The sequence below is a fragment of the Podarcis pityusensis genome, assembly GCF_964106645.2.
Source record: "Podarcis pityusensis genome assembly, chromosome: 14".
Classification (NCBI taxonomy): Eukaryota; Metazoa; Chordata; class Lepidosauria; order Squamata; family Lacertidae; genus Podarcis; species Podarcis pityusensis.
This window is the reverse complement of record NC_138039.1, coordinates 24,334,703-24,576,434: the sequence shown is the minus strand read 5'-3', so window position 1 is coordinate 24,576,434 and position 241,732 is coordinate 24,334,703. Positions and strand designations below refer to the sequence as shown.

At 47.3% G+C, this 241,732-nt stretch overlaps 2 protein-coding genes across 3 annotated transcripts; both read right to left on the bottom strand.

Moving 5' to 3' along the window:
* Positions 1–10,113: 10,113 nt before the first annotated feature.
* On the bottom strand, positions 10,114–190,004 carry PRKCB (protein kinase C beta). Of its 2 annotated transcripts, none has more exons than XM_080981702.1 (17): positions 189,617–190,004; positions 185,916–185,947; positions 121,628–121,710; positions 101,390–101,501; positions 97,333–97,461; positions 83,504–83,660; positions 81,960–82,094; positions 77,017–77,113; positions 73,547–73,693; positions 66,335–66,508; positions 63,455–63,546; positions 63,168–63,230; positions 56,015–56,153; positions 48,392–48,472; positions 47,511–47,618; positions 33,552–33,692; positions 10,114–10,809 (listed from the first exon to the last, which is right to left on the bottom strand). In XM_080981702.1, exons 1-17 carry the CDS (start codon positions 189,805–189,807, stop codon positions 10,657–10,659), a joined length of 2,034 nt encoding a protein of 677 aa, XP_080837828.1. In that variant the 5' UTR covers positions 189,808–190,004; the 3' UTR covers positions 10,114–10,656. The 2 variants fall into 2 exon arrangements, with proteins under 2 accessions (XP_080837828.1, XP_080837827.1); XM_080981701.1 differs by lacking the exon at positions 10,114–10,809 and adding an exon at positions 16,987–20,426 and having other exon boundaries at positions 189,617–189,960.
* A 34,118-nt stretch (positions 190,005–224,122) lies between these two features.
* On the bottom strand, positions 224,123–240,653 carry AQP8 (aquaporin 8). The gene is made up of 6 exons (XM_080981738.1): positions 240,362–240,653; positions 237,154–237,416; positions 229,619–229,745; positions 228,172–228,386; positions 226,521–226,655; positions 224,123–224,975 (listed from the first exon to the last, which is right to left on the bottom strand). Exons 2-6 carry the CDS (start codon positions 237,402–237,404, stop codon positions 224,933–224,935), a joined length of 771 nt encoding a protein of 256 aa, XP_080837864.1. The 5' UTR covers positions 237,405–237,416; positions 240,362–240,653; the 3' UTR covers positions 224,123–224,932.
* Positions 240,654–241,732: the final 1,079 nt, after the last annotated feature.

Sequence of the window (241,732 nt, the reverse complement as noted above, 5' to 3'; positions counted from 1 at the left end):
AAAGTCACTCTGCACATGTTCATTCCTTACTTCACATTTTCCAGGAGGAGTTCTTGACCCTGAAAAGCAATTCTAGGAGCTTGAGCCCCAGTAAGCCCCAGCTCAAATATATTAAGACATTAATTTCTATTTGCAGCTGTTTATTTAATTTAAAAATAATAATCACAATACTGCAATATCAACAAAAGCATTTAAAACGTGCCTACATGCCTGCCAGTACTCATAAGCCCCTTTGCAAGAACATTGTGGGTGTACGTGATTTGTATGGAAGTTAAGTTTTGTTGTTTAATATTGACCTGCAATAGTCAATCAAGCCAGAAATGTGTGATTCAGCCAGGAGAAATCTGTTTGCCTTGCCAAAACTTGGTTTTCCTCAGAAAAATCCTCAGCTGCTTCACCTCAGCTGAAGCTTCTGAGTTTCAGTTTAGGAAGTTGAAAAATACAACTAGGGAGTTGAAAAGTGCTACAAAATGTTTATATTTATATACCTCTTTGCATCCCACCATTCTGAACCAACTTCTCATCACCTGAGCAATTTGTCCCAGACCCCAACATATCCTTGCTTGCTTGACCTTCAGAATTCCCAAATTGTCTCTCCTAAGACTGTGGTTGCTCTGAGATTGCCCTGCTGCTCCAGAGGGTAGGACCCAAACCAATGGACCCAAATTACAAAAAAGAACAAAGAAAAAAGATATTCTGACTAACACTATTAGGAAGAACTTTCTGATAGGAAGAGCTATTCAGTAGTGGAATAGCTTACCATGGAAGGTGGTCGACTCTCTTTCATTCACGGTTTTGCAACAGAGGTTGGATGGGCATCTGTCAGGGATTCTTTAGCTGTGATTCATGCATTGCAGGGGTGTTGTAATAGATGACCCTTGGGGCTACTTTCCAACTCTACAATTCTATGCTTCTACGAAAGTAGAGGTTGGCAAGGACAGAGGCATGAAGGAACAACACCTGTGTCTTTTAGCTTTGCACAGAGGACTTTGCTCTAGCCATGAAGACATGTGCCTATCCCCACATGTCCCCATCCAGACGAACAAGAGGCATTGTTACATATCCAGGACACTTTCCAGTTAGGGAAAATAACTCAAAAGTAGCATGGAGCAATGTGAAGGTCACCAAGGAAGAGTTGAAAGTGGCATTTATTTTCCCAACCATCTATAGATGCTTTAGAGGCTCAGATGGGGGAAAATGGTTCTCATTGCTGGCTTGGGATGATGTATTGTATCAGCAGCCCCTTCTGGACAGAGGTAGCCTGACTGTGGCCATAAGTGGCCTAGCTATGCTACTGCAATGCATTGTATGTGAGGTTTCTTTGAAGATGGCTTGGGAACTTCTCCTGGTGCAAACTTTGTTGTTGTTGTTTAGTCGTTTAGTCATTTAGTTGTATTTGACTCTTCGTGACCTCATGGACCAGAGCACGCCAGGCACTCCTGTCTTCCACTGCCTCCCGCAGTTTGGTCAGACTCATGTTGGTAGCTTCGAGAACACTGTCCAACCATCTCGTCCTCTGTCGTCCCCTTCTCCTTGTGCCTTCCATCTTTCCCAACATCAGGGTCTTTTCCAGGGAGTCTTCTCTTCTCATGAGGTGGCCAAAGTATTGGAGCCTCAGCTTCATGATCTGTCCTTCCAGTGAGCACTCAGGGCTGATTTCCTTAAGAATGGAGAGGTTTGATCTTCTTGCAGTCCATGGGACTCTCAAAAGTCTCCTCCAGCACCATAATTCAAAAGCATCAATTCTTCGGTGAGCAGCCTTCTTTATGGTCCAGCTCTCACTTCCATACATCACTACTGCAAACTAAGGTTGCAGAACTGCTAACTAGAAGAGGTTGGATGGACCATCTCTCACCACTTTTGGAAAAGCTCTGCAGTGTCACTGGGCAGAATGTGAAGTACTACAAAGCCCTGCACTTCTTGGGATCTGAAGGCCTGCCTCTTCCTCTGTAAACCTGCTTTGCCATTGAGATTTCCTTCTGAGTTCAGACTGCTTTTGCTGAGCCAGGTGAGGAAGGGGGCAAGATGGGAATGCTCCCAGAGTTACCCACCTGGTACCTACCTCGCCCCCCTGTGCACATTGCTTTGAGGCAATGACTGCCCAAAGTCACCCCATATGGCTTCCTAGCCAAACTGGGATTTGAACCCATATCATTCTGATTCCTCCTAGCCCTGTGAGTTAAATCCCAGTTGTATCTGCTGAAGGAACCGACTTGCTGCAGTCTCAGCCAGTCCCGTTCTTTAATTGATTTGCTATACATCCTCTCAGGCCTAATGAAGAGAATTGTAATGCAAATGAGATGAATGAAAGGCAGCCTGAGGAGAAGGTTTGGGAAGGTCATTCTGTTGCCTCTCCTGGTCACTCTTCCCAAACATGAAGGAGGCGGCCACATCTTCTCTCTGATGAGCAAGACCAAAGTGACAGGGAAGGCTGAGCAATCATTCTGTTGGATGCTTCCCATCTCAGCCCAGCCTGGCCGATGGCATAGAGCCGCTCACTGCCCGTGTCGTGCCCACGCAAGCAGATATACCTTAGGAAGCAGAGGAAGCCGGCTTCAGGCTTCCTTTGCTGCACCCTCGAAAAAGAGCTGAGTCATTTGTCACGATGGTTTTGTCATCAGTTGCCATAATTAAGGGAAGTGTCACAAAAGCCAAACGTGTCACTAGAGGAAGCTGCAGCAAACGAAATGAAGGGAAATTACTCCCCCTCCCCCATTCTTAAGGGCTGGAAATGGCTTTCAGGGTTTCAGAATTTGACATGCAAAAAGGGAACCTGTTCCCCCACCTCTCCCATGGGTCTTGGATGCTGTTGTGGCAATGTTTCAGGATGACACAAAATCCTGGCAATTCCCTAGCTCTGAGCACTACGTTGGCCAACATGGATACCGCTGTCTGGTCACATCAGTGCTTGTTGTGCCTTATTAGAATTGTAGCAAAGGTGGAGGATGTTGTGGGTGGGGATGTGGACTTCCAGATGCTGAGCATTGGCCTTAGTCAGTATGGCCAATGGTCAGCAATGATGAGAGCTGGAGTTGCCCCCCCCCCAGGTTCTCCTCCCTAGTAGATGCCAATAACTGCATCTGAAAAGGTCTTTTAAGCTAGCCAGGTGCAGCACTGAGGGGGTGGAACTTTTAGACTGACCAGATAATGAAATATTGTAGTTGTTTCAGGCCTATGCTGTCTTTTTGCCTCAGCTTCGAGGTCGCTAGCCTTGGTCCTGAAACCAGCAACTCCAGGGCTGTCCTGACTGTGCCCCTGATTCAGGTTTGCTCCAAGACACACCAGGCCTCCTTCCTTATCACCTTGGTCTTTGCATCCCCGTGATGACAAAATCCAAGATGGATCAGAACACCCTTAGATGCCATGGTTGTTCAATGTTGCTTTACGCACAATGAATTTCCTATGAAGTAGGGACTCTATTTAGGAATCTGGACACTTGGTATGTGGACTGTCACATTTCTGCAGCAAAGCCAGCATTGGCCATGATTTCCAAGGTTTGCACAAGCTGTGCATTTGCACCCATGGTTCTCTACATGCCAGTGTCCCAGTATCTCTTATACTGACATGGCATCCTCTTGATTGTTGTATTGGCACCAAAGACCACAGACAGTTGGCCACATTCCAAAGCAGCCTTCTCCAACCTTGTGTCCTCCAGATGTGTTGGTAGGCAGATTCTATCAGGCCCAGCCAGCACAGTGGGAGCTATAACCAAAACTAAAAGTTGGGGTTAGTTTGGAGGCTGCATCTGGAGAACACAGTGGCTAGGTTGCTTGTGGGGGAAACTACTGCCAACATATAACACATTGTTCCCAGGATTTGCACTGGCTGCCAATTTGCTACAGGGGCAAGTTCAAGGTGTTGGTACTAGCATAGAAGTTTCTGTACAGGACCAGGCCTTATCCCTTCTACACCCAGTAGATCACTGTAGTCTGTAGGCGTCTCACTCCTGCACAATTGAAAGAGGCCCGTTCCACCATAATTCAGAGCAGGGCTTTTAGTGTGACTGCCCCATTCTCTGGAGTAGCATTCCTACTGAGTACTACCTGCACTTCTGGAAACAACTGAAAACATTATTGCTCCAACAGCTTTTCTCAGAAGGATAAATGGATCTTTATCCCAAGTGTCCACTTGTTAGTGTTAGTGTTTTGTTTTAAATGCATTTGTTGTTTCTGTGTTTTTAATTCTTTACTTGACTCATGTGCAAATTGCCTTGAGATGACGGTTTGGAAGGTAATTAATAAATAAATTATAATAATAATCTGGATAGCAGAATGTTGTGGATAGCTATTCTAAATTGCCCCGTCACCTTGCATAAAAAATGGACAAGAGACAAAGCTTTGTGTCTTTTGAGATTATGCTAATCTGGTGGCTATGTAGACAATTTATGCCCAAATCTTTCAAACATTCCAAGAGTTGTGATTCTGTAAGTGGCACGTTGTTTCATCACAGTCCCACTGGCGATGCAGTCCTGCTTTGGAAAGAACAATACAGTGGTACCTCAGGTTAATAACTTAATTCATTCCGGAGGTCCGTTCTTAATCTGAAACTGTTCTTAACCTGAAGCACCACTTTAGCTAATTGGGCTTCCTGTTGCCGCCATGCCGCTGGCGTGCGATTTCTGTTCTCATCCTGAGGTAAAGTTCTTAACCCGAGGTACTATTTCTGTGTTAGCAGAGTCTGTAACCTGAAGCGTCTGTAACCTGAAGCGTCTGGAACCCAAAGGTACCACAGCAGTTATTGTTAATTTATCTTGAGTCTGAAATTGTGGTATATAAGGGAGCAGGATTAAGGGTGAGGGTGTGGAGGCTAGTTTCTTATACCATCTGTTTCACAACCTATAGTACAACATGTGAAAGCGCTGGATAAAGACTTCCAAAAGAGCTCTTTTGATGCAAGAAGGGGATCACAGCAGCCATAGCTCTTGATCTTTTAAGTTATGGTAGCCAGAAGGAAAGTGAGGTGCTGCTGCTGTGCCTATAAGAGTTGTGTAGGGAAAGGATTTGGGTTGGGTATGGCTTGCCACTGCAGGAATGGATAAAGGGGCAGAGCTGCAGCTCAGTGCTTAGAGCAGCTGCTTTGCATGCAGAAGGTCTCAGGTTCTGTCCCCAGCAGCATCTCCAGGTAGGGCAGGGACAGACTTCTGCCTGAAACCCCAGAGAGCTGCTGCCAGTTAGTGTTGACAATACTGAGCTTAGATGACCAAGAGGTCTGACTCAGTAAAAGGCAGTTTTTTATATGGCAAATGTTGAAAAATCCAGTTTTGCACAACTAGGAATGGCCTGGAGCCCTGCTGGTCACCCTATTTTATGGTCCAGAGAGATCCCTTAAAAACCTCTTCTGTTTGAGGAGGGGGAAGGCTATGTCCTGGAAGTCAGTCAGTTCCTGGCAAAAACAGGTATGCTCTTCCCATGCAGAGCTGGAGATTTATTTAGCTGCTTTGCTTGCAGCATGGCAGCTTAATCTTTCTTTGGGGGGGGGGGTTGTGTCACTGGATGCAAGGGGATAAGTGAGAGCATATTTTGAGCAGCTTTGACACTTGATGGACAAGCGGGGGCTCCATGTGCCTCTCTTTTCTCCCCCTTTTTCAACTGGCTGTGAGGAGGTGGAGTCCCTCCCAAATTCCTCTACAATTGGCTCCTTTCCCTGCATCATGTGACCTCAACCAGCTATGGCAAGAACTCCAGGGAGATTTCCTTGCATAATGTGCTGGAGGCTCAATCAAGCATTCGCCCTGAAGTGTGTCTGTGTGCACAAGGTCAGAGGGGGCAACACCTCCTTATCTTCAGAATGAGCTCCATTGTTCAGTGGTTGAAGCTGTAGTTTCAGGTTTCATCCTTGCACCTATTTCTATATGTATTATGGGGTAAGGACAATACCTCAGTTCTCTTAGGAAAGTAAGAGCCTGCTGGATCAGGCCACTGGCCCATCTTGTAAAGCATCCTGTTCTCACAGTTGCCCATCAGATGCCTGTGGGAAAGCAGCAAGCAGAGCATGAGCACAAGAGCCCTCTCCCTTCCTGTGGTTTCCAGCAATTGGTAGTTGGAAGTGTTGCTGCCTCTAGCTGTGGAGGCAGAGCAGAGCCATCATGGCTAGTAGCCATTGACTGCCAACTCCTCCATGAATTTGTCCAATCCTCATTTAAAGCCATCCAAGTTGATGGCCATCACTGCCTTTGGTGGGACAGTGAGAGTGAGTTCCACAGTTTAACTGTGCGCTGCATGGAAGACTTCCTTTTTTCCACTTGGAATCTTCCAACATTCAGCTGCATTGAATGTCCATGAATTGTAGCATTATGAGAAAGGGAGGAATTTTTTCTTCTATCCACAGGAATAGAAAAGGTTGGTGGTAACTGGATGTCTGGGGCAAAGATAACTTGTGGGGGAATTGTTTTTTCTCTTCCAGTCCGTTGTCCTTCTTCACATGATGAGAGCAGGAGAAGGAAGCTTTTCAGAATACCTTGCAATAACTTTATAGAGCCTGCAGTGTTGGCAGCCCCCAAAACACAGACACTTAATCAAAGGGATTTATATGTTTAGCATGCAGGGGATCATTTGAGTGTTTTAATTGTACTCACCAAGAGTGTATGACCAGTGAATTGGCAGAGAGAGAGAGTGTGTTCTGAAAAATGTTGGCAAGGATCTCCTTCCATATGGAAGCTGTGTCTGAGCTTTATTTTTTGCCCCAAGCTTTCCCCATGAAAACCTGCTCTTTAAAGATGAATTGGAGCAACTGTCAGTTTGGGTTTTCTGTGGATTGACGTTTGCTCCAAGTGAGCTTTAAAGAATGGGTTTTCATGGGGAAAGCTCTAGAGCAAAAACACACACAAAAGGGCACTGAGACATGGAGCTCTAAATCATGGACCATGCCTGGAAAGAGCAGAGGAAAGGTAAGAGTGGGTAAATCCCAGGTTAGGGAAGGCTGCCATAGATGAAAAAAAAAAATCACTTTTGGGGAAGAAGAACAGCGTTTTCTACCTAAGCAGCAATTGCACACCCTCTAAGTGTCCCTATTTTCCAGAGACAGTCCTGAATTTACAGAAGCCGTCCCAGTTTCAGATTTGTTCCCAGAATGTTCCACTTTTCCTTAAGACGTCCCTATTTTCATTGGAGAAATGTTGGAAGGTTTGGAGTTATGTGACCCCCCCCCCCCAAGTCAAGGACATAAGTAACCATACAACCTTTAGAAGACATCTGAAGACAGCCCTGTATAGGGAAGTTTTTTAATGCTTAATGTTTTATTATGTTTTGATATATGCTGAAAGCCATCCAGAGTGGCTAGGGCAACCCAGTCAGATGGACGGGATATGTCGGAGAAATGTTGGAGGATATGCAATTGCTTTCTGTTGCTGATTAGCAAGAGATTAGCAAGAGAAAGGAGACCCCTGGGTAGATTGGTTTTCCTGAAAAGGAGTGGAAGTGCTTTGAACAGATGTTGATGCTCTTGTGTGGGCCAAGGTCTTGTATTCAAATGTCTCCTTTCCACCACACTGTGCTGATCAGTGGTTGCTTTGCTATCACTTGTTTCTAGCTTGTCTGGTGTAGAGGCAAGTGTTGTAATCCTGTGCACACTTACCTGAGAGGAAGCTCCTTGGACTACCACTGAGTGGCCATGCACAGAGTTGCACCATTAGTGTGCGAACTCTGAAATCCCAATTTCAAGACTCACAAATCCACTAGGTGGGCCTGATGCAAGTGGTTCAACTTTCAAACCCTGCCTTAGCTTTGCAATATGGGCTGCCTTACACGGCTGTTGTTAGGATCATTGAGACGATGTCTGTGAAGTGCCTTGAACTTTTGGAATATGCTGGCTAGGGCTGTTGGGAGTTGGAGTCCAGCAACACCCAGAAGGCTGGAGCTTCCCCATCCTTATTCACACCAAGTCTTCATATGACTTACAGTGCTTCAGCAGCTCTGTGTGTGACTTCTCATCACCAGGTACTGTTGCAGCAGGTTTGTCATGGTCTTTGGCTAGACCAATAAACTTACACTGATTGTTTGATTAAGCCCCACTCATTCCCAGGCATAGGAGCCAGCTCCTAGGGGCTGAGGTCCCTTCGTGCCCCCCCAATAAAATATTTGAGGGGTCTGCCCCCCCCAGTTGGTGGAAATTGCCGTTCAAATGGTGTGTGCTCACCACATCTTCTGATTGCTTATGTGGGGTGGGGCTTATCTGCCCCTGCCATATTTAATTCACATTGGCACCCCAGTTCTCAAGTAAGCGTGTAGAACAGAACTTTCCAAACTGAGTATCATGAAACATTACATACCCTCCAACATTTCTACGATGAAAATAGGGACTTTCCATTCCATAATGATAATTTTACTGTTTATACCCCACACATCGTACAGGGTTGCCACAGCTTCTCTGGGCGGCTTCCAAAATATATAGAAACATAATAAAACATTAAACATTAAAAAAAAACCCTTCCCTATACAGGATTGCCTTCAGACAGTTTTGGGGGTTAACTCCATACTCTCCAATTTTCTCCAATGAAAACAGGGGCATCATAAGGAAAAGTGGGACATTCTGGGATCAAAGCTTCTCTAAATCAGGGACGTGCCTGGAAAATAGAGACACTTGGAGGGTCTGCATGTTAGTGTGTCGGCTGCAATGTGCAGGTGTGTCGTGCAAATGCTCCCCACGTTCCTCCTGAGGCTAGAAAGGGGTTAGTTTAACCTCTGGTTTGCTAGTAAAACTGAAATACTGTGTCGTAAAAAGTGTGCCACCAGCATGAAAAGTTTGGAAAGCTCTGGTGTAGAGGATGGCAATTGCTGAGTCACTGAGATGCAGATGGCCTTCAAGGCCACCTAGTCCCCAAAAGATAATCCACAGGTTGAGGCTCTGTGGTTCTGTGCACACTTACCTGGGAACAAGGCCAGCTAGCACACAGTAGGATTTTATGCAAATCCTGATACAGAACTCCATACACCAATATGGAGCTCCCTGGTGGCCCAGGAAAAGGGGTTAGATCAAAGGGATGTGTGCTTTGATCTCCATCATCAATTCACTGCTGTCCTGAATGTCTTTGTACTCCTCCAGGAAGGGGGATATCTCAACAGGAAGGGCCTTTTAGGTGGCAGGAGAGCTTCATGTCTGGAGGGAGCCTTTGTTTTCCCAAAGGACTTCTGGGACGGGGATAGAGAATGAGGTTTTGCACAGAGGATCCACAATATATCTCCTGTCTTTACACTCACACACATGCATGGTGCCTTACTTTTAAAATTGGAAAAGAAACAAATGTTTATGTTTGTGTGTATGAAAACCACTTTGAATTCTAATTTGGGCACAAGCTCAATTTTTACCCCCAGATGAAGGTCCACCTCATTCTTCTGGCTAGACTTTGCCATATGGTGCCATCTTCTTTGCATCTCCACCATAAGGATTCTCAAACTGATTATTAAAAATACCAGAAGGATTTTTTAAAAATAACATTCTAATTTTCCTTTTAAAAAATGCATAATGTTTTGTATTACTAAAAGAGCAAGCCCTGAAAAAGGGAAAATTCGAACCTATAATGGTTGCAGGGCCAGTGTGGTGTAGTGGTTAGAGTGTTGGACTAGGACCTGAGAGACCATGGTTCAAATCCCCACTTGGCCATGAAGCTCATTTGGTGACCTTGGGCTACTCTCTCACTCACAGCCTAAGCTACTTTGCAGGGTTGTTTTGAAGGTAAAATGGGTGAGGAGAAATATGTGTGCCACCTTCAGCTCCTGGGAGGAATGGTGGAAGAAAAAATTAATAGAATTAATTTTAAAAATTAAAACTAATTAATTTAGCCAACATTTGATCCAGGCAAGCCACCAGAATAAGCTCTCCTTCCTCTTGTGGAGACAGCGTCAATCACTTGGTCAAATTCTGAAAATTCTTCCATAACTATTGACTTGCAAAAATTTGTCTTAAATTAAAACACAATTCATCATAGGGCACTGTTAAAACTGCCAGTGGTTCCAATGATTTGAAAAGGCCATCTCCATTTTTTTCCTTACAAAAATGAAGAAGCAGAAGCAACATTTACAAGAATATAGACAGAAATTCCATTTTTGGAAGTTTCCTGCCTGGATATTTGATGGGCAATTCCCAAATGTGTTGACAGAAACTAACGTGGAAGACAGATAGATTTCAAAAGATAAGCAAGTTTATGAAGCAGACGTCTTCACATCAACAGGGTTGACTCGGTTCAGTTCTGGCTTAAACAGAAACAAACGAACAGAAAGAATCTTGGGAAACAAGGTCACAGTCATTGCAAAACGCTGTGGCACGACGGCTGAGGATATTGACCATGCTTAGCATTCAAATAAGACAAGAAAACACTGGCATTTCAGTTTCATTTGAAAATACAAAGACAGTAGTAAAGTTGATATTTCGAGACAATACTCTTTGACATGTTTCAAAACTCTATTGGTAGTTTAGCCAACTAGCTAGAGATTCTAGAAACGCTATTCCTTTTGCAGACCAGTCAAAGAACAAACCATATATTGCACACACAGAGGAGAAGTGGCCAAAGACAGACGTCCCTCTCTTCTCCAACGAGGGCATGTGGATGTCGGAACGGATGCACCATTAACCCCGGAAGACTCGTGTCCATATATACAAGGCAATCTGGAATTCAGGACTGTGATTACAAAAGCAGAGGACCAGAAGGATTTGCCACGTCGCCTAAACATGAATGACAAACTCAGGGTTAGTGTAGGAGAATCCTGCAAACTCGTTCTGGTCCAAGTTCATGATGAAGAGTTTGTCGGTGGGCGTGAGTTCCACAGGCTGCCTCGTGAACTCCTTATCGAAGTTGGAAGTGTCGTGTTTGTCTTTCTGTTGGATGAAAAGCACAGGGTTAAAAAGGAAGGCCGAGGGAATGGAGCGGGGGAGCTGGGCAGAGAACTCCCCCCCCCCAACAAACCAGCCACCAGACCCATCAGGCAGCTCAGAAGAGGAGAGGGAAGGAATAGCCATTCCGATTTCGAAGGAGATATATCGATATGCCATCGTCGTGGACCTGCAGCAGTCACTGGGAGACAGTGGGCTCTGTGTCTCCGCAGGGATAAATATCCCCTTGTTTTGGACCGAACTTTCTACTTCCAAAAATGTGAGCAATGGTTACAATCCAAATGTGTGCACACAACAATCTAGGAAGAGCAGATTTCTACTGCTGCTTCTGCAGCCTGAGTTCTCAAAGCATTTTTTAAGGCAGGGATAGGGAACCTCAGGTCTGGGAGCCAAAGCACTGCCCCCCCCAGGTCAATCTGGCCCTCAGGACTCCCCCCAAACTATGCTCTTCTTGCTGGCCCTGTTCTACATGCTCCTCGAGTACTTTTGCCGGGCTGGAATTTGTCCAAATTGTGATAATGCCTCTTGCTCGTCTGGAGTCGATGGGTGCCAAAAACTTGTGTGCGCCTGGAATGTAGCCTAAGTGTACACAGGTAATGGTCATACCCATTGCCCCTCCCACTTTTGACTCTGGCCACGGCCACCACTGACATGTGGCCTGCGGAAAGCTGCCCACAAGTAAAGTGGCCTCACTAATTTTAAAGCTTTCTAAGCTGGTGAGGCTTGTGGTCTGATCCCAAGCATACGCTCATTTACTCAGAATGGATATGATCTTCAGTGGCAAGCAGGTACGAAGCATGAGCTGGGAGTTCCCGCAGCCTCAGTCGCCCCTTCTGTAATTTGGGGGCAATAATCTGCTGGAGTGGATCATTATGAGAGTTACAGAGACAATATATGTGCAGCACTTTGAGCAAGCTAGAAATTTATAGCAATAATCGCATATAAGAGTGCTACTTATTTTCTATTCGTATTAACAATACTATTCATGTAATGCATTTTTAATAGGAAAAAGTGGGCTAGGAGTTTGGTGACGAGAATTTCTGCTCAGTTAAGTGTCAGACTCACTCCCATCCCCTCGAGAGTGTGTGCACTCAACCCATTTCTCCAGCACAGCCTACGAGTTTTATGTTTTATATATCAATTTTCAAACATTCTTGGGAAAGGCCATGCATTAATTTGGACATCTTACATTCCAGGTAGTGACATATTTATGCAGGGAGTGTATTTGCAGGAGGAAACAGTGAACAACAGCAACACAGAGAGAAACATTTTTTTCCATCTTGCATTGTATTGAATATCCCTAGAACGATGCTACTGCCCTTACAGAGGGGACATGAAGTCATTCTCCTGTATGTGGAGATGAAGATGAAAATGATAGTAGTAGTAGTAGGAATAATAATAATTATAATAATAGCAGCAGTCACAGTAGTTTCTTATCATGCAAACGTTTCATTGAAACACAGATTTGCAATACAGAGTTAGGAAATGACTTGGTGAAGGAAGCATCCCTGTAAAACACAGTAAACTAGAGCCAGAAAATAATGCATCAATGCTTCTGTTGCAGCAAGGGGAGCATTTTGCATGCTGAGGGCAGAGCTCTCTTCTTCTGCAGTACCAAGGACAGGGAACCTGTAGCCCTTTGGGCATGGCTGGGATTCCACAGATGGTTGGTCAACATTCAGGGATAATAATAGGAACTGTAGGCCAATGACATCTGGATGTCTACAGATTCCCAGTTCTTGCGCTTGTGTACAGAGGCACTCTTGTGAAACTCCCTTTCATATCAATGGCGCTGGTGCTAAAGGACATCCTAGTTAATGGTGCTCATCGCTTGTTTTGTTATGTATATACAGTCTACGAGGAAGCCAATCCAGGGATTCCTTGCCCAAATTCTAGTTATGCAATTAATAATGGTGCTGCAGTGAAAGGGGAACCCTAGATGGCATCCAACCTTGTGCCCACCAGATGTTTTGGGGAACATGCTTGCTGGCTTCCCACAGGCACTGGTTGGCCTCTATGAGAACAGGACTAGAAGCTCTTCTGATGTTCTTAGGAAAGTCTCATAGTCCATATGGCTTCCCTTCCATTAGAGATTGGGTGGAAGACAGGATGGTGAGTGCATGCATACACACATAGCTCAGTGGCAGAGCATCTGCCTTGCATGCAGAAGGCCTCAAGTTCAATCCCTGGCAGCTCCAGGTAGAGCTTGGAGGGAACCCTGCCTGAAATCCTGGAGAGCCACTGCCTATCTGTGTAGACCAGGCTTCCTCAAACTTGGCCCTCCAGATGTTTTGAGACTACAATTCCCATCATCCCTGACCACTGGTCCTGCTAGCTAGGGATCATGGGAGTTGTAGGCCAAGAACATCTGGAGGGCTGAGTTTGAGGAAGCCTGGTGTAAACAATACTGAGCTAAATGGACCAGGGGTCTGATTCAGTATAAAGCAGCTTCCTATATTCCTATGCAGGAGAACCCTTGAGTGTACATTCTCGGGATCAGAGCTAGTTTTTTTAAACAAACAAACAAATAAATATTTGCCAAACAATAATCACTTTCTATAATTTCTCTTGGATTTTTATAGCCATTAAGGTTGTCAGAATTTGGAAGCACGCCAGAGGTTCTGGCCCTCCCAGAGAGGCCTCTGCTAGATGATTGCATCATAGTAGGTCTGTCACCTGCCCACATCTAAACTATGGGGGCTGGAGCAGCTGAACCAGCATTCACAGCCTCCGGCATTACTCCTGCCTGGCTGCTGATTAAATGCCAACATGGCTGAAGTCATTAGGACCATATGAATGAGCAAGCTTTTGTGGGATGAACTTCTTCACCAGCCTACTAAAGTGTGGTACAGCATGTAGCAAAATGGCCACCTATTAAGGACCCTGAGATGGGTGAAACATCCAATCACATATTTAATGTAGGTGTTTTCTGACACACAGCTGAGATGATGACAGACTCAAGACACAGCTGAGATGATGACAACTCAACTGATGTTGCAAAGGTCTGACTTTTCAATGAGAAGTTTTGCAAGCCACAACTCATCACGTAAGTTTCTTTTTGTGATGTGGTCCAGGAAGTCCGAAGCTGTGATCTCGCCACTTGCCTGTGATTGACATGAGAGCATTCCATGCAAATGGATTGGGAAGGGCCATAGCTCAAAGGAAGAACAGCTGCTTGGCATGATGAAGGCCCCAGGTTCAATCCCTGCCACCCTCAGGTCAAATAACCTTTGATAAAAACTAAGTGAGCATAGCAGGATGATGTTGTAGTCCAAAACATCTGGAGGGCACCAGGTTGGAGAAGCTGGTTGAAAATGACTGGCTTCCCCATGAAATTATTTCAGTCATAAAGGAGTCTTGTAACAGGGCTCTGTCCCTTGACCACATAACTTACCCCTATGAGCTCCATCCCTTTAGTAGCCAAGAGTAGTTTTCTCTTGCAGCAGGGTCCTCTTACACCCTCCAAAGCATCATTCATTCAGTAGGAGCTGAAATACCTTGGAGGAATGTCATCAACCCCAGTAGGCAGGATGTGGTCAGATGGGCCAATGACTTGAGTTGATTGACGGCCAAACCCATTTCTTGGTGGTTTCATCACTCTCTGGTTGACCTCAGCTATTTGTCCCAAGCCATCCCCATTACCACTAGCACTTAAACAAGGAATTAGCTCATCTCTTTGCACATTATCTTATAAAGGTTGGATCTGGGCTGAAGCAGGCTATATTCTGAGCCCCGATGAGATTCTAACCATTTTAAGGGATCCCCACCTTAGGTATAATAATCCTGTCTGACAGACACTTAAAGAAATAAATAAGTTTCAGGTTGGCTCTATATCTTCCCAGACTCAGAGAATGAGTTAACATATACCTTACAGATTTACCAAATGCTTGTTTAAGATAATAAGGGAGACCAAGATAAAAAGAGAAGTTTGTTTCAAAAGTGATGACAGGCATGTTTAGGTCTTCAGTGGGTTGGCTACACCAGGGATACTGAGGTTACTGAGGGCTATTGCCCAATAACTTTTTTTTTGGCAGCACCATCTGTTTCATGTTTACTTGGAGCTGCCTTCTGCCAAGTTGGATCAATGGTCCATCTATCTCTGCAATGTCTACACTGACTGGCAGCAGTTCCCCAGTGTTTCAGGCAGGGGAGGCTCCTAGCCCTACCTAAAGGTGCCAAGAATTGAGCCTGGGGACCTTCTGCAGTGAAAGCAGATGGTCTACCACTAAGCTAAGATTCTAGTCCTCATGATTTTGAATAGAAGGCTGATTTAAATAGGAACACAGGAAGCTACCTTATCCTAACTACCAGTCTACCCAGCTCAGTATTGTTTACACGGGCTGGCAGTGGCTCTCCAGGGTTTCAGGAAGGAGACATTCCCAGTCATACTTAGAGATGCTTCCAGGGATTGAACCTGGGCCCTTCTGCACGCAGAGCAAGTGCTCTGCCACCAATCCATGGCCCTTACTCAAATGCAATGAGACCGACTTCCAGCCCCAAACTGCAATCCAAGTCAGACCCATTGACCTACTCCTAGGTAAGTGAGTGTAAGATTGCAGCAACGGTCAGCTCATTGTATTCCGTGGGAAAACCCAGGTAGCCATTTGTTCAGCTTTAAATAGCAGGTTTCATGGGGAAAGCTCTGGAGTGTGTGCGCTCAGACATGGAGCTTTAAAGTGAGGACTTGAACCCGGAAAGAGTGGGGCAAAAGGTAAGTGGAAATAAGTCCATCACCAGATACATCCCAAGGCTGCTATTTGCTCACAAGGACATCTGCCTCCAGAGCAAAACCACAGGCTGCTGATGTCTCATGCAATGACCAGGTGGGCCTGATGGGGCAAACACTTTGGGGGTGCCCCCCATCAAAAACATCATCAACAGTTTTGAAATACCTAGCAGAGAAAGGCTGCTTCCTTTGTGGAGAACGAGAGAGCAAAGGTATGATCTTCCACTCTTCGGCTTGAGTGAAGTTAGGCCGTATGGCAGGCATAGGCAAACTCAGCCCTCCAGATGTTTTTGGCCTACAACTCCCATGATCCCTAGCTAACAGGACCAGTGGTCAGGGATGACGGGAATTGTAGTCTCAAAATAGTTGAGCATGAGACAAAGTCACAGCACCTTCCCTTTCTAGCAGGGAGCCGATTCAATTTTTGCATACATTTACAGGGCAGGGAACATGGAATTCAGCTCAGCAAAGGAGCAGGCTAATTGGACCACCCAGATCTTTCCACCTTGCTCAAGAAGGGTTGACTAGTGACACACCTATTGTGCAAACCTGGTCCACTTGATTGCCGGCCTCAGAGTTGCTGCACTGGGTCAATGTTAATGGTAGGGATGGGGAATGGAGGCGAGAGTGTTCATCTGGATCCATCCAAAAGCATATTAAGTCCAAGTGGCTTAAATGTTATTGAACGATGTGAATTCGTGGCTCCCAGACCAAGCTGCTCCAGGTATGTAGATGCTACAGATAGCTTGTATCCTGTCCTGATGGGTTACATTCTCTCAGAAGGTCCTAATGAACCCAGAAGCTCAAAGGGTTCACCACTGTGATGAGTTTCCTAGAGGAAGGTTTTTTAAGATTGGGCTGCTCATCAGTACCTGTTAGGCTCTTCCACCCAGATTTTCTAGTGTATAAAACTGCTTAGATAGAATTTCTCACAAACTGAAATGCAGACCTGAAATTTCAGTCTGGAGAGGGGAGCACTTTCCTTTCTTTTTCCTTTAAAAACAAACAAACTGATCTCATCAAACAATTTTATAAAAGCAGTAATAAGGCCTTGTTGAAAGAACACTTTCAAGCTCACAACATTAAGGACTTCACATGCTAAGTTGAATAGTTTAGTTCAGGCTTCCCCAACCTTGTGCCCTCCCAATGTTTTGGACTACAATTCACATTGAACCCAGCATCATATGGCCATGCTAGCTGGGGCTGATGGGAGTTGTAGTCCAAAACATCTGGAAGGCACCAGGTTGCATTGGAAAGCTGGTTGAGACCCTGGAGTATAATTCTGAGCACCCACACCTGGAAATGCTTTCAAATTTGAACTCTGTAAATCGTTTGCAAACAGATTCTGCTTGCAATTTTCTTCTGCAGTAACCCCCATGCTTATCACCATACTGTCATTTAGTCTCATTTACAAATAAATTGAGTTTTCCTCCAACCAAGATTTCTGACTCTTTATTTTATAATTGTATCTGGAAAAAAAAATTGGCACATGAACAACTCAAAGCAAACGGTAAGTGAAGAACCCCTCCCCACCCCCAAAGAGAGAATAAAAGGTGTCCGAGCAGCATCAGAGTCTTAAAAGAACCCATTTCATTTTCCTTTAAGGTTGCCAGCCCTACTGGCAAAGGAGAATTCCAGTGGCAAGTCTTTGTTACTTTCAGAAGATTAGTTGAGACAATAAAATAAAATAAAATAAAATAAAATACAGCTTCAGTCAAGTTACACAAATACTGTTTGGACTTTTAAATATCAGCTTCATTTTAGTAAAAATACTCAGGTTTTTGACACACGTAAAGCGCAGTGGAACAGACAGGAGTTTGTCGATTTGGCAACTGGACAGACAGCACCCCACCCCACCCCAAATACTTTTAAGGAAAGAAACCCACAAAGGTTGGATAGGGTAACGTCGACACCGTGACATGAGTGGTAGATACTAGGGTGACCATTGGTTCCAAAGCATTCACAGGAAATCCTGCCATCTTGTTCAGCTTTGCCAGACCAGATTGTAGCCGACTGATGGGTTATGAGCAGGGAATCAACTGACGCAGCCCTGCCTGCGTGTGATACTGTTCTTTCTTCCCAGGAGCTCAGGCATCAGTTTGTGTGTGGTTAGAAATTAGCCTGAAACTCTGGGAGCCCACGCTGAGCCTCAGCCTCTGCTTGGGAAGAAGCCCCTGGTCAACCTGCTTGCCACCAGCTCAGCATCAACCTGGGCTGAGAAGCAGGAGGTTGCTGGCCCCTTTGGGCTGCAAACCACAGAAAATGGACAGCGAGAAGTTCTCTCTCTCTCTCTTGCAACCCAGAGCTTTGCAACTTAAGGAGGAGCATATGGGGCTGCCTGGCAAAGAGTCAGACCCACCGGGACCAGCTAGCTCAGAATTGTCTACACTGATCGGCAGCAGTGGTTCTCTGGGGTTTCAGACAAGGGAGTGTTTCCAGCCCTTGCTGCAGATGCCATTAGCAACTGACCTTCTGCATGCCAAGCAGATGCTCTACCACTAAGCTACAGCATGGCAAATCTGCCAGTTTCAGTTCTCCTCAAGTTCTCATTTATCCAATTTTAAGACGACTTCTCCACATTTCCAAATCGGTTTGCAATTTTTATTTTTAAAAGCCCTCAAGAAAATTCACCACCATTTAAAGCCTCATCCACACTTATTTTTTACCCTGCTCTTTCCAGGCACAGCTCTGCACTTTTAAGTTACGTGTCCGAGCGTCCTTGTTTGGCCATGAAGACTTCCCTACCCAAAAACCCCTGCTCTTTAAAGCTGAAGTGCAACAAATGGCAATTAGGGTTTTCCATGGATTGTGGGTTTTCATGAGGAAAGCTCTGGAAGAGACAAAAGGACACTCAGATATGTAGCTTTAAAGTATGGACCGTGTCTGGAAAGCACAGAGGAAAGAAAGGTGAGTGTGGATATGCCTTGAGTGCTAGTATCTCCTAATATGCACATTTTTTTGTATGCAATTTTCCCACAGGGTGGGAAGCAGGATATTGAACTTGAGGGACCTCTGGTCTGATCCAGTTTCAGGGCACTCTTTAATTTCTTATGGGCAAAATGAACAACACAGTGTCTCCAGCCATGTGTTAAAATGCAGGCCCTCTCAGATGCCTGTCAAGTTATCTCTGGGAATGCATGTGCACAATTTAAAGTGAAGCATGGGGTGGAAGCGGGGAGGTTGGACCTAAGAATGGCCTCCTGGATCAGGCCAGTGGCCCATCTAGTCCAGCATCCTGTTCTCACAGCAGCCAACTGGATGCCGCTATGGGAAACCCTGAAGCAGGACCCAAGCACAAGGGTGGCTCTCCTGTCCTGTGGTTTCCAGCAACTGGTATTCAGAAGCATTGCTGTCTCTGATCATGAAGGCAGAGCATAGCCATCCTGGCTAGTAGCCATCAATAGCCCTCTCCTGCATGTATTTGTCTAATCCCCTTTTAAAACCATCCAAGTTGGTGACAATCACTGTCTCCTGTAAAAGTAGAGTTTGCCTATGTGCTGTGTAAATAAGTACTTAATGCTGACTCTTTACCTTGCTCTCCCTTTCCCCAAAGCATCCTGGGAACTGTAGTTTGATGAGGAGGCTGAAAATGCTCTGTAAGAGATTATCCCCTCCCCAGCAATTCTCAAGGGTCCTTAGGGGTAATGCTCATAAGAACGCAAGAAAATGCTGCTGGATCAGGCCAGTGGCTTATCTAGTCCAACATCCTAGTGGCTCATCTACTCGATTTCCCATAGGCCAACCAGATGCCTGTGGGAAACCAGCAAGCAGGATTCGAGCACAAGACCCCTCTCCCCTCCTGTGGCCTCCAGAAACTGCTATTCAGTTTGTGTTTGTGTAGATCCAGGCATGCCCCACCCCCAAATCTCCTTCACTTCATGGAGATTTATGGGGTCCTACATCCTGGCTGTGCTTCCCGCACCCCCACATGCAAGACCACAGGGAGAAAACTCAGCACCGTCAATTTGCAATGCAAAGGCAATCTGCAGCCGTTCCTGTGCAGCTGCAGTAAAAAATGGCTGTGGGCTGCATCTGCATTCAGGCTGGATTCGGTCGGGTTGCAAGGACTCGAAAGGAAACTGGTTCACGTGTGCTGAATGATCCCTCCCCCAAAGGTCCCCCAACTTCTTCTGGAGATAGCACCCTTTGAAAAAATGCGGGAGGGATTCCGCAATGAATTTTGCAAAAGTGAAAAGGCAGTAACAGCCGGTCCTTTTGCAAAGCACGTAATAGAGGCAGAGAAGGATGGCAGCATCTGCAGGATTTTTACAAGTTATTAAATTAATCCACTGCTTGTCCCCTAATCTAAGGGTGGGGAACCTGTGACTCTTCAGATGTTGTTGGACTGCAACTCCCAGCAGTCCCAGCCAGCATGGGCCAAGGTCAGAGATGATGGGATGTGGAGTCCAGCCACATATGGAGGACCACAGCCCCCCTGCTCTAAATCAAGGACTAGGTGGGTTTTCTCAGGCTGATTTTGAAGCAAATTGGCTTTCTTCCCAAGCCTTGTGTCCCATCCCAAGTGTTATTAAGCCTACAGAAACGAGGATCTTTCTTTTCCCCACAGTCTTTGAAACATGGTCATTCTAGTATCACCACAAAATAAATTCAGATCATGACGGCTAATGGTTTGCAACAGAGGATGTCACCACAACAGCTGCCGGGAGCAGATGGTAATGGATGCGGGAGGGTGATGCTTATGGTCTACAATGGCTACTTAGCTCTTGACTTCAGCTTTAAAAAACTCAGAGTTACAAAAGGAAAATCCTTCGAATTCTGATTGGTCAATGTTCCTGATGACTTCCTGGTCGGGTGGTGTTAAGACAGGTGGGTGGCGAGTGAAAAACCGGTCGAAGTTTTCGGCGTTTCGTCCGCACTATGAAAGGGGAAAAAAAGAACTCATGGTAGGTGGCGAAAAGGGGGAAAGAAAAGCGGGAGGAGGAGAAAAAAAAACCAACCCAAATGCAAAAGTCGGAGGTGGTTTTTGCCACATCCCCACCCCGTCCCAAGGTCCAGACCCCCACCCCCACCCCTGGTGGTCAGGCAAAGTATCTCCAAATGAGCAAAACGAGGTGAACGAAAAAAGAAACAATGCAAAATACTTATGACTCCTTTGGCAGGAGGGTGGATCTGATTGCAACCGCGGAGTATTTTGTCATGGAGGTGCTGGGGAACTGATAAGCTGTCAGCCAGCCACCCGGCAAGTAATTGTAGGAGAAGGATGAGATGACAGGGCAATTACTTGCAGAACTCCACCAGCCGCATGCAATACCATACCTGTCCCAGAATGTGCCACATGCATGGGAAGGTGTGTGTGTGCGGGGTGGCATCTCTCTTTTGGAAAAACAAACACATTATACTTGTATATCCTGCTCCTGCACAGAGTTCTCCATCGTCTCCCATCCAAGGGACAGATCAGGTTCACACCCGCTTAGCTTCAGCCAGGCTGCAGCCTCAGGTGTCCCCAGACCGCACCCTCTTGCAAAAAAAGAGAGACTGGCATTTCAGCAACATGCTTCCTGGGACCTGGGCCCCCTGCTCCATTTTAAGCCCAATGTAAAAACCGGCCGCTCAATCTGATAAGGCACCAAGGGGACACCATTACTGAGAACCACTACCCACTTCCGGGCACATAGGTTCACCCCAATCTCCCTTCAGCAAGGCCAGGAAATCTGCTGTGTGAACAACAGTATTTCAATTACCAAGGAGTCCAAACTAGGCATTATGACACATCTGTCTGTTTACTCCTCTTCTCTTCCAGCTGTAACATTGAGTCATAAGCCCTCATTTTGCATATTTTCCAGGCCCTTCCCCCACCCCACCTCACATGAATGGCTGCTTCTGGAAGGTAAGGAAACTGAGGAAAGGACGATGTCACACATGGCAGGGAGGACCAAACTGGTCAATATAGCAAGCCAGGTGTGACTGCAGTTGTGCGATCCCCTCACCCCCACAGCAGATCACAAGTGCAGACGCTATAATGTCTACTTTGAGGCTGGGTTCCTTGGAGGAAGAGTTTGATCAACTAGTCATTACAGTGATAGCTTGGTGCATCTGCTGAGTCATTTCGTTGAGCAGCACCACTTATGCAAGTTCTCAAGATTTCATTTCATGAAAACACTTACGGCACACCCATTTTGAGACAAATCAAGTTCTGGCGGCTGAGGGCCATTGTTTGTAAGAACCAATGATTAAAGCAGAATTCCAGCATAGTTTCAGTTTCCCTCTGTTTCCCAAGTTTTTCCCATTAATTTGTGATTTCCTCCATCCCCCCAAAAGAAGTCTGCATGAAAATTTGTTTGCATTTCCCCGAGAGTGCGCATTTTTGCACGTGATTCTGTCTAATGCAAGCATATTTTTTTTGCAACCAGTTTTCCCAACACAAGGTAGTTTTGAACATTATTGTCACCAGGATATGCATTTTTAGAGAACTGCACCATAAAATTCAGAGCAGTGTGGATTTCCAAGGCTAGCCATGTGCTTCAGTTCATTCACTGGCTGGCAATTGCAAATTGAGTACATCCAAAGTAACAAGGAAAAAATTATCTCCCTGCCCCCCACCCAAATCCCTATAATCCAAGCCTTTGCCTGCGCCTACTGGGCTGTTTGGGTTGCGATCTATCAGCTCTGAAAAGAGGACCTTTAAGTGTCTAGCTCATACATTGCAAGCTCAGAGAGGATGCTTTTAAGGGAACACAAGAACATCTTCTATGGGATTCGACTCTGCCAATCAAAGGGCCTGTCAGCGTCAGCATTAATGGCTTCCCTTTAATGGTGACTGAACTGTTGTTCATATCAAACGGACCATCTAAGCCTTGCTCTCTTGGCGTGATGCCCTCAGAGGAAATGGAGGCGCTTAGAAGTACCGTACATCCCTCCTTCACGCACACACACAGTTTTTAAAAAGTAGCCACTCATCCCAGGCAGTAGCTTTTTTCACCGCTGTTTTTTTACCCCCTGCATGGTATTTAACTTTCATTTGCTAAGAAAAACAATTTGCATTTTTAATAAACGTAACAGCAGGCTCTTAAAAAAAATTAATTATTCAAGGCAAACACTTGCAAACTGTCAAGCCTCTTCAGCTTCTCACAACTGGGAGCTTGTAGCGAGGAAAGGAGGCTACTCTGGGGTCCACGTATTCCTTCCCCAAATCCCACGACCACCGCATGATCTTTCAGCAAAAGGTGCCCCACCACCAACCTTCCTTTCCAGAGATCCAAGCAGAAAGCTGTTCCCATCATGCTGAGTCCACTGGAACCCAGAAAGTGGCCTCATACCAGGTTCCAATATTTGCCCATCAAACAGATTAATGCCATCTCTGAGGGGTATTGGCCCTCCAGTGTCATGGGCAAAAAAGGTCTTCTCATTCTCTCTCTCTCTCTCTCTCTCTCTCTCTCTCTCTCTCTCTAACTGGCCATAACCAGAGATTGAACTCACAACCTTTCCCATGAAAAGCATAATCATTTTGTCCACCAGTGAAATACAGTCCCTCCCCATAACCATTGGAGATAGTGTTGACTGAGGTCTGATTTCAGCAGAGACATTTACCATGGGCTACAGCTGGAAGGTACCCAAGGGTCATCTAATCCAACCCCCTGCCATGCAGGAATTGCAGCTAAATAATTCCTGACAGATGACCACCCAACTTCTGCTTAAAAACCTCCAATGAAGGAGAGTCCAACACCTTCCAAGGAAGTCCCTTAGATTCTTTTGGAATCTTAGGAAAGGTTGGATTCTTTTAGAACCTGCAGCTGTATCCAATCTAGTGCTAGGTTAAAGTCACTTAGCGGTATACTTGTTCCACTGGTTTTGCACCAGTGAAATGTTGTTGCACGAGATAACGCATAAGCAGGTTGCTGGCAACTTTGTGGCACAACGGATTGCGAAATCCATGGTGCAATCAGTTTCTGTTAGCGCAGGTATGGCGTCGGATTCATCTGTTGTGCAACATTAAAACTCACTTTGCACTAGAGGACAGAGAGTGTTGGATAGAGCCCTATGCCTGGAAAATCCAAGAGCTAATTCGCATCCCCAAAGAAGCCTACTGAAAATATGAGAAGAGCAGATATGCTGTGTTTTGGCTTGCGGTCTCTGGAAGCACAGATCGCCTGAGACCAGGATATGCCCCCTGCCACAAGGAGAACCTAATTTCCTAAGGCCAGTGGGGGCTGCTAACTTCTAGACATCTGGTCCTGCTGAAATAAATAAAAGGAGAGGGGCCTTTTCAGGGGTGGTCTCTCCTTAGATAGGCTCCTAGGCAAGCCCTGGTTCAAATCTCAATCATGCCCCAACTAGGAACACGGGAAGATACCATATACCAAGTCAAACCAATGGTCCATCTAGCCTAGTGTTGCCTACACTGGCTGGCAGTGGGCTTCCAGGGTTTATGGCAGGGACTCTTTCCAAGCCCTTCCTGTAGATGCCATTGGGGGTTGAACCTGGGACTTTCTGCACACAAAGCAGGTTGTGCTGTATCAAAGGTGAACTGCTCCAGAAGCTGTGCTTACGCCATGTTGGCACTCAAGATAACCCTTTCATTAATCAAAAGCTGCTGTGGTTCTGGGCTCATACACGTTTAGATATGCCTGCTTTGATATACTAATTGGCTTGCTTTGATGGTACCCTTATCCGTGGGAACTGGGATGTTGGGCTCTGAGCCCAGAAGAGGAACTATCTGTAATGTTTTGGGTACCGGCCACCTGCATCCCAGCCATCTCCTTGCTGTGGAGCCTGTCCCATGGAAGGCTTTGAGCTGGGCCAAGGGGAACTAACAGGCTGCTGTGCTGTAAGCCTATGCCTTTCTTCAATAAAAGCATTAGAACTGGCCATTCTGATGTCTTTTGGATCCTTCCTCAGAACTCCCGCATCTCACCAACTCCCACAAGCTTTCCTCCAGCTCTGCGACTGTGGTTTGGGTTTACAACACAGGTGCTCTGCCAATGGCCCTTCCCCAGGCTGGGCAAGCTTTCAGCCTGCACTTCTTCTCTCTTCAATAATGATCTACCAGAGCGTTATCGGGAAAATCTCTAAAGCCATGTCAGGGAAGCGCTTTGGAGATTCTGCAGCGTTCTATACTGTGACAAGCGTCACTCTTACTCAGGGGAAGGTGGGAAAGCAAAGCATGTTTGGGGAAGGAGCAAGAGCCCCTCTTTATCCCCCCCCTCTTTGAATGCAGGAGCCAAACAGCAATCCTGTAACGAAGGTGCAAGGTTGCTCTTGCCATTTTCATTTTGGATAGCGGAGTCTGCAGCTCACAGCTGCAAGAGGAGGAGTTTTATCAGCACGTGCACTGAAGCCTATCTTCCCAAGAAATATTCACAGGGTCTCTAAGAGCTGGATGTGCAGAACGGCTGTAAAAGGTCGCTGCCTGCCTGGATGTCTGTATTTTTCTTTAAGCAGCTATTTTTTTTGGGGGGGGGTGGTTATTAAGCCTTGGACATTTTTGGAAGCTGCTTCAAGCGCCTTCTCCACAAGCCACAAGTCTGCAACTGCGGAGAACTTCTTTCCCACATGATTCACGTCCCAGAAGACAGCTTCAAAGACATTCGTCTCCTCTAACCCGACCTGACAGCGGCAAGTCTCACGGAGAATGACATTCGGAAATCAAAATGATTGAACAGCTCATGTGCCCCCGCGCTGTTCCCAGGAGCCCTTGCTTCCATGCAGGCATGTGTGTGTGTGTGTGTGTGTGTGTGTGTGTGTGTGTGATGCCTCATCATAATCATAGAATCACAGAACTGTAGAGTTGGAAGGGACCCCAAGGGTCATCTAGCTCAGTTGCCTACATTGTAGGAATCAATCCCCTTAAGACAGATGGAAAGCACCTACTTAGCAGCACCATTCATGGATCAAATCTGAACATGGGGAGTAACTGTCGAGAGGCATTCATGGTGGCTCTTTATGTTTGCTTACTGCCTTGGAGGTTCACCAAACAGCTGACCTGAAAAAGGTTTACCTAGCAGCAAAATGGGCAAGTGTTTCTTTGGACAAGCATTTGTAGGTCAGGCTTGGGGAGTGGGAATGGTTATTTACTGGCCATAATAAATTATCATCCTATAAGATTCTTTAGGCCAATCCCCTCCAACCTATTGTCCATATTGTTTTTTCAGTAGGACAGCATCTACACTTTGGAAATCCCTGCCTATTGACATCAGGCAAGCACTTTCACTGTGCTCGTTCTGGTGCCTGCTACAAACATTCTTGTTTAGACAAGCCTACTCAGATGTTTCAAAAGTTGAGGTGAGTTTTAATCTGTTCTCAGTCTATTGTTATGTTGACTTCCTGCAAGTTTTACCTTATTGTTAATTATGGTTTTGTCTTTTTTTGTAAACCATCTTGAGGTTTTTCTACATTCTAGTGGCGTATAAAATTTAAGAATTGTGCCAGCCAGGCTCCTCGCTGCATGGGCAGGTAGTCAGTGCAGTGCAGTGCAGTGCAGTGCAGTGCAGTCTCGTGAACCCTTCATGCCTCGTCTCCGCTCTCACCCAGTGTGCTGGCAAAGGACACAGCACCACTGGATGGACCAATGGTCTGATTCCGTATAAGGCAGCTTCCTATGGTCCTATGCTCCAAAAACAGAGCCATCCTCAGTCATGTCTTGAAACTGGTTTTAGCATCCGAAACAGAAGAGGAAAAAGGCAGGTCTAGGCCAGGCAGCAGTGTGGCAGGAAGCTCTACCTGCTTCTGTAAGCCTCACACGCCTGCCAGCTCAGCCTGCTCCTGGACGTGCAGCTAAACCTTTGAAAATACACTTGTCACTGCCTATTAGCTTCAGAAGCACCTGGTGCAGCAGAGACATCAGGCAGGGCGCCTGACAACACTGGCGGTAAAGGCTGTGTCTCTCCTCCTCCTCCCTGTTTCAGAATGAGGACTGTACTAGGAAAGGCTTTCTGCACTTGCAACACAGCCTTCACCAACCTGGTGTTGCCCAGATGTTCTGGGAAGTACAGCTCCCAGGTGTTTTGGATTACTACAGTGCCATCATCCTGGCTGGGGCTGATGGGAGTTGTCGTTCAAGACATCTCAACAGCATGAGGCTGGGGGAGGCTGGCATGATGGTTAGGTATTCCAACAAGATCCACCATCAGTGGTTCTCAGTGTGGGAGGCAGGATTACTTAGGGGGCAGGTAAGAGGCAAGGGGGTGGCCGGGGGAGCTGTAAAGGACTATCAGACTTTGAAAAGTTGGCATCACTGGATCAAGTACATGAGTCTTGTTGAATTAGTTAAATTAAATGGTTTTAGCAGTATTTTGAATAAGTGTACAATTAATTGTCACTTTTGAATTTTATTGGGTTATTATCTTCTTTAGTGGGTCATGCAAACCACTGTTCTGAAGAATGTTGGGAATGAGTTTATGGAACCGGGGTGTGTGTGAAAGAGTTTGGGAACTACTGTGATACACCCCCCCCCCAACAGCACCTGGTATTCAGAGATGGAGTGAAGCATTTAGCTACCAGGACTTCAGCTGTTGATCCTTAACCAAACTCCTGGAAACGGCTGAGATTTCTAGGAGCATCTGAGATGCAGAATGTGAGGGCTGCAAGCTCACAATGACGGCTGCAGCTCCAGCGCCATTGCCTGAAATGACCTAGATGGGGTGCTGTAGTGCATATTTAAAAGAACCGGACCCCTGGGGTGTGCGCGAGCATGTTTCTGCTTTCCCACAGAATGTAATTCAGCTTTTGCCCTTTGTATGGATGAGATGTGAGCACTGACCCTTGTTCCTCAAAGCGTTATGCAGCTCCATCCAGAAATAAACACTTTCACTTGCCAGCTGCACCCCACACAAGCTGCAAACTCTTAATTGTATTGATTGATCCGGCAAGCAGCGAGTCTGTCATGGACTGGTTGGTTGGGAGGAACCTGCTGCGGAAGCCCCGAGGGAAGAAGGCTCAGAGCCTGGGGAGCAGTGGTGGGACAACTATGAGTGGTCTGAGGGAGAAGAGAGGGCAGACTGGAAGAAGAAGGTGTTGGAAGCTGAAGAGGTAACAGTAGTGAGTGGGGAGAGTCTGTGGCAGAGGGCAGTCCAGAGATAGAAGCAGAAGCAGAAGGGGAGGAAGACCAAGAGGCAGAGATGGGCTGTGCATTGTGAAGAGGGACGCATAGCTCTTCCTCCTGCTGCGACAAGCTCCCCACCCCACTTGTCTCCCAGGACCAGAAGAGGCATGGCATTTGGTGATTATAACAAGCTTAATCCCATGGGCTTCAATAGGTTTACTCTGAGTATGATTTCAAAGAGCCCCCCCCCTCCCACATTCCTTCTGGAATTTTGGCCAAGATGTGGCTGTCCTTAGTTGATGGATTTCCCTCCCAGATTTCATTATTTTAGCACTGTTGCCTCCGTGATTGATGCTTTCTTGTCGGAATTTGGTTTCTTTAGTCATGTTATATTGGATTTCTTTTGAATGCATTGCATTCCATTTTATAACGGGAGCCACTTTGGAATCGTTTCATAAAGGAAAGAGGGATCTAGGCCACTTCAAATAAATCAATAAGTCTGCATATCGCTGCCTTTGGGGAGATAATTTACAAATTAATAAGAAGCCATCACTCAGTACTATCAGGTCAGGACTGTTGGGCTTTTTCTTTCTTTCTGGTGGCTTTGTAATTAGAAGTGTGCCTTTGACATTCAGCCCCCACTAATAAGAGTTTGCCCTTACCCATTAAAATTGGCCCCTTCTGATTAAACAACTAACACATGAGTTGATTAATCTGCCCATTAAAATGATTACAGCTTGCAGCCCCACTAATTATATAGCTGAGCAATTAAAAAAACACCAACCCCTTGCAAAGACAGAAGAAAATCTAGGGATATCTCCAACTAAGCTCTACTCAGAGTAAACCCACTGAAATTAATGAGAGGGCTTCGGAAACTTCTGCCTTCAAGATCCACCTCTAACCTTCAGGCGTTTGACCAGCATTTGTTGTGGAAATGGGGGTGGGGGTGGGAGAAGCATTTTCCTATTTGCAACTTTAGATGAGGTCAAAGATACCTCTTGGGATGCAACTACATGAAACTTCCTACAAGAGGATTCCCCAACCTGGTGCCCTCCTGATGCTTTGGACTACAATTCCCATCAGCCCCTGCCAGCACAGCCAGAAAGCATCTGTAGTCCAAAGCTCTTAGATGGGTCTCCATGCCTTCTGCCTTATGTGGGTGGGTGGGGTGGGGTGGAGATTATAGTGTAAAAGTGTAAACAAAATCAGGAGGGCACCAGGTTGGCTGGCACCTAGGGGTTTTTCTTGATTAAGAGGCATTTAAATATTGTGACATCAAGGAATGGTGCCAAAAGTTAGCATCCCTGGGCTGAGTCACTTTCCCCCATAACACCTAGGGTTACTCACCTTGCACCCTGACATGACCAAATCCTCCCTTTCCTCACCAGCTGCTGCCAAGGATGTAGCAGAGAAAGGAAGGGCACAAAGTAATGGAGAATGGGATGTCAGAGCACACATGATCAGTGGCCCCAAATGTTATGGGGCAGAGTGGGGCAGGAGTCAACACAGGGGAGGCCCCGTTGGCTGGGGGCTGCCTCTGGCTGCTGCCTGGTTGGCGTTCAGTATGGTAGGGTCTTCTCAGTGGTGCTTCCCATTTGCAGGACATCTTCTCAGAGAAGGCTCATCTGTCTCCCTCACTACTGGCTTTGAGGAGTAGTGGAAAAGCATTCCTGCTTCCGTGGGCACGGCAGCCGTGAAATTAAATAAAAAGAACTGAGGGGATGTGATTGCTTTTAATTTTCCCTACAGATGCTCTAAACATTTTGAGATGGTTTTATATTGTTATAAAATATGTTTTATTTTGTTTCTGTTGTACTGTACCCTGTACACCTTTAGGGAGGAAGGCTGGGGGGATAGAAATTTAATAAATCAATAAATCAATAAAAACACAGGCCTGCCACTTTCAGTGGGAGCAATTTAACATCCCACCCTTTGAAACATCTAAGCCCTACATCCAAAGAGGCTATCGCTCTGTCATGAAGAACTGCAATCCCATGTTTACTTACTGGGGAGTAAGCCCCACTGAACTCAATGGCGCTTACTTCTGCGTAGACACCTCTAGGATTGCACTATATATTTTGCAACTATTTGTAAGAAAGTGCTGCGTCCCCCTTGCCTGAGCTTTGCCTTCAGATCACACAAGCTCTCCAAGCCCTGGCTTCTATGTAAAGAAGTAATTTGATTTTTAAAAAAACCAACCACCACCACCAGCCCATAATTATCTCAAGGAGAGCTGGCGTCAGGTTTGCTCCAAGCCACTTGGTATGCAGGGATGGCCGCGAAAGATCAGCCATGCACGACCCTGTCAGAACAGCCACTTCTACACAAACACAACCAATCTGTCAGATTATTGGGCAGAGGAGGGGTTGGGGGTGCTTCAAGGAACAGCGCTGGCCGCTCTCAGGTGCAGAACAAGGAACCAGGCACTCAAAGTGAAAAGACTGCAGGAGCGAGAGATGCAGGGAGTGCTTGACTTGGGAACAGGAAATGGAAAAGTCAGAAAGAGGAAAGGAAGAGTCCAGCAATAACCAAACCAGCTCATGAAAAAAGAGAGAAACATAGGAAGTTGCCTTATACCGAGTCGCTGATCCAGCCAGCTCAATACTGTCCACACTGACTGGCAGCAGATCCCCAGAGGACCTTCCCAGCCCTAACTGGAAATATCCGGGTTGTGAACCTGGGACCTCCTGCATATAATGCAGATGTCCTCCACCTCTGAGACATGGCTTTTCTATGTAGGAACACAGGAAGCTGTCTCATACAGAGGAGAGCCAGGGTGGTGTAGTGGTTAAGAGCAGTAGACTCGTAATCTGGTGAACCGGGTTCGCTTCTCCGCTCTTCCACATACAGCTGCTCGGTGACCTTGGGCCAGTCACACTTCTTTGAAGTCTCTCAGCCCTACTCACCTCACAGAGTGTTTGTTGTGGGGGAGGAAGGGAAAGGAGAATGTTAGCCGCTTTGAGACTCCTTCAGGTAGTGATAAAGCGGGATATCAAATCCAAACTCTTCTTCTACATCTAACTTAGTGATTGGCAGTGATTTTCAGTTGCGAGTCACTTAAAGCCTGACCTACAGAATGAACTTGGGACCTTCTGAATGCACAGCAAGTACTTTGCTACTGAGCTACAGCTAGATGACTGGAAGTTGACAATAAGGACATAAGAAGAACCTGCTGGATCAGGCCAATGGCCCATCTAGTCTAGCATCTTTTTCTCACCACAGCCAGGCAGATGCCTGCAAGAAACCCACAAGCAGGATTTAAGCACAAGAGCAACATTTGCCCCTGCTGTGGTTGTCAGCAACTGGCATACAGAAGCATTCTTGCCTCTGACCATAAAGGCAGAGCATAGCTATCCTGGCTAGTAGCCATCAACAGCTTTTTTTGTCCAAGAGTTTGTCTAGTCTTCATTTAAAGCCATCTAGGTTGGTGGCCAGGGATGCGGGTGGCGCTGTGGGTTAAACCACAGAGCCTAGGACTTGCCTATCAGAAGGTCGGCAGTTCGAATCCCCGTGACAGGAAGAGCTCCCGTTGCTCGGTCCCTGCTCCTGCCAACCTAGCAGTTCGAAAGCACGTCAAAGTGCAAGTAGATAAATAGGTACCGCTCCGGCGGGAAGATAAATGGTGTTTCTGTGCGCTGCTCTGGTTCGCCAGAAGCGGCTTAGTCATGCTGGCCACATGACCCGGGAGCTGTACGCCAGCTCCCTTGGCCAATAAAGCGAGATGAGCGCTGCAACCCCAGAGTCGGTCACGACTGGACCTAATGGTCAGGGGTCCCTTTACCTTTACCTTAGGTTGGTGACCATCACTGCCTCATGTGGCAGCAAGTTCCATAGTTCAGCTATGCGCTGCATTAAGAATTACTTCTTTTTATGTGTCCCAAATCTCCCAACATTCAGCTTCAGTAAGTTCTAGTATTAGGAGAGAGGGAGAAAAACTTCTTTCTATCCACTATCTCCAAACCATGCATAATTCTACAAACTTCCATCAAGTCTCCTCTTACTTCCCTTCTCTCTAAACTAAAAAGTCCCATCAGCTGCAACCTTTCTTCCTCAGGGAGAGGCTCCATCCTCTTCATCATTTCAACTGCCCCTTTCTCCATCCTCTTCATCATTTCAACTGCCCCTTTCATCATTTCAACTGCCCCTAACCTTTCCCAACTCTTCAGTACCCGTTTTTGAGCGAGGCAACCAGAACTGTACACTAGGTTTCCAAGTGTGGTTGTACAAAGTTGGGGAGTGCACTCCCTTTCCTTTTATGAGTTTGCAGAAAGTGCCATTATCCGGGGATCGGGCGCAGAAACGCTGGCCGAACACCAGGTCCTCTTTGGGATAAGAATTCTCCACGGCTTTTGGCGCCTGCTCATAAACTATTCAAGCTGCTGCCTGCCTGCCTTTTACCTGCTGAGTGAATTACCACGTCATGAATGATTCAGGCGTACAGTGCAGTTGCTGAGCTAGAGGTTCCGAGAGAGCAAAAAGGACCTTTTTCTCAGCCCCTTCTCCAAGAGAAAGAGAGAGGCTCCAACTCAGGGGCTGGTGGCAGAGATGGGACCCAGGATAGGAGACCCCAACAGACAAGCCAGTGAGAAAAGCCAATGGTGGTTTGAACATTCAGAAGTCTAACAGTCTCAGTTGGGTACCAGTTGCAAAACTCTTAAGAAAAGGAAGGACCTTTTGTCCCTGTCCTTTCTCCCCATCCCCCCCCCCCCCCGGTGAGCAGAGCATGGATTAAGGCTCCTATGTAGCCTGAGTTAATGAAACCCCACTTCTGGTACCAGGGCTGCTCCTGCCTCTCTGCAGGCTTGTGATTTAAGAGTGGCATTTTGGCCAGACGGAAACCAGCAGAGTGTTTTCCATAGACCGGGTAAAGGTTATGTTGTCTATGCCTCCCATGGGCGACTTTCAGGAGACCTTGGCATCGCCACGTGGCCTTCTCGAGCCGAACGCACTTAGAGCTAATGCAAGAAAGTGATCACAGGCGCATCTTTCTCAGAGAACAGGCACGTATCAGGCAAGCTTTTCGGAGCGGGTACAGGGACATCCCATGCCTTGCCTTGGAAAAGAGAGCCAGGAACTCTGCTTCCCACATTGCAGCCGTTTTGTGGAGTTGCAGAGAACTATAAATCAACCCAGGCCCAGTTCTTGCAAACAGCAGCAGCTGAGGCCACCAACCTGCATCTCAGCTGCAGGTGGGAAGTGAATGAATCAAAGCTCATAGGATGCTGCCAGCATCTCTGACTGAATGCCTCCCTCAAAAAGACTCCTTCATTAGGATGTCAAGGAGAAAACTAGGGTAGACCTTTTCTACCCAATATGTACTGGGGATTTATTGTGTTTTATTTTTGTATGGAGGACATAGGAGCCAACTCCTAGGCGACGAGGTCCCTTCGCCCCCCCATAAAATATTTGAGCCCCCCCTTGATGTGCACTGCCATTCAAATGGTGTGTATGTGCCATGTCTTGTGATTGATTATGTGGGGCGGGGCTTACCTGCCCCCCTCCAATATTTTATTCAAGTTTGCACCCCTGATGGAGGATATTCCCATCATGTGAGCCCCCATCCTGCAGTCTGCGCACCCACAGGATGACCACCTCACATCCTGCATGTGTGAATCAGTCAACAGAAAGCATCCCTTAATGCACCGACATAGTCACAGCTATAAGACAGGGGACATGTTGTTGTACGGGTCAAGGAGGGGCTGTGATAACTGGCCTCATCCACACCCAGCATTCCAAGCACCCCGATGCCCCTTTAAATAGCCACGGCTTCCCTTAAAGAATCCCGGGAACTCTAGTTTGTTAAAGGGTGCAGGGAGTTGTTAGGAAAATCCTTTGCACAGGTGCAATTCCCAGCGCCCTTGACAAACTGCAGTTCCCAGGTGTCTTTGGGGGAAGCGTCGAAAGTGGCACAAGAGTGCTTGAAATGTACGCTGCAAATGCGAAGCGAGTGTCTCTGCTGGAAGAAGAGAAATGTGGCAGTGAGACGGGAGGGGAGGAACTTACAGCTTTGGGCTTGAAAGGAGGCTGGATCTCTTTCCGTTCAAGTTTGTCCCAATCGATGTAGCGGAAAAAGGCATGCTCCCTGATATCGCGCTCTCCTTCAGGGCCGCACCCCAAACGCTTTGCTGGATGCTTGGTCATGAGCTAGGAGAGACAGAAACAGGGGGGGGGGGGACACATTTATTTGTTAAATAGCGAACCATTTGAGTTAGGTAGGCGACATTCATTCCGCTTCACCTGACACTGCAATGTCTTAACTGGATATATAGAACAGTCAGGGATGCCTGCAAAGCTGCAAATACTGGAATATGGCATGTATTCTGGGCATGTCCCAAAAGCAGAAAATTCTGGGGAGATATAGCAATGGCAATGGAAGTAACAACTGGCTATGCTTTGCCCACGGAGTCTCTAGTTTTCCTATTTGGCTATGTTATAGGAACTGAATTAATAGAGGACAGGGAATTAATGCAACATTTCTTAGCTACTGCCAGAATTATTATTTGTCTGAAATGGGAAAAAATGAAAACATAATCAATGGGAGAATGGATAACAACAATTTGGGACATAGGATGCATGGTTAAGTGAGAAACAGAGAGGGCAGGCAACAACAGAATGTTTTTATCAAAAAATGGAGTAGTTTCACAATGCACTGGAATAATGTAAACCCATTTGTGTTACTTGGAACCTTGTAATATTAATTTATTATGTTCAATTTCAGTATGGAAATTTGTTCCTCTATGTTGAGTTCTAGTCATCCTTTCCTACTCTTATTTTCTGTGGTATCTGCTATTCTACATTGGGGTGTGTGTGTGTGTGTGTGTGTGTGTATGTAAGTAAGTAAGTAAGTAAGTAAACGAAGCAACAACAACCCTGTTCTGGTTCATGAATGCTTTTAGAGAAGGCACAAGTGATAAAAATGGATGCAAACGACTCCCATTCTACAGCTGAAAGTGGATCAGAGGTTAGGGAAGATGTGGGGCTGCTTTTACCCGGCACCATGAAGAGGTAAGAAAGGCAGCTTTGTACTTTGAGGGCAATCTCTGCAAACCTGACGCTGTAAAAGCAATTAAGTGCAAAGACTGGCCACCCGGTTTAGCACGGAGCCATCTCCATTCAGAATCTCTTTTTCATTAACACCAAGAACAGGGAGGGAATTGGCAGCGTCCGGCTCCGAAGGCTTCAGTTAATGAAACGGCACGTTCCGTGAGAAAGGGACGAGGCATGAATTATTGCTCTTTATCGCTGGGATGTGCCTTCCAAGCAGCCAAGCAACATCTCTTCCCGCCCCCAACTCTCCAGCGAGCGGGGCAGGAAAAATAAAAAGTGAACCCAGAGACTCGGAAGAAACATTAATATCCTGGTGATGGTGGTACACGGCTCTGGCCCCAAGATAAGAGACAGATAGCAAGGGATGCAAAAGGCTAGATAAACCAAGGGGATATGAAAGAGAGTTCTGGTTTAAAGGCTGAGTGGGTAAAGCAAGGCTCTTTCTGGGTCCAGTGACACTTATAGGAACTTAAGTGCAGTTAAGTGGCTAAAACGACAGAGACACAAGCGAGGAGGTCTCCAGTGCAAATCTCACCTCTGCCAAAAGTGCTATCAGTAATACATAGCCCTTGATAAGTAACACTGGAAATTTTCGACTTCCGGGGTGGCGCCATCGGCAATGGCAGACTCCCTCTGAACTGGAGGGACCAGCTCCACGGGAAACGGGTCTTTTCCGCTACGGCGAAGCGGGGACCCATTTAAAAATCACAGGCGGATGAAGCCTGTGACCATGGGACTCAGCGGGCACCTTTAGCGCCCCCCAACCCGCAAAGGAACCCACTAACGGGCTCCGGAGCGAAGAGGGGGAAGTGGCGCGGTGCTGAGAGTCAACTGCTTCTTCCGTGGAGTGAAGCCGCACAGCCGTTGCCGGAGAGCGCTGCCTTTTTCCTGGGACAATTTGGCTTTTAAAACAACCACCTGTGAGTACTTAAGTTTTGGACAATTGGACTCTAAATAAGGATTTGCGAGCAGAAAGGAAAACTGGACTTAAAAGTTTAATTTAATTTGGCACTGAAACGGGAAGGTCTAAACAGGAAGTCAGCCTTCCGTTTCTTTGTAGATAGATTAAAGCAAAGACACGGCAAACTAGAGTTCTGAAAATCGTTTCTAAAGGATTAACTTTCATCATTTAAAATTGTTGAACCCCCTTCGGAAGCAGGAGAAGAGGGGGGATTTTTTCCGGACTGTTTAAACCTGCAGAAGTGAGTGTAAAGTAAAGTAACTTTCCACCGTCTTGATCCTGGAGCGGGGTGTTAGGACTGACGTTTTTTGAAGCTCATTGACCAGAGGCAAACGTTTCTGACAGATAGCTAAAGGAAGAGATACATAGTGATTCCATTGTTCCCCTTCGCATTTTAAAGGAACAAATATTGACAAAATATCTGAAAAAGGAAACTTTGTTGTTAGATCTGTTTTTAAAAGAAAAGAACAAACAGAAGTTCTTCCCCTAGAGGGAGCCTGTGAAACTGTAACCAATTTTGAATCGGGGAGCCCGCAGCTGTTACAGATTACGATCGTGGGAATAGACTTCTGACCTTGCAGGACAATGTATTCAGAAGCTCTGTTGAGTGCTTTCTGTGCCCTATTGGAACAGCTACATGAGAAGACGGATTTTATGACTGATGCGATTAGAAATTTTGGACAGGCAGTGGGAAATTATATAGAGCCCACCCAGGAATCAGATCAGGAGTGTGCCCTGACAGAACAGATGAGGGAAGAGGATGTTGCTGAATCTTGGGCGCCAGAGATGGAGGGAGTTGCGGCCCAGCAGGAACATGAATTCTTGGACTTGACAAATGAACTTGGAAAAAGCCAGATTTGGAAAGATAAAGTTTGGTTTGGCTTGGAAATGGGGGGTTGGATAGACCCCCCCTATGCAGGGAGGTTTGGACTTTTCGAGTCTGGCAATGGGCCGTGAGATGTTTGGGGTTGTGGGGGCTCTCAATTTTGGAGGGACTTTGAAACATGTTCTTAAATACCACATGGAGCTTAGTGTGGACTATGGAAAAGGGGCTGATTTGTCGAGAAGGGTCAAAAGCATTCTCAAGCTGGAGTTCCCAAGAGTGAAAGAACTAGGAGACAAAGGAAAATACAGCTATAAATATGAAGAAGAGCTGCGGAAGGGACATGGAAGGGACTTAAGGGCCTCGGACATAAGGTTACCAGGTTAATGCGCCAGATTGATGGGATAGAAAGGACTGACAAAACCCGGGTCCAGGAGGAAGAGACGCTGGCTGAAGATTGGATTGTTTTATTTTATTTTATTATGATTGTTTTATAAAATTGATGAATGTTAGAAAGATGTTGAAACGAAATTATTTGGCTCTAGTAAAAATGTTTAAAGAATTATGTAAGAATATTATGGTTATGAGAAATTGGTAAAAATAAGATTTAAGTTTTAAGTTTTAAGGTTTTCATAGTAAGATAAGATTAAAATAGATTAAGGTAAAGTAATGACAGAATATTATGAAATATGGAAAGGATTTGCTGCGACAATTAACAACTAGGATACAAAAAAGGGAGGAGGAGGAGGTCAAAGAAAGAAGGTAATGACAGTTAAAGAGTTGAGAATATTGGATTTGTTTTTAAATGTTTGTGACATATTTTTGTTTTTTAATTGTGTTGTGTTATTTTTTGATCTTGATTTTTATTAATCTGTATTGTTTGATTGTGGTTTGTCTTTTCTCTGTTTTTCTTTCTTTTTTTTCTTCTTTGTTTTCTTTTGTAATTCTAAAATTTTCAATAAATATCATTTTTAAAAAAAAACTGGAAATTTTCTACAGCAAGAAACTACAGCTGCCTCCCTTGCACTCCCAATCTGCTGCCCTCCAGATGTTTTGGACTACAACTCCTATCAGCCTCAGCAAACACAGCTGTGCTCCCATCAGCTTCAAAATTGCTGGTGTGGCCTGATGGGAGTTGTAGTTGAAAATACTGACACAAGAACAGGTGGACGTCCAATGAGGCTGAATGCTGGAAGATTCAGGACCGAGAAAAGAAAAGTACTTATTCACGCAGCACATAGTTAAACTATGGGACTCACTTCCACAGGAGGCAGTGGCAGCTGTTAACTTGGATTGCTTTTAAAGAGGATTGAACAAATTTATGGATGATTAGGCTATCAATGGCTTCTAGCTACAATGGCTATGCTTCTGCCTCTATCATTGGAGGCAGCAATGCTTCTGAATACCAGTTGCTGGAAACCATAGAAGGGAGGGGGAAGTGCTCTTCTGCTTGGGTCCCACTTGTGGTTGTCTGTTGTTGTTATTGTTGCTTGGTCGTTTAGTCGTGTCTGACTTTTCGTGACCCCATGGACCAGAGCACACCAGCCACTCCGGTATTTCACTGCCTCCTGCAGTTTGATCAGACTCATGTTGGTAGCTTCGAGAACATTGTCCAACCACCTTGTCCTCTGTTGTCCCCTTCTCCTTGTGCCCTCCATCTTTCCCAACATCAGGGTTTTTCCCAGGGAGTCTTCTCTTCTCATGAGGTGGCCAAAGTATTGGAGCCACAGCTTCAGGATCTGTCCTTCCAGTGAGCACTCATGGCTGATTTCCTTAAGAATGGAGAGGTTTGATCTTCTTGCAGTCCATGGGACTCTCAAGAGTCTCCTCCAGCACCATAATTCAAAAGCATCAATTCTTCGGCGATCAGCCTTCTTTATGGTCCAGTTCTCACTTCCATACATCACTACTGGGAAAACCATGGCTTTAACTATACGGACCTTTGTTGGCAAGGTGATGTCTCTGCTAATTGGGGCATTTGGTTGGCCACTGGGAGAACAGGATGTTGGATCAAGTGGGCCATTGGCCTAATCCAGCAGTCTCTTCTCATATTCTTATGCTCTTAACACCTGGAAGGCTGAACTGCAACCTACATTTCAACAAATGCCGATGATGCCTTGAAGCAGCTGATTACCAGCACTCAATTGCTCAGGACTATTTTATGCTGTGTTGCAATAGGGACAGAAATTATATTTTCCAGGCTAGTTATAGATGCCTTACCATTACTATTGTATATACACTATAGTATGTTTGTGAGGACAGCAAAGCACCATTTTATATGCACTGGGGTCTTGAGTTTGTGCTGCTTCATAGAATAAAATATCCTCATTGTGTATAGATTTGTAGCACTGGCACACCTAACTCAGTATTGTCAGCACTGGCTGGCAGCAGCCCTCCAGGGTTTCAGGCGGGGGCATGCCAGGGATTGAAACAGGGATCTTCCATGTGCAAAACTGTTGCTGTGGCCCGTTCTTCAGCTGAAGATGAGGGCTGAGGGCATGAACCGGCAGCCTCATGCCAAACATGGGGACCTGAGGAGGGGTTTGGAGTCAGGTGGCCTCCTGCATGTGTTTGGGCTTCAGATCCCAGGGCAGCAAGAGGGAATGGGCAAAACCATGGCGGATGATGCATTTGGAGCCCGTGTGCTTGCAATGCATAGAACAGACACCGCATTTCGAAGGTTCTGGATGCCAGCTCCCTCTTGGTTGAGGAGGATGCCCTGGAGTGCCTCTAGGCTGCTCTGCTTTGTCCCCTACAGCTAACAATTTATTCACAGTGCTTTAATTCAGACTCTAGCTCAGAGGCATCATTTGCCCCCTGCAAGATAGAACCCATCCATGCTTCTGCACCACTTTGCACAGCGTCAGGAAACCAGCCCTGCTTCACCTGACAGCTGGAGCTGCAAGTCTCCAGTGCATCCCTGACTGAGTGGTGCTTGACACAGAATTCAGCATCCTCAGAGTCTTTTGTTAGAGCTCTTATGGCTCAGGAAAAAAAAGCTTGCACATATGTGGGCAGAGAGAGAGAGAGAGAGCGGTCAGTGTGTGTGTATTCCATTATTTTATTTAAAAGCAATTATTTATAGGCTGCAAATGCTCCCATAAGACATTCCTCATTCTCAACCGTAGCTCAGGGATGTTATGTGAGAGACTCTTCATGCAGTGCACAGTTAACCTACGGAACTCTCTCCCACAGGAGGCAGTGAAAGACACCAACTTGGAGGGCTTTAAAAGGGGATTAGGCAAATTCATTGAGGAGGGGGCTGTCAATGGCTACTAGCCATGATGGCTACAATCTCCCTCCATAGTTGAAGGTAACAGTCCTTGTGGCTTTCGCGCTTTATGGGCTCTTGGCCTGATCCAGCAGGCTCTTCTTATGTTCTTACTCCTTGCCTGAACTCTGAGAGACACTGCCCATCAGGGTAGACAAGCGTGAGTTGGGTGGACCAATGGGATTGATGCAGCATAAGTCAGTTTCTTATGACGTTTCACATGACATTAAAACAGTGCTACAGATCAAAACGGCAAAGCACAAATACATGGCATCAGTCTTCATTAAGACAGCAGCCAGCCAAATGTAGTGGCAATATGAGGCCAGCACCACACCACTCTGAACTGTGTATAGCTCTGAATTTGTGTCTATGAGAAGTAGGATACATTGCACACAACTGACAAGTAGATACAAACCAAATTAACTTGCACAATTCACAGCCGGGCCCAGGAGCTGTTTATTGGAAGTATCTGCTGCTAATTCAGTTATTCCTAGGCTAACGTAGGAGTGCAGCCTTGTGCTGATTTTGACACATGTCGCAGAATGAGGCGGTAAGAATATAAGGTTTCCACTGCTGGATCAGGCCAAAGGGGCCCCATCTTAGGCCAGCCATCTTGTTCTCACAGTGGCAACCAGGTGGGAAGAGGTCTTCAAGCAAGCTGGCAGAGTCTTGAGACAGTAGAATGGACTGGAGTACCTGAGGAGAGATTGTAGGGTCACAGTTTTGATGTTCCCCTATACCACTTTATAAAAAGATAATTTCAAGTAGAAAACTAGTATAGCCACGAGAGGCTGTACAGGAACCTGTCTCCTTGAGGTGCTAGCCCCCTTTTCCTCACATGGATGATCCTGCTGGGAGTCCCCGTTCCACTGTCGGACAGCTCTTAACTGTCAGAAATTTATTCCCATGTTTAGTCAAAATCTCCTTTCTTGTCATTTGAATCTATTGTTTCTGGACTGGTCCTCCCCTCTGGAGCAGCAGAAAACGAGCTTCCATCACTTTTTATGTGACAGCCTTTCAGATATTTGAAGATGGCTATCATATCAACTCTCAGTCTCCTCTTTTCCAGGCTAAACATACCCAGCTCCCTCAGCAGTTCCTCAAAAGGCTTAGTTTCCAGATAATCTTGGTCCCTCCTCGGCACAGCTCCCAACTTGTCAACATCCTTCTCAAATGGTGGTGCCCAGAAGTGGACACAGTCCTCCGGGTGGGGTCTTACCAAGGCAGAATAGAGCGGCACTATTACTTCTCTTGATCCAGACACTAGACTTCTTTTTGATGCAACCTAGAATTGTATGAGGGATGCGGGTGGCGCTGTGGGTTAAACCACAGAGCCTAGGACTTGCTGATCAGAAGGTTGGCGGTTCGAATCCCCGTGACGGGGTGAGCTCCCATTGCTTGGTCCCAGCTCCTGCCAACCTAGCAGTTTGAATGCACATCAAAGTGCAAGTAGATAAATAGGTACCGCTCCGGCAGGAAGGTAAACGGCGTTTCCGTGCACTGCCCTGGTTCACCAGAAGCGGCTTAGTCATGCTGGCCACATGACTTGGAAGCTGTACGCCGGTTCCCTCGGCCAATAAAGCGAGATGAGAGCCGCAACCCCAGAGTCGTCCATGATGCAGGTCCCTTTACCTTTAGAATTGTATGAACTCCACCCCCACCACACCCCCTGCACCACACTGTTGACTCATGCTTGTGGTCCGTTAAGACCCCTCGATCCTTTTCACATGTCACTGCAAGCAACTCTCCCTTCCTCTTCTTCCCTCTTCGTACCCCAAAGGAAGGTCAGAACTTTTGCACCTCCTGTCTCCCCTACCTAAGTAGGGCTGTGCAATCCATCACAGGAGATGAGTAGAAACAGGAAGCTGGGGATAGTCACGTTTGCTGCGCCTGCTCCAAGAGGGAATGAAGAAAAGAGTGTTTGTGTTCTCATCCAAATGTATTTGCCGACATTTCTGAGAAGCTGAAATTAAAACATCATGGGGTGGGGCTGTGATCAGCAGCTTTAGAATATCGCAGATGGTCCACAGTGGCCTTGCCAGAATTAGGAAGCCGTTTCCAGCTAGTTTTGACGTAGTTCTAGAAAGGCAGGCTGCACATTGGTTCAAAGGTTGGTGCCACCCAAAGGTCAGAGGCAGCCTTCAGCATCTCCTTGCCCGCTGAGATTTCCATCCCACAGCCTGCCTGATAACCGGACATCATTCCCTTTTCCTGGGCATTGTATGTATTGCAGAACACATTGAGGAAGCCAGCAATTTCGTGCCTCCTGCGCAGAGAGGGGCATGCTATGTGCCAGCAATCTGTGCACCTGGAAACAGCACATTGTTCAAAGCTCATTCTAAAATCCTCACATCAAGATGAAAGAAAGTGTTTCTATTTATGTGGCGCCACCAGCTCTGCTGAAAGCAGGCTTTGGAGATCTTCACAAAGGCTTCTTCCAGCAAGCAACATCCTCCGCGTGATCATAAATAATGTGGGCTCGCCTTTCTGGGCACATTCCCAATATAACTGAAAGGACGTGGGAGCTCCTTCCACATGGCAGGTAGCGCCTGGAGGGAGGAGTCATGCGGGACCCAGTTCAGATGCTTCCCAATGCTGCTGGCACTCAATAGCCTTCCATGAAGCTGGATATCTTGCCTGGAGCACCCCAGCAGCCACACCCATCATTTCTGAGTTTGGGTAAATTTTACTTGTGATTCCTGCATTGCAAAGGGTTGGACTACACTCATGCACTCACATGCACACACACAACACACACACAAATGGTATCTGGATATGTTTGTAGGTTTTTCATTTTCTTTGGGTTTTTCAATACTTGGTTTTCATGTTTGTATGTTTTTGTAAATTGCTTTGGGTCACATTTCATTTTTTAAAAAGGGACTGTCAAATGCAGATCATGATACAAGACTTGCTGGGCTTCCAGAGCCAGTGTGGTATAGTGGTTAGAGGGTTGGACAAAGACCTGGGGGAGACCAGGGTTCAAATCCCCCGACTTGGCCATGAAATTCACTGGGTGACCTTGGGCCAGTAGCTGCCTCTCAGCCTCATCAGCCTCTCCAACCTCACAGGGATTAAATGAGGAGTGGGGAACCATGTACATGCCACTTTGAGCTCCTGGGAGAAAAAGGGTGGGAGATAAATGAAACAGACAGACAGACAGACAGACAGACAGACAAACTCTTGCAGCACCTAACACATAGGATGCAAAGGCATCCAGGGATTTCAAGGTAAGCACCACCACCACCTTTGATACCACTTACTTTGAATCAAAAAATTGTAGAGGTAAATTGTAGAGGGAAGTGGGAGGAAGGGGAAAAGAATAATATGATGGATTGAGGAAATATAAATGTAAATGTTGGGGGGGGGTGGGGAGGAAATGGTGTTGGCTTTGGTACATTTGTATTGTAATGTAATATGTGAAAACCAATAAACAAACAAACAAACAAACAAACAAACAAACAAACAAACAGGAGAGAGTAGTTTAATTTTAAAAAAAAAAAAAAAAAATTGTAGAGTTGGAAGGGATCTCAAGGGCCATCCAGTCCAACCCCTTGCAATGCAGGAGGATTTCTTCCCTATGTCCCTGCAGCCCACAGTTTCTGATATCTCAGCACAACCAGCAATGAAGGAGGATTAGATTTGCTGTGCAGGGCTGCCTTGAACCCAGGGCCAGTGGCATTCTGGTAGAAGTCTTTGCACCTTGGCCTGCACTGCCCACAGTTTTCATCTCCTGCTAGGAGTCCTGACAGGGCAGGAAGCTGGGGGCTGGCTGTGCCACTGCTCTCTGCACACACTGCCTGAGACTCCATGCTCATGTGGCACCTGTGGTTTCTGCATTGCAGGGGGTTGGACTAGATGACCCTTTGGTTCCCTTTCCAACTCCGCAACTCTGTGATTCTATAAAACCCCTCCTGACCACACACAGGCACAATGGCTCTCTTTGGAACCCAAACACCAGCTTCCTTGCCTGGGTCCTTTTAAGACAAACACAGATCTCAAGAGCCAACACAGGCAGCTTGTCCTTTGCTGTCTAAACCTGCCTTAAATGACACCTGACTTTGGCATTCACAAGGCAAATTGGGTTGAGAGAAGCAAATCCCTTTCCAATTGTTCCTGGAACAAGGGGCTGCAGAATAAACAGGCCATTCTGTGTTCATATACAAAGCCCTGTCCAAAGACGCAGTTTTCATCGCCCCCTCCCTTTCTACGGTCCGATTCCCTTTCAAAGCCTGACAAACGCCAATGAGGCAGTTGGGAAGCTCATTAGCAGAAAGATCTCTGCCCTTTCCCCATCCTGAATATACACACTGTGGCTGACACTGTTCATAACATCACAGCAAAAGCTTTCAGGAGCAAGAAAATGTCACCATCTCTGCGTGTTTGTGTGCATGCACATATAAATTTCTACCTGCGTGATTCTAAAGTACGTTGTGTATGCGACTCTAGGCTGCATCAACAGAAGTCGGCTGTCTAGATCAAGGGGTGTAATAGTCCTGCTCTAGTCTGTCTTGGGTAGACTCCACTAGAGGACTGTGCCCAGTTCCGGGCATTGCAGTTTTAGGATATTGACAAGCTGGAAGGTGTGCAGAGGAGGGAGACCAAGATGACGAAGGGTCTGAAAACCAAGCCTGATGAGGAACAGTTGATGCTGTTTGGGATGTTTAACGGAGAAGAGAAGACTGAGAGGTGGCAGGAGAGCCATTTTCAAATATCTGAAGAGGTGTCACAGGGAAGATGGAGCAAGCTTGTTTTCTACTGATCTAGGGGAAAGGACCCAAACCAGTGGATTCAAATAACAAGAAAGGAGATTCTGACTAAACATTGGGGAGGGGGAGATTCTGACAGTTGAGAACTGTTCCACAGCCTTTGGTCATCTCCCCGCATTCCCCACTGGACAATTGCTTGGTTGGCTTATCAATTGGCCATTACTGAAAGAAAGAGAGGAAAAACCCAGCAGATGTTTTAATCAGTCCTGTCTCTTACCAATTGGTAGCCTTCAGTCCAGGACTGATGGGAAAGGAAATAAAACTGACTGTAAGTTTTATCGCTATGCCAATCTCCAAACCCGCCTCCCTCCTCTTCCCAGACACAATGGGCAAAGTAATGACTCTTGGGTATAGCTGACTTCAACGCTAACAGCTGCCGCGAGGGGGAAAAGGTCATTCTACCCCACTCCCCACACTAAAGCATCACAGCTTAACCTCTTTTAATGGACACGGAGCAGCACTGGCATCAATATTTTGGGGGTTGACTTGTGCAACCGTAGCCTGGAAGAGAGGAGCGGGTGAGTAGGCAAAATGATCTCAGGCTGCCCCCTCTGACTTTCTTGGCTACTCTGCATACAAAGTCACCTGTCTCCTGGGGGCAGCCATTCTGGCAGACTGCCTCAGTGCAAGAGAGATGGGGAGCAAAGCCCATTGCATCAGCTTTGCTAAATGCCCAGCTCCATGAGGAACCTCCTGTCCCTGAACTCTTGCCCCAGTTGGCTATGACAGGAGCAACTGTTTAGAAATCAGTGCCTGAGTTTAGATTTGGATTTTCTCCTTCCCACCCAGTCCTTCTCCCCTTGTGTCTCCACCCCCATCGTTCTACCCTGACACTGAGGTCCAGCACTGAGGGCCTTCTGGCAGTTCCCTCACTGCGAGAAGCCAAGTTACAGGGAACCAGGCAGAGGGCCTTCTCAGTAGTGGCACCCACCCTGTGGAACGCCCTCCCACCAGATGTCAAAGAGAACAACTACCAGACTTTTAGAAGACATCTGAAGGCAGCCCTGTTTAGGGAAGCTTTTAATGTTTGACGTATTACAGTATTTTAATTTTTTTTGGGAAGCCGCCCAGAGTGGCTGGGGAAGTCCAGCCAGATGGGTGGGGTACAAATTATTTATTATTATTATTATTATTATTATTATTATTATTATTATTATTATTTTGTTGTTTTTGTTTCTGTTTTAGCTTGCTCCATCCTCCATGTGACAGCCCCTCTGATATTTGAAGATGGCTCTCACATCACCTCTCAGACTTAGAATCATAGAACTGCAGAGCTGGAAGGGACCACAAGGGTCATCTAGTCAGGAGTCTTTTTGCCCAATGTGGGGCTTGAACCCGTGTCTTCTCTTATCCAGGCTAAACAGTCTCAGCTCCCTCTGCCATTCCTCATAAGGCTTGGTTTCCAGACCCTTGATCCTCTTGGTCGCCCTCCTCTGCTCACCTTCCAGCTTGTTGGGTTATGGATATGCTGGTGCTGGTGCTGACAGGAAGGAGGTTAAAGACCATTTTGAGCAGATCCAGCACCTTCTCTGCCTTGGCTTTTAAGAAAGAGGGTCAAATCAGACAAGAGTCAGAACACCACTGATGTTTAAGTGTGAGGGTTAGAGGAATTAATGCCTCAGAGGTGGAGAAGGAGGCTGAAGTAACAGGAACACGGAGACACACTTTCAGAGCAAAGTCAACTCCCAGGTGACCTGGAAAAGTACCTTCCTCCCCCTCCCACCATCCGTGGCCCATTAAACCTGGAGCAGCTGAGCAACTTTTCCTCCAATCTAACACGCAGCACTTTGGCCAAATGGCAAGACAAGCAAAGAGGACATCAGAGATGGAAAGCGGCAAATTGACAAGGAAGCCTCAGCCCCCAGCAATGCTCCCGGGGCCCCAGAGAATAATCCCAGTTGTTAGCCTGGAGCCCTCTCCTCCACGCATCCCAAACGGTACATTCATTTCATGATGATGCATGCAATGCAAATGATCAATCCTGAGGTTAAATTGACATTCAGGGCCCTGTGCAGCCCGAGATTAATTTTTTCAAGAGGGAGAATCACATTCTGCTTGCAAAAATTGCCTTTACACTGTGTGCGGAAGTCTCCAAAGCCAGAGGAGAGCTCAGCACTTTTCCGGCAGTGAAAAGCCAAGGTCAGGTTCCCCTTTGTATCTCTGATTGCTAGCAGAAGGAGAATAAATTATGCCAAACATGTGCCCCATTTGGCCTGACTTAGATAGGCTGCAGAACTACAGCCATCCTTTGCACAGGGAGGAAGTTTGGGCAGAAGACCCATAGCCCTGATTTAAGTCAATGGGCTCAGCCCAACACAAGTAAACTTGGTTCTCAAATCAGAAAGCCTTAGAGATGTTGAGAAGGCAGCAATTTCTGTCCTGTCCTGGGTTCATTGCAGTCAGTACTGTTTCTGTTCAACTACAGTTCAGCTTTGAATCAAACCTCTTGCAACTCTCTCACTCTTCACTACAGGTGAAACTAATGTAATTACTGAAGGAATTAGCTTCAGTGCATCTCAGTGGAAGGCAAACATCAAAAACAATGCAGAAAATAATGTAATCATTTATGTAACATCTTTGGACTACAGAAACAATATATTAATAGAACCATAGAGTTGGAAAGGACCCCAAGGGTCATCTAGCCCAACCTGCTGCAATGTAGGAGTCATGGCTAATACTGGAAATATTGCTGGCTTTCCCTTGTGTGGTTTCTGTTCAGACCTCAGATGAACATGCACACTGCAGCAATCTCAGTAGCCTGAAAAGGAAACTGCAGGCAAATTAGGATAACCTCTCTACAGCTCAGAATCTTCCTGACCCTGTGAATTAGATGATGGCAGACATCCGAAGCCAAGTTGCTACCTTGTATGAAGAACACAAGCAAAGCCCTTCTGGATCAGGCCAAAGGATCAGACCCAACTAGCCAAGGATCCTGTTCTCACAGTGACCAACCAGATGCTTCAGTAGGAAGTCCTCAAACCTGACTCAAGTGCAACAGCAGCACTCTCCCCTTCTGTGCTTCCCAGCAACTGGTATTATTACTCAGAGGTAAACCGCCTCTTTGTGCATCCAACACACCCAGAGTAGCTCTTACCCCTTTGCAGATGGCCACTGCTTCCTTGGACATAGATTTTGGATAGGCTACATTGTGCTCCATGATGGACTGGAAGAGTTCGTCTTCATCTTCACCTTCAAACGGTGCCTACAGCATTGGGGGAACAGAAGGAGGAAAAGTTTTAGGGCTACTCAGTTCTGGTGCGCTGCAATCCATTTCTGTATCATGGAGATAGGCAGCTGTCTTTAGGCCATAGAACTGACTTTGCCAACCTGATGCCTTCCAACTGTTTTGGATGGCGGCTCCCATCAGCCCCAGCCAGTGATGGGAGTTGTAGTTGAAAACATCTGGAACTCACCAAATTGGTGAAAGAAGGGCAGGTGATATAACGGGCAAAGTAGATTGTAGTAAGCAGACCAGGTGGCATGTACATGCTTCCCCCTTCTCTTTTGCCCAGACTTTCTCCAACTGATGCACCCTGATCCTCCTTAACCTTTCCTTTTAATTTCTCCTTCATCTCTTTCCCCCCTTTCCCTTTCAGAATTCAAGTCTACAGGTGGCTGCATAGTTTGCAAAGCTCCTAATGACAGTCCTAAGCACTTACCCAATGATGCTGCTGGGATTCTACCCAGAAGCCAGGCAATCAGCACACAACTCCCATTTATCGTGATGCTGTGTACGGCTTCGATCCCATCTAGACTTGGAGACAGGCTGGGGGTTTGGCTGGGACAAGATATTGACCACCAGCCCTCAATCCCCAGCTTGGAATGCTGTTAGTCTTTGCTTCATACACATACCCCCTTCCACAAGCTCAACCAAACAGGCCATTCCAGAATCTGGGTTGTGCTCAATCCCTTGGACCTCAATGAAAACCCCACAACCTCTGCCCCCCCAAAAAACCCCTAGTCCGATTTCCTTACCTGCCCAGCCAGCATTTCATAGAGAAGGACACCAAAAGCCCACCAGTCCACTGATTTCCCATAGGGCTGGTAAGCGATTATCTGCAAGACATTGATAACAACATCAGAGCTACAGGATTACACACACACACACACACGTGCGGTTTTTGACTCACTGTCTGTCACAAGGCAAAAATTATTCCAACTGATGCAGCGACAACAAGTAGATTTCCTGCTGATTTCCCAGGGATTGCAAACAAACAATAGGATTAGACACTTAGTAAGAAAGATCTGAGCCATTCCTGAACCTCCAGCCTCCTTTCTTGTGGAAGATCAACGGGCAATTCACATACACCGCCACTGCAGCCACACAGCCCACCAAGCTGCCTCTGCTATCAGCATCAGTGCAGATTTCCGGCAACATCCCATGAAATCTCACGAGATCCATCACACTCCATAAGATCTTGTGAGATTTTGGTGAGCTCTCACTAGAAATCGGTGCTGCTTCTGGTGCTGCTTCTCTGCCAGTGGTGGAGCTGGAATGGGTGCGTCACCCATGGGGGCACCACCTCGGGGGCTTCCACTGCCTGAAGCCACTGCTTCAGCCTTCTTCATGGCCAGCCCTGTCATTTGCCCACCTGCCCACAGAACTGAGTGCTTCCAGACTGCCGCTACTTCTCAGTGTGATTCAACCACATACTAGCAAATCCAGGTTCTGCAAGTATTGTTGATTGGGAGGTGTTGTGCAAAAACCCCACTTTCCCCAAAGAGTGGACTTTTTCCAATGAGAAAAGTGACAGTGAAATGCATTGAAAGTGTGGGATGAGTACACTGGCTTTGATGCAAAATCGTCTAACCTCCCTGCAAGCAAATCAGAACAAATGCCCAATAAGCAGGTCATCTGGGACCATGCAGTATGGCAGGCGTTTCTATTTTCTGTTTAATTTCATCTCTCTCTTTTCTGTTGCAATGTGTCTGTGGCCTGGTGCTGCCTGCCACATAAATTGCAATATGGGTGTTCATGTAGGAAATGTTAATGCATCACAATATGATTTTGAAAGGGTGAAGGTAGGAGCAGGAGGTGGGCGAATGTGAAAATCCACTGTTTAACTCATTTGCCCAGAGTGGACAAATGGTTGAGTTTGGGGAGGTCACTTCAAGTGCCCACAGAGGATCCCCATTTCCTTGCCATTGTGCAAGGAAGTTCTCATTGGTAGAAATATTGCCTCTTTTCGAGAGAGAACTGGGGTACTCCATGCAGCTGTCAAACTCTTGTGCCCGGATCAGAGCTTTTGGGCCACAATGAATGGTCTGGGAGAAGCTTCTCTTGGTGATGAAGACGATCGAGGCTGTGTATATTTTTCAGCAATTACCGTGCGATTTGCATTTATGTTTGAATATATGAATCTTTTAGGAATAGAAATCTGTAATTAGGATGAATAAACGACGAAACGGTTTTGCATTAAGTAACAGATGGCAGTGCCTCGGGCTTGTCAAACCCCATACGCTTAAACGAGGGAAACAAATGGGGGGGGGGAGGCAGAGTCCTTCAAAATGCAGGCTCTTCCTCCTCCTTTTGCGTGCTTTGGGGCATTCTGTGTTGGCCCTTAATATGTTTTCCTGGCAAAACTTTGTCTGATTTCTTGCTGCTTATTTGCGATTTCTTCTCCACTTACATAACTCTCTTTTTCTGCCCTGCAGTTCCTTGGGCGATTTGTAGCAGAGACTCAGGTCAACTGCTTTGGACATCTCAAACCTTTATTTTCCATTATTTATTTATCACATTTACCTCCCATCTCCTTCAAGGAGCTCAAGGTGGTGTACGTGGTCCTCTGCCTCCCCTCACAATAACCCTGTGAGGTAGGTCAGGCTGAGAGATACTGACTGTCCCAAGGTAACAGCTGAGTGGGGATTTGAATCCTGCAGGTGTTGGCAGGGGAAGGCATCAATGAAGCTCGGAAGAAGGTACTGGTTTCCGTTCCGTCCTCTGTTCATTGCATGCTGCTTTGTTTCTGTTCTGCTGCAGTCCGCCTTCTGATAAAAACAACCTTATTCATCTCCCTTCAGCATTCCCTCCATCGATGCTGAGCTGGACAAGTGTATTGGCAAGGCAACTATGGTAATGGCTCACCAGGCCTGTGTGCTGATCACACTGCTTTATGGAAATGAATCGTGGGCAGCTTACAGCTGTCAGGAGGGACACCTCAAAGCCTTCCACATGCACTGCATCAGGAGGATTTTGGGTAACACATATCAGTACAGAAGTCCAAACAAAGATGTGCTCTCCCAAGACCACATTCCCATCACGTTCGCACTCCTGTCTCAGCAACATCTTGGTCATGTCTACAGAATGGAAGATCCCCAAGGATATACTTTATGGGGAACTGGCTTCAAGCACCAGGCCCATTGGCAGACCAACTCTGCACCACAAAGATGTCTGCAAATATGACATGAAGGCTGGCCACATCAACCCTGCCATGTGAGGATCTCTTGCAGACAACCACAGTCCCTGGAGAGACAAATTGTGTATCCATAGCAGTGACCAGAGGAGAAACGGCTGTTGGGAGGAGTGCAGAGAGAAGGAAGCCATGGTGCATCTTCAGTCACAAAACTGGGCATCTTCATCTGCCCTAGCTGCAACAAAACATGTCTCTCCTGCAGCAATCTCTATGGCCACAGCAGGCTCTGCAACCTTCCAACAGCTTGACCTCACCCCCAAAGGTGCACTCCTTCATTGTCTCCCGAGACAGACGGATGCCAACCAACCAATGGGGCAATTCTATGTAATTCTGTAATTAATTGCATCCTCCAACACCATTCATTTCAATGCAAAGGAAACACAATGTAAATAGGTTGGGGAATAACCAATTATGTGTCATTCGCGGACTGTAAACAACAGCAGCAAATACCGATTGTATTCGCCAGATTGATGTCCATTCTGAAGATGGGATGAATAAGTGAACATCAGCAATCTCTGCTCCTGTTCCCATTGGGATTCTCCAGCTTCTCTACTCAGAAGGCAGCAGAGCTGTTTGACACTGGACTCTGATCTCAGAGGGCACCATACAACCTCTGGACTGGCCAGCTGCAAAGTTTTTCTGTTGGAGTAGTAGCATTGGCGTAGCCAGGATTATTGGGGGGGGCATATCTTTTCTTAGGAGGAGCAGGCCTTTTTTAGGGTGGGGCAGAATCTCAATTGCTATGTATTTTATTGATCTGGGGGGCAGTTGCCCCCTGCCCCCCGGGCTATGTCCATGACTAGCAGAACAGCAGTGTGGTCCCCATCCATTCATGCCTCCTGTTCTAGCTGTTTTAAAGAAGCAGCTGTACTAAGTTGGACCTTCATAGAATCCACCCAACTTAGATTGGACTGAGGGAACTCCATTGTCCAGGCCACATGGAGATGCCAAGCAAGGATGGAGGGGGAGACGTGTGAAGCATCATCACCTCTGCATTTCCTCGCTTGGAAGAGTTCCTGCCTCTTTTCTAGCTTTGGGGGGAAACCAGGTGCAGATCTGCCCACCCCAGAGAAAAATGCATTAGAAGCACTTGTAGGAAATGGAGGACTGTTTGTACACCAGTGGGGTGTGAAGCTTTAATCCCTCCAAACAGCCCAGATAAAAGTTTATGGAGCTTGCTGCACTCCTGGCTGTCATTAGCACTCAATATAGTCATTTTGGCACCAAGGAGAAATCCCCAGAATCAATGAGATCAAGGGAAGGGGAAGCATGAGATGCACTCATGCTCGGAAGTGCAAAACCTGTTCATTTGCTGCAAAGTGTTATTCCTGGCTGCCTTCATCTCGGGAGCACATCTGTGATGTTGGAGGAACAATGGGCCACTCTTTTGTGTGTATCAGAACAATTATTCTCCAATGAAATGAATGAAGAGAACTGAAGGATGTGCAGTTTGGAAAACCTTTGATGGGGAGTTATAATTGCCTCTGTCTCTAGTCCCTACACCTCCAATCTACAGCAGGGTTTGGAGTAGTTGCCTACTTGCCCACCACCACAAACCCTCTCGTCCCAAACACATTTAAAGTGTTGGTCCAATGTTGGCAGAGATCCCATCATTTGACAACCTTTCAGATCCCCAGGGTTGTCACCAACCATGTTCTCCTCAAGAGCAGACCCCTTGAAATGGATGGCTCCAAGTTACCCCTCTGCATTGATTTCAGTGGGCCTCCTCTGAATAGGACTAACATGAGATCAATGAGTCACAGAATTGTATAGTTGGAAGGAACAAAGAGGATCCTCTAGCCCAGCGGTTCTCAACCTGTGGGTCCCCAGATGTTGTTGGACTACAACTCCTGTCATCCCTGAGCTCTGGCCTTGCTAGCTAGGGGTGATGGGAGTTGTAGTTCAACAACATCTGGGGACCCACAGGTTGACAAAGGCTGCTCTAGCCCAACCCCCTGCAAGGCAGGGATCACAGCTAAGTGTCCTTTTGAACTTGATGTTTGTCTGCAATGGTTTGGGAGATCTGAGTCCGCGCCCATCAAGAGCGTTCTGCTTGAGCCTCACAGCACTGGACTGGAGAGAGCGTAAGTATGGCATTATTCCAGAAGCTAGGCCAAAGTTTGTAATTTAGTTAGTTCCTTTAAATATTCCTAGGTCCCTTTTGCACATTGCTCCAGGTGGCTTATATACCAATTTCGCATCTACTTTCACAAACACTGCTGTCTGTGGTTTTGTTCTCTGTTCGTTCCAAAGTAAAAACAATGAATTAAAAGCCAAGAAAACAAGCACTTTGGAGATGATGCCCAGTTGCCGACCAAAGGTGGGGGGGGAGGGGGAGTGAATGATGGTTTGTTCTACTCTGAAAGCGCATTAATCATGTGCAGAGATCCAGCCACATGCTGGCCAGGCTCCCATATTAATCTTGGCAGAACAAGGGGAAAATAACGCACATTAGCCTAGTAATTAAACGTCTCCCTGGGAAGGAGGAACACACAAAGTGGTTTAGCATTCACAGGCACTCCTCAGAGAGACAGGAAGAGAGGAGCGATGTCCTGATATGCTACCAGCCACAGATATCAATATAACATGCCGCAGCACTCCATATCTTTAGAGCCATGGCTCCCAAATCTTTTTGAGCCCTGCCACTTTCGTTCCATAAATTCATCAGTGGTGGACTTTGGGCTCTCATGTAGAAGGTCCCAGGTTCAAACACCTCCAGGTACGGCAGGGAAAGTCCCTGGTCTGAAACCATGAAGAGCTGCTTCCAGTCCATGTAGACAATATTGAGCAAGCTGGACTCATGGTCTGACTGGGTATGAGGCAGCTTCCTAAAACAGAGACCCAATGACAAATAGGAGAGATCCGGTACAGAGCAGCATCAGGCAGCTTCCTTTGTCTTCCCATCACAGAACTGTAGAATTGGAAGCAACCCAAAGCATCATCTGGTCCAACCGCCTGCAGTGCAGGAATCACAGCTCTCTTCCATAGCTCAGGGGATGGGGCACCTGCTCTGCATGTAGAAGGTCCCAGGTTCAATCTTGCCAGGGACTGGCTGGATGAGGAAGAGTGCTGGGAGCTGCCTGCCAAGAACCCCCCAGAGAGGGCACAGGAGAAGAAGACTTAGATCCCAGATCCTGGTGGTGGGATACCGGCCACACCTCAGAGGAGGGGACAAGCTGGGAGGTACTAGAAGCAGGAAGCATGAGGGATCACGGGGAGACAGAAGCAGGCAGGTGACTCAACACAGAGCAGGGTGATGAGGTTTCCAGTTTGGATGCAGGCTCCAACAGAGATGGCAGAGGGGAGCTAGACCCTGCATCTTTCCCATAGCACCAATAGAACAGCCTCTCAGCTGAAGGCTCTCTGGCCCCATTGACTCCCAGAACGCAAAGGATGTTACATGTTGCTGAGCAACGGGCCAGACAGGCACAGAGAGAGGCTCCTGGGGTTTGCTGCAGCAGAAGATTACAAGAGAGGAGCCCTGACTCAGAGGGGTAGAGAGAGAAGGAGAGGCTGCACACCAATTCGAGCAAGTTCTTAATGGGGGTGTGTGTGTTACCCTTATGAGATTTCTTGTATTTTTTCCCTTTTCTTAATAAAGAAGCTGAACTGCATGTTAGCCTCGCGTCTCCCTCTCTGACCTGTGAATGACCTGATCGTCCTGTCAGCCCCTTGACAAATCTCTAGCATCTTCAGGTGGGGCTGGGAAAGATTCCCTGCCTGAATTGCTGGAGAGTTGCCAGCCCGTGTAGACAATATAGTGCAGGCCAGAGTCAGGCCAACAGTCCATCCAGAACAGTGCTGTCTACACTGACTGGCAGTGGCCCTCTAGGGTTTCAGGTGGGAGTCTTTTCCCAGCACTACCTGGAGACACCTGGGATTGAACCTGTGACCTTCTGCATGCAAAGCATGTGCTCTGCCCCTGAGCCACAGCCCCAGTTACACAGAGCAACTTGTGATTCTGCAGCCAAAATCTTGGCGCTTCTAACTCATTTAAAAATGAACTTTGTTGTTCATCAAGCACACATGCTTTGATAAGGAGACCATGGGCTGTAACTTCTAACAATTTAAGCATCCACTAAATTGTTGCAGAGGATCAATTGTCTTTATTCCCTTGGTAACGGCTTGTTAAGGTGCTAAAAATAAAGCAAGCCTGCTCCTTTCCTTCAGAGCACTTATGGAAATTTAACTGATGCATTGATTAAGATTTCTTCAAGCCCAAGCCTTTAAAACAAACAGCATTTGCCTAAACTATATATTTAAAAAACTGAAAGTTACAGAATCGTATTATTAATACTAAGGGTGATATCCAACACATGTCATACTCAAGAGTAGACCCACTGAGATTGTAGTAGAAAAATTAGGGGTTGGCTTCTGCAGCCCAACTCCCCAAGGGACTCTGAGTCCCCTAAGTCCATGATCGGTCAGAGAAGAATGGACAGAGGCACGAACCAGTAGAAGGGAAAGCAAGGAAGATCTTTATTTTCATGTTGCAACAGAGACCCCTGTATCCTTTTAAAGACTTTAGAAATTGCCCAACCCCTTAGCCAAAGACCACCCAAAAGCATCACACTCACATCACAGAAAGAGGCAGTCTACAACAGAAATTTGAGAGTGTGACCTGTCTCCTGCTTGTCAAGATACCTGATAATGTTTGCCCATGGGCATAGCCAGGATTCTTGTGGGGAGGGGCAGGCCTTTTGTTGTGGGGGGCAGAACTGACATGATCGATCAGTTAAGTATTTTTATTATTTTACTTGATCGGGGGGGGGGTAGCTGCCCCCCTGCTCCCGCCCCCCGGCTATGCCCATGCAATCGCCCCACCTTGGCCGGTCTGGATCATTCTTTTTGAAATTGTAAATACCCCAAGTATTGAAACCATCGTCACAGATCTCCCCTATTCATATACAAAATGTGCTCTTCTGGTCAGATTTGAAGCGTAAGTGAAAAGAACTATTGGGAAAAGTTTCTCCAAGATGGCTTTTGGGATGTTCTGTGCGCTAAGTGTATTTTTCTCAGGGAATATTTCCTAAGTTTTGAAAGGTGGAGGATTGGCTTTCTGTGGAGTGTGTGTCCGCTATGTGTGTGCACCCTTAAAATTTAAAACAAGTTCAATGGATGTAAGCAAGGGGACCTGGCTCTCTCTCTCTCTCTCTCTCTCTCTCTATCTCTCTCTGTTACTCACCTCGGGCGCAATGTAGTCTGGAGTGCCACAGAAGGTCTTGGTGGTGACGCCATCCCAGATATTCTCTTTGCACATGCCAAAATCAGCAATCTTGATATGCCCCTCAGAATCCAGCATCACGTTGTCGAGTTTCAGGTCGCTGCAGCATTGAAAACAGACTGGTTATGAAAGCCTAATGGAAGGTAGAGAAGGCTGGCAGGTAGTTTAAGGGGGGACAGAGCAGAGAAGGCGACCCCCAGCAATGAAAGTACCAATCCCCTCGAGCTGAGCAAGCTTTTTATTTTACTATTATTGTTGTTTATTTATTTGCTAACAACAGCAAAAGTGCAAGCATGGCAAAAGGAAACGAAAACTCCAAAACGTAAACCATAAAACGCCACAACCTGGAAGGACAAATGTGCAAAGATACAGTGTGGTTCCAAAAGGATAATAAAGTATTAACTCATACAAAGATTCCCTTTACAAAATAATAAAAGCAGGGATCAGCAAACTTTTTCCACTGTCCCTCAGACCTTGTGGAGGGCCGGACTATATTTTGAAAAAATAATAATGAATGAATTCCTATGCCCCACAAATAACCCAGAGATGCATTTTAAATAAAAGGACACATTCTACTCATGTAAAAACACGCTGATTCCAGGACCATCCGCGGGCCGAATTTAGAAGGCGATTGGGCCAGATCCAGCCCCCGGGCCTTAGTTTGCCTACCCATAAATAAAAGATTTATACAGTGAGTGGAGAATAAAGGTTCTAGATAGGCTTAAATGAGCCAGACATTTGCATGTACTGGAGGCACTGAGTGACCAGGTGCCTTAATATTTGTATAAGAAATAAAACCATGCCATTTATTTTTTTATACATGGTCATTCGAGCTCTGCCCTTTGGATACTTTTAAGTTCAGGAGCTATCTTTTCAAGAAGGGCAATTTGCTGAGCAAACAAAACGCACCCAGCTACCCTTTGAAAGCTGCACATCAATGAACTTTGCAAAGCACGTAGAATCAAAGAGCTAGGAGGGGCTCCCCAGAGTCATTTAGTTCAACCCCCTGCAATGCAGGAACCCCTTCTCTGAAAAAAAAAGCGTGCACCAAAAATAAAACCTCCGAAAACATAATGCCGCGGCGGAACCGCACTTGTAATGCTGTGCACAGTTCTGGCTGCTGCACACATCGAAAAGAATGTTGTAGAGCTGGTTCGGAAATAGGCAACCGAAACTGTTATTATTATTATTATCAATTAAATCTCTATTCTGCACTTCCTCCGAAAGGAGCCCAGGGAGGCAAACCCCAAAGTGATAAAACAAAACAATTAAAAATAAAAATATATTTAAAGCAATAGAAAACATTTTTAAGCAATCTAAGCACATTTTCGATAAATTAAAATCATGTTTAAAATGATCAAGGGGTTAGAAGGAAAGGAAAGGAAAGACTTCAGTGTTTGGGGCTTTTAATTTAGATTAATGATTGCTAAGAGGAAAGCGAAGGAAGTGGGGGAAATTATGCACGAGTTGAGCTAAAACCCCAAAAGAGAAAAGTTTTCTCCATGTCTCAAAAGACCAGAAGATGTGGGTGTATGTTTTTAGGACCCACCTTGATTGGAAATGGTTTTAAATTGCTTTCAATGCTGTAATCTACCCTGGCACCTTATGGTAACAGGCAGGAAATCAATGAAAGAAGGAGTCATCCATTGAGTATTGGGCAACTCAGAGCAGACAGAAGAAGGAACTTCTTTGCACAGCACATAGCTAAGTTCCAAAATTCAAAACAAGAAGATGCAGTGACTGGCCCAAACTAGACTCATTCATGAAGAAGGCTATCAACAGTAGGGTTGCTATATTTTGAAGAGCTAAAAAAAAAAAGAGGACACATTTGCCGACATCTACTTTTAACTATGGATCTCTAAGACGACTCTCATCATGAAAAAGAGGACGTGTCCTAGAAAAAGAGGGCATATGGCAACCCTAACAACGGCTATGTGCCTCTGGATATCAGTTGCTAGGAATGACAGGAGGGAAGAGGACTGCAGTGCTCAGATCCAGTCCTCTGTTAGAAGGGATCTCACAGGGAAGCCATCTAGGTGAGGGTGTCCTCTACTTAAGGAGAAATAAGCCTATACAGGGAGAGCAGGAAAGGGGGTCTTGCTCCCCACTGTGGCAGTCCCTAGTGTATTTCTGTTTAAATGTAATTTACATCTAGATTAGCACATTTCACATTTAGATTAGCAAGCACATGCAAATTGTATGCAAATTGGTGCCCTTTTCCCGTCTTGGCTTTTTTTTCGAGTGACGCATTTCCGCATTTCCTCTTTTTCAGGGTTGGCCACACTGTCACCCTCCCATCCTTCAGCTTTCTCCTTCACTGATGTGGCTGTCTGCTTTGCATAAGTGAATTGATAGTTCTCCAAACTCCCTGCTGGGTTGTGGAGGCAGCACAGAGGTTCCCTGGCTGTCGGACAGCTGGATTTCATACCCCTAAAGCTACACCCCCAAATTTGGGGGTGGGGCAGGGAGGAGGTCTCCCAGATGGCTTAGGGGAGACAGGCGGGTGTTTGGAGAGGGAGGGGGACTGCTGGAGCCTTGGAATGATCTGCTGAGCCAGTGTGGTGTAGTGGTTAAGAGTGGTAGTCTCGTAATCTGGGGAATCGGGTTCGCGTCTCCACTCCTCCACATGCAGCTGCTGGGTGACCTTGGGCTAGTCACACTTCCCTGAAGTCTCTCAGCCCCACTCACCTCACAGAGTGTTTGTTGTGGGGGAGGAAGGGAAAGGAGAATGTTAGCCGCTTTGAGACTCCTTAAAGGGAGTGAAAGGCAGGATATCAAATCCAAACTCTTCTTCTGCTGCTGCTGCTGCTGCCAGGAGGCAAGTTTAAAGGGGGAGATCATTCCCTCCTTGTTGAGAGCTCTCACTCACTCTCTCACTCACCCATCAGCTGCTGCAAATGCAAGGCAGCAGTTATGGGCAGAGACAGCCCTTTTTAGGGGAAGGAGGAAGCGGTCCTTTTCTGCATCCAAGGAAAGTGGCAGTGAGCTTGCTTGGCTCTGGCACGAGAGCAGCAACCATTGCTTCCCACCCATGATCAGCTACAGGGCACACCTAAATGTGTCCTGAGTAGATCCACTTGATGAACAGTCTGAAGGACCCTGTGTGAAAGACAGGGAAGGAGAGATCTCTCAGTGTGAGAGGCTGGGAGAAGGTAGGGATGCTCCCAGGTGAGAGCTGGGGACACACATCTTTTTCCATCTGGGAAAAAAAGTTAAGATACGTTTCTGAGAGAAGATCTTGTATTCGTCTATCTCTTTCCCTTTCTTTTTATTATTCTTTGTGTAGATTAGGTAAAGATAAAGGTACCCCTGACCGTTAGGTCCAGTCGCAGATGACTCTGGGGTTGTGGTGCTCATCTCGTTCTATAGGCCGAGGGAGCCGGTGTTTGTCCGCAGACAGCTTCCGGGTCATGTGGCCAGCATGACTAAGCCGCTTCTGATGAACCAGAGCAGTGCATGAAAACACTGTTTACCTTCCCGCTGGAGCGGTACCTATTTATCTACTTGCACTTTGACGTACTTTCGAACTGCTAGGTGGGCAGGAGCTGGGACTGAACAACGGGAGCTCACCCCGTCGCGGGGATTTGAACCGCCGACCTTCTGATCGGCAAGCCCTAGGCTCTGTGGTTTAGACCACAGCGCCACCCGCATTCCTTTGTGTAGATTACCTTGTCTTTTATCATCATCATCAATCTTTATTACGGTCCAGAGACCCAACAAAACATTACAAATTAATACAGAGTTCATACAGCCAGGTTCCTTGTCTTTTATTGCATTCTGAAAAGTGTCAATAAAACACTATAAAAAGAAGAAGAATGACCCACTGAGTTCCATGACTTAGAAACCTAGAACTATAAAGTTGGATAGGACCCCAAGGGTCATTTAATCCAAACTGCAATGAAGGAATCACTGCTAAAGAATACTTGACAGATGGCCATCCAACTTCTGGTTAAAGCCCCAATGAAGTAAGGTCCACCACCTTCCGAGGGAGTCTGCTCCACTGTTGAACAGCTCTTACCCTCCTGGTGTTTAGTCAGAATCTCCTTTCTTGCCTTCTGAATCCATTGATTCAGGTCCTACCCTCTGGAGCAACAGAAAGCAAGCTGACCAGTGAGGTTGGGGCCTGTTTGGTCTGTTCTCCAGGCCTCAACTGTTGATGGGCAACATCAGCTCCATCTACCCACCACTTTCCCATCTTTGAGCTGAATTTCGACCAGGCAGTCTTCTGCAAAAGTTGTGGTTGTGGTTTCTGGCTCATGCAAGGCCAGTTCATTGTGATAGCTTAGTGCTGCTGGTGTGTTTGATTGCTACATCACTGGCCGAAATCCAACACAGAGTCAGGCAACAACTAAACATAAATCTGTGCTGGATTTAGACCACTAGTTCCAATTTATAACTGTTTTCGTGTGGATGTCTTGTGATGTTTGGTTTTTAGAATCTAAACACTTGTTTTGGGTCTCACTCATAATGCAACATGGAAAAGTTAAAAAATAATAGAAACTAAAAACAAAATGCAGAATTTGCAGGCATACTGCAGATTTATCTGGCATTTCTACAACAGTTCCACGGGTTTAAAACATGACTTAATTTGTCTACAGTTATTTCCTTGATTCATTGGCTACTTTGCCCTGTTATTGCTTCAAAACCCAAAGGATATTGTCCAGTTCAGTAATGAAAGCCAAACAAATGCTATGCATATTTTAAGCATTCTGCAATTTTGTTTTTCTCAGGGAAAATAAATGAAAACAAGCATGAGTTATTTCTATGCACCACCAAATAAGATTAAACCCTATATTGGCAATCAGTCATATGGACTAGAAACTTGATTTTTAAAAAAACAAACAACAACAACCCGCAATTTTGCACCCAGTATTTTTAGCTTGTACATGGAATAATGGCATGCAGACAAGGCTGGGTATCCCACTTCTTCCCAGCCCAAACCACCCCTGGAATGACTCCTGCAATTCCATAATGGTCCTTTTTTAGGGGGATGGAATAAGAAGGGACTTATTTGCTGCCCCCCCCCATGCAGCCGTCGCCTTCTTTATGAGGCATGAATTCCTTCAGGATCAGTCCTTTGGTCCTTTGATGTTGCAGAAACACCCTCACCACCACCACCAAACAATGGGGGCAAAAATTGCAGTGGGAATGCAAGTCTCAAGGTTGTCTGTTCTGCTCCGCTAATAGAGAAAAATGCTCTTAATTTTCATCAAGCAACAGCAATTGCAAAACAGAAGAGGAGACTCCCCTCCCCACATACACACCCAAGGGCTGCCAGAGCTGTCAGTCTTTAGGGTGACAGCTTCCTCCCTGCTGGGCATCACTAGAAGTAAAATCTCTGAGTGATGGATGGGTGGTTAGTCCTTGTCTCCAAGGCCCCTGCATGCACAGCAGCAGGCAAATTAACTAAGAACTCCTACAATTTGGAATCTCCACCAAACCTGTGCCAAAGTTTTGCAGTTTTTGTGCAGCGTTGTGCAGTGAAACCCCACATTTTGCAGTGCCCCACATACTGAGTAATTAATACATCAAACACAGGGTGACGCTGTGGTCTAAACCTCTGAGCCTCTTGGGCTTGCTGATTGGAGGGTCGGCGGTTCGAATCCCTGCAACGGGGTGAGCTCCCATTGCTCTGTCCCAGCTCCTGCCAACCTAGCAGTTTGAAAGCACACCAGTGCAAGTAGATAAATAGGTACCACTGTGGCAGGAAGGTAAACGGTGTTTCCATGCACTCTGGCTTCCAGCATGGTGTTCCGATGAGACAGAAGCAGTTTAGTCATGCTGGCCACATGACCCGGAAAGCTGTCTGTGGACAAACGTCAACTCCCTCGGCCCAAAAGCGAGATGAGTGCTGCACCCCATAGTCGCCTTTGACTGGACTTAACCATCTAGGGGTACTTTACCTTTACTGTACTTAACATTAACTACAAACCCCAAAATTTGGGATCATCTGCATTCCTGTGCCAAAGTTTTGCAGTTGTTTAGCAGCATTTTGTAGCGATAACTCCGCATTTTGAAGCACCCCACAAACTGAGCAACTGATACATCAAACATGGACAGGAACAGCTGGCCATTGCACTCATGCAGTAGCCAACGACATGGATTTTGAATTCTTGGCGCCGTTTTCTGGGACAACAACATCATTCCATTGTACCTTTAAGAAGAAAGCTTTGCCTTCAATGGGGTACAGGCCAGGGGGAAATAAATGGAGACAACAGCATACAGAAGGCAGAGCAGAGCTTTCAGCAATGTGCCTTAGGCAGCAATCTTTTTTAAAAAAATGATAAATACAGGTGATACCAAAGCGTCTTTATTTTTTATCTGTCAAATGTTGGGGTGGTGGTGCGATATGCTATAATGTCAAACACTTGTCTCTCCCTCCCCACAATTCCTGGTGGCTTTCCCTAGAGCCAGTCAGCTGTTTACAGGAGGGAGCTAGATGTTCTCCAAGGCTGCTGAGCATTTTTTTGGGGGGGGGGGAGAACGCTACTCAAAGAGAAGAGGAAGTGGGGAACGAAGTCAGGGGTGGGTGGGATAATGCCTTCTGCATAGATTACTGCTCTGGGCACCCTAGCAGCCGAGAGCCTTCCAAAGCCACGTCCTGGAATGTTTAGCAGCCAAACAGCAAATGGCAGGTTTTTACAGCAAGACTCCAGACAAATCACTTCTGAAGTGCCAGCTTTATGTGTCAATGATGAGGCAGCGCCGGGCCCTCCCCGCACTGCGAGCTGCCAGCCGTGGCTTGTCAAGCAAACAAAGATTTAAGACCACGAGCAAAGGGAAGCCTCAAAGATGCTCGATCAGCCGGCTTTCCTACAGAATCCAGGAGGGGAGGAAACACACACACACAAAACACCACACTTGTTCGCAAGGCACTGGCATTCGGAAGTCTTTGGCTCTGCTTGCTGGAAATGCACTCCATGGACGATGGCCAAATGGCCACCCGAAAGGCAAGCTGGTGGCTTTTTTAGAGCACCAGGAACCACGTCCCCATGTGGAAAGCCTTGAATGCACACCCTCAATGCCAATCGCCTGTCGAACAGGAGGGGAGGTGCTGCTGCTGCTGCTGCTGCTGCCTTTCTAGAAGCCCGAGAGAGAAAGCATGCCCACCTACCGATAAATGATTCCTTTGTTATGTAAGAAGAACAGGCCAATGGCTATCTCAGCTGCGTAGAACCTGCAAGTAAAGATTAGAGGAGAAGAAGAGTGATAAGGAAGGGAGGCATCTGGAAATGGAAAGCTTTGCTATCTAATTACAGCACAGGGCATCCAGTGTGGAGGGAGAAAGTCCATCTGCCTGCCCCCCCCCCATAACCCAAGGGAGACTCTTTGCCCCATGGGGCCCCCAAGCCATGTTTGACCTCTTAGCCTGAGCTTTATATTAGGGAGTATCCAACTTACACAGCGTGGGGCTCCTTAAACCTTCCAACCTGTTGAATCTGGTACATGAGATCTCCGCCGTTCACATACTCCATGACGAAATACAAGCGGTCCTAGGGAAGGAGAGAAGAGGAGAGAGAGGCGTGAAATGTAACAAAAGCCCGGAGGCGGCTAGTGCCCATTGGGACTGGTAGGGCAGGAGGTAAGGAGGCCAGCAGCAGGTGGCACCAGAGCGAATGACAAGCAGACGCTGAGTGCTACAAGCAGCTACACTGAGACTGAGGAGGAGGAAGCTGGCAGCCAGGGACGCCCTCTAAATGGATCGTAAGAAAGACAGCAGGCAGGTGGGTGTTGTCTGGGTGCAGAGTAGGGTTGTTGGGGCAGTGCCCCATTGGCCCTAATGTCCTGCAAATCACCCAGAGAGCAGTCAGCAGATCCCTGTAAAGGTAAAGGGGCCACTGACCATTAGGTCCAGTTGTGACCGACTCTGGGGTTGCGGCGCTCATCTCGCTTTATTGGCCAAGGGAGCCGGTGTACAGCTTCCAGGTCATGTGGCCAGCATGACTAAGCCACTCCTGGTGAACCAGAGCAGCGCACAGAAATGCCGTTTTACCTTCCTGCCGGAGCGGTACCTATTTATCTGCTTGCACTTTGACGTGCTTTCGAACTGCTAGGTTGGCAGGAGCAGGGACCGAGCAACAGGAGCTCACCCCGTTGCGGGGATTCGAACCGCCGACCTTCTGATCAGCAAGTCCTAGGCTCTGTGGTTTAACCCACAGCGCCACCCGCGTCTACCTGTATTAATGAAAAACTCTCTCTCTCTCTCTCTCTCTCTCTATATATATTAGAGAATGGTGAGAATGAGTAATTTGGATTGAGGCAGAAGTGTATGAATGAGTAAGGTGGGGGTAGGGGGGGTTAAGTCTGTTTTCTTGATCTAAATTGCCCATTCTGGAACTGCTGTACGTCCCATGGGGCTAAACACACAGGTGCCTCTATATGTTTAGTTGCACATACACAGCAACACAGATCTGACTTTCCTTTTAGCAGCTCAAGCTTTTTGTATTTTTTAAAGTATTCACCTTCCCCCGCAAATTTATTGCTTCACCTTTTTGTAAATTGCGTCGAGGGTTTGTTTTTTAACAATCAAGCAGTGTATGAATTTTTATGAAATAAACAAACAAATAAGTCAGCACACATGCCCCCTGCCCCCCATTTTATCATTCACAACAGCCCTGCAAGGGAGGCTATGTTGAGAGATAGTGACCGGTCACTCAGCGAGCTTCAGAGCTGAGTGGGGATTTGAGGCGATTCCTCCTCCATCTCCACACTAGAGGGCTGTTGCTGCCAGTCAGTGTGGACAATACTGAGCTAGATGAATCAAGGTCTCAGGGGAAGCCAGCTCCCTGCAGTCTTTGTTTTGACTGTGGAGGCTCTGATCTCCTTTTGGGGGGAAAAAGAAGGTGCGCACATTTAATCCACTCTCATTTTATCCAGGATCAGGAGGGTCACTCGGGAGCAGGTGGAAGGCAAATCCAGAGGCCCCAAAACACCTGGGCAAAAAAGTTAATTCTCTCTCCCTTTGAGATGAAGATTTGAGATTTTCATCCTTGCCAGCAAATGGGAAGAGCAGCTCTGGCTGAGACTGCTCTCCTCCAAATCAAAGCGCTTTGTACTCAGCACCTGATAATACCCTCTGCTACAAATTTTGATTACGTTACCAATATGATTACCGCTAAGCTACAGGCAGGTCTCCGGGAACTAATCCTCTGCCGACACACTTCAGATGTCAGAAAGAGAGACGTGCAAAAGGAAAAGCTTCGCTGCATGCAGGAGTTTCATTAGCGAGCGCAGAGAAGGGCCCAGCCCCACTTGCCTGCCGCTGCAGCAAAACGCCTTTCGCAAAGCCAAATGGCTGGCTGACATTTCAGTGTAATCCTCCGTGCTCATTGCAGGAAGCCTGAAAGGACGGGCCTTGCACTGTGCCTATCGCTGCCTCCTCTCCTCTTCCTTATCTGCAGCCAGCCCCAAACAGTTGTGGAAGCAATGACTGCTCCCTTTGCAAGCGGTCCCCCCAATGCCTCCGTTTATTTTGGACCGGATGTTCCTGATGATTCATTGCTTTAGGGCAGATGGCCACAATTTGGTGCCCTTCAGCTGTTTTTGGAGTTCAGCTCCCACCAACCCCAGGCAGTAGAACCATGTGGTCCCTTCTTCATCTCTTTCCCTTCTTTAGTCCTCCTTATGGCCACAGCCTCTGTCCTTGCCTTCCACCCACTCTGCCCTGGGCTCCCTTAGCCCCCACCATCTACTGAGCACCCCAACATATCATCTCCAGCTCCTCTTCCTGCCAACAAGACACAGTTCCTCCCATCTCTCCTAAGCTTCCCCATGTTGTCCAGTATCGCTTGGCGGCATTGCCTGGGATCAAGGCAAGGATGCTCTCTGTTCAGCTGAGATCAGGGGCTCCCAAACTGTGGTCCATGGACCACATGGTGCTTGTGGGAAGATGAGTGATTGCAGTGGCTACTCTGTGGTTCTTAGAACCTGGTGTTCCGCCCAGAAGGTGAGTTAGATGGATGGGGTGGAGGGGAGTTTGTTGGCGATATGGCAGGAGTAAGGGAGGAGGTCCTTGAAAGGAGTGGAGGGGATTAGCAGCACAGTTAATGGGAGGCTAGGACGGAGGCATTTAATCTTGATTCAATTACAAATCACCTAGCATCCAGCACAGCTCACTGCAATTTCTTCAACAGACAGAAAAACCATTAAGTGGTCTGCCAAGACCCTCAGCAATTTTCAAGTAGCCCATGTGGGGAGGGGGGGGCTGGAGTGTGAGAACTGCTGGCTTGGAAACTGTGCAGGATCTAGGGCAGAAGTGTGTGAGCGTGTAGGGATCCTTACCATGGTTTGGAAGCAAGAATGAAGCTGTGTTAGGAACGGGGGCTTCCCAGCCAGAGCGAGCACCCGCTTCTCCACCATGGTGCATTCCACATCGTCGTCTTGGATGACCACATCCTTCTTGAGGATCTTCACAGCGTAGAGCTCATCGGTCCCTTTCCTTTCAGAGAGCATCACCTGGAGGAAGACAAAGGTGGTCACAAGGGAGATGGAGAATGAGCAGACCTCCTAGGCTGGTGCTTTGGCTGCTACTCTGCATGCCAAAGTAACAACATCACGGGAGGGGTGAGGAGGTCTTTGGAAGCCTTGCAGGAGAAGGACTGTGAGCAACATCATGAGAGGGGTGTTCCTAGGACCAAGGTGGAACTGTCAAGCAGCCTTGTCATTTTTGCGGTCGGGTTTATTAATGTAATCTTGTTCTTTCTAGAGTCCTGAAACGTTGTTGTTTTGCCTGTTGTTATGTTTGCTATTGTGTTGCTGTTTTATTGTGTTATTACAAAATTGTTTTGCAGCGTTTGATTCGGAATGCATTCCTGTCGTCTTGGTTGTAAGTCCCTTTGAACGTGACTTTGTGTCTGGAAAAGCAGCGTACAAATAAAACGATGAATTTATTTTATATTTATTAACGCACAGCAGGTGCTTTACCACAGAGCTACTGCTTCCCACTAAAAGTATTGCAAGACGCTAGTCCTCATGGTTCGGATGCCATCTGGCACAGGGCTGGCATTCAGCAGCTCTGTGTGATGTTTTGAATTACTATGACATTATTGAATTGCATTCATTCCTTCGTTGTTTGCTTTACTTATACGCTGCTATGCTTGATGTTATAGTGATTGTATTGCTTGCTGTTTTTTTAACGCTATGGTGAATATTGTGAGCTGCAACAACATTTGTTGTTGCAAAAGCAGAATACAAATATAAAATCAACTCAAAATCCAATAAAGCAGCTCTCAGCTATAGTCCTTTCCAAAAGACACAGGAACAGAAAAAGGTAAAGGTAAAGGGACCCCTGACCATTAGGTCCAGTCGTGACCAGCTCTGGGGTTGCAGCGCTCATCTCGCTTTATTGGCCGAGGGAGCCGGCATACAGCTTCCGGGTCATATGGCCAGCATGACTAAGCCGCTTCTGGCGAACCAGAGCAGCGCACAGAAACACCGTTTACCTTCCCGCTGGAGTGGTACCTATTTATCTACTTGTACTTTGACGTGCTTTTGAACTGCTAGGTTGGCAGGAAGCTGCTTTATACTGAGTCAGAGCCTTTGTTCATCCACACCATTGGTCCGTCTACACTGACTGGCAGTGGCTCTCCGTGGTTTCGGGCAGGTTCCCTCCCACATCTCCCTGGAGATGCCACTGGGGATTGAACCCAATAACTTCTGCATGCAAAGCAGGTGCTCTACTGCTCCAGCCCGTCCTTCTGTGAGTGAGATTGAAGAAGTTCACCCATGCCCATTTGGCAACCCCTCACCTGCCCATTTGGCTGCCCCGCAAGCCAGCCCACGCCTCTTCCCCTGTGTGGAATAACTTGTCCCCCTAATATTTTAAACCAGTTGTGGCAAGCTGCAGATTTATTTATTACAATAAACCCGAGCCGCAGAGCTTCCTGCCAACATAATTTTCCGTCGTTAATCAAATCAAGCCGAAGGAAGGCTCCCGAAAAATGCCAACAACACCCTGCCAGTTATTAAGATACATTGCTTCAATTTGTTGTGGTATTGCTTTGGAAATCAACACGGCCACCTCCCCCCACCCCCCAACCTGCTCACTGGCCTGTGGTGTTCAAAATGGACGTCATATTCCCTGGAAATGGCTTGTTTTGCCACACAGTCGATCGCCACCTTGGTAGGGGGGATTTCCGGACCACCTCGCCTGACTTTGATCTACTCTGCCCCAGGATCCTTCCGATCTGCAACATCACATCCAGCCCGCCCCTATGACCTCTGAGCCTGCTCATCTGCTTCTCTGGACCGGTAGCTCTAGAGCAGATTCCTGGTCTTGCCTTTGACCTGGGCAACTCTCATGCTTCATGTGGTCTGACTGGCTACTAGGCCTGGTACCCCCTTCTTGCATTCTACTTACTTTGCAGTCATATTTATTTTAAGGCAATTCATACGCAGTCACGGAAATTGCATATTCATTTGGTAACACAAGTACTCCCATATTCAACACCACAAGTTAATAAAAGTTAAAGACAAATGCTGAAAGAAAAATAAAACTCTAAAGCTGCAAAATAACCCCACTTGCCTGGGAGTCAGCCCTCTTGAGTTTAATACTTCGGAGGAGGCCTGGTTAGGAGTATCCCATACAGTGGGGACTGGGGGACTTGTGGCCCTGCAGGGGTTCACAGAAGCATAGAACTGTAGGGTTGGAAGGGATCCCAAGGGTCATCTAGCCCAACCCTCTGCAAGGCAGGGATCACAGTTGAAGAATCCATCACACGATTCATTGTTGGACTCCAGCTCAGTTGGTAAAGCATGATTCTCTTAATCACAGTCATGGGTTCAAGCTCCAGGTTGGGCAAAAGATTGCTGCACTGCATGGGTTGGGCTAGATGACCCTCAGGGTCCCTTCCAACTCTATGGTTCTGTGATTCTGTGAACTCCTGCCAGCCCCTGCAGCCACCAGGGTCAATAATGAGGCATGATGGGAGTTGGAGTCTGACAAGATATGGAGGGTCATAGAGGTTCTGCATCTTTGCTTTAAAGCTACAAAAATCTAATACAGTGGTACCTTGGGTTAAATACTGTACTTAATTTGTTCCGGATGTCTGTTCTTAACCTGAAACTGTTCTTAACCTGAAGCACCACTTTAGCTAATGGGGCCTCCTGCTGCTGCTGCGCTGTCGGAGCATGGTTTCTGTTCTCATCCTGAAGCAAAGTTCTTAACCTGAAGCACTATTTCTGGGTTAGCGGAGTCTGTAACCTGAAGCGTATGTAACCCGAGGTACCACTGTACTGTGTCAGATGAAATCAATATGCCAAAGTCCAGGCAAATTTCTGAAAACTACAGAAGACAATATTCAGTGATCTTTGAAGTGGTACAATGGGACAGTACACCAGGCTGTTAAGCAGAAGGTTGGTGGTTCGAGCCCACCCAGGGACAGCTGTGGGCAGGATTCATTCATTACATGGGGTTGGACTAGATGACCCTCAGGGTCCCTTCCAACTTTGCAATTCTATGATTACATGATCTACAAAAATCATTTAAAAGATTTTTAAGATTGAAAAGACGAGCCAATCTTTTAGTGCATTGCATTATGGGAAAACAAAGATGGCTGTGCAGCTGTGGGAACTACCCATCCAGATAGGAGAAACCCCAGTACAGCAACCTACCAAGGGCCCCCGAAAGCTCTGGAGCTGTCTGTGGGCCCCTAAATAATTTGTTCAAAGTACAGCTTGGGAATTGCAGACAGTGGTTCACAGCTCTATAGTGGCACCTAGTGACCAAAAACAAGCATTACAGCACATACAAAAAAGAGGGCAAAACGCTGTCATTGGTTATCATTCAGAAATTCAGCATTCTGCCCCCCCCCGCCCTAAAACACGCACATACACTGCCAGAGGTCCACTCCAAACCAACACAACAACCCACAGAACAAAAACTTCATGTATCACCTTATAAGTCTTTTGCCCTGTGGACTGGATGGCAGCTTCGGTGTGTGGGGAGGTGATTTTAATAGGGGGAAATAACCTGGGGGGAGGGGGGAATTATATAACCCCCTCCTTGCAGCCCTAATCTAAATCAGCACTTTTCGATGTCCCACCCTAAAGCTGGTACCAACAGCCATGCAGGTTCCTAACTCATCACGTCCAGTTTGGTCTTTGGACTGTCTGGCAATGAGATACATTCAAAAAAGAAATTGGATGTGTTGGGAGAACATTCCCCGGAGTGTAAAACACAAAAATTAAAATCGATTATATTTCAAGATGAAAGCAGTCCCCGGAGAGCAGGCTCCAGTCACTGTAAATAATTCTCTAATGGTTCCCCAACGCTGCTCAGGCAATCGAATTTGGCTCCTGAAGGGTGAACATCTCCCAACAGATGGGGAGACAGTGCCCAGGGCTGATGTTCGCTCCTTGCAACCTTTGCAAGAGAGGAAGAGGCAGCCATTTCCTGGAGTGCAGAATTAAATGGGGGTGGGGTGGGGTGGGAGAGGCTCCCGAGGGCTTGCTACAGCAGCCCATGTTTCATGCAGTAGCCTTTGCACAGCTTGCAAATGTGCGACACCATGCAGGCGGAAAGCCAAACCATTTCACACAACTGCAAAAGATAGGGGGGAAACAAAACCCCATGCTTTGGCACCCAAAGAGAGATACTGGCGTACAGCACAGTTTACTCACGAGAAGTAACTTGCACGAGGGAAGAAGGAGGAGGCTTTGGACAAAGCTCAGTCGGTGGAGCAGGAGACTCTTAATCTCAGGGTTGTGGGTTCAAGCCCCAAATTGAGCAAAAGAGTCCTGCATTGCAGGGGATTGGACTAGATGACCCTCGTGGTCCCTCCCAAGTCTACAATTCTATGATTCTATGTCTGGACAGAAAGCCCTGCCAGGCAGCTGCATTCAACTTGGGGTACAAAAGTAAGAATGCAGGAGCCTCAGAAGAGCCCAAAGGGGGCCGACTAGTGTTGCACCCTGGTCTGGCATATCCCAAAACTGCACCCCCCCCCAAAAAAAGTGTACATTAGGGGGGAAAGTGGTTTAAAATGATCATTTTTTTCCCTGAGGTCCTTTTTTTAAAAAATTGCAAATTCCCACAGAAGTGCAATGAACTGAAATTTACCAGAAGATAGGGGAAAAGAGGCCATTGCAAGAGTGCAATTGGCGGAGCTGCCTTGAAAACGGTTGTAAGCTGATGCTGCAGCCTCTCTCAGCCCTTAGTCCTGTTGCAGAGAGAAACAGCGCTGCCCCCCTGAAGGGGCAATGGAAAGAGAAGAGTCTTCCTGGACCCACTGTCCTCATCATCACTGTCGCCCCAGAAGACACTCTCAAAGCAGCTGTTGTTTCTCCTTCCTTGCACAAGACGGGAACCTCTAATTTGATTGATCCTCTCCATCCCCTCTCTGGGCCTGCGAGGCTTTCCAGTGCAATAAAATCAGTGGCCAGGTTTGCGCCATCTCCACCGAGACTCCTATCTAGCTTTGCCTGACTCTCTCCGGCTAAGTGAGGGGAATGCTAATCTTGCAGATGCAGCCTCTGGTGCCAGAGTGTTAACTGCTTGGCTCCCAAGTCAGGCTGTTCTCTGAAATATGCTCTACCAGCAGCGGGAAACAGGGGTGGGGGTGGGGGAATCAGTGAATGGAGGAGAGTTAAGAATGGGAACCTGACAGGCTTCTGTCAAATAGCTGCCAAAGAGCTTGCAAGGTGCAGCGAATTCTCAGCGACACTTTACATCATGGGTAGGCAAACTAAGGCCCGGGGGCCAGATCCGGCCCAATCACCTTCTAAATCCGGCCCACGGACGGTCCAGGAATCAGTGTGTTTTTACATGAGCAGAATGTGTCCTTTTATTTAAAATGCATCTCTGGGTTATTTGTGGGGCCTGCCTGGTGTTTTTACATGAGCAGAATGTGTGCTTTTATTTAAAATGCATCTCTGGGTTATTTGTGGGGCATAGGAATTCGTTCATTTTTTTCCCCCTTCAAAATATAGTCCGACCCCCCACAAGGTCTGAGGGACAGTGGACCGGCCCCCTGCTGAAAAAGTTTGCTGACCCCTGATTTACATCATCTTGGAAGCTCCTCCACCGCCCCCTGCAAAATGGCCGTGGTCCTCTGATCTGTGCTGCCTGGCCTCAGGATAGAAGGGCAGTTCATACAAGCTTGCTTCCTTGTTCTCCTCCTTCTCCTCCTCTCTGCCTAGCCCCCAGGACACTTTCAAACCAGGATCGTGACTTTCCCTTCACATTCCTATCCTGACCTTTGAACTGGGGGTTGCGTACACCAAGATAGCTCAGTTGGTGGACTCCTAATCTTAGGGTTATGGGTTCGAGTCTCGCGTGGGGCAAAAGGATTCCTGCATTGCAGGGAGCTGGGCTAGATGACCCTTGCTATAAGATCCACTATCCTGTAATATTACATAGGAGGCCAGTTCTACTGATGAAGCCTAGGATGGCGAAACAAGGCTAATATTCCGGAAATCCTTGTCTTAGACTCTGTGAAAGGATTCTGTGGAACTGTAACAACCCTTCATGTGGATTATTGGACTCTATGAACAGACAGGTGGAATAGATACTTATACCTGTATGGACCTTATGCATGAACTGACTAGAGAATGAACTGATCCACTGGGTCTTCTGCTTTTTTCATTGAACTTTATGAGACTTCTGTTGAAATCTAAAATTTGACACAATGAATATTATACCTTATTTATTCAAAAGTACAGCTGTTTATGTCTCGTGTGTTTAATGCGGGAAACCCACAAGGAGGAGTCAAGCACAAGAACCCTCTCCCATGCTGCAGTTCCCAGCAACTGGGATTAAAAAGCATTGCCACCTCTGACTGCAAAGGCAGAGTATAGCCATTGTGGCTAGTAGTCACTGATAGCCCTCTTAACCTCCAGTCCTCTTTTAAAACCATTACGTTGGTGGCCATCCCTGAACATGGCTTCCCCCAAAGAATCCTGGGAATTGCTGTTTGCTAAGGGTGCTGGGAACTGTAGTTCTGTGAGGGGGTGAACTACAGTTCCCAAGATTCTTTGAGGGAAGTCATGTGCTTTAAATGTGTGGTGCGGACTTGTGGCTGGTGCCTCCACAAAAAATGTCTATGCCGTGTAGCTGCAGCGCTAGGATTCTCACCAGACTTTATTCGTGAAAGGATCCATCAGATCTTAAAGCTTTGTGGCATGACTGCAGTTTATACGAACACAGGAAGCCACGTTACACTGAGTCAGGTCATTGATCCATGCATCTACATATTCATTCATTTGCTCTAAAATTTATATTCTCCTTGTTAGGCTCCACCGGGCTCTCAAAGCCACTCGTATGAAAATTCATAATCAAGCATCAAATCACCATTAAAACCCAAAGCACCATCAGTTAAAACAGTCACTCAACAATGATTACAGTACAGCAGAAAGAATATTTAATTGCCTCACTCCTCTCCCCAAGCACCAAAAGCCTTCCTAAGCAGCAAAGGGCTTTTGAACCTTTTAAACCAGCTTTCTTGAAGCAGGAGACATCCGACCAGGCAGAGGTCCTGGGAACATCCAGCCACGCACCTTTCCAAAGCTGCCTTTGCCCAGCACCATAAGGAAATTGAAGTCCGACAGTTTCATCCGATCGCGGCTGCCGTTGTTGTCAAATTTGGAGATGGCATTGGTTGCTTTCTCCTCTGCCGCCTTTGCTCCTGGGCCGATTCTGGCTCTCTTAAGGGGAAAAAAAAAAGGAATTTATTGATTTACTTCCCCTCCCCAAAAGGGCAGTGAAAATACGAGATAACCTTGGCTTCCTGAATATTTTGGACTAAGCCGTCACAGCCATCTTGGAGGAGATTGGCAGTCTCACTGCAGCTTCAGTGAATTAAATTAAAAAGGACCATTCAAGTGATCTATACAAGCTAATCTCATGGATGCAAAGTCAAATGATTTCACAGGCAGCCTTTGACTGCACCTAGCTGTGCCTGCTCTCCTGGGTGGATTTTTCATTCATACACCGTACAAATTTTCACCTCGAAACATTCTTGTTCCATCCCTGCTCAGTCAGACTTTGACGATCGCTGACAACCCGCATCCGAGAGAGCTGAACAGACAAGCAAATCACTACTTTTCAGTCAACCTGGCAGATTCTCATTGCACATGCAACATCGAGAGAACATGGCTAAAGGCCTCTGAGAACACATGACAACTTGTGAAATGATACTTTTGTTTAAAAACTGCAATGACTTAAAAGCTGAACGTAATTAAAGAGACGTTTGGTGCTTCTGTGGTGAGGATGGTTGAATACTGATATTTGCTTCTTGTATAAATAAGTGACAACAATAAAATATTTGGGGGAGAAATACTATGATGATTGCAGCTTGTGTACACATGATCCTAGCCAGTGCTTTTTTCCTGGGGGGACACAGGGGTACGCACACCCCTAAACATTTTGTGGATCTAAGTTTGGCCTCATTGAGGGGCAGTATTACCCCTAAACATTTTTTTAAAGGAAAAAAGCACTGATCCTAGCTCTTTGCATTATCCTGCACTGATCCTCAGCTGCAAGTTCTTCTTTTCTTTTTTTAAAGAAAAGCAACACTTCCTTGGACATAAAGGCTTGTCCCACAATAGCAAAAAGGTGGTGTTTCCTCCTTTGAAAGAAGTTTGAATGAAAATGTGCATGTCTGATATGGATGGCGGTAGATTAAGCCTGCTTTGCAAAAGGGACAAACAATGCTTATTCTGTTTGCAATTTCCAATCCCTGCTGACTGTTTAAAAGGAGCTTTGCCGGAAGAATGGTGAACAATCACATCCCTCGTGCAAAGCCTTCCCTTCCCCACCGCAGTCTAGTGGCTAACTAATTCACCGGAGCACAATTTGTTAAACAACACACGCGCACAGAGACAGAGCTATCTCACAATTTATTCGTTTTAATGTCTGAAAAAATATGTCACATTGGAGGAGCCTGCCCAGAGCTCAGCCTAGCATGAAATTCCATTAAGCCGATTCCAGTGGTTTAATTGGGGCAGCTGCTCCGAGCGCGAGAGAGAAGGTTTGCACGGCAGCCACAAAAGAGGCTTCCTGGTGTCACCTGGTGGGGGGGGGGGCAAGGCTCCCTCTGCTACCAAAAACACCGTTGGAGAGCTGGAACGCAGAGTAAAATTGGCAGATGCAATGCTCCTTTCCTGCAAAGAGCCAGTAGCAGGGTCCAATTCATTCCAGAATCCCCTTGCCCTGGGGTGTTTTCACCTGGAGCTAACAACCTGGGACTAGTTTACCTGTGAGATCAGATTACCGCACCTGTGCTCCCTTGACCACTTCAATCTGCAGACCTGGCACTGTCCACAGGTGCCACATAATACCCATTCCACATTTGTAAGAACTCCATCTTTGAACGTGGAAGCACCTGAACTTTGGAACTCCCTGCTGATTGATAGCAGGCAGGTACCTTTGTTGTACTCTTTTTGGTGCCTGCTAAAATTATCTTTGCTTAGACAAGCCTACCCAGTTTTTTAGAAAGTTGATTCATGTTTTAATCTGTTTTGGTCTACAGTTGTACCTTGGAAGTCGAACGGAATCCGTTCCGGAAGTCAGTTAGTCTTCCATAATGTTTGGAAACTAAAGCTCCTGCAGCCAACTGGAAGCCACGGAAGCAGCATCGGACGTTTGGCTTCCAAAAACCATTTGAAAACTGGAACACACACTTCTGGGTTTCGATCACTCAGGAGCCGATTTGTTCGACAACTAAGGTGTTCGACAACCAAGGTACGGCTGTATTGTTATTTTAACTTTTGGAAAGTCTTAAATTGTTATTAATTCTTCTTATTGATAATCTTATTGTTGTATCTTTTCATTTTTCTTGTAGACCACGTTTTTCTTCCCAATCAGGCAGAGTATAATTTTTTTGAAATAAATAAATTCTTGGATACTGGATGAAGGAACAGATCTATCCCAAGCATCACACATAAGCTTCCTGTTCCTCTAAGCATGGTGCTAAGAGCCAAGGTCTTGTGCTGCAAGTCCACAGTTCCTTACTTTACAGGAATGTGGCCCTGAGTCACATCTCTTGTCCACCACCTTCCGAGGGAGTCCGTTCCCCTGGCAAACAGCTCTTACCATCAGAAGGTTCTTCCTAAGGTTTAGTGGGAATCTTCTTTCTTGTCATTTGAATCCGTTGGTTCAGATCCTCCCCTCTGGAGCAGCAGAAAACAAGCTCGCTCCGTCTTCAACGTAACATCCCTTCAGATATTTGAAAATGGCTATCCTGTTGCCTCTCAGTCTTCTCTTCTCCAGGCTAACAGACCCAACTCCCTCAACTGTTCCTCATCAGGCTTGGTTTTCAGACCCTTGGCTATGCTCCTCTGAAAACCTTGCAACTTGTGAATCTCCTGTGGGATGTAATCCACTGAGAGCAGTCAAATACAACATTCCTTGTTTTGCTAGAGTTGACATGTTTGTCCAGCCAGTCGAAACTTCCTGTTCCTCCTGGCCTGGAGCATCCTTCCTTGCATGTGACTAGTGGGTGGGCGTGACCTTTCCAGACCTGGTAAAAGGCCAAGGCATGCTGCCACTCTCTCTCTTTTCCATCTTCCTTTCGTCCTGCAAACTTCTTGGACTGCTAGCTTGCAGTCTCCCCAGCTCATCTCCCATATGGGGTAAACCCATTTGTATATGCTTGTAACTTTAAGCCTAAAGCTCTGCCTGATAATGAGTAAACATTCTTCTTATTGCTTATGAATAAGACTGTGGTGTCTTTATTCTTTTAGGAGGGATTTAAAAGGGGATATTACCAGGATCATACAATTCAATCTGAGGCAGATTGAATGGCATAATAGTAAGAGGTTCTAACGAGCCTGCAACCAGCTTTCTCCTGTGCGTGAGAAGGGGAATGTAAACTCTGCTAAGTAAAGGGCAATTTAGGAAGGATATTAATAAACAATATAACCTCTCCTGCCACCCTGAACATCCCCACACCTCCTTCTCTCCCCCCTGGAATGCCTCATTCAGGGGAAGGATGTTGGGGGGTTGGTCCTTCGGAAGGGCTGCTCACCTCAAACTTCTGCCTGAGCTCTTCATTCCCCTCTTCACCTTCAGGGGGCACGGGGACGTTGAAGTACTCCCCCTCCTCCTGGCTCAGCAGCTTAAACCTAGGCAGGGGGAAATTGGGTAAGCAAAGCAGAACCAGAGTCAGAAGCTGCAACCCAAGCAAGGTGAAGTGGGAAAACAATGGAAGCGGCTGAAGGGCCCAAATGAGCTCTAGGAAAACAAGCTCTGGTCTAGAGCCTCTAGTCTAGTTGGAGGCAGACTCAGTTCCAAGGTAATGGGAGGGGGAAGCACCCTGCCTCCATGAAACTATTTATGGAGTCCTCCACTGCACAGGTAATTGCTTTACTTTTGTTATTTATATTCCACATTTTAAAAAATGGTCTAAGCATCCATGTACACTCAAGGGGGCATAGACGGTTCTATCTCTCCACATGTAATCCCCACAACAACCCTGTGAGGTAGGTTAGGCTGAGAGGCAGTGACTGGCCCAAGGTCACCCAGTGTCAAGGAGCTATCAAGCGATACCAGGTCATCTACAAGGCAGGAAAGCAGGGGAGGGGAGGGGCTTAATCTCTGGGCTTGCAGGGCTCATTGCTCGACAACGTACAGGACTTTCCTCAAGCGGGGTGTGGGGGGGGGGAGAAGAGCCAGCAGGACTGGGACTGTCCTGCTGCTGTGTAGCAGGGCCAACCTCTGACTCCTCTCTGTCTGAGTCTGCACTCACACTGTGACTCTCAGCCTCCAACCCTGTCTTGGAACACCCTCCTTCTCCTGACTTCCCTTGATCGCTCAAAACCCCTGCTTCTACCTCCCAGCTCGGTCCCTTCCCCAGACTGCTCTTCAGTGTCCCACCACCAGGATCTGGATCTAAGTCGTCTTCTTCTGTGTCCTTCCTGCAAGGCTCTTGGGCAGCTGGCTCCCACCACTTTCCCTCACCCAGCCAGTCCCTGACACCCAGAGAGCTTTATGGCTGAGTGGGGATTTTGAACCCTCGTCTCCCAGGTCCTAGTCCAACACTCTAACCGCTACACCATACTGGCTCCGTAATTTTCTAATCTCCAAATCTCCAATCCCAGAAAAGTAGCTCCATCACCCCTTCAGGAAGAGCCTTCTACAAAGCAAAGACACCCCCCCCCCAGAAGAAGGGAGGGGAGCAAACAAACAAACAAACAAACAAATAAAATCTAATAAGCAATTACGGGGAATCATGGAATTGTCATTCAGCTGTGAGTCAGTTTCTGCCGCTGGAGGCGAAGCTCCAGTTCTGTCAATGAGATCTTTTCAGCGGAGAGGAAGAGTTTATCAGGGGGCCATTATCGGCTGAGCGCGGCGGTGCGCCTGACTGGCAGGGAAGGAACAAAGCAGGATTTGCATAATGCAAGGACGGACCCTTCCCTTCAACTCCGCGCCTCCATTTGCTGCGGCTCTTTAGAGATGAAAAATGCACTGGAGACTCCCACCTCCCGGAGTTTACTTTAGCCAAACACTGTGACAAGGAAAATTACTTAGATCTCCACTTAACGGTTTTTAAAAATGCAGCAAGGAGCTGTTTACCATATTTTACATGCTCTTTAATGTGCGCCCATCTCCCCGCTGGAGACGGCTCCACAGGTGGCAGCGAGGGCTTGGAGGAAATTTGCAATTTGTTTTCCTTCGGAGAGCTTGCGGCAAATTCAGAGGAGGAGTGGCCCCTCGCGCTTGCCTTGAACCAACGCCCCTCCGGCTCATCGCTACTAACCCTGAAGATCTTAAGCTCAGCTCCTCAGACTGCAGGGACGGGTCCTCAGCACTGAAGCAGACTCAGATGTGACATGGATCTGCTCCTGGGGCTTGAGCACTGTCTAGTTGGCAGTGGTGGCGGTTGGTGCCAACCAGAAGCGGCGCCCAGACTCATTTGCAACCCTGCTCCACTCATGCCAGATCCAACTGCCCCATCCCTGCTTCGCCTTGACAGCCCGCAGCAGAAAACATATGAAGATAAGAAGGATCTGCTGGATCAGGCTAATGGCCCATCTAGTCCAGCATCCTGTTCTCAAAGTGGCCAACCAGATGCCCCAATGGGAAGTCATTGTAAGCAGAACTCAACCACAAGAGTATTCTCTCCTCCTGTGCCTTCCAGCAACAGGCATGACTGCCTCTGATCATGGGGGCAGAACACAGCTATTGTGGCTAGCAGCCACTGATAGCCTCCCCCTCCTCCATGAATTGGTCTGATCCTCTTTTAAAGTCATCTCAATAGATGGCCATCACCGTCTCCCTGGGAGTGCATTCCAAATTGGTCCATGATTGACTTACTGCTAATGTCCTTCTAGCATTTTGGGAAAACCATTTGGTCAATGGAATGGTTCTCTGTCTGTCTGTCGTGCAGATGGACAAACATCCTGCTGTTTGCCTATGCTTTGGTCGGGTTTCCATGGGTAGTTCCTTTGAAAACTTAGAAAACCCAGACCTCCACACCCCTAAGCAAGCCCACTGCCCTCAGGTGCTGTGGAGAAGGCTGCTCCATCATCAGAATCAAAGGAAGGCTCAAGTGGGCAGAAAGGGGCATGTGTGATTGGGGAAACTGAGGTGTGTGTACCCCATCTGCACCTCAGGTGGCACAATGTCTTGGTCCAGTAAGCACAACTACTAGTGGATTTACAACTGTGCGTGTGAATCCATCAGGAGACTAAGATGGTAACACAGATAGTGAAGACAACCTATCTCTGTATCGTTCACACTATCTGGCAGCTGGGCTTCAGCTGGGGTGTCTTCCCAAGGCTTAGCTGGAGATGCCACTAGGGCAAATTTAACCTGGGACCTTCTGCATGCAAAGCAGGTGCTCTACTGGTGAGCCATGTCCCTTTCCTAAAAATAAAGTCCTCATGGTTCTGATTTAAATGGGAACATAGGAAGGTGCCTGATATCGAACCAGACAATTGGTCCGCCCAGTTCAGTATTGTCTACACTGACCGGCAGCAGCTCTTCAGGGTTGCAGACAGAATGCCTCTCCCAGTCCCACCTGGGGATGCCATCAGGGGGATTGAACCTGGGACCTTCTGTATGCACAAAATGTGCTCTACCACTGAGCTATTACAGCCCTTCCCCATTTGGTATCCTGGAACAGAGCAATCCATGGGATTTCAGGACCTGTTGCCATTAGCCCAGGATGTCAATGGACCTAGAAATCACCCTTTTGACTTCCACAAATATATTTCACAAGTGCTGACTTGGTCAGGATGGCATTAACTTTCTCCCTTGGCTATGCTCTGCCCTCACAGTTGGGGTCAGTGAAGCTTCATAATACTAGTTGCTGGAAACCACAGGAGGGGAGAGGGCTCTTGTGCTTGAATCTTGATGGCGGGCTTCCTACAGGCATCTGTTCGGCCACTGTGAGATGTGCCATTGGCCTTATCCAACAGACTCTTCTTCGGTTCTTCTGTTCCCCTTTGTTTCAAAACAGCACCTTCCAGGATGAATCCTCAAATCCAGGTGTTGAGTTTGACAAGGAAAGAGTCTCCCCTCCAGCTCACAGAAGGACCAGCTAGATCTGCTACCTGCCGCACGCACAGAAGTTTTATAGGCATTCTGGTCTGCTCGCTAAGGTCACCCAACTCTTCAGCACCAGGAGCGGGAAGGAAGAAAATTAAAATCCTGTTTCCTGCTGAGGGAGATAAAACAGAAACAAACAGGCCCTACTCCTCTGGGAGTTGATAGGCCCACGCTGCCCGCCTCGACTGACAGTAATTAACTGCTTTGGACAGTGTTTCATTTGAGGAAACAGGGAAGCCTCAGCAAGCAATCCCATTCTTCACATCCACAGATTAAACTTTCATCCTGGGGAGGGGCAGGAAGGCTCTTTGCTGGGTTCTCTGCAACCAACTCTGCCTGGTGCCGATGCAAACTGGGCTCCTAAGGATCAGATCCCTACCTGGCTATACACTCCCATTGTTTTGTTTCAGCAAGACCTCCTGCCACCATGGCCTCCAGATGTTTTCAACCACCTCTCCCATGAGCCCCAGCAAGGAAAGCCAGTCTGGTGTAGTGCTTGGAGTGTTGGACCAAGCAAGACCTGGGAGACCAGGTGTCATGAACCGACTGGATGTAGAAGAGTGGTGGGAGGCACCATCTGGAGAACCCCCAAAGGAACCCTCAGGGGAAGAAGGCTCAGAGCCAGGGGGATGTTGGTGGGAGGACGACAAATGGTCAGAGGGAGAAGAAGGAACAGACTGGGGGAAGGAGGCGTTAGAAGCTGAAGAGGCAACAGGGTTTAGGGAGCAGGAAGAGGCTGTGACAAAGGGCAGTTCAGACTCAGAGGCAGGAGAGGAGGCTGGAGGGGAGTGGGCCCAGGAGACAGTGATGAGGCAAGCTGCTGATGAAGCCAGGGAGTCTCCCCCTCCTGCTGTGACCAGCTCCCCTTCCCCCTGGTCTCCTAGAACCTGCAGAGGAATGAAGAAGGAAGAGCAAAGAGAGACAAGATGACAGAGATTTAGGTTGCTAGGGAAGGAACTGGGGAAAAAACTTACAGAGTGGTGGGAAGGCAGGGACCTTCAGTCCTCACAACTGCTTCACTGGGGCAAGACCTACTGGGAAGAGTTGCTGTGACCACTAGGACTGAGCTGTTTGGGTTTCTTTGAATCAAGAGTTAACTTCACTGACATCGGGTGCTTTATGGTTTCCTTGATGATGTACGCCTGACTCCAGCTCCTGACACCAGGGTTCAAATACCCACATGGCCACAAAGCTCTCTGGGTGTGACCTGGGGTGCCAGTCACTGCTTCTCAGCCTAACCCACCTTGCAGGGTTGTGTGAGGATAAAATGGGGAGAACCATGTATGCCACCTGAGCTCTTTGGAGGAAAGGTGGGACAGAAATGTAATGAAATAAACACATAGCAAATATCTGGAGGGCACCAGCTGGCTAGTGATTGCCCTGATCCAAGCCCCTTCAGAGGCAAGTCCACCTTACCAGCCATCCACTCCAGCTTTCAGCAGCTCTGAGATCCCAAAGGACAGCGACCCCATGAAATCATTCCGACTGGTCAGGTCCCAGTCCCAGATCTCCACAGATAGCCTCCTGTCCTTGTCAGACTCTTTCAGTTGGCTGGCAGAAACAAAAGGGAGGAGGAAAGAGATTTTAAAAGGCATCTTCTTTTTGGAGGGAGCTATATCTGCAAGCTGCTTCCACGCCTTCCAGGTGGGCACTCAATCAATCAGCAGCTATGAAATGAAGCCACGGTTTTCGGCGGACGTGCCTCCTCTAATGCCTCATTTCCTGACAGGGTCCCCTTCAAATGGAGGACCTCAGAGCGCCTGGCGATTGAAATGCAAGGCTTTGATCAGCGCCAACCCGGAGCGTGAGATGGCATTCTCAGCAGTGCTGACAGGATGGGTGCGAGGGAAGAGAGGAGCTGAAGAAAGGAGCCTGCCGCTTCGCTCTGAAATCCGCTTAGCGTTTCTCAGCAATTAAAGCACAGCATCATTTGCAACCCATTCATTCCAGGGAAGCACCAGCCCTGCAAGGAGGGACAGGTGGGAGGAAACTGGGCTCAGCAGGGGTGTTGCTGTGGGTGGGTGGGGAATTGAATTGGAGGGATGTGCTGTAGTTTACTGGGGTAGTGAACAGGGTAACTGAAGACAAATTGAATTGCTTTGGAGCAGGATAATAATAATAATAATAATAATAATAATTTTATTTATTTATTTATTTATTTATTTATACCCCGCCCATCTGGCTGGGTCTCCCCAGCCACTCTGGGTGGCTTCCAACAAAGATTAAAAATACATTAAAATGCCACACATTAAAAACTTCCCTGAACATGCCTTCAGATGTCTGTTGGGAAAATAATCTGGGGTAAATGAATTAGAGAAGGACTGATGTGGAGTTGAGCACAAGCAAATCAAAGCATTTATCTGAGGTGGCCTGCGTGGGAAATTTGTCACTTTGCCTTTTGAGACATTTAATTTCTAAATCTGCATCTATACATAAGAATCAGCACATGCCTGTTTTGTGCAAACTGGTGCGCACAGACTCTTCGCAATGGTTTCAAGGCTTAGTCCCAGCCACAGTAGGGTCTCAGCTGGGGTGCAGGGTCTGAAAAAGCACCCATGACTCATGAGAGGTCCCCATTCCATGCTTAGGGAATAGCTGTCATGTGACACCTTCCTATATGCCAAAGGTAACAATCAGAAGCTCTGCTGCCATGCAGTAGGAGCCCACAAGGTGGCTCCCCCCACACACCACTGTGGCACCTGCATCCAGGTGAGGCAACACCACAGTATGGGCATCTCTCACCTGGTTGGGGCTCCTCCTTTATGGTGTGAAGAAGGAGTCATTGTGGCCACTCCCTGACCCTTTGAGTCAAAAATCTGGAGCAGCAGCGAAGGAGAGGGTCACCAGCCAGCCAGCCAGCTAGCCAGCCCCACTCCACCCCACACTTTCTGTTTCAAGTTGAAACCGAGTCCCAGGAACCCGTCAGAAGATGTCAAAGGCTGCCACAGAGCCATACTCACAATTTAAAGGTCTCATTCCACTCAGGGTTCAGAGAACATTTGATGGTTTTAGTCTTCTGTTTGCTTTCACTTTTTGGGTCAGGGATGAGCTTGAGTTTCACATACGGGTCTGACAAGCCGTTTGGATCCATTGGAACCAGATTTCTGGCATCTCGTACTGGAAAGGGAAGAGAGAAAAGACTCAGTGGGAAAGGGCCAAGGCATCCTGTAAGCCACCCAGAGTGCTGTAAGCTGCCCAGAGTGGCTGGGGAAACCCAGCCAGATGGGTGGGGTAGAAATAAGAAAAGTATTATTATTATTATTATTATTATTATTCACTCTCTATCTTTCATTCGCATACTGGAAACACCAAGGATAAAGAAAAGTTTTTCTCCCTCTCTCATAACACCAGAATTCATGTGAGAACAGGATGCTGGACTAGATGGGCCCTTTTTGGCCTGATCCAGCAAGCTCTTATTATGTTCATATGTTAATGTCATGCCTTGTTTATCCCTGAAAGGCAGGATGGACTCTTGGACTCCCTTGCTTGCCCCTTGCTTGCTTCCAAAGGCCCCTTGGGAAGTTTCACTGCAACCGGGGCTTCCAAAATGGAAGCCACTCAGCGTAGTTTTTTGAAATTATGTTCAGGCCAACCCTGAAGATGCAGCCACTAGAGATTCTGCACAAGAAGATACAGGGAAAAGAAGAAATCATCTACCTGACGCCAAGCTGACCCGCAGAATTGCCCACGATTTGGTTGTCAAAAGCCTCAATTAAGGTAATTGCCGCCTAACTGGATTGACAGCTGAGGCATGTTTGGCATCATTAAAATATAAAGACAGGCAGGAGAGCTTGAAATTTCCAGGAGCAACCGTGATGGTGCTGCAGTACCTGGGAAAGGTCCCTGCACTCCATGTTATCCGTGGGCTGCCTTGTGAACAAACTCTAAGGACATCCTGCTGTAACATAAGGCCAGGCATAGGCAAACTCGGCCCTCCAGATGTTTTGGACTACAACTCCCATCATCCCTAGCTAACAGGACCAGTGGTCAGGGATGATGGGAACTGTAGTCCCAAAACATCTGGAGGGCTGAGTTTGCCTATGCCTGCATAAGGCCAATGGCACATCTGGTCCGACATCCTTTTCTCACAGAAGCTGACTAGATGCCTGAGGGAATACAAACACAATAGCGTATTCCTCTCATGCAGTATCCAGCAACTGGTCTTCAGAAGCATTACTGCTGTGGAGGCAGAGTATATTCACCAGGGCTAATAGCCATTGAGAGACCTCTTCTGCCTCCTCTTTTAAAGGCATCCAAGTTGGTGGCCATCACTGCTTCTCATGGGAGCAAGTTCCATCCTTTAACTATGCGCTGCCTGAATAAGTCCTTCCTTTGAACTGCCTTCCTGGACCTTCTAGCTTTCAGCTTCATTGGATGTCTGCTAAGTTCTAGCGTTAGGAGAGAGGGAGAAAAGTTTTTTTCTCAATCCACTTTCTTCATGCCATCCACAATTTTATAAATGTCTATTGTGTCACCTCATCATAGGGGAGTCACTCCACCCCCTTGACCACTTGGATTGCCCTTTCTTGGACCTTTCCCAACTCTGCGATATCCTTTTGGAGGTGAGGCGACCAGAACGATATGCAGTATTCCAAATGCAGTCACACCACAGAATTGCATAATGGCGTTATGATAGCGACAGTCTCATTTTTCAATTGCTCTCTCAATGATCCACAGAGTGGAATTTGCCTTCTTCACAGCCACTGCACACAGGGTCAGGGTCTTCGTTAAGCTATCAACTTATGACCCCAAGGTCTCATTCCTCGACAGTCACCTCCAGTTCAGACCCCAGGAGTGTAGATGTGAAATCTGGATATTTTGCACTGACATGCCTGTTTGCAGAGGATCAATATCTCCTCCATTCAAACATACACAGTCCAGACACATGGATGGAAAATCGGACACAGAGTGGGGATGCAAACCCCAGCTTAGCAGGTCCTCTCTGACTGGCTCACAGCTGTCAGCCTCAGTTTCCATTATGGAAATAGAGACTAGTTGGCATTTTAACAAGAGCCATATTTCCTCTTCTCTTCCTGACCACCGCCAGATGAATTGAGGCTGCCTTATTCTGCATCATTGCTCTTTCTTCCAAAAAACAGAGGAGCCAGTGCTTTCCAAATCTACAACTTCTAACTCCCCAGGGTCAACTTCTGCTTAGTGCATCATGAAGTCAATCACATGTACCCAATATGACAGCCTCCATCAACAGGCGAGGAAAAGCACATCACAGCACACCTTCATTACGGTACTTGGGGCAGTTATTCCCAAACTGCCTCCGACTGCCACCTTGGGGCAACTGAAGGTGATGATGCAAAGTCCCAGGGAGGGATAAGATCCTGAAATGGATCCAGAAAAAAAACAGGAGGTAGAACCCAGCCAATGTAGTCCATTGCCTTCCCTTACTTCCTAGCAGTGGTATTATGTGAGGGTGGCCCCATCTGGGCATTGAAGATTGAGTCAGTTCCATGAAGCAAGTGGAAGAAAGATTAGTGCCACCATTCCTTATAACATGTAATTAATACACTGAAGAAGAATAAATTTGCACATATATTTATAATGGAAAATGCACCGCCCTTCTTACAGCAGCATCTTCCTGGGCCGGTGCACATTAATTAATGCATTTCTAGCTTGTTTATCTAATTGCTGCATAATTTGTTCCAGTTTGGGCCAACGACTCACTTCATCAACTCATTCAATTAGCAAGTATCAGGTCTGTGCAGGAAGAACCAATCCCACGTGAGAAAGGGACAGATTAACCTTGAACTGCCAAATGGATTTGCCCTTCAGAATGATGCCGGGTGGCAAAATGGCCAGCCACCTAGGGACACGGGACAAAAACAAAGAGCGATGCATTTCTTCCATGTGTTGCTTCAAGCAAGCTACAGTTTCATGGGATCAACCTTGGGATTTGTGAAGTAATAAGGAGCGACTCCGGGCTGTGTTGGTGACATTTTGGTGGAGCTAGAATGGACTGGATGTTCTGCAGTTGGATTCCCTTCCCCTGAAACATGGGAATGTGTGGATTTTGAACTGTGTGGCTCAGCAGTCAAGGAGCATTTCCCAAGATGGTTTCTGGATTTGTGTATCAATATTTTAACCCTGACCTCCTTTTCATATACAGTGGTACCTCAGGTTACATACGCTTCAGGTTACATATGCTTCAGGTTATGGACTTTGCTAACCCAGAAATATTACCTCGGGTTAAGAACTTTGCTTCAGGATGAGAACAGAAATCGTGCTCCGGCAGTGGAAGGCCCCATTAGCTAAAGTGGTGCTTCAGGTTAAGTACAGTTTCAGGTTAAGAACGGACCTCCAGAACGAATTAAGTACTTAACCCGAGGTACCACTGTATAGAGCACTCAAAGTGGCTTGCAATAACTACAATTCACAAAAGACATCAAAATACTAACCGTTTGTAACAGAGCAACAGAGCAAATCCAAATCTAATACAATTAGGGATAAGTGAGAACGACCAGCTGATCCTCCATTTCCACTGGAAATGAGCCAATTCCTCTCCCCACACGTCAAAGTGAAATCAACTCATCACTTGAACCAATCTTAGGAACTTGGAAAGTGAGACACAGCGGACTCTCGCCCATCCCCAAAGCCCCCATCCAATCTTCTGCTTCTGCTTGCATTTAACTCTGGAGGATATGCTGGCAATGGCACCAATGAGAGTCTAGAGAAGGAGAAGACTTCTCTCTCTCCATCACCACAAAATGCTCCACAACACATAAGAGCACCCACTGCAGCATCCCTTGGGATTTGTACATCTTCAAAGTGAAAGAGGGTCCATCTCTAACCTAGACCATGATCCAAACTGGAGAAAGGTTGGAAGGAATCCTTAAAACCACACTTCTCCTTTGAGAAGAACCTTAAGGGTTCATTTCCATGATTGTTTCCACACACCTAAATAAAATTAAATGGAAAGGGAGCCAAATGCTTGCATAAACTAGGCTATCCTCTCCTGACCATGAATGGGGGCGAGAGAAATGGCTTAGGCAGGTGTCAGGAAGGAGACAGGGTCAGGCTGAAGTTGCAGGAAGTTGGACAGCTCCAAGCAGATAACTTGCTCCAGCAGCTGACTTTGGGATCACATTCAAAGCACATCCCCCCTCGAAAAGAATCCTGTGAATTGTAGTTTAGAAATTAGGCATAATCTGCACAAACACACATAAAGGGAAAAATAGAATTCTGAACCTTTCAAAACAAGCACACTTGGTTCTGTCAGTCTCAGGTTTATTTTGGGGGCCAGCAATAGCTATAACTGCCTTGCTCTGACAAGCATGATAGCAGAGATCTCAGGGAAACTGGGAATGAGTCAAGAAGGGAACAAGGCGCAGATCACAGTTACTGTCCAGGGTCCTGAAGAATGTGCAAATGATTTCCAGAGAGGTGGCCGTGTTAGTGGATTGCAGCAAGAGCAAGAGATTTCATAGCTTCTGCCACAATAAGTTGAGTCATCTTTAAGATACCACAAGGCTCTTTGTTATTCGTTCCCTGGTTTAGTCTTTCCCCTCTGAAGTCAACAGATGCAGCTAAAACATTTTCAAATGCTGATCCACGACCTTCAGGGGCAGGAGGAAGCCGGGGATTCTGACAATGTAGATACCACATTCTATATTTATGAAGGAATTGGCAATAAGGAATTTGTAACAAGAAAAGCAAATCAGATGACACACAGGCAAGCTTAGAAGATTCCTCCTCGGCTGATCTTAAGTCACAGAGAGAAGCTGCCTGCATCAAAGAGATGATGGGGGTGGGGTGCTTTCTTTCCAAAGCCTTACAACGCGACCTTGATTCCCGCTATAACACCAGCCATTTCTGGTGGCTTTTGAAATCAAACGCCAGGCAATCAAAGCCCTAAAAGATTCTGGAAGTCAAGCACTGCCATCTATGGGCTGATATTGCGACTGCACCACCAAGTGAGTCATTTTCTTAATCACAAATGTTGGGCATTCAAGGTCACCCCTTAATTAAGCCATAGGGACTAGTGGCCAATTCAGTGACTAGTCAATGGTTAGATACTCCTTAGCACGCTGTGTTATTTTGTTTTCACACTCAGGATTGCTAAAGGTGGTGAAAGGGTCTCCTTGTTGCCCCTTTTTCAGGACCGATGAATTTATTCCCCAGCGAAAACTGTGCATGGAGAACCAGAGGGGGTTCTGAATTGTCATTGGCAGCCTTCATCAACCTGGCATCCTCCAGATGTTTCGGAATGCAATTTCCATCAGCCCCAGCATTGTCCAGCCACGTTGGTTGGGGTTGGTCAGAGTTGTAGGTGTTCCCAGGGGCAGCCTGTTCCCTTTTTGCCACCTGAGATGAAACAGAAATTGCTGTCTTCTGCCCCCACTCACTGCTGCACCCTACTCCCACTCCTGCTGCTGTACTGCACGCCTCACTTCCACTGCCAGAGCACCCCAGCTCTCGCCATACAGCGATCATTCTAGCCTTCACCCTTTAGCCACCTCAGTTGATGCAACAAAGCAGAAAGATGTATAATTTCTTACTTTTGAATTAAAGAAAATTTAATCCCACTCACTACGATAACCTGCTGATCAGATCATTGCATTGCATTCTATGTGGGGCTCCTCTTGAAGACAGACTAGAAGCTGCAAGAAGCGTAGAGTGCAGCTGCCTGAGTTTGGCGCATCACAGCTAATTGCATCATATAACACCAATTCTTTAGTTGTAATTCCTGCATCGCAAGGGGTTGAACTAGATGACTCTTGGGGCCCCATCCAATGCTACAATTCTATGAGTCTATGAATCCTGCAGGATGGAAGGTGTTTGTATTGGAAATGGATTTTTTTTAGTGTTGGTTACCTGATTCAGGAAGGGGGTTGCACTAACTCCTGCCAAATTGGACAGAATTTCACCCCTGCTCATCAGATGATACGGGTGTGGGTGTGTTAAAACAGGCTGCGTTGACTGAGTGCACCAGTTTCCTGTGGGGAACTGGCACATGCAGCTAAGATAGAATTGACCCCCACCCTCTGACCATCAGCTGATGTCTCCTGCCCATCGGAGCGACATCAGCTGATGGACAGGTGGGTGTGACTTAGATCAAATGGGGTATAATCTACACTGTGGTCTCTCCTCATTTATGGAACTCCCTGCCTTCAGACATACGTCTGCTGCCTACCTTAATTGGGTTCGGTGCCCATTAAAAACTTAGCTCTTCACCCAGACCTTTGGTGGGGAGAAATTATTTGTGATCAATAGTGTCATTAGTAATAATAAAATCAGCCTTACACTGAGCGAGACCAGTGATCCATTTAGCTCAGTACTGTCTGCACTGACTGGCAGCAGCTTTCCGGACTTTCAGCTAGGGGGTCTCTCCCAGCCCTTCCTGGAACTGTCAGGGATTGAACCTGGGACCTGAGGCATGCCATGCAGATGCTCTGCCTGTGAGCCAGCTGTAGCTGATGGATATTCATCTGATGCATTGATACGGCTTGACTTATAATTTTGGTTCCAAGCTTATATTGAATTTTCTTGTTTTAAAACATGATTGTAAATCATATTCAGATCTCTGTCAGTTAGGAGTGTCTTAGATACCATGCTATACCTGCAAGTCCCAAACTTTCCCTCCCACAGGCGAAAATTGCTGAGGCTCTGACTGGACCACTTAATGATTTTTAAATTGTAGCAATTGTACTGCACTGTGCTAGATGCTTTAACTGTATCTTCACTGCTTCTCTTATTTGTTATATTGTATTTTATTGCATTGCAATTTGAATCCCAATACTGATTCATATCCAAAACAGCACTAAGTAACCATTCCCCATCAGTGCAAGGATTTCCACTTGTGCAATGGGACTCCCCACCCCGCCCTGCACATTCCTTGCCCTCCCCAAATCTGCTCTAGAGGATTGGGGGAACCCCCTAGAACAGTTTTAGGGGGTGCATGGGGGAAGGAGTCAGGGGAAAGTCCTGTTGCACAAACATAAATCCTTGCATTAATGGGATGGTAACTCAGTACAGTCATACCTTGGGTTAAATATGCTTCAGGTTGAGTGTTTTCAGGTTACGCTCTGCGATTCACCGCGTTACTTCTGGGTTTTGCCGCTCGCGCATGCACAGCTGCTCAAAATGACATCACGAACATGCACAGAAGTGGTGAATCACAACCTGCACACGCACAGACTCGGGTTGTGTTCTACTCATGATGTGAACGGGGCTCCGGAACAGATCCTGTTCGCATCCAGAGGTACCACTGTACATCCTGTTCTCACAGTGGCAAGCCACATGCCTGTGGGAGACCCACAAGCAGGACTCAAATGCAAGACCATAAGAACCTAAGAAGAGACTGGTGGATCGGGTCAACGGGTCAACTAGTCCAGCATTCTGTTCTCACAGTGGCCAACCAGAAGCCCCAGAGGGAATCCCACTAGCAGGACCTGAGCACATCAGTACTCTCCCCTCCTGCACTTTCCAGTAACTGGTATTCAGACCGTCTCAATTTCTACTGCCAAGGGTGGGTATCACAGATTTATTGGGCTGGCTTCCAGTTCTAGGGCTAGGCTGAGAAACGCCCTTGATCTGGGCATCCAGACTGGCCACATGACTAACCCACAAATCCCTCTGAAGATTCACCATAGATGAGACATGATTTCTGTCCTTTTGAACAAAGGCCTTTGGATTTCCTGGTTTTACACATGCTCTTTGCTTCCGATGCCACAAGAGAGCACTCTAGATACATCTGTGCCTCCCAGAGAGAGGCTTCGTTCTGCAGAAGGCAACCTCGTGTTTTCCTGGAAAACAAAATTCCAAAAGACCAGAGGGAACGCTTGAGAAGAGCCCTTCCCCAACCTGGTGCCCTCCAGACGTTATGGACTACAGCTTCCATCAGTCCCAGCCAGCATGAAGTTGTAAATCAAAAATATCTAGAAGGCAGCAAGCTGAGAAAGGCTGCTCTGGAAAGACAGTACTATTCGTGTGAAATAAACCCACACTTCCCAATCAACTCCACAATATGGAGGACTAAACACAAGAAGGAGCCTCACACAGTCATTGTTCCATCTGTAGCTCAGTACTGTCTATAATGACTGACAGTGGCTCTCCAGGATTTACATTCAGCCTTACCTGGAGACATGGGAGCTTGAACTTGGGAAGGCATTAATGTTTAATGTTGTACTATGTTTTTATATGATGTGTGGAAGTGAGAGCTGGACCATAAAGAAGGCTGATAGCTGAAGAATTGATGCTTTTGAATTATGGTGCTGGAGGAGACTCTTGAGAGTCCCATGGACTGCTAGAAGATCAAACCTATCCATTCTGAAGGAAATCAGCCCTGAGTGCTCACTAGAAGGACAGATCCTGAAGCTGAGGCTCCAATACTTTGGCCACCTCATGAGAAGAGAGGACTCCCTGGAAAAGACCCTGGTGTTGGGAAAGATGGAGGGCACAAGGAGAAGGGGACGACAGAGGACGAGATGGTTGGACAGCGTTCTCGAAGCTACCAGCATGAGTTTGACCAAACTGCGGGAGGCAGTGGAGGACAGGAGTGCCTAGCGTGCTCTGGTCCATGGGGTCACAAAGAGTTGGAGACGACTAAACGACTAAACAACAACTACAATGTTTTTATATATGTATTATGATGATGACGATGATGCATGAAGGCAGATGCTCTAACTTATGGCACCTCCTTTTTTATTTCATTAAAAAATGAGGTCTGTGGGTGGATGCATTTGTGGTAAACTGAGGGACTTCCTGAAGGTAAGAGCTGATTGACTACCTTGGAAGGTGGTGGATCACCTTCATTTGAGGTTTTTAAGCCATGGTTGGATGGCCACCTGTCCAGGAGTCTTCAGCTGCAATTCCTGCATTGCAGGGGGTTGGACTAGATGTCACCCTTGAGATCCCTTCTAACTCTACAGATCTATGAAATTACATGCTGGAATTTCAGATGCACTGAAAAAAGGAACAGCAGCAATTGCTGTATAATTCAGCAATTGCCAGACTTAGAACTGCCATTTCTTGGAGATGATTCAAGATGAGCCAGCCAGCCTGCTTTTCCTTGACTCAGCAATTCATGACTCCTCCCTTGGCTTGGGTACAGCACTACTACCTCAGAAACATGCTTTGCAGCTTTTGTTTATCATGTTTGCCCCCCTCAGAGATGAGCCAAAACTCCCCCTTTCAATGACTGTTAAACATTCCTTGTAAAAATATTTGTTTCCTGACTCACAATGCACTCGCCCGCCCTCTGGGAGCTCATTGCACAGCAAATTATGACTGTGCCAGCACTCCATCACAGCATGGACCTTTTGTGGGTGGTATTGAGGGATGGACCCACCCACCTCAGAGTCATAGGCATTTATTCATAAGTGTATTGTGTAGGTACCTAAGTATGCATTTTACCATGTGTATCTCAATGTATGCATGTATAAACATCTATTAACCTAAAACACACATTTCAAAGCATTTTGGTATCACAAAAATCTATATTGCAAAATCTGAAGGATAATTATGCTCCAATCTGTGTATTAGTCTGGGAGGTGCAAATTGTGTGCCTAAAAATAGGGACCAAATGAAATTCTTCTCCATGCCTCATCTAAGAAGGAGGAAGAAGTAGAAGTAAAATAAGTAAAATTAAAAAACGGTGCCAAAGCAGCACTCAGGACCAGGGAGAAGTAATGGAACAAAACATGATTGGCAATGGACAAGTGGATGTTTGGACAACTGAAATGTTAAGTTTCTACTTTGCTAAAACAAATAGTTCTCACCCTCCAAAGAAATTAAAGTGTAGAATATTCAGTGTTGCCATCATGATGCAGTTCGTCAGGGAGTGGCCTGCTTTTACCTGCCTTGGCCCCCCCCTCCAGCTCTGAGAGATGTCATAAGGGAGCCTTCATCCAGAAGAAGAACTCTTGAGAGGACTTGCTGGCGGTTGAGGCATAAGAGGGCTTCTTGTTATCTTTTTTGACAGGGGAGAATTGCTAGGTACTAATTTCAACTTTGGAGCTACTTTGGGACGTGTAATGATTGGGTTATTTTTTCTTGACCCACTGGTGAGTTTCATGCTCATTTAAATTTTGATGCATGTCAAATGAGTTGTCAGTCCTTGATTACTAGTGTTATGTTCAGAAGCACAGTCACAGCCATGACCTTTCTAAGATGATGCAATACTCTGAGATGACGCAATAATGTTATAATTATACAATAATAATAATTAGGGATGACCTGCAAAGATCAGTGCAACTCTCCACATTTTCTGTGCACATCCACAGGCAAATTATTTGGAATGCTCCAATAACAAATTTCAGAGACACTTCAAGTTGTGTTTTCCTTCGTAGCAAACAGAACTTTCACCCCATTCTCTTGAAGCTGAATCTCCTAATCTTTTTGGTGCTCCTAGATGCTTAGCTTTGGAGCATACAAAACAACTCCTCCTTGGTGTTCTTCCTGCACACCTTCTCCAGAGTGACCCTAGGAGCCCATCCTCAGTGGATGACTCACTTCCTTTCACTCCGATTGGCTCCAACGGGCACAAAGGGTGAGAAGACTTCTCATTGGCTAAAAAGCTCCCTTTTCATGCTGACTGGGCAGCTCTAGGAAACAGGGGCCACACTGCAGAAATCTTAATGGTTATTTGACCCCCTGAACCTTGACACCACTGGTTATGTTTGTAGTGATAGTACTTTTTTAGGTACTAAGCATCATTATGGTACAGTGGTACCTCGGGTTACATACGCTTCAGGTTACAGACTCCGCTAACCCAGAAATAGTACCTCAGATTAAGAACTTTGCTTCAGGATGACAACAGAAATCATGCTCCAGTGGCGCAGTGGCAGCAGGAGGCCCCATTAGCTAAAGTGGTGCTTCAGGTTAAGAACAGTTTCAGGTTAAGAACGGACCTCCGGAACGAATTAAGTACTTAACCCGAGGTACCACTGTATATCAGCGTTTAGGTTCTTTTAAAAAATGTAAACCACATACAGATTTATATTTGAGGGAAATGTGATTCAGATTCCTCAGGGTGCTCTCTCACTAATTCCCACTGAGAACAGGTGTGAAATGGTGAGAAACAGGAGGGTGGGAATTAGCTCCTCACTTCAAGAAGCAACAGCACCTCACACTGAATTCCTCTGTGCAGTAGTCCTAAAATACTTTTCCTCTGTGCACTGCATGCCACAGACCCAAAGCTCTGAAGAACAGTGTTTGGTCTGGGTGAATGAGGAGAGGTAGTCCACAGTATTTGTCTAAGACAAAACATCTGAAACATGCTAAGGTCATTTCAGGACACCAAAACCCCAGAGATCACAGAGAGTAGCTCATGCAGCTGGGAGGAATTAGCAGCTGCTGGGAGGTGGGGAAGACTTGGAGCAATAAAACACCCTTATTCTCCTGCTTGAAGAGGCATGAAGTGGTTAAATGTATCCCCTGCTCAGAAAGAGAAGCTGGAAGCTGCAGGAGGGGAGAATACTCTTGAGATAGAATCCTACTTGCGGGTTTCCCACAGCCATCTGGTTCGCCATTGTGAGAACAGGATGCTGGGCAGGATGGGTCACTGCCTGATCCAGCAGGCTCTTTTTATGTTCATATACATGGAACACACACTTCTAAGGTGTTAGTGCTACCATATAAAGCCCTAAATGGCTTGCAGCCCAAACCCCTAAAAGAGCATCTACCCCTGTACCAACCGTCTCGAACCCTGTGATCAGCAGCTGAGCCCTTGGTGGTGGTGCTTCCATAGGGGATTCTCTGGCTGGTGCTGACCCATGACAGGGCCTTTTCAGTGGTGGCTCCCCAGTTGTGGAATGCCTTCCCCTAGGGAGGTGTGCCTGTCTCCATCATGATTAGCTTTCAAAAGGAATTCAAAAACATTCCTGCTTACCCACACATTTGGTGGTGGCTGAAGAAGACTGTTCCTGGCAACCTTGAGGTCAATGGGTGGAATAATGTTTCTAATTCTGCTTTTAAATAGTACATTTGTTTGCTGCCCTGACCTCTTGGGGAGGAAGGGCATGCTATAAATCCAATGGTTATTATTAATAAAAGGTAAAGGTAAAGGACTCTTGGATGGTTAATTCCAGTCAAATTTGACTATGGGGTGCAACGCTCATCTCCACTTTCAGGCCAAGAGAGCCAGCGTGTCCACAGACAGCTTTCTGGGTCATGTGGCCAGCATGACTAAACCACTTCTGGTGCAACAGGACACTGTGATGAGTGCCAGAACACATGGAGACACAGTTTACCTGCAGCCACAGCAGTACCTATTCATCTACTCATGCTGGTGTGCTTTCAAACTGCTAGGTTGCAGGAGCTGGGACAGAGCAATGGGAGCTCACCCCATCACGTGGATTCGTAGTGCCAACGTTGCAACCAGCAAGCTCAAGAGGCTCAGTGGTTTAGACCACAGTGCCACCTGAGTATTAATAAAAATACTCTGGTGGAACCCAGGGTAAGCACTTGAAACTCCCAGCATCTTGCACCAGTCAGAGATCTGGGGTGGCATGCAACACTAACCTCCAAACACTTTATATGATGTAAGGTAAAGGTAAAGGGACCCCTGACCATTAGGTCCAGTCGTGGCCAACTCTGGGGTTGCGGCGCTCATCTCGCTTTATTGGCCAAGGGAGCCGGTGTACAGCTTCCGGGTCAAGTGGCCAGCATGACTAAGCCGCTTCTGGCGAACCAGAGCAGCGCACAGAAACGCCGTTTACCTTCCCGCCGGAGCGGTACCTATTTATCTACTTGCACTTTGAGGTGCTTTTGAACTGCTAGGTTGGCAGGAGCAGGGACCGAGCAGTGGGAGCTCACCCCGTCACAGGGATTTGAACCGCCAACCTTCTGATTGGCAAGCCCTAGGCTCTGTGGTTTAACCCACAGCACCACCTGTAGAATTCCTTTATTACATATACAGCGGAACCATCATTTTCAAGAAAAACCCTTGTCAAATCTAAGGCAAATCTAAAACCAGACTTGATAATCTGATAGAGCTGATATTTTTTTACTTGGACTTTTGTTATTTTAACACATGCACAACTGTACTCATCCTACATGCCTATTTTATAGTTTAATTTTAATTTTATCATTTCAATTTTCAGCTGCTGCTAAAATTGTTCTACCTGTTTTAGATACATTATAAAATGAAATTTAAAAAACGCACACCAACCCCCAACCTGGGGCTTCTTGTCATTATGGTGTTGGAAGCCTGCAGCCAATAGAAGGAATGATGCGCTTGCCACAATATATTGAGGTTCTACAAAAGAGCGTTATTCCAGATCTGGAAAAGAGGTATCCTGGCGGTACTGTGATATTGCAGCTGTACCTAGCTCCCTGTCACACATCGAAAATGGAGAAGAAATTCGTGACAGAGTAGCAAATACAGGTACTTGATTGGCCAGGGAATTCCCCGGATGTAAATCCCACTGAGAATTTGTAGGCTATATGCAAAAGTCGCCTCCATGCTGTAGACTGTGCGACTATGGAGAAGCTCATTCAGGCACTGATTCAAGTGTGTTATAGGAATCCGACAATCAACAGTGACTGTTCGAAACTAGTAGACTTCATGCCAAACCGTGTTCAAATGCTGCTTAAAAATAGCGGAGGTCATATCCGTAACTAATGTACATATATGTGAGTTTTGTACATCTATATGTGAATTTTGTACAATAAACTACATTGTTGGTTTAAATTAATTTGCACAAGGGTGTACACACAAACAGTTCCATGATAGTTTTTGAGAGCTCTTTGGAAGGCAAAGAGGGAGGCAAGATGTTTTTGCCCCTGAACTTTCCCTCAAGGAAACACAAAACAAACCACCCAATCCCAGACTCACCTACGACGGTGAGGACCTCATTTTCAATTTCCGCCGTGATGTGTATCCTGCCCCGGCGCTCAGTGTGGTCCGTGCCACAGAGACTTGGTACGTTCATCACGCAGCGTTTGTGGACGTTCATCATGCAGGCTGGTGGAGAGAGAATCGGAAGGAGAGAGTTCAGGTCCCAGAATGGGGATCAAGACATTGTGCTTTGCCTGCCATCAGGATATCATGCATTCCACCTCCTTTAATGGGACGCCACATAGGTTTCTGCTGCTGTTTATTTCTGAACACGTACTAGATTCTCCCCTGCCTTCCGCCTGAAAAAAATTATTTATTTATTTGTTCTTTGGTTGCATTAATATCCCACTTTTTTTCTCCAAGGAGCTAAAGGGGGCACACATGGCTCTCCCCCTCTTCATTTAGTCCCCACAAGAAACCTGTGAGGTAGGTTGACAGGCAGAGACTGGCCCAGGGTCACCCAGTGAGCCTCATGGCCAAGTGGGGATTTGAATCCTAGTCTCCCCCAGGCCCTAGTCTGACCATCTAAAAACCCCTACATGCCATCAGACACCTAGAGGATTGTGGGCTTGAGACCTGATGAGTTCCTGTCCCACCTCAGTTACATCCATCAACTCCTCTAAGATCTCTCCTTCCACCATCTCCATTGCGGTGGTCCCAGAGAGCTACTCTGCAGTATTATTATCATTAAGTAGATTCATTAGCCGCCATTTTTTGCCATGGCAACTCTAAGCGACTTACAAAATAACTTACCCAAAACAGAAACATGCAAACATTAAAACCAGGAGGTAGAATGCATTAAAGCATCTCACCCACTCTAAAAAAGCCATGGATAGTTAAAAAAGGTGGAATAAAAATTCAATAAATAAACCATTTAAGAGGATGGTTGTAATTCACACAGTGACCATTAGAGGTCTTCCTATGCCCAATCCATGTGATCCCCCCCCCACCCACCCAACAGCAATTCCATCCTGAGAGGGAACAGCATTTCTTCCACCCCCATGAGAGCCTTCCACCCCCCTCTGAAAAGTCCAGCTCTTACTTTGTACGAAAAAGTCACTTTTTTTGAGTGTTCCTTGTTGCAGAGTGAAAGCTCAAAGGGCAACTCAGATGAATCTGGGAAGGGCAAACCAGGGCAATAGATTCTGCTGTTCTTTCTGCTTATTCTTATTTATTGCTTGCATTTATACTCCACCTTCCCCCCCCCCCATGGTGTCCATGGTTCTCCCCATCTCATTTAATCCCCACAACAACCTTGCAAGGTAGGCTAGTGAGGCAGTGACTGGCCCAAGGTCACACCCAGTGAGCTTCATGGGCTGAGTAGGGATTTGCACCCTGGTCTTCCAAGTCCTAGTCTGGCACTCTAACCACGACACCACACTGGCTCTGTAGCTGTGTTGGGAACTGGATCTCCTGTATGCCACATTTCTTGTACCCCAATTGTATTGTTGGAGAGGCAGCACTGGAACCCTTCCTTCCCTATTCCCTCCCTGTAACTGAGGCAGGGGGTTGGACTACCGGACCCCTGAGGGTCCTTTGCAACTCTACAATTCTATGATTCTATGAATCCTGGATCTCCTTGTTCCTCAGATGTTCAATTATCCTTAAATTCAGCTGAGCACCATCACTGATGTGAGCTTGCCACCACCTCCGCCTGAATTGCTGCATCCCTTTTTAATTCTCTCTCTCTCCTTCCTTCCTTCCTTCCTTCCTTCCTTCCTTCCTTCCTTCCTTCCTTCCTTCCTTCCTTCCGTACTCCTCCCTCCCTCCTTCAGTTGTCTCCTCCGCTCTTGAATTCTGAATTGCAAGGGGCTCAAGACAAGGACATGTCTCCTTTTTCTTGTGTTTTCTCCTGTGTCCTTGGATGGTGCTATACAAACAAACACCAGCAACCATGAGGCTGCAACATCTTCACAGCTGCCTGTTCCACTTCTTGCAACTGAGGCTTCACTCAGATTTCCTTTGTAAACACAGCAAAGCCTCTGCTGGTGGATCTGACCACACCAGCTCTGCACAAACAAGGAGACTTGTAGCCTTAATCAAAGGGTGTGGTAGCATTGAAAGGAAAAGGTCAACATATGAGATTTATTGATCCAGCAGGGGAGGAGGGTAGCAGCTGCGTCCTAGAGAGAAAGCAAGCAGACCGACTCCTGCTTCTGTCACTGTCTGGGGGTAGCAAGAGGTAGCAGGAAGGCCATAGCCTAGTGGTTAGAGCATGGGTAGACAAACTAAGACTCAGGGGCCGGATCTGGCCCAATCGCCTTCTAAATCCAGCCTGCGGATGGTCCAGGAATACCATGTTTTTACATGAGTAGAATGTGTCCTTTTATTTAAAATGCATCTATGGGTTATTTGTGGGGCATAGGAATTCATTCATATTTTTTTTCCAAAATATAGTCCAGCCCCCCACAAGGTCTGAGGGACAGTGGACCGGCCCCCTGCTGAAAAAGTTTGCTGACCCCTGGGTTAGAGCATCTGCTTTGCATTCAGAAGATCCCAGGTTCAAAATGGTTTAAAATTCTGGAGGGACACTGTTGGGGGATGTAGAGAGCCAGTAGCCAAGTAGTGCCTGCAGATGCTACAGAAAACAACTCCCACCATCCCTATCTGCAGGACATGCTGGAGGGGTCTGATGGGAGTTGTAGTCTATAACATCTAGAAGGTGCCTCGTTGGCATGCTAAGCTAGATGGGCCAATGGTCCTGACTCCATAAAAGGCATAGCAATCTAGCTCAGTATTGTCTACACTGACTGGCAGCAGTCGCTCCAGGGTTTCAGGTGGGAGCTCTCGCAGCCCTACCTAGAGATACCATTGGGGATTAAACCTGGGACCTTCTGCATGCACAGCAGATGTTCTACCATAGAGCTATAGCTTTTCTCTTAAAAATAAAGCAAGATTCCAGTCCTCATGGTTCAGAATTATGGACTGATTTTAATATGGCACCAAAATCTGCCATATACAGAGCCAGACTTTAGTCCATCTAGCTCAATATTGTTCACACTGGCTAGCAGTGACTCTCCAAGGTTTCGGACAGGGCTCTCTCCCTTTCTGGCCTGGAGATGTCATTGGGGATTGAACCTTATGGGGCTCCCCAATAGCTCAAGAGTGCCTCTCCCAACATGGACCCTGTGCTCTTCATCGGAGGCCCTTCTTTGTGTGCTGAGGGTGGCAACATGAGAAAAAGCCTTTTCAGTAGTGGCCCCTCATTTATGGGATGCTCTCTGCCCTGCCATGGAGGCATGCCTGGCAGCATCACTGGCTGTTTTTAGGTGCCAGGCAAAACCGGTCTTTTCACCCTGGCCTTTGGGATCTTAATTTTAGGAACATATGAAACTGCCTTATACCAAACCAGACCATTGGTCCTTCTAGTTCAGCACTGTCTACACCAGGGGTTGTCAACCTGATCCCTACCACCCACTAGTGGGTGTTTCAGGATTCTAGGTGGGCGGTAGGGGGTTCTACAGCACAAGCTGAATCCTCCTTCCATCGAGCACTGGTGGGCGGTAAGGAAATGTTACCATCATGAACCGCATTAGTGGGTGGTAGGTATACAAAGGTTGACTACAGCAGCAGCTCTCCAGCATTTCAGACTGGGTTCCCCACCAGCCCACCAGTAGATGCTGGGGATTGAACCTGGGACCTTCTGCATGCAAAGCAGATGCTCTAACCACTAGGCTATGACCCTTCCCCAATTGAATTTTAGTGGTGTAGTCTGGAGGGTTGGGTTGGTATATATATATTTATTTGTGTATTTTAGGCTGTTTTATCCTGTCTTTATACTCATTTTTAAATGTTCGTTTTTTTGTAAATCGCTTCAAGTTTCTTTTTTGGAAAAAAACAACGGTTTCCTTCACTAGGATGATAAAACCAGCCAAGTCTAGCACCGGGTGCATTAAATCCCCACTCTCCCCACCCAAGCAACACAGTTAATCCACAATACTCTGGAGTGATAAAGTGGGATCATAAGGACTTTGCTGCATCCACAAAGAAAATTGTGAATCAGACTCCAGATGCTGCGATTGGGTCATATATCTCTCAGTGCAACAGGACTTACTGTCACATTTCATCCCCTGGTGGATGAGTCCATACAACAAGGATCCACAGTGGTCGCAGAAGGTGGGGCTGGAGTATGTGTGGATTTTGAACTTGTGTTTGCTCCGTGGGTCCTGGAGAAAAGAGACAAGACAGAAGAAAGGAACGATTGGTTAAGTGCTGGGCTTTGCCCATAAATGCAAGTCACTGATATGCATCAAGAGTATTACATTTATATGTGTCAGGGGCTGGACTGAGGAGGAATGGTAGGGGCCGCCCCACCCCTTCTCCTGAACCTTCCTGAGAACAGGAGGACAGTATAGATTTAGAACAGTGGTTTGCAGAAGGTCATGGTTCAGAGGCTGCAGAGGGGAGAAGCTGGGAAATATTGAAAGAGGAACAGTGGGAAGAAGAAGAAGAAGCACCAGGGGAGAGACAGCTGACAGACTCAGTGTCCTGGAAAGCATTCCTGGACCCCCCGCCTCTCCCAGGACCAGGCGAGCATTGAAAGTAGTAGAACATAAAGCTCAGAGGCAGAAAGCTCAGATTAGCCGATGCAGGTGTGGCGTAGAATAGGAGAGATGGGGGGTGTTACTTGGATTAACGCTATTATCCCCCCCAAAAAAGTTCAACAACTTTGGCTTCACCCCTTGCCCCCCCTTCATTGGTAGATCACTTCCAGAATTTTTATAGTGGGAGTAGATTGCAGTCTCTTGGGAGTTGGACGTGCCTGATCTAGGGGATACTGCACTCCTTCGTCTCTCTGAATATTGAATAAATTGAATAAATTGCTGAATATTGAATAAATTGCCATATTTTTCTGTGTATAAGACTCCCCCGTGTATAAGACGCCCCCTATTTTTGGGACTCAAAATTAAGAAAATGCACTATGCACTATCCATGTATAAGACAACCCCTTATTTTAAACTTCAAAAATTTAGGGGAAAATATAGACTTATACACGAAAAAATACAGTCCTTGGTGAGAACTTTTATCATTTCTCTGCTTCTTGGCTGCCACTGTGGGAGGTATCTGATTCCCCGAAGCCTGACAATATACCCTCTCGACGGTTTGCATCTGTGGAACTGGCACTGCTGAAAGTGCCACATGAAATCTGTTCTGTACCTACCCTTTGGAACTCCCTGCCTGTTGACACCAGGCAGGTGCCTTCGCTGCCCACATTTTTGTTTAGACAAGACTGCCTAGATATTTAGATGGCTGATACTTTTTCAGTCTATTGTTGGTTTTACTAATCATCTTACTGTGCTATTCTTTTGTAAACTGCTTTGAGGTTTCCTGCAATCAAGTTTATGAATTTATGAAATAAATAAAGCCTAATCTATCTTCAATAATGTGAGGCACATTTTTGCAGATGCCAGATTTCTTCGCAGGAGCTTGGGGCTATTTTATTTCCCCCGCTCCCTCACAATCACCCTGCGAGGTAGGCTAAATTGATTACAGAGCAAAATGATCAAGGCCACCAAGAGATGCTTTAGCAGGGGATCTGAATTCAGAACCATGCCAATATTCACTTCCAAACAAACAAGGAGGAATATTAGCCCATTAGCGACTTTGTCAGCACATCAAAGACCGTCCCAATGAATGAACGGTGCCAAATCAATGCACAAACCTCTGCAATATATCCTCCGCCCTTTTTTGTTTTTTTACAAATGGAAAACTGAGCCTAATAGGCAATATGGCATCCCACAGTTGCATAACACCAGGCAAGAGCTCCAGGCAATAAAACTCAAATCCAGACCTGGAGAAGATCTTCTAAAATGCCTTTTCATAGAATCATAGAAATATAGTGTTGGGAGGAATGCCAAGGCTGATCTAAACGGCCTCAATCCTGTATACCTGAAGGAGCGTCTCCATCCCCATCATCCAGCCCAGACACTGAGGTCCAGCTCCGAGGGCCTTCTGGCGGTTCCCTCGCTGTGAGAAGTAAGGTTACAGGGAACAAGGCAGAGGGCCTTCTCGGTAGTGGCTCCTGCCCTGTGGAAAGCCCTCCCAGCAGATGTCAAGGCAATAAACAACTATTTTACTCTTAAAAGACAACTGAAGACAGCCCTGTTTAGGGAAGTTTTTAATGTCTGACACTGTATTGTTTTTAATATTCGGTTGGAAGCTGCCCAGAGTGGCTGGGGAAACCCAGCCAAATGGGAGGGGTATAAATAAATTATTATTATTATTATTATTATTATTATTATTATTAGTCCAACCCCCGACAATGCAGGAATCACTGCTAGCACCGCCCACCCCCCATTGCTCTCCAAATGTGTCAGACCACAACAGAGTTCTCATAACTACAATTTCCAGAGTTCCTTGCAAAGAGGGATTGATTATTAAACCACTCTGTGAACTGAAGCTCTGGGAGGGAACTAGGGGTCTCCTAACAAGCACCCTTTACAAACTACAGCTCCCAGAGTCCTTTGGGGGAAACCACAACTGTGTATAGTGGGATTTTAGTGCTTTAAATGTCTGGTGTGAAGCTGGGCTCCATTAACTCATTTTTCTACAGGATGGCACCCCATCAGCCCTGGCTGCTGTGGTCAGATGCTGCTGTGAATTGTGGTCCAAAACATCTGGAAGGCAACAGGCTGGTGACAGATGCCTCAGGCAATGGGCTTCCGTGTGTGTGTGTGTGTGTGTGTGTGCACGCGTGCATGTGTCCATTCAAATTCCCATCTAGCGGACCATTTGGGCTGGCTGCCCAGCCAGGAAGCTCATATTGGAATAGCCGCTATCTCTCAACCAAACTGAACATACAAAGTTGTTTTGAGGATAAAATGCAGGGCAGGCAGGGGGAATTAGCAAACCTTGCAGACATCCCTGAGGCTCCTTGAAAGGAGGACAGGATACAAATTCAACAACAATAATAAAGACTTCATGAAAAAAGTGAGAAGGGAGGAGGGATGTGAAGCAAGGCACCGATAATAATAATAATAATAATAATAATAATAATAATAATAATAATAAATTTTTATTTATACCCCGCCCTCCCTGGCTAGAGCTGGGCTCAGGGCGGCTAACACCAGTAAAATTACAATAAAAACATAATAGGGGAGGGGGAAAAAACACAATGTAAAATACAGGTTAAAAATACAATTTAAAATGCAGTCTCATTTTAATAATAACCCATAGATCAAAACCATAAGGAGAGGGAAACATAAGGGTCAGACTGAGTCCAAACCAAAGGCCAGGCAGAACAGCTCTGTCTTGCAGGCCCTGCGGAAAGATGTCAAGTTCTAAACTAAGAACAGAAGGACACAAGAAGATCAGGCCAATCACTCATCCTAGTCCAGCACCCTGTTCTCACATTGGCTACCCAAATGCCTGTGGGAAGCCAGCAAGCGGGACCTGAGCACAGGAGCCCTCTCCCCTCCTGTGGTTTCCAGTAACTGGTATTCAGGAGCATTACTGCCTCTGATTGTGAAGGCAGAGCAGAGGCATCTTAGCTAGTAGCCCTCAATGGCCTTCTCTAATCCCCTTTTAAAGCCATCTGGGTTGGTAAGCAATGCTGCTCTTGTGGCAGTGAGTTCCATAGTTTAACTCTGCACTGTGTGAATGAGGACTTATCTCTCCCAAATCTTCCAACATTCCGCTTCATTGGATGTCCATGAGTTGAACGGAGTCCACTCTGCGGGGTCCTCCTTGCTTTTCAACCTCTTTCTTCTCCTGCATTAATCAGTGTAATGCGCTGCGCTCTCTCCCCGCTAATGAGCGACATTAGGGAGATAGGGACTAATGGAACTTCACTTAATTCAACCTGCTTAAGTGCAGCGTATCGGGCACGGGCAGCGATGAAAGTTAATTGCATCGGAAAACTCAGAGGCTTCACCCCAAAGCAAACCTCTTTCAGATTCATAAATGCTCGGAAGATGCTCCTTTTAACGACTGAGCTAGCAGCTGGGTAATGAGACGCCTGAGAAAATGGGGGTTAACAACAATTAACCTGTCTTCAGCAAACCTTCAGATACAAAAAGCGCATTCATTAAGTCAGAACATACTTAGAGAAATCTCCGCTTCTAAGGGAGATAGTATTCTTTTTTAAGGCAAGTGATGTGCTTATACTCGAACCTGAGTTTGGTGAAAAGGTCGTAGGTCAATACTTGGGGGAACCACTGATGTAGCCCTTCATAGCCTAGAATCAGATAATCATAGAAATATAGAGTTGGAAGGGACACAAAGAACCATCTAGTCCAACCCCCTGCAATGAAGGAATAGCAGAAAGAAAGGAGATTCTGAAGAAACCTTAGGAAGAACTTTCTGATGGCAAGAGGTGTTTGACAGTGGAATGGACTCCCTTTCAAGATGGTGGGCTCTCCTTCACTGGAGGTTTTCAAGCAGAGATTGAATGGCCACCTGCCAGAGATTCTCAACCTGAGATTTCTGCATTGCAGGGGGATGGACTAGAGGACCCTTGGGGTCCCTTCCAATTCTACTATTCTATGACACCTCACAGAAGAAGCATAAGGTCTGCAGCTACTGCTTCTCTGTACTGCTTCCCTGCAGTTCCCACTTGCCCAGGTAGGATTGGGAGTGGGCAGGTGTGGGGAGAGGATGCTTCAGGTTACAGACTCCGCTAACCCAGAAATAGCACTTCAGGTTAAGAACTTTGCTTCAGGATGAGAACAGAAATCGTGCTCCAGCGACAGCGGGAGGCCCCATTAGCTAAAGTGGTCTTCAGGTTAAGAACAGTTTCAGGTTAAGAACGGACCTCCGGAACGAATTAAGTACTTAACCCGAGGTACCACTGTAACAGGATGCAGGCAGGTGGACTCCCTCTTCCCTTGTTTTCTGAACCCAGTTTCGCTCAAAAGCAATCTGCTCCCCCTGTCTCTCTCTCGTGGTCTTCCCACCCCCCTCCCCTCCACAACAACTCCCTTGAGGCTGGCTGGCACTCGCTTTCATTTGGCCTGATTTGCCCTGATGCTTCCCATCACGGCTTTTCATGTCTGTTGCGACACTGAGTTATTTATCTCCTTGGCAGCAAGGGACAAGGGGAGGGGAAGGAGAGGCTCCTTAAGATGGCACACCACCCCTCGTTCATCGACCACGAGATCGAGATTCCCATCTATGCAGCCTCTCAGTCAGCCTCCCCACTCAGCCTGGTGCTCTCCAGGGCTTTGGGGGGCTGCAGCTCCTCTCAGCCACAAACCAACGACCCCAGGGCTGGTGGAAGGTGCGGTTCAGAACAGCTGGAGGGCACCAGCTTGGGAGAGGTTGATCTGGAGATGGACGGGCTCTTTCCCAAGAAAGCTGGCACATCCTGGTTGGGGTTTGATCTGCCCCAGGTGCCCTCACTTAGGGGGGTGTCTTTGGTGTGGCTCCCACCCGTGACTCCCAAGCCTACCCTGAGCTGTCGGGGTAAGCGGAGGAGCTGCGCCGCTTTGCCGGTGACATTCCCCCCTTCCCCCTTTGTTTTGACAGCTTGGGGGAGGCTTGGGAGTAGCAGACAGGTGGCATGCAGAATGTCCACCATGGGCAGCTCACTCTGCCCCCGGCTGCAGGGCACCCAAGCAGCTATCCCACACCTGGGAGGACACCCTCCGTGCCACGCCCCCTTCAGGAGCGTGCCCACCCTGGGCAGCGCGGGCATATGCTCCGCCGCTGACTCTAGATCCGCTGTAGCAAACGGCAAGTGTGCACTGCAGGCATGGGGGTCGCCAAGGGACGGGCAGGGGGGCAGCTGCCTCCCCCCTAGATCAAGTTAAACAATACAAATACTTAACTAACTGACCCATCTGGTCAATTCTGTCCCCCCTAACAAAAGTCCTGCCCCCCCAACAAAAATCCTGGCTACGCCCATGACTCCAGGCACCCCATTGGCCCAGGAGGTACAGCAGCATTTGCTGCTTCCATTCTCACAGCACATCCCCTTTAAGGTCCCCCAAGCCCTACAGTCAAGACATGTAGGAGTCTAAGCGATGGAGGTGGTTGGGCTCAGTCAGAAGGTAGCTGTCCTCTCCCAGGAGAGGGGTGGGGAAACTGTGGCCTGCAGGGCTAACTTCAGCCACTTGACTCCCACAGGAGACAAGCAGATGCCTGTGGGAAATCAGTAAGTAGGACCCGAGCACAGGAGCCCGCTCCCCTCCTGCAGTTTCCAGCAAGTGGCATTCAGAAGCATCGCTGCCTCTGACCACAGAGGCAAAGCATAGCTATCACGGCTAGTAGCTGTTGATAGCCTCATCCTCCATGAATTTGTATAATTCTCCTTTAATGTCACACAAATTGGTAGCTATCACTGCTTCTTATGGGAGTGAGTTTCCCAGTTTAACACTGCCTGAAGAAGGGTGTGTGTGTGTGTGTGTGTGTGTGTGTGTGTGTGTGTATAAACCTATTCTGAATCATCCAACATTCAGCGTCATTGGATGGCCGTGGGTTCTGGTGTTAAGACAGAGGGAGAAAAACTTTCCTCTTTCCACTTTCTCCATGCCACACATCACTTTTTAAACTTCTTTTGCCTCACTGTTCCGCTGTCTTTCAAATGATGCCCAGCATTCTGAGCTGCCACAGAGAAAGACAGGTAACTCAATTCATGTGCGATGGCTGTCTCAAATTAAGAAGCTCAATTCCACATGATTCTTTCTCTACTGGGGGTGGGGGGTGGGGAGTGAGTGTGCGGAAGTGCTTTTAATATGATCATTCTTCCAAGGGACTATTTAAGGAACGCATTTGCTATTTGAGAGTCCCTTGACTGACAGAGTGCCAACCGGAGACTGACAAGGGAGGCAGGAATAAAAAGGAAGACAGAAGGGAGTGTGCAAGACCCACGGGAGCGGCTGAGATGTGTGGGCCCACTTCCCCCAGCATATGACGAGGGGGGATGTGCATGCTGGAAGCAAGACAATGCAAATGTATGCAGATCTGCTCATTTGCATAAGGCATTCCGGGCACTATTTAACTACTTGCACTGTGACGTGCTTTTGAACTGCTAGGTTGGCAGGAGCAGAGACCGAGCAACGGGAGCTCACCCCGTTGTGGGGATTCGAACCGCCAACCTTCTGATCGGCAAGTCCTAGGCTCTGTGGTTTAACCCACAGCGCCACCCACATCCCGATGATGGAATAGGACGTCCCTATTTCCATTGCCGAAATGTTGGAAGGTATGTCACTGGTCAGGGGACTGGGCTGTGCCAACAGCAGAAAATGATTTAGAATTTGTGCAAACAATGAAAAACAATGCCAGGCTTATCCTCACTCCTGAAATAGCCAAAGCCCATGTTAGGGGTTAGACACCTGGCATGAAAAGTGCTCCCTTAAAAATTCAGAGTGCTCAGAAGCAACGCCTGGAACAACGGACAGGCTCCGTGGCCTCTAAGCCCCTGCTGGCTTCAGACAATATGTGCCTCCTATTCAGGCTTTCATAGCTGGCCTTGGCAAGCTGTGTTGGCAAGGAAAGCTCACAGCTGGTGACCAGCTTTATAGGGCCACTGCTCTAAAATGGGCAGTGTAGGTTTGGGCACAAAATTAATCAAAGTAGCTTCTTGGAACCAGCAGCCACGAAACAGGCTCCCTCTGGTCTAGAAGGCACCCAGAAGCATGCACCCACCAGCATAGCATTCTGGAGCACATGTTGTGTGCTTACGGAAAGCAGAGTTGCACCATCTGTTTGAGGCCTACTAGTAGCCATTGCGGCTGCATTGTTGAATATCAAAGCAGGAAGCCAATTAATGCAGAGCAATTCTTAATGGGATTAAAAACGAGACGTGCTGGTAACATTCACATTACAGCATGTCCCCGTCGCACGGAAAGCAGTAAAACAAAATATTATATCCCCTTTGGAAACAACAAACTGCCCACATGCCCATTTCGGAGCAACCCGCTTCCCATAATAATCCATCCTGCAACAAAAACAGAAAATGAAGTTGACAACATATTTAGCCCAAGAGAGAAACTGTCAGCAGTGGAAGCCACAGAAAATATTGCAGCTGAGCTGAGGAGTATTTCAAAAAGCCTGACATCAATTCTCTCCGCGACCAAAAAAGACTCCTCCCCCCACCCAAAGCCTTTGCCACATAAATTAGATTTGCAGATTGTTCTGATTTCAGTAACCCTATCATTTTTAGAGAGTGCACAATTGTTATTTCAAGAGGTGAGAGATGGGGAGCAAGTTATTCCATTTGCATTTTGAATAGCAGCTCCCACTTCCCCAACCAATCCATGGCCAAAAACACAATTTATTTATTTTTAACCCACTTCTCTTGACTTTTGCAATGCAGTTTTCCAACCAAACAATTAAAAGGGGCATCAAAAAGCATGTATGATGGGGGAAAGGGTGCCCAAATTAAACTAGTAAAATATATATTAACAAAAATAACACACAAGAATGCATTATAAGGAAATCCCCTGCAAAGATGTGCCTATTAAGATACATGCATACATAAATACATTGACATTTTCATGCATTTCAGTTTGTTAAAAAGTTTGCAAACTGATGCAGAAATAATTGTGAATTGTGAACTGAAGATTGGGAAAATGAGAAAGTGAGGGCAGCCAAAACTGGCAGATTCATCCATTCTGTTTAGGCGACTGCAATGCATGCTTCATGGGACAGCCTCATGAAAATGACCAAGAAGAAGAAGAAGAAGAAGAAGAAGAAGAAGAAGAAGAGGAGGAGGAGGAGGAGGAGGAGGAGGAGGAGGAAGAGTTTGGATTTGATATCCTGCTTTATCACTACCTGAAGGAGTCTCAAAGCGGCTAACCTTCTCCTTTCCCTTCCTCCCCCATAACAAACACTCTGTGAGGTGAATGGGGCTGAGAGATTTCAGAGAAGTGTGACTAGCCCAAGGTCACCCAGCAGCTGCACGTGGAGGAGCGGAGATGCGAACCCGGTTCCCCAGATTACAAGTCTACTGCTCTTAACCACTACACCACACTGGCTCTCACAGAAGCTTCTGTTTGTCCAAAACAGGTGTCCAAAATGGCTAACCGGGACTGGGCATTTCGATCATGTCACTCCAGTACTTTTTCAGGTGCACTTCTTGAGCCCAACTCGGGGGCAGGGGACTAAGGAACCCGTAAAATCACCTTTCCCCAACCAAATCATCACAGACCTTGAGATCCTTTTAAAGAGGCCCTGCTCCAGTTGCCATCCTTTTTCATGGACAAAAAGGCTATAGATGGCTACTAGCCATGATGGCTCAGCTCTGCCTCCATTGCTGGGGGCAGTGATGCTTGTGCCCGGGTCCTGCTTGTCGGTTTCCCTTTGGGGTATCTGGTCAGGCGCTGTGAGAACAGGATGCCAGACTAGATGGGACATTGGCCTGATCTAGCAGGCTTTTCTGATGTTCTCACTCTGCAGTTCAAGTGCTGAATGTGCTTTGAAGCTCAGCCTCTGACGTTCCTGTCCCACCCTCTGCCTAACGCAGGCTTCAGTGAATTAAAGCTTTTCCCAGAACAATGTCACAGCAACCATTGTACACACACACACACACACACACACACACGTTCAAAATTCACCAGGCACATTTTGCACCTGGTTATTGGCCACTTGCACCCAAGTGAAGATACCTCTCCACCATTTGGAGCTGCGTCCTTGGAACTTGACTGTTTTCACACACTAGCAATACATCCTGTAGAATTCTATCCATTGCATTATATTTTTAAAAAACAATTTTTCATTGGTTTTTAAACAAATACAGTAACAACAATAACCACTGAACATCCAGCAATACATCTAATAGTGTTTGTTCTTTCCATTGACTTTAGACATAAGCTCACACATTCAGTGTGGGTTTTTGTAAAATATATTGATTTTCCAATATCATTCTAATAACAGCCTCATTATAACAACACCAATTGTATCCAATTAATACAATTATTAATGCCAATTATTCAAATGACGAATTATACAATTTAACTAAACTGGCCCCCTCACATGCTAGAGTTCATTCTCCTACATTTTTTTCTGCATTCTGAAATGTTAATAATTTCCATTACATTCCATTCAGTTATAATAATCCCTTATATAACAGCAGCAATCTTGTGATTTCAACTCATGTTGGTATAATAGGGAATTTATAAAGTTTCCAGCGAGGAACTTTAGCTGTAATTCTTATTCTTTCCTTCCTGTGACAATTTTTCCCATGATGTTTTCCCATCCATATATAGTGTTGCATCCTTTATTCCTGCAACCGTTGATGGTTCCCATCATGTCTCAGGAGAAGCTGTTATCTCACAGTTTCCAAAAGTCACTGCATCACTTCGTCCCGTGATTTGGTTTCCATGATTTTTCCAGCCTAGGAAGAACGGTCTGAATCCAGACTGCAGATAGTTAATCCAAAAACTTCTATTCTCGTAGCTGGTAAGACTCCTTCCCTCCCTGCCACTGATTTATGGCCATTTATCCTTATCTCAAACACATTCTTCTGTGGATAATGGAGGTCAGGAAGGATTTTGCAGTATATTTTCAAAGCATAGCATTTCTTACCCCTTTCCCTCTTAGTTCCTTTCTCTTATACATGCAGTTCCACTAGTTTTGTTAAATTCCATATTATATTCCAATTTCCTCCATCCTCACTTGTGCAGGTATTTTTAAAATAAAACTTGCATTCCTGGGTGGGGGGTGGGGTTGCCTTATCATAAATGTAGAAAAAAATCTTAAGTAAGCAAACTGTGGGCTCCCCTCCCCCTTTCGTCTCTTCTACCAAATGAAATCCACTCTCAATCCAAACCTTTCACATCCTTGTAGCTGGGTTGTTTTTGCAGTTTCTTATCTCATCGTCTCTGGCACATGCCTGTAAAGGTAAAGGGACCCCTGACAATTAGGTTCAGTCATGGCCGACTCTGGGGTTGCGGCGCTCATCTATCTTTATTGGCCAAGGGAGCTGGCGTACAGCTTCCGGGTCATGTGGCCAGCATGACTAAGCCGCTTCTGGCAAACCAGAGCAGAGCACGGGAAAGCCATTTAACTTCCCGTCGGAGCGGAACCTATTTATCTACTTGCACTTTGACGTGCTTTCGAACTGCTAGGTTGGCAGGAGCAGGGACCGAGCAATGGGAGCTCACCCCGTCGTGGGGATTTGAACCACCGACCTTCTGATCGGCAAGTCCTAGGCTCTGTGGTTTAACCCACAGCACCACCCGCGTCCCTGGCACACATCGTCTCTGGCACACGCCTGTAGTTTACTCCAATTAAAGTTCAATTAACAGGATAAGCTGTGCTTCCAGGAACGCGGCAGTCGGAGTGCTCCATGTACCCAGTGCTTTAGCCTCCCCTTGCATTCCATGGGGAAGCAAGTGCCAGACCACCAGGCCAACTGCAGATGAGAGCCTGGTTCCTCTTCCAACTGAAGAGGAGTGCAGATGATGAAATTCCCCCATCATTATCTGATTATCTCTGTCTCTCTCTCCTGCAGGGTTGGTGGAGACTCCATTCCTGGCGTACCGGAAACAGGAAGCCCCCACATTCAGTGTTCAAACCTATTACTTAACGTAACCTCCCTACCGAGAAGATTGAATGCATCGTATTTTATCTGCACAATCAGAATGAAATTTAGGAACCAAAAAGACGTATTGAAAAGTATGACTCTCTCTTTTTTATAATTTTTATTAAATTTTCTGTATTACAATTTCAAAAAGTGATTTTACATCCTTAAGATATCAAAGATTCAACTTTCAAGCCGTCTGGCCCCAAAATGGCAACTGGGCATTCTGTTTTGGGGACTGTAACCTTACTTTAAGGAGCCATTTGGCACCCAGCTTATATATCTGAGTTTCTAACACTCTCTCTCTCACACACACACACACAGATATTTTCCTGGTCAGGTTTCATGGCCACTAGTCTGACCTGTGGGGATCCCAGGGCTTCCCCTGGCACTGAAGTGTCACCTGGGTCCCTCCTCCTCCTCCCCGTCCGAAGCCAACCTTTAGCTGCTGGGGAGGGCAGCCTCCAGGGCTGTTCTTTCCTTCTCTCTTCTCTCTCAAAAGGACGTTGATGGAGTGACTTTGATGTGCCGAATTAGGGAAAGCGTTTCTCAAAAGGTCTGAGCCCTGCCAGGTGGCATAATGGAAGTGACAGCCTGTCTAAGCCACTAAGCTTCCAAAGAGCTACAGGCTTGCAAAGCGTCCACAAGGCAACAGGTCCAGGTGAGGAATTTAGTAATTTAGCCTCAAGGTTTCTTCAAGAAAATAAAAACATGCCCCCAATATTGCACCACACGTTTTCAACATAAAACCATTTGCTGCCCTAGGATGAGGGCTGTGCAGGTTATCTCTCTGCTTTTCAAAAGGAGTTTGCCTGCTTGCCATTTCTTTCTGTGCATGTCAGACTCTGGAGCTCTGGTTAGAATGAAGGATAAGTTACTCCATCGGCTTTGGTTTCTAGAATCATAGCACTGTATTGTGGGAAGGGACCAAAAGGTGACCTAGTTCAACCCCTTGCAATGCAGGAATCACAGCTAGTTTCTCATTTTTTCAAACTTCAGTTCTTCACACTTCCCTATCAGTTTGCACAATATATACCATACTTTTCTGTCTATAAGAGGCCCCCATGTATAAGACGCCCCCTATTTTTGGAGACTCAAAATTAAGAAAATGGGGATAGATGGCACAGAGTTGTTGAGCTTTTTTTAGGGGAGATTGCCGAAAATTGCTCACCTGCACGCATCGGTAAATCTGCCTCCCGTCTGTCCCATAACCGGCAGAAGCTGCCAATCACTCACCCAACTGCTGGAGCGTCAGCCAATAAACACCCCCCATTGTCGCAGCAACCAATAACATGCACAACAGCTGCTGACAGCCTCGGCAGCAACCAATCAAACGTCCACCCTATGCACTACCCATGTATAAGATGCCCCATACTTTTTAGCATGATTTTTAAAGAAAAAACACATAGTCTTATATACAGAAAAGTACGGTATATTTGTGGATGCAACTTTACCTAATATACACAGTTTTACAAATCTATTTCCTCTAACGTAAGGCACTTTGCACGTTATTTTCACTAATATCAACACTATGAACGCTATGAACACGTTACCCGCGAATTTGCAAACTTGTACCCATTACTTGACCGGAGAACGGCATTGCAAAAATTGGAGAAGTGTGAATTTTGAAGCGTGGCTGCTGCAGTTCCAGTTCGCTTATCATTTCAGAAGGTGTGAATTAAGTAGGCTTAACCTTTACATGCAAAGTGGATGGGATTTCTCCCCCCTCCATGACTGGGATGATGTAATTTGAGACTGGCCAGAGCTGAGTCAGCTAGCCTGGGGGAGCTAAGAACCTCTTTCAGGTACAGAAGAGAATGGAGGTGTGCACCTTCAACCCATCTGTTTGGCAGAGGGCAAGAGCTCTGAACTGGCCACGATGTCTTTGATCTCCCTCTACTGTCAGAGGCAGTCTCTTAATACCAGCTGCTTGAAATGAGATGCTTCAAAGGGGAGTGCTGCACAGATTCATTTTCCCGATCTGCCCATTGCTGCATTAAAACCAGGCCACTTGCTCACCACAACAGCTTATGATCCCTCCCCCAGAGGTTCTTGCTGTTCTAGCAAACCCAAGGCCAAAGCATCTTGAGGAGTAAGTAGCCGAGCAAACCAGATGTCAGAGGCTGCTTAAGGACATGGGGTATAAGCAGCAGCTTAAGCTGCCCACTCTCATTCCTCTGGCATGGAATTCAGACCAGCCAGCAAATCCACAGCTGCCCACAGCGCTAAACATCTGCACTGCTCTTGGGCCTCAATGTGGTTGTGTATTTATGACAAGCTCATATTAACAACACCTTTGGTACCAAATGAATGGTGCATGACTTGGTGGCAAGGGGCTGAAAGTTCCCATAGAAAACTTCCACAACTTTGTGCCCTCCAGATGTTTTGGACCAGATGTTTTGGGTGCTGGCTCCTAGGGCTCAAGCACTTTTGGCCCCCTCTATATTTTGGGAGTAGCGTCTGGGCGCCCCCCATTGGCAAGAAGCCAAAGTGCGGAGCTGAGGACAGTGTGCCTCCAATGGCTGGCTCCTTCTCCCCTTCTCCTGCCACAGAGAAGAAGGAGAGTTGAAGCAGCATCCGGCCAGTGACAGCGCCAGGAGGAGGCAGTGGAGGGGCTGCCGGCCATTAAGCTGCGTGGCTGCCGTGTTTGGCTCCTCCCGATGTCCTGATATCACACGCACAATGCTCCCACCCTCCACAAATCGCCTTTGCAAGATGGCGCCTCTGTTTTGGACTACAATTCCTATCAGTCCCAACCCACACAGCCATTTTGGACTACAACTCCCATCAGCCTCAGTCAGCATGAACATGGTTAGGACTACCACTCCCAGGATGCATATGGCCATGCTGGCTGAGGGTGATGGGAGCTGAAGCCCAAAACATCTGTGAAGGACACCAGGTAGGGGAAAGCTGTCCTCGACCTAGCCCCAGACTCTTCAGCAAGAACCGAAAGCAACGTCAGCCAAGAATCCTCTTTGTGCCTGTAGGGGTAATCCAGCAACACTTTTCGAGACAGCTACATCCTAACCTCAACACAGATGCACAGATTTGGGCCTTGACTGTGCTCCCAGTTGGAAGCCACTCAGGTGCCTGACAGCAATCCCTCCTGGCTGAATTGCATTGCTCAAGCCACACTTGAAAGGCTTTTTGCAGCGCCCCAAACTACCTCTGGCTCTCATAACTAAGCTGGAGTTGTGGGAAATTATTTATTTATATTTATTTTTAAAAATTTGCATACCATTATATCATTTAAAAAAAAAAAAAATCAAAGCAGTTTACAGCACTAAAACCATGCAATAAAACCATTAAAAAGGTAAAAGGTAATCATTGTGGAAGGCTTGATTTCTTGTTGTCAAATGAGCCTCACCTGCTCGGGGAATGACCAGTGATGCTCCTGCAGCTGCTCTTAGTGACTGAGTCGGGATATTATAAGGGTTCGTGTGATCCCTAAGGTACCCTTGACCTAAGTTGTTCAGGGCTTGGTAAATTAATGCGAGAACCTTGAGCATGGCTCAGTAGTAGATGGCTGCCATTGGCAAAGCAGACAAAGCTAGTGAAAGGAACTCTTAGCCAACCCTCAGCCTGAAGGGCAGGCTCTCCAGCTCAGAGATCCCAAGGCCTGAGCATGCACACACCTCACAAGGCAAGGGTCCAGCTCTGAGACCCTCAAGGATTAGGGCTGGGTGATATATTGATATATAGTCTCAAACCAGTTTGAAGGCCATATCGTGATATTGGTGTCATAAATTTTGGCCTGGCGATATATCGCGAATCATGATGTGTAGGGCTGGGCGATATATTGTCCAAAACCAGTTTCAAGCCCATATCATGATATTGGTGCCAAAATTTTTGGACTGGCAATATATTGCGAATCATGATGTCTGTGTGTGCTATGCCAAAATCACAATGTGGGGGAAACTGTGAAGTCAGCCCATGCCTCTACATAGCTCCATCCTTATTTCAGACATTGTGATATATCCGTATATCACAATGTTTAGCTGGCGATATATCACAATGTTGTTAACCTGATATTGCCCAGCCCTACTAGAATCCAGGTACGAAGCCAAGAACTGCCAAAGCTGTTGAAGGCTGCACACTTTTCTCTGCACTGTTAACAGCAACCCAGCAGGCAAAGCATCACTTGTCCCTTTCTTTGCATGCTTGCAAATGCTTTTGCTGCTTCGGGAAAGGAAGCGCGGGGAGAGCCAAACACTTTGGAATCCCCCTCTGGTTCACAACTCTGGGGGACCTGCGAGATCTTCTGCAAACATCACTGTGCCCTGATGTGCCACCCAAGCCCTGCACACGTCAGGCAAGGTGACCTGGCAACACCAGTTGTCCCTCAGCCAAAGGCAAGAAGCAGCCCTGAGGCTTTTCTGGATGCCTTCCTTGAAGCTCTCAACTTCACTCCCTGCCCTTTGATGCGACTAATTTTTATTTAAAGAGACATTGCCAAGTTGGCATAATTATGCTTTATCTGCTCAACAAAGGAGCCTTACGCTAAATAGACCTCGCACAGATAAGAGGGCCTATTTTCTTCAAGGGCGTTGACATGAAGTGGAGCAGACAGATCAAAAGAGAGCACAAGGCTGAGGAATGTGGGGCTTTATTTTTTTAGATAATTGGAAAAGGCTCCATTCTTTCCTTTTTTGCTCTTAATGCTCTTAGAAAAAAAGGGAGCTTAATTTTCAGATTGATACCAGCTCTGAGAGCAAAGAAGGCACAAACTGATCCCTCTGCCCTGCAAAAGGAAACCATCTATTGAGCAGCCCAAATACAGAAAGCTCCTCTTCTGATCTCCAAAGACCCTCACTCCCACCCAACGCGAATGAAGAGAAAAAAGACCTGAGAGAGCTTTGAACGCATCCAGAGCAGACCTCAACAAGCTGGTGCCAATCAGATGTTTTGGATGATAGCTCCCATCAGCCCCCAGGTAAAGAGCTGGTGGGAGCTGTAGTCTGAAAGATCAGGATGGTGCCATATCGTGAAGGTTGATTTAGATCAGAACTTCCTAAACATATATTAAAAGCAGAGACGTTGGAGATGTTGTCTTGCCTGAGGTTTCATTTACTGAGGTTCCAAACCAGCTAAGGCTGTCAAAGCAGCTTCAGGTTGTACGCAATGTGTTTTCATCAATTGCAGTCATGGCTCTCCCCACCCCATCCGCCTCCCAAGACTGTGAAATGCTGTTCTCAAAATTGCATTGTTTCTCAGGACGGCAGGGTTTTCCGTCGTAGTCACAAGTGGCCCACAGAGGTTTGACTTCACCCCTGGAGGCAAACTCCATTGTCTCTTGAAACAGACAAATGCCAACAACAACTGTGGGACTACAGATTCTAAAATTTGGCTGAACCCCATTTTCTCCAGTCCTGAATCAAGCAAATTCTACTCTGTGCTGGCAAAGAAACAGCTGGAGTGTCAATGAAAGTTGGAGGTTTTTAAACAGAGGTTTAATGGCCATCTGGCAGAGATTATTTAGTTGTGATTCCATCCTTGCAAAGGGCTGGACTGGATGCCCCTTGGGGCCCCTTCAAACTCTACAGTTCCATGATTTCTATGAAGAACCTCGGCTGAACTTTAGGTTTGAGGTCCTCGTGATCCTGACTGTTGTAAACCCTGGTTGAAATGTGACATGTAGGTCTCATCCAGGCTTCCTTTTGTGCTGTGCTTTCCAAGCACAGTTTGTAGATCATATCCAAGCTTCTTTTCCCCCCTAGAAAGGCTTGATATTTATTGCTGAATTGGTACAAACAGCAATCAATGGGAAACCCAATTTCTGTTTGTTCTGATTCAGCAGTAAACAGCAGGAGAAAATCTGGAAAGCTAGATCTGGAAAGCTCAGGCCTGTGCCTGGAATGCACAGTGCAAAAGGGGGTCTGGATGAGTCCTTAGTGTGGTTAAACAGCAACAACAATAAACAGACCTCTCTGCAACTCTTGATGCATTTAAAACCAGATTGCTGGTATTCACACAGGTAATGTTCACGTGTTGGTTCAACAGCCTTCCACAACCTATCGCAAGCCTCCAGAGGTTTTCAATTGCAGTAGAGCTGGGCTGCCTGGGGTTGCTGGCAGCTGCAGCCTAAAATATATTGAGGGCACCAGGTTGGCAAAGGCTGATCTAGACCATGGGTCTGCAGAACGTAAAGGCTGAATGTTGGTGCACAGGTAAGTGTGTTGAGATTTTTTGCATGGCCAGTGTTCAGCTTAAACCAGGCCAACTGACCTTTCTTTACTTGCAAACAAAGGAGCTGTAGTCGGTTTGGAAATGCAGTCTGATGTCACAACCAACTGCTGCTCCCAACTGGGGAACTCCCAGCCCTGAAGTCAGGCTTCTGCTTTGCTGGTTTGCTGTCATCCCATTGAGCACGTTCCACTGGGAGCCCATCCAGGCTGAAGTGCTCCTACTACCCAGGCAAATGTGCTTCCCCAAGTCCCATCAAAGCGGAAAGGAACTGCTTGAGAGCACTAACACAGCTAATGGAACTTCTTCCAGCAGATTAAGTGGTCTTATGATTGTGGCATAAGGAGGAGATGTCTTAAGCCTTCCAGCTGTTCACTCCTTGCAGAAGGCAAAGGCGCTCTCGAGAGTGAGCTGGGGCAAAAAGCAACAGAGTCTTGCAGCACCTTAAAAAGTCTAACAAATGTACCAGTGAAGATTTCGTGGACTGCTGACTGCCTCCTCAAAAGACAAGGCGCTTTGGCAAAGATGGAGCAAGCTTTTTTCCTGATGCTCCAGAGGGAAGGACCCAAATCAAAGGATTCAAATACAAGGAAGGAGATTCTGACTAAACATTAGGAAGAACTTTCTGATGGTAAGAGCTGTTCAGTGGTAGAGTGGACTACCTTCACGGAATGCTTTTTTTTGTTGGGAGCCACCCAGTGTGGCTGGGGCAACCCAGTCAGATGCATATACACCATCATCATAATGATAATTATACTTGATTCATTCCTAACTTAGCTGTTTTCAACCAAAGGTGGGGAAATGCACTGTTATAAGCTGGAGAAGATTTAGTAAAGGAATCAGTGAAAGCATGGGGCCTGATCCACCAAAAAGTTATTGTGCAAATGCCGCATTGGTATTTATTATTAAACTGGTATTGTTATTATTCCTAAAATTGATGCACAAAAATTCAGCACAGCAATGCAGGCCATGCCTGTAGGCTTACAATCTGCAGCAGCCTCCCCCAACAGGGTGCCCTCCAAAGATTTTGTGTACTACAACTCCCATCAACCCCAGTGGCATACAGCTGTGCTGGTTGAGTCTGTTGAGAGTTGTAATCCAAAACATCTGGAGGATATAAGGTTACAGAAAGCTTCCCTAAAGTGAGAGATTTTTTGAAGTTTAAGAAAAAGAGAGAGGGGTGGGGAGAAAGAAAGGATGAAAGAAAGAAAGAAAGATCCTAAATCTGACAGAAAGGCCACAGACCAGAGGGTATATTTTGGTCTCCTCATCACAAAAAGGCTAATAATAGCTGCTGTGGGAGCAAGGAGGTTCAGTAGCGTCTCAAAATCAATGACCCGGCAGCGCTAGAAATTAGCCCGTTTCCATGGTGAAGGCAAATTGCCAGACAGTCCCAAGGCAAATTGCCCAAAGTCGATGGGCAAGGAGGAGGCTCCTGTCCTTGCAGGTGCAAAGAAGTGCAGACTGAGCCAAAGAAAAACAAGGTGGAACAGCCCAGCTCAAGCTCCCTGGACAGGCCAACAAAAGTGAGATTGAGCACAGAGAGAGAGCATTTCAATGGGGTTGGTGGGGGGAGATCACAAGCTGCTCCTGTTCCTCTCCACCCCTCATTGAAAGAACATCTACTTGACATGCAGAAAGCCCTAGGTTTAATCCCCAATGGCCTCTCCAGGCAAGGCTGTAACAGCAGGGCACAAATGAAATAAGTAAGTAAATAAAAGGTAGGTAGGCAGGTAGCTAGGTACATTTATATCCCACCTTTTTCCAGCTCCTCATTTAATCCTCACAACAGCCCTTTGAGGTAGGTTAGGCTGAGAAGCAGCGACTGGCCCAAGGTCACCCAGGGAGCTTCATGGCCAAGTGCTACCTCCCAGCTCCTAGTTGGATACTCTAACCATTATGCCACACTAGATCTCAAAAGCAAAATAACAAAAACGAACAATGTAAGAAAAGCTGTAAAACGCAGCCCATCAGAGACGATGGGCTGCAGAATGAAAGAAGGGAGGCTCACAAGCACCCAGCAGCCACCTCAGAAGTAAGGTAAAGGTAAAGGTACCCCTGCCCGTACGGGCCAGTCTTGACAGACTCTAGGGTTGTGCGCCCATCTAACTTAAGAGGCCGGGGGCCAGCGCTGTCCGAAGACACTTCCGGGTCACGTGGCCAGCGTGACAAAGCTGCATCTGGTGAGCCAGCGCAGCACACGGAAACACCGTTTACCTTCCCACCAGTAAGCGGTCCCTATTTATCTACTTGCACCCGCGGGTGCTTTCGAACTGCTAGGTTGGCAGGCACTGGGACTGAGCAGCGGGAGCACACCCCGCCGCGGGGATTCGAACCGCAGACCTTTCGATCGGCAAGCCCTAGGCGTTGAGGCTTTTACCCACAGCGCCACCCGCGTCCCAGAAGTAAGGTAAGCAGGAGAAAAACCCTGAAACCTGGAGTCAGAATCCCACCAACATGTTGTCCCTCCTTTGATCATTTTTGGATGCACTTCTTTTCTCATTAACGGAGGGCAAAGGGTCTGGGATGCGGGGAGGAAGTGCAGAAGGACAGTTTGCCAGGGCGCTCATCCAACCTGCCCTCACTGTTTTTAGAACATCGCACCTACCTCCCCCCTCAAGAAGGAGCTTAGTTGAGTTTACTTACATCTGAGGCAGGGCCCTTGTCTGCACCAGGGCAAGTGAAGGTAACAAATTCATGGCACCTCTTGTGGACGACGAAGCAGCAGACTGCAAGGAGAGAGCAAAGAAAGGAGAATTTAATGGAGAGCTAACTAAGCGGTGGTGGAGGGGTAAGATTTGAGGGACCCCTGCACGGTCAGGTCTTGCAATCCCCCAGCAGGCCAGATATTTATTTTGCACTTAACATGGCTTTGCAAGGCATGACAGATTTGTTTCCTATTCTTCTTCAAGCAAGGAAATTAATTCTCAATTAAGGGTTGCTTAATGGGATTATTCATCTCTTGTTTTGCTTTCTGAGCGAGGCACTGAAAGGCTGGTCATTCACAAGCAAACTGCTGAAGAACATCAAGTAGAAACCAGAACTCTTTTATTGGTTTATGGCAACAAGGCCTGTGATGGATAAGATCGTTAGGTGATTCATTTGAGCCTAAGACCAAGAAGCCATTTCCAGGTGTATCAGCCTGGAATCAGCAAGGGTGGAAGAAGTGTTGCATTTTGTCTGTCCTGGATCATTCATTCATTCATTCATTCATTGCATATAAATCCCATCTTTCCTTCAAAATGGTATGCATGGTTCTCCTCCCTCCTCATTTAATCCCCACAACAACCCTGTGAGGTAGGGTTAGGCAGAGAGACCGTGACTGGCCCAAGATTGCCCAGTGAGCTTCGTAGCTGAGTGGGGATTTGAACCCTGGTTTCCCAGGTCCTAGTCTGACACTCTAACCACTACACCACACTGGCTCTCTGTGGGAAGCTGAATCACCCAATACAGTGGTACCTCAGGCTAAGTACTTAATTTGTTCTGGAGGTCCGTTCTTAACCTGAAACTGTTCTTAACCTGAAGCACCACTTTAGCTAATGAGGCCTCCCGCTGCTGCCACGCAGCCGGAACACAATTTCTGTTCTCATCCTGAAGCAAAGTTCTTAACCCGAGGTACTATTTCTGGGTTAGTGGAGTCTGTAACCTGAAGCGTCTGTAACCTGAAGCGTGTGTAACCTGAGGTACCACTGTATTTAGCTTCACTGGATGACACTGCTGTATTATGGGAGAGGGAGAAAAAATATTTCTCTCCATTTTCTCCGTACTTTTATACACTTCTAGCCTGTTATTCGCCTTTTTTTACTAAACTGAAAAGTTCCCAATACTGCAACCTTTCTTCACAGGAGAGTTGCTCCAACCTCTTGATCAATTTGGTTGCCCTTTCCCACATCTACAAGATCCTTTTCAAGGTGAGGCAACCAGAAATGTACACGGTATTTCAAATGGGGTTGCACCATTCTTTTGTATAACACCATTATGACAATTGGCAACTTTACTTTTGACTCCTTTCCCAATGGCCCCTAATACGGATTCACCTTTTTTTGAAACCATCTTAATCTGGGCAGCAGAACAGATGCAAAAGAGCCCAGCAGAGCTCCAGAGCTGCTTGCATTCATTTCAACGTGGCTTGCTGTGCAGGAGAACCGCTTGGCTGGATGGGGCCTCATATTACTCAGAACAGGATCATCTGCATTCCTTGCCAGACACCAGAAGCCTTCTGAGACAGCCCAAAGCAGGCATAGGCAAACTTGGCCCTCCAGATGTTTTGGGACTACAACTCCCATCATCCCTGACCACTGGTCCTGTTAGCTAGGGATGATGGGAGCTGTAGCCCCAAAACATCTGGAGGGCTAAGTTTGCCTATGCCTGGCCCAGAGCAACAAGCCTGTGTAAGAACAGGACAGCCCAGTGTCTGGCTGCAGCTGGATCAGGTCAAAGGATCCCATCGAGTCCAGCATCCTGTTCTCACCAGATGCCCCAAGGAGAAGAAGCCAACAAGCAGGACATGGAGGGGGGGCAACCACAACAGAAACATCTCTCCCCACTTGTGCTCCCCAGCAATTGCAGTGGGGGGCAAAAGGCCACAAGAGGCAGAGGGCCCAACATTTCTGTCAGGGGCCATGTCAAGGAGGGAAACACAGAGGGCAATTCCTTCGGCCAGGTTCAGCCACTCCCAAACCAAGACAAGTTCTCTCTGCTGCCTCTCCCCTCCCAGGGCACACTACATTTCCCTAGCAATGGTGTAGCCAGACTTCAAACATGTGCAGCCATAGTTATCCTTTACTAGGATCGTAGGAATCTGCCTTATCCAGATCAGAAGTTCATCTAGCTTCTCAATCTTGTCTACATGGACTGGCAACAGCTCTCCAGGGTGAAGGCATGAGTCTTTTACCCCCATCAACTCTACCTGGAGATTCCATCGGGGATGGAGATTCCATCGGGATTCCATTGGACCTGGAACATTCTGGATGCAGAGAAGATGCCCAAGGTCTACCAATCAGAGCCCAGTGCAATAGAGCAGCTTAGGGTGGGGCTGGAGACATAATTTAAGGACCAGAGTGCCTCCGAGCACATGCTCAGATTTGTTTTGAGCACTAGCAGTGAGCTCACAGTCCAGTCACACACACAAAAACCCAGTTTCCTCTCCTCCCAAGTTTTCTTCATCTCAGCAGCCTAACTGAAAGGAGGAATATTTTTTGGGTTGCTACTGTTCTTAAACAATTGGAAGTCAGAAAGTCATGGTGATCACCCAGAAATCTATAAGCAGATCCCAATTTGCCTTTTTCTGGCCTGTGTCAATTCTGGGTGTGTCTTTACATAAGTCAATATTTAAGTGAATACTGTAGCACAAGAAATATATTTAAATCTGTATTTCATCTCAGTGTATGCATCTCCACATGGTTTTCGAGCCAGGAATTGTATTGCAAAGTTCAGAGCGGTGCAAAATGCAAAGGACAGTGACATTCTGATCTGTTTAGTGGTTAGGGAGGTGCAAATTAGGTCGCTTCATTTTAAAATGCAGAGCAAATGTCAGTTCTTCTCTGTCTCTCCCTTCCACCCACCCTTGCCCCAGGGTGTCTTTAAATATTAAAGTCAAGGGTGGGGGTACACAGGGATTCTAGAGGACACCTCCTTTCACTGTTGACCAGAGGACGGGGAGATGGGGAGGGAATGAGCCATTTTGCCCTTGGAGAGAGTCCTGTTGCTCAGACAGGAACGATGTGGCCAACGAGAATGTAGCAGGAGTCAAGGCTGTTGCCAGAATTCCACTCGGCCCTTCTCTGATATGACACCCTCTCTGATCCTTGTGCCTGAGGTTCTGTTTCAAAGTTTAATTATTAAGTAAGGCATGAAATATATATCACGCACACACTTCACACCTTCCCAGTAGCATCCTGGAGTCTGCAGCTCTCATTCACCAGGCAGCAAAATAATTAGGTGCCAAATGTTACACAGTGCAGAACTAGGCAACCATATCAAAATAGATTGCAAAAAGGTGCAATTTAATAAATGGATTTTTAGGGGGGGGGAATAAAGAAGTATATTCCTGTTATGGAGGACTGCAAACACATCTTGATCCCCCAATCCCGCCACCATCACCAGAGCAGGCTCAGCCACTCGCCGCCTTGGCCAGCCATCCAGTCTAGCTGCCAGACCAAAGTTGTTCTTCCTGTTTCTACCAATGAGCAGCAGAGCAACCATTGCGATGGCCACCTCATATTGACTGGGAGTGCTTGGCCTTTTCAGCGATCAATAGGAACACAGATTGTTCTATCCATAACATAGATTGTTGTGAAAGGAAGTCGTTTCATTTACAAATGAGATCCAATAGCAAAATGTGAGTTTTGGCCCATCGCCTGCCTCTGGGCTGGGGAAATCTATGCAGGTCATTTCGGTTGAGGCTGAAGGATCAGGCAATAGAAACTTTTGGGCAACTTGCTTCCAAGGAGCACCCAGTGGCCACATGCACACCACACATTTGACACACTGTTGTACCACTTGCAGCAGTCATGGCTGCCCTCAAAGAATCCTGGGAACTGTAGCATGTTATGGGTGCTGAGAGCAGTTAGGTAAAGGTAAAGGGACCCCTGACCATTAGGTCCAGTCATGGCCGACTCTGGGGTTGCGGCGCTCATCTCGCTTTATTGGTCGAGGGAGCTGGAGTACAGCTTCCGGGTCATGTGTCCAGCATGACTAAGCCGCTTCTGGAGAACCAGAGCAGGGCACGGAAACGCCGTTTACCTTCCTGCCAGAGCGGTATCTATTTATCTACTTGCACTTTGATGTGCTTTCGAACTGCTAGGTGGGCAGGAGCTGGGACCAAGCAATGTGAGCTCACCCTATTCAAACTGCCGACCTTCTGATCGGCAAGTCCTAGGCTCTGTGGTTTAACCCACAGCGCCACCCGTGTCCCTGAGAGCAGTTAGGAGGCCCATTTATTTCCCTCACAGAGCTACAGTTCCCAGAGTGGTTTATCAGCTGATCCCTCTACCCAGGTCAGGGGAGGAGGAAGGGGGTGCGGTGGGGGCAGTCCACCCCGGGTGTCACCACTGGGGGGGGTGACAAAATGCCGGGCAGCACTCACCATGGGGCCTGCAGTGTACCCGAGCCACGCATCTCTCCTGAGAGTGACGCAGTGGCTTGGGCGACCACAGGCTCCACGCTGCCCCAAATGGTCCGCCCACCACCTCCCCCTCAGCTGTAGGGCAGCTGAGTGGGAGGAAGCAGGCAGACTGCTCAGAAGCCCTGCGGAGCATCCTGCCCCAGATGGCGCCCCCCATGGGTGGCTGGCCCCGCCTCCGGGCACAGGGCACACATGCTGCCCCAGGCACCCAATCTGCTTGCTCCGCTGCTGACCCAGGGAAAGAATGGGGGCCTACTAACAAGTCTCAGCATCCTTAGCAAACTATACTTCCCAGGATTCTTTGGGGGAAGCCTGTGAAAAATGGTATAACAGTGCTTTGAATACCTGATGTGAATGTGGCCACTGCATAAATTATGGAATTTGATCTCACATGATGTAGTGATGGCTTTAAAAAAGGAATAGACGAAGTCATGGAGGAGAGGGCTGTTGAAGGCTACTAGCCATTATGGTGATGCTCTGCCTCTGCGGTTGGAAGAAGTAATGGATCTGAATGTGAGTAGCTGGGAACCACAGCAGTGGAGAGGGCTCTTGTGCTTGGATCCTGCTTGTGGGTTTCCCATTGGGGCATCTGGTTGGCCACTTTGGGAACAGGATGCTGGACTAGATGGGCTACTGGCCTGCTCCAGGAGGGTTCTTGTGTTCTTAAACTCATGGAGGAGAAGACTTTCAAAGGTTGCTCCTACTAGTCCTGCTGGCTATGTTTTCCTTCCACTGTTGGGGGCATTATGCCTCTGAATACCAGTTCCTGGGGAGAGATGCTGTTGCATTCAAGTACTGCAGAAGCAACCCCCCCCCCCCCGAACTAGAGTACTATAACATTAATTTATCTTCAGAAAAGTCACCCCACAACCAGCCTACTTTCAGGAACTGGTTGTTTTTCTTAATTGGAGCATTGCACACCAACCCGTAAAAACAAAATGTTCCAAGAAAGAATATGCGAAGGCAAGGAACATCTAACAAAAGTGAACTGCAACATATAAGTATGCTTAATTCCAGGTTGGAAATTTTAAAAAATTAAACCTATCCCATTACAGCTTTTTGTCTTCAGACAATGTCAAGCTTCAAGAAAGATTTATATGCTGGAATTTATCTGCAGCCCGCAGTTAAGGGTCTTCATTCTTATTTTATTCTACTATTCATAGGGGTTCCCGTGATGCATTTGGCCCTAGCTAGGAATTTGCTAAAGGTGGGAGGGGGCTGGGCAAGCCCCCAGTATCCACACACCCACACCCCATCCACCTTCTTGCAATGATGGTCTGAAAGCCAAATCCAAATGCATTCAGCTAAGGACACTTGAATCTCTCTTTGGACCTTCCTTCTCAATGTATGAAGGTCTGAAGTGGAGCCAGCATCTGTGTGGATGTCTGGGGGCAAAGCCACATGAACACCCCAGGGACAATCGCCCGCTTTTAGCCCACCTGTGTTCACTCAGAAGGCCTGCAGAGGGCAACTGGCTGTCTTTCTATTTCAGCCTTCCCCAACTTAGGACTTAGCTAGACCAGTAAATAAAAAGTGATTGATATGTCTTGTATGTGCAATATAACGTTGTGCCGCCAGATGGCGATGTGGAGTCCCATTTTTCTCTCTACCAGTTTTCCCTATTTAAATTTACAAGGCTTTGAAATGAAACACTTCTTCAATGAGTCTAGATTCAGCCCTAGTGTCCCTCCAGAGACACAGAGATGAAGCCATTGTGGGTCCCTTTCTGGCCTGAACAACATGAGATGCAGATGGACCTGAACTGGAACCCAACCATTCATAAATATACCATAAGAAAACAGAAGAAAAGAGCCCTGTTCAATCAGACCAGTAGTCCATCAGATCCAGTGTCTGTTCTCACAGTGGCCAACCCAATGTCCCAATGGGCATCCCACAAGCAGAATTTGAAGGCAAGAGCCCTCTCCCCATCTGTGCTTTCCAGCAACTGATATTCAGAAGTATTGCTGCCTCTGACCATGGAGACAGAGCATAGCCATCCTGAGTAACAGCCATGGACAGCCCTCTCCTCCATGAATTTGTCCAATCCTCTTTTAAAGCCATCCAAGTTGGTGGCCATCACTGCCTCCTGTGGCAGTGAGTTCCATAGTTTAAATCTGCTCTGCATGAAGAGATCCTTCCTTTTCAGTCTTCCAACATTCAGCTTCATTGGATGGCCATGAGTTCTAGTGTCATGGGGGGGGGGGGGACATTTCTCTATCCACTTTCTGCAATGCCATGCATAACTTTATACATTGCCATCACATTGCCTTTTCTCTAAACTAGAAAGCCCCAAATCCTGATTAAACTCTGCTTTGCCCCCTTTTTTCCCTTTAGTTTTTATAATAACACTAACACACTCCCTGTTCTAAAAGAAAAACTGGTATGATTACTGATTTTCTAGAATGTTAACATTTGCCCTCATTGGTTTTTCGAACCAACCAGATTAGACCCCAGGAAACCAGGGGCCAAATCCTCACGCAGCCATGAAACTCATAGGGTGATCTTGGACCAGTCACTCACTCTCAGCATAACCTACTTTGCAAGGTTGTTGTGGGTGGGGGGGACAAAGGGGGAGGAGAACTATGTAGGCCACCTCAAGCTCCTTGAATATAAATGCAAATAAACAAGTAAATAATACTTGTCTGCTGTGGGTGGGTCATAAACCAGAGTAAAAAATGGGTGGGGGTCATCCCTCTCCCCCACCCCCACTTCATTCCTGTTCTCTCTGTGCCACTCAATTTGCCAGGGAGGGACAGACTGTGCTTGCTAGGGGTCTGAGTCTTCTTTTCTCCTCCTCCTATCTGTTTTGGCTCCTCCCCCCAACTCCTTTTCCTACGGTCCAACCTGCTCTAAGCCCTTTGGCCCTTGACTGGGCCATTTTTGGTGCACTGGGTCTTCTGCAGTATCACAAATCGTGGTCCTCCCTCCATCACTCCCAGCTGCTCGTAAACAGTGTCATAAAACCCTGTCATTGGGGACACGGCTGAGTTTGCACCCACCCACACATGTCATCTGTTTATCTTTCATTCCACGGAGATCCCTGCAGCTCTCTGCTTTTGATTCCCAGGAGGGGGCGGAGGGCGGCTGAGAATAGCTTTATCCATTCCAAGTCCTGAGCACAAACTTGCTGGGTTCACACATCTCTGACTTCAACTGTACTTGATGTTCCCATTCTTCCAAGCATTGAAATGCAACTGCCTGTCACAGGCTCTGAGCACAAGAGCCCTGTCACCTCCTGTGGTTTACAGCACTGCTGCCTCAAACTGGTGCAGGCAGAGCATAGCCCAGGGGTAGGCAACCTAAGGCCCAGGGGCCGGATGTGGCCCAATCGCCTTCTCAATCCAGCCTGCGGATGGTCCGCTAATCACCATGTTTTTACATGAGTAGAACGTGTCCTTTTATTTAAAATGCATCTCTGGGTTATTTGTGGAGCCTGCCTGGTGTTTTTACATGAGTAGAATGTGTGCTTTTATTTAAAAGGCATCTCTGCGTTATTTGTGGGGCATAGGAATTCGTTCTTTCCCCCCCAAAAAATACAGTCCAGCCCACCACAAGGTCTGAGGGACAGTGGACCGGCCCACGGCTAAAAAAGGTTGCTGAACCCTGGTATAGCCTTTCCTCTGGGGGTTCTCTAGCTGGCCCTTCCGACTCCCCAAGGCCACAGCCCCTCCCCCCTTGCTTTGTACCCTGCTGAGTGTTTTTGCCTGTCTAGAGCATGGCTTTGAATTCAGATAATACTCCTTGGTGGCTTGGATGGGAGCTTGAAAAATGTATGTGTGAGCAAATGAACATTAATTGCTCTGCTCAGGCTTGCTCTTGGCCCTGCCTACCTCTAGCATGAGGCCCCTGGAAGGTTGTGTAGAAAGGAAGGTGACCCCTCCAACTGAAAAACGCTCCCCTCTTCTGCCATTCACTCTTTCTCTGTGGTTCCTGCATTCCAGGGGATGGACTAGAATCAGCGGTTCTCAACCTGTGGGTCCCCAGATGTTGTTGGACTACAACTCCCATCATCCCTGAGCTCTGGCCTTGCTAGCTAGGGGTGATGGGAGTTGTAGTTCAACAACGTCTGGGGACCCACAGGTTGAGAAAGGCTGGAATAGATGATCCTTTGTCCTCCCTCCTGGTGCCTCCATTTCCTCTGATTCAGCCCTTCTCATGCCTCTATTTTTCCAGCCCTTCACTACACCTCAGCTGAATTCCAGACAGCCGGCATGGGCAGGGAGCCAAACCACTTTGGCGTGTCTCCTAGACACATCACAACAACACATTTTTTATTATTGGTTGTTGTTGTTTATTTACAAACATGAACACACACACACACATATGTTGGCAGTGATTGCCCTGTGACAACACTGGTCTCGGAAACGCAAGAGCAGTGCCTTAAGCAGCTCCTTTGGCAGCCAGCTTCAAAAACTCCACATTGTGGGCAATTTCAAAGCTGCCTGCATGAAGTGAGCCCTTCTCTGGGCTTGGCTTTCTGTAGTTAGGATGATCAGAAATTGAGGTGAAGAAAGGTGCCGAAAGGTGAGCCCTGAAATTACACAGTTAATTGCCAGCTTAGAGTGGAGTCATCTGAGATGCCTGACAGCCTCTAGTGATGATATGAATTTTGACATGAGGGTATGAGAAGCAGGCCTGGCCTTCCAGCCACCCTCGCTGAGACTCTGTCACAAACGTCTCTGAAGAAAGATCCCCATTGCAGGTGCTTCTAAGAACATGAGAAGAGCCTGCTGGTAGTCGGATGCCATGGGGAAGCATGCAAGCAGAACCTAGGTAAGAGGGCCATCCTGGCTAGTAGCCATTGTTTGTTTCTCCTCCATGAATTTATCTAATCTCCGCCTCCTGTGGGAGTGAGTTCCACAGTTTGGCTATATTCTATGTGAAGAAGGACTTTATTTTATGTGTGGGACCACACCTGGAATACTGTGTCCATTTCTAGGCACCGCAATTTAAAAAGGATGTTGACAAGCTGGAACTTGTGCAGAGGAGGGCAACCAAGAGGTCTGGAAACCAAGTCTTATGAGGAACGGTTGCTGGAGCTGGATGTGTTTAGCCTAGAAGAGAGGAGACTGAGAGGAGATACGATAGCCATCTTCAAATAAGTGAAGGCATGGAAGATGGAGCAAGCTTGTTTTCTCCTGCTCTGGAGGGTAGGACAACCAAGGACTTCATGTTACAATAAAGATTCTGACTAAACATCAGGGAGAGCTTTCTGACAGTGAGAGCTGTTTGACATTTGGAACGGTTTCCCTCGGGAGGTTGTGGACTCTCCTTCCTTGGAGGTTTTTAAGCAGAGGCTGGATGGCTATCTGTCATGGATGCTTTAGCAGAGATTCCTGCATTGCAGGGGGTTGGACTAGATGAACCTTGGGTCCCTTCCACTACTAGGATTCTAAGATTCTATCATTCTATTATTCTGTGTTCTGAATCTCCCAACATACAGTTTCATTGGACGTTCATGAGAAAAATTCTCTATCTACTTTCTCCATGCCATGCGTGATTTTTAAAACTTTTATCATGTCCCCTCTTCCCTCTTCTCACAGTGGCCAACCAGATGCCCTGATGGGAAGCCCCCAAGCAGTTCATGAATGCAACACAGTGCTCCTTGATCCTCCATGAATTTCCATATCCCCTCCTCAAAGCCATCTGAGCTGGTGGCCATCATGAAATCCTGTGCAAGCAGATTCCATAGTTTAACAGTGTGCCGGGTGAGAAAGTCCTTATTCCCATCCATTCTGATTCTCGCACCCTCCAGGGAACTGGAGCTTTCCGAGAAAGCAAATAGCTTCCGACAAAGGCTGTTCAATGTCCGCCAGCACATGCAACATCCCAAAGGATCCCTGAGGAATCCGCTGGCAGTTACTCCCATTGGCAATGGATTGATTCATGCTGGAAATAATTACCTCTCCAGATAGCAGTTTTTTCTCAAAGCTAGGAAGGGTGGTTTTTCTCACTGCCTGCAAATACCGGTTTAGAAGTTCCGCTACTTCTCTTGGTTAATACAAGAAGAGATGTGGAGCAGTATGTCACTTGCCTACTGATGACTCTTCAGCCCAAACATCTGGATGAACTCACCCAGCTGTTTCAAGTTGGTTGTTAAATAGCATGAAGAACATGGTGGAACCAGTGAAGGCTGTTCCATGAGAGCAAATGGGGCACTGCCCCTCCAGTCTGGCCTCAGCCAGCCCCACCTGCCTACTTAAAGCCAGTTCAGGGGGCGGAGCCTGGCTCTCAGCTTCCTCCTCCTCCTCTGTCCCTTGTAGAAAGGAGAGGAGGGAGGAGACAAAATGAGAAGTAGTTGGCTCTGCTTGTCATTGGCTCTGGCGCCACCTAATGTTGGTCTCCTTGCCTTCCACCCTGCCAGTCCCAGTGGGCACCAGCCACCATAGCGTGGAGCCCTGCGAAACCCCAGAAGCCAAAGGGGCAGAGCTGGAGTCGTGACATAGGTTATCCACTAGGGCACACAAAGACCTGCAAGATCTCCTTACTGCATACATGCCCACTCAACCGCTTCAACCTGTGGAACTGGCATGGTTACAAGTGCCACATCATATTCATTCTGCATTTGTGTATACAGTGGTACCTCAGGTTAAGAACTTAATTCATTCTGGAGGTCCATTCTTAACCTGAAACTGTTCTTAACCTGAGGTACCACTTTAGCTAATGGGGCCTCCTGCTGCCACCGTGCCACTGCCGCACGATTTCTGTTCTCATCCTGAAGCAAAGTTCTTAACCTGAGGTACTATTTCTGGGTTAGTGGAGTCTGTAACCTGAAGCGTCTGTAACCTGAAGCATCTGTAACCCGAGGTACCACTGTATATAGCAAGATCTTTTGGTGTGGCAGCGCCTACCCTTTGGAACTCCCTGCCTATTGATATCAGGAAAGTGCCTTCACTGCCACCTTGCTGGTACCTGCTAGAAACACTTTGTTTAGGCAAGCCTACCCTGACATGTAGAATGCCGATCAATGTTTTAATCTGTTTTTACTTTATTGCTGACTTATGTTCCAGCTGCCCAGAATCCTGTGGGTATAGGGCGGTATACAAATTTAATAAGTAAATACATAAGTAAAGATTTGTTTTTTGCTGATTTTGTTTTGTTTTGTTCTCTTTGTGAACTGTGTTGAGGGCTCGGTCCCCGCCCCCCCATCAATCTGTGTTATCAATTTTATGAAATAAAGAAAGAAAGAAAGTTGGCTCAATTGTTTATATGGCTTTCCTTGCTTTATTGTAAAACATTTTGAGAGGTGGAGGGCTTACTTGGTCAGGAAGCAGCTTACAGATTTGAGGAGAAGAGACTGACAGGCTTCTAGTTTTCTCTGCCGCTTCCTGTCAACAGGCGCCACCTAAGGTTTGCCTCACAGAACAAATACCCAAGGGAGCAACAGGTGCTTCCTTCAGATTCTCCTTTTGCTGTAGGGGCAAATAGGGGTTCAAAGGACACTTCAACTGTTGACCCTGGAAGGGTTTAAAAAAATAAATAGTCCACTGTAGGATTCTTGGGCAGAAAGCTATGTGCTCCAAATGCATGGCTTGTACCCAGCCAGAGAAAGAGAGAACTCTAAGGCACTCACAGACAGTTTCAGTCACTGACCAATTAGCAAGAAAGCAACATTGTTCAGACTTGCAAATGCATGAACACCAATGCTGTCCCCTTGGGGAAACTCCACCTGGGGGAAATGAGAACATGTTGACTGTGAAGACCCAAGAGCCGTCCTGTAATGTGTAATGTGCAAAAAATAAAGAAATAAAAACAGAAGCAGGCAATGGTGCTGTGAGCGAGTGTGATCTAGTGGGCAGAACACTGCAGTTTGGGAGAGAGTAATTTAGAGGTTCTTTTTCTGCCCTTGATTTGATGTGGGGATATGGGCCACTAGACTCTCCATCTCTGCACAGTGGGAAGATGTGCAATATCCTGACTTGTCCCAAGAGCAGCACACAAAGGCGGCTAGCTGCCCTGAAAATCCAAAGTGCAACAGTGCATAGCTAAACTATGGAACTCATTGCCACAGGAGGCAGTGATGGCCCCCAACTTGGATAGCTTTAAAAGAGGACTGGAGGAGAGGGTTCGTTGCCATGAGGGCTATCCTCTGCCTCCATGGCCAGAGGCTGCAATGCTCCTGAATCTCAGTTTCTAGATACCACCGGAGGGGAGGGGGCTCTTGTGCTTGAATTTGCTTGCGGGTCTCCCAGTGTCAGGGACGCGGGTGGCGCTGTGGGTTAAACCACAGAGCCTAGGACTTGCTGATCAGAAGGTCAGCGGTTCGAATCCCTGCAACAGGGTGAGCTCCCGTTGCTCGGTCCCTGCTCCTGCCAACCTAGCAATTCGAAAGCATGTCAAAGTGCAAGTAGTTAAATAGGTACCGCTCTGACGGGAAGGTAAACTGCATTTCTGTGCGTTGCTCTGGTTCGCCAGAAGCGGTTTAGTCATGCTGGCCACATGACCCAGAAGCTGTACACCAGCTCCCTTGGCCAATAAAGCGAGATGAGAACCGCAACCCCAGAGTCGGCCACGACTGGACCTAATGGTCAGGGGTCCCTTTACCTTTACCTCCCAGTGTCATCTGGTTGGCAACTATGAGAACAGGATGCTGGACTAGATGGACCATTAGCCTGATGCAGCTGAATCCATCCCCATCAGATGTCAAACAGATAAACAACTTTTTAACTTTTTGAATACATCTGAAGGCAGCCCTGCTCAGGGGAGTTTTTAATGGTTGATGTTTTACTGTGTTTTGAATATTTTGTTTGGAGCTGCCCAGAGTGGCTGGGGAAACCCAGTCAGATGGGTGGTATATAAATTAATTTATTGTTATTATTTCTTTATGTCTATTTACTTAAAAGCAAGGCTCATTTTGCTCAATGGGCCTTAGTAAATGCGCTTAGTATGCTAATCCACATTTTCTTTCCCTGCCCCAATCCCTAAGTACATCCTCCTCACCCCTTAAGACCACCCAGGGACCTAGAGAGTTTCACAAGCATCCAAGAACGTGAGTCTCTTTGCTTGCTATGACTCCTAAGATGCAGATCGTGGTATCAGGGGACACACTGCCTGGTTTCCTCAAACTCAAGAGCCGCTAACCAGTTGCTTCATGCAAGCTTTTCTCTTCATCGACCCACGCAAGCAACATTTCCAGACCATTTCCCCTTTGCTGAGTAAAAAGTAAAAATATAGCAGTTTCCCCCCAAAATTAAAAGGACTGAACAGACTTCTGCTAATTTCAGAGTCATAGCCAGACGCCACCAGACTATTCAATGTTTGATACAGGGCTGGGGGAAGAGGTGCATATTTGCAGGGTATAAATTAACAGATTTGCAATGCCGCAGACATCTCACTCCCAAAATGCTGAGGCTTTCAGAATTCAGCAGGCGCCAGAAAGGTTATCAGCCCAAGTTGCCAAAGCAGATGGAAACGTAGCTCCGAAATACAAAGGGGCCAGGGATCTGAAAGCAGGGACATAATTTTAGGTTTGAGACAAATCTCAAAGCAAAATTCATAGGCCTGCTCCTGGATACATGAGCATACACACACACAATGCATTTTTCAGAGCATTTCTTAAAGTTATCCATCCAAGTCCACAGCTGGGTATTACATTGCAGAGGACCAGCTAAAACATCCCCCCAAAGTGGCACATTTTCAACTTCTGCAGAACTCTCAGTCAGGAGAGATCTTACAACACAGCACAGAGAGTGGTGGTTCCTTGAAAGGCCAGAGAGATAAAAAAAATAACAATTAGGTGGGGTGTTATTGCTGTGAGGTTTGCTTATAGATTGAGTTCCTGAATGGAGATTGCAGGCCGGATGAGTCCCTTCCAGGTGCTGAGATATCAGGTTATACACTTGGGGTTCTGGGATGATGAGGCAACAGCTGCTGCCCACATTTCATTTCATTTTATAGAAAACCAAGGCTGGTTGTATCCTGTACACGCAGTCCTAAGCAGACAGACGGCCTTGATTTTTATTCATCAGGAAGTATAACAGTCGTAAGTTCTGAAGTGCCTCACCATACCTTAGCATGGCCTTGAGCCCTCCAAATTCAACATGGTATGCCAGTCTTCCCAACCCAGGTGGATGCCAGATGTTTTGCACTACAACTCCTATCAGCCCCAGCCAGCAGTCCCAGCATCAAACAGCCATGCTGACTGGGAGTAACGCAGGGAAGGGCCATAGCTCAGCAGGAGAACATCTGCTTTGCATGGAGAAGGTCCCAGGTTCAATCCCCGATGGCATCGCCAGGTAGGGCTTGGAGAGAGATCTCTTCCTGAAACCCTGTGGAGCCAGTGGCTTGACTCAGTAGAAGGCAGCTTCCTGCGTGCTTATGTTAATGACTGTCATCGTCCAAAAGATCTAGAAGGCAACAGGCTGGTGTGGGTGCTCAGTTCCTACGTAAGGGGCACGTTACAGGCTCTGGTGGAGATATGGTTTGATGGGTTTGCGTATTGTTGATTGATGAATGGAAAAAGCAAAGGAGGGTTGCCATTTGCTGCTGCCACTGCTGCCCCAAGAGAAGGTTTCATGTTTTTGTTTCTTGTTTATCTCTGCTGCATCAGAGATGAAGCAACAGCACATGGACAGAAGAAAGTTGCTTGGTCGCCTCTAATAGTTATTTCATTTGTGAACGGCTTCCTATGAAGCATCCGGAAGTTATTTGCTACATAATAAAAACAGTTGAATATACTTTCCGCTTGTACCAAGTATATTTATAGGCACAGGTCTAAGTGGTTTTTCATTTCTCACCACTTTCCCTGGGAAAACCCACTGTTTACCTCTGAATCAGAACAAATGTCAATCCGCAGAAAAGCCAATTGGCATTTGTTTTGATTCAGCAGTAACCAGTGAGTTTTCCAAGGGGAAAGTGTTGGGATAAGTGGCAGTGTGGATGAGGTCTTAGTCCTTAAAGTGCTGTAAGAGTCTTTGTTGCTTTTGCTGCGAGAAACTAGCTCAGCTGCTGCTCCTCTGGAAATCTTCATCGCCTGGCAACAAAACAAGTCTCTGTCTGACCACATAATGAGCCCCTGAATTGGCATGGGGGAGAAATTTGGTTCCATTCACAGTTTAATGGGAACTCATCTGATTGCAATTCCCCAAACAAAACAAAATGAAACACGGTGCTCCTCCAAAATTCGCTCTGCAGTGAGAATTTTTCAATGTGGTTTTCTGAACAAAACAGGCGTACAAAAATGTACAAGTCAAAGGTGTACGTTAAAAAGCATCCATGGGTGTAACCAGCTTACAAAAATGCATTATATTGAAGAAAACTGCTTGCATTTTTTTTTGTGTAGTTCAGGGGGGACACACATGCTGACATATCTCCAGGAGTACTTTTGATAAATGCTTGCAAACTGATCTGGAAATGTGGCAAAACCGAGCTTAAGAACAGAAAAAATGGGAAACTTAAAGAAGCCAAATTTTCCCTGTATTGTCAGAAGCAACATGTCTCTGAATACTAGTTGCTGGGAATCACAGGCAAACAGAGTGGTGCTGTTGTGCTCGGGTCAGCTGCTGGAAGATTCAGGCCAGATTAAAGAAAGTCCCTCTTCACACAGTGCATTGTTAATCTATGGAACTCACTCCCACAGGAAGGCAGTGATGACCACCAACCTAGATCTCTTTAAAAGGGGATTAAACAAATTCATGGAGGAGAGGGCTATTCATGGCTACTAGCCGTGATGGCTATGCTCTGCTGCTACAAGTTGAAGGCAGCAATGCTTCTGAATACCAGTAGCTGAAAGCCACAGTTAGGATGCTGAGCTCAGACCCTCCAATAATAATAATAATAATAATAATAATAATAATAATAATAATAATTTATTATTTATACCCCGCCCATCTGGCTGGGTTTCCCCAGCCACTCTGAGCAGCTTCCAACAGAATATTAAAATACAATAGTCTATTAAACATTAAAAGCTTCCCTAAACAGGGCTGCCTTCAGATGTCTTCTACAAGTCTGGTAGTTGACATCTGGTGGGAGGGCGTTCCACAGGGTGGGTGCCACTACTGAAATCCAAGTGTCCAGGGACAGTCCTGGATTTACAGAAGCTATCACGGTTTCTAATTTGATCCCAGAATGTCCCGCTTTTCCTTAGGATGTTCCTATTTTCATTGGAGAAACGTTGGAGGGTACAGAGTTATGCGATACCCAAGCCAAGGAGATAAGTAACCACACAACCTTTAGAAGGTATCTGAAGGCAGCCCTGTGTAGGGAAGTTTTGATGTTTTACTATGTTTTTACAGATGTTGGAAGCTGCCCAGAATGAAAGGGGAGTCCTCTGGAGCTGCTTTTCCTCGAAGAGCCTTCTGCTCTGCGCTTCCAACACGCTGCCCTTGGTGGCTGAGGCTGCTCATCCTTCAGGGTGTATGTTTCTGCTACCACACTCCCCAAAGAGGGGAGAGAGAAAGCAGCCATGCAAGTCAAGCACACAGCCGCCCGCTCAGACCCAGAAACAGGAACCGAGGCGAAGCTCTGCTGGCGAGTCACCCAAGGACAGCTGCCAAGCAGGCAGTCGTGCCGACTTCGGAAGCTGAAGCCTCCTGCCCTTTGCAGAACTTGAGAGCGCCGCGTCTCCTGGGAAACAAGATGCCTCTCCGAGATGAGAACTTCCTCAGTCATATCGTGTTCCTGTAAGGGAACCATCTTGCAGACACACACTTCAGATCTCGTGTCATGGTGAATCCACCTTAGCCGGGAACAGGGAAAATCATGGCAAATTCCAGTCTGGTGAGATGCTGCAGGCCAGGGTGTTCTTTAACTTGGGTGCTGCTGCAGGTCCTTTGTAACTCTGAGACAACCCCCCCTTACTTGAGCAACCACAAGAACATCAGAAGAGGCTGCTGGGTCAGGCCAGGTGCCCATCTAGCCCTGAATCCTGCTCTCACAGTGGCCACCCAGATGCCTGTTGAAAGCTGGCAAGCAAGACCCTCTCCTCTCCTGTGTTTTCCAGCAACATGCATTCAGAAGCATTGCTGTCTGTCATTGTGGAGGCAGAGCACAACCATCAGGGCTAGCAGCCATGAAAAGTGGGAGGGAAGCTGCCTTATACCAAGTCGGATCATTGGGTCCACCTAGCTCTGATTTGATTTGATTTAATATTTGTAATCCACTTTTCCAACAACAAACATTGAGCTCAAAGTGGCTTACAATAATCACAATAGCATTAAAAAACAACAACCCACAAATGTTGCAATCATTATAATATCAAACACAATAGCTTAGGAATAAAGCAAACAACAGGAACAAATTCAACAAAACAATTAATACAATTCAATAAAGTCTGCACTGTCCACAGTGACTGGCAGCAACTCTCCAGGGGCTAATCCACACTTAACTTTGCTCCTCATTTCTAGGCACAGATCTGGGCTGTCCAGGTCCAGGTCTGACAACTTTTTTTCTTTTTTGCCCTGGTGCTTTCTTTGTGAAAATCCATTCTTTACTGTTAAATAAGAGCAAATTGCAATCTGCAGAAAACCCAAATTGTCATTTGCTCCAAGTCAACAATAAAGAGTGGGCTTTCCTGGGGAAAGCTGGGGGGGGGGGGGAGAGAATTTGGGCATGGACTGGGAAAGCGCAGAGGAAAATATACCGTAAGTGTGGTTGAACCCCAGGGTTTCATCCAGGGGATTTTTCCTTGCCCTACCTGGAGATTTGGAACGTGGGTGGCGCTGTGGGTTAAACCACAGAGCCTAGGACTTGCCGATCAGAAGGTCAGCAGTTCAAATCCCCATGACGGGGTGAGCTCCCATTGCTCAGTCCCTGCTCCTGCCAACCTAGCACTACCGCTCCGGTGGGAAGGTAAACGGCATTTTCGTGCGCTGCTCTGGTTTGCCAGAAGCGGCTTAGTCATGCTGTCCACATGACCTGGCAGCTGTACGCTGGCTCCCTCGGCCAATAAAGCGAGATGAGCACCGCAACCCCAGAGTTGGTCACGACTGGACCTAATGGTCAGGGGTCTCTTTACCTTTACCTTTTACCTGGAGATGCTATGGGGGTTCTATCTGGGACCTTCCGCATGGAATGCAGATGATCTACCACTGTGCTGCAGCTTTGAGCTTGGAAGATTTCCAAATTAACAATCAAATGCTACCCCTGCGCTCTGTCACCAAGACCAGAGAAAACTAAGTGCCTAAACATAATGAGGAGAATGCTACCTGCAGGGGTGGGGGGGAATCTGTTCAGTTTTTTATTGCAGATATTTCCATCCATGTGTGCAGCCAGGATTTTTGTTGGAGAGAGAGGCCTTTTGGGGGGGGGCAGAACCTCAGTTTGTTATGTATTTTATTGATTTGTATTGATTTAGGGGGGCAGCTGCCCCTCCCTGCCCCCCGGCTACGCCCATGCTTCCATCATCCAGACAAAAAGATGCACTGTGGGTTGCTTCTGCCAAATACCCAGCAGGTACTTCAAATAAATCTTCGGGGTTTTCCTTCTTATTTCCACTGTGGGTTTGGTAACAAACAGATCAATTGCTCTCTCTCTCTCTCTCTCTCTCTCTCTCTCTCTCTCTCTCTCTGTGTGTGTGTGTGTGTGTGTGTGTGTGTCTTGTGCTGATTAAGCAACCACATAAAACTCAGGCCACTTATATTTTCCAGATTCAAGCTCCCTGCCCCAGCAAAAATATTTTTAAAATCCCACACCCATTGCCTAAAGAACACTTCAGTGGGTAGGATGATTAGCAAAAGGACATTAGGAACATAAGAAGCACCTGCTGGACAGGCCAATGGCCCATCTAGTCCAGCATCCTGTTCTCACAGTGGCCACCAAAATGCCCCTGGGAAACCACCACTACCTCCTGTAGGACGGAATACCACATTAAGGCAACAGCAGTTCTGAAGCTGCAAAAGCAATGTCTTTGTGGGGAACCAAGTGTGAAACTCACATCTAAGGAGGGTCCTTGCCAAATGACAGCCACCCTCCCATTTGAGCTGAGCCCCAGAATGCACACACCTGCCTTCCAACTCACAAAATGGCTTAATGATTTGCTGCAGATCGTGCCAGGAAGCCCAAACACTGGACAGTGGAGAGTGGAAATACTTCTGTATCCACGGAAAGCACCCTTATTTCAGACCACGGGTGGCAAAGCTTTTTCAGGCTGAGGCTCACATTGACCCATGGGTCAACACTGAAGGCCCCATGTGCCAAACTGGAAATACTGAAGGTTTTTTTTTATGATACATTGAGGGGGTGGATGCTTCGGGGGGGGGGTATCACAGAAACCTTTTGGCATCATATCAGGGGACCTGCAGGAGTGCTCCATAAAAGTACTTTTTAAAATGATGGTGTTTTAAAAATGGGAGCAGTCTGGAAACAAGAGGAGATGCCGATGAAAGAAGAATGGCAAACAAAATTAATGGACTATGCAGAATTGGATAAAATGACAGGAAGGATTCGAAACCTGCGGGACCAGAGATTTACAGAAGATTGGAAGAAATATACAAATTATTTGAAGAGCAACTGTAACCAACAAATTACGCTAGTAGGACTACAAGGAGAAATGTATGAAGCATTGCAAATTAGAAACAGAACAGTGATATTAGTTATGAATTAAATGTAATTGAAGAAGTGGGAAATGTGTATTTAGAGATTAGATTGGAAAAATTTCAGATGAGATTGATGGAAGTCAAAAAAATTGTATAAGATGTCAAAATACGTTTAATTACTGTTGAAAATGATATGTTGAAAATTAATAAAAATCAATAAACAATAAAAATGGGAGCAGTCAGTAATTTCAAAAACATTTAAAAAAAACTTAAAGTTGAGGGTTGCGGGGGAGAGAAAAACTTCATAGCTTCAAAGCAGGGGACCCATAGGAGCAGTCAAAACTTGCTTTAAAATATGATTCTTTCAAATTACAAATAGGGGGTGTTGATGGGAGACCACTAAAGCCCCTTGGTGGCTGTAGGCAGCCTGTAGCCTATGAGTTAGCCAGGGCAGTCAGGGATTCTTCATATGTAATTCCTGAATTGCAGGGACCAATTCTAAGATCCTAGATGTGGGAGATGAAGCAGTGTCTACAGAAGCCTCCTCCAACCTGGTGATCCCTCCATATGCCTTGGATTACAGCTCCCCTCAGCACCAGCCAATGCAGCTCAGCTCCCATCTGCCTCGACCTGCTACAGCCCAAAACATACGGAGGGCTGAGAACATGGCCAATTCATGCTCAGTGATTTTCTGAGGACTCCTGGAAAGGATGGAGCCGATATCGGAGCTGCAGCAGAGAATATGTAGGCACGAAACCCAAGGCTGTATTTACTGCATGCATATGAATTTGCCAGGCATGAAAAAGAGCAGGAGGCTGTGAATTATTTACACCTGTCACAGCTAATTAAGACTTATGGGGTGGGAAATAACACCATTGTGGTATATGCTGAGCAACAGATGGATCTCCACACAGTCCTTTGGGTGGAAGCTGGTACGTGTGTGGAAGGGGGTCTCTCTACTCAACAACACTGTCTCCTGTCACCCTCTCCCCTCCCCAAGGAAGATGTCTGGGATGCCTCCTGGCAGCACAGTGAGCACAGCTACATGATGGGAAGCGGAAGGAGGAGCAGGAGACAGGCACAGAGGTGAAGCCAAGAGGGACACATCTGTGGTTGGGCTCATGTGCTGCTCACAGGAGACACTGCGCAAGGGGAAGTAGTATCACTTGCTCATCCGGGGCCAGGGAAAGAGAAGGACAAAGTCAGATAGCTTGCACGTAAGAACATAAGAGCATCAAAAGAGCCTTCTGGATCAAGCCAAGGGCCCATCTAGTCCAGCAATCTGTAAGCCACCTTGAGTCATGTCAGGGGGAAAGTTGGATAACAACAACAACAAGTAGCCATCAATAGCCTCTCTTTGAAAGCTGGAGTTGGAGCCCATCACTGCCTCCACTGGGAGCCTATTCCATCGTCTCCCTTTCCCTCCTGTGGTTTCCAGTGGCTGGTATTCAGAAGCGTTGCTGCATATGACTATGGATACAAAGCATCATCACTGTGGCTAGTAGCCATTGATAGCCTCCTCCTCCATGAACTTGTCCAATCCTCTTTTAAAGCCATCCAGGTTAGAGGCCTTCACTGCCTCCTGCATGTCAAGGAGGATTTTATTTCCTCTGTCCTGAATCTCCCAACATCCAGCCTCATTGGGTGGTTCTAGAATCATGGGCAGGAGAAGAGAACATCTCTCCATCCATTTCTCTACACCCTGCATGATTTTGTAGACTCTGCAATCATGTGCCCCTTCCTCAGATTCCCCCCCCCCCCGCAACTATAAAAAGCCCCAACTTTTCTCATAGGGGATCTGTTCCAACCTTCGATGATTTTAGCCAAACTCTGTAGCTCCTTGGAGCAAGAATGACATGTTCTGAGCAGCAGAGCCACACGCTCCATAAAAAGAGACCCTTCCACTGATCTACTCCGAAGTATGTCCCACCAAGTTCAATGGAGTCACACAGGAAAAGCTTCTGCCTCCTCCACTTCTGTTTCAGGCTGCTGTGAAAGGAGAACAGCAGGACCCACAAGAAAAGTTGCCAAAGGCAGCTAATGGGATTTAGCATTTTCCTCGACAAATACGCAGGCACAGCAATTTATTTTCTGCCACATAATTGTTTTTAAGTGCTTTCCGTAAAAAGCACTTGCAGGTGCAAAAGCAGCACCTAAATCCCCAAATAAATCAAATATCCAAAATCTCAGAGTGTCAGCCAAATCCTTGATTTCAAAATGCCAGGGTCAAGGAAGCAAAAAAGGGGGGGCTGCAGGAAGGTAGTGGAGGCCAGGATCTAGTCTACTGGCCAAATTTAGGACTCATCCAAACACTATTTGTCCAATGATTTCTCCCAGGTTTGTCCCGTGACTTCTAGACATGGATCTGAGATGTTTTAGTTTTGTCCCACCACTTTCCCTAGGAAAACCTGCCGTTTACTGCTGAATGGAACAAACCTGATTGATATTCGTTCTGATTCAGCAGTAGAAAGCGCAACTAGAAATCGCAGAACAAACGGAAATGTGGAGGAGCCCTCAGTTCCTCACCCCTGACCTTGCAAACCAAACCTTTGGAAAGCTTGCCTAAATCTTCACATAAGTAGTTTGGGGAGTCTCTGTGGAAGCCAGTTTCGTTCGGAAGAAGCTGTGGGACAGTGGGGGCCAGGGGGAGGGAAGGAGGGAGGAAGCAGGGTGGCAGGAGATCAAATTGCACAGTGGGAGGAGAAGGAATCTCAGATAAAACCTCTCCAGATCAGATCCCTTCTGCTAAGGGAGGAAATAAGCCAGCCTAGAGAATGTCTTATGCCCAGGTCTTGTGGTTCCACAATGGTACCATTCTCATTCTCATTCTCTCTCTCTTTCTCTCTCTCAAAAGGGGGGCAGGCTCTGAAGAATGGAAGAGATTGATTTACATACTGCTCTGCAAAGAGAATTTTTGGCTGGTTTTCCAGATCTAGGAATGTTTTGGCATGTGCCGCTGTCCTAAAGAAAAATGTGGGGCGGGGGGCATCTGCCCCCTCCAATCAAGCAAATCAATAAAAGTAATTAAATAACCGAGTTTCTGGTCCCTGTTATGAGGGGGGGGGGAACTGCTCCTTTTCCCTTCTGGGGTACCCAAGAGCCCATATAGAGTCCTTTTGTAGGTTCTCTATCCAATATGAAGCCTGCTCCCCCTAATGTAAATCCTGGCTATGCCCATGCCGCTCACACCAGCTAAAAGGCCACATAAGAACAGGGAAATGTTCTCATTTTCTCTCTCACACACAAACACACACACAAGATCTTAAAGGTTATTGGCTGTAAGGGCTTAGCTTTATCGTGTTCCAGAATTCCCCATTTCTCTTGGGAGATGTCAAGGGTTCCAAGCTGGCAAGCAAGGATCAGTTGATCATTAACGGGGCCTGCAAACCTCGCTTATTAGGTTAGCTTTGGGCAGGTGGATGTGGTGAAAGTGCCCCCTAATGAGATCCAGGGGCAGAGGGACACAGTCACTTTACCCACTGTAGCAGGTAGTCTAAAGGAGGACTATGATCCTAAATGGAAGAGGTGCAGCTTAGTGGTAGAGCACCTGCTTTGCATACAGAATGCCCCAGGTGCAATCTCCAGATAGGGCTAGGAGAGATTCCCTGTCTGAATTGAGAGCCATTGCTGCCGGTCAGTGTAGGCAATACTAAGCTGCGTAAATGGACCAAGAGTCTGACTCCATTTAAGGCAGCTTCCTATGTCTAACTTAAAGGAAGGAGCACAGCTCAGGGGTAGGGCACCTGCTTTGTATGCAGAAGGTCCCAGGTTCAATCCCCACTGGCAGGCACTCCCCACTGGTAGGCCTGGCAATGTCCCAGTCTGAAACCCTGGAGAGCTGCTGCCAGTCAGTGTAGACAGCACTGGACTAGATGGACTGTTGGTCTGACTCTGTATAAGGCAGCATCCCATGTTCTCCTCAGCCTATGTTTTGCTTAATCAGCTTTTTTGTTGGTTGAAGCTGTGACAGCCCTGGCAGAGAGGAAGGTTCTTATAGTTCTTATTAGCAGCCATTATATATCAAGTCTAATAAAAATGCATCACCCATTTGGTGGTGGGAGAGAAAGAGAGAGAAGCTTTTCCCCATCAGCCCTTGCAAACACTCCTTAAACATCAGCCTCCCTGAAGCATAAACAGCCATTTCCCAGCAGGATTCTTATGCAAAAGAAGAAGGGAGGGGGGAGCCAATAAGGACCCCCCCCCCGCCTGCTCACCCACCAATAAGCTCCTCTAAGCTGTGCTGAGACTGTGCAAGCCAGAGAGAGAAGTTACAGGCTCTGGGTAGCCAGGAAGGTGGGGGGGGGGGGCGTTCACAAAAAGTGACAGCTTCATCTAGCAGCCCCTGATATACCATGGCAGAATGAGGAACATTTCTGAGCTCGGAAGCACCTGGAAACGAAGCCATCAAACCTAAATAGCTCAGGAGTCTGCAGTACAAAAGACTTAAGTGTCGAACGATCAGTGCAATTGTTTTAAAGGGGGATCTATTATTTCATAGAATCATAGAATTGCAGAGTTGGAAGGCATCCCCAAAAGTCATCTAGCTCAACCCCAGCATTGCAGGAATCACACGGCCAAAGAATCCCTGGCAGGTGGCCATCCAACCTCTGCTTTGAAACCTCCAAGGAAGGAGTGTTCACCACTTTCCCAAGGGAGTCCATTCCACTGTCGGAAAGCTCTTACTGTCCGAAAGTTCTTCCTGGTGTTTAGTCATCTTTCCAAAGGAATAGAATGAAAAATGAAAGCAGATTTCAAAAGCAATACAGTGGTACCTCAGGTTGAGTACTTAATTCATTCTGGAGGACTGTTCTTAACCTGTAACTGTTCTTAACCTGAAGCACCACTTTAGCTAATGGGGCCTCCTGCTGCCGCCGCGCTGCTGGAGCACGATTTCTGTTCTCATCCTGAAGCAAAGTTCTTAACCTGAAGCACTATTTCTGGGTTATCAGAGTCTATAACCTGAAGCGTATGTAACCTGAAGCGTATGTAACCCGAGGCACCACTGTAATGAAATCTCTAAAGCAAATTTAAGAACAGATGTGTGCCTGGACAGAGCTGTCAACAGGGAGGGGGGAGAGTTCTTGAGGAGGAGAGGGCTATTGATGGTCACGATGGCTCTGCCTCCACAGCTGGAGACAGCAATGCTTCTGAATACCCAGTTGCTGGAAACCACAGGATGGGAGAGCCACTCTTGCGCTTGGGTCCTGCTTCTGGGTTTCCCATAGGGGCATCCGGTTGGCCTCTGTGAGAAAAGGGTGGTGGACTAGATGGGCCATTGGCCTGATCTAGGAGGCTGTTCTTGGGTTCAACCTCCCCGCTTCCACCCCATGCTTCACTTTAAATTGTGCACATGCATTCCCAGAGATAACGTGACAAGAATATGACAGGGCCTGCATTTTAACACATGGCTGGAGACACTGTGTTGTTCATTTTGCCCTAAGAAACTAAGACGTGCCCTGAAACTGGACTACAGTGGTACCTCAGGTTACATATGTTTCAGGTTACATACGCTTCAGGTTACAGACTCCGCTAACCCAGAAATAGTGCTTCAGGTTAAGAATTTTGCTTCAGGATGAGAACAGAAATCACGCAGCGGTGGCGCAGCGGCAGTGGGAGGCCCCATTAGCTAAAGTGGTGCTTCAGGTTAAGAACAGTTTCAGGTTAAGAACGGACCTCCGGTTTACAATATATCCAAAATAATGGAAGAAATTGGAAGGATTTCAAAAGAAAAGATAGATAGGGACTGGAAGGTGTTTAAAATATACTTGCAAAATCATATCGAGAAATCAGAACTCCTATTAGAATAAACAAGTTCCGTTTCAAACACTGAAATATCAAATAAGATGGATAACAATGTGTAATAGAAAAAGAAGTATGAAATTAGGCTAAAGGTGTGTGAAAGAAAGTAATAGAAGTGGAAAGAAATTGTAATTGAGTAGATTGGAAGTCAAACACAAAGGTGGGGTGAGGGGTGGTGGATGGTGATGGGGAAAGGAATTATTTGTGGGATTGAGTGTAAGTACCGTATTTTTTGTTCTATAAGACTCACTTTTTCCCTCCTAAAAAGTAAGGGAAAATGTGTGTGCGTCTTATGGAGCAAATGCTGGCTGCGCAGCTATCCCAGAAGCCAGAACAGCAAGAGGGATCACTGCTTTCACTGTGCAGCAATCCCTCTTGTTGTTCTGGCTTCTGAGATTCAGAATATTTTTTTTCTTGTTTTTCTCATCCAAAAACTAGGTGCGTCTTATGGTCTGGTGCATCTTATAGAGCAAAAAATACGGTATGTTTGAACACTTTTAAGGATTGTATGAAATGTATGTCTGTATGCTTGTATATGTGTATTAATGATGAACTATTTTAACAATAAAAACTTATTAAAAAAATTAAAAAAGAAAAAGAACGGACCTCCGGAACAAATTAAGTACTTAACCTGAGGTACCACTGTACATGGGTCGTCTTTGGGTCTGATCCAGCAGCCAGGTGCTTCTGGTGCTCTTCCCCACAACTCAATCCTCTGGTTTACTGCAGGCAGACCCAGCCAAAGGCTTCCATGAAAGGAGAGGGAGGACACTTCTGTGAAGCAGGAAAGGCAGCTCCTTGGAAAGTTTTGAATAAAGAAACCTGCGCAGAAGTTCTCACTTTTAAATAGTCAATAATCTTAACCCCCCACCCACCCACCAAGTTCCTTAAAAATAGCACTCTGGCTGCCTTCCGCTATTCCAAATCTGAGCTCCCCATTAGCACTGCAAGCTGAGTTCCTTCCGCTGAGGCCTCCCTCTATTTTCACACAAATAAGGCGTTGTTGTTTGGGGTGGGGGCAACAGAGATGGCCGTTTCTTTCTTTGCACAATTGCAGCAAGCAGCAAACAGGAGTTCTGGGAAGCAGTGGTGCATGGGGGTGGGGGAAATAGGGGGCTGAATTGGTGCCCCCCCTCCCGCTTCCCGCCAGTCAAGCATCCTTTGTTGTCCATTGAAAAAAACCGGCAAGGGAGGCGGGATGCCAGCAAGGCACATCTGTGGGGGAACCATCAATCATTGCTCCACCCACCCCACTTTCTGGTCTCATTAGACCCAGAGAGGCCGCCCTCAGCCAAGGAGAGGCGATGAGAACCATAAGTCATTGGGCAGCCCATCCCAAAGCCTGGGCATTTCTGTAGCGTTCCCCCTACCCCTTCAAGGAGACCCACGCCCAGCACCTTCACACTCGGCTCCTTGGTGCTTTTGTTTTATTTACATCCCTCCCACACACCCTCAACAGAAGCAACCTCCATCTTTTCTGGAAAACTATACATTTCCATAATGCACACCTTCTGTTGGGCTCATTTGTATGGCCACCACAGGGGACTCAGAAATTATACCTCCGTTGGAAGAACAGCCCTTTCAAAGGGGACAAAAGGACCCTTTTTTGGAGAAAAAAGGAAGTGGGGGGGGTTGTTTAAAAAGGGAGCAAGTGACACATTCAGTCTTTTCACAGCCCGAGAACCAGCGGCAAGGGCAGCAGGATTTGTGTAGGCTGGGAGACCCAGAAGCCCCCAGCGAGCAAAACAGTTTGGTAAGTTGGTGGGTGGAATTTCAGAGCAAGGAGCCACTTTAGCTGGGCAGTGGGAACTGGCAGGGAGGAGGAGGAAATATAGGGTTGGGAGGAGAATGGAGCTTCTTTTGCACAGAAATGGGGTGTGTGTGTATGGCATTAATGTGGTGTACATGCAGCCCAAAGCAGAGGGATCTAATGTACCCCTTTCTCTATCAAGACCACCTGAGACTGGCAGAGGGGCTCACTGTGCAGGAACCAGAGCAGGGCCTCTCCCTTCCCTTGCAAGCACAAATAGTCCCAACATTAATAAGAAGGTAAAGAGAGCCTGATGGATCAGAGCAGTGGCCCAGGCAGTCCAGCATCTTGTTCTCACGGTGGCCAGCCAGGTGCCCCGAAGGGAAGCCCACAAACAAGACCTAACCCCAACAGCGCTCTCCCCTCCTACAGTTTGCAGCAACTGGATTCCAGAACCATTCCCATTCATGGTTAGTAGCCATCGACAGCCTTGCCCTCCCTTAATTTGTCCAATCCTCTTTTTAAAAAACAGGCTTTTGCTATGCCGGGGGCAGACGGCAGACGCAACTCATTGCCTGGTTCTCCCCCTGTATTTGATGCCAATCAGAACAAAACTGTATATTGATTATAATGGATGTTTTAATTGTACTTTACATTTTACTGATTTTTCTTTCCCTATGTGGTAGCTAGGGCTGTGCACTAGATCGGGCCAAATCATGGATCCCAACCCAAATCTGATTTTGGGGGGTCAGCAGGGGATTTGACCAGATTTGGGCATCTTATGAACCTAGAGGGATCTGTCTTCATCCATCTTCACTCTGCCTGACCCCTCCCAGCAGTATGTCTAATTAAGGCTTCACAAAGAGAGGGTGGAGCAAGACTGGGGAGGGGTGTGGCTGGGGAGAGGGGGCGTGGCCTGGGAAGGGAGGGCTCGGGGCCACATAGAGAGTTCCAGAGAGATGTATTTGCTCCCCAAGCGTAAGGTTTCACACCTGGCTCTAGCCCCCAAACACCTTTGTTCTATTTCCTCACTATCCCCACTACACACACACACACACACACAGAGAGAGAGAGAGAGAGAGAGGCTCTCAAAAGGAAGTAGCTCTTCAATTCTATCAAAGGCTATTTTAATCTACAGCATTTCCGATTCCTTTGCTGCAGTGTCAACTCTCTTTTTCCCTTTGAGGGAGGAGAGGCTCAAAGTGTATGCAAAACAGTCCCCAGGGAGGTTCTGCATTGTCAGACTTCAGTGTTTGTGTGTAGTGAGGAGCTGTGTGAGCCTCAGAAATGGCCACCTTCCTACCCCAGCAGAAAACTCTTCTAATTAAGCTTTCCCATGCATTGAAGTTTATAACAGTGGTCACCTGTTGAAATGCAAGCCCAGAGCCAGTAAGGGATGGTCAACTGAGTCTTCCACCTTTTCAGGCACAGGGCAACATCTCCAGTTCAAACCCAACTTGTAACACCACATTTTACTCAAGAACAGAGCACTTGTTTGCATGCAGAAGGTTCCAGGTTTGAAATGAGGGGTGTCTAAATGTGTATTACTGGAGGCTTTAATGTGGGGAAATTCCACTGGAGTATACTAAGTGGTCTCTGAATTCCTTGATGGGTTGATCATTAACTATTGTTGTTTTCTGCTAGCTAACAGGTGAGTGTTTAACCTTAGATCAGGTGACAAAGGTATTTGTTTGCAAATCTCCATTCTGAATCTTTGTTCTCATGCTCTGTGGAAGTAAGGATGAGTAAATGACTCTCCAGTGAGCGAATACAGCGGCAGGCAAAATGGAGACTGTAAGGAGAGACAGACCTGTGATTTTAGATCTGTTTGGAGTACAGTCATACCTTGGAAGCTGAATGCCTTGGCTCCCGAACAAACTGGCTCCCGAACAATCGAAACCCAGAAGTGAGTGTTCCGGTTTTCAAACAGTTTTCGGAAGCCGAAAGTCTGGCGCAGCTTCCACAGCTTCCGATTGGCTGCAGGACACTCCTGCAGCCAATCAGAAGCTGCGCTTTGGTTTTCAAACAGTTCCGGGAGTCGAACGCATTCTGTTTGAAAACTAAGATACCACTGTACTTCATATTTTATAGGAAACTAAGCCTGTGCTGGACCTCATCCAGAACCCCTGGCCTACCTGGCAGCAAGTCAGTATGTCAAGTCCCCGTCCAGGGTCAATCCACATGTCCAAAGTCCAGACCAAAGCTCCATCCCACAGAGATCCTGGAGCATCCAAGTTGAGGTCCATCACCATGGGCAGTTGAGCAAACTCAACATCTCAGCTCTGCTGCCTTTTTTTAAGTTTGCATGCTGAATGCAACAAGTGGGCTTGATCCCTAGCTTGCTCTGGTGTGTCCCGCTCCCGGTTACATCCCTCACCAGGATCCTTTTCCGACTCCCCATTGTCCTGCCAGTTCATGACAAACTTGCACGTGATCTTACGGATATTTTGACTGCATTGTTTACTGTTTTTGTTCTGTTTTGAAGAAAGTTCTGCGAGTAAAGCTGTAATTAAACGTATGGGCCTTGACAATGTTTTAAAGGAGTCAGTTTTTTATGCATCCAGTCTCTTCAAGCGGCACAATATTAATATCTGCAATAGACTCCAACACCCATCAGCCCCAAATGGCCATGCTAGCTGGGGCTGATGGGAAATGGAGTCCAAACATGGAGGACATCAGGTTGTTGGGAGGCTGGGTCTGACCCGCCTGGCAGTGGCTTTCCATGGCCTCTGCTTTCCTGACCTTCTCGCCTGCAGTCCTTGTAACTGAGAGCTTCAAGCATGTGTTTCATCACTCAGTTGTGTCTCCTTCCCTATGAAACCAGCACAAGCCCTCTCCACCCTGTAGGCTACAAACGTGATAAACGAACAGCTGGGAGACTGAGTATAACCAGCTGTTTGACCAGCCCAGAGCCTCCTAGTCAGCCTTCTCTCCAAACACTGCAGAATCCTCCCAGGCTCTCTCTCTCTCCGCCACCCTCTGCTACCCACCCACTGCCCTGGCACTTTCGCAATCCCACCTGGGGCTCACATCATCTTGCCACATCATCCTGCTCAATCTCCCATCTGTTAGATCTGCTCCACCAATCTTCACCACTCTCTCTGAAACTGCATTAAACAGTTCCATTAGCATTGGGTGATAGTGTGCGTGAGAGAGAGGTTTTTTTGGGGGGTGGGGGTGGGGAGAAAAGAGCCTGATACACTTTGTTCAATTTGCAAAATCATCTCCTGAAATATTACCTCCCCCGTCAGCTGCAGTTCTAAGTGACACTCTTTGACACTTGCACATTCTCATCTTTTGACAGAAGATGGGGCTGCTGCTTCCCCTCACCCTCCCCCCCCCAAAAAAAAATTCCAATTCCTGCTATTAGAAGTTCTTTTAGTCATAGCACTCACTCCAGCTTCGACAATGGGGAGAACCTAATTTAGAAACACACAACATTGTTTAAGTCAGAGGAAAAAGAGAATCGGAGCAGAGAACTCTAGCCAGAACATCCTTGCAGTTCTCCTGCTCAGAAACAGAAGCTGCCTTGCTATGGAGGACAGCAAGGAGGACAGTTTGGAGGTGTTGTTTGAGTTGACAGAGTGCAAGAGGCAGACGGATAGATCTGGCCCATGTGGACTGATCCACCTGGACACATCTGCACAGGACTCATTTCAAAGGGAAGGACAGCAGCTCAGGGGCAAGAACACCCACGTTACCTGCAGAATATTCAATGTTCAATCTGCATAAGCATCTCAAAGTAGGGCTGGGAATGTCCCCTTCCTGAAACTCTGGAGAGCCAGAATAGGCCAAATAAAGTCCTTCACACAGCACATCATTAAACTATGGAACTCATTCCCACAGGAGGCAGTGACGGCCACCAACCTGGGTGGCTTTAAAATAGGATTGCCTGCAGAAGGTCCCAGATTCAACCCCCTCCTCCCCATGGGGTCTTTTGGTAGGGTGGGAATGTCCCAGGAAATGAATGAAATCCTGGAAAGATGCCAGTCAGCATAGACAATACTGAGCAAGATGAACCAATGGTCTGACTCAGCATAAGACCAAGTGGGGATATGAACCTAGGTTTGCCTCGATTCAAGCCCAGGATGCAAACCCCTACACCTCCCTGGCTCTCCTAGAAGAGCATGTAGGGTTGCTTTCTCATGGTGCCCTGACAGTTTGATCAAGGCAGTGCAGAGTTTGGCAGTCGGATGCACACAACATCCACACTCCCCTTGCAGCCCTCAGGGGGTCTCCACATTCACCCCATGCCCTCCAGGCAATGGACAACTCCTCCCTGCCATTCTTCTCATGCTCAAATTTGTTTTCTGTTGCCCCAGAAGCTACGTCCTGAAACGATGGATTCAAACCCCGAGAAAGGGAATTCTGAATAGGCAACAGAGCAGGCTCCCTCACAGAAAGCAGTGAACTCCCCTTCGTTAAAAGAGAGAAAAGCTGGCCACCTCTCAGGGATGCTGCAAGAGCATTGCCAGCAGGTTGGACTACAAGACCTCTGAGGTCCCTTGCCACTCATTCTAGCCTCTGATCCAGCCCAGTAGGTGGGAACCAGTCAAGAGCTAAACCACGTTAAGGGTTCTTTTATCCAAAGGAACCAGTAGCGCAGGCTTCCCTAGCCTCCATCAATCCTGGGCATTCCTGGGATTTGCAGTCCAAAGCTTCTTGGATGGGAAAGACTGCTGTATACTGGAGATGCTGGGCTTTTAACCTGTTGCACGCAAACAGCATGGCCATTTGACCACCATGTCGTTGGGAGGAGGAGGAGGATAGGAAGAGATAGAAACCCCTCACCCGCCCCCCACCATACACACAGGGGCAAAAATTAAGTTTCATTTAGGGTAAAAAAAACAGACTGAACTAGGTGCTTTTAGACAGCCAAGCTTTAGTCTAAGAGATCCTACTAGTTTGCTCTTTGAAATCTTTAAAGCCCCACATCTGCTCAATTCATCATCATTATAAGCTATTTTTGAAAGGCTTTCAATAGGCATAATGCTTTATAGATTGATACGAACATAAAAGCGGGTCCCCCGCTCACCCAAGAGGCTCACTTACAATCTAAAACAGCCTGGTGGGAGTTAAAGAGTGATATGAGAGCCATATTCCGATATCTGAAGGGCTGTCACGTGGAAGATAGAGCAAGCTTGTTTTCTGCTGCTCCAGAGGGGAAGACCAAGGGATTCAAATGACAAGAAAGGAGATGCTGACCAAACCTTAGGAGGAATTTCCTGACAGTAGGAGCTCTTCAACAGTGGAATGGGCACCCTCAGAAGGTGGTGGAGTCTCCATCGTGGGTTTCTCAACAGAGGTTGGAAGGCCAGCTCTCAGGGATACTTTAGTTGTGATTCCTGCATTGCAGGGGTTGGAAAAGAAGACCCTCGCGGATCCCTTCCAACTCTATGATGCTATATGCATAGGAGGAGCCAGAGGAATTTCCTGGCTCCCAAGGCATTCTGCCAAGGTCCGCTCCTGTTTCTTGCACTCACCGGGTAATTACATTCGCGTTCATGAGAGGAAGTTGCATCCTCGCACTGTCAACAAGGACTGCAAGCCTTCACGGAGGATGCTAATTGCGTCATGAGGGCAGCTCAGAGCCTGGCGCAGTTCCAGGCTGCAAGGATGGATTGAGAAGCCAGCCTGTTCAGCCACACAAAATGGGCATAGATCTGCAGTCAGGTACGAGGCCGCCTCATGACTGACCCACAGCATGGGAAGCCGGTAGAATGACATTTATACAGCAGTTATACACAACAGGCATAAATGGGAGGTGAGCCAAATGCAGCCAGGAAAATTAGACTGGACCAAAGACCATGACAGTTGCTAAGGACAGCAGGAGAGCCCTGCACCTGCATTAGGGGTGGAAGAAGGCAGAGATTCCCATTGCAACCCTTCTTTGCCTCAGCCAGAGCTGTTTCAGTTCTACTGCAGTGCAGTTTCCATTAAATGCTACGTTATTGGTCACGCTGTCTGTTATTTAATGCTAATGAGCAAAAAGAGACAGAGTAGCTAGCATAAAGCACCAGTTTCCAAATACATCCTTCATCAGGATGGTATACTGAACAGATATTAATTATTGTTTTGTGTGTTTGGCCTTACAGCAATATGTATATACACTGATGAAGGATGCATTTGGAAACGGGTGTTTTATGTTAGCTACTCTGTCTGTTTCTGTTCCTTGGCATTTGATGCTGAATGCACTACAATTCACCTAAATTGAATTTTCAAATCAGCCTTTTCATGCATGTTTTTGTTTTTTGTTTTTGCTTTAGCCTGCACATGCATGCTTGGTTTTTTTGTGCAGTCATGGGGGGGGGGCAAAACACTCACCCCACCTTGGACACCAGCAACCCATGCTACACCCCTGCAACTTATTTGCCCTTTTCTGAACCCTTTCCAACTCTGCAATAATCCTTTTCAGGCTGGCAGGAAGTCTTTCCCAGCCTTACCTGGAGATGCTGCTGGAACTGAACCTGAGACCTTCTACCTGCAAGGCAGGTGCCCTATCACTGAGCAATGATGGTTCTTCCCAGTTCACCCAGAATGCACACTAGATCTTTACTCCTGATGAATACAGATGCTGAACCTGCTCCCCAGCTGTGCAAGGCAAGCCGTCCCAGCCACCCTCTGTGAGAGAAGGAGGCTATCAGAACGTGATGTTTACATTCCTCGCTAAATGTCACAAATCTGTGGGTTTTTAACTTTGCAAATGCAATCTGCTGTGGTCATCAGAAAGGAGAGACACCACCTGGCCTAACCCCGGCAGCAATGCTTTAGGACAGCAACCCGGATGTTTTCACTTGTCACAGACTCTGCCAGTTCTACTGAAGGATGTATACAACTTATTACAAGGCCTGTGACTTTCAACTGCTACAGAGTCAGAAGGGAAGGGACTGACACACACACACACACACACACACACACACCAAACTAAATCAACAGCCTCCACCGCCCACTGAGGTGCCAAGTTTTTGTTATTTAGCAGAATGGCCACTTGAAATGCAATAGGGAGTCTTTGCAAAACGAAGCAGCGGCAAAAACCAGCCAGGAGAGTCACTGGAGTGGAAGGTAGGGAATGAATCACACCAGGAGGCTTCAAACCAACCCAAAAGCCAGAAGACATTGGCAAGCGCATTTTAGAACTGTGGAGTTGGAAGGGACCTCAGGGGTCATCTAAGTCCAGCTCCCTGCAATGCAGGGATCACAGCTGAAGAATCCCTGACTGATGGCCACCCAACCCCTGCTTAAAAACCTCCAAGGAAGGAGATCCCACCATCTTCCGGAGGAGTCCGTTTCACTGTCAAATGGCTCTTACCATCAGAAAGTTATTCCTAAGGTTTAGCTGGAATCTCCTTTGTTGTCATTTGAATCCACTTGTTCAGGTCCTTCCCTCTGGAGCAGCAGGAAACAAGCTTCCTCTTTGAATCTTCAAATCTTTGATTATAAAAAAAGCAACCACAACCACACACACACACACACACACACACATCTGAGACCTTAAAAGGATAAGGTAGAGCCTTGAGACTCCGCAGGCGGCACAGCAAAAACTGTAAAGTCTGAGCTTGGGGTTATGGATGAAGATTTGCACAACCTGGAGGTACAATCTGGAGTTTTGTGTTCAGCATCCTGCTCTCCCAGTGGCTGGCCAGAGGCTCTACTGGGAAGCTGGCAAGCAAGACCCAAGCACAAGAGGAATGACCCCTCCTGGGGTTTCCAGCAACTGGTATTTAGAAGCTCGGGCCATAAGAAGGCATCCTTTTACATTCTGTCCTGTATTTGTCACCTGCAGCACCATTTCCCTTCTGCTGCAGTGCATCTTCCACCCCAAACTACGTTCTTCCTCTAGCTGTCCATTGTGACAAAATTGCTACACTTATATGATTCATGATGTGAGTTATGCCATCTTTCTGCTATTCCACTCCACTATTTTTCATGCAAAGGAAATGCATTGCAAGGGGAAGGGAGAAGGAAGTACCGTATTTTTTGCTCTTTAAGACTCACTTTTTCCCTCCTAAAAAGTAAGGGGAAAGTCCTCCTAAAAAGTAAGGTGTGCGTCTTATGGAGCGAATGCAGGCTGCGCAGCTATCCCAGAAGCCAGAACAGCAAGAGGGATTGCTGCTTTCACTGCGCAGCGACACCTCTTGCTGTTCTGGCTTCTGAGATTCAGAGTATTTTTTTTCTTGTTTTCCTCCTCCAAAAACTAGGTGCGTCTTGCGGTCTGGTGCCTCTTATAGAGCAAAAAATACTGTAATTAATTGTGTACCATTTGCAGACTGGAAGCAAGAACAATAGCAAATACCAATTGTAGTTGCTGGATTGATTTCTGGTTTTAGACATGCGACGGATAAGAGAACACCAGCAATTTCTGGTCCTTTTCCATTTCCAATGGAATTCTATGACATCCCTAAGCACAGCTGAGGAACAGTTAGCCTCAGGAGGTGATGGGCTCTCTTTTACTTGAGGTATTTAGGCAAAGGCTGAAGGGGATACTGCAGCTTCAAGGTCTGTGCAGGAAAGCTTGTTGGCCACCTAAGCTTTGCAAAACCTGTGCAAGCAGTGAGCTCCTTGCAAGACCTCAGTTCTTTTGAAAGCCCTCTCTGATCTAACATCACACAAGATTGTCTGTGCATCCTGCTTCTCTTCTGCTGCACATGAGGCGAGCCTTTCAAAAACCTGGATATATACCGGATATACAGTGGTACCTTTGGTTAAGTACTTAATTCGTTCCGGAGGTCCGTTCTTAACCTGAAACTGTTCTTAACCTGAAGCACCACTTTAGCTAATGGGGCCTCCCGCTGCGCCGCTGGAGCATGATTTCTGTTCTCATCCTGAAGCAAAGTTTTTAACCCAAGGTACTATTTCTGGGTTAGCAAAGTCTGTAACCTGAAGTGTATGTAACCCGAGGTACCACTGTAGAGACGTTCTATTCTGCATCAGGAAGCCAAGTTCTCGTGGTTTGAGGTGGTTAACAGGGAGGCAGTTTCCGCCATAAGATCTCCTCTCCTTAACTTTCCCCCACACAGGGGAACAAGGTACAGAAAAAAGAAACCCTGAAGGTGAAAGGGGTTAAAAGCAATCCCTCCCTGTGCGTACCCCTACCAACTTTGTACAGTGGTGCCCTGCAAGACGAATGCCTCGCAAGACGGAAAACCCGCTAGACGAAAGGGTTTTCCGTTTTGGAGGTGCTTCGCAAAACGAATTTCCTATGTGCCTACTTCACAAGACGAAAATGTCTTGCGAGTTCCTGCGGGGTTTTTTTCCTTTTTCCCAAGCCGCTAAACCGCTTATCAGCTGATCGGCTAAGCTGCTTAACAGCTGATCGCTAAGCCGCTTATCAGCTGATCTGCTAAACTCGCTAAGCCGCTAATACTGTAGCGCTAATCCGCTAAACCGCTAATGGGCTTGCTTCGCAAGATGAAAAAACCTGCAAGACGAAGAGACTCGCGGAACGGATTCTTTTCGTCTTGCGAGGCACCACTGTATTGTCCTTATGGCTAGATTTTATTTGACAAAACAAAACTCTGGAGGTTTTTAAGCAGAGGTTGGATGGCCATCTGTCATGGGTGCTTTAATTGAGACACCTGCATTGCAGGGGGTTGGACTGGATGACCCTCTAGGTCCCTTCCAATTCTGCAATTCCAGGAATCCATGAAAACAGGGAGGACGCTACATCCTGTCTAGTTTGTTGGCTGCAAAGTGAGAGAAGCTGTTGTTCCCTCCTGCAACGTGAGAAGCTCTTGACCTGCCTTTTACCTAAGAATGGAGGCATCTGTCAATTTCAGTTTCTCTTCCTTTCTCCTTTTTCCAGGCAGCATCTGTCAGTTTCAGTCTCTCTCACTTTCCAATCAGTTCACCACATTTCCACATCTTTTTTTTTAAGGCTTCACAAAAAATCACCAGCATTTTAGTGATTTCCCCCCTCTTCTCACAGTGGGCTCACCCACACTTCTCTTTGCTCTGTATTTCCAGGCACAGGTCTGCACTTTGAACTTTCCTGCTGCTTTCCCTGTGAAAATCTGCTCTTTACTACTGAATTGGAGCAAACAGCAATCCATAGAAAACCCGAATTCAGTGTCAGAAGAGCGGGTTTCCATGGGAAAAGCTGGGAAAGCGCAGACCTCTTGGGCAAAAGGTAAGTGTGGATGAGCAACGTTTCTTAATGTATTGCATTTTTTTCCTATGTTCTCACTAACACATGAATCCTTATACATATTACAACCTCCTTCTTGTACACAGTCCCCCCCCCCCCCGCCAAAGTTGGAGAACCGCATCACAAAAATTGAACAAAGTGTGAGCTTTGTGAGCTTTAAAGGATGGCTATGTTTTGGTTCACTTGTGTCTGGGGGAAGGGCAAACGAAATACCGTATTTTTCACTCTATAAGACGCACCAGACCACAAGACGCAGCTAGTTTTTGGAGGAGGAAAACAAGAAAAAAAATATTCTGAATCTCAGAAGCCAGAACAGCAAGAGGGATCACTGCACAGTGAAAGCAGCAATCCCTCTTGCTGTTCTGGCTTCTGGGATAGCTGCACAGCCTGCATTCGCTCCATAAGATGCACACACATTTCCCCTTACTTTTTAGGAGGGAAAAAGTGAGTCTTATAGAGCAAAAAATACGGTAAGTTTGCCTTAAAGGGTACTGAATTTTCTCCTCTAGGTAAAAGGAGAAAAAGGGGGGTTCAGAGATGCCCGATTGAATCCTGTTTTGCAGCACACTCTGGATGAGTGGGGTGCATGTTTAAGAGAGACATAGAGCACTGTGTGCTCAGTTGGGACTTCTCCAAGGAGGGCGATGCGTTCTGAGTCTGCCTGGGCAATCCAGAGATGAGCTGGGGGTAAGAGTGATTTCTGCTTGACAGGCCTCTGAGCAGCATTCGAGAGGGGTGGGGGAATTAAAAAGCAATGAGGAGGGAGATTAAAAATTAAACTTTGTAATAAGAAGGCCCACTCTGCAGAGGAGTTACACAACACTCCTGGGAATGCCTGCCCGGGAACGAAGCAGGAGAATCAAACAAGAATTCAACAATTACAGTGCACCTCATCAATTCACACGGAACCTGTGGGAAAGAGTTCCTTTTTCTCGCCGAATGCACACACAGGACTGCACTCTTGCTCTCTCGCCATGGAGACTGGACCTGTTTGGCTTCTTTTCCTTTGAAGGGAGTCAGCGGCGCAATCCATCCCTGAAGGCTCTCATTGTTTTCAACACATTCTTTGCAGTTGCAATGTGGGTCACTCTCAAGGAGATGCAATGCAGCCTCTTTTCCCTCTTTCAAAACACCATTCCACCCCACATACCCCTGCAAAGTACAATAAAGTGTTGGGAGGGTCCTCAGTCCCCGTGACCTTCCTTCCTTCTCTTTGGTATACGACTCTGCAGCAAATGTTACTGTGACGAGTGGCAATTGCACAGGAGGTGGGTGATTCTTGAAGGATCACTTCCCTGTCCTTCCTTGGATGCCTCCATATACACCTGTACAGGTGGTTAATGCAAGTTAATGGGCAAACGGATCTCTCCATTGCCTTGCTTGGGGAAAATGAGAAGTTGTACCCCGAGAATAGGGACACGGTTGGCGCTGTTGGTTAAACCACAGAGCCTAGGACTTGCCAATCAGAAGGTCGGCGGTTCGAATCCCCGCGACGGGGTGAGCTCCCGTTGCTCAGTCCCTGCTCCTGCCAACCTAGCAGTTCGAAAGCACATCAAAGTGCAAGTAGATAAACAGGTACTGCTCTGGTGGGAAGGTAAATGGCGTTTCCGTGCGCTGCTCTGGTTCGCCAGAAGCGGCTTGGTCATGCTGGACACATGACCCGGAAGCTGTACGCCGGCTCCCTCGGCCAATAAAGCGAGATGAGCGCCGCAACCCCAGAGTTGGTCACGACTGGACCTAATGGTCAGGGGTCCCTTTACCTTTACCTTTACCCCGAGAAATGGCTGGTGGTAGGGGAAAACCTCAGCAACTTGGTGGGCCTGAGCTTCTCCCTGAACTAGCTGTTCTGGAGCTGTGGTCATTTATTGCCCCCTACGTAAGTCAGTTTAGTGAGTGATCCCTCCATTAACTTTCAAGGGAGAGGGAGAGATGGGGATACACCCCAGCAATGGGGTAGAGAAAGATAGGCCTGTAGCTCACAACACAATCACGTTCCACCCACAATCACAAATGTTCAGTGTTTGGGGGGGGGGCGTTATTGACTTGTATTTGTTTTTGTTATGTATTTTGTTCTTTTTAACATGTATGATTGTGTTTTTGGACACCTAGGTTTATGGCCATCACTGCCTCCTGCAGGAACAAGCTGGACCTGAGCGCAAGAGTAGTTGTGCTCCCCACTTGGCAAGTCCCATCAATCAGCATTCAGAGACATCCCACCTCCGACAGCAGAGGCAAAGAATATTTAAATTCAGAGAATTCACACTTCTGAAAAGGTGCTAGTTTCAAATCCAGCTCATCACTCTCTGCCTCCCATCCCTCAAACATGCAGCCCTGAAATACTTTGATCTGTTACTCAGCAGTTTTGGAAAACCTACAGCTTTTGTATACTGTATTGGGAAACCACTGTTGTTGATGTCAATAAGCAGATTGTTTTTCATATGTCACTCTCACATGCATACAGTGGTACCTCAGTTTTCAAACGTCTCCGTTGACAAACATTTCAGTTTTCAAACGCTGTAAACCCTGAAGTAAATGCTTCGGTTTTCAAACACGCCTCGGAAGTCGAACATGCCACGCAACTTCCGTATTGAGCAGGCATAGGCAACCTAAGGCCCATGGCCCGGAAGCGGCCCATGGGGGTCGTTTAACCAGCCCATGGACCCCCACCGCCCACTCGGTTGGCTCCCATGCACCGTGCTAAACCGGTGCAGAGCAGAGCGGGGACCGCCTTCCATGACACTGGACAGCTTCTCATTGGCTGCAGGAAGCTCCTGCAGCCAATGGGAAGCTGCACAAGCTTCCTCTGTGATGGAAATGGCGTTTGTGCATGCGCTCGCACACACGCACACCCCAGCCCACCATGGCGTCTGCAGGATCACAAACTGGCCCATGCCCCAAAAACGTTGCCGCCCCCTGGTATTGAGTTTTCAGTTTTCAAACGTTTTGGATTTCGAACGGTCTTCCTGAATGGATTACGTTCGAAAACCAAGGTACCACTGTAGTTGCTTTGGGTATATCATATAGAAAGCATAGAATTGTACAGCTGAAAGGGACCTGAAGTATCATCTGGCCTAACCCTATGTAATGTAGGAATCACAAAGAATCCCTAAATTCATCCTGTCACTGCTTTAAGGGAGGCACCCTCCTCCCCCAAAGAAAAACCTCGTAAGAACTTTTTGACACAAGAAGAGTGATAGATCCTCAGGGATCCAGCACATCAGCCTGGAGAACTAAGCGTAGCATCTTCCTGCCATCAGCCCACCCAAACCCAGGAAAGGACCTACAGGGAAAAAGGATAGCAAAAAAAAAGAAAACTAAGGGGGGAAAGAGACTTCTCTTAAGTACAACCTGTCCATCCCACGCTGTCCCTAAAGTATTCTGCAGTAAAGAGAACATTCTGTTCCTCATGCCAGCCAGAATAATGTTATGCAAAATTTCCCACGCATTTGAATCAATTTGCAACCCTCTACCCTACCCACCACCCTGCAAGGTAGACTGCCGTTGATCCCATTGCACAGCTGGGAATAGGCAGAAGAGTGATTTACCGCAGGAGAATGAGAACAAAAGACTCCATTTTCTACCAGTCATTTGAAGGTTCAGCAGCTTGCCTCCTCTCCCACTGCCTGCAGCTGCAGAACTCGAACCCAGGATCCTTACAGTCTCTCTCTTTCCACTGAGCCACACTGCCTTCAGTGCACTTACATCTCTCATTCTCAGGGGGGAGTGTTTTTGGGAACAAAGAATGGCAACAGCCAATGAATCAGCAGTTAAAAGGAAAGTGGGGAAAAGTTGGCCATTTAATATTTAAATGTAAGCCCCTTTCTCTACAATTCTTAAAATCTGCCAGCCCCCTGAAAGTGACTAAATACACACACACAAACACTGGTTCCCAGGTGGAAATTGGGAAAATGTCTGGGAAAATCCAGGTGTATGACAGCCCATGTTGGAAGTGCCAGGCTGGAGTGGAACACCTTCCTTGCTTTGTATTTAAAGTTTCATTGTTCTTATCGCTTTCAAGGCTATTTCCTTTCATCACATTTGTTTGTATTTACAATTCTGAGTTGTCACAAGATAGCCAATTATTGGTAATAGCTATTGATTTTCTTATAAATTAGTTACCATACATCTGTGGTAAGTGAAGGTTTATGCATTTATTGGTCAGTAGCTATATGTAAATATTTTATGCTTCGAATTTCCTCAGCCCTTAAGTTTTTGTTAGTAAGGATGAGTAAAAAGATTTATCCTGTCATTTTCTTTGCTGCATTTTCTATTTCTAGCTACGAGGTTAGATCAGAGCGTATATTTCTTTTTGTGTGCATCAGTGTCACGCCCTTGCGCCTATAAATTTAATTAAACTAAATCATTTTAACTGGATTTTGAAGAAATATGCATGTCTTCAAAGAAGAAATTAATGGTTTTGAGTTTTATTGTGTTGTTATCTTCCTCAGTGGGTTGTGCAAACCGCTATGCTTTTTATAGGGCAAGGTAGAGGACAGAGGATGAGTTTATGGGACCAAGGGGGCAGTGGACCAAAAAATGTTTGGGAATCCTAGTTTTGGGGTCCAGATCAGGAGGCTGTCTTTATAAACGTAAAACACGTGATCAAAAATCCCCCGATCTTATAGTTTTATAATGCCAACAAACTTGCAATGGCTAGCGCTGAAGCAAGCACCTACTGACTGGGTAAGCCTTCTGCTAACCTGGCACCCTTTGCACACCTTATACTAGTGGCTGGGGCTAATGGGAGTTGTAGTACACAGGGTGCCATTACAACTACATGGTTCAGAATGCATGCAAGCTGCATCCTGCTCCCCGGCTCTTAGCAAAGCAGAAAAAATGTAATGCACAAATAAATGGAAGGCCTTGGTAGCGTTTGGGCATTTAAAAATGAAAACAGGCTTTGACCAACTGCAACTTCTTCATTTTGAAAAATTCAGAGAGACAGTTTCACGCATCGCATACAGCTTCAACCATGTCCTGAAGAAAGCAGAACTGCTCCATTTTTAGTGTGTGCCAAAATATAGCCCCCTCCCAATCCAACCGAGCCCCTTGAAGGTGGGTTGCTGAAAAGAACATTCCTTTGAGGAGGAGGAGGAGATTTTGATCTGGAAAGTTTGAGGTTAGAGTAAATTTACGCTAATGGCTAAATTCAGCCACACTGATGCATTTCCAAGGAGGGGGAGATCACCCATGTTTCTTTCCACTCCTACATTATTTAAAGGAGGCTACTGCAAATGTCAAGGAGAGCTGATGTAACATTAAACCACCTGACCAGGGAGGAAACCAAGTCCCCGGCCTGAAGGATGCTACAAAAGTAAAGACTTGCCTCTTCTCACCCAAGTCTGGTTGAAAATTAGCAGGGATGCATGTACAGAATATGCCAAGCAAGCTACCCACCACTGAAAGCAAAATGGTCTCTGATTTCTGGAGGGTCCAGCAATAGTTTGCAGGCGGTTTGCATGTTGAATGCCACAGGAGCAGTCCCGGGCAGCTCTGGGAAAGAGATCTGCTGTGGATCAGACATAACAAGACTTGGGACATGTCTGTAATAGTCTCCTAAATTTAAAAATAAAAATAATAGCCACTGTTCAGGTCATACACACCATCCTTAAAGCTGCTACCCCAGGTGTATGGGAAAAGGTACAAGCAACCTGCATCTCCTGTTCTGGCTGGGGCTGATGGGAGTTGTAGTCAGATGCCACATAGTACCCGCTTCGCATTTGTAAAAACTTGATCTTTCATATGGCAGCAACCAACACTTTGGAACTCACTGCCTATTGACATCCGGCAGGTGCCTTCACTTTAGTCTTTTTGGTCCCTGCTGAAAACATCCTTGTCTAGACCAGGCCACCCAGATGTTTAGAAAGTAGGTGCGGGTTTTAATCTGCTTTTAGTCTATTGATATTGTAACTTTTTCAACATCTACAATTATTGTTGGTTTTTCTTATTGATAGGTTTTTTTTGTTTCACCTTTTTTGTAAACCACTTTGAGGTAGGTTGGGGGGTTTTAAAGGTGTGGGGGTTTTTTTACAAGGTGTGTAAATTTTATGAAATTAATAGTACATAAATAGTTCAAAACAGCTGGAGGTGCCAGCCTAGGGAAAGCTGGTCTGAGCAATGGAAGCGCTGCCTAATTCACAGATCTTCCCCTTTCTGAGAATCATCGCTGGGTCAAGTTCACAGCCTGCAGCCCCATGAACTAAGAGAAGGAAGAGGCCATCATGGCACAGAGTGGAACTGAGTCTGGCCCCCCAGATGTTAAACCATTGCCTACTGGTCTGTCTTCTTCCTCTTAAAGAATGCATATTTCATGCACACTTCAAGTCTCCTGCAAGCATGCCCTTTGGTTCAACATCCTATCACACAAAAGTGCTCCCTTGTTTTTGAAATTTTGAGGGCACGGTACTAGGACAGCATGTCTCCTCCAGGGCAGCAAATTGGGCACAGGGGCCCTTTTAAGCTTCACAGAAATTGCCTGAAGACAAACTTTGATTCTTCCCAGAAGCAGGTTATGAGACAAAGAACGAGAGGTGGAGTGGGGAAGGGAGGAACGAAAATCATAGTGCTATTTTTAAAATGTCCCTCCAGAGGAACACAAAGATAGGAACAGGCATCTGAGCTGGCAGGATTTTCACTTTGCTGCAAAAGACAAGATACCTGTAGGTCAAAGATATCACCTTCTTGGAAAAGGCACTTGACAAAAATCCATCTGACGTAAAAAATGGCCGCCACAAGGACAAGACATAGTCAGCCCTGCAGAAAATCAACAGCAGGGTTGGAAAATACTACGCCATGATGGCTATTCCTCCAGAATCATGAAATAATGGAGGGAAAGTGTTTTCTCCCTCTCTCATAGCACCAGAACTTGCAGACATCCAACGAATGAAGCTAAATATGGGAACATACAGGACAATGCGATGGACTTCTCCACACAGCCCAGAATTAAACTATTGTTACACACCACTCCAATGTCTGAGCAATGCGAGATTCCAGGGGTACCAGGTATGCTTACCAGGGTCTATGTTTCCTTTTGGGCAATAAGGCAGAGCAGAGACTGTGGTGCCTTTATGATATATGATTTGTTTACACATTTATCCAATGGAACATGCCTTTTTTCACTGCCAATACTATACAGATATATGAGCTAGGTTCATCTCGCCTATACTACATAAATTTCCATGTCGCACAGAAGAACTTTATACCTCCCCGCTACTTCAAGATGAAAACAAAAATGTTACATACCTAGTTGTAACAGCTGTAACCACCATCAAAGGATGGTTCGTGCCACAAACTAGACCCAAAATGCAAGATCTGTGCTCCTTCATGCTCCCTCCCTTATAGTCGCTTTTAACCGTTTGTCCTTGTCTCTAACTTTTTAAAGTTATGTATGATATAATCACCTCTTAACTACTAGTTTTTTCCTTTACCTGTTTTAAATCCTATGTGTTTACTTTATCCGTATGTCTTCTCTTATGCTGGTTTGTGACCGAAAAAAAGTTTGATATATAGATGAAGAGACCCAAAATATTGTGTCTGACCCTCTCTGCAGCATAAAACAGACAGCCTGCCCCATGCGCTGCACCCCCATTCTCCAGATTGCAAAAATGACACTTTTTTCCTGTTTGTTTACCTCATCGCCCCCTACAATTCTGCCCCTCCCTCCTGAAACTCTGGCCTTTTGTCTCTGTTAATTATTTCTCAAGTGTGCATGCACACAAAAGCTTCTACCCAGAACAAACTTAGTTGGTCTATAAGGTGCTACTAGACAATTTTTTTATTTCGACTGCATCAGACTAACACAACTACCTACCTGAATCTAGACTCAGGGAGGGGCTCTCTGTTAATGGCCTTCTTAATGGTACATCACCCATTTCTTTTAGCTCTTTTAATGGTCCATCTCTGCAGGTGATAACTTCACCAGGAAGCCAGCCTGGCTTATATTTTAACATGCTAAATTCAATGCTGGGCACCCCAGAATTAGAACGGAAGTCCAGGCGCCCCACAAACCTATGGAATTCACTCCCACAAGAGACCCCTGTCTTGGATGGCCTTAAGAAAGAATGGGACCATTTATGGAGGATGAGGCTATCAATGGCTACTTGCAATGATGGCTAGATTTCACCCCCACTTTCAGAGGCTTGGAATGCCAGTTGCTGGGAAGATAGGGCTGTTGTGCTCAGGTCCTGTTTCTGGGTGTCCAAACGGGGCATCTGACTGGCCACTGTGAGAACAGGATGCTGCCCTAGATGGATCCCCTTTGGGTCCAATCCAGTAACCAAGCTCTTCTTACATCTAAAGAAACCCTGATGACTAGAGTCCCCTAATTAGGTGTACGGCTGGGTGAAATCTGGTTTTCAGCATCACAATATATCACCAGCTAAACATCACGATATACTGATATATCACAGTGTCTGAAATAAGGGTGGAGCTATGCAGAGGCATTGGCTGGCTTCACACATCACAATTCACAATATATTGCCAGGTCAAAAATTACAAAGCCAATATGATAAGATGGACTTCAAACCGGTTCTGGGCAATGTATCAATTTATTGCCCAGCCCTAATTAGGTGTCAATAGACACCTAATTGTCTAATCCAACAACAAGAACAGAAGCTTCTCCCAAATTCAATGCTGGTATTTAATAGTGCCAAAACAACATAATGAAGCTTCCTTGCTGGAGCTAAGGAATTTGGGACTGTTCAGTTCCTGTATGGAGACTAGCTGAAAAGTGCTCCCCTTCTATTCAATGGATGTTATTCTGAGCTCCATTGCAGAAGAACAGGTAGATATAATATTTTTTAAAAAAAGATTGGTCCTAGATTTCCACACACCCCTAAGAATGCTGCTGCCTCATATTTATCAGATATTCTAATATTCCCATCTGTATTTGACATCCAGCTATATCTGACAGAATTTGACAGTTGGTACGCAGTAGCATTTAGCATTTGACAGCAAGTTTATTTTTTATTTTTTACTGTTGTGATGATGATCTTCTGAGGTTTCACAGCAGGTACCTGCCAAACCTTGAAATAATTAAGAACAATTAATTAGTGTTTAATAATAATAATAATAATAATTTATTATTTGTACCCCGCCCATCTGGCTGGGTTTCCCCAGCCACTCTGGGTGGCTTCCATAGAAACAAAAAATACAGTAAAATATCACAGATTAAAAGCTTCCCTGAACAGGGCTGCCTTAAGATGCCCTCTAAATGTCAGGTAGTTATTTATTGCTTTGACATCTGATGGGAGGGCGTTCCACAGGGCGGGCGCCACTACCGAGAAGGCCCTCTGCCTGGTTCCCTGTAGCTTTGCTTCTCGCAATGAGGGAACCGCCAGAAGGCCCTCGGCACTGGACCTCAGCGTCCGGGCAGAACGATGGGGGTGGAGACGCTCCTTCAGGTATACTGGGCCGAGGCCGTTTAGGGCTTTAAAGGTCAACACCAACACTTTGAATTGTGCTCGGAAACGTACTGGGAGCCAATGTAGGTCTTTCAAGACCGGTGTTATGTGGTCTCGGCGGCTGCCCCCAGTCACCAGTCTAGCTGCCGCATTCTGGATTAACTGTAGTTTCCGGGTCACCTTCAAAGGTAGCCCCACGTAGAGCGCATTGCAGTAGTCCAAGCGGGAGATAACCAGAGCATGCACCACTCTGGCGAGACAGTCCGCGGGCAGGTAGGGTCTCAGCCTGCGTACCAGGTGGAGTTGGTAGACAGCTGCCCTGGATACAGAATTGACCTGTGCCTCCATGGACAGCTGTGAGTCCAAAATGACTCCCAGGCTGCGCACCTGGTCCTTCAGGGGCACAGTTACCCTATTCAGGACCAGGGAGTCCTCCACACCAGCCCGCCCCCTGTCTCCCAAAAACAATACTTCTGTCTTGTCAGGATTCAACTTCAATCCATTAGCCGCCATCCATCCTCCAACCGCCTCCAGGCACTCACACAGGACCTTCACCGCCTTCACTGGTTCTGATTTGAAAGAGAGGTAGAGCTGGGTATCATCTGCATATTGATGGACACCCAGTCCAAATCCCCTGATGATCTCTCCCAGCGGCTTCATATAGATGTTAAAAAGCATGGGGGAGAGGACGGAACCCTGAGGCACCCCACAAGTGAGGGCCCAGGGGTCTGAACACTCATCCCCCACCACCACTTTCTGAACACGGCCCAGGAGGAAGGAGCGAAACCACTGTATAACAGTGCCCCCAGCTCCCAGCCCCTCTAGACGGTCCAGAAGGATGTTATGGTCGATTGTATCAAAGGCCGCTGAGAGATCCAGCAGAACCAGGAAACAACTCTCACCTTTGTCCCTAGCTCGCCGGAGATCATCAACCAGTGCGACCAAGGCAGTTTCAGTCCCATGGTGAGGCCTGAATCCCGATTGGAAGGGATCCAAATGGTCCGCATCCTCCAGGCGTGCCTGGAGTTGTTCAGCAACCACGCGCTCAATCACCTTGCCCAAGAATGGAAGATTTGAGACTGGGCGATAGTTGGCCATACTGGCCGGGTCTAAAGATGGTTTTTTAAGAAGCGGTTTAATGACCGCCTCTTTCAGCGGATCTGGGAATGTTCCCTCACAGAGGGAAGCATTCACCACCCCGCAGAGCCCATCGCCCAGCCCTTCCCGGCTTGCTTTTATTAGCCAGGATGGGCAAGGATCAAGGAGACAGGTGGTTGCTTTCACGCGTCCAAGCAGCCTGTCCACATCCTCGGGGGTAACGGATTGAAATTGATTCCATGCAACTTGACCAGACAGAGCTCTAGCACTCTCCCGCCCTGGCCCTGCTCCCACGGTGGTGTCTAGCTCCTTCCAAATATGAGTGATTTTATCTGCAAAAAACTTTGCAAAATCGTTGCAGGAGATCTTGGGGTCTTTACAATGCCCCGGTGGTAAAGGTGGTTCCGTTAAATTGCGAACCACCTGAAAGAGTCTCCTGCTACTATTTTCTGCAGATGCAATAGAGGCGGTGAAGAAAGTCTTCTTCGCCGTCGCTATCGCCACTTGGTAGGCTCGACGTTGAGCTCTAACCTGTGTCCGGTCAGATTCGGAATGAGTTTTCTGCCACCGACGCTCTAGCCGTCTCAGCGATTGTTTCATTGCCCTCAGCTCCGAAGAAAACCACGGGGCTGTCCGGGCTCCATGCAATCGGAGAGGGCGCTTCGGAGCCAGACAGTCGATAGCCCTGGTTAACTCCGCATTCCAGCGGGCCACCAGGGAATCAGCTGTTTGCGGTATATTTAATATTTAAAGTTTTGCCGGGTGAAATTGAAACTTTTGGCACATCTTGAATATTTGTTGATGTTTTCTCTTTGATTTAGCATCTTGTCTGAAGTTTCTGAAACACTCCGTCCTTTTACTGCCAATAGGAGCTTTGGGGAAACCTCAAGCAGCTCACCCCAAACTTTTAAGCATTTTAGAGGCTGAAATATTCCTCCCCTACTCCCCCTTTCAACCCCATTAGCTGACATTGGTTTTCAAGCTCCCCCCACCCACCTGCACTATGATTTACTCTTCTTCCTGGATTAGCCATGTAGATGGGTCAAGTAAAATCTGAGATACTGTAGCTTATCAAACTTTGCCGCATGCTGACCTGTTCGACACTCTAACCACCTGTTCGACACTGGCAGGTTCTAAATATAATTAAAAATGAATATCTATATATCTCTTGTGGCTACCCCTCTGAAAATTATTACTATTTAGAAAGAGAAGTTGTACGCAGGCCAAGTCCAGTCAGCAGAAAGAGAAGGAAAGGGAGGATCTAGAGAGACAGACAGCAAAGATCAAAACAATCTGCAGCCAAGTTTCCAATGAAGTGGTTGCTGGTGCATCCAGCCTCAAAATGATTAATACTCTGCAGTCCTTTTGCTGCAGCCAACAGACAATGCCTCTTGCAGTGGAGCAACCGCCAAGATGTAGAAGACAAAGGAAGCCCAGTTCCTGGGTGCCAACAGCAGAACGCAACTGACTTCTCCAGAGACACAGAGGCTGCAATGCTCGACACACTGTCTTGTACTGCAAGAAGGAACTTGGACTTGTCTTTCTTCCACTTTTAAAAGTCTCTCCATCGTTTCAGGGAATCTAACTTAACCCCTTGATCTAGCTCTGGAGCTTTCAGCTGGAGAGCTTTGTGCCAATTCATTAGTTTTTTTAAAAAAGCATTGTTTCATTAGAGATTTTACTTTCTTGGGCTCCATGATCACTGCAGATGGTGACAGCAGCCATGAAATTAAAAGACGCCTGCTTCTTGGGAGAAAAGCAATGACAAACCTAGACAGCATCTTAAAAAGCAGAGACATCACCTTGCCAACAAAGGTCCGTATAGTTAAAGCTATGGTTTTCCCAGTAGTGATGTATGGAAGTGAGAGCTGGACCATAAAGAAGGCTGATCGTCGAAGAATTAATGCTTTTGAATTATGGTGTTGGAGGAGACTCTTGAGAGTCCCATGGACTGCAAGAAGATCAAACCTATCCATTCTTAAGGAAATCAGCCCTGAGTGCTCACTGGAAGGACAGCTCCTGAAGCTGAGGCTCCAATACTTTGGCCACCTCATGAGAAGAGAAGACTCCCTGGAAAAGACCCTGATGTTGGGAAAGAGGAGAAGGGGACGACAGAGGATGAGATGGTTGGATAGTGTTCTGGAAGCTAGCAGCATGAGTTTGACCAAACTGCGGGAGGCAGTGGAAGACAGGAGTGCCTGGCGTGCTCTGCTCCATGGGGTCACGAAGAGTCGGACACGACTAAATGACTAAACAACAACAATTGTTTCATTACCAAATGGTGCCTTATACATTTAACCAAATCAATTGCCCATCCTTTTTCCTGTACCATTTCCAGTTGTGGGGGTGGGAAGTAGGCCTCGTCCATCCATCCATCTACCTCGCCCACCCAGCTACAGACCAAACTCTGTAGCCTGGTTTTGGATACTTGGAATGTCTGGCTTTTGCATATTTCTGTGATTGCAAGTTGTTTAAAACTACTTTTTAATATTGTGTTTTAATTGTTGTGGCCTGCCCTGGGACCTTAGGGTGACTTTTCTTTAAATTCCCAAAGTTCTTAAACTAGCGCAAGGTTGTCCTCTGAACTAGCCAGATGCTTAACTGAGAATCAAATACAATCAGTTCATCTTTTGAAAAATAAGACTTGAGAGCTGCCTTACCCCAAAATGGCGCCTAGATATGCCGTTCTGGCAATTGTAACCTTGGTCTGAGGAGCCATTTGGTGCCTAGGTTACATATCTGAGTTTCTAACACTGCTCACAAGCATACCTGGAAATGCCTGGGTTTGAACCTGGGACCTTGTGCATGCAAAATAGATGCTCTACCTTTGAGCCACAGCCCTTCCCCAGCAGCAGTGAAAGGAGGAAGAAGAGCCTCACTTGTGCATCCAAAAAATAAAATTAACCACTGAGCTTGCCTCCCTGCTCTGCCAGTTTTCAAACCCAGAGAAGGGAACAGACATGTGATTTCCCCCCCCCCCCAACACCGCTGAAGAGATACAGCCCAGGAAATAGCCTTGCTGTGGGCTCCAGCTGGTTGCCCAAGATAGCAGATATAAACACACTTCAGCATTTGAATGTGCTGGCTGAAACTGATGGGAGTTGTAGTCCAAAACACTAGGTTGGAGAATGCTAGACTAAACAAAGGCTCCCTTTATTAGCATAAACTTGTACTATTACTTCAGTATAATAATACTAAAATGATGCATATCAAGGGCCAATCCAGAGAAGCCTGGACTTTGGCTCTCTCATTGCAAGGGGTTGGACTAAATGGTGCTTTAAGGTCAAACTCTATCGTTCTATGATCATATAACACTAAAACTCAGGGGTCGCCAATGAACTGGAATGTTGGATGATTCAGGACAGACAAAGGGAAATCCTTCTTCACAGGCAGAACAAAGTTACAATATGGAATACGCTCCCACGAGAGGCAACAAGAGGCACAAGCTCGGATGGCTTTAAAAGAGGGTTAGGCAAATTCACCGCAGAGAAGAAGAGTTTGGGTTTGATATCCCGCCTTATCACTACCCAAAGGAGTCTCAAAGCGGCTAACCTTCTCCTTTCCCCTCCTCCCCCACAGCAAACACTCTGTGAGGTGAGTGGGGCTGAGAGACTTCAGATGTGTGACTGGCCCAAGGTCACCCAGCAGCTGCATGTGGAGTAGCGGAGATGCGAACCCGGTTCCCCAGATTACAAGTCTACCACTCTTAACCACTACACCACACTGGCTCCCAGAGCAGAGCAGAAGGCTATCGGGCCTGATGGATACATTCTCCCACCACTGTTAGAAGCAGAATGCCTCTGAGTACCAGTTGCTGGAAACACCAGGAGGGAAAAGTGCTTCCTCCCCATCCTGCTTTAGGTTTTTTCTTTTGGGGCGTCTGGTCACCCACTATGAGAACAGGATGCTGAGCAATGATGAACACCCCTTTGGTGTGATACAGCGGCAGGGCTGTTCTTATGCTCTTAGGACTATCAAGCGCATCCTTTCCATGTTTCTAGTCTCCAGTTTGGCAGCAGTGGCAGGAGGGAGGCACACCCATCTCCCCTGTTTCATGCTCATCTGCTAAACCTACACTACAGTTCTCTTCTTCAAAATCCTGGGGAATTGTAGTTTGAGGTGCCTGCCAATAATTCTCTGAACCCCCCCCCCCTTTCACAGAAAAAGGCAGGGTTTTCTGGAGAGAAGGACAGAGGAGAGAGCCAGTTGATGTCTACCGCTGAGTTCTGCCCACGAGATGAGAGGGGTTTGTGCAGCTGCCCTCACATGACTGGTTCCCCAGAGTGTGCAAAGCAAAGACAAAGAGTTCTGAGCAGAAACATCAGATTTCCGAAACCCACTTTTTCCTGCCTCCCCCAGCCAGGGGCCTCCAAAGAGGAAGAAGCCAAAGACACAAAGCATGTTGAGTTCCTCAGACGGCCATCGCTCAGGGGCACAGCATCAGCACTGCATGCTAAAGGCTCAGATTTAATTCCTAAACCTGGGAACATTCACATTTCTGAGAAAGCAGAGAGACACTGCCAGTCAGCGTCAACAACACAGAGCTATATGGACTTGTGGTCTGACTCGGTGTAAGGTGACGTCATGTGTTCTCCTAGAGCAGGGGTCAGCAAACTTTTTCAGCAGAGGGCCAGTCCACTGTCCCTCAGACCTTGTGGAGGGCCAGACTATATTTTTTGGAGGGGGGAAATGAATGAATTCCTATGCCCCACAAATAACCCAGAGATGCATTTTAAATAAAAGCACACATTCTACTCATGTAAAAACACGCTGATTCCTGGACCATCCATGGGCCGGATTTAGAAGGCGATTGGGCCAGATCACCATGGAAACCACGTCCAAAGTGGTACCACCAAGGTCAAAAGCTTCTCTGTTGACAGCATCCCATATTCAAAGTTCCAAGAGCAAGAGCCCCTTCCCCATCTAATTAGTTTAGAGAATAAGCAAGTAAGAGGTGGCATGATTGATGCATATGAAATTACCGTATTTTTCACTCCATAAGACACACTTTTTCCCTCCTAAAAAGTAAGGGGAAATGTGTGTGCTTCTTATGGAGCGAATGCAGGCGGGAGGCAGGCGGGAAAAGCCTGCAAGAGACACACAAACACGCTCTGCGCTGCTCTTGCGGGCTTTTCCCTGAGGAGGGAGAAGGGACTGACGTGGCCAGTCAGTCCCTTCTCTTTCCTCGTAGAAAAGCCCGCAGGAGCCGCACACCCTTTAAAGAGGGCGTGGCTCTTGGGGGCTTTTCTCCCTCCTGGGGAAAAGCCTGCAAGTGCCACACACATGCTCCACACGGCTCATGGAAGGGAGCGCTAAGCAGAGCCTGGGATGCATACAGGCTCTGCTCAGCGCTCCCTTTAAAAATAGGTTTTTTTCTTGCATTCCCCTTCTAAAATCTAGGCGCGTCTTATGGCCAGGGAGTCCTTCCCAATCCTACATGGAGAAGCCATTGAGGATTCAGCCTGGGACCTTATGTATGCAAAGGATGTGTTCTGCAACTCACCTGTATTCCTTCCCCTTTAAAAAATGTCCTCATGGTTCTGCAGAAATGGCTAGTTTAAATAGGAACTCAGGAAGCAAGCCAGACCATTGACATACCCTCCAACATTTCTCCATTCAAAATAGTGAAGCCCTAATAATGATAATAGTTTTAAAGTCCACCCATCTGACTGGGTTGCCCCAGTCACTCTAGGTGGCTTCAAACATTTATAAAAACATAATTAAACATTAAAAACTTACTATACAAGGCTGCCTTCAGATGTCTTCTAAAGGTTGCATAATTACTTATCTCCTTGGCTCGGGCGTCACATAACTCCATACCCTCCAACATTACTCCAATGACAATTGAGATGTCCTGCCATACCCTCCTATATTTCTCTGATGAAAATAGGGACTTCATAAGAAAAAGCAGGACATGCCAGGATCAAATCAGGAACTGGGACAGCTTCTGTAAATCTGGGACTGTCCCTGGAAAATAGGGACATTTGGAGGGTCTACATTGGACCATCTACTCAATTTTGTCTACCTTGAGTAATTTTGCCTCACTGGAATGTGCCCTTGAATGCTGATGGAGAACAGAGAGGGTGAATGAGTGTGAGTAGAAAGTAGTCTTCTGCGCAAAGCAAAAAATAAATACCTACATATGTACATACATACATAGCTCCGCCCACTTCTGCCTCTGGCTCCACCTACCACTGACATGTGACACACCCACACGGTTGCCTAGAAAGGAATACGCCCTTTGGCCTTAAACAAGTTTTGCCTCTCCATTCAGCATCCTCAGCGGAACGTTTTGGACTCAACAGTGCACAAACCTAGAAATCCCATCCGCCCCAAAATGCGGCAGTGCGAGTTTTCTCCCGCCCCCGCCTGTGGGATTCGTGGCGTATGTAAGGAAGGCTCGTTCGCTCATCGTCTGTGGGCAGGAGGGGATCTTGCCAAAGAGGACTGTTTGGGTGGGTTCTTCCCCCTCTCCATGGAAAGCAGCTGTGTCAAAAAAAAATGCAACGTGTTGTATATTAGCACAGACACGGCTGTCAACCTGCCAAGGCCCAAGACGTGGGCTGAGAGCATCTCAGGCATGCGCCGACGCTCTGGAACGAAGGATGAAAACAAGTGAGCATCCGAGGAGGCCTGGCTGGCTGGCAGGCGAGGCGAGGCTTAGCTTCCGCCTCGCTACACGATCCCTCGTCTGGCATGCCAAAAAAATTAAGGCATTAGTAGAGGGAATAATGAGGCAAGTTCATAACTCAGGACCTCCTAACTGCTGGGATTGGCCAGGACCCTTAAAGCAGGAAGCTGCTTGCTAGAGCAATTGGAGAATCACTCATGGATGCAGAGAAGGAGGAGAAGAGGCAGATTTGCCGCGGCCTTGGCATGACTCCTCTCTGGCTAAAAATACTTGTGGTTCAGGCTTTGGCCTCTATACAGATGGCAGCAGCACTCTGCACATGTGGCTCCCCAGTCTTGCTTCAGACCATCTGTTCTTCCTGTGGCTCAATAGTAGAGCATCTGCTTTGAGTGCAGAAGCCCCCAAGGTCAATCCCTGGTAGCTCTAGGTTCTGGTATGAAAACCTGGAGGGCTGCTACCACTCAGTGTTGACAGTACTGAGCTAGATGGACCAGGGATCTGAGGCTCTCTTCCCTTTCCTAAATGCACACTTACCTCATTGATATATATTTTTCTCACAGTCCTCCTTGGAAAGACTTCCTCTGCACAACCTGACCTGCTATAGACCATCCCTCAATTGATGCCGCCTTGCCAGATGAAGATCTGCCTGTAGGAGCCAACTCCTGGGGTCCAAGGTCCCTTCACCCACCCCCCATAAAATATTTGAGAGGGCTGGGCCTCCCCAAAGTTGATGGGCATTGCCATTCAAATGGTGTCTTTGCACCACGTCATGTGATTGATTGTGGGGGGCAGGCCTGCCCAATAACTTGTTCAAGTTGGCACCCCTAGACCAGACATAGGCAAACTCCGGCCCTCCAGATGTTTGGGACTACAATTCCCATCATCCCTGACCACTGGTCCTGCTAGCTATGGATGATGGGAATTGTAGTCCCAAACATCTGGAGGACCGGAGTTTGCCTATGCCTGCCCTAGAGCTTCCCCAGCATTGCCTCCAACTCTGGTCCCAATCCTGCTGGGACTCATGCTTCAGCTCCCCACAGCATCAGCGCCCCACAGTCCAGCAACCCACAAAAGCAAATATGGTACTTTGGTTCCAATGCGCAGCTCAGACTACAGCTCTTTCCACCCCTTCTCAGACATCTCTTATCAACTCACATACTCAACAAGCTGGGACCCCAGCATTTTATTTTCAGAGTTGTGTTGATATGGCACAACTCACAGGCGATAATAGGTGAGATTCTGCTCACAGGCAGTGCAATCGCAGAAAATTTATGGAAGCCAACAGCATGGTAGGCAGAGAACTACAGTGGTACCTCAAGTTACATACGCTTCAGGTTACATACGCTTCACGTTAAAGACTCTGCTAATCCAGAAATAGTACCTCAGGTTAAGAACTTTGTTTCAGGATGAGAACAGAAATTGTGCTCCTGCGGTACGGCAGCAGCGGGAGGCCCCATTAGCTAAAGTGGTGCTTCAGCTTAAGAACCGTTTCAGGTTAAGAACAGACCTCCGGAACAAATTAAGTACTTCTTTTACTGCATTTGAAATAGAAATGGAATTCATATTGGCATTGCCCTCAATACCACAAAGCCCCCTCTTCCCCCCCCCCAAAAAAATCCTGCAGTTTCCACACTTTACCTGGCTCACTGCAAACATGGGCTAGCAATTAGCGGCAGCCTATTAGCGCTTCCAATTACTTCCGTTCCAACCCAATCTGCTCCAGCGTTTCAACTGAGAGACTTTAAACAGGTATTAAGAGCTAATTAGCAACCTCATTATTGACAAGGATGTCCCAGAAAAGCAAAACTGGAAAGGAGAAAAGCCTTAGGACCCAGGAAACTGCACCTGAAATCTTACCCAGGGGTGAATGAACAAGCTGGAAGTCAAAAGGAAGCAGATTTGGTGGCCGGGCTAGAACAACAGAAGGCTCCTGGAGGAATTATACCCAGCCTAGCTAGCCAAAAGGTTTCTACTGTCTGTCAATCGCGGGGGGGGGGGGCTGATGTTGCCTGGAGAGGGTGCTCCAACTCTCCCAGGTAGCCGCTAGTCTCACGCCTCAGCTTCTGGCACTAATTGAGGGTGCATCCAAATAAGGACCTAAGAAGAGCTCTGCGGCTGAATCAAGCCAAATCCTCCTGTTCTCACAGTGGCCAAATGCCCCGAAGGACCTGGGAATCTAGAAAGATTACCTTGGACCTGGAGGTTTCATGAGACCTCAGCTATTTTTGAAAAGGATGCCTTTTCTGTTTTCAAAGCAGAGAACCCAGTGAGTTCTCTGTAAAGCAGGTGAGAAGCAAAAATATCACAACCACCAGCAAACTCTAACACAGCCTTCCCCAAACTGGGATGCTCCAGATGTTTAGGACTACAACCCCATCAGCCCTGGTCAGTTATGGCTGGGTGACATATCGATACACCATGCAAAATTGGTTTGAAGTCCACATTGTGGTAAAAGTTCCATAATATTGGGCATGTGATATGTCGTGAATCACGATGTGAGCGTGCATGCTATGTAAAAAATAAATAAATCATGATGTGGGGGAAACCGTGAAGAATAAAATATAAAATATTGATAAATGCACAAGGGAGAGGAGGTTTCTCCCTGCCAGAAAAATGTATCCATTTTAGACTTCTAAGTAGCAGCAGTTGCCAGGATATTACCCAGTTCACCTCATTATTTCTATCCTTATTTTGGACATTGTGACATACAGTATCGTGATATTTAGCCAGTGATATATCATGATGTTGAAAACCAGACTTCGCTCAGCCCTAATGGCCAGTGCAACTGTGCTCCCCTCAGACACATCGTCCCACAGCCATGCTGACTAAAGGGAATAGTACACTCATACCTCGGGTTACAGCCGCTTCAGGTTGTGTTTTTTCGGGTTGCGGACCGCCGAAACCCAGAAGTACCGGAACGGGTTACTTCTGGGTTTCAGCAGTCATGCATGCGCAGAAGCGCCAAATGCATGCGCAGACACGCAGACGCAGGTTGCAAATGCTGTGGGTTGTAAACGTGCATCCCACATGGATCACATTTGCAACCCAAGCGTCCACTGTAGTTCAAAAGATCTGAAGGGCACTGGGCTGGGGAAAGCACTCTAACAAAGCTCCCGTTTTCAGTTCCTCAGATGTCATTTCTGCATACACCACCTAATGAAGCAGAACGTCGGAAGGTCCAGGACAGATAAAAGGCAAGACTTCTCAGGGCAGCACATAGTTAAACTATGAGACTTTCTCCCACAGGAGGCATTGATGGACACCAACCTAGAAGGCCTTTTTAAAAAGGATTTGACAAATTCATGGAGGAGATGCCTATCAATGGCTAGAGCCCATGTAAGCTTGGCTCTGCCTCCACAGTTGGAGGCAGCAATGCTTCTGAATACCAGTTGCTGGAAACCACAGGAGGGGATATTTGCTCTTCTGCTTACTCATTTCCCATGAGCATCTGGTTGGTCCTCGTAAAAAGAGGATGCTAGACTAGATGGGCCATTGGCCTGATCTAGCAGGCTCTTATGTTGATCTCCCACCCACAGAAGGCAGTTGAAGGTCTTGGGTCCCCAAGGACCCGAATCTCTACAAGAAAAGGTGGAAAGCCGAGTTTGTTTTCTGCTGCTCCAGAAGAAGCAAACCAATGGATTCAAATTACAAGAAAGGAGATTCTGATTGAATGTTAGGAAGAACTTTCTGGCGGTAGGAGCTGTTCAGCGTGGTGTAGTGGTTAAGAGCGGTGGACTCGTAATCTGGTGAGCCAGGTTCGCTTCCCCGCTCCTCCACATGCAGCAGCTGGGTGACTTGGGCTAGTCACACTTCTCTGAAGTCTCTCAGCCCCACTCACCTCAGGAGGAAGGGAAAGGAGATTGTTAGCCGCTTTGAGACTCCTTAAGGGGAATGAAAGGCGGGATATCAAGTCCAAACTCCTCTTCTTCTTCAACAACAGTGGAATGGGCTACTGTGGAAAGTGATGGACTCTCCTTTGTTGGAGTTTTGTAAACAGAGGTAGGGTGGTAATCTTTCAGAGGTGCTTTAGTTGTGATTCCTGCACTGCAGAGGGTTGGGCTAGTCTATCCTTGGGGTCCCTTTGAACTCTGCCATTCTATGATTATATGAAATTCTACAAGGTTTGCACCCCACCCAGTCTCAGCATTCCCATGACAGCATAGCCCTTGTCAGCAAACAGAGCAGTCTCAGAGCAATAATGTGCACATGCTGTTTTCTGACAACCCCAATATTGCTTTTTCATTTGACCGATTTCACCACACTGAGACCTCCATGACCACTCCACTTAAAGCTTCTGTGAGATGCACAGGTTAAACCTCAAAGCAAGCTCACATTCTTATCCAAAGTAAGCTACAGCCTTAATGGCTCCAAAATGAGAATTTAAAAGCCTCAAAATGTTAAATGAGGCTGGGCCTTCTGGTTGAGAGAGAGGCCAAAGCTCAAGCAATTAGAAAAAGGCAAAGAAATATATTGTGCCCCTGATGCCAACTGAACTCCTGTTATGAAAAATATAACATGTGATATGAAAGAAATACAGTCAAAATTAATAATGAAATATGGATTGAGAAAAATAGCTTCGGGGAAGTGCGGGAACAACATGCCTCTCTAGGTAATCCAAGGGCAAGGACTGGCTGAGCTGCTGTGATGTCATGGAATGTTCACAAAACTCTGCTGGAGGGATCATGACACTGCCAAGACCACCATGTTTGTGAACCGTCTAGGCTTTTACCAGGGAAGTGAATTGTCAGTTTGGCTGGGTTGGCATGAAAGCCTCACTCACTTGGGCTTTATGGACAGGCAGTGAGATGGAGGGCTGGAAATTGTGTAGGAAGAAGTCCCAGGAGGTGGGGAAGCAATTGAGTAAGAAGCAGGTGGACTAAGTAGGCAGGAAATGGAACTTGAGGGAAAGTAGACAGTGAAGCCTTCAGGAAAAGAAGCTGCAGGGAAGACATCAAGCTGAGGAAATGAGGGACAATCAAAGGCTGGGAAGAACCTCGCAGGACACCTCTGGAGTTGGACCCCTTTCCTCTACCCAGACAGTACTCTTAGCTAGGCATGGACAACTGTTTCAGTTTCTCATTTTTCCCCCAGTCTAAAGTTCGGTTCTGCAGATTTCTGCATCAAATTGTAAGTTGCTGTTTTTCAGAAGTCCTCATGAACATTTGACAGCATTTTAGTGCAAATAAAAACCTTTGTATGCAATTCAGCCTAATGCACACATTACCCAATACAATACACCTGATACATTCTTTTCCTGAACGGATGCATTTTTGCACACATTCTTTGGTTGGAAAACTGCAACACAAAATTCAGAGGGGGGTGAATTTCCAAGGAGAGCTGTGCTTTGGCCACTGGCTGGGCACTGTGAGAACAGGATAGTGGACTAGATGGGCCACTGGCCGGATTCAGCAACCTCTTTGTAGGTTATTAATCTTTAGTTTGCATATTGTTTCAGAAAGTGTGAAAATTGAAATTGCATTAGCAGCCCCACCATCTTCTGACACCTGTGAATAAACACAGCTCCTCTTCCCTTCCTCTAACCAAGGGCCCGGTTGCTTAATTCCTCAAAAGGTAAAGCACAAAAGCTGACACCATAAACTCTCTTGTTTTAAATTGATGGCTAATTGAATGATTATGGCAATTCAGATTCTTAAGGCAGCTTTCCCCAGCCTAGTGCCCACCAGATGCTACGGACTCAATCCTTGCTGTGCTTGACCTAGGCTGGTGCAAGGAGGCAACCCATGGACTGATTCAAGTAGCACAGCACCTGGTCCAAGGCATTAAATACGGTTCAAAGGAAGATATACAGAGATATGTGCAGAAATTGGGTTGCACCAGCTTTCCACACAACTAACCCCTGCTGGAATCACTTTGGTGTTCATGTTCTCCAGAAGATGTTTGGGAACCATCAGCTCCCTGATCCATGGCTTTTACTTCGGGGACAAATCACAGCATCAGAAAGGAGCTACGCTGAGGCAGGCAGCAAGACAGGCACTCAAAAGACACAGCCTGTTTCCATTGTATTAGCTCACGATCCTTTAAATTAACTGTGTTCCAAGGTTCCATTTAAGATTTTGGAGACGAAGAGATTTGGAGGGGCGCGCGTGCATGATTCCCTCCAAAGGGTTTCCTTGCAGGGCTGACTTGTGCACACTCAACCACTCTGAACTGCGGAACTGGCACTCTTACAGATGCAACGTAACACTTATTCCACGGCTGTAAGATCATTTAGCGTGGCAGCACCAAAACTTTGGAATTGCCCGTCTATTGACGCTTTTTGACGCTTGTCTGATTTCAACTGGAAGGGAACACCAGTGCTTTTTTTCTGGAGGTACGCATACCCCTAAACATTTTGTGAATCTAAATTTGGCCTCATTGAGGGGCAGTATTTCAATATGAGTAGGAAAATGAGAGTACCCCTAAACATTTTTTAAAGGATAAAAAAGCACTGGGGAGCACCATAAAACCGTGCCCATGATCCTGGTGGGTATGAGCCATGCATCCGAGCCATGGGGGACCATTAACAGTGACTCCCCTGAAGATTTGAGTGATTGGAATGAAATATAAGGGATTAGGCAGTCCATGAGGTGTCCTGGACCCAACTGTATGGGGTGTAAGTTTTTGAGAATTGTGTCTGTGGAAGATGCACAAGGTTTCAGAAAGATCAGCAGCAAGGTGGGAGACAAAATATGACACCCACCTTCTTATCTCAAAGCCACCCACAACCAGGCTTCAACTGTCATTCAACGGGGATGGGTCAAAGCTATACAAAATCTCAAATCAGGTGTGTGTATGTGGGTGAGGCGGAGTGAAGCCAAAAGGAGCCCCAAAACAATGCTTCAAAACTGTAACTGGATATAAAAAGGACCCCACCCCCAAAAATCAAATTCAGCTCCTTCACTGAATAATGAAGATACAACATCATATAATGAAGATACACATGAAAAGCTCACAGTCATATCATTCAAAGAGATGACAGTTCTGTCATTTAAAACAGCAGAAACTCTCTTATTTTTAAGCATCAGCAGACCTTAATCTGTCGAAATTTAATATGTCTTTCAAGTCTTTAAAGACTGCATGAAGTGGAGGTAGGACAACATTGAGTTATTTAATCCACAAAGCATCTTATTCAGACCCAGTTTTGTACACACAATCTATAAAGTGCTTCAGCTGCATTCATTCAGCTCTAGTAACAAAAACTGGAAAGCTATTGATTTAAAAGCATTGCCCAATCTCCTTAAACACCTGGTGGGGTGGGGAAGAAGAGATAAAAACTATTTACTGTGTTTAAATACAGCATTCTTACTGTCTTTGTTTAGACGAGAACCTCGATTTCCTCCATTTTGTGGCTAAAGCAGTATTTCCAAAGTAGATTACATATGAAAAGAGAAACCTTCTGCGACCTACAAATTCTTAATTTATGACTTTTCTTCTTCCAAGGGATATACTGTTAAATGGCAACAGCACCTCCTGACAAGTTATCGCACAGATCACTCTGCATACTTTGACATGTTGCATCTTATTTAAACCCATGATCTTTCTTAGATAAAATAGGGTTCCACACCCTCTGCATGCATCCAGATTTATAATAGGCCGCTTTTTTCTGGATCAACCACCCCTCTGCAATTCCACACTTGCAGACACTCGTTCTGATTAAAATTCATACCAAATCCATGAACTTGCAGTTGGGAAATTGGAGGAAATCCATCCCTTTATTTATTTCCTGAAAGTATACCCTGCCTCTCACCCACATACCATTCAAAAGCAGCTCACAACAGAACAAAATCATCACCTTGCAATGAAGCGGAGACGAACAGCAGGCAAAGTGAAAGCCACATAAAATAAACTCACCACCTTGTGAGGATTATCAGGATTTGATTAAGACAACCAGGTCCCTCCAGATGTTTGGGGCAGATGGGAGGTGCCGTCCAAAACATCTGGTGGGCACCAGGTTGGGGGTGGTTTGATTGAGGCAAAAAAAAATGAGTATAATGAAATAGGATTAATCTGCATTGTGCATTGCACAGTCTAAGGATATACACCTCATGTTTCCTCTGGTGTTGAACTCAACTGCACCTTGAACGCTACCACAAAACAATCGGAACTGGAAATCGGACCTTTGGAAAGCAAAACGAAAACCCAAAGGGTCACTCCGACCCGTGCAAGCTGTCAGTTTCTCTTTTGAGACTTTATCAACCTTCAGTTTGGACCCTTCCCTCCACAGAACGGAAGGAGAATCGCCCATTTCCTCATGAAAGACCGATAAAACAAAAGTACAACACGTTCAAAGCAACCCCTGCCCCCACCCACCCCCCTTGCAATGCGATTTGACACCGAGAAAAAAGGAAGCCCAACATTTGGACTGTCACATCAACACATCACCCACTTCCCCCTTCAGTCTCACCACCCGCCTCCCACATCCTGATGGGTGTCGGCAGCCAATCAGTCACTTCTTACAGCCAAGGAGCTGGCGAAGTGGAAGGTGCAGAAGAACGGGGGCTGCCAGTTGCCATGCAGGAGAGCTCAAGGGGGTGAAGAGGCGCCCCAGCTTGCAACCCGAATCTCAGTCAGGCCAACACTCATAAAAAATAACAACATTCAAACAGGTTCTGCGGCTAAGTCCAAACAGCTAGATATGTGGTGGTGGTTCCACAATCTAGTTACTCTGCAAACCACTCAATTTTGATATGGTGCTGAGGGGGCAGGCAAGCTGGCCCAGGACTCTTACTTATTTACATACCTTCATTATATATACTAGGGACGTGGGTGGCGCTGTGGGTTAAACCACAGAGCCTAGGACCTGCCGATCAGAAGGTTGGCGGTTCAAATCCCCGTGATGGGGTGAGCTCCCGTTGCTCGGTCCCTGCTCCTGCCAACCTAGCAGTTAAAAAGCACGTCAAAGTGCAAGTAGATAAATAGGTACCGCTCCAGCAGGAAGGTAAACGGCATTCACCAGAAGTGGCTTAGTCATGCTGGCCACATGACCCGGAAGCTGTATGCCAGCTCCCTCGGCCAATAAAGCGAGATGAGCGCCGCAACCCCAGAGTCAGTGGACTCATGACTGGACCTAATGGTCAGGGGTCCCTTTACCTTTAATATATATATACTGCAATAAGAGGGGGGTGTACAACACATTAGCCTTCCAAGACGGAGCACCCACAAAGTGGGTGCCCCTTTTCCCACAGTAAGAAGACAAGTGGTTATGTTATAGGTTAGAAACAAATGATGTAACACAGAGACACATGCACACCAATCATATTTGCAGAGGCACTCAACGTCTGGAATGGATGAGTCCTTCCTTCCTTCCTAAGAGGCAAGACCTTGACTCCAAATTACAGGGTTATGGGGGCTTGCTTCTGCCTTAGTTCTTCAACACCTGAGGAGCCCCACCACTTCAAAAAGGTTTGGGGCTCTGCCTCCAGCAAGCCTGGACTTGAACTCAGGTCTTTCGGGGACACCACATCCAAGACATGCACTCACTCACTCACATATGCATATAGTATGTAACTCACCTTGACACTGAAACCCTTGCTTGCCAAACCCCCTGCAAGAAAGAAAAACACCAAGTTAGGGAGTGTGTGTGTGCACAAACCCACACACCCAAACATTCACTTTTCTACCACAAGCACTGCAGTCCCAGCCTCTGTAGCTCCAGGCCTTCCAGGCAGCAACTGCCCTCCCCACTCCAAAAAAAGGGAGACCTGTAGTTCCCTAACAATGCCCAATAGTTCTCAAGCTCCAGTGACACTGATGGTGGGATGGGGAGATAAAGAAGATGGGGTGGAGGATAGAAAGAAAAGTATTTCCTCACTAGGGGGCTTTAAAAAAAGAAAGAGCCATAGTACCTGGTTTCCCACGCTCACCAATAGATCAGAGCCTCCAGGTAGGGTGAATGCCCCAGAAAAGGACTGTGCAACTGGATTTGCCTTCAATAACATAAGAATGGCTTATTGGATGATAGCCTATCTTGTCCTGCATCCTGTTCTCACAATGGCAAAAAGACTCTGAAAATCTATATACTGTACCAAGATAGACTGCCTCTAAGCCTGGAGGTTCCAAAAGAGCATAAGAAGAGCCCTGCTGGATCAGGCTGGTGGCCCACCTAGTCCAGAAACCTGCTCTCAGTAGCCAAACCAGCAAGCAGGATTTGAGCACAAGAGCCCTCTCCCCTTCTGTAGTTTCCAGCAACTGGCATTCATAAGCATTGCTGCCTCCAACTACGAAGGCAGGACATGGCCATTGTGGCTAAGAGCTACCAATAGCCTTCTCTTTCTCCATTGATTTGTCCAATCCTCTTTTAAAGCCATCCAAGTTGGTGGCCATCACTGCCTCCTGGGGCCTTTGCAGGGTCTGAAGTCTATCCAGAACTGACAGTCTTTGCTCCAGAGCAGAGCTGGCAGGAGGGAGACTGAGGCCCACTTGCTAGCCTAGTACACCTAGGAAACTGCCAGGTCAGAGTTGATGTTTATGCCAGCCTTCCACAACCTGGTGCCCTCCAGCTGTTTGGGACTACAGCTTTCATCAGCCTGAGATACTCTGGCTGGCAGCAGCTCTCCAAGACCCTGTGCAGAGAGAGGACCTTGTTCCACATCACTTGATGGGATCTTTGCTAAAATAAGACTCACATTCACACCCAGCAATATAGACCACAAGCTTAACATGAGTCAACAGTGTGATGCAGCAGGAAAAAAGCTAATGCTATTCTAGTGCTTCATCAACAGAAGCATAGTGTCCAGATCAAGGGAAGTCATAGTCCTGTTCTATTCTGCCTTGGTCAGACCACATCTAGAATACTGTGTCCCGTTCTGGGCACCACAATTTAAGAAGGATATTGACAAGCTGAAATGTATGTAGTGACTGGCGACCAAGGTGAACAAGCCTCTGGAAGCCTTATGAGGAACGGTTGAGGGAGGTGGGAACGTTTAACCTGAAAAAGAGGAGTCTGAGAGGTGATACAATAGCCTCCTCAAATATCTTAAGGGCCATCACATGGAAGATGGAGCAAGCTTGTTATCTGCTGCTCCGGAGGGTAGGACCCAAAGCAATGGATTCAAGTTACAAGGAAGGAGATGCAACAGTGGAACAGGCTCCCGGGAGAGGTGGTGGATTCTCCTTCCCTGGAAACTTTAAAGCAGAGGACGGATGACCATCTATCATGTATGATCTAGTTGAGATTCCTGCATTGCAGGGGGCTGGATGATGATCCTCAAGATCCCTTTCAACTCTACAATTCTATGATTCTGTGAGTGGTGGACCTTGGTGTTCTCCATACTTAGGTTCACTGAGCACAGCTTTGTTATGCTTTAACTGCCACCATATCCCAAATATTCATTCTTGCTTTGCAAATACACCATACATTGGTGGACCACAAAAATTCTAGTGTGGGTGGTTTTTTGTTTTTTTTAAAAAAAGAATGAATCATTCTTACAAGACTGAAGTCAATCTGCCCCTGCTCCACCACTGTTATCTCCCTAGTCCCAGATCCATGTGAAGTCAGGTGCCATTACTTGGTGGAAAGATAAAGGCACTCTGGACATGCTCAATAACACCCCACTCCCGATTGCTGCATACGCTACCTCCAATGACCCCAAACCCTCTCCCTTCCCTGCCTTCCTCCCAAAGTGGGACTTTCACCCCGCAGAATTCAGGGATACCTGGAATCTACAAAGATGGAGGGCAGTTTCACTACCCCCAGAGATAGGACCCCAGATAAGCACCTTGGCTATTGTGATTTGCTGAGGTTGGACTAGATGGCCTGTTGGGTCCCTTCCAACTCTACAATTCTATTATTGCACTGTATGGCGATTTAGAGTAGCCAAAGTGTTCACACACACACAATTGTGGTGTGTCCCCAACAACCACCCTATAAAGTAGGTCAGAGTCATTACTTACATATTGTGTGCGTGTTTGTGTGTGTTAAAGGGAGTGGCTTGCCTATGGCTGGCCGCCTAGTAGATTCATGACTGAGAGGAGACCTTGTTAAGCTAATTCCACAACAGATGGAGAGAGGTAGAAAGTGGATGGGATTCATCATGGCTAGCTACTTGTTGGCCACTGGAAGTTTCTCCATGGGGTGCATGGAACTGTGGAGTAGGATATGGGGTGGGGCATCCAATAATGATGGAAGGGTGGGGGCCTTATTGCAGATATCCTGTCAGGTCCAATATCATTAGAGAGGGGATGCCCTTGCTGAAATGGGAAGAGGAGCACAAATGAGGCAGGAAGGCACTTTATGGAAAAGGTCAAGATTGTGGGAAATGTTTTGTGGTATGGATGGGGCAATAAAAATAAAAAACCTGGGTTGCTCAGTTCTCAGTGGTATCTGACAGGGAGGACGAAAGGAGCTCTCTGCTGAGGTCTTTTACGCTGGGACGGGATGCGTGTTTTGAAAACGATGATGGAGGGGGAGTCTCTCAACAGAAAGAAGCAGGTGGGGGGGTCTTAGAATCTACTTAGGGGGTCTTTGCCAGTGAACAGAGTCACAGAGACTACACAGCCAATTCAGAGGCGGCTTGCTGCATTCATGCAGCTGGTGGAGGTGGTACCTCTCTGAAGGGGCCCCAGGCAGCAAAGGTAGGTGGGTGGGAGGTAAGGACTCGTCTGAATCCTACAGAAAGGGGGCCCTCCAGGGAGAAAAACTCCAGCTAAAGGTTGCAACAGGAAGGCGATCTCCCTTTGACAGGGTGTGAAACAGAGACAGACAGAGCTTGGTGCTCATCTTCTCATATCTGGGGAGGAGATTTTAGGGACGGGGGGAGGCACCCCCCCCCCCGCCCTGGAGTACAACGACTGGTGCAAGTTGGGAGGAAGCTCCCCCTCCCCCGGAAAAGGAGCTGGCAAGGAGAAATGATGACTAAAAGCTGCAAGCGAGGTCCGCTGGGTGGGGGGTCTGAGGCGCATCACACGGCTCGGGGGCTGCAGCCCTGAAAAGGGGGACAGGGGAGATAGGGGGAGAATCCGAGACCGGGCTAAGTGGGGACAGGAGCTCGCTTGCCCTGGGACCGCGGGGAAGAGAGGAAGAGGAAGCCCTTTTTCATATCCTCCAGGGTGCCTGGTGCCAAGGGGGCGTCCCTCGATAGGGGGAGGGGACCCCGGCTCAGCAAAGGCAAGGGAGGGATGGCGCAGCCCAAGATCGGGAGGGGGGAGATGCCGAGCAAGTGGGGTTCCCCACCCTCCTGCCGCCCTGGCCTGGGGGGAGGTCGGTTCTGCTCACCAGATGAAGTCCGTGCAGTGGCTGCAGAAGGTGGGCTGCTTGAAGAAGCGGGCGGTGAACTTGTGGTTCTTGACCTCGTGCACGTTCTTCTGGCGGAGCGCGCCTTTGCGGGCGAAGCGCACCGGGCCCTCTTCACCCTCGGACCCGGACGGCGCCCCCGCCGTCGCAGCCGCCGCCGCTGGATCGGCCATGGTCCCTCCCGCAGCCCAGCCTGCTGCCTCCGCCACCGCCGCCGCCGCTGCTGCTGCTGCAAGGATGCCGCGGCGCCTCCTCTCCGCGCTGCTGCTGCTGCTGGTGCTGAAGCTGCTGCTGCGGCGCGCGACACCTCTGGCCACAGCTGGGCAGAGCCAGCGCCGGAGCCAATCGCGCCTGCCGGCCCCGCCCCCTCCTCTGCATGCCGGGCCCCGCCCACTCGCTCGCTCCCTTTTCGCTTTTTGTGGGGCCGGCGTCGCCAGGCTCCGCCCCGCGGGGCCCGAGGACACGCCCACCCTAGCTCTAGCCGTGCCGGCCCCGCCCACGCCCCCTCGCTACGTTTTGCTGATCGTCCTCCGGATGCGCGGCGGTGGGGGCCCCTTCTTGTTTTATCTTCCTTCTCCTCCTCCTCCTCCAAGGCCTGTTTCTCAAAGGCTCAAAATATTAGGATGCCCAGAAGGGGCAGGGCGTTGGAAGACCCCGAGTGCCTCTGAGCACATGCAGAGTGCACCTCTCACAGCAGCAAGGGCTTTTGGGAAGGAGAGAGAGAGGGAGAGTGTCTGCGTTTTGAGCCCTGGAATCCGAACTTCTTAGAAGGTGTCTCTTTGCAAGAGGGAACAGCAACAAAATGTGGCAGTGTGGCTATGTGCTGCCTCCCACCTTGGAGGTGCCATGCTTCCTGCATTGCAGGGGGTTGGACTAGATGACCCTTGGGGTCCCTTCCAACTCTACAGTTCTATGATTCAGTGCCTTTGAAGAGCAGGAGCTGCGAATCACAAGTGGGAAGATTGCTGTTGCACACAGGTACTACTTTGGGACTTCCCATAATGGGCATCTGCTTGGCCGCTGAGAACAGAATTCTGGGCTACTAGCTGGACCTGTGGTCTGATCGAGCAGCCAGGCTGGATGTTATTGCTGTTCACTGTTCCACAGACATTGCCCTTTCCAGGATACTCCATTCCATCTCCCACATCACACACAGTTTTTCTTTTCTCCTTTTTCTTCTCCCAACAGCCAGTCCACATTCCATTCCCCTCCTCTTTGCAGTTTGGGTTTTCTTTCTCAATATATTTTAAACTACTCTAAACATCCCAACTGAGTCTGCTGGTGCTGGATCTGCACAACCCAACTCCAACTCCGGCCAGAGCTGGGCAGGACCGAGCTGAGCCTCTCATGCCAGCTGGGCCTCACCCTTTCCACTGCATGCCACTTCTTGTGAGAGGGCAGAGCTGTTTTGGCTGCCTAAGCAGCGAAACATTCACACCCCAGACATTGGCCATGGAAGGGAATGATTTACAATGGGTAAGAAATCAAGACTAGCAGCACGCACACTTGGGAACTCCCTGCCTATTGACACCATTTTTTATTGTTTTAGCTTATTAACAATTTTAATTACCGGTAATTACTGACAAGTTCACTGTTTCATTCTTTTTCATAAACCACTTTGAGGTTTCAATCAAATGGTACAAACCTTTTATGAAACAAATAATAAATAAAACCGTTCACCCTTCAGACAAGTTCCCAGAGCAGCTTACACCCCCCCCCAAAAAAAAACCCCAATATAACTGTTGCACCTGCCTCCCCTTTGCCATGTGTGAATGAGTCCTGGGTCTCATATGAACCACATTTTCCGCTTTGGCCGGATCCAGCAGGCACTTCTAATATTCCACTTGCTGGCTATCGCTCATTGCACTGCTCTGCCACTGGTGCAGGATGCTTCTCACCTCCTGTTCCTTGCAGGCTACACAGGAGACCCACCCCATGAGCAGCAGCAGTGCCCAGGATGTGCATGGCTGTTTTTCACTGGGGATGCCAACCTACACTCTGCACCCTGGAATGCTTCAAGACAGACAGTTATGCAACAGGTGATGTTGTCTGTAGCATGAAGCAATTAAAGGGGGCAGGAACACTGCACCTGTTTACCCGGCTGTCTGGGACACCTGGTTGGCAACCCCCTGAACAGAAACTCCATCTGATTCTGTTACAATGCTGTGCAGCAAAAGCTACAACTTTGCCACAGGTCTTGTTTCTTAGTTGCAAGAGAAAAGTATGTTTCCTTAACCCTGTGATCCAACTTCCACTGGTCTCTGGATGCAGGAGGGTTTGGTAGGCTCAAAGGCATTATCCCTCATTATTCATATCAGCATAATAACTTGCTTTTCTTTTCTTTTTTGGAAACATTTTATTGATTTTCCAAATATAACAAAACGAAAAAGAAGAAGAAAAAGGAAAAAGGAAAAAAACCAGAAAAACAGGGGGGGAAATCATAACCATATTAAACCATAAATTTCTGGCCGACTTCCCTCCATTCCCCCTCTTCGTTCCATTATAATATATTTGTTCATGCACGTCCACAAAACCTTATACACTTAACAATCCAATTTTAAAATCTTCATCTTATTACAAGTGACTTTCAAAAGTTATACCAGTGTAAGAATCTATACACAAAGCATTAAAAATATGCATTGCACGGTTGCCCCTTTTTTGTAATAACTTGTCCTGCATAATTCAGTATTTTATTTTGCCAATCTTCTTCTTTATCATCTTCTTTGGCTGAGGCTTCTTCTTTCCATAAGGGCTGGCTGATCTCGGCCTGGCATCCAATCTCGCGTATTGGAACAAAGTCTTTCGCTCAAACAATCCATCAAGTCCTATACATCTCAATATCAGCATAAGAACTTAACCTGCTGGACCAGGCCAATGACCCCACATAGTCCAGCATCCTATTCTCACAGTGGCCAACCAGAATCCCATAAACAGGACCTGAGCACAAGAGCAGCTCTCCCCTCCTGTGGTTTCCAGCAACTGATATTTAGACGCATTACTGCCTCCAACACTAGAGGGAAATCATAGCCAGCATAAGTAGAAGTCATTCAGAGCTTAATCCTGCGTGAATTTGTCCCATCCTCTTCTAAAGCCATCCAGGCTGGTGGCCATCACTATGGAGTTCCATAGTTTAACTAGGCACTGCATGAAAAGGGACTGTCTTTGGTCTGCCCTGAAACTTCCTACATTCAGCTTCACTGGATGACTGATGTTATCAGGAGCAAACTAAGTGCTCAGATTATCTGCATGTGTGAAGCAGGTCCCATTTTCATCTAGCCTTGTGGGCTAGATGTGCATGTGCAGGGAGTGCACATGGGCGTGTCCACCCCTGGTTCTGCAAGAAGCCCATGACCTCCGTGTGACAAGCGACAAAACAAAATTTGGATCGCAATATGCTTATTGAAAAGCAGCCATCTGTTTTACAAGAGGATGGAGAAGAAGGCCATTGATGGCAACTAGGAGGAGAAGGCTCTCGTTGACTCCACCTCTGCTGCCAAGCCATCATGTCTCCACATACCAGTTGCTGGGGACTGCTGGCGGGCAGAGTGCCCTTGTGCCCAGGTCTTCCCTTTGGTGCATCAGGTGGGCTACTGTGGCAGGCTTCCCTTTGGTGCATCAGGTGGGCTACTGTGAGAACAGGACACTGGACTGTATCAGACAGGTCACCCTTGGCCTAATCCACCAGAGCAAATTCTTATGTTCTTATGAAGGTACCCAGGTGTTTTACTGGCCTGTCCTGTCCAATTTTTGCAGGTGATGAAGGTTATCACCATGTAGAGGTGCATTTCCTGCTTTATGAAGATTGAGCTGTTGCTTAGAGCAGGCAACCACAGACTATTCTATTTTCCAGGGATAGTCCCGGATTTACAAAAGCTGTCCTTGTTTCTGATTTGATCCCAGAATGTCCTGCTTTTCCTTGAGACGTCCCTATTTTCATTGGAGAAATGTTGGTAGGTATGGAGTTATGCAATCCCAAAGACATCTGAAGGCAGCCCTGTAAAGAGAAGGGTTTTTTTAAAAAAAAAAATGTTTTATGTTTTTTATGTTTTTATATATGTTGGAAGCTGCCAAGAATGGCTGGAGTGATGCAGTCATCTGAGATGCAGTCATCAGAGTGGGCATGAAGAGTAAAAAAAAATTGTTGTTGTTGTTATGGAATAGGACGTCCCTATTTTCATCGGAGTAATGTTGGAGGGTATAAGCAGCAGCGGAGCAAGCCGATTGGGTGCCTGGGGCAGCACATGTGCCCTGCGCCAGGGGAGGTGCCAGCCACCCGTGGGGGTGGGGCCAACCGCCACAGGGCAGGGCCAGCCGGGGCAGGATGCTCCGTGGGGCCTCCAATGAGTCTGCCTGCCTCCTCCCACTCAGCTGCCCTATAGCTGGGGGGAGGCAGCAAGCAGACCATTTGGGCAGCGCAGAACCTGTGCACGCCCAAGCCACTGCGTCACTCCCAGGAGTGCTGCCGGCATTTTGTCACCCCCCTCAGTGATGACACCCGGGGCTACCCACCCCCACCGCACCCCCCTTCCTCCGCCCCTGGGTATGAGACCATATTTTGGGGGTGAGGGGGTAGTTGGCAGCCCTCCTCCTTCAAACACAGCTCTCCTTAGAGGTGTCCTAAGGGGGGGGGGGTAAAAGGATGAAAAAAGAGGCTTCAGTAAGATTGACCTACCGTGCCTGAAGCAGCCTTCAAGACAAAAGACTGAGAATGACAATCGTGGCATTATCACAGAAAAGCACACTCATAGATGCAAGAACTCTCTTGACAGCTCCACTTTGCTGAGTGGGAGTGAGAGATAATTTCAGCCTACGAGATCTTCTCTTCTCCTCACTGCCACCATCCCCACCATTGATCCGCACAGCAGCGCCCATGTGCCCGGGGATGGAGAGACTGTTTGTTAAAAGAGCAAGCGCTGTTTGCCATCTCATTGAGGCATTGTGATTATGCCTTGGGTTCAGCTGCTTCCATCCTAGTCGATAAATAATGAAGGGGCCTTTCTAGCAAGCTTCCCTTGAAAGTCGAGAAGGAACAAAGCCGACTCGGGCGCTTGCTCTCTTTCGAACAAACCGAATCCCAAAGCGGGTCTTGGAGGGACGTTTGCAAGGGAGGGGTCCCTGGATAATCGGGAATGGAAGAGGTTTGCCTGCTGAACTGGCAGTGTTTCACTGGAGTCTAAGCACCAGGGGCAAAATTATAATGGTGCAATTGGTGCTTGTTGCTCAAGAACCCATTGCTGTCCCACACTGGCTGGTGCCAGAAGAATCTGGCATTTAAGAGTGTGCTCTCAACTTCCAACTGCAGGTGCACCAACACTGCAACCTGATTGCTTGCCCAAGGATATGAGGCAGCGGTGACAGCAGCAGCTGCATGCCTGTAAGGCAGGAAAGCATCAGCAAAGACAGCACATTTCTTCCATTATAATGGCCACCAATACTGGTCCAGAAGCAGAGCGAAGGTGCTCAGCAGCCCCCTACGGCTCAAACTGTGGCGGCTGGGAGAAAAAGAGGAAGGTCAGGATCCCTTCAGGATCAGAGGCAGTCTTACCTCTGGAGACCAGTGGCTGCGGAGGATGAGTGGGGAGAGGTCTTGTGGTACGCAGGCCCTGTTTGTGGGGTTCCCATTGGGGCATCTGCCTATGAGAAAAGGATGCTGGCCAGATCCAGCGGGACTCTTACTAAGTTTGTCTGTTCATAAGGTTTGCTGTTGTAGGAGAAAGGGAGCTGGACTAGGCCGGCTCGTATTATGCTAAGAACTAGGTATGAGAATTCTGTTCCTTTATTTATTTAAAAAATAATAATAATTAAATAAGGCCATTAGGAAGATTTATTTCTAAAATAGTTGATTTCTGATTTTGATTGTTAACACTTAATTAATACTGGCATGCAAATGTTTTATGAACAAGGCAATTAAGAAAATGTGTTTCTGTAATATTTGATCTCCAGTTTTGAATCTTTTACGTGGTTTTTATTCTCTCTCTCTCTCTCTGGCTGTTGTAAACCACTTTGGTGTGTGTGGGTGTGGGTGTCTGCAAATATGTTTATAAATAAAATTAGTGGCAGTGTCATGACTTCCATTACATCTAGTTCTATCCCGAGCAGCCTTGTGTACCCATCGAAGAACAGGAAGGGAGAAAGTGAGTAGAAACAGGAAGGAGACATGGCAGATCTCACAGGGGAAGGTCAGAATAAGGCATTGTCTCTCACCAACCTCTTGGTGAACGCTGAGGGAGAGAGGGGAGGCAGGGGAGATAATAGGAATAAAGGGTTTGTCATCTCAGATGAGGCTATTGATCCATCTAGGCAGGCTTCTTCCTGCCTCAGAAAACAACTCATACATGATTCTTCAGAGGAAGACATAAACACCAATAGATGAAGCACAGGGCAACTATGGACTTGGGAGGTGGGAGAAGATGTGGGAGGGGGAATAAACCTCATTCAGTGCCTGATGATGTTGACAGGGTGTTCTTCAGCTGAAATATTCCCCATGAGCAAATGATCTCTCTTTCTTGTGCTGTTCTCCAAGTCTGCAGTCAAGGCAGAGCAATGCTAGGATCAAGAGCAAGCACTCTGCACTGCTTCTATATTGTATCATGCTATTGGGCTGCTGCATCAAATAGGGGTGGAGGAGGAAGTCAATTCAGTCTGCAATTTTTCAACGCAAATCTTCCTAAATTCAGAGTTTTCCAAATGACACTTGAACTGAAAGACAGCCATCGATGGAAATCTGCACTTCTCTGAATTCTGCAGTGCAGCTCTCTTGCAGGGGAATGCATGTGAAAATGCATATGCGGTGGAACCTTAGTTCTTGAACGCCTTGGTACTCAAACATTTCAGCTCCTGAATGCCGAAAACCCAGAAGTGTTCCGGTTTTTGAACATTTTTTGGAAGCCCAATGCAGTTGTCGGCTATTGTTTCCAGGGCGCCTGCGCCAATTGGAAGCTGTGCCTTGGTTTTTGAACATTTTTGAAGTCGAACGGACTTTTGGAACGGATTACATTTGAGAACCAAGGTACCACTGTACTAGAATAAGGTGTCCTTGAAATGCATATAATAGTGAAAATAACACCCCCCAAAATGCATTATATGAAGGGGGATTACTTTGCAAAACTGTGTAAATCAGGTGGTATTGTATAAAAAAATGTGTACATTGCCACTAAAAAGCTACTGAATTTTCACGAAGACTTTTTAAAAAAATAACAAATGGATGTGGAAAACAGGAAAACTGAGAAATTAGAATTGACGGATTTGCTCATTCGCAGCAGTAAAGTACCCTAACATATGCCGGCAATGAGATCTTGCATTTTTGGCAGCCCTCAGCAAAATTTGATATGCCCCCAGCCTAAGCGGTTGCACTGCCTTTCCAAAGCCAGGTAAGCAAGGTGCTAGGCTTTGTGAAGGAAGCATAGGGGCTCTGGCAGTGTCCTAGAGGCCTCCTTCCTCCTTCCCAAAGCCTATTAGCATTTTCTCAGCCTTGGGAAGGAGGTGGGAGGGCTATAGGACCCTACCAGAGCCTTGCACCTCCTTCCCAAATCTTCCCAATTTTTTTGTTTTGAAATTCTTAATAAGTTTTTTTATTTAAAAAAATTATTAATAATAAAATACCAGACATGAAAGGTTGGTTGCATGCCCAGCAGAAATTCTGTCCAAGCAGCCCTTGGAACTGGACTCTTAGAAAGATGCAACTGAATGCTGCCTTGGTTCCTCTCCTGATCATCTTCCAGGCTACACTGTGAGGAAGGGATTCCAATTTACTTATGCAGAAAGAACTGATGCTAAGAGAAGGAACTTGGCTGTGACCACTCAGCGCAATGTATGTAGTCCCCCTGTGGGAGTTGCTTTAACCAAGGAAGAAAATGAAGGGGAGGATCAAAAAAGTGACATTTCAAAGTACACCAAGATTTCCCTCAATTCAAAATGTCACCTCAAACATTAATTTCCCTCTGAAAATGTCAGTTTTTACATTACCGGCAAAAAGGCCCATGATTGTTGTTTCTGTGTTTAAGAAAAGATTTAAAACATTTCCGTTCTACTAATTGAAAACATGGCAATTTCGCATCCTGGCATTTCTGAAGAGGGCTTTCTTTTTCTCTCTCTGTTTCTTTTCCTTTCTGCAAAGTACGCAAGCAAGCGTGTCCTCCAATTAAACTGGGGGCAGTGAGAGAGAGAGATGCTGCTGCTGCTGCTATATCAGCAGAGCAGCCAGCCTCCACCCACCCCGCCCCAATATCTGGGGTTTGCTCAGCCTGGGATGTTCATCACAAGGTGCCTGTCACTTGTCAGCACTCAAATAATAGCACACCAATTCCAGTATATAAATGCCACCCTGGGAGAGAAGAGAGTGACAGGAAGGTGCTCTATCTTCCTGGCCCCAGGGCATGCGTAGAGCATAGAAAGGAGAACTTCGCTGACATAATGGGCATTCCTTAGGCAGAAGATTTTATGTCCCCTTCAGCAGCAAACCATGAACATAGAATCGCACCCTGAAAGTTTGTGGCCATGGACTTCTTGTTAACCAGCTTGCTAGAAGATGAGTCCAGTCCAAAGCATCTATTTCTGCCAAAATTATTCACCATGACCATTTGGCACTTTGATGTCTTCCCTCTGCATTTTTCAGCCACACTCCCAGCCCATGCCCAAAGCTCAGCCAGGCGCCAGGCATAGGGAATGGACTAGCCTCTCCTCATTCACACCTCACAATTTACCATCAGGGATTATCTCCGTTTAAAGGGCACTGCATGGGAAACATGCAGCCCTTCAATCTGCTAAGGAAACATCTGCTGTTATCAGCCTGGGAAGAATTGGCTGGCGGTCAGCCCTGCCTGCCTGCCTGCCTAAGGGTAACAGGAGCTGGACATACCCAAACCCACACTGAAGGGGTGGGGCTCTCTGCAACTTGTGTTGCCTGAAGTCATCTTGTTGGCACTGGAAGGGAAAGGTAGAGGGCCAGGCTCCTCAAGTTTGAACCAGATTTCTCCAACCTGGTGCCCTCCAAGTGGTTTGGGCTACAGCTGTGCTGCCTGGGCCTGATAGCATTTGGAGAGCACAAGGTTGGTGTAAGCTGGTTTGCAGCAGAACTGGCTGATACAGAGGCTTCATACTGCCTCCTAATAATCAGGGCCAATGATGGACCCTATGGTTCCTTCTGGTCCTGAATAGGTATGAGGGTTTTTTTGCAAAAAATGAGGGGTCATTGGGGTGAGGTTCAAGGGCATTTGCTGATGCTTTGGGGCCAGATTCAATAATAACTTCTTCTTCTTCTTCTTCTTCTTCTTCTTCTTCTTCTTCTTCTTCTTCTTCATTACTTATACCCTGCCCATCTGGCCAGGCCTCCCCAACCACTCTGGGCAGCTTCCAACAGGATATTAAAAACATCAAACATTAAAAACTTCCCTAAACAGATGTCTTCTAAAAGTCAGGTATTTATTTCCTTGAGATCTGGTGGGAGGGCGTTCCACAGAGTGGGTGCCACTACTGAGAAGGCGCTCTGCCTGGTTCCCTGTAACCTCACTTCTCACAATGAGGGGACCGCTAGAAGGCCCTCGGTGATTGCTTCCTCATATGCAACATGTGAATCTGCAACTCTGCAGCTATGACAAAAAAATCCATGAAATCCTTCTTTCTCCTAAAATGGAAAATGGTTCCCTTAAGGTTCCCTTAAGTAGAACTTCCTCAGGGGAGTAGAGTGTGTGGAATATTGCATTTGGTACATGACATCCATAAAAGGCAAGCTAGCATGACCAGGTGGTCCAGTCCTTGGGACTTCTGAGCAAGGCAAAAAAAGTGGATACAGTCAGGTGCAATTTAAGGGCCATTTGACACATATCCCATTGCACTAAATTTTGAAGGCAAGCCACCCAAATTCTCAGCTCAGTCAAGTATGTGTGTGTCCATCTGCTCTTCCTTGTGTTGCCAAATGACTAGGAGAAAAACTGACCTGACCTGTTCCTATGCCTTTGATGAGAGGCTTAACTCTCGATGCATAAACTTTTCCTGGCATCACAGCAACATCAGCATCATCTGCTCAGGCCTGCAGGTCAAGCTGCAATTCAATGAGCTGCACAGGAAGACAGGCTGGTAAACAAAACAGGGGAAGAAAGTTGGCAACCTTTGCTCTTCTCCAGACCTTTGTTTGCATTTCTAACTGCCTCCCATCCTCTCTCTGTGGCTCTTGGTGAAAATGCCTGGTGAATTCCTCTCTGCGGGAGTTTGTTTATAATTAAATCATCCTGTTGCTTTTCGTCAAAGTGCCGGGAACTTTTGTGCCTGACCCGCTTCTGATGTGAAGGCGGCAATCTGACAAAGGCAGCATGTTGCACTGGTTGTTAGGGGAAAGAGAAGGCAGCCCGCCCGCCTTCAAGAAAAATCAGCCGTTCTTTGTTTTCCAGCAAAGATCTCTTATAAAGATCTTTGCTGACGCTCTGGGTCAATAATTAAATAAGGGAGTTAATTCTCTAATTACCTGCTCTTTCTAGGAAACAGAGGAGAGGCCAGAATTAAAAAATCAGAGGTGGGAAGTGGGTGTGTGAGCTGTAAGAATAGGAAATGGCGGGGGAGGAGTGGAACCTGCCTTCCCACCATGCAATGAAAAAATTAAGCTTGCCTGGGCAATTATCATCTGAGCATCAGAAATCCCATGACATGACATATGCAAAACAATAACATGTAGATTGTGGAAGACGGGCAACATGGGACCAATTAACGCCCTCAGTTGAGGTGCTCGTTATGGCTTGATTAGTTTGCCTTCGCTGACAGGTAGGACAGTCACAATACCCTCCATGAGTGGTTTCTGATATTCTTCTTTTGCATAATGCCTGTGATCACAGGAGAGCTGCAAGTGTTTGGAGTGTTACTGAAGACTCGAACCTTACTCAAAGTTAGGTGTGCGGCAGCAGACTATTATCACTAGACATGGCACGAGAGTTACCCCATATATGCCCGCTCAAACAGCTTTGATCTGCGGAACTGGCACTGCCACGGGTGCCGCATAATCCTCATTCCGCATTTGTAAGAAATCGGTCTTTCAGCGTGGCAGCACCTACACTTTGGAACTCCCTGCCTGTTGACATCAGGCAGGCGCCTTCACTGGACTCTTCTCGGCAGCCGCTGAAAACATTTTTGTTTAAGCAAGCCTGTTCAGAAGGTTGATGTGGTTTTAATTTATTTTTAGTTTATTGTTATTTTAAAAGTTTTAAATGATTGTTGTTAACTTTTCATATTGATAACTTTGTTGCTATGTCATTTTTTTGTAAATCGTTTTGAGTTTGTTTACGAGAAAATGTAGCACCCTGCTTGTGGTTAACGCTTAGCTGGAATGAAATATTCAACGCAGCAATAGAGAAATTAAAATAATAATTTGTCAGACAAATAAATGAGAGACACAGTGGTATATGGTTACCAAAGCTCTGCCCACTCCAGCCCTGATGGCCAGCACTTATATTTCCTCAGCCCAGCCCCCTTGCTCCTCCTTTGGCTGCCTCTGTCCAATCAGCCTGGTTGAAATTCCTATTTGCTGTTTGCTAGAACCAATCATAAAAGATACACCCATTTCCTATTACCTTTTATGGGAGACAAAGAGCTATATTTCCTTCTATCCATAAATGGCAGACAAGTAGCCATATATCTTACATTTGCCTCGACCAGGCACCTTAATTACCAGATCATCTTTGCCCTATTGCCCTATTGCCCTATTGTCCCTTCACTCCAAAACAGATGGCTAAAACAGATGGCTCATTAAATTTTATCTTAAACAGAGATCTTGGGTTCACCTTCTCACACACCATCAATGAAATAAGAATCTAACATAAGAATCTAACATTTCTTACTTTCTAAATCCTTTGCATAATTACATTTAAGCCAATATATTTCATACATAACATATATAGATTTTTAGAAGAAAAGGCCTTTTCAAAGTAAAAAGGAACTTAGTAAAAACAGTTTCCAAAAGCAACCCCTTAAATTTACACCCCCCTTTCAAGCCAGCTGCTGTTTCTATTAGCTCTTGCCCTTTAACCTTAGGAAGATGTGGCTCGAGTCTGATGGGAGGCACATGGTATTTTCTGTTAAACAATAAATTTCACTATTTACCAACTCTTAATTAGTGTTTTTGCAGCTTGGTTGTATTCTGTAATTTGTATGGTCAATATGACCTTTTGCTCCCAGCCTGTAATTTCCTTTTACAACTTTAAGAAACGTGTCTCCTGTTATAAATCGGGGGGGGGGGCTGTTCAAGGAGATAAACATCTGCCAAAGTACTTAGCCAGCTGCTTTATGCCTGGCATGAGACATACAAACATTTGCAAATATATTTTTTAAGCTCATTTTAAAATGCAGACCTTGATCTGATGCCTCATAAGCAGTGTATAACTTTTATTAAATGAATAAATAAACCAAGATGGGAAAGTCACCTAATTTGCCTGCTTTAAATTTGCCTAATCTGCTATCTGTCTGTCTGTCTGTCTGTCTGTCTGTCTATTCATCAGTATCCCACCTTTTTCTCCAAGGGGCGAGAATAAACATTCTGCTTTCCTTCCATATCTAAAAGGAGCTGCCTCACTTCCTTCCCACTCCTGGATCAGGAAGATTATGCATTGTACTGAGTCAGATCTCGAGTCCATCTAGACCACTGTATTACATACACTGACTGGCAGCAGCTCTCCAAGTTTTCAGGCCGGGAGTCTTTCTCAGCCCTACCTGAAGAGGCCATTGGGTGGCTACATCCCAGGGATCCTTTAGCTGTGATTCCTGCCTTGCAGGGCATTGGACTAGATGGCCTTTGGTGTCCCCTTCCAACTCTATTATTCTACCATTCTATGCCTAATCCAGCCCCCTGACCTTCATCCTCTATTGCTGTAATCTCTGCTCAGAAATTACAAGCACGCATGCAAACATTTGAAACCCTGGTTTTACTTGTATTCATGACATCGGCATCTCCATAGCAACAGAAGCGCTTCATAAGGAGGAGGGTGGTGGAAAAGGTGGGGGCAGAAAAAAGACTAAAAGCAGGGGGGGCACCCAAGGGAAAGCAGCACTCTGGGCAGGGAGTGGTTTGGCCAGGCTCTCTTTTGGTCAACTTGTCTCACTTCCAGATGATATGGAGGCATGGGCGTAGCCTGCGGGGCAAGGGGGCAGCTGCCCCCCTAAATCAATAAAAATACATAGCAAACTGAGCTTCACCCCCCCCCAACAAAAGGCCCACCTCCCCTAACAAAAATCCTGACTACACCCAAGTATGGAGGTCTGCTTCTGAGAGGAGTGGGGGGCTTGGGACAAAATATGGGCCAGGAAGACTTAAACTGTGGATCTTAAACATCACTGAAGTCTGGATTGTTGGGGCATGATGAACACAGACACAGCCAATCAGCAGATGGCCCTGTGACAGGAACAATACTAACAATAATACTTGCTGTTTACACCATTTAGTTTTTGGGTATGGAAAGCCTTTCTCCTGTGTTGCCTCTTTTACACCTACAAGGCAAGTTAGGTCAGTCTTATCACCCTCATTGCACCAATGCTGTGCTACATCAGAAGCAGCTAACTAGGCTGCTCCAAAGTGTATGCAGAGAAATGAACTCCCATCAGTTATCTTTCAGGTATACTTCTTTCCCCCCAGTTTCCAGTTTGTGGTCATTTGTTGCAGATGAAAATCAGCAGAACACAGCTCTAGCCGAAGGCGACAACAACAAAAAGGAAAACATCTCCTTCAGCATTACCAAGGATTACAAATGCTAACTCTAAGCTTTATAAATTAAGAGAGGAAAGAAAGCTTTAAGAGGCAAATTTTAACATTGGATAAGGTTTTTTATTTATAACTCTTCTTTTGTTGTTTTCAAAAGACAAGCATACAAACGTCGTGTCCATATTAGGAAGAAAGAGAACGCTATATTGAAATCAGAAACAATTGTCTTGAACGGATAAGGAATGCTATCTTTGGTTCAAATAATTAATGAAACCATTTCACTGCAAAACAAACTTTGTCAGAGCTGTCAGTCTCCCACGTCTAAAATGACAAATGGCAGTTAACACGTTATTATCATAACCTGGCAGGGAAATGAGATAACTTCTAACAATATGCTCTATTTCTCTTTTATTGACACAACAGAAAAATGAAAGTGCAGTATAATGCAGTACAAAATGAGCACTCATAAAAGCCTGGGGTGAAATTTGAGTAAGCCATGAGTGGATAAGGTAAAATAATCATAATTATAATCAGGGTAAACCTGTTTTAGGATAAGTTCAGGAATCCTGCAATCCTACACAAACCTCAAAGCTTGTGAAACTCCCCGTGGACCAGATCAAAGGATGACTGGACTAGGACATGTTCTGATGGAACTATGGAACTCACTGCCACAGGAGGCAGTGGTGGTAACCAACCTAGATGGCTTTAAAAGAGGGCCAGACAAATTCATGGAGGTTACAGCAATCGGTGGCTACTAGCCACAATGGCTATGCTCTGCTTCCGCAGCTGGAGACAACAATGTGTCTGCATGCCAGTCGCTGGAAGCCACAGGAGGGGAGAGGGCTCTTGTGCTTGAATGCTGCTTGAGGGTTTCCCACTGGGGCATCTGGTTGGCCACTTTGAGAAGAGGATGCTACATCATATATCCATTATCCATTACTTCCATAGGTGTTGCAACACGACAGGGGGAAAGGCACAAGCCATTTTTTCAATAAGACAAATATTTATGGCCAGCCACATGCCTGTGCCTTTCTCTTGCCACTGGCAGGACTATTTCTCACTTCGTAGACTATGCATATTGCTCCACGAATTGCCATTTTAGGATATGCAACATGCATTATTAGTACTATTAATACTATTAAGTATATTATTAGGACTATTAGGTATAAGGGACGCGGGTGGCGCTGTGGTCTAAACCACTGAGCCTCTTGGGCTTGCCGATCAGAAGGTTGGCGGTTCGAATCTCCGTGACGGAGTGAGCTCCTGTTGCTCTGTCCCAGCTCCTGCCAACCTAGCAGTTTGAAAGCATGCCAGTGCAAGTAGATAAATAGGTACCACTGCAGCAGGAAAGTAAACGGCATTTCCATGCGCTCTGGCTTCCGTCATGGTGTCCCATTGCACCAGAAGCGGTTTAGTCCTGCTGGCCACATGACCCAGAAAGCTGTCTGTGGACAAATGCCAGCTCCCTTGGCCTGAAAGCGAGATGAACGCCGCAACCCCATAGTCACCTTTGACTGGACTTACCATATTTTTCCATGTATAAGACGCCCCCATGTATAAGATGACCCCTATTTTTTTTAACCCAAAATTAAGAAATTAAGTTGTTTAGCTTTTTTGGGGGGTGGGGGAGGTCACTTCCGCCAATCACTCATCCGCCTGCCCGCCACTGCCAATCGCTTGCTACAGCCACTGCTGATCGCACACGTGGCCGCAGTCACCAATTGTCTGCCCACTTGCCGCCAACAACAGCCCACCCGCCCACTTGCCACAGCTGCCAATCGCCTGCCCAATTCCCACAGCAACAGCCAATGGCCAGCAGGCCTTGCTGCAGCCACCAATCACCCACCCAATCGCCGCTGCCAATCTCCTGCTTGCTGCTGCCATTAATTGCACGTCCCCACTCTGTGTTCACTATCCGTGTATAAGACGGCACCCATTTTTTGCCTAATTTTTTTTAAAGCAAAAAGCATTGTCTTATACACGGAAAAATATGGTAATCCGTCCAGGGGTCCTATACCTTTACCTTTATTAAGTATAAACCACAAGTGAAAACCGGTCCCATGTTGCAGCTTGGGAGTCAGAGGTGGGTCTCAGTTCTGGGCCAGTTGAAGACCACTGTCTAGGGCCACCTGTGGGGTTTGGTGCTGAACTTTGTTTGAGTGAGCCTTTAAAAAAAAACCACCACCCTTAATTCTAGGGGGTGCTGTGGGTTAAACCACGGAGCCTAGGACTTGCCGATCAGAAGGTCGGCGGTTCGAATCCCTGCCATGGGGTGAGCTCCCATTGCTCGGTCCCTGCTCCTGCCAACCTAGCAGTTCGAAAGCACGTCAAAGTGCAAGTAGATAAATAGGTACCGCTCTGGTGGGAAGGTAAACGGCGTTTCCGTGCGCTGCTCTGGTTCGCCAGAAGCGGCTTAGTCATGTTGGCCACATGACCCAGAAGCTGTACACCGGCTCCCTCGGCCAATAAAGCAAGATGAGTGTCACAACCCCAGAGTCAGTCACGACTGGACCTAATGGTCAGGGGTCCAATTATCTTTATGGTCATTCAGCCGGTGATGGCATCCTAGCAGGGCTTTTTCCTTCTTCTCATTATGGACACACCAACATTGCCTTGTGGCCCTCTGGAAAATTTCCCATGAGGGAATGTGGCCCTTCGGTTGAAAGAAGTTCCCCACCCCTCCTGCTCCACAGAAGCAGCAGCTGCCTAGGGCTGGCGTCCAATGAGAAAAAGAAAGGAAAGCTGCCAAGAAGAGCAAGATGCAAAGGATTCTTCCGAGAGCTACAAGTGTGACTAATAGCTCCTTTTTTATTGGTTGTTCCCATCATTTGTACATCTTTGTTTACATTCTCAAGGATGCTGCGTTCTTCTTTGGCAGAGTGATGGTGCAAAGCCTGGGGACGCCTCTTTTCTGCACGTGGATCAGTGGGGGGACCCCTAGGTCAAAGACTTACATTTTTCATCTCACTCTCCATCCAAGGAGCTCCGGAGGTCCTCCCTCCAGTTTGTCCTCACAATAACCCTGTGGGGTAGAACTGATGGGGGGGGCTGCCCTATGGCCACCCAAAAGGCTGAGCAGGCCCTTGAAGATGTGGCCAAAATCCAACATGCGCCATTGCAGCACACCAGCTGTCAGTTGTAGGGAGGCTCTGAGATCATGACTCAAGGGACAGCCCTGTCAGCCTTTAAGCTGCCAAATTTCCCCTTCATAAGTGGGATCTCTGACTCTCGTCCTGGTGTGCACAGCATCAATCATCCTGCCAGGGTGCTCCTTTTCATTTCCCAAATTAGGAAGCTGCGCTGTAAATACTGTGCAGTAATTAAAAGGGCTCTTTGCCATTTGGCATTTGCCAAGGAGGAGAAGCTCCTTGGACTTTCTCCTTTGGGGGACAGGCTACCACAAACAGGCAGAACCTGCAGCTCTGCACACAATTTCTGGCATCTGAAGAAGAAGAAGAGGAGGAGGAGGAGGAGGAGGAGGAGGAGTTTGGATTGATATCCCACTTTATCACTACCATAAGGAGTCTCAAAGGGATGCGAGTGGTGCTGTGGGTTAAACCACAGAGCCTAGGGCTTGTGGATCAGAAGGTCAGCAGTTCGAATTCCCGTGACAGGGTGAGCTCCCATTGCTTGGTCCCTTCTCCTGCCAACCTAGCAGTTTGAAAGCACTTCAATGTGCAAGTAGATAAATAGGTACCACTCCGGCAGGAAGGTAAACGACATTTCCATGCGCTCCTCTGGTTCGACAGAAGCGGCTTAGTCATGCTGACCACATGACCCAGAAGCTGTACACCGGCTCCCTCGACCAGTAAAGTGAGATGAGCGCTGCAACCCCAGAGTCGTCCGTGACTGGACCTAACAGTCAGGGGTCCCTTTACCCTTTACCTTTTTAAGGAGTTTCAAAGCGGCTAACAATCTCCTTTCCCTTCCTCCCACACAACAAACACTCTGTGAGGTGAGTGAGGCTGAGAGACTTCAGAGAAGTGTGACTAGCCCAAGGTCACCCAGCAGCTGCATGTGGAGGAGCGAGGAATTGAACCCGGTTCACCAGATTACGAGTCTACCACTCTTAACCACTGCACCACACTGGCTCTGCAATTTCAATCTGCAGTTAAAAGGGTTGCATAATGGAAGAGGCCCCCTGCCTGACACTCCGGAGAGCTGCTGCCAGTCAGAGTGGGCCTTAATAAGCCTGGGGAAATCAAGTTTAGACTGTTGCACGCCGCCCTAATCTCTGAGTAGTGTGAGAATCCAGAGGTTCCAGCCGCTTCCCCAGGATCCATGTTTCCTTCGGAATAAGGCACAGTAGAGACTGTGGTGTCCTTAAGATATATGGTTTATTTACACATATATACAAGCTGAGACTACAACGGAGGGGTTCATAGCATCAACACCCCAAAAAGGTATTGCTTCGGCAGGTGTAGGGAGAAGGCAGCATGGTGGGCAGAGGGATTCCCAGGATTTAAATGAGAAGGTGTTGGAGGATATGGAATTGTAGAGTTGGAAGAGTTGGTCCTCACGGTCATCTAGTCCAGCCCCCTGCAATGCAAGAAAATGCAGCTGTGCCATACAAGGATCGAACCTGCAATCTCAGCATTATCAGCACCGTGCCGTAACCGACTGAGAAAATTTAAAAGTAGCTCTGAGGATCTCCATAATACATCACAGTGATTTTCTAACATGTGGACCAGTCCCTAGACCTGCATAATATAGTTCCAGGCTAAGGGCTGGTGTGGAGGCACCTCACTCATGCTGTGGAAAAGCCCTGCCTCTGAGCAACACTAGGTCTCATGCCAAATCTCCCGATAGCTGTGCTCAGGCACCTTAAGAACACAGGACAAGCCTGCTGGATCAGGCCAATGGCCCATCTAGTCCAGCATCCTGTTGGAAACCAGCAAGCAGGATGCAAGCACAAGACCAAGTCTCCCCTCCTGTGGTTTCCAGCAACTGGTATTCAGAAGCATTGCTGCCCCTGACTGTGGAGGCAGAGCAAAGCCATCCTGGCTAATAATCATCGGCAACCCTCTTCTCCCAGAATATATCCAGTCGTGGAAGCAAAGCCACCTTATTGCCGAGAAGATTGGTTTCCAGGCCTGCTGAGTTCTGAGAGAAACCTCCTGCGCCTGCATCTTGCTAGCTGCATTCATCCGTCTTCATTGTGCCTCTATGCTAATTGAGGGAAGCTGCACTGGCAACGGCTCATTAGTATTCCTGGTACCCGAGTAATTCCAGCAGCAAAACCCTGCATAATTCAATGCCTCTCCAACGGCACATGCTGTGATGCGCCCCTGGCTTCTCTGTAGGGTCAAGCTTCCCTTCCCTTCCACATGTATTTGCTCACATTTTGCACACCTGCTGGCTTCACAGTTTGGGCTGACCGACAAGGAGGAAAACTCGTAGGCTGCTCCCCCACCTCTCACCCCTTTTTAAGAAAGGTACAGCTGTGCATGTGAGAGATCTCAAAAACACCATTACGGGCCGTGCAGTGATCCTTCCTGCTCATTCTCTTATTCCACTCAAGCAAGACAAAGTCTGGAACATCCCAGCATTCCTTGGGGGAAAGAAGCATCCCACAATGCCTCTTTTCGGCTCCCCCGAGGATAATGTCTGCCAGCAAATATCTTTGCTCTCCCCTCTCATATTGTTGGCTTATTTGAAACTCAATAAAGGTCCTTTTATGGGACTATAAAAATGCATTTGTCTCGCCTGGACAACTATTGCAAAGATGAATCCCTGGAGATTTGCAGGAGACTTGAAGGTAAATGGACCTGTTTCTTGTGGGACTGATGCTCCTAGAAGGAGGTAACATTTTCTTCCATTAGTCATTAGAAAGGTGGACAACTTTTGTCCTGGTAGGACAAAATCCTGTGCATACCTTCACAGCCAGGCAAAATTTCAGCCATGAAAAGCCACCCCCTGCCCATTTCCATCCCCAGGAGAAGGCCCAGCTCCTGGATTTCTGACTCTAGATGGTTCTTAAAGGCAAAGGAGACCTTGCTGAAACAAAGCAGGACATCCAAGTTGCAAAATGGTGCTTGTTGCCAACTTCCTGGTCCCAGGGTCCTGCTGAGTTTTTCTTTGCAGTGTCCTTGTGATGAGGGATGGGCAAATTTAACTACAGTCATACCTTGGTTGTCTTGTTCTTCTCTAGATTAGCTGGTTAGGTTAGAACTAGATATTTTCCTAACCAAGTTGTGTACGTCTCTCAATAAACTACTTTGTTATTCTTCTTACCCTGCAAACATCTCTGTGTGTGCGACTTAAGGTCTAATTTCTAATGATGATTCACTACCAAATGCTACTCATACCAAAGGGTTTCAATAGGAAATTGAACCATATTATTCCAGTACACATCCTCCTTGAGTCTTTTGCCTGGCTGGAATAATAATAATAATAATAATAATAATAATAATAATTTTATTACTACTACTACTACTACTACTACAATTTATTCTCCGCCTTCACTCTAAGGTCCCAGGATGAGTTGCGACTATTATGGCACGACATTAACATGAAAATATGGGACGTGGGTGGCACTGTGGTCTAAACCACAGAGCCTAGGGCTTGCCAATCAGAAGGTTCGCAGTTCGAATCCCCGTGATGGGGTGAGCTCCCGTTATTCAGTCCCTCCTCCTGCCCCCCTAGCAGTTCAAAAGCACATCAAAGTGCAAGTAGATAAATAGGTACCACTCCAGTGGGAAGGTAAACAGCATTTCTGTGGACTGCTCTGGCTCGCCACAAGCAGCTTAGTCATGCTGGCCACATGACCCGGAAAACCTGTCTATGGACAAACGCCGGCTCCCTCGGCCAGTAAAGCGAGATGAGCGCCGCAACCCCAGAGTCGTCTGCAACTGGACTTAATGGTCAGGGGTCCCTTTACCTTTACCTACATGAAAATGCAGTCTTGCAGAATGTTAAGAACAGTTTGCAACAACTTAGAACTACAGAAATAAGGTGGTTCCTAAAAATATACCTCTCAAATGTCAAAGGATAGGGCAAAGAGGTGCATCTTCAGCATCTGTCCTTGAACTCTTTCTTCCCCAGATGGAGGAGAGAGAAAGTGCATGTAGAAACTAGCTGACCATACACAGATAAAATTTACATTCCAGGCCCCACCCACTTTCGCCTCTGGCAAAAATTAACCCCTCCCTTTCCCCTTTATGTTGGAAGGGCTGTGGAAAGCTTGGTTCATTTATTCATGTTTAGTGGGAATGCCCCCGTGTTAAGAACTTTTGGAATATTCTCCATTATATCCGCCATTACAGGCCAACCCTTTCTCCAAATCCTGCCTAAGCTCTACTATCTTTGGACATAGACTTGGATTCCACCCTGCAACTTCTTACTGACCGCAGCAAAATTAGCTCAACAATGGAAGAGCCAGACTGAAATACCCCTGACTGTGTGAGAGAATAATATCTGGGATGCAGCAGTGTCTGAGCATCTCACCAGACACAGGAGGGCAATTAGAGGCATAACAATTAGAGACACCTTGCAAGAAACATGGACCCGCTTTCTTTAACTATGTTAATGACCCAAATCAAGACCTTGTTATACCAGCCGCTCAATATTCTCAGTGGAGATGTTACACTAAGTAATATTTTTGACGGTTGAATGTATGTCTAGAGACAATGGATAAAACAAACACCATTAGATGTACTGCTGGATAAGTGTCTAATGATTATTATATTTGTATTTGTATTTTTTTAAAAAAACCAATAAAAGATTTGTTAAGAAAAAATGCTTTTGCCTCTGTCCAAGCTCACTAGTGGAATAATAATAATAATAATAATACCCTTTGGGTATATGGCCAAATAAGATTGTGCAGATGGTAACAGCTCCCATTCTCCCCCCACCCCCCAGCTGAAGGAAGAACAGCTGTGCTGGATGGAACTGATGGAGACTGTAGCCCAAAACATCCCCCAGGCCTGGGGAGAAGGCTGGTCTAGAATCCTTGCCTGTCCATCTTTCTCTCTCCATCACTGCCCCTTTGCTGGTTCTCTTGTGGCGGAAAGAATTCTTCCCCACCAGCCTTTGGAATGCCAGGCAGCAGCTCAGCTCCCAGGAAAAAAACAACGATTGGAGATTGCTCCTCCGCCTTAAAGGAACTATTCTGAGCACTTTAAATAAACGCAGGAGCGGGAAGAAAAGAGGGCAGTTCTCTGAAAGGAGTTACATAACAGCTCCGCTTCCTGCAGATGTCCGCGGCAATCTGTTCTCACCCATCAGAGGGAAAAATTGCATCACTCGGAGCTGAGATTAGGAAGAGCGCAGGATGGTCACAAGGCAAGGCGCAGCCAAGAAGGCAAGGTGGGCCCCGAATCCATCGCCACTGGCTCCTTTGCCATGCAGAGGAGTGGAAAGGAATGTGTGTGTATTTGGGATGGGCGGTAGGGGTTGGCTGGCTGGCTGGCTGGCTGGCTGGCTGTACCTTTCAGGAGTCTCGAAGCAGCTTGCCGCACAAGGAGTAGGCTGCAGCGTGGCAATGCTTGGAATACTGTGTACAGTTCCGGTTGCTGCACCTCAAAAAGGATGCTGTGGAAAAGGGAAAGGTTCAGAAAAAGGCAAGCAAAACAATTAAGGGTCTGGACTCTGGAGCAGCTGTCCTACGAGGGAAGGTTGCCACATTTGGGACTTTGTAGTTTGGAAAAAAGGTAGGGGAGGGGGAGACATGATTGTGGTGTATAAGATGGTGCAAGGTGTGGGAGAAGTGGATCGGGTCCCACACCTTGCACCATACACCTTGCACTCAGGATAAAGGGAAGTCCTTCACACAGCACTAGGGCTGGGCAATATCTGGTTTTCTGCATTGTGATATATCACCAGCTAAGCATCGCAATATACCAATATATCACAATGTCTGAAATAAGGATGGAGCTATGTAGAGGCATTGGCTGGCTTCACAGTTTTTCCTGCATCATGGTTTTTGCATAACACACACATACATCATGGTTTGTGATATGTTGCCAGGTCAAAAATTATGAAACCAATATTACAATTTGGACTTCAAACCAGCTTTTGGGTGATATATTGCCCAGCCCTACAAAGCACATAATTAAACTATGGAATTTGCACCTGCAAGAGATAGGGATGGCCATCAACTTGGACAGCTTTTTAAGGCTTCTGGAGGAATTGATGGAGGACAATGCCATCAATGTGCTACAAGACGTGGTGGTTGTGTACCGCTTCCAGTATCAGAGGGGCTGTTCCTCTGAACACCAGTTGCCGAGAGGCAGGGGTAGGGAGATGGCTGTTGCAGGACATAGAATCTTAGAATTGTTAGGTTGGAAGGGACCCTGAGGCTCATCTAGTCCAGCCCCCTGCAATTCAGGGATCTCAACTAAAGCATCCATGACAGATGGCCATGCAGTCCATGAGCACTTAGAAAATGATGCTGTGATTACTGAAGTCCTGCTCCCAGGCTTCCCAGTGTCATCAGGTTGGCCACTGTGAGAACAGAATGCTGGAGCAGATGGGCCTTTGGCCTGATCCAGCTGCAGGGAGATTCATTAAGAATAGTCTTGCCTGCCAGCGGTATCCACACCAGCCTTCACCATCCTGGTGCATCCAGATGTTGTGGACTACAGCTCCTGCCTACCCTAGCCTGCACAACTGCATGATGTCAGGGTTGATAGCAATGGTAGTCCAAAACATCTGGATGGCACCACATTGGTGAAGGATGAACTCACACTCAAACATCATGGAGCAAAGAGAGACAAACAATCGAAATCCGGAAGGGAGTGTTCCAGTTTTCAAATGATTTTCGGAAGCGGAACATCTGGTGCGGCTTCCACTTGGCTGCAGGAGGCTCTGGAAGTCAAACGCTTTTGAAGTCGAACGGACTTCCGGAACAGATTCCATTAAACTTCCAAGGTGCAACTATACTCTTAAAAATACAGAATGGGGGAAATGTAGGGTGCAATCTCCACTCTCTGTTTCTCATCCTGAGAGTGATAAAAGAAAAGTAGATTCCTTTATTGTGTGTTTTAATTATGCATGCTGATGTGTTAATGTTTGTGTAATTGGTTTTTTGTACTTGTGAACTGCTTAGAAGCCTATTTTGGCATCAAGGGGCATATAAATGTAATAAATAGGTGTGTACCTTCCTATACACAGGCACCCACAAGGACCTGCAGATCCACACAGGGATGGAACATAAAAATGCCCCCCCATAAAAGTCCAGCAAGGTGACACAAGTGAGTTCTTTTGTGCATTTTGCTGTTGGAGCAGGTGTGAGAGCCTCTTGTCCATTACACTGCCAGCCCCGAATTTAATGGGCTCTCCTAACCGGCTGTAAGCACCGGGCCATAACTCAGCCCTGAGCTGGACCTTCTCCTCCTGCTGCTCTTTGCAAACAGCCAGGTGAAAGGAGAGGCCCACCCATTCATCAATTAGAACCATTGGCAGGCAATAGATCACAAGGGCAGGATATTTTCCCTGCTGCCAGGCTGGAGAAAAACAGAAGAATAAATAGCAGGATGGCTTTTCTCCTACTGCAACTTCCTGTTCCATCTCTCTCGCTCTCCCTCCCTCCATACCTGGGACTTGCTCTGCAACCCCCACAATCTCAGAGGAAAAGCAATTTGCTTCAAGGCTGAAGCACTTTCTGATCAAAGCAGGGCCCCAGAGACCTTGGACTCCTTTTCCATGGGGCCTGAATGCGCATCTGGGAATGCAATTGAAATAGGGCCAGCAGCAGAAAGATGGAGTCTGAGGCATCCTACTGTGGTCCTGTGCAGATGGCCATGTGATGTAGCAGCTAAAGTGATGGACCTGGGAGTTGAGGGTGCAAGCCACACCTCTCACCTGTCCACAGAGGGTGGCCTTGGGCAAGTTTGTGCAGCACAAAAATCTCAGCTCCCCATCTTTGGAATGGGAGTTTTGTTTGAGCCACCCTGCAAGGAATTCCCAAAGCAACGGAGGCAAGCAGAGTGCTCCTATGACTGCACTAGGGCAGAGGACCCTTACCATTGTCAGGACCCCATACACAGAAAGGGAAATGGTACTGAGCGTGGGCAGGGCTGGGCTTTGATTCTCCTGCTCCAGGCCCCCAGACACTGGAGGGCAGCTGCGTTTTCCTGAGGCTCAAGGTAGCAGGTGGTTTTCAAACTGGCGCAACAGGAGGCTGCATTTACTGGCTCATTAAGCCGCCCGTCTGTGTGCCTCTTGCAAGCAGAGAATCTGTTATTTGATGAATGCTAAACAGCCGTAACAAAAACAAGGCACCGTCACCAGGCACCTCGCTGCAGCAAAAACAGACAGGGGCACAATCAGGGCTAGCTTAGTTCAGCCTCCCTCAACTCTAGATGTTTTCAACTACAACTGCCATCCGCCTTAGTGCTGGCTGAGGCTGCTAGGAGTTGTAGTCCGAAACACCAAGTTTAGTGGTTCCCAAAACTTTTCAGGTCACTTCCCACCTGGTCCCATAAACCCATTCCCCCTATCCGCTACCCCATCCTATACAAATATTCAGAATAGAAGTTTGCACAACCAAGGAAGAGAATAGCACAAAGCCCATTCAAAACAGTTACAATCAGTTGCACACTTATTCAAATTCCAATTAAAACTATGTAGTTCAATTCAAGGTAGTTCAATAGGGTTGCCATATTTTGAAGAGCAAAAAAGAGGACACGTTTATCAGCTTCTACTCTTAACTATGGATCGCTATGACGACTCTACCCATGAAAAAGAGGACATATGGCAATGAACTTGATAAAGTCATAGTCATTTACATTTCCTGTGTCCTCTGCTACCCTACAGCCCACTCTGAGAACCACTGATCTGTAGGGTGCTAGACTAAAGAAGCAGGTTTGGTTTAATACAGGGGTCAGCAAACTTTTTCAGTAGGGGGCCGGTCCACTGTCCCTTAGACCTTGTGGGGGGCCAAACTATATTTTTTTTGGGGGGGTGAACGAATTCCTATGCCCCACAAATAACCCAGAGATGCATTTGAAATAAAAGGACACATTCTACTCATGTAAAAACACACTGATTCCTGGACCGTTTATGGGCCGGATTTAGAAGGCGATTGAGCCGGATTTGACCCCCGGGCCTTAGTTTGCCTACTCATGGTTTAATATTTTTAGCCAGCTTGGATGGGTATCTTAAGATACTGAGCATCGGTGATGCTACTGGAGCACCACCTCATGCTTTAGAAATGCCAAACCATTTTTTCTTGCAATGTTGACAAAGGCAGATACGCCGTTCCGGCATCCCCACTGGAGATCTTACCATCCATCCTGTTAGGAGACCCTCTCTATTCATGCTAACTGGGGTTTGGGGGGAGAGTCTGTAATTGCCTGGTGCTAACAGAACAGCACTCAGTGCATGCCCAGGGGTGTCTTTGGGCTGAATGGACCCACTGAAATGAATGAAGGTAAGAAAACCTTACCTTTTGATTTTAATAGGTCTGCTCTGAGTAGGATCCTAGGGTCCTATTGCAGGCATGACCTTAATTTGGGTTGCCATACATCCGGGATTTCCCAGACATAAATGGAATAGGTGGAATATGGCAGTCAGAGGCAGTTTCTGGGCAGAAATTTTTGAAATACGGCAGCCCTATGCAGACATCCCAGCCTCAGTTTAAATGTGGCACCTCTGTTCACACACCCTGGACTGGGAGGCAGCTTGCAATTTTATTTTCAAATCAGAAACATTGTCAGTCCCTACTTCCAGAGTCTCTCTCTCTCTCTCTCTCTCTCTCTCTCTCTCTCTCTCTCTCTCTCCAGCCATTCATGTGTCAGATTAAATGCCTGCCTATCCTACTCCAGAGTGCTATTACAGCATCAGGGTAGTGGGTAACAGCAAAGACATGGAGACGTGTGATGAATAAAACACAAGCACATTCAATCTGCTTATTGCAGAAATGGATTCTAGGAGAGACTGTGGTGGGGGCTGAACCATGGGGCAAACAGGGCACTGCCCCACCAGCAGGGGCAGAGGAAGGGGGTGCAGTGAGGGTGGTCCGCCCTGGGTGTCACCACTGAGGGGGGTGACAAAATTCCAGGTGACACACCGCGGGGCCTGCAGTGCACCCGGCCATGCATCTCTCCTGGGAGTGACACGTGGGCGTGGGCGCCCGCAGGCTACGCGCTGCCTCAATCAACCGCCCACCGCCTCCCCCTCAGCTGTAGGGCGGCTGAGTGGGAAAAGGCAGGCAGACTCCTCAGAGGCCCCACAGAGCGTCCTGCCCCAGCTCACCCTGCCCCACAGCTGGCTGGCCCCACCCCTGGGCACAGGGCATGCGCACCACCCCAGGCGCCCGGTCGGCTTGCTCTGCCGCTACCCACCAGCCTCAGTCTACCCTCAGTCATCCCCCTGCCTGCCTGCTTTCTTGCTTACAGCCTATTCAGGGGGCAGCACTGCCTGCCTCCCTGCTTCTTCCTCCTCCTTGCAGAACTTGGCAGGGAGAGGGACAACACTAGAATGAGTTGGCTCTGGTGCCACCTACTGTTGGTCTCCTTGCCATTGGGCCATTGGGCTGATCCAGCAGTCAAGCTCTTCTTATGCTGTGGAAGAGAAGGCTATTCATGTAGGAGAAGGCTGTCAATGTCTACTATCATCATGGGTATGCTCTGCATCCATGGTTGAAGGCAGCAGTGCTTAGGAACATCAGTTGCTCAAAACCACAGGAGGGGAGAGGGTGATTGTGCTCAGGTCCTGCTTGTGGGTTTCTTCTTGTGAGAACAGGATGCTGAACTAGATACCCCTTCCCCTTTTGCCTGACCCAGCTGCTTCAGGGCTCTTCTTTGTGTTTTATGATTCCTAAAGTGAACCTCCTGGGACAGAGCCAGTCTACCTTAGAATGCAGGAGAGTGGCAGAAGGAGGTTGCTCTCACCTATTGCTTTTGGGCTTCCCGTTGGGGCATCTGGTTGGCCACTGTGAGTCCATGATGCTGGACTAGATGGGCCCCCTGCAAGCTCTTCTGATATTCTTATTTCCTACTGTGTGGGCAGCGCAAACCGTTCTCCTCTGTCTCTGAGTCACTGCCTTCCTCCTGCTGCTGCAGAGGATAAGGCAGCCTGCCACATCTCTCGGTGCCTTTGGCTGATGTCAAGGTGCGTCTCTCCTCCAATGATGCAGCCTCGGGCGCACCCGCCCACTGGCCCATTGGGAGCAAGCCTTTCCCAACCTGGTGCCCTCCAGATGTTTTAGACTAGAGCTCCCACCAGCGCCTTGAGACAGCACGGCCTCCGGGATCTTGTGTTTCTACCTTCTTGCCAGTTTGGAATACAACGTCTTCCTTTTCATGTTCAGATACCCTGTGAACTCTGATTTCCTTTGAAGTGAATGGATGTTCTCTTTTAATTGAAATGCTGTGCTTGGGGGGTTCACAGTTTTTTTTTCTGCCCACGTGTTACTGCTTTGGCTTTTACTACCGATAACCAGATGAATTAGATGAAAGATGACTTAAAGCACCTACCATTGGGGGCTGGGAGAGGCAAGGGGTAGTTTGGGACCCCCTGGAAGCTCTTTGGGTGATCTGCAGTGGATTGCAAAGGCATTCAGACTCCCGAGAGCTCAGGCAGAGCAATGATGACAACAATACAACTTTTCCCACCTAAATTATTGTTCTTGATTTATGCTGTTACATGCCACCTCTGATCTCCACTAGCAGTGCAAGAATCCAGGGAGTTTCAGCTGCTTAGCCAGGGGTTGTGTTTCCTTTCGGACAATGAGGCACAGCAGCTGTGGTGTCTTTATGATACAGAGTTTATTTATGGTTCGAATCCCCGCAATGGGGTGAGCTCCCATTGCTCTGTCCCAGCTCCTGCCAACCTACCAGTTCGAAAGCATGCCAGTGCAAGTAGATCAATAGGTACCGCTGCAGCAGGAAAGTAAATGCACTCTGGTTGCCATCACTGTGTCCCGTTGCGCCAGAAGCGGTTTAGTCATGCTGGCCACATGACCCAGAAAGCTGTCTGTGGACAAACGCTGGCTCCCTTGGCCTGAAAGTGAGATGAGCGCCACAAGCCCATAGTTGCCTTTGACTGGACTTAACCATCCAGGGGTCCTTTACCTTTACCTTTTACACATATATGCAACACGAGTCTAGATGGAGAGAGCGCAGAACATTCACATCCCAAGATGGCACATCACCTTGGCTTCGCTGGTGGCATATCGCCCTGTCTTTCATTAGGTTAATGATTCGGTCATTCTGGTGATTACCTCTCGATGGTTCCTTCTTGATGGTTCTTCTGGCCAGGCATGGGAAAACTGGTTTCAACACCAGCCCCAGGTAGACCCAGGAATTTAGGGATTTGCTTAAATTCTAACCCTTTACTGAATCCAGAGATTTTAGAGGACTCTTGCCCCTCCCCAAGTTATAACAATGCATTATTACATTGACACTCCACCTCCTTTACTCCAAGCAACTCAGGGTGGCATAACATAGCTCTCCCCGAAGCCTTCATTTTAGCGACACAACAGCCCTGTGGAGTAGGTCAGCCCTGTCAGGTTTCAGTGAATTCCGGTCCTCCCCCCCTCACGACAGACAGCCAAGGAAGTAGACAGGAAGCTCTTACCGAGTCTTTATTCAATATTCACAGTGAGAGGCCTCTGTAGGTTAATGGCGTTGCTCCAACTGAGCTCCGCAGTTCTTTGCTCTTACAGTTTCCATGCACGTCGGGTTCTGGGGGAAGGGGGGGTCAGAAATACTCTCCAGTAATAACGTGTCAACTGGTTGCTCTGTCTCTGTCTCCCCTTCTCTTCTCCCAACACCTCCCAACTCTTCTGTTCACCTGTCTCTAAGCTGTGACCATCCTCAAACCACTGCTGTAATTCAGTACTGCCTTACTCTTCTCTGGAAGCTTCAGGAGGAGGGGGGCGGTCTCCAAAATTCCTCCTCAGTCTCGCCCCCCTCAGTCCAGTCCCTGACACAGACTGAAAGAGAGAGAGTGGCTGCCCCCCGACATTGGCCAAGTGGGGGGAGATTCTAGAAGCTCCCCAGATTCTAGGCCAACACTTTAACCACTACACCACACTGCTGAAATGCAGCCAGGTTTCCAAGAGCGGACTTCTGTGTGAAGGCAGCGAACGCTCAGCTGGCCCGGAAAACAATTCCCTGTGCTCAGAGGCACCCTGCTCTTTCATGATAACTTCCGCACCTGATCGGTGGCTCTTGAGGTTCTAGTTTAAAAGACAAAGTACAGTGGTGCCTTGGGTTAAGAACTTAATTCGTTCTGGAGGTCCATTCTTAACCTGAAACTGTTCTTAACCTGAGGTACCACTTTAGCTAATGGGGCCTCCCGCTGCCTCCACACGATTTCTGTTCTCATCCTGAAGCAAAGTTCTTAACCTGAGGTACTATTTCTGGGTTAGTGGAGTCTGTAACCTGAAGCGTCTGTAACCTGAAGTGCCTGTAACCCAGGGTACCACTACAGACCCTAGAAGCCTAGAGTCTGTCCAGCGCTGACCTTCAGGGGTCTTGAAGGTCTGTCGTGCTGGGGGCAATCTTGTTTGCTCTGAGAGCATTGAAATGATGAACTCTGCCTAGGGACAAGGTGAAGAGGGTCCTTCATCTCCCCTCTCATTTCTTTGCAATCCTAGTCTGGGGCTACCTGTCAAGAAATCGAGAGCTATTCCTTTGTGAGGGAGATGGGGGCAACCCTTTCCGGCACCAAGGACGCACTGTGGGAAGATGCTAGCGAGCGAGCTGGATGCGTTGCCATGGTGATGCTTTTAAAAATACCGTGCCAAAAAGACACGGATTCTAGCCACGCTCCCTCCGGGATCCCCCTCAACCTGACGAGTGAGGGGTGGGAGGAGGAGAAAGGCCACATTAATGTATTTGGTCAACTGGATGAAGAAGCGTTTTTGTGCACACAAAAAAGCACGCAGACTGCTGCAATGCCAGTTTGGAGAGGTTGCGGCAATAACATCTAGGAGAACCTCCTGCCTTCACAGCGTCAGCTGTGCAGATGTTTGAGCTGGTGGCCTCAGTGCTGTCCTCAGCTGTGGAACAGAGGGGCATGGGGTCAGGATGGGGGGAGTCCTATGGGGAAAGAGGGAGGGAGGGAAGGGGGGGAGAGAGAGGTTTATCTCTCTGCCTGGAGCAGGAAATCCACATGAAATCGTATCTCAGGAAACAGAGAGCTGACCAGTTTTCTGCCTTGAATGAGATAACATAGCCCTGCTGCCTGAGACAAGCTGCCCCACCCACCTAATGGCAGGACCTCTTCTCTGTGTGTGGGCTGGTTCTTGCACGTATGTTGGAAGCCAGCTGGACCTTGAGTGTGGCAAAGGCAGGCTATCCTGTGCTGGCCTGAGTTTGAATCTTGCTTCAGGCATGGGCAGTGTTGAAAGAGCCCTGGACACCTGGTCTCACGGTCAAAAACATGATGGGGCTGTTTCCCCAGAGGGGTAGAGTGAGGGGCAAGCACTGTAGGCAGACTAAATGGGATATAAAAAGGGGTCTAACAATTTATATTCCCATGCTATGTTGCTGCTTAAACTCTGTGACTGTTTTAAACTTTGCTGGGGACTCTCTCCCACTGGAATGTGAGCAGAGCCCCGTGTTTTTAAATCCGGGTATCGGGCTGATTCTTTTGTTAATTACCCACAAGTGGGTCACACAGATCTCATTTCCCCCTCGCATAGATCTACATTGGGATCTGCTGCCCCTATGAATCCTGCCGCCTGAGGCATTCGCCTCACCTTGTCTGATGGGTGGGCTGGCCCTGTCTCAAGCAATAAACAACCCCAGGAGCAGCAGGCTTTTCTGGGGTCTGTTTCCCCAAGAAGAGAGGCAGAGAGAAGACCTCTTGCTATGATCTGTGGGCCAAAATCCAAATTGAGCAGGGGGAAGGAGCTGAGACACACAGAGACACAGGAAGTGAGACCCATGGACATGCAGTGTTTGCTGTCACACGTAACTCATTTCTTAAAATTAAAAAAAAAAACCACCTCCAGAAAGCCTTTCTCTAGATTCCCTCACGGATCCCGGGCCCCTTCTTTCCAACCAGATGCTCTTTCTGGCTTCATCCCAGCTGCCAGGCTGTTTCTGCCCCAGTCAGGCGGGATATTTTCCATAGCCAGTTGCCAGCAGCAATCCAAGGCTGTCAAAGACCATTAAGGAAACAAACCTATCTATTAGCTAGTCTAGATGAAAAGTCATCTCCTCATGAGACAACTCATTAGCTCTCTCCCTCTAGGTGATTATAGGCGGGTCTTAGGTGTGCCCCGCCCCCTTGGTAGTGTTGAGGTTCTGGGTAGGGAGAGAAATGTGCTCACATTGCATTTTAAGGCGAACCTTCATAATTCACCTGTAAGTAAACAGAGACAGAGCACTTTGAACTTTGTGAAACGGTTCTCCAAACAAAACTTGCGCACAGAAATGCATAAGCTTGTGAAAACAGTGTGTAAAACTACATTACATTTGGGGAAATTGTTTGAAAAAATGCTTAGGCTAGGCAATTGGAAGAAATGGTCAGGTAAATGCAGGCAGATTTTCACACAGACTTTCTTTTTAATGGAAGAAATGCCTTGGTCCCGGGCACCATCCATTTGATCAGAACATCCCCCCAAAAAAACACTTTCTGTGTGAATGAAATCTGGGTAATTCCACCCCAGGCAGTCTAAAAGCTGCACACACCCCCCCTCACTTCCCCCCTTTTGCTTATTCAAAGAAACTCAGTTGCTTAGGTGAACTCGCTCTGCATTTGTCTGGAAGACATGAACAGGATGTGCATTTCTGGACTGCATTTATTTATTTTTTCAAGCTTTTAAGTGGTTTACAAGTACAGGTAAATGGGGAGGGGGTTTCCTCCTTCATTTATTGATTTATTTTCCCCCCACCCACACTAAGCTGTGATTGTGTAAGTAAAATAAGCATAAGATGCAAGTTTCCTGTATATAAAAAAAAATCAGCAAGGGTAGAGTAAGGTCATCTATTTTGAATACAACGGCTCTGCCTTGAAACATGGAAAATGATGATCATGTCAAAGAGTGCCTTTAAGCATGAACAGAATGCTTTTAACTCACCGTATAGAAACCATGACCAGCCACCCCATGCTTGGGAGTCAGGAACTGACCACACATATCTCAGGCTTGGAGCAGAAAAGTGCCTCTGCCCATATCAGAAGTGCACTCTCCTCTTTGGTAAGCAGCCTAGGGTTTTCTATGTGCCCACCACTGCAGCTAGGGCCTCTCATGCCTTTAAACAGCCGGTTGGCCATTCAGCTGCTGAAACCTTTCCGCAACCTCCATCTCTTTACTCGGAGAAGCTGGACCTGTCAGACTGAGGCCTCTCAGGCAGTTGTGTAGGGCATAGGAGAATTTTAGAGGCGTAATCTGGGAGCAACCATCATCAACCACCAGACAACTGATTGAGGGCTCAGAGCTTGCCACTCAGAAAGTGGCACAATTTCAGGGCAACACGAACCCCAAGATCTTCCCCATGCCTGTTGAAGGCTTCACCAGTGTGGTGTAGTGGTTAAGAGCGGTAAACTCGTAATCTGGGGAACCGGGTTCGCGTCTCCGCTCCTCCACCTGCAGCTGCTGGGTGACCTTGGGCTAGTCACACTTCTTTGAAGTCTCTCAGCCCTGCTCACCTCACAGAGTGTTTGTTGTGGGGGAGGAAGGGAAAGGAGAATGTTAGCTGCTTTGAGACTCCTTTGGGTAGTGATAAAGCGGGATATCAAATCCAAACTACTCTTCTTCCTCTTCTTCTTCTTCTTCTTCTTCTTCTTCTTCTTCTTCTTCTTCTTCTTCTTGCATTGCACCTAAATGGTTCTGAGGACTGGCTCATTTTTGCTGGGGGAGGGGAGTATTTCTCCACCCCCATCTAGGAGGCAAGTGTGCAACACTGGAAACAACAACCCACAGAAAGCCAGGTTGTAGAAAGACCCCCGAGGAGGGCTGGGGTGGTGGGGCTGCTGCTCCCCTCTATCAGGCTGTTGCAAATCCAGATTTCTTCACCGACTCCATAGTGGTGCCTGATTTGCAATGGTCTCTCTCCCCCACCCCTGAATTTCGGAAATCAATTAGCACTGTCACTGAGGATGATTTATAATCTGCACGCCTTGGGCTCTGCTTTGATTCACCTTATTAGGCTTACAGCTGCTGTCTCTGAGCAGCTCTTGGCAACCAGCGTGGAGGGAGGGGTGAAGTGCTTTGGGGAAGGATAGAGAGAGAAAGAGACGGGTCTCTGGGGAGAGTGTTCCCTGTTGTGTCCTGCACAAATGTGATCTGCCCTCCAAGGAAGTGGAGAGCCTGAGTCCCTGGAGGAGGAAAGCTTAGAAGAGATTTCTCCCCCTCTCTCAACTTCCTGACCATCAGGGCACCCTGATGCACCAGTAGTTCTCTTGTGCAGGGACAGAAGAGAACTTTCACTTAGTTTACATTTAAAAAGCAGACTCATCTAATTCATACTTTGCAAAAACAAGTTGTGAACAGAAACACAGCCATCCTTTGAAATTTGCACTTCTCCAAATTTTGCAAGCCAGCTCTCTGGCCAAGTAATGTGTACAAAAAAGGCATACACTTGATTCAAACTGATTTGTTGTATTTCATTCAAATGAATCTCAAAGCAGCTTACAAACAGTAACAACAATAACAGTAACAAAACATACTGGAACATCACAAATACAACACAAATCGTATGAAATGGTTAGCAAATCATCAATAAAGCAATATGCTTGAGTAAAGTGTGCATAAGGATGCATATAATAGGGAAAACAACATACAAAAAATGCACTGTATTGGGGGAAATCGCTCTGCAAAAATGTGTACATTAAGCAAAACTGCATACAAAACATGCTAGTTAGGAGAAATTCACACTAAAATGCTGGTGAATTTTCATGAGGACTTAAAAAAAAAAAAAAAAGCAGAATGATTTGGAAATGCGAAGATCTGAATCTAAGACTGGAGAAACTGAGAGACACCAAAATGGACAGATTCAATTATCCCTTGAAATTTGCACCTCTCTGAATTTTGCAGTGCTGTTCTGCAGTGTATACAATAATGCATATGCTATATTACAGTGAAAACAGCACACGCAAAAACATATTATATATGGGGAGATTGCTTCCCGAAAATGTGTACAGTGGGGGGAATTCATACTAAAATTCGGACTGATCAATTTACATGAGGCCTTGTGCAAGCCCCAGTGGAATGTGGGTGAGCTGGGCTAGCAGATTCCCAGGTGCTGCCCAAGAGCTCCAGGGTATTCCAGTGGAACTTGCCCAGGGGAGAGCAACCATCTGGATCAATGAGGTTGCTGATGGTGTCTGTGTCCAATATCCTTAACAGCGTTGAGAACATATGACCGTAAGAAGTGCCCAGCTCCTGGGTCAGGCCGACAGGGGCCACCTAGCCTAGCATCCTGGTCTCACTGTGGCCGGCCGATGCAGACCCTGAGCCCAACAGCAGCAACTCTCTCTGCTTGGATTTCCCTAGCAGCAATGCATGAGGAGAAGGAGCCCCCCTTGCTTTAAATAGTAGAGAGCAGCACTCAACAGAACGGTCCAGGAGCCTGCCTGTTTCCTCCAGGTAGGGGCCGCCCAAGACCTTGGCCACGAAGGAAACGGGGAAGCAGAGGTTGAGAAGTGGAGGGTTGTTGGAGAGCTCTGGGGCAGCGGTCTGTTGATGTTGTGCTGCCCAGCGCTGGAGCCTGCTCAGAGGATGCTCATTTCAGGAAGATGCGGGTTTTCTTGTCCCCAATCAGAGTCCTGAAGGAACAAAAGGATGAACCAGTTAGAATCAGTACTTTGGGGGGAGGGCATTCCTAGGCTCCATTTATAGCAGCTGGGGAGGATGGGTTACTCTAAACATAAGAATCTAAGAACAGGCTTCTGGGTCAGGTCAGTGGCCCAATGTCGTGGGCTGGCTGGATGTAGAGGAGCGGTGGGAGGGACTGGTTAGGGAACCCCCAAGGGAGGAAGGCTCAGAACCACGGGGTTGGTGGTGAGATGACAATGAGTGGACAGAGGGAGAAGAGATAGCAGACTGAGAGGAGGAGATGTCAGAAGCAGAAGAGGTAATGGTTTAGTGAGCGGGAAGAGTCTGGGGCAGAGAGCAGTCCAAAATCAGAAGCAGGAGTGGAGGCCTCAAGAGATAGAGATGAGGCAGACTGCTGAAGCAGCCAGGGAGTCTCCCCCTCCAAAGGGGGCCCAGCTAGTCCAGCCTCTTGTTCTCACAGTGGCCAACCAGAAACCTAGGGGAAACCAGCAAGCAGGATTTGAACACAGAGCACCCTCCCCTCATGTGGTTTCCAGCAATTGACATTCAGAAGCATTGCTTTGGCTTTGCTTCAGGGGCCTGATGGGAGTTGCAGTTCAGCAACAGTTTCAACTTCTAAATGCCTACTGAAAACTTTTCTATTCTATCAGACATCGGCAGGCAACTAAGAATACATCTTTCCATAACAACTAGCAAATGTTCCCATTTTACCTTTTTATATTATATTTCTTGTCTGTTTTTATGTTGAATTGTAGAATGGCAAACTGCTCTGTTTTTTTGTTTTGTTTTGTTTTTTAACAAAAATCAGAGCATTTCATAAGTATGTTTATAAATTTAATAAAATAAATCTGAAGGGCACCAGGTTGGGAATGACTGGGCTACACTATGATTGTAGAATGGAGCTCAGCAGTCCAGTGTGGCGCAATCTCTGGTGAAGTTGGGAGCATGATGTGGCCCCCAAAGAGTAGCTGGTGACATTGATTCAGAGGCCCCAAGCTCTGTGAGATAGAGCCAGTGTGGTATAATCAGAACAGGGTGGGAGGCCAGGGACTCAGCTACATTAGTCAAAAAACGCTTTGAATGCATTACAAACATGCAACACCAGATGGCACCAGAGAGCAAACAATTTTTTTCTATGTGATTTTTACCTAGATTTTTTTTTTTGTTACAACAATTTAATTTCTGACTTATTTATAGCCTATTTTTTCCTGTGTGTAGATCCAACCCAGGGTTCAAATCCCCACTCTGGCATGAAACTCACTGGGTGTGACCTTGGGCCAGTCACCGCCCCTCAGCCTAGCCTACCTCACAGGGTTGTTGTGAGGATTAAATGAGGAGGGGGAGAACCATGAGCTCCTTGGGGGGGGGAAAGGTGGGGTATAAATGCTATTATTATTATTATTATTATTATTATTATTATCATTATTATTAAAGACTTGCACTCCTATCTCAACACAACAAGAGCTTTCCATCCACTCACATTACCACCTCCCCCCTCACTTTGGGAAGTGGAAACACCCCCCCCATCTACCTACCTTATCAATGCACCAACAAGGAGTCCGGCCACCATAGGGCCGACCCAGTACACCCAGTGGTAGTCCCAGTAGTTGGCGACCAGTGCAGGACCAAACGCTCTGGCTGGGTTCATGCAGCCTCCTGAAACACCTCCCCTGCATGGCGGGAAAAGAAAAGGAGCAGCTGTGTATCAAAGGTCAATGCTGAGCAAACATCCCATAATATATCCCAAAGCCTCCGTGAAAGCAGAGCTGCCGTTTCCCAAGAGGGGGGCACATTTCAGAGCCGGGTGTGAGAGCTCCTTACCATTTGCCGACAACCATATGTGAAAGGGAAACCGCAGGATTTTATCCCTACACCCATCTGTCAGCGACAGATCAATCCTGGTGTCTGAAGCCCTTCTCAGTGTTTAAGCAAAAGCCTCATCTCTCACTAAAGATGGGGAGCAGGGCTGGTGGCTGAATAACCTTTTTTTGCCTTGATAACTGTCCGTTCTGGTTAGTGGATGCAAGCAAGGCAAGGAGACCCAACAGGCAATCTGCTGCTGGCTGTCAGGATTCGCATGAAGGACACTGGCACTGAGCATGTGATGTCAGCACTGAGGCTGGCTTGAGAGCACAAAAGTGCGTAAGGAGCCCTGGTGGATCAGCCAAAACAGTCCCGTCTCCTTCTGCTTTCACAGTGGCCAAATACTCCTAAGAACCTCAGAATCAAGGTAGACTGCCTCTGGACCTGGAGGTTCCATAAGAAGAGCCTGGCTGCTGGATCAAACTGGGGGAGGAATCTAGTCCAGCATCCCATTCTTACAGTGGCCAAGCAGATGCCCCAATGGGAAGCCCGTAAGCAGGGCCAGAGTGCAAGTCCCAGCAACTAGGACTGAGCAGAATCCTGCCTCTGACAGTGGAGGGAGAACATAGCCCTTGCTGATAGCTTTCTGTATTATCAGCCAGGAACAGCTCCCTGGGATCCAACTCTAAGTGTCTTTGCAAGGAATGTGAGCATTGAAATGCAGGTTGAGGAAACCAAGGGCTGCATCTATCCAAATACTGTACACCTTACAGCTTATTCTCAAGCCAATACAGTGGTACCTTGGGTTAAGAACTTAATTCGTTCTGGAGGTCCGTTCTTAACCTGAAACTGTTCTTAACCTGAAGCATCACTTTAGCTAATGGGGCCTCTCGCTGTCGCCGCGCCACCACTGCACGATTTCTGTTCTCATCCTGAAGCAAAGTTCTTAACCTGAGATAATATTTCTGGGTTAGCGGAGTCTGTAACTTGAAGCATCTGTAACCTGAAGCGTCTGTAACCCAAGGTACCACTGTATTTCAGTGATGAATCAAGCTGATGCTTTTTTATAAAAACAAATGCATTTTGGTATGTTCTTCTGAGAGGAGAATTGCATCTGAAAATTCAGAGTATTGTGAAATCCAAAGGATAATTACGTTCCAGTCTGTGTATTAGTCTGGGAGGGGTGAATTACATCAGCTCCCTTTCTAATAGGGACCAAACGAAGAAGACTTCCAGCCCTACCTGGCACCCCACTTGACTCAAAGCAATTGCCCTGTCTTTCTGCCATGAGCCCCTTCCTCAGGAAGAGAGCACAAAGTAGACAATGTCAACCGGCCATCTTGACCCACCATGGACTTTTGCAGGAATGCCAGCCAAACTCACCCTGCGAGGATGTCCGCCGTCACGGTGAAGCCGATACAGAAAGGAGCCAGGGGGGTCTTGGTCTTCTCGTTGATGGCCCCCATGCAGACCGTCATGACCAGGAACATGGTCATCACAATCTCACCCACCAGAGCTGCGGGGATTTGGTCATCCGAGGTGATGGAGGTGAACGCCGCTCCTGTGGCATTGTCGTACCTTTCCCAGACGGTCATCACCTGCAACAGATTTAGAGGCTTCCAAATTTAATTTCAGATGCACAAGGGATACAAAAGTAGGTGTGGACATATTGGGTTCCCCTCACTCACCCACCCACCCACATTTTAGTCCCATCATGTATGGCATGGACTCCATCTCTAAGACCACTTGGTTCTTTTTCATACTGTTGCCACTGGAAGTCCTTTGACAGTGGGGCAAACAACACAAAACATGAAATACAGAACCATCTTTCCAAATCTGCACTGATCCAAATGCTGCAATGTAGTTCTCCATACAACTGATGTTTGCAAAACTTAGGGTTGCCATACATCTGGGAAATCCTGGACATGCCCTCTTTTGGGGGGCCAGTATGACCATCTTGGGGAGGGGGATTTTCACATATGAAAGTAAATGTCTGGGATTTGGGGTTTTGATTTTTTAAAATTTTTGTATTGTCTTGGCGGGGCTCAGGCGGCACAGGCTGGGGAAGGGTGTGGGCGCGGGTGCAGGCATAGGCAACTTGGGCTCTGGCTCGGGTGCGGGAGGCTTGGGCTTGGGCTTGGGCACAGGCTTGGGCACAGGCTGCTCTGCATGCCAAGGCCGCTGCCAGCCCGTGCTGGGGAAGCAGGCATGTAGGCGCAGCAGCGGCCCCGTGCACCTGCACCCATGTGCCTCATTCCCCGGCTCAGGCTGGCAGCAGCTCAGGCTGTCCTCTTTTTTGCTCTTCAAGATATGGCAACCCTACAAAACTGCACACATTAGGGGAAAGTATGCATAGAAGCTAAGACATTGGTGAAAATAACATGCATTATACTACTTGCAAAAATGTGTGTCAAAACTGCATTGAAAATGTGTTTATTAGGAGAAATTTGCAAGCAATTGCTGATGCATTTTCATGAGCATTTTTCTTAAAAAAAAATAATTCACAAATTGCTGCAGAAATCTGGAAAACGGAACTTCAGACTGGGAAAATGAGAAAGTGGGAGAAGGAAAACTGAAGGGTCCTGCCATCCTTAGCCAAGAGTCCTAAGCACACACCACTCCAGCTCCTGCTGCATTAACAGATATCATAATTGATGTTCTTTGGGTATTTTTCAGAGGGGCATGCTTGGGAGAATGACAGAGACTTGCCATCCGCTGCTGCCTCTGATTATGGCAATGCCATGCCATCCCAAGAAGCAAACCTTCACACATGCCCATTGACAGATGCTGTCCTTCCCCCTCCCCTATCCAGCCCCATCACCGATCATACCTTGGCCAGTCCGGCTCCGATGAGCCCACCGCACAACTGGGAGATCCAGTAAGGAATGACCATCACCATGTTCAGCCCACCCACGAGCCAGGCCCCGAGGGAGACCGCAGGGTTATAATGGCCACCACTGTAGGGAGGAGAGGAGAGAGCATTGTTAGAGGGCTCCTGGGAAAGAATAGGGTAGTACATGGGTAGGCAAATTAAGGCCCGGGGGCCTAATCCAGCCCAATCACCTTCTCAGTCTGGCCTGCAGATGGTCTGGGAATCAGCGTGTTTTTACATGAGTAGAATGTGTCCTTTTATTTAAAATGCATCTCTAGGTTATTTGTGGGGCATAGGAATTTGTTCATAATTTTTTTTCAAAATATAGTCCGGCCCCCCACAAGGTCTTAGGGACAGTGGACTGGCCCCCTGCTGGAAAAGTTTGCTGACCCCTGGTGTACTCTATCCTACTGCACAGACAGATGCACAAATATAGGAGAGGGGGGAAAGACCTAGTAGACAACAAGCTTACCAGTCTGTTGCTGCAGCAAAAATATCTCATGCTGCATCCAAATATATTTGGTGTCCAGATCAAGGGAAGTAATAGTACCACTCTATTCTGACTTGGTCAGACCCCATTTGAAGTCCTGCATCTAGCTCTGGGCACCACAGTTTAAGAAGGACATTCACAGGCTAGAATGTGTGCTGAGAAGGGCCCAATGGACACACACAACCTTTGCTGCTCCAAGATCACAGTGCACTCTGCACATAACGTTATCATTACCAGCAGTTACTTCTGAGAGGACATAAACAGTTTATAACCTGAGCTTTCACCTCCCCTGTTGTGAGGCCCAAGAATCACTTCTGCACTAAGTCCCTTCTGCACTGATTTTACCGACAAGCAGATAAAGAGGGAGGGAGAAACAGATCGTAAACTACAGGTGACTAGGGTTTAGGATTGCCATATTTCAAAAAGTAAAAGCTTTTTGGGGTGGGGACCTGAAAATGATTGAGCTTTTTTTAAGACAAACCCCAAAGTTATTGAGCGGGTTTCCCCCCCTAAATGCCAAAAAAGTGATTTATTTATTTTTATTGACTTGCCTAAGATCCAGGACAAAATGCCACCTTTCAAAAAATTCCCCCCAGATGTCAATTCTGCCTTTGAAATCCTGGTCATGTCCAAGAAAATCCGGACATATGGCAGCCCTACGTCCTGATTGAAAGGGACTTGTTTACTCCATTAATCAAGGAGAGCAAAGTTTTAAGGGCAAATGTCCCTTGTGTCAAGAGGCAAAAAGATTAACCCTTTTTGGGCCAGTCACCCTACTGCCATTCCAGCTGGGGAGCTGGAGTTCGAATTCGAGACATTTGGAATATGACTGTCCCCATTCCAGAACGCAGCCTCACCTCAATCAGATTCAGAGGTGACCACAGACCCTTCCAAATTAGCTCCTGGCCTCCTATTGGGATTCATCGGTACCCAACCATCTCAAGGTTGCCTGATAGGCAACACTTCCTCTCCTTTCTGCTTAAGACCTTGGAGGCAGGGTTGAGCATCTTCTTCTTTTAAAAAAAGGATGTCTCTGAGCACATTCTGGATATCCTAAGGATATCCTTTCAGTGTCGGAACTGTATTGAGTTCACAGAGCTTTCACACAAAAGTCCGCTCTCCCTCTCACTTTCTTCATTTTAGCTGCCTCATTCAGGTAGGGAGAAATTTATTTTGTTGCTGCTGCTGTTCAGTGATGGCTTTCTATGTTCCTGTGTTCATGACAGATCTACTGAGAATCACCCAGAGATATGCCAGGAGATCCCGATTGGACGTCTACCCCCGCTTTCCTTCTATCCCACTGCCAGAAGCTGCTTGCTGAAGGATGGCTTCCCACATCAGGGTCTACAACCCCCTGAGAGATCTCTCTTGGCCTGAAATATACTCAGAGTCGCAAAGTGATTTCATGCTCTTTATTCAGCTCATAGTGGTGAGGAGGAATGAATAAATGTCCCCTCACAGTATCTGCTTTATATACATTATTTACACAATGGGCTGCACATGATTGGCTAATTCTGGAATTCTACTGTAAGCCAATCAGGTTGTGGATTCACTTCTATCTGGAGCAGGATTGGGTGGTTCCTGCCAACCAATCATACTGCTGCATTGTTCTAGGACCAATCAGACTGCTGCATTCTGAATCCTATTGTTCTAGGACCAATCAGACTGCTGCCTTTTGGATCCTATTGTTCTAGGACCAATCAGACTGCTACAGTTTGGATCCTATTCAACTCAGTACATAACACCCCTCCCCTCTAAGTTCCAGTCCTGCCCGGGAGGTCGCATTCATAGTCCTCAAGGTATGCCGGCGGCCTACGTGTGCGTTGTGGCCTGGGGTGTTCCCTGGTCCGGGCTCCGGGTTCTGGCTCGTGTTCCAAGGATGCTGGCTGTGATGCGGCTGTTTGGTCTGGTGCAACCGGCTCGCTCAGTCGTGGTTCTGGTTCCGGTGTCCTTTCGGCCTCACGGGTCCTCTCTGTATTTACTGATTCTGCCTCTCCTGCTGGCCCCTCCTGCTCTATGGGCCTCACTGCCCCGCTGTTCCCTTGGGACTCCTCTGACCTGTCCTCCTCCTGGTTTTCTCCCGGGAATCGTCGCCGTATCTGGTCGCAGTGGCGGCGCCAGCATTGCCCCCCATCCGTTAGCACCTCGTACGACACGGGGCCAGTGACCCTGGTGATTGTGGCGGGTACCCATGCTGGGCCTGCCCCAAAATTCTTTGCGTACACTGGGTCCTGGGCCTCGAAGGTCCGGGGGTTCCTGCCTTCCCCCACCACTATCTCATCCTGAGCTCTATCGGGGTGAAGGCGGTCCAATCTGATTGCAAGGCGCCGACCCATTAGTAGTTCAGCGGGGCTCCGGCCAGTCGTTGAGCTGGGGGTGCTGTGCTGTGCTAGAAGGAATGTGGCAAGGCGGTACTCCCAGTCCCCTTGCGTCATGCGGCGAAGGGTGTCCTTGGTGGTCCGCACCATGCGTTCTGCTTGGCCATTGGTGGCAGGGTGGAACGGCGCCGAACGGATGTGGCGGATGGCGTTCTGCGCTGTGAAGGTTTGGAATTCTCCTGACGTAAATGCAGTCCCGTTGTCTGAGACGAGAGTGTCAGGGAGCCCGTGGGTTGCAAACAGCCTGCGTAGTACCCGGATGGCTGCGGACGTGGAAGTGGACGGTACCAGTGCGACTTCCAGCCATTTGGTGTAGGAGTCCACCACTATGAAGAATGTTTTCCCCTGAAAGGGGCCAGCGAAATCCACATGCAGGCGTGACCATGGTGCTCGGGCGGACTCCCAGGACTGGACTGGGGCCCTTGGGGGATCTGGGCGGGATTCTTGGCAGGCCTGGCAGTGTTTGACCCAGGCCTCTATCTCTCCATCGATCCCCGGCCACCACACATAACTCCTGGCAAGGGCCTTCATTCTTACTACCCCTGGATGTGTCTCGTGTAGGGCTGTGAGGACCCTTTTGCAGAGGGGCTGGGGAACAACGACTCTGCTTCCCCATAACAGGCACCCCTTGTGGGCCGACAGTTCATGTTTGCGGGTTGTGTAGCCGGCGAATTCTGGCCCGGGGCTGCTGCTGGGCCATCCCCTCCACACCCAGTCCAGGACCCGGGAGATGACCCTATCTTTCTTGGAATGGTGTGCAACTTCTTGTGCCTGAATGGGGCGGTCGGGAAGCAGCTCCAGGCTCATAACCTCTTGTGCAGGTGCTGGGTCAGGGCCTGTTTCCGGTAGTGGTAGCCTGCTGAGGGCGTCCGCATGGCCCATCGCCTTCCCAGGTCGGTGAATCAGTGCATACTGGTAGCTGGCAAGGAAAATTGACCACCTGAGGACGCGAGGAGACAGCACTTGGGGGGTCTGCTTTTCGGGGGCAAACAAGCCAAGCAACGGCTTGTGGTCAGTCACCACGGTGAAGGGCCGCCCGTACAAGAAATCATGGAATTTTTTTACTCCCTTTACGATTGCCAGACCCTCCTTGTCGATTTGCGAGTAGTTCCGCTCGGTTGTGTTGAGTGTCTGGGAAAAGAACGCCACCGGTACCTCTCTTCCATCCGGGAGTTGGTGCCCCAGGACAGCTCCAATGCCATAGGGTGAGGCGTCGCATGCTAGCACCACCGGCAGCCTCTCGTCGAAGTGTGCCAAGACCGAGTTTGAGACAAGCAAGTCCTTGACTGCCTGGAATGCGGCCTCCTGGCGCTGGCCCCACACCCAAGGGGCCCGCTTGTCCAGGAGTCTGTGTAGGGGCTCCGCTACCGCCGCCTTGTGGGGAAGGAAGGAATGGTAAAAGTTCAATAGCCCCAAGAAGGCCTGAAGTTCAGTCTTGCTCTTGGGCGCTGGGGCATCACAAATGGCCCGTACCTTGTCCCCTGTCGGGTGGACCCCTTCTGCGTCCACCATAAATCCCAGAAAGTCCACCTGAGGCACTCCTAGTAGACATTTTTCCCGCTTCACCTTGAGACCCGCCGTCTGGAAACGGTGCAGAACGGTGCGGAGGCGGTCCTCAAACTCCTCTGGTGTGGGGCCGGCAATCAACACATCATCGAAGAAGGGGGTGACGCCAGGAATCCCTTTAAGGAGAGAGTCCATTATATTCTGGAATATGCCTGGTGCCACGCTGACACCGAATTGCAGCCGCTTTACCCTGAACGCTCCTCTGTGCGTCACAATCGTCTGTGCCTCTGCTGTGGCCTCATCTACTGGCAGCTGTTGATATGCTTGGGCCAAGTCCAGCTTGCCAAAAATTTTCGACCCAGCCAGGGTGGCAAGGACATGGCTGACCACTGGCACTGGGTATGCGTGGGCCGTGAGGGCCTTGTTTATGGTACATTTGTAGTCTGCGCAGATGCGGACCGAACCATTAGGCTTGACGGGTGTGACGATTGGGGTTTCCCAGGGAGCATTAGGCACCGGCTCCAGCACTCCTTGCTCTACGAGTCGGTCCAATTCCTCGTCTATACGGGGTTTCAAGGCGAACGGGACCCGGCGGGCCTTGAGCCTGACCGGTCGTACTGCGGGGTCAAGCTGTAGCGCAATGGGGGGGCCCGTATACTGTCCCAATTTCCCATCGAAAACCCCTGGAAATTCCTTGCATATGGCGTCCACGTCCACTTGTAAGCTAGTGTGGTTCACCCCGGTGACAGCTAGCCCCAGTGGTCCAAACCATGCCAATCCCAGTAAGCTAATGTAGGGGCCCTTGACCACAAGCAAGTCCAGTTGCCGCGTCCGCCCTCGGTATTGCACCCTGAAGGTCCCCACCCCCATTGTGGGGACCTTACGTTTCTGGAAGTCCCGGAGGGTGAATGGGGCCGGCCTGAGTTTGGGACCCCCAGTGGGACACAGTTTCCTTAAGGTCCTTGCCGAGATTATGGATAGAGTTGAACCCGTGTCAAGCTCCATGCGGCATGGGGCCCCCTCTATCTGTACCTCTACATAAATTTTCTCTACGTTGGGGTGGGGCAACTGGTATACCTGGAAGTCCGTGAGCTCCGTCGAGTTGCCTTGGTGCGTTGGGCCCCGGGACCTGGGGCTCTTGGATTGGTCATCTGATGCCTGGTGTCGGGTGGGCCGAGCCCGACACACCCGGGCGATGTGTCCCGATTTTCTGCACTGCCTGCACTCTGCGTTGCGGAAACGGCAGGTCCTCCTCTCGTGACTCTCCCCGCAGCTTGCGCAGTTCCCTCCTTCTCGTCGAGGCAGCTGTGGTCTGTGCGCTGCTTGAGTGCGCTGCTGTACTCGGTGCACCTCCTCCCTGTCGGATCCTGAGTCGTCGGTGAGGTCTTCATGGTGGACCCTCGGTTGGGATGGCAGGCTCGGCCGTGCCTCTTGGGTCGACCTCTCGGCAGCTTCTGTTGCCAGGGCCTCCTCCAGAGCGACCTGGAACGTTAGGTCCTTCTTAGCGTAGAGGCGTCGTTGCAGCTTCTCATCCTTCAGGCCACCGACGAGGCGGTCACGAAGCATGTTCTCCAGCTCTGAGAAGTTGCAGAACCGGGCGGCTTGGCGGAGAGAGGTCACAAACCCAGTTATGGTTTCCCCAGGGGCTTGCCGCTTTGCGTAGAAGGCATTTCGACGAGCCACCACTGAGGGCTGCGGCGAAAAGTGCCCCTTCAGCTGTTCCATTATTGTTTTGTATGGAACAGTAGCGACGTCTTCAGGCGCAAGGAGAGCCCGGGCGATTTCAAACGTCTCCTCTCCGCAGACGCTGAAGAATATCGCCCTCTTCTTGGCGTCTTCTTCGTCGGTGACCCCTTTGGCTTCTAGGAGGAAGGTGAAACGGGAGGCGTACGCTTCCCAGTCTCCAGATGCTGGGTTGAATGGCGAGAAGCTGCTGTTGGCTGCCATTCTGAGTTCCTTGTGCCCCGGAGCTGAAGCCTGGATACACGGTGCGAGGCAGCGGTGCGGCAGTTGGCGGTGCTGCGGTGCTGTGTGTGGCAGTCAGCTCAGCGGGATCCCATCCTCGTCGCCAGTGAAATATACTCAGAGTCGCAAAGTGATTTCATGCTCTTTATTCAGCTCATAGTGGTGAGGAGGAATGAATAAATGTCCCCTCACAGTATCTGCTTTATATACATTATTTACACAATGGGCTGCACATGATTGGCTAATTCTGGAATTCTACTGTAAGCCAATCAGGTTGTGGATTCACTTCTATCTGGAGCAGGATTGGGTGGTTCCTGCCAACCAATCATACTGCTGCATTGTTCTAGGACCAATCAGACTGCTGCATTCTGAATCCTATTGTTCTAGGACCAATCAGACTGCTGCCTTTTGGATCCTATTGTTCTAGGACCAATCAGACTGCTACAGTTTGGATCCTATTCAACTCAGTACATAACATGGCCCCTTTCAGTTAAACTTCGCCTGGCAGGGGGAAAGGAGGAACGCCATTCCTGCTGCCATCTCAGGACATAGAAGTAAGAACAGAACTGTCCTCTCACTGGCAGGCTCAGGTTTCCACAAGGGCCAGACATTCAGTTCAGCTCACATTTAAGGGTGAAGCCACCTAATTCTCACTTTGTGAAACATTATATGAACAGAAGCACAGCGACTCTTCAAAATTTTTACCCTTCTCTGGATTTTGCAATGCATTTCTCCAGCCTAACAATGTGTGTTCAGAAATGCACGACTGAAAGTGACATGAAAAATGCATTAAATGACAGGAAATCACTTTTCCATTAGGCAAAATTGCAGGCAAATATGTGCATATTCGGATAGATTTGCCCTAAAATGCTGATGAATTGTCATGAGGTTTCCTTTTTAAATTGCAAACTGATAAGGAAATGTGGAGAACTGACGTTAAGATTGGAAAAAGGAGAAACAGAAATTGACAGATCCATCCATCCATCCCTCCCCACCCCACCCCAAAAAAGATCTGGCTGGAGATGCCTAAGCCTTGCAAAAACTCCCAGAAGCCTTTGCAGGAACAGCCACCTTCCCTGGGAACTGAGAGAACCCAAGAGTCCTGTTCCTGCCCCTCTGCCCCGCTGCAAGTCCACCTCCCCTCTTTCCTTCACCTGATGTTCCCCAAAACCGCAATGGTGAGCCCCAAGGCCAGTCCGTGTGCCAACGCCGGCTGCAGCCTCCCGGTGCCATCCGTGTTCTCGATGACCGATGCACAGCCAATGAAGATGAAGAAGGCCGACCCCACCAGCTCTCCGATGCAAGGCTGGATGTACTGCTCAAACCAGTGGGGCTGCGGGGGGCTGCTTTTGCCATCCAGCTCCAGCTCCTTGACGGACATCCGGCCAAATTCCACGTCTGTCATGCCTGGGCAAATCTGGAAGACAAGAGCCAGGCTTTGGTGACCAGCCAGCACCTGGTGAGCCCTCCCAGGTCAGCTGAACGGAGGTTGACCCTGGTGTGTGACACAATGAAGACTTAAATCCAAATGCCACTGTATGTGCCGTTCCCATGGGGCGCTCTGTTCTGGACTCGGGGCAAGGACTTGGCAAGGCTGCATCCCCATTGTTCCCTCTCTGGCTCCCACCACACAGGAGAGCTGGCCTTCTGCAAGGGAGAGGGAAACTTAGTCACCCTCCTCTTAATAAAAGGGCACAACAATTGCCTCCATTGATAAGGCCAAGGTCCATCTGGCCCTGCATTCCGTTTCTTCAGAGCAGCCAAGCCAGAGTTTCGGGAAATGAGCAAGAGGAGTTGCTTTCTATCATGTCAGCCCCTTGATTCACTGAGCTCAGGATTGTCTGCATTGATAGGAAGATACGGGGGTTTCAGGCAGGGGACATTCCTACCTGGAGATGCCATTAAGGTAAAGGGACCCCTGACCATTAGGTCCAGTCGTGGCCGACTCTGGGGTTGCGGCGCTCATCTCACTTTATTGGCCGAGGGAGCCTACGTTTGACCGCAGACAGCTTCCGGGTCATGTGGTCAGCATGACTAAGCCACTTCTGGCGAACCAGAGCAGCGCACGGAAACACCGTTTACCTTCCCGCCGGAGTGGTACCTATTTATCTACTTGCACTTTGACGTGCTTTCGAACTGCTAGGTTGGCAGGAGCAGGGACTGAGCAAAGGGAGCTCACCCCGTCACGGGGATTCGAACTGCCGACCTTCTGATCGGCAAGTCCTAGGCTCTGTGGTTTAACTCACAGTGCCACCCGCGTCCCAGATGCCATTAGCAGCTATTAAAGCTGCTACCTGCTGCCCGCAAAGCAGAGGCTCTGCCTGCTGCAGCCCTTCCCCTAAATGAAAATCAAGATTCCAGTCCTCATGTTTCTGTCTTATACGGAGCCAGACCGCTGCTCCACCTGGCTCAGGATTGTCAACCCTGACTGGCAGCAGCTCTCCAGGGTTTCAGGCAGAGGACAGTCCCAATTCTACTTGGAGGTGCCATCATGGAATGAACTGGAGACCTTCTGCATAAAAAAGCAGGGTCTCTGTCACTGAACTACACTTCCCAAGGCTATCAGATTCACACATGCACACTGAAGCTGTGGAGGAAGGCTTAGGGGAGCGCCACTGGTTTGGTCGCACCAGGCACAGAGCCTCAGCAACATTGCAGCTTTGATTTACAATGGCACAAGGTGCTGGGTGCCAAATTTCAGTGTCCCACAGGGCACCGCTGAAATTTGAGACTGCAAGAACTGCCACTGGCCTCACTTGCTCTCCATGCTTGCCATTGCCAGCAGCTTGTACTCAGAGACGTGCTGCCTCCAAAAGAGGAGGCAGAACATTGCCATCATGGATAGCAGTCACTGATCGCCTTATCTTTCATGGATTTCTCCGATCCCCTTTTAAGGTTGATGGCCATCACTACATCTTCTGGGAGTGAATTCCTAAGAACATAAGAAGAGCCTGCTGCCTCAAGCGAAAGGCATATCTAGTTCATCATCTCACTGTCAGGAGGTCCTACACACGAGTAGTAGTCCAGCAGAGACACATGCCCGACTGGCATGTTCTCTCCCTCCTGGTCGGTCGTTCGGGAGATTCAAAATCTTTCTCCAGCCTGAACATCGCAACGACTGATACCTAAGGGGCATCAGCACACTTCAGGATCAGCAGAGTATAGGCAGTCAGCGTTCAGACTCAATAGCGCAGCAATTTGGCTAAAGTACATTTACAGTGGTACCTCGGATTAAGAACTTAATTCATTCTGGAGGTCCGTTCTTAACCTGAAACTGTTCTTAACCTGAAGTACCACTTTAACTAATGGGGCCTCCCGCTGCTGCTGCTGCTGCGCCGCCGCCGCGCGATTTCTGTTCTCATCCTGAAGCAAAGTTCTTAACCCGAGGTACTATTTCTGGGTTAGCAGAATCCATAGCTGTCAACTTTTCCCTTTTTTTGTGAGGAATCCTATTTGGAATAAGGGAATTTCCCTTTAAAAAAGGGAAACGTTGACAGCTATGGCGGAGTCTGTAACCTGAAGTGTCTGTAACCTGAAGCATCTGTAACCCGAGGTACCACTGTATTTACATACACACACTTGGAGTATCATTCCACACTTAGGTACTATTTGCTGTGATGTTTGGGCTGGAGAAAGATTTTGAATCTCCCGAACGACCAACCAGGAGGGAGAGAATTTGCCAGTCGGGCATGTGTCTCTACCGGACTCCTACTCGTGTGTAGGACCTCCTTACACTCACGGTGGCTGACCAGATGCCCCAAAGGGATGCCCACAGGCAGAATCTGAACACGAGAGCAGTTCTCTACCACTGTGGCTCCCAGCAACTGGCATTCGGAAGCGTTGCTGCTTCCAACTATGGAGGCAGAGCAAGGCATCATCATGTCTATTAGCCATTGATAGCCCTCTCCACAAATTTGTCCAATACTCTTTTAAAGCCATCCAAGTTGGGAGGGAGTTCCACAGTTTAACTGTGCACTAAGGTGTGATGCAAATGTAATAATACAGTGGTACCTCGGGTTACAGATGCTTCAGGTTACAGACTCCGCTAACCCAGAAATAGTGCTTCAGGTTAAGAACTTTGCTTCAGGATGAGAACAGAAATCGTGCTCCAGCGGCGCGGCAGGAGTCCCCATTAGCTAAAGTGGTGCTTCAGGTTAAGAACAGTTTCAGGTTCAGAACGGACCTCCAGCACGAATTAAGTTCTTAACCAAGGTACCACTGTAAATGAATAAGGGGGGGGAGAGGGACTTCCTATACTCTCCAGCAAGCCCTCTCTAACATTTCCAATCCATTCCCAAGGCAAAAGGTTTGGAGAGGGAATTCCTGCCCCGCTTCCCCATCCATCCGCTGTTGCTCACTTACCAGCTCCAACTATTCCAGCTGTCTGTTCCTGAAAGAGAGAGCAGAGATGCCTGCTTAACCACCAGCAAGTCCTTTCTGCAGAATGGTTCTGCTTCCTCAGTGCTGAACGCTTTACTATCCCCGTAAAATATTGGCACACTCCCTGCTTGACCTGTGGTATAAAAGAAGTGTAAAACAAACAAAAAAAAGGTGTGGGTGGGGGGAGTGGAAGGGATTTGTGCAGTTAAAAAAATGCAGTAAAAGTCATTGAGTGTTTCAGCTGACAGAGAAATAACAGCTATTTATCTGGGTGGTTCTATGGTTCAAGGATTTGTATTGCGGGCCTGAGCCAAGTCTGGTTGCCTGCCTGGACTGAAGTGCAGAGTGCAAAACCTGTGGCGCCACAAGGGGGAAGGGGAGGGGAGGAAACAGGTCCTCCTCAGAGCATAGGCACTTTCCCTGCAGTTGCGGTCTCTCTACACGTGTGGAGGAGAGAGTGCTCCTGTGCATGTGCAGAGTGTCATCACCGGTGCTTTTCGTCAACACCTAGGAAAGCCTCACCCAGGCCACCTACCAGGAACTGCCGGGTGATGCCCTAGAGCCCGTTCGCACTGTCGCGGAATGTGCACAGTATTACAAAGGAACAATGCCCCTGAGCATGTACAGAGGGTCTTTTATTATGCACCATCAGTCAGTCTTCGGGGAAGGAGGACTGGAGGAAGCTGGGCATCTATGGAGTGGAAACTGCCTGTAAAGTTTTTGGTTTTTTTAAGCCTTTCTGGAAATGTCAGTGTGGTGAGCAGAAATTGCTGTTAGGCATTAGGAACGGAACTGAAAAACAAAACAGTTATGTACAATGTTATGCCATTATTGCAGCCTTGACCAATCTGGCATCCTCCACACTGTACAGATCTCTATAATGCAGCCTTTGCCAGACTGGTGCTGGCTAGACCTGATGGGAGTTGTAGTCCAAAATGACAACTCCCATCAGGTCCAGCCAGCACCAGGCTGGCAAAGGCTGTCTTACGGAGAGCTGTACAGTGTGTCAGAATATAGAGGACTGCAAACAGCTCTAGTCTCAGACAAGGGACCTCTTGCCCTCTAGCATGGCTCAGTGGCCTTACTGGAACCGTGAAGGTATCTTTAGTTAATATAATAATACAGCGGTACCTCTGGATGCGAACGGGATCTGAGCCCCGTTCACATCCTGAAGCGAACGCAACCTGCGTCTGCATGTCTGCGCATGCACGGGTCACGATTCACCGCTTCCGCGCATGCGTGTGACGTCATTTTGAGCGTCTGCGCATGTGCGAGCGGCGAAATCCGGAAGTAACGCATTCCGTTACTTCTGGGTCACTTCGGAGCATAACATGAAAACACTCAACCTGCAGC

What these genes read in the sequence shown, in the direction of transcription:
- PRKCB (XM_080981701.1), bottom strand. Translation starts at nt 189,807, where the DNA reads ATGGCCGATCCAGCGGCGGCGGCTGCGACGGCGGGGGCGCCGTCCGGG. An exon ending in GCAAGGGTTTCAGTGTCAAG is followed by an intron (nt 121,711 to 185,915) that starts GTGAGTTACATA and finishes CTCTCCTTGCAG; the next exon opens with TCTGCTGCTTCGTCGTCCAC. An exon ending in ATTCTTGCTTCCAAACCATG is followed by an intron (nt 63,547 to 66,334) that starts GTAAGGATCCCT and finishes CTCCTTCCCTAG; the next exon opens with GACCGCTTGTATTTCGTCAT.
- AQP8 (XM_080981738.1), bottom strand. Translation starts at nt 237,404, where the DNA reads ATGACAGACGTGGAATTTGGCCGGATGTCCGTCAAGGAGCTGGAGCTG. An exon ending in GCGGTTTTGGGGAACATCAG is followed by an intron (nt 229,746 to 237,153) that starts GTGAAGGAAAGA and finishes TCCTCCCTACAG; the next exon opens with TGGTGGCCATTATAACCCTG. An exon ending in ACGGCGGACATCCTCGCAGG is followed by an intron (nt 226,656 to 228,171) that starts GTGAGTTTGGCT and finishes CCCGCCATGCAG; the next exon opens with GGGAGGTGTTTCAGGAGGCT.